We start from the raw sequence: 282,989 nt of genomic DNA, 5'->3' as shown, positions 1-282,989 counted from the left end.
CTATTCTAGGTATTTTATGATGTAGTGCAACTCTATAGTAGCTTATGGTGGAAATAATTCATTTCAATAGGGTTCACTATTATCCACAATTTTCTGTTTCCATGATACATTCAGGAATGTCTCCTCCATGGATACAGAGATCACACTGTACACTCTATTATGTAAATTTCTCATATTCTTGGCACAATATGGAAAGTTTTTCTTTTAAAAAGGTATAAAATGGCTATGGACTCCCAGCACTGATCAGCATTCAATTCTGTTTGCCCCTTGCGCAAGTTGAAAAAAGCTGTAAGCCACATATGGACGGCTACATAAAATACAAAGCCGATTGAGAATGGAGAGGCTGTAACTCTGACAATGGCCTTTTTAAACTGCATATTCAGTAACAAAGCTGCTATTTCATGCTATTTCAGAGTGAGGAATTAATCGTGCCAGAGTTCATGCGGCCAGAAATCTGTCAGACTCAATCCCAGTGCAACCCAGCATTCTTTCCAATCCCTTTACTTTGTATTGTTCCGGAATTTTCCAGCAAAGCACAAGTCAACTCGCTGGATCTTAAAATGGAGCAGTTCATCTTAACTGCAGCTGACATTTGGATTCTGAAGACGTATCCTGCTTTCACGCTCTGTTATCCTCCATTTGGTTGAACGTCCCTGCTCTGTGCTGTTCCAAAATAAATTTGAAAAGTTACCGAATCAAGAGCAATAAATGTAATGAGAACATATGGAAGCGCTTAAGGTATATTGACGTGCAAAGAGAAGTGCTGAGCTGTTTTTGTGGGTTTGCATTCAGCTGTCCGTGTGATGAGTGGAGGACACAAGTTTATCAGAGTAGTGTTTTTTTCTTTCTACTAATGTGAAATGTTTCAACAATTTAGATTAAAGATGGGGGTCACCTGTGCCTAACATACCTTTCAGTGATTTCCTATGACTTCAGAAAACATGGGAGAATAGTAGGATTATCACTTCTGATTTAGGTAAAGCAGGGGTGGGCAGTATGTAGTCCTCTAGATATGATTAGACTGTATCTCCCATCAACCCGCACGACCTCTCCGCTCGTCGGGGGAGGCCCTCCTCTCGCTTCCACCAACTTCGCAGTTGCGGTTGGTGGGGACGAGGGAGAGGGCCTTCTCCGCCGTGGCCCCCCGGCTGTGGAACTCGCTCCCCAGGGAGATTAGGCAGGCCCCTACCCTACTTTCTTTCAGGAAGAGCCTGAAAACTTGGCTATTCCAGAAGGCCTTCGTTGACTGATCCTTGTGGGATCATGTTATTTACCTATTAAGCAGTAGACCCTCTGGATTGTTTTTAGGATTCATTCAGCACCTTAAGTATTACACCTGCTGTATAATTATCCCTCCCTGATAACTTGATATTGCTTTGCACCTTGGCCTGGATCTTTTGACCCAAATCGGGATTTTAATATTATTGTGTATATTGACTTTTATGACTGTTTTTAATCATGTTGAAGTTTTTACTGCTCGGTTTAATGTTTTATCTGATTTGTGCTGTCGTGTCTGGGTATGGCCCCATGTAAGCCTCCCTGAGTCCCTCCGGGGAGATGGGGAGGGATATAAGAATAACATTATTATTATTATTATTATTATTATTATTATTATTATTATTATTATTATCATCACTGACTGTGATAAGTGGGAAGAGGAGAACTACATTACAAAGTCTTTTATGTCTCAGGCAGAGACAACGTGCTAGGATGCATTTTTCATCAGAAGGGCTTTTATGGCAGCAGAGATTTCGCAGGAGAAGACCACTGAAAGCAAGAGTGGCCAAGATTCACTCTATGGGACATTGTGATCCTTGAGGCCTGCCTTTGTAGTCCTGAAGCTCAGACTTCTAAACGTTTTGTCAACATTTTGGGTTAACTCCCAAAGAGCACATAAATCCCCCAAATATATAGGACACTTCCAGCCCCATATAAAATACCTTTCAAAATCATCCAGCACTCCTCAAAAGCTCTGTTTTCACTCAAGTCTTTTTGAAATTGTGACTTTTACAACATTGATATGATATCTAATAAAGATAGAAATATTTGGGGCATGTGAGGGGTTATTAAAGCCCATAAGGAGAGATGGAGAGGGGGAATTGCCCCATCTCTTTGCTCCATGCAATTGCTCATCCCAATTAAAGAAACCTTTATTCTGCGTTTAGTTTTGGCACCACCTCGAAGTAAATACAATGCTGCCAACACATTCACATGTCTCTGCAGAGCTTACTGCAAGTAAGTGGCCCTTCATGTAATTGCGTCCAGTTATTGCTTCCAAGTTGTTTCCAAGTAAGCAGTGGGCTTCTACACAGAAGCTCCAACACACTGTTGGACAGACCTCTACTATCACTACTACCTCAGCTTTGGTCTATAGGTTTCTCTGCCAAAAAGTGCCGGTCCTTCACCAAACTACATCTCCAAGGCTTCCATATCATTGAGCCATGGCAGTTTAAGTAGTGTGCAACTAAATTAATTCTACAGGCACCAGAAGTTAGGGCTGTGGGGAAGACTAACCTAAGGTCACTTCTGGCTTGTCATGCTAGAGTTGTTTTCTTCTTGGAGGAATGCATCCAGACCCTGCTGCTTCTGAAGTGTTTGTTTCACAATTTTTCTACTGGATAAGGGATTTTTTCCTTTAAAAAAAAGAAAAGAAAAGCAGAGGAACTTGGTGGGAAATGGAATAGGTTGTGCTAGAGATATTGAAGGCTCAATAAAAGCTCTTGTTTAAAGTGATTAATTCAGTGACCTCTGGCTGTAAGGCAGACCTTCTGATTTGCAAGCAAAGGAGAGCATGAAGGGGGTAGAAGAAGAGATAATCTGCTATTCAGGAGAGGACAGCTGAATAGGAAATGCTCCGCTCTAGTTCCACGACCATCCTAGTGCCTGCTTACAGAATAAACTGGATTATGGCATGCATTTCGAGTTGAAATCTAGCCACACAAGAGAACTGCTGCTTTAGCACTGTTTCCCTTTTTCTGTAGGTACATTTTGTTGACAGAACAGAAATCAGATTTATTCCTTATTCTTATACATTCTCAATTTGTTCTTGATGGAAACAAGATACGAAACTGATGAGAGGGCCTGTACAATCGCTGTTTCAATTGCCCTATAAAAATCCCTCAACTAAAGATAATCTATCATCTATAGGTATAAGCCTTTAAGCTGCTTATTGTGTTGTGTTGTTTTTACCCTAAATACACCAACCAACTGGGAACAAATTCACAATAAAGAGACCTGTAATAAAATCACATATTAACGCTGCGGGAGTAAATCTGAAAAGGCTATAGAGCGTCCATACACTTGTTCAGTACAGCAACGCTATAAAACTTATTTAACTGTAAAGTGCCTATCTCATTTTATTCAAACTCTTCTGGTGAGTTTTTATTGCCTGCCTAGGAAATGGCTGCAAGAAGATAGTTTTGCTCTTGATAAAAATTGTGAAGGTGACTCCTTCAGATTTGCTTTAATTTTTCCATCCACTCAGCCATTCCATTCAAGAACATCTTGATGTTCTTTTGCTTTATAATCCTAATGGGAACAGCAAAAGCCAATGACTAAAAGTAATAAAATAATGGCAAACCAATAAAAAACCCCCACTTTATCAGCCATAGCTCAATGCTACGGAACCCTGGGAGTTGTAGTTTTACAAGGTCTTTAAACTTCATTGCCAAAGAGTGCTGGTGCCTCACCAAACTACAATTCCCAAGATTCTAAGCATTGAACTGTAATAGATGAAGTGGTGTCAAACTGCATAAATTCTACAGTGTAGACTCACTCTTAGAAATGGAGGTGGTAACTATGATCCAACAACAACAACAATTATTTATTGATTAGTCATTTTTGACCATATCAAGGTGGTAACTACAAAGCCTTGGTGTTACACGGCATGGCATCATCCACATATGTTGGCTGTGGATGAATGCCTTAGCAACAAGTGAGAATGGAGTGTGATGCGAACAAGACATTGTAACAGGTTCTTAGCAGCAGGAAAGACTTATGTCAAACCTCTAATATACAAGGATGTTAATGGAAACAAAACACTGTAACAGCGCTGATTGATTGGGTCAGGCACATCAGGACTTTAATAAGCGAATCCCTGACACAATCCTGTATAATGGCTACCTGGGCCCCTTCCAAGCTCTCATGTCACTCCAGGTTTGGCACCCTTTCAGTGTTATTATGGCTGGGATCCAGAGCTTCATTTTCAAAGAGGGAAATGTAGATCTTATAGGAATACAGTAATACAAGGAATCGTTCCTGCTGAGCTCAGTTGTTTAATGACAAAAGGCTGGTGTTGTATTATTTGCAACCCAATGGTTTTAAAATATATATCATTTTAGATTAGATTGGGAGAATGCAAAGTGAGGTTTAGCAATAGGATTGCCATTCAAACTATTTGGACAGGAAAGCAGTTAACACTAACAAGCTAAGAAAATGCAGTCAGACCCATTTATGTATAGACAGAGAATAGATATGTGCCCCTTCTTAATGTTGGACTAAGGCTTTAATTAGAGTTCTCAGATTTTGGGGATTTTCTAGTGACTGCTGCCTGCATGACCCCTAATCTATTTTTTTTTTGGGGGGGGGAGTTTATTGCAGCTTCTTGGATTTGTACAGGGACAGGTTTTCCGAAGACTTTATCACACAAAACTGCTATCTCAGGGCAATTGTGTGATCACCAATAGTGGCAACATACCAGCATGAGTGCACTCTGCATTCGAGCAACAGCTCCGATTAACCAGTCCATGATTGCACACTCATAAACCCATCTTTCTGTACTTCTGCTGCTCTGTAACTTCAAAATAATTGCAAAGCAGTTTTGCAGTTTGCATGTATAATTAATTTTAGAAATTAAAATAAATAATGCTTAAGGAATATCAAGGAGGAGACGGGGAGAGCAGAGGGATCTGACCCCTTATATCACTTCAGTGCCAGTATAGGCGTTCCCCAAGTTACAAACATCTGACTTACAAATAACTCATTGTTAAGAATGGGGCTGAGACAACAGGAAGTGAGAGAAATCTACACCTCGGAAGGGAAATTCACTCCTGAAAGAGTCATCATGGGGGAGAGGTGTCTCTACTGATGCTTAATTGTCAATCTGTTTTCACAACAAGCCAAGATTTTTCAAAATCAAATTCTTACAGGGACAAAAAGTGAGGCGGAATCTTCTGAACAGGGGAACAGACAGCAAAAGAAACACCACAAAAGAAACTCTTCCCTATGCTATCCGAAGCTTATGCATACACTTTAAGTTATACTTTAAAATATACCTGTTATGACTTACATACAAAGTCAACCTAAGAACAAACCTGCAGGATCTATCTTGTTTATAGCTTGAGGACTGCCTCTATGCCAACACAAAAGCAGAACAGTCCCATTACATTACAGGTCGGTGATGGAAACATTGCAGGGTTTGCGGTTATTGATGGGTTTATCACAAGGAGAAGACAGGCTGTCGACAGGATGCACACAGCATCACGAGAGAAGGGTTACCTGCTTTATGAGACAAAATTTCAAAAAATTTACTAAGCAAGGCTTGTTTTTTAGAATGAGCCTATGGTTTGAAGGCCATTGTTCCTCTTAGATTTTTTAAAAATAGAGTCACTTTTGTCATGAAAAAAAAATGATTTCAGTGATATACCACAGTACAATAACTCTAAAAAGATTAAAAGGAAGGAGGAGGAGAGAAGGAAACACATTTTTCTAGCCTCTTAGAAGTAGAAAGAAACCCGTTTGTAAGTGGGAAGAAAATGTGCTGGTTGTTGGAAATTGCCGGAAAATAGGTTTTAGGCAATGGAAATGTTATTTGAATATAAAATAATTAGGAACTGCCACAACAAATGCTGCAGTCTCCTAATTACCTCACCTGCAAATCCCCAAAGTTCCATTTGGCCCTAGACAGCAAAGTCAGTGGTAAGAGCTGATGGAAGCTGCCATCCCTCAACATCAGAAATGGGAGATGTGGGGCCTCTAGATCAGTGGTTCTCAACCTTTGGGTCCCCAGGTGTTTTGGCCTACAACCCTTGGAAATCCCAGAAAGTTTACCAGCTGTTAGGATTTCTGGGAATGGAAGACCAAAACATCTGGGGACCCACAGGTTGAGAACCACTGATCTAGAGACCCCACATCTCCCATTTCTGATGTTCAGGAATGTCGGAGAGCAAGAGAGATCTTGCTACATTGTCTTGCTCCTCAACATTCCTGAACACCAGTGAGCTCCAATCCAAAACCTTGAAGGCACATGTTGGTACCTCCATTCAATTCAATGGAAGAAGCTATTTTTCCCATGCAAGAAACAAAGAAAGAAACACTTGCAGCTTATTTTCTCCCATTAAAATGAGCCACAGTTACCTTAAATGTATATAGCAAAAGGAATAGTGTGAAAACACTGGTAAGAAATCACTGGATTGGGTGTGTGTAGCAAGATCAATTTGACTTCATAATTTATAATGATTAGGCCGTTAAACACTCTCATATTGTTTCTTTTGAGATCCAGAACTCAATGTCAATTATTTCCAAACCCAAATATTCTCCTTGATGCAACTCCCCCCCCCCCTTTTTTTTTTTTTTTTTTTGCTCCTGGGACCCAAGGAAAGCAACCTTCTCCTCTGGTCCAGAATTGAGGTAGAAAAAGTGAAGCAACTATTCCTCTCCTTTTCACATAATTACTGTGGTCTTACTGTAACTTCCTTCATGTGCTTAGATTTGTGCTTGGAAAAATAGTTAATGATGTAATGATTTTGAGGCAAGGGGAGTTTGCAATTGTTTCTCCTCAGGTAGGTAAGAGTGGAGACTATGACCTCATGTCAAAACGGAGATGAGAAGCTAATGGGAAACTGGAAAAATTAACAAACTGGCTGGAGCTCCCTTATCCTTTCGTAATTAAAAGGTTTATTAGAGGACTTTGAGGTTCAGCCTTCCCAAGGGGGCAGCCAACACAACTGGGGCCGGGCTGTGGCGCAGGCTGTTGAGCAACCAGCTGCAACAAATCACTCTGACCAAGAGGTCATGAGTTCAAGGCCAGTTCGGAGCCCCGTGTTTGTCTTGTCTTTGTTCTATGTTAAGGCATTGAATGTTTGCCTTATATGTGTAATGTGATCCGCCCTGAGTCCCCTTCGGGGTGAGAAGGGTGGAATATAAATACTGTAAATAAACTGCAAAACCAAAAATTGGAAAAGTTGCCCTTTTCTATTGCAACTCTCACATTTGCAAAAATGGCATGGTATTGGTTTGGGGTTTGGGAAGTTATAACCTTTGCATGCTCTAAAAAATAGAAGAAGAGTACAATGCAGCCCAAGAATGGCATCCAACCCCTGAGACCCCAATTTTTGGGGAAATTGCACCAATGCCTCCATACTTTTGCTCCCACCTTCATTTCAAGATCAGACTTTTTCCAATAGACGTGATCCAAAACTTGAGGTGGGCACCAGAGAAGGATGTTTTAGAACATTTTTGTGGAATGTGCAGGTTTCCAAGGGCAATACAGCTCCCTAACCCAAATAGTTACACTCCCTCCTTTCATGCTTAAAACCCTAACAAAATAAAACAAAGTACAGTTTGCAAGATCAAAGACAGTTAAAATTGGATACAGACCATATACACCAGAACTGAGAATCCTGTGAGAGTTTGGGGCACATCTACGCTGACCACCTAGGTTGGTGTGGCCTTGGATAAGTGCAAATGAGGGCTTTGCTCCTCAAATAGGAATTCAGCTCCAATTTCCCTTCAGCTCCAAAATTTCTGTCATTGCACTGATTCCATTGCTTGGGTCTATACTGATCATATATTGCAGTTCAAACTCATAATGCAGTTCAAACAGCATTTTATGGCAGTGCAGATCTCGCCTTAGCTTGCATCTTTTCTATAGATGCCGAAACTGTATTTCTAAATGCTTGGCTGAAGTGTGAAGTTACTGCAATGCTAGAAATTCGGGGACCGAATTCTTATGGATAAGGGAGATGGATTGCTCTCATTCTGTTTCCTTTACAAATGTGACAGCCTCATAGTAGAGAAAGCAAACGTTGACAGGAGATTCCTGAGCAAACAACAGGCAGCATCAGAAGAAAAATTCATAACCCTTCAGATTTAGCATATGATCCGCCATGCTAAACTTTTCTCACACTCGTATGTACTTAGGGATACAGAGATTTTTTCCAGTTGGCCAGCCAGAAATCTTTCCTCTGGAGACGATGCAAAGGTCTGTGCCAGAGCATTTTAGCAATTGAAGCAAATGGAATTCCTTTTGATCAGCCATGTTTATGAAACAGTTTCAGCACAAAGACACACCCTTAGGAATGACCTGCGCCGTTAGAGCTCCGCAGTTCCAAAACGGTGCGTTGTGCTGTTTTACATGCACTGTTATGGGCAGGTTTCGTTTGTTTCCCAACCTCCCCATGTTAATATAACAAGGAATTTGAGCTGAAATCGCTACCATCTGCGTAAAAGGGAGCAGCAAAGACGTGGTTAGTGCAAATGCTTCATTTGGACAGCAAAGTACAGGGAAGGTAATGGTAACCTTTCTGCCATTAAGAGGAAAGATTAAAGGCTATAATGTGCCCGAAATGTATTACATGGTTTATCGTTAGTTTTAATGAAGTTCCCAAAGTTACAGCGGGCAAGGGCTAGGAAGAATGAAAAGCAATACCTGTAATTTTATTTGCATTCTTGGGAGACTGCCTAGTCATGATGGTTGCCTTTAAAATACCAGCTTTTTCCATACTCTCAGCCTAGTTAATGCTTGGCAGGGACTTGCATATAACCTTTCTCTTAAATGTTCTTTTTCAGCTTGCCCTACGTTGACCTTTTTTCTTTGATCCAAATCTTGCTCATGGCTAGTAGTGGCCATTTGAAAGGGCAGCTTTGCATGCAACATTGTTTAAATTAACTGGTAGTCATCTTCAAGGTCTGAAAGAATGGATGCTACAAAAATACGTACCCCTCCAGCAATCTAACACTTCATTTGCCACCCAGGGGAGAAATAGGCCAAAGCTCAACTTGGAAATCAAAAACTACTAGCATCCACGATTTATGGCATGGAAGTTTGCAAATTTGCTCTTATAGAAATCATAGGTAAAGGTCAAGGTTTTCCCCTGACATTAAGTCAGTCGTGTCTGATTCTGGGGGTTAGTGCTCATCTCCATTTCTAAACCAAAGAGCTGGCATTGTCCAAGGTCACGTGGCCAGCATGACTGCGTGGAGCACTGTTACCTTACCACCAGAGTGGTACCTATTGATCTACTCACATTTGCATGTTTTCAAACTGCTAGGTTGGCAGAAGCTCGGGCTAACAGTGGGAGCACACCCCGCTCCCCGGATTCAAACCACCGACCTTTCGGTCAGCAAGTTCAGCAGCTCAGCAGTTTAACCCGCTGTGCCACTGGTTTCATTATAACCTGCAGCAAACCTTTAACAGGATTAAATAAGATATATACCAGCCTCTTTCTGACATATACAACAGCTAGGGTTTCTGTATCTCAGAGCTGGACCCTCTTCTGAATCTCTCATCCTAACGGGGAGGAATCTGAGGATGAAAGCTTGAAAAAAAGGCATGTAACTTTGTATTACTGGTCCCCGTGATAGTTTGAACCTTTTCATCATGGTAAAGACTGAGGAAGGACACAATTGTACTTTGTAAATAATAAAAAAGCTGTTACAGAGTGGAGGAGGCATGTTTGTTCCCTGCTGCCTTAGGGTAGGACTACATTGAATGGTTCTGAGTGACAGGAAAGTAGTTGACTGAATGTTAGATAGTCCACCTTAACGTTAGGAGCAGTTTAGCAATGGAACCAACAACCTAGAAAGCTGGAGTGGTTTCTTTCTCTAGACAGCTTCAAAAAGAAGCTGGACAGTGGAATTCTGGGGATGGTCTGGCTGGGGTTCCTATAAGGCAGTGGTTGACAACCAGATGTTTTTGGCCTTCAAGTCCCAGAAATCCTAACAGCTAGGGAACTGGCTGGGATTTCTGGGAGTTGTAGGCCAAAAACATCTGGGGACCACTACTATAAGGTCCTTTCCAACTCTATAGGTGCATCTGCACTGCAGAACTTAGCTCTATTTTAAATTAACATTTGCAATCTGTGGGGATTTGGTTCTAGGAGCTCCCAAGGATCCCCAAATCCATGAATGCTCACATCCCATTATGTATAATTGTGAAGTAAAATGGTGCCTCTTATATAAAATGACAAAATGAAGGTTGGCCTTTCGGATTAAAAAAAAAATATTATCAAGTCATGAGAGGTTGACTCCATGGATACCGAGGGCCAGGTGTATGTAGTCAATCTCTTTTCATACCTCAAGGCAACTTTTGACCATGCAGACTTCAGTACACCTAGCGAAACACAGTGATTTTCACTATGGATTTTCCCCGTGTAAGTTGTTTCAGCAAGTTCACTCAGCACACACTCAAGCAAGGTCCCTTGTGCCCCATAAATGTAATGCAACACTCAGCTTACTTTGATTATTTTTAGTATATACTTAAAGAGTATTTGTTGGAGCGGAAGAGGTCAGGGGGAAAAAAGAGCCAAAGGTGGGGAAAAGCAGACCTCTTTTCTGTAAAAGCAAAGTTAAAACAGTGACATTTTAAGCTCCTGACAAAAGACTCTGATCAAAAGCAGAATTCATATTTGAATGTTCACTTTGATTTACTTTGGTGCCTTCATTTATAGGCCAAGCCACACATGATGCAGACAAGAGATCTGTGATCTGATTTCATAGTGTGTTTATTTTCTCCAAAGCTTGGAAAGTCACCTTAAAAAAAAACCAATGTGTTATATAACTGACCACAAAGCTCCCCCTGCAGTAATGCATTACCATTGATGTTGTAAAAAAACTTGTGACGTTATTTATCATATTACTTCTTATTTCTTTTAGTTCAACACCCTCTCAGGAGACAAAGGGTGCATCTACACTGTAGAATTTATGCATTTTGATACTATTTTAGTTGCCATGACGAAATGCCATAATCATACAAGTTGTAGTTTAGCGAGGTTTTTAGCCTTCTCTGCCAAAGAGTCCTGATGCTTCACCAAAAGTTCAACTCCCAGGATTCCATAGCATTGAGCTATGGCAGTTCAAGTGGTGTCAAACTGCATTAATTCTGCAGTGTAGATATATACCCCATAAAGTATAGTGGTCTAGTACAATATAGTAATATGCAATGCTAATATTGTGCTATGCTAATAATATATTGTAAGTACATATCATATTGAAAATAAATATAATACTAATAATAATACAATATAATAAAATATTAATTATCTATATTGCATGTAATATTACTAATAATATTGCAGTATAGTACACTATAGTGATACAGGATACTAATATTGTGCTATGCTAATAATATAATATATTGTATGTACATTTAAATTGTAAGCCACTCTGAGTCCCTTTCGGAGTGAGAAGGGTGGGATATAAATGTCATATATAAATAAATAAAGGCACACTATAACAATGCTTAAACCGCTGAGCCACTGTGCTTGTTAACTGGAAGGTCGGCAGTTCGAATCCAGGGAGCGGGGTGAGCTCCTGCTGTTAGCCCCAGCTCCTGCCAACCCAGAGCCGGACACGACTAGACTTAATGTCGGGGAAAACCTTTATCTTTACCTATAACAATGCAAGTGATCCTCTGAAAACTCCAATCAGTTTTATGTAGAGGTAAAAATACTTCATCTGGGATCATATTCCAAAACTGTCTTTTTCCCACAGTGGATTTCATTTCCTGCAGCTTGGTGTTGGATGCCTTCATAGGATAATATCACATGGTTTTATTTTACACAGGAAATCAACCAGAATTGCAAGATAATACTTGATCTCTCCCACTTCACTCCCACAAAATGATAATTTGCTACATTCTGTCCTGGAGCTTGTTCTACCTCTGCTGTATCTCCGTGTTCTGCAATGTGATCTCTGGCTACACCCAGAACAGCAGATTTATTTCTGGCCCCCGATAATCCCTTTATATGAATAAAGCAATATTCCCCCTTCCCTGGCCTTCCTCTTTACAGCAATTATATTAATCCCAGTTTCCAGAGGAAAAGGTGGAGGAAGGGTTGTCATGTATGTTGAGGGTGATAGTCAAATTCTGGAACAGGAAGCGTGCCCAGTCAAATGGGATTTTATAAGACCTGGGAGATAAAAATCAAATTAAAATGAGAAGAGATTCTATCCCTTTAAAAAAAGGGACTGGATTAGTCAGTAGGGTTACAAGGACTACCCTGCATGAGATAGTTCGGAAGGTTAGATGCTGGTTTTATATGGATTAAAATATTTTTTTGTGAAGCCATGCCAACAAAAGCCAATATAAACCTGCATCCTGTGTGGTTGTTTTTGTCTCTGTGTTTTGTAAGGCTATTTCATATCAGGACAGAGATAGCTCAGGATTTCAGCTTAGCAGGGAATATGTTTGGCAGAAAATATCAGATCCTAAGAAAGTGAGCAGTATTCTTATGCTACACACCTGGGAGTTTGTCCCACAGGACTTAAAGGGTCTTCTAAGTAGAGATGTATTGAGCAAAGTGCATGTTTCTATGCTTGGATATCATGAGGGAGCCTCCAGTGGCCTAGGGGATAAAAACCTTGTGACTTGAAGGTTGGGTTGCTGACCTGAAGGCTGCCAGGTTCGAATCCCATCTGGGGAGAGTGTGGATGAGCTCCCTCTATCAGCTCCAGCTCCATGTGGGGACATGAGAGAAGCCTCCCACAAGGATGGTAAAAACATCAAAACATCTGGGTGTCCCCTGGGCAACGTCCTTACAGACCGCCAATTCTCTCACTCCAGAAGCAACTCTGGTTGCTCCTGACACGGAAAAAAAAGAGAGGGTTATGTAGAGCAGAGAGGGAAGAAGAGAGCAGATGGGGAGGCTGTCTGAAAGCAGGAAATCTGTTGAACATCAATGAATTGTACCAGGGTGGTCCACATATGTCCATCTGGATTTGCATCCTGTTGAGTCTCTTGCCAATTTTTCCCAACAGTGAAGGGAGACATCCCATTCTTGGAAACCTTGAGGAGCAGTGATACTCCTTTAAAACAAGGCAGAGCATCCCCTACACTTAAAAAAAATTCATCCATATTAGACTATCATTATTTTCATTGTTGGACAGTGGTGCTGCGTGTGGCAGTCCATTGGCATCAAAACAAATTGGCCCATGAGACACAAAGCTTCCCCATCCATTGCCTACACCTCTTTGGTAAGCTCCTTTCTTTGAGACAGAATTAATACAGTGAAGGCAAAGTTGGTGACTGCGGCTGTTGACTCTACATGTGGTCTTGCTCATGTGGACAGAATGATGCTCGAGATAGGCTTAACAGGAAATACTCATGCATCTGAAAACTTGATCCACATGACTAAAGTGATGGAGATTTGAACTTGCTGCATTTGGTTTGAAATCCAGGCACATTCTAGTTTTGGCATCACAGCATGACCCCCAGAAGTGGCGGAGGGGGCTGATAGGGCTTTAGCCAAAAGATTTTGGGCATTGAAAATGATTGAGCAAAGCAAGTTGATTTTACTGGAAAAGTGGTTTTAAGTAACTATATGTTTTAGCTGACTAATGTATTTTATGTTGTATTTTATGAATAGTTGTTAATGGTTTTAAATGTGTTGCTGTTTTATTGATCTGTCTGGCATTGAATTTTGCCAGTTGTTGTAAGCCGCCCTGAGTCCCCTCAGGTGAGAAGGGCGGGGAAGAAATGTTGTAAATAAATAAATAAATACTGCAGTTATTGAAAATTTGCATCAAAATATAATTTGAGATAATTTTATATTATTTAAAGTTTTTACTATGTAAATCCATAGGGTTTTTAAATATAAATATAAACAAATTTTTTGTGTCATCCTTTACACTGATTTATTTTATCTTAAACCCTGCAGAGCACTGCTTCTTATGAGTCCTGACTCTAAATGGAGTGCCCTTAACTCAGTGTTCGGGTTGCAAAATATTTGGCAACATAATTTCTGAATGCCACCTAGTGGTTGTTTTATTATACATTTACACAAATCTCTTGGCGACAATGGGCAGTATTTATAGTAAACTCTGCAGCAAATGCTTCAGCTGTATTTCATAAAAAGGAAAGCCAGCCTGTTTAACAAGCCTTGCAACTGTTGATCTATTTTCAGTAAACGTTTGGTTTTTATACTTATTTTATATACTGCTATACCTGGGGTCATGTAAAAATATCTCAGGCAGAAAGGGGTGGAAAGTGGAAAAAGTTCAAGAAACCTTGTTATAGGGTAGTGGTTCTCAGCCTGTGAGTCCCCAGATGTTTTGGCCTTCAACTCCCAGACATCCTAACAGCTGGTAAACTGGCTGGGATTTCTGGGAATTGTAGACCAAAACACCTGAGGACTCAGAGGTTGAGAACCAGTGTTGTAGGGCATCATGTTGCCCTTAACCTTGGGGGCGGGACGGGCAGTGGACTGCCAAAGCTCCTGGTCTAGGAGCCTGTTTCAGGATGTGGGGGCCATGCACCACATGCAATGACAACATTTTAAAAAATTGCCACTATGTTTCCTTAGGGAAGTGCTTCATCCAGTCTTTGTCTATAGTCTCCAGTATTTATTATAACCCACTCGGGGGGGGGGGGGGGCTTCCAAACAAAAAATGGCAAACATTCAATGCCATAATATAAAACAAACAGACAGACAAACTAAATCAAAACATTAAGTAAAACAACATCAATATAAACTTATAATAACTAGACAAAAATAAGTACTTAAATAAACATAATAAATCTCATCAAACACATTTGCAACATAATAAAATCTAAACAAGTAACCTGCTAAGCATATTACAACTGAGGATCTAATGCTATGATCTTGAGTACGTCAGATGATCCTGAACATGCAGTAATTTGTGACTCTGTAATGTCACTTGTCCCTGTCCGGATTGGCCTTATGGTATGATTATCTAAGATTGTGGATCCCTAGTTGTCAAAATGTTTAAAAAAGAAAATACTGACTGTCATAAGATAAAGGTAAAGGTTTCCCCTGACGTTAAGTCCAGTCGTGACCGACTCTGGGGGTTGGTGCTCATCTCCCTTTCTAAGCCAAAGAGCCAGCGTTGTCCATAGACACCTCCAATGTCATGTGGCCGGCATGACTGCATGGAGCACCGTTACCTTCCCGCCGGAGCGGTACCTATTGATCTACTCACATTAGCATGTTTTCGAACTGCTAGGTTGGCGGAAGCTGGAGCTAACAGCGGGTGCTCACTCCGCTCCCGGGATTTGAACCAGGCACCTTTTGGTCTGCAAGTTCAGCAGCTCAGTGCTTTAACACACTTCGCCACCGGGGTTGTCATGCTACATATCAAATCTACAGTTTTCAGTCTCCTCGTTTAAAAACACGAGAACTGGTCTATGCATCTTTTACAAGCGCATACGAACGAAAGGCTCTGTGCGCACTCCTTTGTCTCAGAGAGGCTTCCTTTCATGTATCTTGCCTGTTTGTCCAGCTGTACAAACTTCCTAGCAGATGTCTGGTGTGGGATAACTAGATTTAGTTGGGGTACATCTCCTGTCTGGATGTCCTGCAGTGTGAACTTAAAATACCTTATAATATTCTTCCTGGCTTCTCAAGGAAGTTGCTAAAATGTGTATGAAGTCTTCAGAGAAATGGAAATTTCATTTAAGCTTTCCATTGTTATGAAAAAGATGTATTTACATCATTGGACAGATCTTAATCAGAGTAACCAATCGACAGAAAGGAAAGCTCGCCTAAGTGCCTGGCTGGGAGCCCTCTTTCCTTAGATTTCAAAGGGACTTCAAAGGTCATTTAGTCCAACCCACTGCTGACAACAGGAAATCCACATATAAAATATCTCCCATGGATCACCATCTGGCTCAGATTTAGAAACCAGCAATGTAGGAGTGGCCATTGCCTTCTGAAATAGTCTGTTCTGCTGTCAAAAAAGGATACCATCTGGAAATTCTTCCTAATGTTTAAACTCAATTCTTTTTCTTGTACTTTGAATCTCCTCCTTGGTTTTGGCTTTGCTCGCTGAGGGTTTTGTTTTGAAGGGGAGTGAATCTCCCCCTTTTCTTCACATCTCTGATTGGAATTTAAATTTCTCTTCCCCCATAATCTGTGTCTTTGAAAAAGAAAAGCTTCCACTGGTGTCAAAATAATGCTAGATAAGTTGTTATATCCTGGCTAGTTTCCTTAGTACCACGAACTCTCAGAACACAACACCGTATTAACATGGTTCCAAATAGAGTGATACTTTCCTTTCCCCCAAGGAAAAATAAATCCATTATAGCTAAGCTGCTCTGACATTAGCATGCGAGACAAAAGTTGGCAGTGTAGTGGATGCAAAAAGAGTGACTTCCTTGGCAACTCTGCACAAATGACCCTTGTTAGGACGAGGAAACTGGCTAAGTAGAGTCTGACTGCAGTATCTGTTAGATAGCATGAGATGTTTGTGTATCCAGTGGCTGATAATTAGTTCCTTTGAAACGGGGAGAGGACTTCTGCTTCCTTTCATACATATCCTGTCTCAGAAGGCTGGCTATTTTCTTCCTTGGAGGCCAGGCCAAAACTGGGGGTGGAAGGAGAAATGTGTAGGGAGGGAAATGTTATAAGATTTCTGCTTCCTCTACACTCCTCTGTTCAAAGCATGAGGCACAAAAACAAGTCTCTTTAATCTGATCCCAAATGACTGGGGACCGTTGCATTAAGGATCCTTATCACACAGCAACTCCTAGGATATTCTGGAAAGGCCATGAGCAATAAATTGGTCCAATAGAGATTGGGAAGCAGATAAATCTAAGATTAGTTACACTTTTCAGGCACATTTTTTTTGTCAGAGCTTTCCTGAATGGTCTTTGTTAGTATTGTTGACTACACATGTTACAAGATAAATGGTTGACAATTCCAAAGTTAGACATTTTGTCCAACTGGATCAGGCAATGTTTGATTATGATGCTGGGATTATGCAGAGCAGTGGTTCTCAACCTGTGGGTCCTCAGGTGTTTTGGGCTTCAACTCCCAGAAATCCTAACCTGTTTACCAGCTGTTAGGATTTTTGGGAGTTGAAGGCCAAAACATCTGGAGACCCACAGGTTGAGATCCATTGATGTCGAGTGATGTGAAGTTCTTCTCTTTGAGAACACAAAGGCTCCATTGTTGGACCAAAATTGGATGCTGTTCAACTGTCACCATCAAGAGGTCCACAAATAAACATTGGTTCCTGTGTCTGCTTCCATGTACCACTCCGTCTTCCTAGGCCATGTAATAAATTATTTATATAACTCTCTGATCACAATTCAGCAAAGACCAGTTTTAGAAGCAAGTGCACCCTAATGCAAAACAGCAGCACTCTAAGGTAGACTCACTAGAGTACATAATAACTTTGCTAGATCACACCAACGGCCTAACTGGTCAATGTAAGCCACCATGGTGCAGTAGTTAGACGCTTGAGAGATGCAGATTCTTAGCTGGTTTATGACATTCATTAGATAGATTTAGTATACTAAAGATGGGATGATGGAAGCAGTCTGAAGTCATATGGAAGCAGCCTTTCATAATGAGTGCAGACTATATGAGAGACATGTTGGTAGTCATCTGATCAATGGACAAGTGACTACATGGTGAGGACAAAAACAGGCCAAAGTTTAATTTAGAGTCTATTTCAGGTCTTGAAAAATTAATGATTTTTGAACAACTCTCAGCATCTCCCAGCAAGGCCAAGCCAATTGGGGAGTCAAGGAACTGTAGTCCAAAAAAAGCTTTGTTCCTGAGCTTTGCTCTTTGTTATTGTCTTTCTATTAACGTATGAACCCCATGCTTCATATATAGATACCTATTCTGCTGGCTAGCTAGAGCCACAATAGTTCACCCCGCACCTTTTCTACCTACATTTGTCCCATATCCTTAAGGACTTCGCTCTATCTGCTACAATGCTGCAGAGCTAGGCAGGTGGATTACCATCCTCTTTAAATACATTGACATGATGCTCTTTATTTATTCCAATTGCATCTGAATGGAAGCAGCACTCTGGTATCATGCCAGAAACGAGGTATATATATAATGATGTTGTTTAGCAGCAAATGTGTCACTTGGTGTTGTTGACAGCAAAATAAATTAGCATGATAAACATAATTTCTCAAAAACAGCTAAGTCAAAACAGATGGTTTCAAATATTTTGGCAGGGCCCATTAGCCCAGGTTTACATGTATGTGGGAGACATTTGTTCTGCTGATGGCATATGGTGCCTATTTGTGATTTTCACAGCAAAATGCGCTCATCTCCAGCTTGGTTGAAGGGTTGTTTAGCTGTAGTTAACAGAAATCTATTGCTTGCTAATTTGTTGTAGAAGAAATGTAGAAGGTGTGAGGACACGGAAAGAGGAAAAAAGTAGTCTTCACAATAATTCAAGAAAGAGCAAAGGGAAAATGAAGGACATTTTTGTACACTGCTACACTACTTTATACTTTAGGACAACCAGGCAAATGTGAAGACTAGCTATGTAGTACATTCAGCTCTTTGAGAACTAGAAAGGCTTAAGACAGGTGTGAGTTACTTTTGGAGACTGAATTTAAAATAAAGAACTCTGAAAAGTCGATTGTAGATCTCAAAACTTGCCTTTTTTGTGACTAAACAGTATAAGAGAGGCCTTGAAATGTATTTATATGATATATTATTGCTTTGAGAGGTTCTCCCTGTGTTCCTTCTTGGACCACAAAAACATCTTTGTGGGCTACATGTGGTGCCAAGGCCACACTTTGCCTATTCCTGCCATAGGATGAATGCCTGAAGAGCTTTCATGGGTGTTCTCCAGCATCTACTACCAATATGGTTGTCTCATTCTTCTTCATAGTCCTTGGTCTTCAAGCTGATACACTATGAAACTTTTCTTTCTTATTCTTCACCATTTGTAGAAGGGGTATCTGTATGCTAAGAACTAAAAGACTGTGGCCTCCTTAGAGATAAGAGTCAAAGTCAGACCCAGTGATCCAAAGGCATCTGATGTACCCATCTTACTATATAATCATCCTCCACATTCACACATTTGTCTTTCATGAATTCAATGAGTTGTTTTGGATTTGTTCTGAGCCCCTAACTCTGTGAATGTGGAGAGCAGATTGTAGTTTGATAGCTGTCTATGCCTGGTCAATGCCAGGAGCAGTGTTACCATCAAGAACAAAGAAAGATCAACAGAAAGGCTGTGTGCCCCCCATCCCATTCAGTGAAATGCCAAGGCTGGCTTAGTATTTCTGAGTATTTCTGAGCACCTGTAAGTTACTTACTTGACCATATATTTCTACATACCCAAATGAGTTCTCCCTTATTACCAAGCATCCATCAAGTATTATAATTTTCTGATTAACATGAACATGTTTCCTTTCTGATATGAAACTATGAGGTGTAACTGTCACTTTTCTTTCTCCCTTCTTCTCAGAGAAGGGTTCTTACTGCCCTAGAACAGCCTTTTGTGTTGCCAATCCCGGTACAGCAGCAGAATCTCCGGGCGTCTCAAGATGTATGCAGCCGGGATTACCCATACAGAATGGCTGTCGATTCTCCTAGGAGCAAACTCTGAGCGAAATCAATAGAGTTGTAATGAAAGCAGTAAGAAGCACATTTAAGATGTCTTAAATAAAACAGTCAAAAAAAATCTTCCCCCCTTGAAATTCTCTTTAAAAGGATCTGTCATAAAATATTAGTAAAACAGTATTTAATTGATGTTTAATGGCTCTCGATATATTTCAAATGACCATCAGCAAGTTAGTTTTTGACGTTTATTAGCTGCCATTAAATACCAATTTAATGGTGATATTTTATATGTGATATAAAAATATGATGGGATGATACATTACTATGTAATAGGGCCTTGGGGTGAGAGAATTAGGCCATTACCTGGTGGGTGTGTTTTGGCCTCAAGTCATAAAATGAAGAAATATGATTTCACACAAGAAAATTGTTTGTTCTTCTTGGTTTTTATAATGTACTGTGAAAAGTGGGTTCATGGACTGGTTTTATTGCTGATAATGTTTCACCTGGTGATAAAATCTGCTGTGATTTCTGATGTTATTGTGTCTGTGTAGTAGGCCCGTAGCCAGGAAAAAAAATTGGGAGGGATTGAAACCTTTTCCCCCTGATATGACTTTTCAGGCCAGTGTCTCTTGATCTGGCAGGAGATCTCAACAAGGCCCTGAAATTTCCATTATTATGCAAAGGTTCTTCACAGGTAATAGGTCCTAAATCATTGCTCCCTCTTTAAGCCAGTTCTTGTCGGCCAAAAAAGACAATTGTTCCAGAATTGGCAGTAGTTAATTTCTGTTTTCTTCTGCTTTCTTCTTATTTCCTTTATCTTGATGACAGGTTACATCAAGATGTTTTCCACTGTGAATTAGCAAGAAGTTTTCTGCCAAGTACAAGTTGTTCTGATGGTACGGTTTTTTGGTATCTATTGAAGATTTTTTCCATCACACAAATGGTTTAGCAATCAATGCACCAAGTTTCTGATGACCGCCTTTAGGCCCAACTTCTCCTCCAAACACCACACCATACTTATAGAGTGTACCTTGTAGATTAAATGAGTAGGCTAACCAGGAAAATCTGCTGAACAATTTGGGTTGAAAACTTAGATGCCTCTTCTTATCCACAGAAAATGCATATCCTGGCAATGGTGACCATGGATTTTGCACTAACTGAGCTTTCGCTTGGTCATCAGAAATAGTCTTGTTCATATAAAGCAGGGGTCCCCAAACTTTTTAAACAGGGGGCCAGTTCACGATCCTTCGGACTGTTGGAGGGCCGGACTATAGTTGGCCACCGAGCAATAATACTTAATAATAACAACAACAACAACAACAATAAAAAAGAGGGTTGGAAGAGACCCTTTGGGCCATTGAGTTCAATCCCCTTCTGCCTTTGTGCACCAAAAGCACAAGCAAAGCATCCCTGACAGATGGCCACCCAGCCTCAATGTTAATAATAATAATAATAATAATAATAATAATAATAATAATAATAATAATAATGGTTGTAAGAGAAGAAGAGACCCCTTGGGACATTTAGCCCAACCCCCTTCTGCCCTTGTGCCATGGGGGCCGGATAAATGGCTTCAACGGGCCGCATCCGGCCCCCGGGCCTTAGTTTGGGGACCCCTGATATAAAGTCTAGCTTCTTCTCTTTGCTCCTGTTCCATGGTTTCTTTGGCAGGACTTGGATTAGATGAACCAGTGACAGACACCTCAGTATCCACCTGCAATCCAGCTCAAGTCTCCTACCCCCCCCCCCTCCCCTTCCCATGCCTTAGGCTTTGCCTGCCTGCTGCAGGTAGACCAACTTGGTCACTTCCACAATCTCAGCTATTGCTGCTATTGCAATGTAAATTGGTAGAAAGGTAGGTAATGACAGTGTGAATAATTTGATTGAGATCGTGCTTGCAGTTCTGGACAGACTCTAATTTTGCTTCTCATATCCTTGGCATGAGGATTTGGTTAACCAGTTAACATTCATGAGTAAATCAGGTTTTTTTTTTTGATCTGAAAAATTTGGGGGTGGTTTGAACCTCTAAACCGCCCTCTTGGCTACAGGCTTGTGTGTATGTGCCTTCAAGTCACCTATTGACCTATAGCTACCCTATGAGTTCATGGGTTTTTCTTAGGCAAGGTGGTTTTGCCAGTTACTGGCTAATAACAGGAGGATGTGTGGTTAATTTTTCATGTATTAGAATAAAAAACTTACATTAAACAAGTTGCGGGATATTTTTCACCCACATTGAGAATAGAAGTGTATTGTAAGGAAAACATGTCCAACAAAGTGCTTGTCAGTGTAGATTGTGTGTGTTTCTGCCAAATAATGAGGCAGAAGGCAGAATAACAGTAAAATATCACTTCTCACAGTTTGCCTAAAATGCCATGACATCTTTATTCCAAAATAAGTAAACTATTTGCAGAAACCAGTAGATGTTCCAGGATACTTGGGTGTGGATGTGGATGTAGATCCAGCTGCATTTTGTTGTTGTTGTTGTTGTTGTTTTATTGAAGAAAATAACAGCGTGTGTGCAGCAAACGCTGACATTTAGGAACAGCAACCTCGTACAATCTTGAGAATGACCTACTCCTGCTTCACCTCGAGCCATGTGCATGGAGGCAGATTCTTGTATATTCATGGCACAAATGAACCACTGACTTGTCATTAGCCTTGAATCTGGCCACAGCTTCATTAATAGAATCATAGGACAGTTTAGAAGGAGCCCCTTAAGCAATAGAGTCCAACCACAACTCAATGCATGTCTGTAAAAAGGGCACACTTTTGTACTGCAAGTTTATATTTTGAGTCTATTGAGAGGTAGAACTCATTCTTGCGTTCAGAAAGTCATTCAGGGCCTAGTTTCTCCGTTTGAAAAGAAACAATGCATCTGTCTGAGATTTTGGCCATAAGAAGAGGCCTGCTGGATCACATCTATCTAGCATCCCATTTCTCACAATGCTATCCAAATGTCTCCATGAAGTCTGAAAGCAAGACATGAAACACAACAGTCCTTTCCTACTCCGTACTCATATTTAGTAATGTACTAGTGTTGAAACACAAGTTTCCTTTTATTTAAACCAGAGTTTGGAGAAGTTGGACCACAACTTCCAGAATCTCAGCCTGTGTGGCAATTGGGATTCTGGTATTTGTAATCCAAGCAGGCAACATTTCCAGCTTCTATGATAGGCCTAGTTAGAGAATCATCTATCCCTCTGAAAATACCTCCCATGATCTTCCATCAGCTTTTACTACAATGGGAACATTTTCCTCTGTGCAAATAGTAAAAGCAGTGCATAGTAGCGAGCAAAAGTTATGAGCTATCCTTTGTCCAGGGTTCCAATCTGGATTACAGCTATCCAACTTCCTTTAAAATAACTATTCATACTATGGCCACATGCATGCGTGGTGCTTCAACATGTAAGTTGCCACCAAATACATGCTGTGACCTATTTGCACAGCACTCTGCAGAATCTAGGCCAGGATATCCGATACAATGTAAAGTCCTTTGTTATATGACCTATATGACCTAAGAGTAGGATGTTCAGTTCTGGGCTTAGATGAAGGTGCTAATCTTGCCCATAAAGCCCTTAACAGCTTAGGGCATGGCCTCATATATACTACCTTTCAAATACTATTCAATATCTGAGATCCAGTTCTAAGAGCTCTCACTGAGAGAAACTGAACAGAAGACAAACTTGGGAAAGTTACTTTTTTGGGCTTAGAATTCCCAGAATCCCTTTACTAGTATAGCCATAGTTAGCTGGGACTCATAGGTCAAAAAAGAGTATTTCTAAACTTTGGAAGAGCGTCTGCAAGGAACAAAGCCTCCTCCCCTTTTCTTGCATATATTTTTATGGTACAAGAAAAATACATTACTACTTAACTAAACATGTAATACTTCTGCCTAATAATCAAGCAACGAAACAGTCTTCAAAAGCCATAAGTGTTATCTTCCCCTCTTTCTTCCATATAAAGAATAAAACTAGTTCCCACACTTCTGAAACTTTCCCGATGACTTATCTTTAATCCAAGTAGATGATGAGTCCATTGCTGCTATCTTCAATTCACAGTTGATGCTATCTCTGTGGGATGCTCACCTCAAGGAGACGTGCTTAGCCACAACACTGTAACTCTCCAAATGCAATGATAGAATGGCCCATCCATTCACAGTACTGTTATTTCACAATCATTGCACTTTTAACTGCCTAGGTTTCATCCCATAGAATTCTGGAATGTGTAGTTCAGTGAGGCGCTGGAAAGCTCTGTCTGTGAGTTTTATATGCCCCTCCTATGGCCAGTCCCAGATTCCACAGGGCAAAATCATGGCAGTTAAAATGGAATAACAGCATTATAGTTTTGTAGTGTGAACAGGCCTCTGACTTTTTTAGGAGACTTTTTGTAGTAGATTGAGACTTTTTGGAAAATTCGGTTGTTTTTGTTCTGATAATTTCTGGCTTTACTATATTGCAACTGTGCTTGTTTTGGAGTTATGTTAAATGACATTTAGGGACATATGCCTGTGTATTCTGCTAATACCTGCAGTAATATAGTTAAACAGACAACATGTTCATTTGCGCCTCATTGCTGGAGGTTATGCATTGTGTGTTGTGGTTGTGCATCCTAAACTTTGCATTGAAATTATGCATTGTGCATTGTGCTTCGGGCAATGGTGCACATGTTTTCTGCAATATGGTTACTCCGCATAGGGTTGTGCACAGCTGCTGCATGTGTCCACACCCAGATATTTAAACCATGTTAAAGGGATGTTAGACTGGCGTTTCTCAACCTGGGGTTTGGGACCCCTGGGGGGGGTATATGAGGGGGTGTCAGAGGGGTTGACAAAGACTGCCAGAAAACACATATTTCTGATGGTCTTAGGAACCCTTTTGGCAGATAAGGTTGAAGATTTTTCTACCTGTCCTTCTCTTCCTTTCTGGAAACAGGTGGTGAAGCCTCCCACCAAAAACCCTCCTCTTGCTGTGATTGGCCGACCTCTCAGCTGGCCTCTCAGCCAAGGGAAGGGTTGTTTCTAGACTCCAAGCAGGGAGGGAAGAGCAGGCGTGCTCAGTGCATGGCAGCATGATGCGCATGCGCAGGAGAGGGCGAGTGAGCAAGGTTGGGGGGAGGCTTGCCCCAGTGAGTCCCTTCAGGGCAGGGAAAAGCACCCGTGTGACGTGGGACTGAGAGTGGCCCAGCAGCATCAGGAGGAGGTCACTACAACATGAGGAACTGTATTAAGGGGTTTTGGTATTAGGAATGTTGAGAACCACTGTGTTAGATTGAAGCCAATATATTGTAAGGAGCCTTGACTTTATTTAGCCAAACATACAGGCTGAGCATCTTTTATACGGAAGTCTGAAATATTCCAAAATCACTTGGGTGGCTGAGATAGTGATACTTTACTTTCTGATGGTGCAATGTGCAAAACTGTTCTCCCACGCATGACATTATTAAAAGTATGATGTATAAAATTACCTTCAGGATATGTGTATAAGGCAAATAGGAAGCATAAATGAATTTTGTATTTAAACATGAGTTCCATCTCCAAGATATTGCATTATGTCCATATGTGCAAATGCACCTATCCCAAAATTTGAAAAAATCCCAAACACTTCTGTTCCCAAGCATTTCAGATAAGGCTCAACCTGCACTAGATATGCAATACTGAAATAAGTCAATAAAGGATAATACTGATTCTATGGCAGCCGTGCTTAATTCATGCAGCTCCATGTAAATGACTTTCCATTGAGGTCATGGCTCCAGGGAGGGTGAAATCCACTGTTTGCTGAGGAACGTTCAGTCACTGAACACATGTTCCTTTTCTAAAACATCAGAGGTTTTTAAAGGAGCAAAACTCTCGTTGCGGATATGATTAATTCATTTCTCTGTTTTGGTGAAAAAATCTAAATCCTCTTACAGAATCTACTATGTATATTTGGTCAGTTACATGTTTCTCCTGTTGAACCCTGAATACAGGTTTCACCTTCTCCTTGCTTGTTGTCCAGAAATCAAAAAAGGCAATAAAACCTGCCGATCAATTAGCAGTTGAAAGATGGGCCTTAAAGGGAGTGTACCCACCACCTTCAGACTGATAGCTATGGGGAGTCCCTCCGTTCGAAGAACAAGATGACTGTGACATGAGGCAAGGATAGAAGCAAGCGCCAAACTTGCGTAAGAATTGGCAGAGGAGCAAAGCCCCGTTCCCCCACCCTGGGTCACTTTTTCCTAAATGAGCAAAGGCCTCCTACAGAAACATCAAACATTTTCCGAGCAACGCTCCAGGTAAGGTCCCTTGATGTATGTATCTGAGAAAGCACTTAAGCGGCATTGCCTGAAAACCGATGTCAGAGTTTCTGGGATTTGTTTGACGTTGTTGAAGGCGCAGGTGGTCCTGTTGCCAAAGCATTCTGGCCAGTGTGGCTAAGGCCCCAGTGGCAAACTGGAGGATTTCATCACAGTTTCCCAGAAAAACCCAACCTAACCAAAAGTAGCAGCTAATAAAGAAAGCTAAGTGGAGGCAGGTTAAATAGGCATGGAAACTGAGGAACATTATTGAAGAGCAGATTCAAATGGATGTATTAATCATGTCAGTTTTGCTACAGAAAGGAACGTGGGTTGTTATGAGTTCAGCTCATGGTGTGTGAGAGGGAAAGAGGACATGCATGGGTATAAACTGGATTGATATCTCAGTATATCATTAGAAGATGCTAGTCATCAATTTCATTTTCTACTTTCTCGGCAGAACCCTTTTGGTATCTTGTGTGTGTGTGTAACTTTCTCTACAGAAACACTTGGTCTTCTTTGTGTGTTGCAAAAAAGCCAAAGGCCCTAGAAATGACGTTATACATGTAACACTATTGATCATGATTAAGCATGTAGATGCATGCTTCATATTGTATGCATGAATATTCATGGATGTGTATGCACAATGCACATGGATGCATGTCATACATTGTGCACAAGAATATTCACCGCTTCTGCTGAAAATTGTGAAACTGGTTGTCTATCTGCCATTGTACTTGCTTTCGTACCTCCCTGTCCAATGGGGAATGCACAGCGACTGGTTCTGGCACTGCAGTAAATAAAGTGACTCACTGAAGTCACACAAATTCAACTACATGGAAAAATCTTATCGGGTTATTTCAGTTAGAGTAGACCCATTGGAGAGTCGAGACATAGTTAAATCCCTTTGGCTCAATGTATTTGTCCTCTAGTTAGGACTAAAAGTAGGTTTTTCACCCATGTGGCTGGAAGATTACCCTTGTGGAACTCTGCTCATTCAACGACAAGCCAAATATAATCTTTAACCCAATGGCCAGAAAAATACAATTGGGTATATGACACCAAGAGAATTTCAATCATGCTCTGACTGCCAAATCCATAAACATCTGCAGGAACTAAGGAGTGGAAGCAAAGACAGGTGCAAGCTGGAATTTTTGTTGTGTTTTGGTTTTTTTTTTTTTTGCGTTTGGTGAGTGTTTAAACAGAAGACTGTGTTCATGTTCATGTTCATAAGTTGACACAGTAGTGATTGTCATACTCTCCACAGTGCAACAGTGTTATTACAACTAACATCTGCAGAGGAGGTGATAAACTTGTTCACCATTTTAATTTAATAGAAAGTACAGCCAATTTTTTCTAAGGCAAAAGACAGAGATTAAGGGTTTTGGCACAAGAGATTTGCTTCTTTTGTAGAGAAACTACATATTTTGGGTAGCATTCGTATTTATGCAATGTTGTTGCCTGGCAAATGTTTTCTCTAGACACCTCTGTCTATTCATCAACCCTTCTGGAGGGAAGCAGAGATTGCTTTTGAAACCCCAAAGTTTGCAGCTGTGCAGTGAATCCTTGAAAATATCCTACATCCACTTGCAAAACAGCTGAACAAGTACTGAACATGCTCGGTAGCCACAAACTGTGGTTGTTATGCGCCTTTAAGTAATTTCCAATGTATGGCAAATCTAAGACAAACGTATCACAGGGTTTTCTAAAGACTGGCCCAGGGTCACCCAGTGGGTTTTCATAGCTGATGTGAGATTCAAAACCTGGTCTCTAGAGTCAAACCACGATGCCATGCTAGCTACAAATTTGTCAAAACATCAAAAAAGAAAACAAGATCAGGAGTGTAATGTAGTTTTGTGGCAGTGGACATGGCTGGTTCAGATCCTGAGGCAGTAAGGACACATTGCAACATTTTATAATAGATCTCTCTGTACTTTCTGATATAGTTTTCTGTTCTATGCAGCTGCTCCTAAATTAGTGAAATCTCTGTTTTGTACTGGTTTCGTCTACTCAACTGTGCTTTAATTTCATATTGTATTGTGAGTCACATAAACTTGAGAAGGAATGCACATATGGAGTTTCTTGTATGAAATGGGGAAGAGAGAAGTGACAGGATTTGGGGAAAGAATAAGCTTTTGTTTCCTCCTTCCAGGAACCAACTACCTGACCTAAGATAATGAGGAAGCCCTATCAAAGACATCAGGTGTAGATTAATGGACTGCAACATCCACAATTTCCATGCAAGTACAGTAGAGTCTCACTTATCCAAGCCTCACTTATCCAAGCCTCTGGATTATCCAAGCCATTTTTGTAGTCAATGTTTTCAATATATCGTGATATTTTGGTGCTAAATTAGTAAATACAGTAATTACAGCATAACATTACTGCGTATTGAACTACTTTTTCTGTCAAATTTGTTGTATAACATGATGTTTTGGTGCTTAATTTGTAAAATCATAACCTAATTTGATGTTTAATAGGCCTTTCCTTAATCCCTCCTTATTATCCAAGATATTTGCTTATCCAAGCTTCTGCCGGCCCGTTTAGCTTGGATAAGTGAGACTCTACTGTATTGGAATTGCTACTGGCCATTGTATTTTTTTTAGATAGTCACTTCACCCAGCCTTGCCACTTACCATGGCACTTTCGTGTGTGTGTGTAACTGTTAGAATTATGTTATCGAAGGCTGCTTGAATTATAATTCCCATTTGGCATAGATACAGGATTTGTGGGATTTGTAGTCCAAATAAGTTACTGTTTCCTAGTTATGGAAAGATGGAGCTTGTAGCGATGTTTTGTATCTCCCACTTTGAAAAGCAACATATCCATAATTCCTCTCCCCTTCTGTTTGCAAAGGCCTTCCAGTGGTGGAAACCAAAGCCTACAATGGTGAGTCAGAAAGGGAGGAGGACTGGGACTTTGGCAACAGCACAACGGTGGGTTATTATATTTAGTGTGTCAGATATGGATGGATGGAAACCTGTCCTGGGGCATCAGAAGACTCCCAAAAATGTAGCAATCCCCTCCACAACAGCTGTGAGCCAGAGATTTTGGGAGCTGATGCATTCCAGATGAGGACCGCTGTTGATTCATGGACGGCATATGCCAAGGGCTTGCGTTTTGGGAGAGGCTTCAGAGTGAAACAGTTGACATGGACACGTTGACGTGAGCCGCCTCGGTGCCTGATCCCAGCTGTTTTCTTCCTTCCTTCCTTCGTTCTCCTCCTGCATTCTCCAGGCACCACTTCAGGGAGTTTTTGCTTCCCTTCTGAGTCATAACCTGCAATCCTAAATATGTTTTCTTGGAAGTATATCTTACTCGATTAAGTTCAACATTGTCCACGTAAGCATGTTTATGATTTCATTTCTGCAATGATCTCTCTCTCTCTTTCCCCTGTAAAAAACGCTTTGGAGTTTCAGGTTCTACATGTGGTGTACAAAAGATTCTGCCTTCTATGGTGCTTTTGATTTCCTTTAGGTGGTCTTGAAGGTATGCAATCAAAGGGCTCAGTGGAAAATAGGACTCTGGGACTCTGAAAACTGTATCTTGAAGATTTACTCCAAGTGTGACAGGGTGAATTTCACCAGGAAAGGCACCATTAGTGGGGGGGGGGGGGGGTTGTATGCCTGTGCAGCTATATAAAAGGATGGGAACCTTTGGGGGTGAGGGACAACAGAAACCAGAGCTTGAAAATGTCATCTTTTGGTCTACAAATCCCATAATCTGCCAATCAATACCCAGTTGGCTGGAAGATTCTGGGAGCTGTAGTCCAAAAAAGGGATATTTTCAAAGTTCTAATAGCTGTATCATACTAAGTCCCAACCACTGTTCTGCCTGGTGAGAAATTACATACAATGAGGACTGGCAGGGCTTCTACAGGTCTTGTATATTCTCTTAGCTGGGGATACTTACATCTGGGATCCTTAGCATGAAAAGTGTGCTCTTTGTCATTGAGTGACCACAAACTTTGTTGCCTAAGGTGATGGTGGTTTTTGTTGTGTGCCTTCAAGTCATTTCTGAATTATGGTAACACTAAGCTTGAACTTAAGGAGCCCCGGTGGTGAAGTGCATTAAAGCACTGAGATGGAGACCGAAAAGTCCCAGGTTCAAATCCCGGGGGCGGCTGTTAGCTCCAGCTCCTGCCAACCTAGCAGTTCGAAAACATGCCAATGTGAGTAGATCAATAGGTACCGCTCCGGCGGGAAGGTAACGGCGCTCCATGCAGTCATGCCAGCCACATGACCTTGGAGGTGTCTACGGACAACGCCGGCTCTTTGGCTTAGAAATGGAGATGAGCACCAACCCTCAGAGTCAGACATGACTGGACTTAACGTCAGGAGAAATCTTTACTTAAGGTTGAACTTAGCATGGGATTTTCTGGAGTTGGGAATGTATGATTCGTCCAAGTTCACTCAGTGGGTTTCCATGGCTGAGCGAGGAAATCAAACCCTGGTCTACAGGATTGTAGTCACACTATTACTCATACCAATATACAGGTAATTAAAACATCTGTTAAATCTGGAAAAAATAGATCTGTTACTTCTCTATGTTTGCCAGATCCAATTAGGTGCTTTGCCACAGGAACAATACAGTCAGCTCTTCAAACCGGTGCCCTGCTGGGCCTCCAAGAAGGGAAATACCTTTCCTCTCCACCCAGTTCCTGTCCGATTGTGTCATGCCATGTCATGAATAGAAAGGGAAATTCCAACCGAGTGTCACTGGTGTTGGCTCTTCTTTCTCCATTATCCTTGACCAGGTCAATGAACACCTCTGTACTTCCGTGTACAGGCCTGATAGCAACACTTTTTTATGAGACAGAGATTGGCAAATATCTCTGATCTTGGGCATGTGAAGTCATACAACTGATCACCTTCCCTACTTTAATGTAAGGCATGAGAAATCATTTTTATCACCTGATATGGCCCATCAAAGCTAGGGTGAAAGCCCCTGCCATGCACAGTTGAGTCCATTTCCAAAGACCAATGTGACTCCTGTTCTTGAGATTGGCTGTGGGATAATGGGAGTTGCAGTCTGGCACATCTGAAAGGCTAGGGGTCAGGGTGGGTTGGACTTGAAAGAAGGTTGCTATACACAGGACATAAAAACAGACGCCAGTGATGTTAGGAAGCTTGGCAGCTGATAGCTGGAGGAGGTGGATGAAGTCAGCCTTGAAGTGAGTTTACGGTCGGTGGAGCTAATGGACCCCACCCTGCTCTCTGTCACTGGATCGCAAATGCCTTACAACACACAGGGATGGCCAAGGAATCAATTTAACATTGGGAGAAAGCCATTTGTAATGCAGAAAGGGTTGATGTTACATGAACCTTTTTGTGCACACACCCTTTCTCCTAATAACAACACAATGAAAGAATCCATGGACGGAGCCTGTAAAAGTAAGATCTGACTCACAGAAGATGCATGAATAATGACTGCCAGCTCACAATACAATCCTCCCTCCATGGCAAACCCCACTGGTGAAGATATTTCATTTCTACAAAAGTGATTTCTAGTATCTATTTATGACTTAATGAAATCCATACACAATTAGATTATAAGTTGTTGCATTGAATGTTTAGCAAGTTTGGTGAAACATGACAGAGTTTTTACATCAGGGTTGTATGGTGAGGTTACGTAGTAATTGTGCTGAAAAACCCTTAGGACAATGTTGTCAACTAAACCAGGGGTGTATCTATCTACACATTGATGAGCCACCAGCATTTTTTGGCAGAAAAGGCTAAAGATCCATGTTTACATAGTATTGAATCATAGCAGTTAAAGGGGTTTCAACTGCATACATCTAACATTTGGTCCTACATTATTGAATTTATGCAGAAACCCAGACTGTTTAAATGCCAAATCTAGAGCCAAATGTGCACCCAATCTGCCTTGCACATCCATATGCAATGTAGGGAATGTGGATGTGTGCACCATGCTCACCCATGCAAAGTGGCATCACTCTAGTCGGCTTGCATCACCTTAAATTGATTTGAGTCATTCTTCATCAGACAAAAACATCCAGTTGTTTCTTTAGAGGAAGGCAGTAGGAAAGGTGGAAGACCACATTGCAGATGAATTGATTCAATAAAGGAAGGTGAAGTCCTGAGTTTGCAAGACCTGAGCTGTTGCTTGCTGGAACTCTATTTGTATGCAATAGTGCTATTACGATCTTTTCTACAGAAATTCTATTCAGGTGTTTTGTCATTTATTTTGGAAATGCTTCTAGAACAGTCGCTCTCAACCAGTGGGTCCCAGATGTTTTGGCCTTCAAAACCCCACAATCCTAACAGCTGGTAAACTGGCTGGGATTTCTGGGACTTGTAGGCCAAAACACCTGGGGACCCACAGGTTGAGAACCACTGCTCTAGAGCACCTGTTGCCACTGCAACTACAGCAGCAGCAACTCTTACCCCAAATTTCCACTCCAAATTTTCCCCATTTGTCCAAATCTAGGGTTAAACTGCTAAGCTGCTAAACTTGTTGACCGAAAGATTGCCGGTTTGAATTTGGAGAGTGGGGTGAGCTTCCACTGTTAGCCCCAGCTTCTGCCAGCCTAGTAGTTTGAAAACATGCAAATATGAGTAGATCAATAGGTACCACTCTGGTGGGAAGGTAACAGTGTTCCATGCAGTCCTGCCGGCCACATGACCTTGGAGGCGTCTATGGACAAGGCTAGCTCTTCGACTTAGAAATGAAGATGAACACTAACCCCCAGAGGCGGACATGACTAGACTTAATCTTCACGATCGCATCTTCCCCTATGAACCCTCATGGGCTCTAAGACCTGCGGGAGCAGGGGGCTTCTCTCGCTTCCACCACCGTCTCAAGCACATTTGGTGGGGACGAGGGAGAGGGCCTTCTCTGTGGTGGCCCCACGGCTCTGGAACTCTCTCCCCAGTGAGATTAGACTGGCATCCACCTTGTCCACCTTCTGCAAAGATCTAGAAACGTGGATATTCCATTGTGTTTTCCATTAAACTGTCATAGGAAATTCAGCCCCAACTATAACTACCATCAGTTCTCACACTTTATCCCTGTCCTTCATCCTATAGATTTATCGTTAAATGAAATTGTTCCTTATTCTCCTTCATTTTGTCCTCCAGTCCTATTCTGGAAGTATATTGCACAAGTCCTTTCCCCTTGTATTTCAGTACTCATTACGGGATAGATTTTTGGTTGCTGATGATGCTTTTTATGTTATGTTATTGTCTTTTATAAAGTTATTGATTTTATTGAGTTATATTTTAATCTATGGTTGGTTTTAATTGCTGTTGGATTGGGCTTGTTCCCCATGTAAGCCGCCCCGAGTCTCTTCCAGGAGATGGAGGAGGGATATAAAAATAAAGTTGTTATTTATTTATTTACTACATTTATATGCCGCTCTTCTCACCCTGAAGGGGACTCAGAACGGCTTACAAATCAAATGTACATACGATATATTATTAGCATAGCACAATATAAGCATTAAATTACTATACTGTACTATATAATTTTATGGTAATATTATTAGTAATATTACATTTAATATATAATATATAATTAATATTATATTGTATTATTAATTAGTATTATATTGTATTACATTATATTATTATCAATATTATAAGTACATACAATATATTGTATATTTATAAATTATTTTATATTATATATATATGTGTGTGTGTGTGTGTGTATAAAATTAGCATAGCATGTTGCTATGGCACAGTAGACAAGATGGAACTATCTTCCTGGCTTTCCCCTTTGCTCTGATCTTGGAGCGTCCGTTGGTGATGGGGGAGGGCTTATTATTATTATTATTATTATTATTATTATTATTATTATTATTATTATTATTAGGGGAAACGTTTACCTTTACCTTGCCAAATCTACAAATTTTCCCAATTTTTTCTCTTTTGTCTCGGATTATGCTTTCAGAAAAATGATAGGATCGCAATAGCTCTGTTACAAAAAGTGACACTACTTGAAACAGGACACATTATCCAATGATACTTTACTGATCCCTAAGCTCTTTCATAGAATCCAAATAATTTCAGTCAGTAACATTGTAGACTGTGAAACTGAGATGACGACGATGACGACGATGATAATAATAATCATTGTTGTCATCATTAATATCCTTCTTTCTCCCAATGGTGACAAACAAAAGAAACATCCATTAAAACTCAAAAGATGTTGCAACGCAGCTGGACAAAACTCCACAATGAAGTTGTGTACTACAGTTGCAGATGTTGAGCCCATTTCCCTTATCCCCCAAAGCATGGAAAAATTACTTTTTGGAGGCTACAGCTTCTCATATTTATCATATTGATCATGCTTCCTGGGAGATTCTGGGAATCGTAGTTCAAATCTCTACTTCTTGAAGCTTTGGCTCCACTCCAGTTGAGGTTCTGGCTCATGTACAATTGCAAAGCGGCCTTGCATGATACTCAAGCTGCAGTACTGGGAATCACACTCATTTGCATGAGCTGTCAGCTGATGGTTGCTGAAAGTCTGTCCTCAGGCGGAGAATAGAACTTTTGCAGTGTAGTTGCTCAGTTGCAGAGTCTGTTTCATGGTCCGACACACACATTTGCAGACATCATTCACAATACACCTATGAGGCGAACATTTTTTCCATATGAGGAAACTGACAGGGTTGTGTGAAATCAGCTTCCTCCCTCTTGGTAGTGTGTTGCAAGACAAGGGACACAAACTTTGGCTGGAAAGAGAGGATCCAGCAGGACTTCCTCACCAGGCTGGGAGAGCAGACCCAGCTACTTAATTAGCCTAAGGCGCCATCTGCTGGACAACCCTGGGAATCTCACCTACCTGGCACACATCTGCAAACCTGCAGGGAATGTTGGACCTAAAGGAGCCTTGGTCTTGAGCATTAGACTTCAACTCTGGAGGTCGGGGTTTGAATCCCTGCTTGGCCATGAAACCCACTGGGTGACCTTGGGCAAGTCACACTCTCTCTGCCTCAAAGGAAGGCAAACTTCTTCTGAAAATAATATCACCATGAAAACACCGATAGCTGCACCTTAGGGTTTGCATAGGCTGGAAATGATTTGAAAAGCACATTAGCAAAAGAACAAGATTGTTAAATCACTTTTAACTGCCACGGCTACATCTCAAAGGATCCTGAGATTGTAGTTTGGTAAAGTACAAGATACAGGATTCTATAAGATGGAATCATGATCATTGAAGTGATAACAAACTGTAATAATAGTGTAAGTGCAGTGGATTAAATTGTTGAGCTGCTGAATTTGCTGACTGAAATTCAGCTCCAGCTTCTGCCAACCTAGCAGTTCGAAAACATGCAAATATGAGTAGATCAATAGGTACAGTAGAGTCTCACTTATCCAACATAAACGGGCCGGCAGAATGTTGGATAAGCAAATATGTTGGATAATAAGGAGGGATTAAGGAAAAGCCTATTAAACATCAAATTAGGTTATGATTTTACAAATTAAGCACCAAAACATCATGTTATAAAACAAATTTGACAGAAAAAGTAGTTCAATACACAGTAATGCTATGTAGTAATTACTGTATTTACGAATTTAGCACCAAAATATCACAATGTATTGAAAACATTGACTACAAAAATGCATTGGATAATCCAGAATGTTGGATAAGCGAGTGTTGGATAACTGAGACTCTACTGTACCGGCAGGAGGGTAACTGTGTTCCATGCAGTCATGCCAGCCACATGACCTTGGAGGTGTCTACGGACAACGCCAGCTCTTCAGCTTAGAAATGGAGATGAGCATCAACCCCCAGAGTCAGACATGACTAGACTTTGTTCCAGAGCGCGTTTGAATGAATAGGCCCAATAGAGCTGTCATTAGAATGCTTCTTTCTGTTTTAAAAGCGTATGGCACTTTATCACTGGTACTTATTTCCATGATACAGCACTTTATGAAACCTGTCCCCGCTGGTTTGCTTTTAATTACTCTGATTTTATCTGCTTGGATTTTAATGTATTGTTTATGATTTTATTTTGTGTTTCGTTGGAATGTTTTAAGTTTTTGTCAAATATGTTGTGTTGTTGTTTCGGGCTTGTCCCTGTTGTGAGCTGCACCGAGTCCCTTCGGGGGAGATGGGGCGGGATATAAAAATACAGTTTTTTATTATTATTATTATTATTATTATTATTATTATTATTATTATTATTATTATTGTCAAGGGGAAACCTTTACCTATACCTTTACACTTATCTTTTCCAGCATTCTCACACTCTTTCTCTAGATCAGTGGTTCTCAACCTGTGGGTCCCCATGTGTTTTTGCCTACAACTCCCAGAAATCCCATCCAGTTCACCAGCTGTTGGGATTTCTGGGAGTTGAAGGCCAAAACATCTGGGGACCCACAGGTTGAGAACCACTGCTCTAGATCTATGTATTCCAACCATCTTCCTTTCAAGGTCAAAGAGACACCTGCTGTTTTCAAAAGGACAGGCATTTTTCACTTCTGGGTTCACGAATGCTACTATCAACAGGCATTCTACTTTCTGATGACCACAGATCATTGACACAATGTCCTTCTGGCCAACGTGTGGCAGAAGATAATCATTTACTTTAGAGGCAGGGGATTTCTCAAGCTTACGAGCCACTTCCACCAGCAATGAGATGTAGACTCTGCATTATCAGGAAATCCTTATGAAACACCATTTCAGTTATTGCTAAGTATTGTTAAGTAAGCAGGAAGTGAAGGAAAGTAGTCAAATTCTTTCAGTTACCAATACTGAAATACTTGAGGACTGGGTAGAAACGGGGACTTTCCTCTGAGACTGAGAGAGTGTGGCAGATGGAGTGGCCAATGCTCTCTTGGTTAGGAGAGAAGGCATCAGAAGTACAAGCCCAAAGCTGCCGTCTCACACTCGCAGACTTGGGAACAACATTTGGAGGGCTGCATTATTCCTGCCCCTGGCATATTGCATTTCAAATTTAGAAACTGCCCTTCCAGTGCTGATATCATTGATGTACTATATCTAGAAACATCTCCCATCACACGATGCTCTTGTGACACAAGAAATATTTCCCTCCCCTTTTTATGAATGTATATAAGCCAGATGATTTTCACAGCAAGTATTTTTATGTTTAGGATCGAAGCAAAACCTAAGCTGGGACAGAAAAGGTAAAAGAGATGTGGAGAATTTGTTCTTCTATTACTGGAGAAAAACCCCTCATTACTTGAATGAATTGCAAACCACAAAACCCAACAACTGAGGTTTTAGTTAGAAGGTGACATATCACTCAAGCGCCTGGTAAATAAAACCAGACGGAGCAATTTCTTTTCTTCTTTCCCCTCCTGCTCCCTCCGCTCTCCATCTGATGCCCAATTTATCACTGCGCATACACAGCCCATGAACATTTTCCCCTGGAACTCAAGCACACTTATGATAAAATGTTGGTTGCTCTGGCTCTGTTATTACAAAAACGACATCTAATTTATGGCATTAGGATGCCAATGCATTTCTTAACAGCAAGTCACCACTGCCGAGGATGGGCTGTAAAAAAACATACGGTGCAGCGACTTTCTTTGGTGCTTCGCAATGTCATAGTCATCAATCAAAAAGATTTCCAACGGAGGAAATTAATGCTGATTAAATTCCATAGCCGAGTCTATTCACAGTCTAGGCTGTTTTGACAAAATAGCTCATTTTCTAGACAGGAGTTCAACGATCAGTTCAAAGTGAGGGAATAGATCTTCAAGCAGCAGGTGCGGCTCGTACATAAGCCCTTGGATAGAACGCATAATGGGGCAAATGTCCACACTTCACCCGTGTGCTTAAGGGGTCTGAATTAGGATAGAAGTATTGGGAAAGGGATCCAGGGGTTGTGTTCATCGGGAAATGTCACATTCTATTTTTAATAGTTGAGAGAGGCTGAATGATATTGAGAACCATGCTGTATCTGGGATCTGTTAGTCTATGCCAGCCCAATTTACCACCATAGGCTACAAAATCCAACCCACACAATTGTGCTGAACGAGTTGGCTTTTGTAAATGACTGTGAATGTTTATTTAGATATTAGGTTTAATTTGATGTTAAATTTTAATGCTGTTTTCATATGTGGGGTCTTGTTGGGATTTTATGCCAATATTTATCTGTTTTATGAAGGCACTAGCTGTGCCTGGCCACACGTTGCTGTGGCGTTGTCTGGTGGTGTTGGTGAGAAATTGTTGAGGTAGTGGTGGTATTGAATATATGTTGTATGGTTGTCTTTATGTTTAGTATGTACACTGAAGTGGATTATATGGCAGTGTGGAGTCAAGATAATCTAGTTCAAAGCAGATAATGTAAGATTCTAAATGGGTTATATAGTTGTTTGGAAGGGCCTTGAGTCTACACTGCCATATAATCCAGTTCAAATCTGATAATCTGTGGAAGAGGCCTAAGTGAGGCCTAACTGTGCCTGTCCCCTGGGCTGAGTAGGTTGCTAGGAGACCAAGTGGGCAGAGCTTAGACTTCTAACTGGCAGCAATTGGATAAAAACAATTATTCCTCTCCCTGTAATTAGGACTTTATTTTTCTTTTCTTTTTGTTGTATCAACCTAGAGCCGTGGATGAGGGGTTGTGCTGCCAAGTTTCGAGGTTGGGGGGCCTGTAGTTTTGTTGTTTTGTCCGCTGCCCTGATGCCATCACTCTTTTATATATATAGATTGAATGTATGCCGTTGTTGGAATCCGCCCTGAATCCCTTCGGGGAGATAGAAGGGAATAGAAATGTTTTATTGTTGTTGTTATGATGATGATGATGATGATGATGATGATGATTAGTGGCTTGGCATCCCAGTAGGACATGGAAATGTGTAGATGTCTTATACTGTTCAGCTTGAGTGAGTTGACCAATCCTGGATGCCCTAGCTACGTCTTTTTTGTAGTTATAACAACAAGCATATCTGAAGCTTTTGGGCACAGATGAAGTTGCCTTCTGGGATTCCTAGAAGATGCTTTTTTTTTCCTGGACCGCTAAAGAGCCTAAAGGCAAACATTTTCAGCAATGGCACCCAGTCCTGACTTCTACCATGCCACCTTTTCAGAAGAGGAACAAAATGCATTGAGTCCAATTTTCAGCTCTGCTGGCAGGTGGGGCGGGGGAAGGAGAGTGACACGTCAAGTACTTTCACCATGTTTATTGCCAGATTTTGGCAGGAACAGAGCAGCTAAATTACACCCTTAGGAAAAGCAGACAGATTTAACAGCCCATGCTTTCCTGGCACCCAGCCCAGAGGGCACAGCACCATCTGTACCAAGGCACCATGCAAAATCAGCAGAGAGCTGGCAGGTACAAAGTCAACCTACAAGGTTTTACAAAATAGGCAACAGATCACTGTTGGCTGATCAGATAAAGCCTCAGAATATATATCCCATTCAGATCATTACTCCTGGAATCCAAGTGGCACTCAAGGATAAAAATTGCATGGCATTTTTTTCTTAAACAGAGGATGGAAAAGACAGGCACGAAGGGGGGGGGGGTTAAGAAAGTTATTGCAAATATGAAGGAGATGGAACACATACATGTTGGGCGTGCTTTGACTGTGTTCCTGCATGGCAGGTAGTTGGACTGTATGGCCCTTGTGGCCCCTTCCAACTCCAAGATTCGATGTACACCTTCATACTAAGTTAGAGGGCTCTGGTGCTAACTGGAAGTAGAAGCAGAAGATCTAAAGCCAAAATAGAACATTCTTCTCCAGTGTCTCTGAAATTGCCCTGAAATTTGTCTCCCTACAAGGAAGCACAGCAGTAGTTCCCTGAGGCTTCAGCCAGGATCCTGAAATCTACCAAGCTAGACATAGCATTCTTGTGAAGGCTCTATGGGTTTGGGGCGGATCAGCACATGGATGGGAGACTACTTAGGAGCTGTTCTGCCAACCTGAGTTCAATTAAGTAAAAGACAGACAGTAAGTGCTGTAAATAATTAATGTATTCAGGAAGTCATTAATTAGGATAACATCTCAAAGTTGACAGCAAACCTCAAAGATGATGTTCAGACATTTCACCAGGGGTGACTATTCTTTTCATGTGAGGGAGAAGCGGTTATGCCCAACACTTCTTTCCATGAAAAGAACAATTTCATGTATGAAGCAAGTCTCTCATTTGGGCAGCTGTCCAATCCATGCTGTTCTTCCCTATTCTCCTTTCAATGTATGTTCAAATCAGACATATTGGTGTATGGATGTTGGTGTGGTGCAGAGTCATCTCCAAAAGAAGGGACTTTCCTCTATTACATTAACAAAAACATGCCAAAGGCAGGGCCAGCTCAAAGCATTTCACTGCTCCAACAGAATGAAAAGTGTTATATGTTTTCCGGGCTGTATGGCCATGTTCTAGAAGTATTCTCTCCTGACGTTTCACCCACATCTATGGCAGGCATCCTCTGAGGATGCCTGCCATAGATGTGGACAAAACGTCAGGAGAGAATACTTCTAGAACATGGCCATACAGCCCGGAAAACATACAACAACCCTGTGATCCCGGCCATGAAAGCCTTCGACAACAGAATGAAAAGTTTCTCCTAATTCCACTATAGAGAATCCAGCCATACCAGTTTCAACACCGAAAAGAAGACACAAACTTTTGAGTTGGGAGATGGGCACCGAGCAGATGATGTCCTTCAATACTCCATTTCTACCACCAGCCACTTAACATCTGTGGCCTGAGACAGCTGCTTCACAGGACCGGTCCTAGCCAAAGGAGGAGGGAACCCTGAAGTTCAAAGCAACTTCAAACGTAATACTTCCCTAAGGAAGGACATATTTAGTTATTTTCACTGCAATTTGTACCTCTTAAAATTGCATGCTCTGAAAGTACACTCTGCCTCCAGACAACAGTATGAACTTACAGTGAGAAATGTCTTGAGCCAGTCTCCCTCTAACAAACAGCTACTAGTTTTCTAGCAAACACAAGCAACCCAGAAATCTGCACAAGGTTAATTTTCAAACTGATACTTATACATGTCATGGAAATTTAGCATAGACATTTCTAGTTGTTTCTTTTTTAACTACAGGCTAACTACAATTGTTGACATCTTGAGACAGTACTTGACATCAAAACATTTTTAAAGGCTGGTTTTGGAAGGCAGGGCAATCCACTTGATTCAGTTGAGTCAATGCGCTTTGATTGCATCTGATTCAGCCAGGCTAGGAAAGCATTTGAAGAGACTATCATGTCACTTAGCAACAATGGCTTGGAGGTTTTCCCTCTAGAAAGGTAATCTTTAGCTGTCTACTGAAGAGCTTTCTTGAATCTGAAGGAACAGAAAATACAATGCCTTATACTCTTATCGCTGGCTGAAATCACTTATTACCAAACTCATCACTTAATCAAGTTTTAAGTGTTTAAATGTATTTCAGCTAACTATTACAGGAGGGTTAGGAAAGGGATTTATGTTTGTTGTGTCTCTGTATATTTGTCTTTTGTCTTTCGTTATTATTTTTTAAAAAAATGCAATGGGTTTGTGTCATGGAACCAAGTCCCAGGGCTGAATTTCCAAGCCCTGGACTTGGAGTCATAACATAAATAATCCTGGAAGCACCTGGCAGAAGAAGATAGAATGAGCCTGGGAACTCGGGGTTGAAAGTATAAACAATTATAATTGGTATAGTGTGTGGGAATAGTAGAAATGTGATACAAGGGGTGGGGTTTGATGATGATATTTGCGTGTGGTATTACGTTGCATCAGAGGTGATAAAAATGATTGTATGTAAACATTAGGTCATTCTCGACTTTTCCAAAGTCATGCATTCTTCAATAAAGATTGGATTTGAGAGCAGCTATCTTTGATCTGCGTTCAGACTGGTCCTTTGAAATGAGCCTGACATTTAAGTCGAGAATCCCGTTCTCACCCTCCTGCGGATTCGCAGTGAAGTGATAATGAATGAAGAAGGAGATCAAAGCCCAAATGGAGCAGGGAGGCCTTTGCCAGGGGCCCGGCCGTTGGGGGAAGAGACGCTGCAAGCCATAGCTTCCTCTACGGGGTACCCCAGGCCGAACGGCGTGACCCAGAGGATTCCCAGAGGAGGAAGAGGCGTCTCTGCGGCTGCAGAAACCAGTTGGGGATCTGGAGGAAGCATGCCGGAGACCGTGGCCCTGCGGTTATCCATCCTGGAAACTAATTTATCCAGGCTGTCGGAAACCGTGGGGAGGTTGGTGCCACTATTGGAAGAGAATCTCCAAAAGGAGCCCACCCGATATGGCGCCGAGAGAGAGCCAAGTAAAGAAGGAGATTGGAGCCAGAGGGGCCAGCGCGCCTCAACGCAGAGCCCCGTGGTGGCGAGGGGCGAGGGGGATGAGGAATACTGGCAGGAACTGGAGTTCCGAGACAGAATGGCGCGCGAAGTGGAGCGCCAGCAAGCTCTGGGAACTCTGAGGCCGCCAACTCCAACAGAACTTCCAACCCCCCGAATGGGCGTCGGGGTGGAAAGACCACTGGGGCCAGGGATCGGGTCCAGTGGATTAGCGGACGAAGGCGGAGAGGAGCCGGAGATCCAGGAAGAGGAGGAGGATGTGCCGTACGACGAGGGAAGGCGAGGTGCGGGGGCTACAGCGAGGCCCGCATTCGGATGGGTGGAAGGGCCGACAGCAGCGGCAGAATTTCGGGAGCCGCGCAGAACGACCGCCGGAGTGGGGCGCGGCGTGTTCAAAGGGGCCGTCCAAGGAAACCCGATGCAACCCTTCCCCATGCCTCCCAGACAGCATCAACGGGCCGCAGAATGGATGCAAAGGAGGGAAGATCTCAAACTGGAATACGGAGGGGAATCATCTGAACTGAACTTTTTCCTCATTAGCATCAGAGGATATATGGAAGACAATGCACACACATTCCCCTCCGAAGCAAGCATGGTTCGGGCCATCGGCAACACACTAAAGAGAGGAGCGGCCAGCTGGTATGTGCAACTACATGCCAGACGCGACCCATGCCTGAGGTCAGTGCCCCGCTTCCTCGCCGCACTGGAAAACCGGTTCAGAGACCGGCTAGAGCAATTGAGGGCTCGAGACCAGCTTAAAGGAATAAAGCAGAGGGACAAAACGGTGCCCGAGTACGCAGAGGAATTCCTCCATCTCGCGGAAAGGGTACCAGAGTGGTCTGAAGTGACCAAAGTGGAGATATTTAAAGAGGGACTACGCCCCGAGGTTTTTAGTTGGGCAGCGCACAGGGACGACCCAGAAACACTCCAGGGCTGGATACAACTAGCGGGGCGCGTCGAATCCACCCTGGCCCAAGTAAAGCGTTTCAGGGGCGGCGGCGGCCAGCAAAGACCGGTGGCGAGAGGTCGAGGAGAAACGAGGAAGCAGGAAAGGCCCGGAGGGAGGCCGGGGATCCCCTTCAAAGGAGATGACAACAAACCCAAGCCGGGATGCTTTGTATGTGGGAAGACGGGCCATCGAGCAGCAGAATGTTGGGCCCGGAAGGGGGAGCCGCCAAAACCCTCAAAGCCCAAGCCAGCAACCGGGCGGCGAGCGGAGGAGGAGGTGCGAGCCCCAGAATCTCCGGAAAGGCTGGTGAGTCGAGACAAACGCATGCTAGTAGTGCCAATCTGCCTATCGGGGCTAGAGAATCGGGCCACCTGCAGGGCATTCGTGGATTGCGGTTGTTCTAGGAACATTATAACTCCGGAACTAGCAGGAGCGCTGAAATGCCAGCAGACGTTGCTTGACTCCCCAATTGCATTTTCGCAGCTAGATGGATCAGTTGCTGCTGGGGAAGTATCTACAAAGGAAATACGGGGGGTCCCATGTAAAATAGGCAAATGGGAAGGAAGAATATCCTTTGTGATAGCCCCTATTGCCACATACCACGTAATACTAGGGATCCCATGGCTCGAACAGGCAAATCCTGAAGTAGATTGGAGAGGAAAGAGCCTAGCATTTAAAGAACAACAGACGCAATGGGAGATAAGCAAAATAGCAGGAGAGGAGGACGAGGGAGATGAAGCAGGTGAAATAGACCCACAGCTATTGCCACCTGAATACAGAGACTTTGTGGATGTTTTCAATCAGAAAGAGGCAAGTAAATTACCTCCCAAGAGGAATATAGAAGTAGAAATTGAAATAACCCCAGGAGCAAACTTACCAAAACCAAAAGTGTATCCCATGTCTGTTCAGGAGAAGGAGGAATTGAGGAAATATATTGATAAGAACCTGGCGCGAGGCTTCATTAAGCCATCCAATTCTCCTCTCGGAGCCCCAGTGTTATTTAGGAGAAAGAAAGACAACTCCCTAAGATTGTGCATTGACTATCGAAATTTAAATGCAATTACTAAGGACAATAAATACCCTATGCCCTTAGTAAAGGATTTAATTACCGTATTGAAGAAAGGGAGCATATTTACTAAACTTGATTTAATTGAAGCATATCATAAATTAAGAATCAAACCTGAGGATACTTGGAAAACTGCATTTTCCTGCGCATTCGGCCATTTTGAATATAAAATTTTGCCATTTGGGTTAAAAAATGGCGGCAGTTGCTTTATGCAGCTTATAAATGAAATACTGCACCCATTGTTGTACCGAGGGGTATTCATATTCCTTGATGATATCTTGATCGTGAGCGAAGATAAAGAAAAGCACGTGGAATTGGTCCGGGAAGTTTTGCAGAGACTAAGGGAAGCAAAGCTGTATGCAAAACTGTCCAAATGTGAATTTAATCAAACTCAAATTGACTTTCTGGGGTATCGGATATCTCCAGAAGGGTTAGCTATGGACCCGTCTAAAGTATCAGACGTAAAAGAATGGGGAGTACCTCAAACAAGGAGGCAATTGCAATCATTTCTGGGGTTTGCAAATTTTTATAGATCGTTCATAAAAGGCTTTGCGCAAATAACCGCACCCCTTACTGAACTTTTAAAAACAAAAGGGAAAGGGGAGACAGCAAAAGTGAAAGCTCCTGGCGCCAAACTGAGTTGGACGCCAGAATGCCAAAAGGCATTTGAAACCCTAAAAGGATGCTTCACAGAAGAACCCGTCCTAAAACACCCCGATATCCGGAGCCCTTTCATAATCCATTGCGATGCTTCAGACTGTGCATACGGGGCAGTACTATTGCAAAAGGCTCAAAATGGGAACTTAAAACCTTGTGGATATTTGTCCCGGAAGTTCAGTGAAACTGAAAAATGTTGGCCCATATGGGAAAAAGAGGCATTAGCCATATTAAAAGCCTTAGAATGCTGGCGACACTTCCTCGAAGGGAGCGGAATCCCATTTGAAATTTGGTCTGACCATAAGAACCTCCAGTATTTAAAATCTCCTCGAAAATTGTCCCCCAAACAAATTAGATGGGCACAATACTTCAGCAGGTTCGATTTCCAATTAAAGTTTTTCCAAGGGAAACAGAATGTCTTGGCAGATGCTCTTTCACGCATGCCTCAACACGAAGGCATAACCACAGCAAAAGAGGGAACAATATTCTCTGATAAACAATGGGGCTTAGCTGTCAGGACAAGAGCGCAAACCCAAAGAGAGAACACTGCTATTATTGAATTCGACGGGGAAAATAATTGGGGAAAAGAACTGAAACAGTCATACGAAGGAGATCAGTGGATCGCATCCAACGCAGAAAAGGGGGAGCAGAAGGGGGGATTTTGGTTTGTGAACAAGAAACTGTATATCCCAGCAATATTAAGGATTAAGATTTTGCATCGTTTTCACAATAACCAGAGCGCTGGTCATACAGGAATTACAAAAACAACAAAGGCAATAGCAAAACATTGTTGGTGGCCAGGAATGAGGAAGGACATAAAGAATCATGTTGTTCAATGTGATGATTGTGCCAGAAATAAATTGAGAGGAGGGAAGCCAATGGGATTATTACAAACAGTAGCGGAACCTACCAGGCCTTGGGAATGTGTAGCTATGGACTTTGTGGGGGAACTGCCGGTTAGCAAAGGACATCGTTATATTTGGACAGTATTAGACCTGTTTTCTAAACAGGCCCACTTTATAGCACTGACGAAATTACCATCGGCAGAGAAACTAGCTGAATTATACATAAACCATATTTACAAACTTCATGGATGTCCAAGTAGAGTGGTCAGTGACAGAGGGGTTCAATTCACAGCAAAATTTTGGGAAAAATTCTTGGAAATGCTAGGAGCAGAAAGGAGTCTAAGTTCTGCTTTTCACCCCATGACAAACGGGGCAGTAGAACGTACTCAACAGACACTTGGGCAGTTCCTTCGAATGTACTCTAACATGAGACAAAATGACTGGTCTAAGTGGCTGGCTTTCGCAGAACTAGCTTTTAATTCGACTATACATTCAGCAACAAATAAAACTCCCTTTGAAGTAGTTTACGGGTATGAAATACAGCCTCTGCCCCAGTTGCCAAAATGGACAGAGAATGAAGAAACAGGGGCAGGGAAATGGAAAACTCAAATGCTAGAATGCTGGAGTCAAGTGACTGCATCCTTAAAGGAAGCACACAAAAAGTATAAAACATTCGCAGACAGAAAAAGGGTGGAAGGCGATAAATTGGAGAAAGGAGATTTAGTGTGGTTAAGTACCCAAAACATCAAATTGGGGCTACCTTCGAGAAGATTGGGCCCCAAATATATTGGACCATTCAGAATACAGGGTGTTATCAACGAAGTGACTTTCCAGTTGGCATTGCCAAAAAGTTTAGGGAAAATACACCCAGTATTCCATCGCAGCTTACTGAAAAAGTATATGGGTACTTTGGACAAAATGGACACATAGAGTTATTGTTTGATTTATTTCAGGATTGTGATGAAAGAAGAACCGGAGAGGAGGACGAAGAAAAAGAGGGCGCCATGTCATGGAACCAAGTCCCAGGGCTGAATTTCCAAGCCCTGGACTTGGAGTCATAACATAAATAATCCTGGAAGCACCTGGCAGAAGAAGATAGAATGAGCCTGGGAACTCGGGGTTGAAAGTATAAACAATTATAATTGGTATAGTGTGTGGGAATAGTAGAAATGTGATACAAGGGGTGGGGTTTGATGATGATATTTGCGTGTGGTATTACGTTGCATCAGAGGTGATAAAAATGATTGTATGTAAACATTAGGTCATTCTCGACTTTTCCAAAGTCATGTATTCTTCAATAAAGATTGGATTTGAGAGCAGCTATCTTTGATCTGCGTTCAGACTGGTCCTTTGAAGTGAGCCTGACAGGTTTGGTTCTTTTTGTTTGAAGAAAGATAATCATAAAACAATGTTATGATTTAAACTCAGAAGGATGATAGGGACAATGTTGGAAGTGATTGGAAGGAGGGAGGGAGTTATAAATGAATATAACTATTATGGTCTTTAGAGGAGGCATGTGAAGGCTCTGGTATAAGCAAACAAAATCAAAAGCTGAAGTTGACATCTTGAATAGAAGCCTATACTGTGGACTATCTCTTACTATTCAGGCATGCTACCATTTGAATGCTCATGACTACTTCGAATTTTCTTAGAATCAAGAGTAAGCAGAACTGCAGTATAGCAAGAGACTAGTTAATTTAAAGTCTTTTTCTGTTGATATGGTAAGAGGAATAGTCAATAAACAAATCTATCTCTCTGGCAGTACAAAGTTTGAGAGCAATAACCTTTCAAGGGTGCGAGAATAAATTCCAAAAGAAATAGAGAGGTGTCTAAAACTGTAACAAAGATGTGACTCCATAGCCTTTGTCAAAATCAAAGCTGAAGTCAGTGTTATGAAAGTTCAATTTAAGAATTTATCTGAGAATTAGACCATTTCTTAGGAAGACTGACTGAATGCATCCTTGCAAGATTAAGACATGTGATGCATGGAGCAAATATAATGCCCAAAACGATTTTATCTCGGTTTTTTCATCTTACCAAAGTCAGATCAAGTGTGGTAATTGCTGCTCACATTTTCACTGTGACTGGATCCTGACGGAGTCGTATGAAGAGGAGACCCATTCAAATCAAAGCAGTGTGTAACTTGGTAATGACTCATATGGTTGAAATCAATGGAACTTCACTAACTACAGCCAAGTCTGGCTCCAACCTTGAATCCTATACTACTATGTGAAAATATAAGAAGCCATTAATACATTTGTGTATAATTTCCATACACATTTAATTGCAAAACTAGATTTAAGCTTAATGAAGGAAGGGATGTCAATCTGTGTTTTGGGGGCATTTTTTCAGAAAGGATATCCATTCTTTGGCCCCACTTCTCCCATGAATGACAACCATTGGTTGGACTGGATGGTCCTTTGGTATCTTCCAACTTTTAAAGTCCATGACTGTATGAAACAATCTCATATTCCCTGCACCTGTGTAGCCATGTCAGTTATACCTCCATAATAAATTGATCAGACTGCAGACAACAGAAGGAACACAGTGACTATAGATCAGTGGTTCTCAACCTGTGGGTCCCCAGATATTTTGGCATTCAACTCCGAGAAATCCTAACAGCTGGTAAGCTGGCTGGGATTTCAGGCAGTTGTAGGCCAAAACACCTGGAGACCCACAGGTTGAGAACCACTGATATAGATACTGACCACCCAAGATCTGGAAACATGTACAGGTGAGTGTTATTGTCATGAGGGGCATGGCCTTAGTGTACAATAGGTTTGGAAAGAACATTTCCTTTAACAAAATGTCAACAAGGCTTTGGATCATATGCAGGAATGTTAACTGTATCAAGAAACCTATCTCATGATTTAGCCTTTGATATACAAATTAGTTGCTGCTCTTTGGATACAGCACATTGTTCATGTTTTTATGCATTTATTATAAAAGTAATTGCCTATTGCAGACAGGGCCGGTCCAACAATGAGGCGAATTAAGCGGTCGCTTCGGGCGCAAACCATACGGGGGCGCAGTCGAGACTGCTTTTTCTGTTGATTTCTTGTAAAACATGTTTTGGTGCTTAATTTGTAAAATCTTAATGTAATTTGATGTTTAATAGGCTTTTCCTTAATCCCTCATTATCCAACATTTTTGCTTATCCAACGCTTTTATTTTTCAGTGTTTGTTTGGGGGGGTGTGCAAAATTCCGTTCGCCTACACTTCAAAAATACCTAGGGCCGGCTCTGATTGCAGACCATATGAGTGACAATAAGGACAAGTCAGTGCATTGCTAGGAGTTTATTCTGAAGCTTTGCTTTAAGTCTTTATCACAAAAGACAATTTATGTTGCAACGAGTTACTAGAAACTGAGATGGTTTTCATAAATTCCTACTATTATAAAAGTAGAGCACAGGAGACTGTTCTGAGCCATCTTCAAAAAGCAGACCATTATTTTTGTATATAAACTGTACACAAAAAAAAACCAAGGCACTATACATTTTTGGGATTATTAAAGATGGATTCAGAGAGTTTCCCAAGAAAACCCGTGTGACAATGCTTTGTTCAGTTTAGCACCTGAAACAGCACTGAGACCAAGTTATTGACTATTAAGAAGAGGAACCGTTCAGAATGAGAGAGAGAGAGAGAGAGAGAGAGAGAGAGAGAGAGAGAGAGAGAGAGAGAGAGATCACACAAACACACATTGGTGGTTAAACTAGTCCAGAACAAGCAACCCCAATGCCCCACTACTTTTCTTTCCCAAAAGACACCTTGAAAGTGAATAATACACATTGCATTGTTAAATACACCCTTGTTCTGTGTGTTTTATATAAATATAAATTCTTTTGAAAATCCACAGCTTTAACAAAATAACACTTTACAAAGGGAACATCTCCAAAACTCAAAATGGCAAGTAGTGTACGTAGCCCAAAGACGTGTTGCAGCAGTGGTCTGAGAAACTTACCACTAAAAGTACGAAGAAGAACATGATTCATAAACATGGCCAAACATTTGAGCCCCCCGCCCTCCTGCCCCCCAAAAAAGAGTTCGCCAGAGAGTCCTTCCATACATTTACAATATTACTTGGCATTAGAACAGACATTAATGCATTAGATTTCGTTTGTTGTGCTGCTGCTCGTTCCAAGAGGTGTTGAAAATGTCGACAGATTCCACTGTAGGGTTAGCCCTTGATTCCAACCAACACGCTGCTTAGAAAAGCCCTTTTGCCTTTTTGAGGTTCACCTGTTTCCAGGAAGGCAGTGCATTGTATTCTTCTCTTGTCATCTGTAACGCAGTCTGATTTAAAACAGAAAGAAAATGCTGACAGTTATTACAATGAAAGTATTACAAGTATAAAAAAGAGATTTTATTGAACAAAAGAACTCCAAAGCAATGTGAAGTTCAAGGAGCCCATCAACGTTTTGTTCCCACTTACCTCAAAGTCTTCATCTGAAAGGTAGATTTCAAGATTTAAGGGATCCACTCCCTCTGGGAGGGGCCTTGCTAGGAGATCAGCCAATGGGTACAGCTTTTTGCATAGTTTGGCCAGTACGTCTTCTACAAGGATGATTTGATTAGAAGCTTCCGCATCCTAGAAATTGAAGAGAGGGTGTTTTTCATTGGGAGGCCGAATATTTCATCAGTTTCAAAACATGGTTAGCCACATTTCAAGTAATACAGATTGAGTATCTCTTATCCTGAACTCCAAAATACCCCAAAATCATCCACATGGGTGGCTGAGATAGTAATAGTTTGCTTTCCGATGGTTCAGTTTTCATTGGGAAGCAGATCAGAAGCATTTCAGATAAGGGATTACTTAATTTTATTTCATGCACAAAACAGTTCAGAATATGTGTATAAGGTATATATGAAACATACATAAATGTTGTGTATAGATTTGAGTCCCATCTCCAAGACATCTCATTTTGGATTTATATGCAAATACACCCCCCTCCCCCCAAACTGAAATACAGAACGGTTCTGACTCTATACATCTCAGATTAGAGATGCTCAACTTGCATCTAATGCTCAGGCCAAAGGTATCCATGGACAGGTCAATGCGTGAATTCTTCCTCATCCCAGACCTTTTCTTATTTTATTAGCAATTAAAAAATGGTGAGAATGCTTCTCTCAGTGCTCCCTTTTGTGCACAAAGGTAATCATCTTTGGCCCCATCCATATGATTTTCCTTTAGTTAAGTCTAGAATGTAATGTTCTCATAATGTAAGAATTTATTTTTACCTCAAGAGGAGAACATTTCGCACACTGTCATTTCATTTTAAGTCTTTACATTTCTAACCAAAGTGATTTGTATTTCCAAGCTGGATCTGTTGAAAACTCTGGTTTTACATAAAACAGGTTTCTTTAGAACAGAGAAAGTACAACTACTGTCCCATTTTTCAGTCTGGACAACAGTGAACAAATGATTTAGGTAGAACTCTGTTTTTGAAATACTGGTATTAAAAGCATTCCTGGGCCCTGAAAAATTTGTGATGAATAGGTAATAAAACCTCTGTCAGAATTGTCCTCTGGCCATTATTTCAACCCTCCTTCTTTTTGAGATGACTGATGTTTTTTAAACCATTTAATAACCCTGGCTTTTAGTGCTTTCTAATATGGTGGACTTGCCTTTCCAGCAGATAACAGAAAACTAAAAAGTGATGAGAATAGTTCATTTACCATTTCAGTGATCTCAGCAATATCTTCTCTATGCTCCCAACTGGGAAACATATTTGTGAACGTCAGAGGCTCAAGCCCAGCATGAATTAGGTAAGATTTAGGAGGTTTCTTCACATTCTTTCCTATTTAGCCCAGGGGAGAAAAAAACCAATTGTTACTTTTAAAATCCAATATGCACAACCTTACTTCATACCTGCTTTGTTAATTGCTTACTGTTGGAAAAAAAAGTTTCATACTGAAATCCTTCACCAACAAAGATCATTTTAGATATAATTTTAAGATTAAGACTGGGAAGGACAGCTAGGAAGGATGTTCTTGACTTTGAAATCCAAAGTGACACTCATCCAAGTCATATATTTCCAGTTGTTATGTATGGTTAGTAAGCGGCACAATCAAGTAAACCAAGAGGGAGAAAATCAATTGATTTATGGACCCATCATGAGGTGACATGATTCAATGGAGATGACAATAAATAATGCTGGGAAAAGGAAAAGGAAGTAGGACAGGAGGAAGACGACACTCCTGTTGGGCTGACTCAATAAAAAAAGCCATGGCCCAAACTTTGCAAAATCTAAGCAAGGCTGTTAACAGCAGGATCACTAATGAGATGGTTCTTGTTATAAGTCAAATACCAATTTAATGTCACATAAAAAAAATCTATGGATATATGTTCTTTAAAGTGTAACATGTCAAAACAGGAAATACTGGTGTCAATACTATCTAAACAAACAGTGATATTGGAGAAATCGAAATGTGATCAAGGCCCTGCTTAGAAAATGACCTCACAACGGACAGGAATCAAATACCAGAATGGAAACTGTTTTGTTGCAAAAGGACTAGTGTGACAATCAAGATGGCCTTATTTAGTTGGCTTCATTTCAGCACAATGCTAGACACTTTATGTTGGTGACATTATGGTGCAAATGAAAGTTTGCATCTGGCTGTTATATAAAGATGTAGCTTTTAATCGGGATTGACTCCAATCCATTGGGGAAAACAAGGCAGATTCTAGCCTACAACTAGAACAGCAATTATATCTATTCACTACGCCAAGTTGACAGAGCCCTTTAGTACCTTGAAGACAAGGAATTTCTTGAGGCATTATCTTTTTGTACACAAGAAACAACCCTTCATAAAATACATCAAATGAGCTGGAAAGAGTTTTAAATACCCAGATACATAATGATTTATGAACAATGGAAGAAAATCCAACTTAGCAAAGCAGAATGCATTAAAGGCAACAGAAAAACAAGAACACATCTTGGCAGGAAAAGTACGATGCATAACCTGAATATTATATTCAACTGCAGAAACAAAGCATGAAATCTAGTTGACAAGTGTAAGCATTTGTGGAGAAGATTACTTTCTCTTATAATCTTATTTAAACCAAGAGATACTGTGTCAATTCTGTCAATCAACACATTCTACAGCTTCTCAATAAGCATGCCTTTTAAAAGTACAGTTTCTCAAAGTACAGTGGGTGCATAACACTAGGCCTGGATCTAAAGTAGATCGAGTGATCTACAGGAAGGCCAGTAAGAATTGAGGCCTCCAGTTTAATCATCATAATAGCATTTACTATCATAAACTGCTGAAATGAGGAACACATGGACATATCTCTGAACAAAAACTTCTGTAATTCTTTTCCCACTTTGCACCAAATGTAGCCAATGGAAATTGGGTGAAAACAAAACAAAACAGATAACAAGAAGCCAGATTCCATTTTCATATGCTTCAGGAACATAAGGAATGCCTATCAATTGGGGAAATCTCCCTCAAAGGAGCTGAGCATCTTAGAGAGGCCGAGGGAGCTTTATCTTAGAGCACCATGCAGTGGACATCCATGTGGCTTTCTGAATAACATGGGGAGCTTGGCTTTAAAAGCTCCTTCAAGCATTTGATAAACTTAAGCTCATCCAGATTCACAATACCACCCTGAACACATTGAATCTCACTTGATTCTGAAAGCTAAACAGTGTCAGTCCTCCAGGACATACTGGGAAATCAACAGAGGTAGGAAATAATCCTGCCTGAAACCCGAGCAGCAACTTTTGTTTGGAGTTGACAATACTGACAATACTTGATGGACCAAGGTTCTGGCTTCATATAAAGCAGTTTTCTAGGTTAGTCTGCCTCATCCTGGTCACCGATCTGAGACACAACGTTCTTAAAATGCTTGTCTCATTTACAAGCTGTTGTTATTAATAATAGATGCCTGTGTCATCCTAGGGTTAAACTTGATGCAATCAAGTTCCATAAAGAGAAAGCTGAACTTAATCTGAACCAATGGCTGTGGTCCAAAAGCCAAATGTTTGTTGTGATTGTTAAATCTAATAGAACTGAGCATTATAAGAAACATATTACTTCAACAACAACAAAACAAACAACACATTAAAAGCCCAAAGTTTTTTACTCTCCACTCTGTAGCACAAAGTAAACAGAGCTCAGATAAGTTAACTCTGAGGATTCAAATGAGAAATAGCTCTAGATAAAGGGGAAAGGGAAGTCTAACACAAGGATGGCCTCCATTGTTCATTTCTGGGCAGCATCAGCACTCATTCCTGGAAACAAGGGTAAACTTCATATGAGAAACCTGCCAACACAAACTTTCTTTATTTGTGATTACCTTTGCAGTACTGAAGAACGGTCTCCATGGCACATTTTCTGTCTGAAGCCCACCGGATTCGGGCAGATCCAGCTATTTTGTTTTCCACAGGCCACCAACCTTGCCAGAGATACACTTCGTGGTGATTGTCAACAAGGAAGAGGGCTGCACAGAGTAAACAGACATTGTTATGTGTTTGCATGTATTTGCTGGGAAGGTTGTGCAAACTATTTTCCCAGTCTCCCAATAAAGGACCATAAACACCCTGGTGCAAGGAAAAGGCACTATTCAGGTTGGAAATAATACATATCCAAGCAGGGGACAGACACAAGAGTTTTATGTTTCCGTGCATGGCGACTGGGAAGGTTATTTCTCCAAAACACATGGTAGGAGAAAAAAAATTGTGCATGGCTAATAGAGGCAAGTTCAAGGTTCAAAATGGCAGAAAATCTGGACAAATCTAAAAGCCAGAAGATTCTTAAATGTTTCATGGACAGAATGCAATACTATGATCATTTCTGCATATTACTAGCTTTATTTACCTGGCTGAGGAGCTGTGTAGAGGTCTTCTTGCAAGAATGGCATAGAATTGACCACAGAGGGGTCTCTTGATGGATATATATATTCAGTGGCCAAGAATTCTCCTGATGAACTACCAAGGATGAATAGGCGGGGTGTGAAATTAAACTTGCCGGGATCTTTCAAGAAAATAAACAATGGGAGTTCAATTAACACCCAGGAACAACACAAATTCTGTATTTCACATTTTTGTTTTTCTATGTAAGCCTTCTATATAATGAGTAAATGCAATGGGACATGTTATGTGAGGCAGATAAAAAGATAACTGATGATATTTCCTCTTGAGAGAAGACAGCCCATCCACACTCAGTTTCAAGATACTTTTTTTTGCCAAGGAATGAATGCTATTGAGAACTTTCCCGAGTCACTGGTAAGTCCAACAAGATGTGAGAGTTCGGGGGTATACATAATAGATTTATCATAAGAATCTCAAGCAATACCTTGCAACATACAGTCGTAAGCTTTTCGGTCTCTCCTTCCTAAGGCATCCCAAAATCCTATTGGCTCTGACCCTTCATCACATTCATGTATTGTTACCTTGCTACTACTGTGCAATCCTGCTTCCAATGGACATCTGAAACACAATCACAATCTATTAGAATTGTTAGGATTGTGGAGTTTTATTATAACACAGATTTTCCTACCTCTCATTGTTTAAAGAACAAATAAGCAATGTCAGATCATAAACAGAGCTTGGAATAGTCACTTGTTGGAACTACAGCTCCTAGCATCTCCATGAAGAATGTGCTTGATTTTGGATTTGAGAAAGAAGAGAGAATTACCTATGGTTTTGGGAAGCTAAAAGAATAAAATGATAGAGGTATTGTTTGACTGTGTTTAATAAACCTATTCTTGTAGTTTTAAACATGCCTGTAGATCTCTTTCACGTCTGAACTGGAATCAGGCCATGCATACTCCAAGGAAGAATCCATATAACAACACAACCATATTTAAGAGGACCTACTGAGACCCAGTCATCCAATCCAGGAAGGGAATAACTGGGGGAACAAGGGCAGGATGAGTGCCATGATTCCTAGGAGGTGGAGTTTTAGGGTCAATCCTCCAGCCAGTATTACTGGGGCTAGGATTGTATTATGAGTTTAAGAACTGAAATGAGGTTACAAGAGAAAGAAAGTCATTTAAAAACTCCTCACAGCACTATAATTGAGGACAGAAGTGGAACCATGTTGTTCTTCTGCTTGAAGAATTACTGTGAAGTAAAACCCTTTGCCAAACTGCTGCTAATCACTCAGCTTTCAGTCTACCTTCTGCCAATCCCTGGTTTATAAAATTGGCTTGAAATGAAATGGCCGTATCATTCCCTTTTCATTTTTAATCTGAAAATTATAAATCCAAATAATTATATCATCCTTGTTTGATATAAATAATTGTATCATGCATGCTTTGCCGTAACGCCAAAATATTTAAATTTTGAATGGCGGCTGTAAAATCTGTTACATAAATAAATAGTTGAGGTCATGATTATTATTCATTCCCTGTTAAAGAGTTTTAAAGTAAGTTCTACAGGTGTTAAATGCAGGCAATAGAGTAATCCCACTTAAAAAAAATAGCTTTAGGTACTTACTGTTCCTTTATTTTATTGGCCGCTGTTCTTCCTACTTCTTTAGTGTGTGGCTGGGCTTTGCAGCCATGCCACAAGTAAATGAGGGCTTTGTTAATGTTGAGGACAATCATCGAGGTCCTGGACCTTAGGCTGCTACAGTGACAGGCAACTTCAAGCAAGTTCCCTTCAAGGGGGACTTCTCCTCGTACGCAATACAATCGCCAATCGCCTAGAAGGGACATTGAGAATATATACATTTACTACAAAGCTACCAAGGATGCTTCCAAATAAAGAGGCTCTGGATATGCTAAACCTGGATTGAGGTGCTTGATGTTTGAGACTTGTGAAGTACTAAGTGTGAAGTGTGCTAAACTTTGTTTCCAACACTGCAAAACCTACACATTGACTGTGCTGGTCCCCCAGTGTTATTCTTTGCCAGTGTGACTAGGATCAGTGATGGGTGTTACTTTGCTTCAACACTCTACTCTTCATTTTCTTCTATGATTGTGCTTTAAACTTTTTTGGTGTCTTGGTTTTTAGGCCTGTTCCTGGGGTTATTTAGGGCACTGGTTCAAAAAATTGCATTGGATAGACTGCATCAGCTCTAGTTTCTTAGGGCCCTTCCAGGCAGGTCCTATATCCCAGATGTTCTGTTTTAAAGAGGATTATATGAGTTTAAACTACTAGATAATCTGGGATAAACAGAAAATCTGGGATTAGATCCTGGGACATAGGGCCTGTCTGGAAGGGCCCTCAGATATATAGTTATCACGGTTTTTATGGGTGTGCAGATGAAGAGCGATATATGGCATATGTTTCTGTATCCCAAAAACTAGAGCTGATAGGGGTGAGCAGGGATTTGAACCCTGGTCTCCAGAGTCATGTTTCTATGCTCAAGCTACTATAAAACGCTGGCTCTAGGTAGTGCAGATATACTAAGCTTTTTAACAATCCCGATTTAGCATCATCATGTACAGTGTTCCTTCACTTATCGCTGGGGTTAGGTTGCAGGACCACTCGCAATAAGTGAAAATCCGCGAAGTAGGGACACTATATTTATTTTAATATTTATACTTTTTTAGTAGTTATACACTATTTTAAGTCTTTATCAACCAATCATGTGTTGATAAATCACCTCATTCACCTTCCGTTGCCACTTGGGCTCCTTTTCTCTCCCTTTGGCTTCTCCTTCCTCCCTTCCTTAGGCTGTAAATTGTAATTTTTATGATTTATGATAGTCTTTTAGAGTTTATTGAAAAACCGCGAAACAGCGAATCCGCGAAAAGTGAACTGCGAAGTAGTGAGGGAACACTGTATTTCAAATCTAATGAAATAGATAACTTATTAAGTATATTGCCCAGTTCAGGAAATCCACTCAAAGTATTCCTACCCAGCCCTCTGGTCGCTTTATAACTAGTTCTACTTTTTAAATATGAAGCTGCATTGCATTGGATAGACTGCGTCAGTTCTTAGATATGGTTATCATGATTTTCTACGGGTGAGCAGATGAAGACTGGTATATGGCATATGTTCTGTACATAGAACTGACAGGGGAAAACTGGTCTTGTTTTTGGAATCACCAGGTCAAATATATCCAGAAACAGGTCAAACGTTTGAGGCACTAAGTTCTAGATTCAACCCATCTTTGCATCATAGATCATTGACTCATTTTGGGCCACTCACAGCTTGACCTACTTCACAGGTTTGTTATAAGGATGAAGTAGGGAGTGATTTATCCCCATAATCATTTATTTCTTCATCTTTTAGCCCCCAAAAATGCCTTGCAATAACATAGCTTTTTAAAAAGTCAATTAAACTACAAAACAGGTTAAAACATTAAAAGACATTTTTTTAAAAAAAACCCATAAATCAATGAGGAAAAGACAGTGCCCATGCAATAATAAGCCTCTCCTGGTCAGTTGCCAAAAGCTAGCTGAATAAAAAGGTTTCTGCCTGCTGCAGAGAGAAGAATAAAAGACCTAAGTACAGAACAGTGATCAAAATATAAATATTTCCCCCATTACGTGCAATTCAGTTGCTCATTTCCACAGAGATGTTTGGAAATGGCATTCTCAGACCTGGAAGTCATGCATCTGTCTCATAACAATCATGTATGAGCCAGCTATGACTCTCAGTTATAGAGAAAAAAAATCTCTGCACATGTTCAAAGGTACTTATTTCACTACCGTAGCTTCTTTGCCCAGGATGATTCCCATCATTCATCAACTGCCTGAATTAAATCCTAGTTATAGATTTAGAACAAATAAAGGAAAATAGAACAAATAAAGGAAATTTTTTATAACAAAGTTAAGATCTCCCTTCTCTCTAAAACACAGTAGAAATATGACGGGAAGATGATACTTTACTCTGAGTATTTTCTTCTTCTTCTTCCCTTCTCCCAGAATGAAGAATCATTCCACCTTGAAAACATTGCAGAAAACATGGGGGCTCTTTCCCTTGAAGAACTTGCACCTGAAAAATAATATTCAAGAATCCTAGTGAACTAAGTTTTGATTAACATTATATATGTTAGCCGCCCTGAGTCCCCTTGGGGAGATGGGGCGGGGTATAAAAATAAAGTTGTTGTTGTTGTTGTTGTTGTTATTATTATTATTATTATTATTATTATTATTATTTTCTATAAATATTTAGCCGTACATAATAACATTACATATCCACTATTTATTTTGATAAGCTGTTTGAATTGCAAGTGATATCTGATGCTATATCAGGCATGGGCAAACTTGGTCCCTCCGGGTGTTTTGGACTTCAACTCCCACGATTCCTAACAGCCTCAGGCCCCTTCCTTTTCCCTCTCAGCTTAAGTGGCTGAGAGGGAACAGGAAAGGGCCTGAGGCTGTTAGGAATGGTGGAAGTCCAAAACACCTGGAGGAACCAAGTTTGCCCATGAAACCACATCCAGCCCCTAAAGACATCCCAACACTTCTAGAATCCCCAGAACGATCTTTTTGTGGCCAAAAAAGAGCTGAAGTTTTGTTCCTAGAAACTTCAAGTACAACAATTTAGTTTTGAAGTAGGTTACAAGGAAGGGCTGTAGTGTTTAATATTTTTTAAACACATTTTGGGTAGTCCATGCAGCTCTCAAAGGGTCCCAAGGCACGAAAAATGGCTCCGGGAGCCATTGCAATTTCCATTTTTTGCCGTAGAATGACTCTCACTGCTTTATAGTTAACCTCCCAAAGAATAATCCAGACTGCTTCCAAATCTTGTAATTACTCTGCCTCATTCATGGAATTTTAATGAAAGCTCCAGATAACATCTTCTGCTTGCAGCCTTCCTGTGTTTTCCCAGCGCTTTCCACGTTGTTTTTATTCACATACACCGCTAAAGCATAAACAATGCCTCTTGAATGGCAAAAGGAAGTCTGGAAGGGCCCTGAGAGACGCTTACAAAAATGGAAGCCAATGTTTTCCTCACCTGAGCCCCTCTCTCTTCATCCAGCTCCACCGTCATCAACGCAGACGTTCCTTTCTCGCTGACAGTGGAATGCCTTCCTTGCCAGAAGAAGTACACACATTTCTCTTTGCCAACCACCCTGGTCTGCAAGTCTCCCTTTTGTCTGCTTCCAACTGCAAAGCCAAACCAAAAAGAGGCTGGATAACTAACAGGGCATGCATCCAACCCAGACCTCACATCTTGAGCTAAGCTAACAAATATGAAATCAAAGCAGTGCAAAATGTTCCTCTAAAAAACTGGTATGCATTAGGATCTGGCAGGCAAAAATACCAAAGGTTTACAATAAAAAGGAAGCCTGTAATATACACAAAAGCAGTATGCATGTGATGTATTTTCATCATAGGTAAAGGTAAAGGTTTTCCCCTGACTCTGGGGGTTGGTGCTCATCTCCATTTCTAAGCCAAAGAACTGGCGTTGTCCAGAGACACCTCCAAAGTCATATGGCCAGCATGACTGCATGGAGCACTGTTACCTTCCCACTGGAGCAGTATCTTTTGATCTACTCACATTTGCATGTTTTCTAACTGCTAGGGTGGCAGAAACTGGGGCTAACAGCGGGCACTTACTCTGCTCCCCAGATTCGAACCTGCAACCTTTTAGTCTGCAAGTTCAGCAGCTCAGCGTTTTAACACGCTGCACCACCGGGGGCTCCTATTTTCATCATACTGCCATATTAAAAAACATGTACTGTGTCATTTCCCACATAATACGTAGGAAACGTTGATGGTTGCTATTTTTCAGCGCTGCTTATCTAACAGTATTGTTAGGTACAGTTGGGCAGCAAGAGGTTAAATTCTCTTAAGTAAAAATTCTATTACACTGGAAGACAGAAGTATGTATAAGAACCTTAAATTGCAGATATATTGGTTTCATGAGTAACTACTAGTTTCTTTATTAATGTAACACATTTATCCAAGAGGTGAGTCACAGGCTATGAACATTTCAGTGGTTCTCTTTCAAAACTACACCCTTAATCTTAAAACCACCTTGATGACTAACAGGTACAGTAGAGTCTCACTTATCCAACATAAACAGGTCGGCAGAACGTTAGATAAGTGAAAATGTTGGATAATAAGGAGGGATTAAGGAAAAGCCTATTAAACATCAAATTACATTAAGATTTTACAAATTAAGAACCAAAAAGTCATGTTTTACAACAAATTGATAGAAAAAGCAGTTCAATACACGGTAAAGAAAGAAATTGTGCCAGCAATTTACACAGGTTGTGAATCACAAAGACTTAAAGGTTTCCCCTGACGTTAAGTCCAGTCGTGTCCGACTCTGGGGGTTGTTGCTCATCTCCATTTCTAAGACGAAGAGCCGGCATTGTCCGTAGACACCTCCAAGGTCATGTGGCCGGCATGACTGCATGGAGTGCCGTTACCTTCCCACCAGAGCGGTACCTATTGATCTACTCACATTGGCATGTTTTCGAACTGCTAGGTTGGCAGGAGCTGGGGCTAACAGTGGGTGCTCATTCCGTTCCGGGATTTGAACGTGGGACCTTTCGGTCTGCAAGTTCAGCAGCTCAGCGCTTTAAAACACTGAGCCACAGTAACATGTAGTAATTACTGTATTTACAACTTTAGCACTAAACATTGCAATGTATTGAAAACATTGACTACAAAAACATTGACTACTAAAAGGCTGACTGCGTTGGATAATACGGAATGTTGGATAAGCGAAGATTGGATAAGTGAGATTCTACTGTATTTTCAAAAACATCAAAGGGATGGAGTACAAAGGACTGTGTTGCACCATAAGCAAACATTTATATTCATATCCTGGCCTCAGCCTTACAAGTAAGGAAGCTCTGAGCAATTAATATATGAAAAGGGGGAAAATCAATCTCTGTTTTGCCTGGATAGCCAGGTGCATCATAAGCAGGACGGATCAATTTTACTCGATTCAGGCACATCAATGTTATTTGCAGCAGGATCAGATTTCCCCACTAACCTGAAGTGCTCACCAGGTACTTCCATTTCACAACATACGTATCTCCTTCGTGGAACTGCCCAATGCTTTGCTTCGGGAGCCTGCTGTAATCGAATTCCAAGATATGCCAGACATCCACAGAGATGGTGATGATTTCAAACTGCCTCCGATCCTCTCCCTCGATCAAGCCATAGCCACGGCCAATGTTCATCCCGTCCAAGACCGTGCCGACGGTCGTCTCAGGCAAAGGTACCATCCGCATGATGTCATATGGCTTAGCATCAGACTTGGTCTCTTCCTGTAATGAGACACAAGGCGGGATTCATCTTAAGAAAGCAATTTTTAAAAGGCATGAGCAAACTTTGGCCCTCCAGGTGTTTTGGACTCCAACTCCCACCATTCCTAACAGCCTCAGGCCCTTTCCTTTTCCCCCTCGGCCGCTTAAGCGGCCGAGGGGGAAAAGGAAGGGGCCTGAGGCTGTTAGGAATGGTGGGAGTTGGAGTCCAAAACTCCTGTTGGGCCCAAGTTTGCCCATGCCTGATTTAGCCCTTATCACAATATTAAAGGTCTATTAAAGTTTGCCAGAGGTTGTGAATCACAAAGACTTAAAAAGTACACCCTGGATTTTTTTCCCATTTTATCGTTTGTGTAAAATCATAAGAAATGCTACCATCTTTAAGTCCGTGTAACATAGAGAAACAATTCATATTGATAGCTATACTGCAATTCTCCCATCCATTAATTCACAGGGAAAAAAAATCAATCTCTTAGCTTCAGTTTTCCGACCTGTAAAATGAGCATAAAATAATGCAGGTTTTAAAAAAATTAAGTTTGCTCCGTGATATAGTACAGTAGAGTCTCACTTATCCAAGCTAAACGGGCCGGCAGAAGCTTGGATAAGCGAATATCTTGGATAATAAGGAGGGATTAAGGAAAAGCCTATTAGACATCAAATTAGGTTATGATTTTACAAATTAAGCACCAAAACATCATGTTATAGATCAAATTTGACAGAAAAAGTAGTTCAATACGCAGTAATGTTATGTAGTAATTACTGTATTTACGAATTTAGCACCAAAATATCACAACATATTGGCTTGGATAATCCAGAAGCTTGGATAAGTGAGACTCTACTGTATAAACCAATACCTGTAATATATATCAACTACTATTGTTCTGCTTGTACCTTAAGGGGAGATTCACTAGAATTCTTCTCAGCAGGCTTCTTCAGTTCAGTCCAATCAAGAAATTTCTCTTTAAATAGTATTGTTTCATTGTGCTCTGTGAGCCTGCCAAAAATAGCCCAGTCTGGCCTGCCTTGTCCTTTTCTGTTTTACAGAAGAGAGAAACAGAAAAAAATGTTCCACCATAAATTAATAATTCAAACTATAAAAGGGCAACAAACCAAAATAAAAATCCTTGCCTATTATCAAACTTATGCATACAGTAATTCTTGATTTTTTTGAAAATTACAAGATCCTCAGTAAAATTCTTGCAAATTTTGATGCAGTAATATAAAAAATATAAAAGGAGCCACTGGTGGCGCACAGTGTTAAACCACTGAGCTGCTGAACTTGCTGACTGAAAGATCAGGGGTTCAAATCTGAGGAACGGGGTAAGCTCCCACTGTTAGCCCCAGCTTCTGTCAACCTAGCAGTTTGAAAACAACTAAATCTAGTTATCCCACACCAGACATCTGCTAGGAAGTTTGTACAGCTGGACAAACAGGCAAGATACATGAAAGGAAGCCTCTCTGAGACAAAGGAGTGCGCACAGAGCCTTTCGTTTGCATGCGCTTGTAAAAGATGCATAGACCAGTTCTCATGTTTTTTAACTGTAGATTTGATATGTAGCATGACAGCCCCGGTGGCGAAGTGTGTTAAAGCACTGAGCTGCTGAACTTGCAGACTGAAAGGTAGCAGGTTCAAATCCCGGGAGCAGAGTGAGCGCCCACTGTTAGCTCCAGCTTCTGGAAACCTAGCAGTTCGAAAACATGCTAATGTGAGTAGATCAATAGGTACCGCTACGGCGGGAAGGTAACGGTGCTCCATGCAGTCATGCCAGCCACATGACCTTGGAGGTGTCTACAGACAATGCTGGCTCTTTGGCTTAGAAATGGAGATGAGCACCAACCCCCAGAGTCGGACACGACTAGACTTAATGTCAGGGGAAAACCTTTACCTTTAACTAATATAAAAGTGAATTGAGGATGAGTATCCTTTATCCAAAATGCTTGGGACCAGAAGTGTTTTGGATATTAGCTTTCTTTTGGATTTTGGAATACCTGTATTTACATATGCATACCTAATGAGATATCTGGGAGATGGGATCCAGGTCTAAATATGACATTCATTTATTTTACCCTGGAGGCAAGTTTATACAGTATTAAAAATATTTTTGAGCATGATACAAAGTTTGTGTACACTGAATAATCAGAATCATCAGGTGACATTATTTCAGTAATCCAGGCGAAAAGTTCCAGATTTCTGGGCAAGAGATGTTCAACCTGTGTTAAGATGCATAACTTTCCCAAATAATTCAAAAAATAAAACATTTCTTCTTTCTAATATATTTTTAACTTGTCTCCAGTCTCCGCTCTGTGTAAGCGGCTAAAGCAGACATGGGCAAATTTCTGCCCTCCAGGTGTTTTGGACTTCAACTCCCACAATTCCTAACAGCCTACTGGCTGTTAGGAATTGTGGGAGTTGAAGTCCAAAACACCTGGAGGGCTGACGTTCGCCCATGCCTGGGCTAAAGTGAACATAAATCAACCTCACAACCTCTGAGGATGCCTGTCAGAGATATGGGCGAAACGTCAGGAGGGAATGCTTATGGAACATGGTCATACAACCTGGAAAACACACAACAACCCATAGATCATATTCTTTTTCATTCTATGAATCTATGAGAACAAGCAAGTTAAGGGAACCTTCTAGTACATATGCAGTTCAGATTCTCATTTGGAGAAGAAATTCACTGTTATGAGTCAAGCCGTTTGATACCTTGGAATAAGGGAGTTGCATTCGCCAGGATCTAGAGGATTGATATCACAGTTGGCATAGTCAAAGGTACCATTCCATAAGTGTTTGGCCAGCTGGAATGCCACTTTCCTTTGCCCGAGTGTGACTTCTTTCCCATGCCAAACATATACTTCACTACCAAAATCAAACACCAAGACCTGAAAGGGGATGGGATGGAAGAAGAGCAAATTATAGTCACTTGATCATATCTTAAAGGGTAATGCTACATCACAGTTTAGCATTTCAAGAGTGAGACCTGGCTCATTCACTCCTCACCATCTTTTCTTTGCAAGGCAGTGAGTCAGAGTTGCTGCAACTTACAATACTAAACTGTGACCTATACTTATGGGAAAACAAGGCAAATCAATAAGAAATATACTTACCTCCAAATTGATTACCCTCAATGCTATTATGTTTGCTGTATTTTTTGTATGACCTTTTTTTAGTATATAAGTCTACATTACCACCACTATCCCACAAAACATTCAAATCCAGAATCTATATTAAGGATGCCATGCTATCTGTTTCCTGCAATGCTGCTTTGTTTGTGTATTCTGAAATTGAATCTCTTAGACCTAACTGAAGTTCTATTTTGAGGACAAGAATACTAGCCCTCCGCCAGCTGTCAAAAATGGCTATTAACAAGTATTATTTAAGCATTGAGTTGGGACCAATTCTGTTTTCAGAGCTTGGAAAAGTGATTTGTAGGGACTAGAACTTTCCAAGTCACTCAGCTCTACAAGGGAAATGGGACAAAAGGCAAGAGTTTGTTTGCGCTCCCATTTGAAAAGGAACAATGAAGCTGCTACTGAATTGCTAAATGCCACTTACTATACCTCTTTTGAATTTAACAGAGTACACTTTGGCATCTTTCCCCAGTAGTCGTCATCAGGAATTAGCTTATCATCAACTAATCGGTAAATGCAATTTGTTTCTATAATTGCAGCTTCATACATTTCGTCTTCCTCGGGTCTTCCAGCAGCTTGAAACGAGCAGACAAAACAAAAAATGTTATCAATGTAGAGCAAGGCATAATAATTCGGAAGAAGCCATTTGGGAATGCTTGTACAACAGGCAGCCAGAGAGAGAGAAAACAAAAACTTCCTTACACTGGTAACTTGTTTGACCGCCGAGGAGTTTCCAGAAGTCTTTGGCGGCGTGAGTGTGAGTATTGATCCCTTCCTCTATGGTCTGCACGTATGAAGCCCGGCAGCCAAGCTCCCTCTTCGTCTGAATTAAAGTTGCAAGTTCTGAAGCCTAAGGAATTGAACAAGATTAGATGAATAGACTTCCCTAAGTGGCAGGACAATTGTTCAATTCAGACGAGAAAGGAACTGACGGGTTGCTGAGAGTTTTCTGTGCTGTATGGTCATGTTCCAGAAGCATTCTTTCCTGACGTTATGCCCACATCTATGGCAGTCATCCTCAGAAGTTGTGAGGTCTATTGGAAATTAGGCAAGTGGAGCTTATATATCTGTGGAATGTTCAGGGTGGGAGAAAGAACTCTTATCTGCCTGAGGAAAGTGTGAATGTTGCAACTGGCCAGCTTGATTGGCATTGAATAGCCTTGCAGCTCAAAGCCTGGTTGCTTCCTGCCTGGGGGAATATTATTTGAGAACATAGAAATGCTGGACTACTCTAACAACCACCATGTCAGGCTACACAGAGAAGCTACCGAAATCCACAAGCATGTGGACAATTTCAACAAAAAGGAGGAGACCATGAAAATGAAAAAAAAATCTGGCTACCAGTATTAAAAAAACCCTCTAAAATCAGGACAGTTAATAAAGAAACAACACTAAAAAAACAAGGGAATTCCAGACAAAAAAAATCAGGGCCAGCTAACACCTCCAAACAGACAATTCCCCCGCCACAAGCAGCCAGGCTTTGAAGCTGCAAGGCTACAATGCTAATCAAGGTGTCCAATTGCAACATTCACACTTGCCTCAAACAGGCAAGAGTTCTTTTTCCCACCCTGAATATTCCACAGATATATAAACCCCACTTGCCTAGTTTCCAACAAAACTCACAACTTCTGAGGATGCCTGCCATAGATGTGGGCAAAATGTCAGAAGAGAATGCTTCTGGAACATGGCCATACAGCCCTGAAAACTCACAGCTACCTAGTGATTCCAGCCATAAAAACCTTCAATAACATGAAAAATTGACATTTTCCGCTGTTTTCATTATACAAACAACACCGAACATGGAAACTGTGTCAAATATAAACAGGCTCTCTGGTTTCCACTTAAAGAAAAAATTATTGCATTTAATTTCAGAAACCAAAAAGGACATCCTGGTATTCTTTTTCTGCCTGAATGGAGACGTTTCCTACTAATAATTTCCTATATAAGATTTAACAGCTTACTAGCTTTTATCAATTTATGAGGAAGGGGGGAAGAGAGAGAAAATCACTCCCATCAGTATTGACCTCGTATAAAATCCACATTATGTGTTACTTTACATCCTGTCCATAGATGAACTGCCCAAGAATGTTACGGTGCAGAAAGAAACTGTTCTTTAACTTTTAACACAGTTCTTTAGCATACCAACCTTTGCTTTTTCTATGACATTTGCAAACTCCCCTACCCACAGGAAGCAGTAATGGGGAGTGAGTAACAGGAAACAGTCACCACTGTTAAGCGATGTTGCCCTTGGTTCGACTAATCTTGTTTGAACATGTCTTCTTCCTGCACACAGAGAGAAAAACACAGGCTGATGAAATTCCTTGAAAAAAGTACTGGAGCCAATGTCCAGGCTCAATTATTTTTTTTTTAAAGTAACTCCTGTCTGAGATAAATAATACTCAGTTTCTCACAATGTCATTCTATGCAAGAGATGGCTTAAGGCAATGGTTCTCAACCTGTGAGTCCCCAATGTTTTGGCCTTCAACTTCTAGAAATCCTAACAGCTGGTAAACTGGCTGGGAATTCTGGGAGTTGTAGGCCAAAACACCTGAGGATTCACAGGTTGAGAACCACTGGCTTAAGGAGTATCAGAGGGTTCATAATATGCTTGTCAGATGGAACAATTCCGCTATTATGATGAAATATTCCCATGATCAGCTCCTCCCAGTCATTTCCTTAGTTTAGGAAAAAATAATCACAGAGGAAACACAATAGAGTCTTATAAAACTATGTATGATGTGGGCGGAGTCTAGCTAACAGAGGGGGATTCAGGAGAGAAAAAAGAAAATATTTTTCTACATTCAAATACATATTCAAGAGGATTCAGGCCATAGCAGGCATGGGCAAACTTTGGCTCTCCAGGTGTTTTGGACTTCAACTCCCACAATTCCTAACAGCTGTTAGGAATTGTGGGAGTTGAAATCCAAAACACCAGGAGGGCCGAAGTTCGCCCATGCCTACTGTGCAATGAAAGCTTTAAGAAATAACAAAAAACTGAGTTGCTGTGGTTTTTCCGGGCTGTATGGCCATGTTCCAGAAGCATTATCTCCTGACGTTTCACAGGCATCCTCAGAGGTTGTGAGGTCTGTTGGAAACTAGACAGTAAATAAGGGACAACACTCAGAAGACAAGGGAATTCCAGACAAGAAACAATCAGGTCCAGCTAACACCTCCCAACAAAGAATGCCCCCAGGCAGGAAGCAGCCAGGCTTTGAAGCTGCAAGGCTATTTAATGCTAATCAAGCTGGCCAATTGCAACATTCACACTTGCCTTGAACAGCCAAAAGTTCTTTCTCCCACCCTGGACATTGCACAGATATAAAAACACCACGTGCCTAGTTTCCAACAGACCTCACAACCTCTGAAGATGTCTGCCATAAATGTGGGCAAAATGTCAGGAGAGAATGCTTCTGGAACATGGCCATACAGTCTGGAAAATTCACAGCAACCCAGTGATTACCTTAGACAATAATATAATACTGTTATAGCCATGGTCAGTTAGGGAGTATCTCCCATTACACAGATGCAGTTTTACTTGCAATGAAGCAGCAAGACAGGAAAGTCTGCTTTCCTCCTCTGCCACCTTTGGCATGGTCTCGCTTTTTTCAATACTTTGCATTTCAGATTACTCTTTTAAAAAGCAGTACACAAGAGCTCTTCCACGTACCTTTGATCTGCAAAAGCATCAGCTTCTTATATGGCACAGCACTGTTGTTTGAATTCTGTTCTGTTAGATTGACACTACGCAGGCTAACACTGCTGAAGTTCTCCTTACTCGCTAAGCCAGCAAGTGCTACTTCTGAGAAATTTGAGTTTGCAGACACTTAAGACACATGAAGTTGAAAAGAAAAGGACAGAAAAGAAACAAAAAGCAAGAAAAAGAAAAGAAAAGACAGCCAGACACAAAAAACAACAAAGAAACTACATTATGTTTCATTTCCATATTTTATTTAGTTGGGTTTTTTTTCATGCATGGCTCAATTCCCGCTTTTTTTGTTTGTTTATTTTGATGCAGATGCTGCTGAAAGAGACAACACAAAAACAGGTTGAGCTCAAATTACTCGCTAATCTGAGAACCTTACATTTCCAGGAGGAAGGTTTCAAGACTATGGTGAAAAAATTGAACTATTCAACACTCAAATTTCTTATTCACATTAGTGCAGCAAGTATAAATGTAGGCAATAATTATTTTAGAGGGTTTTTTGTGTGTTTTCCTGTACAATTGTTGTTTTGTTGTTACATGGGATTCAAATCTGTTAGCAGCTGGTCAGAAAACAAGGGATTTCATTCCTACTCTTCAAGTCAACCATAACAATACAGTGATGGCTTGTGGTTGCTAGATCCATAGGGATCATCCATCTATTCCTGATTTTAGGCTGGATCTGCATTGTGCTATATCCCATGACCTGATCCCAGATTATCTGCTTTGAACTGAATTATATGAGTCTACACTGCCAGATAATCTGGTATCAGAATCTAGGATACAGGACAATGTAGATCCAGCCTTAGTCTAAACTTGAAGGGAACCAATTCTAGATGTCAAACTTATTTTGGATGATAGGTTTTGGCACTTTGAATAGCTCTTTTACAGCACAGATGAACATCCAGAGCAAACTCATTACCCCACTAACAACAAAATCATTAGTAGGAATATTAAGGAAGTGCTTTTTGTTGTCTATCCTGTAGCTGTCATATCAATGGTGATGGGTGAAAAGCTCTTACCTTTGGCTGCATCATTCTGTGCATTATTTAGAAAATCTGGTTCGTAGTCTACATGAACTACTTGATTAAATAAATTAAGAAACCTTTCTTAGCCTGATTGTATTGCCCATCCCGAAAACTGCTAAGCGAAGTTCCCCGTTACATTGGATCCTGAAAACTAAACTGTAGTTTCATCTCGGCCCCCTGAGCAGGTTATGAACGTCACAGCTGGGGTTGTTATGCTTGAACGGACATACTATTTGCAATAACACTCTTATTTCCCGAAAGTAAACCATACATCTTGATAATATTGTCTTGCGAGCAGCAATAGTCAGCCCTGGGACCTCAAACTTACTTTTTTCCACTTTCATTCGTTTTGACTCCATAAAGGCCACATTGAGCCTTTGCTCCGTATACTCATGAAGGATGTCCTCCCTTGCTGCAAGCATTTTTAAAGGGTTCCTGGAAGCCTGGGCTCTGCGCATGGGCCTGACTGCACGCTTGTGCTCTGCTACTGAGGAAATTAACCTGAGAAGCAAGAAATGTCCACATGTTAATCTTAACTTTATCATTATACCACGAAAGATTAACTACATGCAGTGTTTTTCAAGGATATACCATGCAACCAGCCTTTAAATCTGAATGAACGAACCAAGATGTCTGCTTCCGCCCAAGGGCTTTCTTTCAACCCACTGATGTGCTAAATGTTTATTATTACAGTGACAATAGCCTTTTTAATGAAAATATTTCAGTTCCTAGTCATATTTAATATCAGAACATAATATCATTATGTGAGATTGTTGTATTTTAGTAAAATCATTCATTAGCATTATATTTTTTGCAGTGGGAGAGTATGAAGAATGTAACTTTTACTTTTAAAGTACAGTATTCCCTCACTACTTTGTCATTCACTTTTTGCAGATTTGCTGTTTTGCGGTTTTTCAATAAACTCTAAAAGACTATTATAAATTATAAAAAATTGCAATTTACAGCCTAAGGAAGGGAGGAAGGAGAAGCCAAAGGGAGAGAATAGGAGTCCAAGCGGCAACGGGAGGAGAAGGAGGTGATTTATCAACACACAATTGGTTGATAAAGACTTAAAATAGTGTATAACTACTAAAATAATGTATAAATATTAAAATAAATATAGTGTCCCTACTTCGTGGATTTTCACTTATTGCGGGTGGTCCTGGAACCTAACCCCAGCGATAAGTGAGGGAACACTGTATGGCTGACTCAAGAAGCATTGGATTTTGCTTTGGTGCCCTTGAAGAGCTGGATCACCCAAGGATATGTCACCATAGATAGTCAAGTCTGCACTTCAGTGCTCTGCTAAATGCTTCCCGCATCCCGGAGAACAGAGACAAAATTGCAAAGTGATGACGGAAGAAATGAATTTATCAAGCAGCTACAGAACTAGCTTCTCCACGCAACTCCTTGGAAGAAGGGTACCAATGAGGTAAACATGTAATGATAACTCATTTGTATTAGTACTGGGTTTGCTATTATTACTAATATTACTGTATGTATTTCTTTAGTCTTCAAGTGTTAGGATTCTAGCATTCTACCTTCTAGGCATGAAGACAGATAAGCCTTCTATCATTTGGACAGAAAACACAGTTACTACACTATGTAACACGATTTTTGTTCCTGAGTTAAATGACATTTCCTAATTAGTTCTATCATAAAAAGATGGGGAAAGTTTATTAAACTGCAAAAACTTTGTTTTTGTGGGACATCTTACAGCACAATTTGCTAGTTTTTCAATGAATATCTCCTAGAGTCTCAACAAATTCAACATAGTGTTTGGTAGCCACAGAAACGAAGTTTCTAAGGCAGAACAACTACTTTCAAAGCAAGTACCACACAATTAAACAGGAAATAACACTTTCAAACCAGGAACAATTTTTTTTACAAATTTTGTTACATAGTGCTATTTAACTACAGTAACACAGAAGGAAACAACTAGTGATTAACCTTTCTACCTTACTGAGCCTATTTAATCTTATGCTGATGCTATGGCACCAGGACAAAGAAACTTTTTTCACATGTATTGCAGTCACCTCTGCCACCTGAAAATACACCTGGAGTGTTTCCTATCCGTGTGATTTTGGGGGTGCATGGTGGTGGTAGGGCATGCAATGTGGAGAAGGGGCTATCCCCACCTGATTCTAACTCTAATCAGCAGATATTCTGCATTACATGTAGGCCAAAGTCTCCAGGAGACTTGTGGTGGAATAATGCTTCAGAGAGGGGAAAGAAAGGACTATCTCAAATGTCATAAGGCATCTGCTACAGACTCCAATACAGTATTGTGAAAAGGTATGAAAATGAAAGTGCTCACTTTGGTGCATCAGGATCAAATATGGCATCAAAGTCCTCATCTAACTCCAAAGGCAACGAAGAGGTGGGGTAATTCACACGGTAAAATTTGGAGAACGTTTCATCATCATCCAACTTCATGACTTCTTTTACAGATTTTGCTGTGACTGTCAGAACAGTTTCTTGCATTCCACCAACTACAAGAAGGGTGAAAAAAGAGGAAGGAAGGGGAAAAAAGAAGCACTTTTAAGACTAACTGGTTTATATTTTAGCATGAGCTTTCATGAATTTAAACCCAAATCAATGAAATTGTTTCAATTCTAGAACTGAACAGCATTTTGTTAGTGAGTGTTGCATTATAGGTATATAATTCATAAACTGTAATCAGTAAAACAAAACTTAATAGCTGAAATACAGTAGAGTCTCACTAATCCAACATAAACGGGCCGGCAGAATGTTGGATAAGCGAAAATGTTGGATAATAAGGCGGGATTAAGGAAAAGCCTATTAAATGTCAAATTACATTATGATTTTACAAATTAAGTACCAAAACCATGTTTTACAACAAATCGACAGAAAAAGCAGTCCAAAACACGGTAACGTTATGTAGTATTTACTTTGTTTATGAATTTAGCACCGAAACATTGCAATATATTGAAAACATTGACTACAAAAACATTGCCTACTAACAAATTGACTACAAATAAAGATAGAGTTGCATAAAATGAATTTACAGTAGCAACATTGTTGCAAATTAAATCCATAAAAAGTTCAATCTTTGCTGCCTAGTGAAACAGCTGTGGATTGGGGCGGGAGGCAAATTGCATTGGATAACCCAGAACGTTGGATAAGCGATTGTTGGATAAGTGAGACTCTACTGTAGTAATAAAAGCAGAAGTAGAAATGGACTACATTACATACCTTTGCTATTCAGCCTTCCCAAGAAAGTCTCCAGTTTGTCCAGCTTCATGTCTGATTCTAACTGCATATCTGGCCTAGCTTCAATTTCTAAACAAAATAAGAATGAAAGCTCTCATTCAGATTCAAATAAGAGGGAGAAAAGTAATTTTTCTCACCTGGCAGTACACAATTCTTAATGGCTTACCTTCCAGGGGCTTTGAAATCGGTGTTGTTGATTTCAATCTGTTGCAGAAAGGGGATGCCACTGGCGTGATGGCAGTAGGTGAGGCTAAGCCTACAAAAAATTGCAGTTTCACATTAGACAATGCATTTTTCAACTACTAGAATATTGGCATGTTTAAACATTTCACCTAGAAAATCCCTCCCTCTCATTATAAAAAAATGAACTACTTCATTTAGGACTCTGCTTCATAGAGATGGTAACATTAAGGGGAATTGGAAAGGAGGAAGACCGCATTCCAAGTGAACAGATTCAGAGAAGCAACAGCCATGAGTCTGCAAGACCCGAGCAGGACTGCTTAGGATAGGTCAACTTGGAGGTTTCTCATCCATAGAGTGGCCATAAGTTGGTCAACCTGAAGGAGGTTAACAACTGCAGCAATGGAGCATTTCAGGCAATTACAAATAAAAAACAAGCCCATATTTTGCAGGAGGTTAAGAAACCTGACTTGTCCTCTTCCTCTGTTTATTTTGCACTTGCCAAAGATCCTTAAGTGAAATAACTACATTGAAGCTGAAGTTTCTAGTCTTGTCTTCTTTCTTGTAGGTTAGGAAACCTGCTTGGCTTTTCCACAGATGGATGAAAGAGATGGTTGAGTGGAGATGGGAGGTTACTGCTATTGAGTCTCACTATCATCAGTGCATGAAAAAAATATATTTTATTGAGTTGGAGTTCCAGAATCTTCCAAGCAGTGCTATGATTGGAAGATCCTGGGAGCTATGGTCTATGCCCTAGAATTACCAGCACTCTGTCCAGACAGTTTAGTGGAGAAGATCAATGGTAGCTGACATCTGTACAGATGGAAACAGATTAAAGCATTTCCTAAAGCTAGCAAGATGCACATTAGTTTAATACCCAAATAAGATGCAATCAGAATACAGGTTGATTGCTCAGATCTAACATACACTGACATTATTTTCTATTTACAAGGCAATCCCGTTGTGTACATGGAGAAGCTAAACACACTGCCAGCTTCAGAATACAAACAGTTTGCTACTGCTGTTGCTGAATTGTCCTCCTGAGCTTTTAGTATAATTGGAATGGCTCAACAACAAAGAATGGAGGAGGAAATGAAAACGAGCAGCTTCCATAGATTAAAGTAACTGAATGTTTCTCAGCAAGTCCTGCCATGCTTGCTTTGTTCCAGCACGAAAAACTAATAAAAAGTCAGGTAAAGGATGGATAATTTACTGACCCTTCTTTACCATTCTGCCGGCCACAGTGAACTGCGTGGAGTCATTTGCTGCTCCTTTACCCTTGGCCTTCCAAGCTTCTTCCCGAACACTGATCAGTTGCTTCCTTTCTTCAATCGTCATTTGATTTTCACCACCATCTGATGCCCGCTGCTTTTCCAAAGAGAAAGAAATGGCAGTGAACAGCCAGTCTGAGCATGCAAAAAATAGGAGGCACAACAAACCAAGCCAACAATGGGCATCCTGCATCCTCTAAATGCATTATATCTTCCAATCTCTCTATTTTACTTTTGTTGCTTACAAGAATGATAATTTAAGATAGCATTTTACCTATGATGCATCTTTGTTCTTTCGGTTCCCGATTAGTCTTCTGCCTGTCCTACTTTTCCATCTGCTTTAAAAATGTCCTAGTTTCCAGTGCTCCTCTTCCTCCTCAGCTTACTTCAATAGCTACAAACTGAGTTTAAACTACAAAAGTAGTTTGCAGTCAACTTGGTGGGGAAGTGAAATCTTAGCCACACTTCTTTTCTTCTTCATTAATGACTTTTGGCCTCTTGACCACACGCTGATGGTGCTTGGCCACACACCTCCTCCTTTATGTTTGCAAATTGTTGTGGAGTTACTTAATGCAACGTTTTGTAATACTTTGTTGGCGGTACAACATTGCAGGTATTATGTTATAGTACTTTGTTGCTAATTTGGATATTTCCTTCATATGTTTCCAATATAAAGGAATTCTCAGTGAACACTGCTGATGGAAAGAAAAAAAAACTAGACCTATGTGTTTTTAAACTCTAAAATATTCCCAGGAAATGCAAAATCTATGCCACGTAGACATATTAAATACTTTTTAAAATAGGTGATTATTAGTCTGTGGACTCAATCTCACTATTAAAGCTCTTGGATAGAATGGATAGAGATGCAAAGTACTTATGATGTTGGTCCATTTAGATATAACACTGTTAAATAGCAAGGAATAAATGTAAAATGAGAGGTGTTTCACTTCCAGCCTGTTTTTTTTAAAGTACTAGACATTTGCTCTTACAACTATTTTAATGGATGGCTTGAAGGAATCTCAGAAAATATTAGTGTATGAATATATCACTAATGAAGTCTAGAGGAAAAGTAACTGCCAAGGAGATATGCTTGCCATTGCGAGAAGAGCAAATTTCTAAGAGCCTCTGTAAATATCAAATATTAAGTACATTTTTATAACTAGGCCAGTAAAAATGGCTATGGACTATTTAGAATTTAGAATATGGCATGCCTATAATAGGCATGGTTATAAAGATCTCAGGCAAACTTCAGAATTAATTTTCACTTACACAAACCACAATAGCACAATATATCACACAACCATACAGGTTGACATGTATCATGAAATAATCTAGTATATTTTGCCTCCAGGCCATGTCATACACACACTTGTTATTGTCAAAACTGTCATTATTTGACTATGCCTCTTATTCAATCAATTCCTTGGAAGGGATGAGGAATGAGTTTTATTTCTGCATTTCAAAGAAACACTGCTAGACTGGTTCACCACCAGAAGAATCCAGCAATGAATCTCAGATTCAGAACTGAAGCAAACGGTGGAAAACAGCTAAAGAAGGCAACCCAATCAAATGGTATTTGTTTTAAGTTTTGTAAGCCATAAATAAATAAAAAAGGTAGTGGTGGTGGTGGTGATCACCAGGGAACAAAGTGAACCAGCATGGCCCACTTAATTTCTAAATTTATAAAGTGTGATGACAAGATTGCATACCTGAGTTACAGAGCAAAAGGACAAAGAGAGAACTTGAAAGAAGGTAGAACAGTGCATGCAAAGTTAATGGAAAGATACGGAACAAAAGTGAGAATATGTGTATGCCTGCTTGCAATGACACTTTCAATATACATATACTTCTTATAAGGTAGCATTTGCATACAATTAGAGAGTTCGCTACATGCCACTTTTCTGCATGATGACAAATCTCCTACATACAGTTGTCAGTGAAATTCACTGTTTTGGCAATGAGTTTCAAAGCTGAGTTTCATCTAATTCCTTGCTAAACTAAAAAAACAGGCAGATCATTTCACCTTCCATCTCCAGGGGTGACGCTCAAAGGCCAAAGGGCTTGGCTTTCTCAAACTAGAATTACTGACCTTAAGGAAAAAGAAATGGAAGTATCAGAAAGAGAGGTAAGGCAGAGGAGCAGGAAGAGATCAGAAATAAGGAAGCAATCATCTCTCCACTTCCAGCTGAATAAGCAAAATAAAAGAAGACGAGTCTGGACTTAGAACATCAGGAGTGGATGCGAAATAGCCTTCTTAACATACTGCTACTCCCGCTCCCAAAACAGTGAAAAATATAGCCTGTGATCTGCAGACACTGGTGTAAAAATCTTTTTCAGCAGTAAGATCTCTATTCTAAATGTGCCATTTCCCTTGGATCTACTTGTTCAAGACTCAGAGAACAGGGTACCTTAAGGCCATATGTTTAACCTAGGAATCTGTTGCCCGCTTTTGGTCTAAAATTATTTAGCTGCTTGTGATTTCCTTTATTTCATCACTTTTAAACTTATTTATTATGCAATGCTTTTGACACAAAATAAATAACCTAGGAATCTGAACTCAATACTCAGTTTTATCACCCAAAACACTTTCCCATCTGTTTGTCCTTCCTGCTCCCAACTCCACTGCCAACAATCTTTCAGCAACATAATTTAGGTTGCATGTTTGTCATTAGTAAAAAACAAAAAAAAAAAACAACTTGCTGATCTTTTGTAAATCACCCAGAGGTATATCACTACCTTCTATGTACAGTGGAGCAGTCCATTAGCACTAGAGGAAGAAATGGAAAACATCTGCATCTGTTGAGGGATCAACACCATATCTCTCAACTGTTTCTTTTAAGGCTGGTCATTATAAGATCTTCGGAATCTTAAGAATTGCTGTTTTCTTGTTTTCCCTTCCTTTTCTTTTTAATTCAAATGTTTTGGACTGTCAGTCTGAAGACAAGAATTATTTGTTGTTACCTGTCATCAAGTCAAGTTTGATGTATGAATGAGAGACCTCCAAGACACAATGACACCAACAGTCCTGATCAGGTACAGCAAACAGAGGGCCGTTGTAGCTTCCCTGACTGTGCCTGTCCATCTGCAATGTGGTCTTCCTTTTTTCCTACTGTATCTCACTTCACCAAGCATGTCTTTTCTAATGTGCCATGTCATTTTATAATATGGCCAAAGTATGATCATCTCCGTTTTGTGATTCTGGCTTTTAGGGATAATTCACCAAGGATTACATTGCCTCAGACAATTTAAAGAAGAGAATAAAGACATTTGAAATAGTTCAAAATGTCTCATATCTTGGTTCAATCATTAATCAGAGAGGAGGAGATGGCATTCAGGAAATGAGAAGACTAGGACTAGGAAAGGCAGCTATGACGGAATTAGACAAGATCCCGAAGTGTAATATAACCAAATGCGAAAGTTAAGATGTCCCATGTCATTGTACTCCTCATTTCTATGTATAGTTATGAAAGCTGGACACACATATGGGTTCTACAGCAATTCAAGCCTGATCTCTTCCTGAAAGTCAAGATGGACATATCATGAGATGACACGACTCACCAGAAAAGATGAAAATATGTGGTAAAGTGGAGGGCAGTAGGAAGAGGAAGATCTCATTACAGATGATAGGCTAAATCTAGGAAACCACGGCCCTGAGTCTGCAAGGTCTGAGAAGGGTTGTTGAGGACAGGGTGACTTAGAGGTCTCCCATTCATAAGTCAAAACTGACTTATTTAACAACAAATCAAAATGAAGTTAACAACAAATCATCTGAAAAGTGGGGTAAAATTCTTGAAATAAGGAAATCACATGTACATTCCATTGACTTTTTCCTCCTTGCCCCCAGTGTCATAAAAGGATGGGGAAAAGACAGGAAGATAAACCAATTGGTACATAGCAAAAATCGAATCACTACAAATACACCTGTGCAAATAGGTACCCCTTTCTTTAAACTAACAACAGAAAGCACCCAAACCAGCTCAGCATACAGAGGTTTCTTTTGAAACCCGGTTGTTTCTTCCATTAGCAGAGTTAAGAAGCAGCTTCAGGTAATAACAACATTCTAGGTCTGTTCCAGAGAAGACATTACTAATTCCAAGTAATATATTACAATGTAATGTGTTACTTCCAAGCTTTAGGACTTGTCAACTCTTACCCCTTTTATTGATTTTTTTTTTACAAAAGCCACCATGAATGCCTTTAAAAATATATCATTTGTGTGTTAACAGTAAACAAACAGAAATGACGAATGTAGGTGGAATCAGCCATTTTAAAATTAAATAATAATAATATCTGGAACTGAGAATTAGTTAGGTTGAATAATCCAGGTGATATATGTATAAGGGAGCATGCTAGTTGCACATTACAGACTGTTGATTTCTATCTTCAGTGTACGAAAACACAGAACATGAGCTCCCCTCCCAGAGAGGGTGAGTATCTACTTCACCCAGTAAAATACAATAGGTGTGGTATGAGCATTTGAATGTGCATAATACAGATTTGTAGCATACTGCAATTCACAACTGGAAAATGAATCTGAATGATACTCCTGAAAACTACCTTAAATCTCAGACATGAGCAGGTTGTATATAGTCGAACTTTTGTTTTTCCCCTATGTCATAGAGAAACACTTAGCAGCCAAAAATGTTTTAATAGATACATAATGGCATGCCACATTTCTGTATTACTGATTTCCTACTATATATTAGAGAGATGGAAAGACAGAAGTACAAGGGGATGGAACTGGAAAATATATATCCTCCACATTAACAAATGCTCAACAAATCATTGCAGGAACTGTTTGGAGTGTGCAAGATTTGCTCACCTGAACATTAGGTACAAAGGGATGAAGTTTATGGGCAGCAGGTAGAGCAGGTGGATAAGTAGAAGCATAGACAGGTTCCTAGATATTGGGGGAGAAGCATACGGGATTGTTAGAAAGATGTGGAGATGATGTGCCAAATAGCAAGAAAGTAGGGGAAAACTCTTAATTTTAAGTAAACTGTGATAGTTTTTATGACAACACTTCCAATCTTCTCCCTACAGAAAATGTGCTATAATCAGAAAAACACAAAAGAAATATAGTATGTTTACTGGAGCCACTCCCATGCAACACTTAAAAAGAGTTAGTGATAAGAAAGTGCTCTGAACGAAGGCAAGCAAGCATTGTGAAGACCACATTCAACAAGAAGACCCATTAGCCACCACAGCAATGCTTTCACCTGGTAATGTATTTTATTCCTTACTAGACCAAAGAACCGCCTGTAATCTTAAAAAATAACATACTTTTTTGGTCCACATCTACCAGAATCCCTGCAGCCAGTGGTTGTGCTGGCTGTGGGGGGCATTGCTAGGAGTTGTAGACCCTGAAAGTACTATTTGCAAACTATTCAAAACCACCTTTAAAAAAACAAGTTATAGATAGCTGGATGGGAATGCACCTAGGAAACCAAACATGAGACAACTGCTTAAATAGCCTCTATGCATTTCAATAAGGCTTACCCAAAGCAGTTTAGACATGGCATTATCATCTGCAATTCCTCCTTCTTCCTACAGGTTAAAACAAACAGGAAACATTGCGGAGAGTGACAGAAAGTAGTAGCAGCACAAAGTAGCTTGCATTCCAAGTGCCATTGGCCCCAGTCTGATTAAAAGTCTTGGAAGGTGCGCTCCACATAATGAAAGCTTTAAATCCCACAAGCAAAGCAGGTTGCCGTCTAGTGGCTAGATCCATGCTGCATTTGCCAGCCCTGGTTTAAGAATCAGCCCCTTATATAAGAATGGATTCTAGCTCAGGATGTCTCTGCATACAGCCCTAAAGGTAGCATTTTTAGTCTCTGCTACTGTATATTCCCCCTTGGAGTTCCTTGTTAGGATGAAATATATTTCAACCCCCTTCTGCTTGCTTAATATTCTGACAGTATGACCTGGAGTTCACTGAATAATCTGGAACTCCAAACTGACTTAGGAGATTCTCACATCAGACTTTAAACTGTGTTGGAGGCTCCCTAGAAATTAATAAAAACACTCTCTACCACGCAATATCATTTTATTCTTGTCCCAAATCAAGTTTTGTCTCAAATTTGTATTTAATGAAAATGGGTTTCCTCTCTCTTTTAGTTTCTGAATCTGCTTTCATTCAGCTTTACGAAGTGCAATTTATTGTGTAGCAAGACAGATATATTTCACAGTGCTGTAAGAAAAGCTTTCAGGGATTGCACAGCTTTGTACATGTAAACTATTGAAGTTGTACAGTTCTTGTATAAAAAAATTAAGTGGGGGAAATGAATGAAGACAGGTACAGTACGGATTTACTGCACTGCAGTAAAGGCAACACACTCAAAGCATGTTCAAAAAGGAAGCGTGTAGTAAGAAGAGGGACTTGACAGACCTGCTGCCATCTCAGCCAAGACGGGTTTACCAAAAGAGAACACGTTTTTCAAGACACGTTTGATAAAGTCCTAGGAAAGAAGTGTGTGCCTTTCAGTGAAGAGACACTTCACTCAGTGAAATAGATTTGAACTTTTTAATGGTATGATTATGAAAATTGGGGGGCGGAGAGAAAAAGGAATGATGGGGAAGATAATATGAAAACTAACTAGGCCTAGTTTCAGTTTCATTCCTGTTTAAAGACTTAAATATTCCAAATCAAATGCAGAAAGCTAATAAAGCTTATGAGCTCTAGAAGATAATATAAAATGCAATATAAAACTATTATTACTAAAAGCAAAGTAAATTCTGGTCCTGGAATATGCAATCACTATGGCTCACATTTCTGGCAACATGAAGTCAATTCCAGTAAACATATTCCCTTAAAGTATGCAAAACGTGTCATACTATTTCAAAATGGCACAGAAAAACCGTGCAAATATCATTTGTTACACTTTTCATATTTAGGTGTATTTAATTGTAAATTTCATCAGCTTTAAAAATACTTTGTCTTAAACTGTTTATGGAATGTGAAAAAGAAAAGTACAAGGGTTGATGTTTCTTGTTTTTTGATCGAGAGTTAACTTGCCTGAACTAGTCTGAGGTGTTCTTAATTCCTGGAAAATCAAAGATGTTACCGAGAGGCAAAGTAGCTAATGCTCCTCTAAGCGTTTAGACACATTGATGTTACTGCCCCAAAGCACTGCAGATGTGCAATCTTACAGAAGGGTCATTAATATTTAAGAGTGTGACAAATCGCTCCTGCAGGTTACACATGAAAGCACAAGCAAATCAAACCAAGCAAATTCAGCCACAGGCTCCAGCACCACATAACAACATGCAGTGAAGGCGGCTTCTCAACAGCATACATCATTTTCCTGAAAGCAAGATGGCCAGCCTGAGTGTTGTTCTTCTCTGAACAATTGTTCTGAACAATTCCCAACATGAAACATCTGTACATCACAAGGGCAGGATCCAAGATTGAGCTGTCAATGCAGTTTTCATCAGTATTAGAAATAACTGAGTCATTTATACACTATGAAAGTGATGTATTGAATAAAAGCCTTTGAGAAATCGAATGTTCCTGTTTCAAAATTAAGCCAAAATGTTTCCCCACACAAGATGTTTGGGGTAAAACCACATCTTTTGGAATGTTAGACCAGTTAGAAGTGGAATAATTACAGTGAAATGGCATTCCACTTGAAACACCTTGTATGTTATGGCACACTGAGAAGTCCAGAACAGACATCTACTTGATCACACAGGGTTTCCCACTATGGTGAAACAGGTCTGACATGATCTCATAGCATTTGGAGGACCATCTAGTCTGGTAGTTCTCAACCGTTCTCAACCTTCCTAATGCCATGACCCCTTAATACAGTTCCTCGTGTTGTGGCGACCCCCAACCATAAAATTATCTTTGTTGCTACTTCGTTGATACATGATAATCCAACACCAGTCAAAACAGCCTCAACATCTTCCATCACGAGTATAGAATCATGTACAGATATTCTCAATTTGTCCATAATTATTGTCCAGTTCCTCTGAATTAAGCATCTGGAGCAATTGCAGTCTGCAGAGCACCATTCTAAGTACATTTCAGCTAAAGATACCATTTTCCAGCAGCTACACTGAGAAGGAACAGATCTGTTTAAACTTAGAATTTTTAAAAAGAAGACTGAGAAGCAATATGTTCCCAGAAGATCAAGTGATTAAAGCATTTTTGGTTGGCTAATCATGTGTCTTTTAAGTAATCTAATTACTTAATTAAATTCAAACAGATGTTCATATTGCCAGAATACCAGTCCAGCTATCTCCTTGGGATAGTGGAGAAAGGAAAAGGTCAAATTACAGCTTACCCAACAAAAGCTACTGTTGTGTTAGAAAGGATGGGCATCTTTAATATGTACTTTTAATGATACATGGTTATATAAATTAGATCAAGTCAACAGAGCAGCAAAACAAGTCCCATATTTTGAGCCCCAATCAAACAATGCAGTCCAAGGCAATGCTATTCAGAAGATGTTTCTCTGTGACCAGAAAGGTTTCAATGCTCAAGCACAAAAATGTCTTGTGTTAGAAATTCTTGAGGAGTAAAGAGATAAACTCTGCAGCATTTCAAGTTCAAACCTTGATGACTGTGAATGCCATGCTACAAGTGGTGGCTACAATTTCAAAACAGGCACATTTGCAGTACAATTTCAAGCAACTGCAATACTGAAGTGGTTTCAAGTGGAGTACTTTTCCCCCTAAAAGGGCAACTCTACCTTCTTTGTGAACAGCTGCTCCATCTCTTGCAGCGGAGGGCTACGTTCAACAACAGATACCCGGCCAAACTCCTGCTTTTTGTTCAGCCTGTTTTTCCAGTCTTCTTCGCCACTCTTCTTGAGAAGAGCAAGCCTACAAATGAGGAAGCAGAGAGAAAACCAAAACATATCACACTGAATTAGAAAGTATAGAACATTGAATAATGTCTTTCTATACTTTTTTTCAAGGGGCTTTGTGTGTGTGAAGTCACACCACCAAACTGGTTTCAGAGGGCTCAGTGTTGATGCACATGTGTGCAAAAGGTTCTGTCCTTGGCATCACCAGGATGAGTTGGGAATGTGTTTTATCTGAAACTTTGGAAAGCTGTTACAGTTATATTGACAATATTGAGCTACATAGACCATCCAGCTTCCAAGGAGCATACTACTGAATAGCCAAACCTTGGGCCTCTGGTAAATGTCACATTCCAGTAAATAGGGATGTTGTCAAATATAAACAAAGCTTACAGTTTAGATAGATATCGAGTATCATATATACTCATGTAGAAGTCAACCTTACAAATAAGTTGAGGGCAGGTTTTAAGTGCCAAAATAATGGATCATGATATGACCCATGGACCCATTCCTCAGAGAGAGAAAAGCACAAATGCCACTTCTGATATTTCCTACCCAAAAGGGCCAGAATTAGTGGCATGGCAGAGTAGAGAGGATCAGTGCTTCTTTTTTTCTGGTATTGACTAAGCTCTCACCTTTTGTCACTCTACTCAGAGAAGGGAATGGTTTCTTTTTTTGGTAAGAGTTAAGAAATATTAGTTACACTGACCCATGAATGTCGACCCAGATTTTTTAGGTTGTTTTGGCCAAAATGTCCAGACTTTCACATGAGTGTATAAGAGTATGTGAAACACTGCCCTCAAAGAAAATAACATGGAAATTGTAAAAAGGGAATATTCATTTTATGCACTCAAAACCAACAACTGAGCAATCTTGAATCATTCTTTAAAAATTGTGCAGATTTTTTCATTCTACTAGTAAGACACTTTACTTTGTCTAGCAGAGAATGAAACTGTGGATGGAGAAGTCACAGCACCTTTAGTTATAAAACTGAAATTTGAGAGAGATGGGTCAACTAATGCAGAGAAGCCAGACAAAGCCCATAAGCAGCTATTTGTGTTCAGAGAAGCAGTGGTTGCACAAGACGGAGCTGCCTTCAAAGCAGCGGGTGACTTTTGTTGACCAAGGCAAGTGGAGAGAGAGCAAGCTGCAAGAAAGGATAAGTGACCAATGCTCCTGCTGAATGGTGCTGAACAGGAACTGCTAATTGTAATCAGCTGAAGCAACTCATAGGAAGTCAGACCGAGAGGGGACATAGCCTTGTTATTGTTCCTGAAGAAAATGGAAATAGTTTATTGACATTGCATGATGCAGCTAAGGTGACTAGAATTTCCTGTAGGAAGGCCCTAAAGTTGCAAGTGCTTCACCAAACTATATATTCTACAATTCTGTAGTTCAGGATGTTGTCACGCCAGCAAAAGTGCTGTAGTGCAGATGTGTTATTGTGTGCCTTCCAACTAATGGCAGCCACGAGGCAAACCTATTCTGGGGTTTTCTTTGCAATCTTTGTTTAGAGTTTGCCTTACTCTGAAATTGGGAGTATATGGGTTTCCATGGCTGAGCAGGGGTTTGAACCCTGGTCTCCAGAGTCATGGATCTATGCTCAATCCATTACAACATGCTGGTTCTAGGCAGTACAAATATACCAAGCTTTTAAAAAATCCTGTTGTAGAATCACCATGTCTTTCAAATCTAATAAGGTAGATAATTTTAAGTATATTGCTCGGTTCAAGAAACTCTTTGGGGAAAGCAAAGACAAAGAAAAGAACAGAGACACTGGGCAAAGGACAGACAGACAGTGAATCACAGAAAGTATGGAGCAGAGAGCAGCCACCGCCATTTGCCCTCACAGAGCCAAGCCTGAAACCTACACCAGTGATTGTTGCGTGTTTGAAAGGCTTTGAACACTCACCTGTGCCTAATTCAGTAACTGAATTCCATCCTGCTTCCATCCCCTCTTATTCTGTTGCTTTAGAGACTTACACCCATCTCTGTTCTTCTGCTCGATTCCTCCCCCATGAAAAATATCCTACTTCTTGCCCTTTCCCCAATCTAATAGATTTCCTGCAGGTTGTCATTTCTTCCTCCTTTTAGAAAATGCACAGCTTGTTACACTGGAGGAACCAGACACTGGGCTGTTTTACACTATGAAGTTATAGCACTGCGATTCCACTTTACACGCCATGGCTGCATCCAATGTAATCCTAGGTAGGGGCATTTAGGGGCCTTCGCTCCAGTCCCTCACTAAACTGTGCATCCCAGAGTATCAGAGTATACTGTGTAATGGGAAATAGCACCCTATTTAAAGGTCCGGTCAGTCTTCAAAGCTGAATGAATCTGGACCCCATAATTTCCTTTATCGGAAGTACTATGATTTCTGTGCCTTGTTCATGGCAAGCAAAGTTGGAGACTGGTTTTGGGAACCTGTCCTTGGAAGATTTCCTGGAACACCAAAGGTTCTTTCACACTACACAATTATACCACTAAGATCCCACTTTAACTGCTTTCAAATCCTCGGTTTTATAGTTTGAAGAGGCACTACAGCTCTCTGACCGAGAATCCTAAAAATCCCTCCCTAAACTGCAAACCCAAGTGTGACACATAACAAAACCATGGGAATTGAAGTGGTATATTAAATGGTGAGAAAGAAGCTCTGGGATAAGAGTCCTGTATCTGGTGGAATGGCTGGGTTGCACAGGAGCTATGGCTTTTTTTCATTTTGCAGGTTCCTGGTTCCTTTGTTTACAATATAAAGTTGTTAAGTATGTGAAGAAGAAGTGGCCAATTAATATTTCAAGGAAAAGCACTCTGTACTTGCTCAGGTACACATTGGTATCCTGTTTTAAAACTAAGGGGAGGGATCAGAGTGTTGTTTTCCAGCACTATGTTCATCTTATTCTCGCCTATCTATCTCTCTTTCAAGATCTGGCTTTATCCCATACAGTCATTTAGTCACCAAATGTTGCTTGCTCTCACTGAGGCCATGCAGATGTGTTTCCATCCTTTTCTATTCCATTAGTTATTATGCCTCCCACCCCACATGCTAGTTTCCACTTAGGGGTGTGAATATGGGGACCAGCGAATGCCCTGCTGCTTAGCTATTTCCCCTCCCCATCTTTCCAGCCACATCTTCCCTACTCCTAGAATCGACCAGTCTCACCAATCTTTATCAGTAGCCTTTGCACCCATTCTGTCAGAATTCCTGCAAAAATAAATAAATAAACAAAAAATCCCCAAGCTTTAGTCATTTTGAACACAGTAATAGTAAACTATTGGTTACAATAATTAAATATGCACTATTTAAAAGTACATCTTAGTGTGCCTGTTTAGTTTTGTGTCAATCTCTAAGCCCATAGTGGTAATGAAATAATGAAATGTGCAGAATAGCAGCTGAAAATGTGCTCACACACAATACTACGCATAATTACTGGTCTGGGCAAACTGTGTGGCTGAGCCTCAGTTTCTCCTAGCTCTAAAATGGGAATGTGAAGTAGGAAATACAGACTTATATTTCTTCGACTCTAAGATACCCTTTTTCCTCTTATAAACAACTATAAAAATGAAGAACGTCCTAGAATCATATTCTGTTGGTGAGACTAAAATTAGTGTTCATCTTACAAATGAAGTTGCCTTAGAATCAAAGAAATACGGTATTTTTTCTGTCTCTCAAATTGCAAAAAAAATTACAAGAATCGCCTACAATGGAAAGAGTGGTTGAACTGTAATTTAATTACAGTAGAGTCTCACTTATCCAACACTCGCTTATCCAACGTTCTGGATTATCCAACGCATTTTTGTAGTCAATGTTTTCAATACATTATGATATTTTGGTGCTAAATTCATAAATACAATAATTACTACATAGCATTACTGTGTATTGAACTACTCTTTCTGTCAAATTTGTTGTATAACATAATGTTTTGGTGCTTAATTTGTAAAATCATAACCTAATTTGATGTTTAATAGGCTTTTCCATAATCTCTCCTTATTATCCAACATATTCACTTATCCAACATTCTGCTGGCCCGTTTACGTTGGATAAGCGAGACTCTACTGTAACACCATTTCTAATTTTCAAAATATGAGAATTTTGCTCAACATTTTTATACTTTTTGTATTACTACTCCCACAAGGGATTGTGGGAGATTCTGAGTATTTAAAAAAATTAAAAAAGGAAATTTATCCCACTTCTGAATTTGGTTAGCTCTTTTTGTTTAACACAGCCGGAAATGTATGTGTGGCATTAGAATCTTTTATACTGAGCTCATTCCCGTCATTGGGCCTTCCTTTGTTTGAGAGATGAGATTATAGTTAAAATGCAAACATGCGGCCACTGCATTTGAGAAGATATGGTAAATGCAGTGGTGGAATTCACAGGAGAGACAGCACTGGCATATTGGCTCAGGCTGCCAATGATCTTGGGTTGTCCTAACTTGAATGTACTACTGGCGAAGAAGCAATGCTTTAAAAGCAAGAGGAACTGAGAGCTCACCTAACTTTAGCAGAAGAAGATATTTCTCCAGTTCATACATGCATGGAGCACACTTTTAACACCTTTCACTTCTCAAAATAAAATCAGTCTTTCTGCTCAAAAGTTTTGTTTAATTGTCTTGTCTCTTCTGAAATGCTTAGAGCCCCTGCTGAAAATAAGCCTAAGTACATGTAGTGCAGTTTGGGTATATTCTTCTACATATATCTTCATTGCCTTTCTTTGTTACTTGTTTAATCTGCATCCTGTTTTCCTTTCCAAAAAGGATGCCCAAAATGACACGCAACATGACACAAGACATACATCATTGCCAAGACACTTAAACAAAACAATTATGTGACTGTAAAAACATTACAACAGACTAACATTCAGTTCAAGACCTTAGAGAACATTAAAGCAGTTACTAAACATAAATACATACATAATGAAGAGGATGATAAAATCCTATTAAGTATGTACAAATCTACATACTTATACTTTCAGTTCCACTGCCAATGTTTTAAAATCATTCTAACAGGAAGCCCTTCTCTCTAGATCATTTTAACCTATTTTATGTTAGATTATAGATTGTAGATTATTTACATTTTGGGAAATAAACTTGACTTTTGGTTTCAGTTACTCTGTACACATGCAAGGTTAAGGTAAAGATTTCCCCCTGACATTAAGTCTAGTTGTGTCCGACTCTGGGGGTTGGTGTTCATCACCATTTCTAAGCCAGAGTTGTCCCTAGACACCTCCAAGCTCATGTGGCCAGCATGCATGCATGGAGCACCGTTACCTTCCCACTGGAGTGGTACCTATTGATTTACTCACATTTGCATGTTTTCACTTCGCTCCCTGGATTCGAACTGCTGACCTTTTGGTCAGCAAGTCCAGCAGCTCAGCGGTTTAATCAGCTGCACCACCAGGGGCTCCCAACACACGTCAAGAGCAGTGCAAAACTGCTCCAATAGTGCTATCCTAACGGTGAGGTCTGACCATAGTATTTCCTCTACAAATGCCTTAAATTATGCGGAATTGTGCAATTCTCCATCTTCACATGGTAAACCACTGCAAAGGGGAATCCTACTACTGCTGTCTCTGGAGTAGGAAAGTTTGCTTTACTCTCTTTTGTGTATAAACAAACTTACTTCAACAGCCTCTGGGGAAGATTTTTTGTATCTGAGTAACACTACCACCACCATGGTCTCATTTTCTACTTTTCTAGTTCCTCCCTCAGACGGGTGGGTCACATACCACTACACAGAAGATTTTTTGTACTAAGCATATAAAATATTGGCATCTCCTTGGTATTTTGGAAATGACACTGCGGTATTTCTCTAAATTGCCTCTGTGTATGTCTCTGTTCTATGTGTATATGGGCACTGAATGTTTCCCCTATATGTATATAATGTGATCTGCCCTGAGTCCCCTTCGGGGTGAGAAGGGCGGAATATAAATACTGTAAATAAATAAATAACAAATGAAATGAAATGCATTGATATCTAGTCCTGATTCTGAGCTCCACATAAAATTTTACTTGCTTTGCAAAAACACACAAAAAGTATACTCTGTGGAATATATTGTCTTAAGACAATCTTTGCTTAATGTTATATAATATAAAAACTAACTTTAGGAACATGATTTGTATACTTTTATCAATGACATGCAACCTTTAAATACCTGAGTTACGAATGTTTTGGACACAATACTAAATAGTGTGTGGACATTATCCACAATACAACTTGCAAAAGTGTATGTGTGCATTATCTGATTTAAAACACTGGGCCAGGTTAACTCACATTTGACACTAAAGAAAGATGAAATTTGGCTTATAATTTATACTGACTGAAATACATTTATATTGTTCAAAAAGGTTTTGCCCACATTATGCCCATTTCCAAAGAGGCCCTTCTCTGCTCAAAGAAAGAAGAGAGTGAAGCTTCTCATAATAATAACAATATCCGCCTCCTGTTGTCCGCACCCAATACCATATTTGTATTATATAACACCATGTTTCTAGCAAGCAACTGTTTGATGGCTTCTGAAGCTCTGCTTTAGTAACAGATCTATCAGAAAAATAGATCTAATAAGCAAATTTCAAACTAAATCTTGAGAATGATTTACCAAATTTCCAAATACACTTTCCCTCAAAATTCTCATTTTTACATTTGTTTTGACATGAAGCATTCCTCTTTTTCTACTGTCAACAAGTTTGTAATTTTTTAAAGTACCGATTAAGAAATTCCACATCACGACAAATCATCCTACTGTAAGATGAGGGGAAACCCCACATTTCAAGAAGAAGGGTGTGTTTACCTTTCTTTAATTGACATTGTTTTGCTGGATGCGTCAAGGGTGTCTTCCGTTATTTCAGCTTTGCTCTCCCTGGAGTTCTGTTTCTCCTCCAAGAGCTCAGAGGTTTCCTGCTGCCTACAGGATACCACAGCCGCAGACTGAGAAAAGCTCTTTGTTGCTGCTGTTCCCACAAGTTCCGAAATTGGTGCATCATGCTCTGGGGTGGGAGAGGAGGAATTCGGAATAAGTGTTTAATTGCTTAAAGCAAAACAAATAAAAATAAATCTCATGCCATTCAAACCAACAGATAACTTTTTGTTTCTGATACAAATTCTTATAAGCTATACTCATCCCGGTTCCAAACACAGTGTTTATCAGTTGAGGTTGGGTGCTGGTTTTCTGCTGCTCTGAACTGGACCAATGAATCCAAATTACAAGTAAGGAGATTGTTATTAATCATTATAAAGAACTGATGGAAAATGATGGACTCTCTTTCAGTGGAGGTTTAAAACAAACATTAGACATTAGCCTCCCAGAGTGTTTTAGTTGTATCAGTGGGGAGTTTGAACTAAAATGAGGTCTCTTCCAGATCTAGGATTCCATGATATTATTCTTTGTTTCACAAAAGTAATAGCATTGTAAAAGCTAGTATCCCATGGCTTGCTAAATGACTGTTACACAGCCCAACAAAAAAGTATTGGTTTCTTGGTTTTTAGGTCTGTTTCCTGGGGTTGTTTGGAGTGCTGGCTCAGAAAATAGCACTGGATAGAAGCATTAGCTCTAGTTTCTTAGATATGGTTATCACAATAAAGATTAGGATATGGCATATGTCATCTATCTCAAAAACTAGAGCTGATAGGGGAAAATCGGTGCAGTTTTTGGAATCAGCAAGGCAAATATACCCAGAAACACGTTGAAAATTTGAGGCACCAAAATTTATATTGGCCAGTGAGAAGTTTACAGCACCTCTCATCTTTTCAATGCAATGATATTTGATGGTGTATTTCATATCATTTCCAAGATATCAGAAATTGACAGGGCGTGTATAAGAGTGTATGTTCAAACACCCAAATGAATACTGAACTTATTATATTCCTTCAGTTTAAGTGCTCTCAGAGGGTATAGTATTGAAGTCAACTACATCAAGTGAGCACTGCTGTGTCATCTCAACAGAGGCACCACCTTGGGATGTGGTGGAATCTCCTCTGGAAGTTTTTAAACAGAGGGTGGATGACAATCTGTTACGAGTGCACTGATTGTGTATTCCTGCACAGAAGAATGGGGTTGGACAGGATGGCCATTGTGGTCTCTTCCAACTCTATGAGTCTATGATAAGAGTTATGGAAGAAATTAGTAACTTCACCTTACCCTTCCATCCCATGGAGAACCTAGCCACCCAAGCAAAATGCATTGAGTAGAGATCACATGAAGAAAATCAGAAACAGATCAACTCAGGATACAAACAAAGAAATCATGTGGTCAGTGGAATCAGGTGATCTTGGAGAGCTAATCTCATACGCACAACCTATCTATCCATCTGTAAAGGTGTGCTTCACAACCTCAGTCTAGGTAACTTGTAATAGATGGATATCATGAGCTTCCAGATAATATCTATGCCTGTTGTACTTTCTATATGGTTTGTGGTCCGCCAGTTGTATCTTCTGCTCTCCTTGTGAAAAAGGCTGGACCCTCCCAGCATTCTGACCTAGGAGATTTCAGCCATTCATCCAAACCATACTAGCTGTATTTGCATGTCTTAAATTCACACCGTTATTATTCTAGGGAAAGTCTGAAAAGTTGTTTTCTCTCCAAGGAAGATGCCTCAAGAAAACAGGAATAACTAGAGACGATCTTCCATGTGCAATATTGTATAGAGCATTGTAAGTGATTTCTTAAATTATTTTGTTGGTAAGTTTTTAGAGGCTTTAAAAACAAATCTTTACAAAGTGTTTTAAAAAAACTGGCCTTGTATGTACTCTTCCAACATTTCTCAAGGGGGAAGAAAGTCTAACGTGATTAGAGAACTTGCTTTGCTTCACCACATTCTCCACCACAGAATGGAACAAGGAGAGCCAACCAGACCTTTGGGTAACCAAGCAGAGTCTAATCTTTACTTAAAGTAACACATCAAAATGTTTGTGAATGCAAACAAATTTAAGGACTATTTGGAACAGACTGAAGCAGTTAATCTCAATCACGCAGAATATCGGGGAAAAAATGGATACTACATTGTTTATGAGCGGATTCCTCTGCTACGTGTACAGAAAAAAATCAATGGACTGCTGCTCAATTTCACTTTTTCAAAAAATGAACAAACCTTGTTGTTTAAAGTTTACATAGTTATTTAAGCACTATTTTAGACACATAAAGAAAAATAATCCAGCAGCTGTTTGAAGTCAGAAGATCTTTGAAGACCTCAAAATGAAATCCAAGATTGGCTCCTTAGCAAATATAACAAAATTTACTTTAAAACAATCTCAAATGTAAACAATCTGAGCACTAAAGAGTGCCTGTAGAAGCTTATTCTGCAGAAACCCAGTTGAAGAAATATGTGCCACACCCACCAGCCTGCCCACATTCATATTGATTATCAACAGGGCATTTTTGGTGGGCTAAACCCCATGGCTAACAGGATTAGTGGAGAGAAAGGTGGAATAAGAATCAGATTTATTCCTTAATTAATGAAACAAACCTATCCAAATGAATTGGATGGACAGCAAAATAAAAACATTCTTTGTAGTAAAATTACTATTACAAGGCTTTAAATTACAGCTGGACACCAGAAGAGCACAATGAATGATTTAACTTTACCTGGCAGGCCATGATCAATTAAACAGACCATCAAAAATGCGAATTTTATATAGTTATAACAATGGAGCAATAGATTAAACATTCCTCAACCTCCCACCCTCCCACAGGTGGGAATGCCTCTTGAGATGACTTGCTAGGACACATTGTCTAAACACAGTTTTTGTTCCTGCTTTATAAACATGTATTCACATACAAGCCACACCCATGCATTTAAATGCCGTTGCATTTGTATAATTGATTACAAGCCACACAATGGAGACGCCAAGATTTCATTAATCAGCAGACCATCGGAACGGAAACATTTACCTCTCTGCTGGGTCAGTCGTGCCCCGGTCCCCTCACACTCCATCACATCCTCAAAGAGCTGGCCTTTGGCTTCCCGTTTCTCCTGCAAAATGTTGCTGACCAATTCCTTTTGTTCAGCAGGCTCACTGTGAGGCTGTGGGCTAAACAATTCCATGCTGCTTTTTCTTGGGAATGCATATTTAATCTCTTTGTTGTAGTCCTCCGTTTTATCAGAAACAGGATGTGGGGGCTCTTCCTTAAAGGAACTGTGCTTTTTTAAACCATTCTCTTCACGTTTTACAAATCCCTTGGGCTCTGCCTCTTCGCACTCCCTCGACTGGCGCTTGCTCTCTCTCACTTCCACCGAAGGCTGCCACAGTTCTGTTTTCAGGATGTTTTTTAATGAAGTATCCACATTATCTACTAAAGAGTGGTGCCTGAAATCAGGTTTAGCGATCTCACTGGCTGGCTCCTCTTCAGCTGCCTTCACATGCAGATCCTTACTATAGACCGGCGACAAGGCAGAGACCATGGTTGAGACGGATGTTACAATAGTGGGAGACAAAGGAGCTATCTTTCCGCTGTCACTTTGTACCTATGGAACAATACAAATACTTAAAATTGGGAATTCAGAGACAGACAGACATACAATCTTGATAATGAGCAATCTAATTATCATGTATCTTTAGATACTGAAAATAGGGGGTGGCTAGCTACACAAACAAGGTTCAGGTTTCATAGTGGCAGTAGCAAAAGAAAGAGGGGACATCCATTCTGTTGCCTATGCCCACTTTCTGTCAGGATCTGGCATTTTCTGAAGCTGTTTTGGGGAATCATTCCTAATCAAAGATGGATCTCAAAGGTTTATCTTTTCATCAGTACATCAATACCTTTTTGCAGTCACACCCCGTCCCCAACAAAATATTGACTAGTCCACTAAGAAATAGAGCTCCATTTTTATCAGAACAATGGTGGGAAACCTTTGGCCCTTTTGATATTGTTGGACTAAAGCTTCCATCATTCCTGATGCTGGCTGGGGCTGATGGCATTTGGGAGAAGGCCATGTGTATTAAATCTGAGATCCTTTGTTAGAGGGAGGGATGTAAATATTTTAATAAATCAATAGGTGTAACCAGTGCAAGCTTGGAATTGATATTGAATGATGAAAAGCAATGCATTTCAATTATGAATGATATTTGAGAGTTTAAGTCTCTTGGTTAAAAATGAAACACTTTCTTTCTATAAAAGGCTAAAAAAAGGTCTTTCCCTAAAGAAGGAAAAGGGACAGGGAAGGAGAGAGAGATTACAAACAGTAAAACTATAGTATAGAATAGAACCATTCCAGCAGTCCACTTCATATCAAGCCTGTATCTGCAGATGTTGTGCACAAATCAAAAGGTTATATTAATGACAAAGGATCCAAGTAATTCCATTTGATGTCAACCTGGAATATGTTTCCATGTGAGCTCACAAAATGCACTGAATTCAGTGTGATCAATTTCTCTGGGGTAAACATCCAAAGGACTACTAGAACAGTGGTTCCCAGACTTTGACCATTTCTTATCTGATCACTGACAATCTTGGCTAAAGCTTCCTGGAATTGAAGTCCATCAGACAACAGTCACTAGTGTACGTGAAGGGCACCAAACACACATACCTGTTCAACTTCACCAAGCGTGACAGGCTGCGTTTGGTATCGAGCGTTTGATCTCCTTTGTCTAATGTCTCCTTTGGTTCTTGTGGAGACCACCTTTGTTACTGGTTGAGATAATTTGTTAAATAAGGCCATCTTCTCTGCCAGGGTCAGGGTAGAGGAGTCTGGTTCTGCAGGCTGATCTTGTTCGAGGGCATCTTTGGCTTCTTTTATTTCTTCTTTAGCAGAAGTCTTTTGGTGTGCAGATGCCTGCAATCTTTAAAGTGAAAATAGGAATTAGTACCCTGCATTGCCACCCAAGTAACTCTTTCCCCAGGGTTTTAGACAAATGGAAAAATTAATAATTAAGGAATCTGCAAGACATAGCATAAGGAAAGCGAGAAAATCAAAATGTGCTCGCAGTCTATTTATAAAGTATGACCTCCCTTCCTTATCCACAGGGATACCTTCCAAGAACACACACACAACAGTGGATACTCGAAATCGTGGTTGATAGTGGACTTTATATTTTGGCTATACTAAGTATTTTGAATATGATGTGGTTTATGTAGAATGGCATCAAATTGTTGCCACATGTTAGCCACTCAATGAGGGAGAGAGGGCGAGATATAAAAGAAAATAAATAAATAAATAAATAAAATACACTTGGTTCAGAACCTTACCACAGAATCGCAATGGAGGATTAAGAGAGGCACAAAAATGCTTCTGGGGGGAGTTATTTTTTTGAAGCTTGGGTAAGTGAAACTGTGGATACTGAATCTTTGGATAAGGGAGTTATCCTGGATGTACTTTCTTTCAGTTAATCTGACAGATACACAATTTGTCTATCAATGCTTTCCACAGAATCAGCTTTTATAGAAAGACATATACTCCCCTGAAAGAATTGATACCAAAAAGTATCCAGCTTTAAAAATGGTACCATCTCTACCATATGGGAGCAGGTGGCTACATACAATCATAAGCCTAAGGCTAATTTTACACTTTCAAGAGACTAACTGCAATTCCACCCACAATATTATTTAGAGCACTCCATCTGATCCTTAAATATTGCATGGACGCCACACATACTTTGCATAAGTTCTCTATCTGGCTACACCAGGAACCAACAGGGTTCAAAGGTCCACATGGGAAATGGATACCCAAAGAATCTGGTATTTTTCTCTGTTTTAGATATTCATTCTTTGGCTTAATAGAACTTCAAATGTTACTTTTAAAACATCATGAGCTACCAATACATTTGGTAGTTATTGGTTGCTGTTTCTAGTATGGTTTCAGTAAATATTTGTTATTTTATATATTTTTGTTATATTTTGTTCCTTCAAAAGAGTTTAGGACTGATAAGAGAGTGTCAAAAATGCCTCTAAAATTCCTTAATAGGCCATTTTAAAAACCAGTAACTTTCACTCTTTATCACAATAGAATAGGCTTGAATCCTATTGTTAAAATTGCTTTTAAAATCTAACTTTGTTATGCCCTCATTAAAAAGGGTAGTTTATTACAGGTAATTCTGCTACTTGTAAGTTATCGTTTCCAAGTGTTGGCCTTAGAAATGCCCTCTGTGCTACCTAGACAAATCTTCAAGTGCTTTTAGGGTCTCCCAAAATCTTTTGAAGTGAAGCACACTGATGATGCGGGGAAACACAATCAACTCTAGCATTCCTACGCCTTTGCCCATCATGCACCATCCAGAAATGGAGAAACAGGAAAGATTTGTCTCAGTATTGTCTCAGCTGAGAAAGCAGCACTGTGGAGCAAGTAGGCGATATTGAGCTCAGCACACATCAGGTTACTTGGCAAAAAGGCAGCGGCACCATTACATTGTGTTTTTCCCTGTCTTTGTATCCTCTACATTTATTTACTAGTCCTGGTCATCCTGTCTGCACACAGAGAATACATAGAGTACGTATCGTCAGTCTCTGGAGAAAAGACTGTAGTGGTGAATTACTTGCTTTTCATGCAGAATGCGAAATTTTCAATCTCCAAAGTCTCCAGTAAAAGGCTCTGAAACTCTGGAGAGTCTATACCATTATTTGTAGAACACTACACCTCAAACCTGGGTGCCAAATTTTGTTGCATTATACTCCTGGAATTCCCAATAAGAGTGGCCTTTGTTCAAGGATTATGAGAAATCGACTCCAACATCACCTGAAGACCCAAGTCTGGAAACAATTGATGTAGATAATGCTAAGCTCTGTACTGGAAGTTTCTTGATTTCCTGCCCTTTGTCTAACTGACTTGAGCAGCTAAATACAGAATTTGAACACATCCAAGAAGACAGACATTTTCTGTCCAATCAAAAATATGCAAAATACATTTGAAAGAGATTGACAACTTCACATTCGAAAATTGTACTATAGGCTTCAACATCTGCTCCCCCTTCTTTGGTTTCATCGCTTGGATCATCTTTTCCCCACTTGCATTAAAATACTGGAGCACCTTATTGTGCCTCAGTAAGGAAGGGACCTCAGGTGAGTTTGGGAAGCAGTCTAGAAGAAGATAAAAAGGGAGCAAGTTTGATCACTGTCTATCTACTCAGCAGCAACTAACTGGTTCTGGGTAGCTTAATCTTTAGCAAAATGGGCTAGTCAGGGAAAGCAAAAGCCAGGAGACACTAATTAGTCTTTTTGAAGTCACAGGTATCTGTTAGCTTTTCTGCAGTGCTATTTGCTAGTATAGACTTTTGCGTCTCTTGTCTTTCAGTTATCAATATGAGGTGAGCTGTATGGAATCAAAGAAAGCCGAGGAAATATATGCTCATACCTATAGATGGTGCCATTTCTTATCCTTTCATTAACATTGTAAGTCAGGGCCATAGCCAGAAAAAAACTTCAGAGGGGGGGGGGGAGAGAGTTGAAACTTTTACTTAGCGAATCATAAAGAGTAGTTCCATAACACAAAATAATTTAGAGAGAAAAAGAAGAGGGGACAGAATGTAATCTCTGGACTTTCCTGACTTTAGTCAGGTCTCTCTCTCTGTTCTGTATTTGAAAGTAAAACCCAATAAAAGACAGAAGGCAACTACAATTTTCCATACATTGGACTGCAATTCCCATGCCCCCACATCATCACATAAGACTTCTAGGATTGCATTCCAACAATATCTGGAGGAACGCTAGTGTCCATCCCTGCACTAAAAGTTCAGGAGGAGAGTGAGAAGAGAAAAAAAGAAAGACAAGCTTCTGAATCAAACGCTCAACAAGCAGAGAGAAGTATAGCTTTTCCAGCCAAACCAGGAGGTGACAAGGAAGAAAAGTTCCATCAAATTGCTCGGCACACTTAAGCCACTTGGTTTTATGGATGCATTTGCTAGCCATGACCTTTGTGCTCCCTGTAACATGCAAGTTGTGTCCCCCAGTACCTGGTAGGATGTACAGTGCTCTTAACTACAGTGGGATTAGGTATCCTTGGCACTACAGGGTGGGTATTCACAGTACATGAGGCAGGGGTAGATTCACTTAAGAGAAAATAGCCAAGGGAAGGAAAAATTCACAAGGAGAGAGAGAAGAGAACAGCATTAAGAAAGGCATAATAGTGTTCACTGCATAAAGATGTTATCTGCCAATACTCTCATTAAAAATACTTGACAATTCTTTAATATAAAATTGCCTTGTCAGGTCCCAAACAACTTTAAGTGATGATATGCTAGCATTTAAAAGGTTTAATATATAAAGTATATATCTTTTAAAATCTTTACAAGGTAGCAATACCAACAGTACATAGGAAAAATACAAGTGATCAAAAAATACAGGCTATAGAACAATAATGCAGCAATAAATATATAGAAGCAAATTTCTATAATTTCAGGAAATCTCCACCTATTGCTTCACAAACATTCTTCCATTTCATGCAGTTTATACTTCTCCATAGTTTTCATAAACCATTGCTTTGAGCTCTAACTAACAGAATCTGAATTCTGAGATTTGTGGTTCAAACACTAACCTTTCCAAGCTCTGCCCCATCTCTGATAGCATCTAATCATAACTTCTGTCTTCCATCTCAACACACATTTCTCAAATAAATTATCCTTCAGCAAAAAAACCCTTTTCCTAATAACCAGGCCATCAGTGTTTCATCAGTGAAAATGTAAACATTTCAAAACATTTCAAAATCCAGGAACGTGGCAGAGCTAACACATTTCCAGGACTTACGTGGCTGCAATGACCACTTCTTCGGTTGTAATGGGCTGGGTGCGTGACCTGTCCTGCATTCGCCTCAGCCTCCTCTCCACGGCAGTATTTCTTGAACGTGGTTTGGGAATACCTTTCCCATCAAATGACCTTTCCATTTCCTAGAACCAAATGTGCACCAGAATGAATAGCTTTCCAATTCAACCAAAAATATAGCACACCTGAATATCCCATATGTTGAATTCTCAACAGAATTCTGATCACAAAGCAGATTCTTTCACATTTAATGCTAGCAAATATAGAACAGTGCCTCTAACACATTTAGGATGATTTAGGATTGAACACCCACATCCCCACACATACTCATATATGCTTACCCTGAAAAGCAACCTCTTTGCAGCAACACTCAGCTTGGCTCTTTCATCCAGCTTCTCTTCATCTACAAAAAACAAAAGGGTTTTCCTGATATTTCAAATAGATTCCCAGAGCTATTTTTTTGAGGGAATGGTTGGCAAGAATTACATCATCACATGGAGCATGGACAGGTAAAACTGTAGCAGCAACATAGCTTCAGCCTGTTGTCTTCTTGAAACTTCAATAACTGTGTGGTCCAAATACACACTTAGTCATAGTAACTTAGACCAGGAGGCAAGGCAATGCATGGCCTGTCAGGTGGCTATGCTGGGTTGTTCAGGCCTCAAAATATAGATGCCATTGAACTGCAACTCCCTGCATTCCTCACCAATGGAAATGCAAGTCAGCTATGGATGCTAACACTTGCACTTCATTCACACTTCTGCTGCATGATCAACCCTAGGCCCTATGTATAAACTTTTGTTTGGACCACTTAAGACAACCAAGAGGAACACAGTAAGCTTGAGGCAAGTACTAAAATGGCATGTGGCCTATTTTCACTCTTATACGTTTGCAAAAGATTTTGATATACACAACCCTGAAGGGCACGCTGTGGGCCACCTTGCCACCTTGCCTCCTCACCAGCAGTGATTCTCAACCTGTGCGTCCCGAGGTGTTTTGGCCTACAACTCCCAGAAATCCCAACCAGTTTACCAGCTGTTAAGATTTCTGGGTGTTGAAGGCCAAAATGTCTGGGACCCACAGGTTGAGAACCATTGCTATAGAGAATTATCTTTGCTAAGGGTGTCACCAGCGGACACTAAAAGACTAAAAATAGAAAATCTGAAATAACCGAATGAGTAGAGAAGACACTCACCATCAGTAGCTATCATTTCTGGACTGAATGCAGACCTATTGAGATAATAGGAAAACAACAACAATAAATCAATTTGAAAGCAAAAATAAGTCATGCATTTCTAAGCTGAATTATCAAGGGGGACAGCAAGTAGATTACAATTCAGAAAGTTTTTCGAGTTCCAAGAATATTTTGTTTACAATGACCCTTGAAATGGGAAGGCAAGCAGTTCCAGCCAGGTGTGAGTCAAATGAAGGAGAATGATGTCAGAAGGCTCATACAAAGGTCAATACATAAAATACTCTTCTGGTTGTTATAGCACTAACTTTTGGCCCAATGTCTGTAGTTGGTTCCTTTTTCAAAAGAATCTGACCTTAAAGCATAAACATAAAAATACTCTTTCTGTGCACATAGATACATTTCATTCAGTGCAAACTCATACTATCACTTCCAAGTAAATACCGGAATTATAGAATAACGAACACTGGCCACAACTCTTAGCTTAACTGAGCAGTATTAATAATACATTAAAAATAAGCATGACCTTGGCGAAAGTAGATTGATTTTATTGCTATGAACCGATGGTCTGGATAATGCCACCCCAGGGTGCTCTGCTACACAAATGCCTACCTATCTGTTTCCTTTCGCTCTGCTGAAGTTATGGGTTGAGTCCTAAATCTCTCAGAAGTTTTTCTATTTTCCCCAGGAGAAAAATAGCGTCTTGGCCTTCGTGACCCTCTTTCGTGTTCAGCACTGCCACACAAATCAGTACCTGATGTCGGCATCTCAAAATGAGACTCACTTTTTGCCATTATAGAAATAGCATAGAAGGAAACAAAGAATTAGGGTAGAATTGGGAAGGGTCAGGGGAGAAAGAAAAAGGAAGAGAGAGAAATAAAGGACAAATATAAGCATCCCAACAAGTCAGTCCATTACAGATCATTCTGCATGCTCCTAGAAAACCATGCACAGGAGAAGTATGAAGTCATTCCATTCCAGCCTCCCAACATCAGAACTTGCACAAAGCAAGCAGAAGCACAAAAGAACAAGAGAATTCAGGCCAAATCCATACCAAAGATGCACTAGATGGGAGTTGAACTATGAACAGAAAGTGCAGCAAAAGGCAACTGATGTTGAGTTTTGAGTGCCATTTATGCCAAGGACGTGCATGTGTCACACCATTAAAAAATAAAAATTCAGAAAACATCACCTACAGTTCAGGTTTCTTGCTGGCATTGGCAGTTTCCAAAAAGGCATTGCGGAGTTGGGCAACAGAAACTTTGGTGTCAACCATGGTAATTTCACCATTAGGGATTTTTCCTTCAGTACTCCGAAATTCCACCTCATTCTTTGCAACATGCTCCTTACTTTTGAAAATTTCTAATTTAGGAGACCCAGTATAATCAGACAGGGAACGAGTAAGGACTTTGTGCCTCACTGGAATCTCTTCCCGAACCTGAACGTTCCCTTTAGCGCTTTGCAGATACATGACTTTTTCACTCCTTTCGGTGCTCTCGTGAGTCTTCTTCCAAGTTCCAGGCATCCTCTGCTTCAGGCGCTCTAAATCTCTCTCAGGTTCCATAGACTTTGGCTTGTTCACTGGAAGTATCTCGGCATCACCTTCTCTTGTGCGGCTCTCTCTGCTCTTCCCTTGCCTATGAATCGCTGAAGGCAAAATTGGCTGTCTCTCCTGTTCATTCTCCAAACTGGAGTAACTGAACTTGAGTGGTTCATGAACCTGAGGCAAGTCAGTTTTTCCACTGTCCACAGAAGCATCCAGTGGGAATCTGGTTAAGAAGTTAGCATTAGCTGGTTCAAAGTGACTTTCTCGTTCTTCTGAAGCCACCAGCTTAGCTGTATGAGCAATTCCCGCAGGCTGGATGTAGCCATGCACTGGCCGGCAGAGCAAACCAAGCGGCTGACTGGACACCCTATGGAAGGCAGATGTTTCTGACTGAAGAGGCACGAAATTAACAGGCACTGGGCGAATCTTTCTTTGAGACACATTGTCTGTTACGAGTTCAGGGCTTCCACGGGTATTTTCCTCTTTCACCAGTTTCTCTCTAACTTTTACTCTTTAAGAAAGAAAAATGGATTACAATGTGGCATGGCTACTACTCAGTTGGAGAGAAAGAGAAGGAGAGAGAGTAAGAGAGAGAAAATAACATGCACCAAATTGGGGAAGATTTAGCAACATTAAGTATTAATTACTGTTAAACTAGATGATGAGTAGGGAATATTAGTGGACATTCCTAAGAAATGGACTTTGCCAAATCCTAGGTCACAGATGTCAATGAAGTTCCAGGACATTATGTTCCATGTAGCCACTCTTCTGTCTACATCTGTTTTCATGCTTTGCCCAGGGTATTCTCTGTAATTTATAGTCTGCTGCATCCAATTTGCCAAAGAAGAAATGGAAATAAATATGGCCAAATGGGGAAAAAATCAGAAAAATAATGCTTTCATTTAACTACAAATATAACTTTAATTCACGAAAGGCCGCTTCATTCTGAAATGTCTTCCAACACTGGCAGCGCTCATGCTTATAAGAGACCAAAAAACAAGTGAATGCTTTCTTACCATTTTCCTTCTTTTTCTAATCAACATTAAGAACAAATCATGAAAGGTGAGAAACAAGAAGATTCCATTTTAAGTGTAAATAATGAGAAATTTTACAGAGAAGAGATAACCAGATCATCTCATGAAAACATAACTTATTCTTAAAGGTATCTATTTTGGTTTTGACTGACGTGTTATATGTCTAGATTGCTCTTTTTCCTCAGCAAAATCAGGAGGAATATGAAACAGAGGGAAAAACATTCTTGCTCTTGTACATTGCTGAGAAACACAATAAGCTGAAAGTACACGTGCCGCAAGCAAAGGGATGATACTATGGTACTATGTATCTTACATTCTGTTCTTAAAATGGTCAAAAAGGTGTGTATGGATAGTCTAGATGCAGGACCTGAGTTCAGTAGACCCTACCTACACATATTCCTCAAAAATGATAATCAGAGGCATATTGCCTCATCAGAAGTAGCCATCATCAGAAGTATGAACCGTTATTCTGTCTGATTTCCTTTAAAAGCTGACTAAGCCTGAAGCCATCATTACATCTTGAAGTAGCCAACTTCTGTACTCTGTGCACTGTGTGAAGAGGCTCTTCCTGAGCAAAAGTCGTGAGAAACAAATTCATACAGGAAAACAAAATATGAACAGAAATTTTAAAAAATTAATGGAAGATGGGGTATGTTGGCTATGTAATCCAAGAAGACGGAAAGCTTGGTAAGCCTGGCAGACAACCTCTACCCCACCTGACATAGGCATTACCACTTATTAAAGTGGAAATGGCCACAAGTCCACTCCAGTTTTCCTAAAACCTTATTTTTTATCAAAAGAAAATATATGTTTTTGCACACTGCTTTTATATCCTAGAAGGCTCTAAGAATGTGAATATGATTTTATAAATTTGGACCAGTTTGGAGGACATAAAAGGGCCAAAAATGCAAGAAGAATCTCTCCTATGTTTCTCACTGCTGAAGTAGTTAGTAATTGCATTATAAGCTAAAATAGAGCCTGTACATTAACAGAAGTCTCCAGATGGGCTAAAAAAAAGTTTGGTGTACACTGTGGTTTGGTTTTTGCTTGCACAATAAGATTTTCTTTCTCTTTGTAATGGTCTGGACCTTGCTAACATCTACTCTAGATTATCTCCCAACCCTTTAGAGAAAATTATTAAGACATGGAGAAATGCTGCTTGGATAGCTATCTCCTTCCTGCTTTAATGACATCAGAAGAAGGGGTAGTTTGTTTCCACCCTATGTACTTGTGTACAGAGTTGTGCAGATATAGAGCGCCCAATATTATAACTACAGTAAAGAGGTTGTATGAAAATGTGCTATTTTCCCTAGGCACTACCTGTTGAGATTTAAATTTTTCCAGTGGCTTAAAGTAAGGGTTATGGACTCTACCTATAGTTAATTTTAACCAGGATCTCAACTAAGTTTTAAAGCTGGTTGGCAAACTCTGGCTAGCGTGAACCATGGTCATGCAAACAGTGCTCTGGGAATTTAGGTAAGATGCACAATTCACACCTAACTCTCCATTAATTATAATTTCAGCCCACATGTGGTGTTTCCAAAGCTGATAACATTGCTTCCTCCTTTTTTAATGAACACACACTTGGAAGAGTAAGTGTCTAAATATTAAATTATTAAGAAGGAATCTTGTTGCTAGTGTGTTCTATAGTGATAAACAAATGAAACTACCTTTGAAATTGTCATGAAATTGTTCACCTATTGTTTATTTATTTGATTATTAAAATTAGAGGCCCATCTTTTGAGATACAAATTCATCTACTTACAGGATGAGTTGAATGTGTAAACATGAAAAATAGAGTGTGACTCCCATATTGATGGGAACAGTAGGCATGGTTTCATTTACCCATATCTGACAAAATGGGTCCCCTTAGGCATTTTCAAGGTTCACCAGGTGAATCTATGCTATGCTTCTTTCAGAAGTTGACTACAGAGATCCTCTAGCACCATTCTATGATGTGTTTCCACCAGAAGTCATTTATTCAATAAGGTTTGCTATTACCTATGGCTTCAAGCATCCGTGCAATGTCCTGAAATGTATTCCCACCAATATGGGGGTCGTAATACATTCACAGAATTTGTTAGCGTTATGCTCCTTTGAATTTTCATATCAAGGAAAACTATACACTTAGTGCATCCAACATTTTAAAGGCTCATGCCCTGTTGCAATGCAGACCACAAGGCAAGAGAACTGAATTAATGACAGCTCAAAGGCAATACTTGAATGTAAACATTGTACAGAGATTAGGAGAAAACATTAGGGTCAATTCAGTGCTTCCTCCAAAAACATCCATGAGTTGTAAGTGACAAAAAAAACCAGGAATTCCCAGGAAGAAAGGGAATTCATCCCTGCAGTTAATTAAACAGAAACTGATTTTACATATCCAGTGCCATTAATGATGTCAATGATGTTTGTTAAAATGATAGTGGAGGGAAAAGGACAAGGGAAGGTAACAGTCTGGTGGTTATTAATACTATTATTATTATTGAAGCCACACAACTAGGCGGTAGGATACCTGGAGGGCCAGTTGATAAGTGAAGCTGGTTCCCCATCCGAATCTTTCTGAAGAAACCAATCGGGTTTTGTTTTCCCTGCACTACTATAGAAAACAGAACTTCAGAAAAAATTTCCGGCAACATGTGAACACATGCACAATTTCTCTATTCCCCCCGGTTTAATCTCAAACAGTTTTTGTGTGATTCATAATAAGAATTTGTGCTACAAAATTGAAAAGCCAGACTTGCAGTTTAAAAACAACTGCATGTGAATATAATTAGGAACAAGTCTAGAAGGTCCATAGAAGAATTTTGTTTGGGGGGGGGGGGGGGAGGGTGGGAAAGGCTACAAAATGGACTGTAGCATCTACATAATGTTTTTGTAAAACCATGCACTCAAAATCATTTTTCAGACTGGTTTTATATTTAATCTGAACAGTAGATTCTCAAAGAAAAAAGGCAGAGCACCATCATATGAATAAATGACATGACTTAATACAATTAATGACTTTGCTGTTCTTTCTAAGTAGGATTTATTTTGAACACTTATTTTCAAAACAAGGGGGAAAGTTAAACTAAGACTAAAGGGAAAGGCATATAAGAAGGGGAGGAAGGAGTCAAATATCTGTAAGATAAGCACTTCTTTCAAATGTCTAGTCAGAAGACTCAACCCATCTCATAACCATAATCTAAACAAGAACTGGGAAAAGTGCATCCCACAAATGCATGACATCTCTATGCCTACATATTCTGCAGGACACAAAAATGGTCAATCACACTGATGAAGCCTTTAGTTATCTGGAAGATAAGTGCAGCTCTTTTAAGTCTATATGAGTCAAGAATGACTACTGAGAGAGCAAGTAAATGAACCTAAATGACCCACTGGATAATTTGAATGCTTCAGAAGTACCAATGGTTATTTTTGTATCCAATTTTTCCCCAAATTACATTTTTCGGGAGGATATGGTTGAAAATAGGAGGCAGCCCTTGAGATCATAAGGAATATAGCACCTAAGTTCTGAAGCTGCCCAGTAGAATCCTTTACTTTGCAGAGAAATTGTGGTTTCTCTTCTTGTTGTGTTCAAAATGATGGAAATATTTCATTGTCTTTAGAGAATCTAGCTTAGAGACACAGTTTTCCTTCAGTAATTTTCTTTTCCTTTCCCCCCACTTCATTAATAAATCCATGGGGCAACCATAAGTCAACAGGTGACTTGAAGGTACAAAGGTATTTCTTTTGCCCTGTGAACTCAAATCATTTTTCATTTACTTAGTCCTACTTTCTTAAAAGAAAAAGCAGGAATACATACATAATCTGGCAGTAATCCAAAATGGAAAGTCATCACTAAAAATCCTCACTCAAAATTTCCAGTGACTAATCAATTAGCTGTATCAAAACAGATTCCTGTAATAAATATTTGAGTTTGCCCCCCCCCCCCCATATTTTCATTGGGAATTGTGTTAATCTTCATAGACAGCTATAAATTATAGCATGAAGTTAAAAAATTTTTGACAACAATGTTTTTTCCCCTCTCCACTACCCACCATTCCTGTCTCAAGGAACTGGCAAGACTCTTGCCAGGCATGGAAGCATTTTTTTTTTGCAAGAGATGATTGTCTTAATCTCTCTCATAGAGAAGCTTTAGCTGACTGGAGATGCAGCCAAAATGGAAAGAATGAGGGAACTACACTAATCCCACTGAGCGAGCTCTGCTCCAGATCTGCTTCATGTGCAGGTTACTCTGATCTCTGCTAAACCCTCAGAGTATGAAAGCTCATTTATATTGAATTAGCAGCCTGTGTGTGCAGGAGCACATGTGTGCACTTGCATCCTATGGTATAGAGATGGGCAACTAGGGCCCTCCATGTCTCTTTCATACTATACAATTGTAATATTTTGAAGCAACTTTGAACTTCCATGGCATCATCTTATGGCATCCTGGAATTTGGAGTTCAAGGGAGCTTTTTTGTCTCCCTAAATGACAAACTTCAGAATTTTGTGGCATATGGTATTAAAGTGAGATGATTAAAGAGTGCAAAAATGACCCCGGTTCGCAACTGCCAGCATCACTAACCCTGGATTGATGGAGGCTGCAGTTCAACAATGTCTGGAACCACACATTGAGCATTGCTTTAGGAGAAAAGCGTATACAGAAGTAATAGAAATTGGAATGCTCTTAAAGAGACACATTTCTGGCTCCAGAAAACATTGAAACCAATGAATAAGCACTTGATACCATATCACTAATTCACTGCTCAACCAAAAAAAGAAAAGCCTTTTCTTGGTGTCTTGCTATTTAAACCTGTTCTTAGGGTTATTTAAATCACTGATTCAGAAACTTGCATCAGCTTCAGTTTCTTAGATTTTGGTTATCAGATGGTGACTAGTAGATGGATTTTTTTCTGTTTCTCAAAAACAAGAGCTGATAGGGGAAAACTGTCCCCATTTTTGGAATCAGCAGGTCAAATTTACCCAGAAACAGGGCTAACCTTTGAGGCACCAAAATGTGTTTTGGCCAGTGTTATTTATGTAGAATCATAGAATAGTAGAGTTGGAAGAGACCTCATGGGCCATCCAGTCCAAGCCCCTGCCAAGAAGCAGGAAATCGCATTCAAAGCACCCCCGACAGATGGCCATCCAGCCTCTGTTTAAAAGCCTCCAAAAAAGGAGCCTCCACCACAGTCCGAGGGAGAGAGTTCCACTGCCAAACAGCTCTCACAGTGAGGAAGTTCTTCCTGATGTTCAGGTGGAAGCATCATAAACATTTTGGTGTGGTACAATTTTTTCAAAACATCATTCCTGATGGTCCTTTATTATCCCTACACTCTTTTTACTTGCATCTGGAGTGACAATCTGGAAGCTTTGTCTATAAGTTTTCCTATGTTGCTCTCAAGATTAATATTCAACTGTTTTGACTTTCAGGTTGATGGTAAAGAACAGGGAAGAATTCTTTTTCAACAAAGCCAACTTAAAGGTTTAAATGTTCTCCTTTCTTTAAAGCCACTCAATGAAAAGTGTTATTAGAATATCACCTTGTTAGGGTTCTTTCTTATGCTTAGCGTGTGATCTCAGGTAATCAGGGATCATGTTGCAAACACGTTGAGCTAAATCCAATTGTTCATTCCAACTAGAGCAGACCACTGGATCAAAGGGAAGTTGCTAAGTTGACTCTTACATAAACCCCCAGATTTGGTGGGTCTGCACTACTTGGGACTAACAATTAAATTTAGCCCAGTGGCATCATAATACAATGTCGTCAATCAGATATGGTTCCATGTGGAGGGCAATTAGGACAAATGAAGCATGCTTCCAGAATAAACCAGAGCCTTCATTCCCTTTCCTAGCAATCCCACAGAGTGCTGAATACCTGAATGGTTGGATGTATGAGTCTGAGAGGTTAACACAGCTGAAAACATTCATGAAGCGCTAGCAGCATTGTAAAAAGAAATGACTCACACTTCATCAACACTTTTACCTACACAGATGTGTAATTTAATTGCTATATAGGAGAGAAGTAACCTGATATAAATGCGATTTTCCTGCTTCTTGGCAGGGGGTTGGACTGGATGGCCCACAAAGTCTCTTCCAACTCTATGGAAAGATAGCACCCCTGTCATCCCAAGATACTCATAAAACCCTGAAAGCCACAGGACCTAGAACCTTATTTCCTTTATACTTTATTGGTTCAGAAGGTGAAAGGAGCTGTATTAAGCCAAAAGAGACACAAATTGAGAACAACCACTTCAGTGTTATCTCTGTCTGCACAGCAAAAACATTGAGAAAGAGAGGTGACTTTAGAATATATGAGAGTGTGAAAAGACTGTATCCACCCACAGCCAGTTTACAGTCCCTACTAACACTGATGAATGCCGCAACACACGGTCCACTTAAAGTGAAATGCTCATGCTTTGTCCCACTGATTCTAATGATGTTATTTATAAAGGAACTTATTGCAAAAAGGAAAGAGATTCAAAGAACTGTAGGGCACAACACGGAAAACAGATTGCCTCATTAATGAAGTCTTCAGACTCTTTTTCTGTCTCTTTTTACAATTTTTCTATGTAATGGGAGGCACTCTTTCCTCTGAATCTGGGACAGATGCAGAGACTAAACACACTGGAGAGTAAGATCTCTCTGTGACAATATCAACTTGGAGGTAATGGAACTTCATCAGGGCTTTTAAAAATAGATTGAATGGTCATTCATCAGGGATGTATTAGGTGTTGTAGGTGGTTGAACTAGACTGCCCTTAGGAGTATATCCTAAATCTAGAATTATACAAGGATCATATGATACTGGATTCCAAGGAGCTAGCCCTGTACTATGTGGAAATTATTCTAACAAGAAGCCCATATGTTTGAATCTGAAAGCAACAGGAAGATATTTGGGTTCACCATTTCTCAGTCTCAGTTTGGACTGATCTTCTTTCCATTGGTTTGCTTGTCAGTGCAAGACATTTTGGGAGGTGGTAGCACCACTATCAGCTAATTCTACTAACGTGTGTAAAGCTCTCAGTAACTCCACTTGGAATTTTGTGGCTGAGCATTTTCTTCAGCAGCCTTTTGTTGTTCAAGGTTGTTCAACCACCTCCCCAGGTTGGCTAATCTGCATTCACCAACTACATTCACCTGTTGCCAATTAGAGCTCCTTCTCCTACTTTGCTTGCTTCAAATCTGCCTCAGTATTCAAAATGCTTTGCAATTCTATTTTTCTCTTCTCTCTCTTCACTCTAATCACCATAACGTAATATAATATCTTGATTTTTGGTCTTTCGCTCTTTGCAGTGTCCAATTCACTCTGTGACTGGTAGCTGCGTATTAAAACGTCATGTCCTGTTTATAAAGCTTCATATGGCTTACTCTTCTTCTGATACAACAGTAGTTTGGTGTAGTGAGTATAGTGTTGGGACTAAAGGGACTAAGATTCATGATGAGTCATGATATTCACTGACTAATTTCTCTCTCTTGCTTAGACCTACTGAACCGAGTTGTGATGGGGTTACGGGAAGAAGCCACATGTTCCATGTTAAGGTCACTCTTGAGAAGACAAAATATATGCACAAAAGTGTATTCCTGGCAGCCACTACTATTAGACCAGAGTACTGTAATATCAGAACCCATACTAGTAGGGATGTGGGAAGGAAAGAGCGATGTGGTTGCTATACTGGTTGATGGTCATCTACACAGTGGTTCTCAACCTGTGGGTCCCCAGATGTTTTGGTCTTCAACTACCAGAAATCCTAACTTCTGGTAAACTGGCTGGGATTTCTGGGAATTGTAGGCCAAACACCTGGGAGCCCACAGGTTGAGAACCACCGACTTAATGTATCATGGAGACTGTATATCATTGCAGCTCTTCTCACATAGCTGGACTTCAACTCCGAACAGCCCCAAGCAACATAGTCAGTGGTGAGGAAGGCAGTCCAACAATATTAGGTAGAAGTTACACAATTTCATTCCTGTCACAGATGGACAGAAAAGAGCAGTTTGACGTCCTTAATTTTTTACCTGCTTGAAATTATGATGATATACACTTTACACATTGTAGGTGCTGATTGGGGGATCTGCACATATATTTTCTTCCTCTGAATTAAGATGAAATATATTTTAAAAGTATGTGTATTCTGGTTGTGTCAAGAGCAATCCAGAACTCTTTTTCACCAGCAATTCTTGTTCACACTAAGCAAAAGCTCAACAAACATTTGGTGATTCTCAGCTTTGCAACTGCCCATACTTGGGTCAGGTCTCATTTATTAAAATGGACTTCAACTGATGTTTTACAACCTACACTTTGAAGTCTTGCAGCACATTTCAAATTCCTTCTCAAAACTAATTTCCGAGACTCTTTCCAATTGTTCTTTTCATGTTTGTAACTGAGTGTATGCTGTACAGTATATGCAAACCACTTGAAGTGGTGTCACATCCTTCCTGTCCAACCCTTGTCACTTCCTTCCTGTCCGGCCTCATCAAAAGTCAAGCTAGATAATTCTTTTGAACAATATAGCATAATGTCACTATATAAGGAGCAAAATTCACCAAAAACTTACCCTACTCTGGTGTCACTGAGGGAATGACTTGATTGTGTTGTTACCATCTGCTTTGGTGAGGAAAGAGAAGCTCTGCGAATTTGCTTTGGCGAACTTGGCACTTCACTTAGGGGGGAGTCATGGCCCAGAAATGAGAAGGATGTGGAATTTTCTGATGCACAAGGTGTATCGTACCTAATTGAACTAAGGTCCGGGGATTTCTTTTCACTGTCCTCATTCAAACGCAGTTTTTCTCTTTCTGGAGAACTTTCCCTCTCCTGCACCGAGTACTCCTTTGAATCTGAAGCAGCACTCCTCATCTCCTTACTCTCCATTTTTGAAGAGTACAGAGAACTGAAGTCTCTACTTTCGTCCTCTTTCTTCTCACTCTTCATTATCCTCTTCTCAGGCACATCTTGCTCCTTCTTTGTCCTGGCATATTTGGATGAATATTCTGAGTCCACATCAGAATCGATTGAGAGTCCATACTTTTCAGCCAGCTGGCGTCGTCTCTCTGCTTTGTACCTGGCTATCCTTTCTGCCTTGGACTCGACTCCTTGGGGATCCATGACTAATGGGCTGTAAGAAGGGGGCTTGGTTTTTCCTCCAGCGGATTCTGCTTGGTACCGGGATCTAGGCTGATTCTCTGCTGAAGAATCCGATGTTTCTTCTTCATTTGATCTTCCTGTAACAAAATAGATAAATCAGCAGTGACATAACCAAAAGAATATTTCACACATCAAATACAGATAGCTTATTTCATTTTAAAACATGATTGATTTGCTCAAGACACTGTTTTTTCCAGATCTCCAAGTCCTGTTTGCAATCTATTGCCACTTGATCAATGGTTCTTGCTCTGAACTTCTAAGCTGCATTTGCATACAATGAAATTTGATAAGATTTGATAAGTTCATGTTCAGCAGATTCAAGGCTTCTATATTACCCTCTTTAGAAACTGCAGAGCTTTTCTGAGTTCCAATTTAACATAGCAGAGTCCATGTAAGTGAAGTTCAGAAACATAGCCATGTTAACCTGGAATATCAATGTGTGCAAAGCAATGTTAAAGCACCTTTAAGACTAACTCAGAGAAATAAGTTATAGCATAAGTTTTCAAAGACTTGTTAGTTTATCTATTTCTTTTGTTGATAGTTTCAAAAGTGGTACAATATCTCTTTGCATATAATAATAACAATAACAATAATAAATAATAATAATAAGTATACCCTACTGGGATCTGCATGCATCATCCGAAAATACATCACACAGTCCTAAAAACTTGGGAAGTGTTCGACTTGTGATTTTGTGATACGAAATCCAGCATATCTATCTTGTTTGCTGTGTCATACAATGTCGTTGTGTCAATAATAATAATAATAATAATAATAATAATAATAATAATAATAAACTTTATTTATATCCCACTCCCGCTCCATCTCCCGAAGGACTCGAGGCGGCTTACACTGGGACAGGCCCAAAACAGTATTACATCAATAAAAACAGTTACACAATAAAATCACAGTATAATAACACATCTTATAAAAATTAAAATAACTTAAAACATAGACAGTAATCCCCATAAGTAGTCTAGCACCATAGGACATGGGCCATTTTAAGGGTAAATGGAAACCTGAAAGTGCATATTCTTCGGCATATGTTAGCAAAGTGTATTCCTTACCAAAGTGAGGACTATAGGGATCTGTTGCACGCATATATCTTGGTGTATCTTCTTCTAGCAAACGATGGGTAACCAATCCAGGACAATTTTGCAAAAGGACAGGCTGAGCATCATTTTCAATTCCTTCTAAACGCCTAGCTATCCTTTCTTTCCTGAGAAAGATGAAACAAAAGGTTATGCCAGAAATATTGTGAAAGCAATTAGACATAGCTTATTTCTATCTATTACAACAGAAATCTGTGATATTCAGCATTCCAGATATTATTGGCCTACAGTTCCCATCAGTCAATAGCCAGCACAGCCAATGGTGAAGAACGATGGGAGTTGCAGTCTAACAACTGGAAGGCTGCACAATATTTTTCGCTATCATGCAGGGTCATTTGTGCTTTGATAAATACAGAAGAAGATGCAAAGTTACCTTTTCATTTCCAAGGTGTCTGGCCTGTTTGGTTCAAAGAGTTTTCTTAATTCAGAAACTAAAACAAAACAACACATACGCAATAATTAGGAGGATGAAAATATGCATTTTGCCAAAAGGCAACTAGATTCCTGCAATTAGCAAACTTTAACCTAGCCAACAATGAAAGAAAATGATAGTAACATCTGTGCCAGATAAGTGTTCATGAGAAAAGCATTTTACATTACATAAAAGTTCATGCCCACAGTTGCCACATATTTGCTACTGCCAAAGACGATACCTTCAAGCCAAATCCGGGGCTACTAGAATTAGGGCAATAGTTACTTGGAAAGAATGATGAAAGGATTTCCAACATTTGGGTTTTTAAAGGAACGCTGTAGTGCCCTCCCAGACAAGGATCAGAGCCAAGGCCAAATCTGACAACCAGGAGGAAAACCGAACTCATAACTGCTGGGGTAGAGATTAAGCCTATAAATTGGGCTGGGACCTAACGCAGAATCTGGCAAACTGAGGCATATCCATAGAAGGTGTTTGCTTTTTATTATCTTTTCACAGCTCAGCCCTAGTTATTTGACCGAACACAGTTTTACTGCTTGGATCACTAAAACACTAGCTGGTTCTTGAAACCCTTAAGCTAACTCACAATTGCATAGGTTTTGAAGAAGACCTCTGGGTATATATGTAGTCATTTCCCTTTACATAACTAATTCTAGGCACACTTTTAAGAGGGAAGGACCTATGTTGCAAGAGGTAACACCCATACGTTAACCAATCATTCTTGAGGTGTAGGCTCAGAACATAAATGCCTTTATTTTATTGCTGTCAGTGGAGTCATCATCACACCTCATACAAAATAATAGCCAACATGCCTTTTTTTAAAAAACCTGACCTACATTTGCCACTTCATTGAAGCAAAATCTTTTTTTTTTTAAAGCATGTGACCACAGTGAAACAAAGATCTGTGGTTATTCTTATCTCTATAGATTTTGTTTGGGGTGTGTTACCTATGAAAATTATGAGGGGAGTTTACTCATTTCAATTTAGCATGATACTCTTTTTCAGGAGGAAGTTAATATAAATTACTCCACAGTGTTCTTTGTCTGGTGTATTTGTGCTGGACCTTTGATTGCATCAGCATACAATTTAATATACTTGCATAGCTATTTTTATCCATGAAAGGTTCCATAAAAATGGAACCTAACCAGAAATTGAATAACTATTATTACTGTAACTATAGGATGCATTTTTTTAATGAAAAAAACACGACACTACTATTCCATAATAGTTATACAGTTCTATTACAACTGGGTTGTAATTGGGGAGGGGGGGGGGGAGGAAAGAATGAGTGTGATGCACCTCCAAATAAGAATTTTGCACCCAACACCAGATGAACTTTCCTTCAACCTCCAAATTTCTAGCATTGAAGAGGAAGTCATCATTTACTCCTATATTTGCTATGCCTGCATTCCCTTTTGCCTGTCCCTTTTCTTTGGGCCTTTAAATTCTATTTCCAAATGCTCAAATGAAAGTTTTAGTTGCTAGAAATCCCAGAGTTAAAAGAACATTGGGGGACGGGATGGGACAGAATTCTTATTTGGATGAAAATGCTTATGAGAGAGGGCAACACTTTTCCTACAGCTACACCTTTGAGGAGTACTCTCATTCATTGTCCCAAATACAAGACAAGGTGCTTTATATCCCAATACACCAAGATATTCACAGCTGTATAAATCAATGATGGAAGGTATTTATCCTGGCCATTAGCCTGCTTAGAGGTTAAAAACTAGCAACACCAATCTCAACTGCAGGGATCAAACAACTGCATTTTGCTACTATTAGCTGCAATGATTCTGTTGTAGAACTAAATAAAAGCAACGGCCTTATGGAGTATCTCCCCAACACCTTCCTAAGGCAGAATGTGACAAAAATAGTGCAGGCCTTGCCTGTGCAGCTTGACACTCTTTCCACACTTGAGATTCCAGACAGTCGTATCATTTGCAGAGGTTAATATGACCGCAGACTACCCTAAAGCAACTTTGTCTTTGCTTTCCTTTAAACTGAGCAGACAGGTAACTTGCTAGCATATAATTGCTCTACATGCCACATATAAGTAACTTCAATGATACTGGCTTCAACCTGCAGTTCTTCCACTTTTGTTTCAGGCCAGGTTGCAAAGCACTGGGTGTGTCTACATTGTAAAACTAATGCATTTTGACATTACTTTAACTGCCATAGTGTAATGCTATGGAATCTTGAGAGTTTGGTGAGGCACCAGCCCTCTTTGACCAAGAAAGTTAAAGATCTTGTAAAACCATAACGCCTTGATTCCACAATACTAACTACTGGTGTCAGACTACATTAATTCTACAGTGTAGACAGACTCTTACAAGAAGAGATATATGCATCTTAGTGTGTGCTATACCTAACATGTGCACTTTAAAATGTATTTTTTCTTAAAGTAAGTATTTCAGAAAATTATTTGTGATTTGATAATAGTATACAGTGTTCCCTCACTTATTGCGTGGATTACGTTCCAAGACCACCCGTAATAAGTGAAAATCCGCAAAATACGGACACTATATTTATTCTATGTGTGGAGGAGAGCAAACCACTGACCACTTACTACAGTGCAGTCTGTACTTTATTTTAGCAGTTGCAATATAAAGTACATTGGCAGAGAAGAAGAACAGAAGCTAAATCCTTTTTTTATTTCCAACCCTTCCCTCCCCCTCCCCTTTATTTCTCCCTTTCCAAAACCCTTGGCACACTGCAAAAATCCATGAAACAGCGAAAATACTATGATAAATGTGTACATTAATATTAATTGAAAACCCGCAAAATGGCGAGAGAGCGAAAAGCGAACCGCGAAGTAGTGAGGGAACACTGTATTTGTGATTACTGCTGAAAGATAGGTATTTTGAATTATGCACATTTAGTTGTGCATAATTTGAAAACAAAAAAAGAGGAAAACATACCACATGTGGTTTTTTCCTAATGATGGGAAACAAAGAGCTACGCTGACATTTTTTATTAATAGTCTTGTTGATTCATATTTGCTGTTGTTTAAAGGTATTTGGTTCCTTAAGACACTAGTAAATCCATGGAAAACATGGCTAAATATAATATGCTTTCCCCATACATCCTGTAACCTATATGTTATCAGTTCAAACCACCTGCACCTCATTTCACAATCCCATGGAGAGGTATTTAATTTCGCACAGACATGCTTGGTCGCTCTGAGCATCAGCATACACTTTTGACCATCAAGAGCACAACTGAACTACAATAAGTTATCCTAAAACAGCTGCGAAACTCAGAACATTCACAAGAAATAGAAAACATTTTAAAGATATGTGAATCACTATGTGTTTCCGTCAGTTTTGCTGAAGTCGCTCAGCGTTTTGCCTTTTTAAAAGTGTGCACGTTAGGCAAAAATGCCTTAGCATATATTTTAGAAGGCTGCTCAGTGTATCTAAACTGAGTTATTCTGCAAAAAATTCCATAAGAGATAATATGAGTTTTCAAAGGTGCATGTTCAAAGTAAATTGACTTCAGGCACCAGATATGACAAAATGAAAGACGAAATGCATATATGCTAACAGTATCCTAGATACAAATGAGAAGGAGAAGAAGAAGAAAAAGAAGAAGAGGAGGAGAATAGAGATAGAGTAAAATGCATTTTGTCTGTACTTTCAGCCTGTCACACAGCTTTGAATTTCAGGAATGAACAGTCTCTCTATGATACAAATAAATCCCCTTCCATCAGGACAGAACTCTACCGAGATAGATGGCTAAACCTAGGGGAAAGGACAAACAGACCAGAAAAGTTGCTAAGGAATACTTATGATTGCTGATTTTTCTACATGCAGCTTGACTTATGTATGAAAACCATTCAAAGCAGAGCTTTAAAAAAGTAATTAATTATGTAACTCTCTTCCATAAAATCTTTTGAAAATGTTAACTCATTCAAATAGTTATCTTATGAATCTTCTGTCTTAAATACGGGATTATAACTTTGTTGATAAGGAATATATACCTACGATAGGTTTCCGGTGTGAAATATAATCTCTCAAATGTTTGAAATATTCAGTAAACCCTATCTATCTATCTATCTATCTATCTATCTACCTATCTATCTATCTAAAGACCTTTCTAATGTCCGCAAACAATTTTGCACTTACCTTTAGGAAGCACTGCTAAAAGGCTGGCATCGATATCCTTAGTGCTGTTTGCAAGCTCTTCTTTATCTTCAAATGAAAACTCTTTCTGAAAACTGAAAATAATCACCATCTTCTTTTAATAAAACTATGGAAGATTCAGCTACCAATCAAATTAAACTAAAACATAGTTTTCACTGTTAGAAACATGGATGACACCGATAATTAACAGTTGCATAGGCCATAGGATTTAGACTGAACCATCAAATGTTTAAACTTTTGTTTTAAGTTCTTTTGGTTCTTGACTTCTTGATTCATAAAACAGAGAACGGCCTTCTTATAAGTTATCCTTGATTTTAAGGACAGAAATTTTACAATATTCTAGTTCATGGCCTGTAGGAGTTGATGGATTATAACACCCATCAGCCCTGGCTCACATTGCAAATATAGATCCTGGAGTTGTACTCCAAGAACACCTGGAGAGCTACACTCTCCCACATCTTTCTAGATCTTAGACACTGTCCTACTTTACTCCGTCAAAAATTCTCAATGTATCAATCCTTGTAATATCCCAGAGTGTAGTGAATATGTGTTCTTCAACCTCCGCAAGACCTGGGAAAAATTATTTTTTCCCACTATAACTTCCAAATGTCTTAGCTAGTATGATCAGTGTTGGCTGGGGAATTCTGGGAGTTATAGTCCAAGCTCTGCTTTTGGGTATGTTTGTGTGTTTGTGCTTTCAGGTCACCAGTTAGCTTACGAATTTCATAGGGTTTTCTTGGACAAGGAATATTCATTTTTCCAGTTGCTTCCTCTTAAATATAACCAATAGCAACTAGCATTAACTGGTTGTCTCTCATCCTAACCAGTGCTGACTCCTCATATCTTCCAAGATCAGATGGGATCTGGTGTTTTAGGATATTTAGGCATAGTCATTGACACCTAAAAACCTCATAGATGACTATTAGCAGGAGCCCACTGTTCTGAAAGCTTCAAGGTCCATTTGTTTTGGGGAAACATTCAAATTGGGATAGAAATAGAATTTGCAACTGGGATATGAGTAGACTTTACACCTGGTGTAAGAACCGCCTATTATCACCTGAAGTTAGGGCCTTTCTCTGTTGCCATAAGTTGCTCAAGTGGTCACTAAAAATAGGATCTTGTCTACTGTGGCCCTAATGTCACACCTACTCATCATCCATAATAAGCAATGCGGTGTCCAACTGTCATATAATAGTACGCAGAAGCAAAACTGAATTGCAAGCTTTAGATATTTTTTGAACATAGAAATCTGGATGGAACAAATGGAGCCATATTTTACAATCTTGAATAAATAGTGAGCCCTCGGTATCTTCAGATATGTGATTCCTTGAACCATCCATGGATCCCAAAATCCATGGACTCTCAAGTCCCATTATATACAATGGTGCCCTCCTATAACATGGCAAAATCAAGGTTTGTTTTTGGCATTTTACAAGAATATTTTCAGTCAGTGGAAAGCTGACTGTTATATCCTAAAGTGGCCTTAGCTAACCTTGAAGCAATATTGGCCCACCTTTTCCACAATGCTGCAGCCATTTAGGGGATTGTGGGAGTTATATTGCAGTATAATTGCAATATAATCATCTGTATTGCAGCATCCAGTTTCCTAGAACCATCTATATTGCAATGCCCAGCTTCCTAGTCTGACATATTGATGCAAAACGTTTAGAGTAAACTCTGATTCTAAGGAGGCCTGTGATGATTACATGGAAAATTAATCCAAATTAGATTTTTAGAAGTTGCGTGATCAGGAGGTTACTCTATTTTTAAAGCTGTATTATGCTCTCATCTTGGAGGTTGATCCTGATTAAATATTGGTGCCAGGTTTTCATTCAAGAGGCTATCTATCATGAAAGCACTATGAAGTCTTCAGTAATGAACAGTGGAGAGGAATGTGCATTTGAATTATAACACAGTGGATTCAGAAACACTGTCCAGGACTTTTAATAGTATAGCCTTGATGATTATCATTCTCTCCATTGTGGAGAAACTGCCTCTGTTTTATGTCTGTCATTTTTTATGCTTATGCTAAGAATGTTATGCTTTTGCATGAAGTTACATAAATATTTAAAAATTAATCTTAAAACCAGGAGGTTTGGCAATAAAATATGCTGTATCTTATGAGCTAGAGATGGGAAAACAATTGTCTCTAGACAAATTCACTTAGAAGGTTCACATTTTACTAATCAGAGTCCAACTGAATTTCTAAATAATGCTCTTTTCTAATGCAATTATTTGTGGTAGATCTGCAAGTTTGAATTTCTCCATAATTCTTGCATTTTTCCTACCTGTCATGAATTAGAAAGGCAATGATATGACTTTTCCTCTCTGGTAAATCTTTTAGATACTTCACAGCAGCCAGAAGAACAAAGCACAAAAATTTCCAACATCTCAGCTGGAAACTATCTTGTGATTACAGTTCATGAAAATTATTTTAAGAGTACATGAGTTCAAAATTTACCTGTTCATTTATTAGATTGGAGGGAGGCAGTCTACAAATATTTCTATGGCACTTTAAGAAACTGTTAAATCTATTTCTATACACCATAATTTTATGGGCATTTTGCAAATACCAAACTGTGAAGCGTTCTGACCAATCTCTTCTTAAAACAGCTAATAACAATTTCAGGCAATGAGACAAGGTTTAAAGATGAAAAGCATCCATCTTAAAGACTGCTCTCTGCTGTGGTGACAGGCAGTCTTTTAATATCTGTCCTATTAACCTAATTACCATTCCCAGCAGTCAAAACTCCAAGGAAAACTGCTTTTTTATTATGGTTTATTGTACTCATCAGAGAAAGAGGCCAGCACTCTGAACTCCTAAATGGAGAGGTAACAAAAAATGAATCTGTCATTGAATGAGGTCAAGAAGAAAGAAAAAACACACATACCCCTTTTCCCCCTACTCCATCATATACACAAAAACCTAATTTCAGTTCTCTAAGTGTCAGTTAATGGCGCTCCATGCAGTCATGCCGGCCACATGACCTTGGAGGTGTCTACGGGAAACGCCGGCTCTTCGGCTTAGAAATGGAGATAAGCACCAACCCCCAGAGTTGGACATGACTGGACTTAATGTCAGAGGAAAACCTTTATCTTAAGTGTCAGTTCCTATAAGAACATTGGTATATTTGTCTCTTTTGCAGTAATATTGTCAACTCTGACTAGCATTGTCTCTCTAGAGTTTCAGATAGTTTCAAGGTTTCCCATCCAGGTATTAACCAGCCTGGCTTTTGAAATCAAATGGGATGGAGTGTATTTATAATGGTATGGTGGCCTTTTAGCCAAATGACACCATGAACAACCAACTGAGACGTATGATAGGTTTGTGGGAGCCTGGAGATGTGTACAAGTAGGCAATTTTTACAATAATACTCACAAGGAGGTGAAATAAATCCTACTAAACAAATACTAATTGGCTACCAATGTTTAGCAGCTAAAATGGCTATAGACTATAAAATCCCACCAATCTCAGATTGGTTAAATAAACTTTGGGGCACGACTACCATGGAAAAATAACATGAGCCCATCAGAGAATCTAGTAATAGTTAGATATATCATTTTATTGATTGCTGCAATGAGGGTAGTGATGCTTACTAGTGTCCACAACTAGTGGTGCATCTACACTGTCGAATTAATGTGGTTTGACACCACTCCTATGGCTCAATACTATGGAATCGTGGGAGTTGTAGTTTTACAAGATCTTTAGTCTTCACCGTCAAAGAGTGCTAGTGCCTCACAAAACTACAATCCCCAGGATTCCATAGCATTGAACCAAGGCAGTGAAATTGGTGTCAAATTGCATTAAGTCTACAATGTAAATACATGATAACTCCATAGAACATTTTATTTTGATAGACCATATATGTTGTAATGTGATAAGCATCTCATTTTTTCTTAAAAGTTGCTCCTTATATTCTGGAGTTACTTTATCAGTTGTCTTTTTGTGACCTTAATTAAATTTTAAAAGGCTTGTGGTAGAAGGGAAAGAGAGATGAACTGTTACGGATATTTTGTAACAATCAAGATTCATATACAAAAACAATGCCACTGTATAAATAACAGAGAGGAATTATGGATATCGATTTTTTTTTTTGCTGCAGTAGACTAAATCTTGTGGCACATTGAATTATTATAACATAAGATCTGGAGGACAAGGGATCATTTTTTTCAGATGCATCAAAAGTCCTTTTTGCAGTTCTTAGCCCTTTGGCTCCCAGTGAAGATAAATCCTTGATGCATTTGACTGCATGGACTTTGTTCCATGAAATAAATAGAAAGACAACAAAGATGAAGTCAATAAGTTTCTCACTGATCAATTATATTCATGAACAGTTAAGAATATATACATTACCTTAGTGTCCTCCTTCGCTGGAGTAACCTTGGAGTTTTATACCTGACCAAATTTTCTTTGTCAAAATCTGTAACAGAGAGAGGGGGAATTATTAACACCATACATACACACATGCGCATTCACACACACAGAGTTTAAAGTGTACAAACAAAAATTTGGAGCTACAATAAATAATAATAATAATAAGAAGAAGAAGAAGAAGAAGAAGTTGTTTATCTGTGAACCTAACAAAGCCCATTACACTCCAATGATGGAAATATGTCTATGCTCAAAACAGACAATTCTGGGAATAAGGGCAGAAGAAGGAAGAACAGAAACTATAGGCTTTGAGAATCCTTCCCTATCATGAAGCCCTCCAGATATGTTGGCCTAGGATTCCCAGAGCTTAACACACCTGAAGGTCCTCAACTGAGGAAGCTACAGAAAGCTAGGAGCTGAGAGCATCAAAATCTTAGGTCCTTGGTGCAAGCCATAAATTTCACATTCTTTCTTCAAAAGTATTATCTTTTGCACCAATAATGTTTTAGTTTCAGACTTCTCTCATTTTAATCCTCTCCTTTCTACATGAACCCAATCCCCACCAAATACAATTAGTAAATGATATACTTCTTCTCCATGTGGATATCTACAACTCAGAGCATGTTAGAAATTAAATATAACTGAATGGTCACCAAATCAAAATCCTGGCTACAGGCCTGCCCTATGGTTTTGTGTTATGCCTGGCAATGCCATATCTGGCTGTTCTAGACAGTGAACAGAAGGTCAGAAACCTACCAAAGCATCTATGGACTATAATGTTTGCAAAGTTCCTGCCCAAGGTCTAAAAAACCTAACTTTCTTCATCTTCTAGCAGTTGGAAATCACCCCTAAAGACCAAATATCAATGGACCTCTGAGCAAGTATAATATAACCCTCACTGAGAAAAAGCCCCTCATCACAATTTGAGAACAGAGCAACTAATAATATGTACATACTGTCCGTCACTTTCAGGAATCTAGCACTTTTATATATAACTTTGTACCCCCCTTGTATTCTGAACTGTAGTTCTCAGACTATTGCAAATATGGACAAAGGTCTGGAGGTTGCTTTAACAGAATCTTGGCAATATCTCTGCTTACTCTCTGTAAGTGGCTGCAACAGAGAATAACCTAACAGCACAAGTGTTCTGGATATATCAGTACTCCCCACAGGAAATATGGAAAACATTAACAGATGTCTTTAAAGAGATGACATGGGATGTTTGACCCATAGCCCCCTGCTATGTGCACTTAAAAGAGTGAGACATATCTATAGCATTTATAGTTCACATCTGCAACAAACTGGTATCCAACAGTGGTGTGCCTAAAGAAGTAATTGTCTTCCACTTAAACTGGGGAGTGTCTCTAAGCTGGAAATGTAGAAACCACTATGAGAGGGAATGCATATCAGATTGCATGAGGATTTACTACAGGTCCCTATGAGGATACCTATGTCAACCTCAAATTATCTAAGAATACGCCATGAGCTAGGCTGGACATCAAAGCTGCTACAAAATGCACTGAATCAGGACTTTGGCATCCTGACAAAGTCTCACACAGAGAAGGTAAAGTCAATACAATAGTTAATTGTATACAGAATATGAGAGAAAACAGAAATATAGGTTAAATCAGCAATTTACGCACCAAGAGTCAATTCAGAAAAACTACGCTGAGCAACAATTGCTTTGGATCGGCTTTTTGTAACCATATCACCCATGGGAAGTATCTTAGATATTCTCAAATGACTAAAAATACATGTAAGAAATAGATATATTGTTTGAAAAGTTCTAATAAATCTACAAAGACGTATGATCTTTTGTATCTCTCTTCTCCCATTCTATCCCATATCCCAGTAAAGCTAGCTTTTATAACAAGAACACAGAAAGATTGGAAGACAAATAAGCAGTCAGTAAAATATTGTTTGGGATTAATTAGAATAGACAGTAATAATCTAGTCAGGAAGTAAACATTATTTTCTAGATTGGAAAAAAAAACCCATTATTTTCCCCCCTGACTCCTCCCTGCAAAGATTCTGGCTTTCTTCTTCTTATTGTTCAGAGTAACAATATAGAAAAGCAACTTAAACAAAAACAAATAGAAATTCAGTATGAAAGCCAAGAACCATGTCAAATTATTTACCATTAACGCTCTGTTTGAAACACAGTAATCTTATGAAAACAGAACAAAAAAGATAAAAAAGAGCAAATATGTACTATTGAAAAGAGCAGCTGTTAATAATTCTCTAACAGTATATGAGTTGAGGTTAAATGAAAGCCAGGCATGCATAAAAATTTATAGTAATTCTAAATTGTGTATAACCCAACACAGCTTTTGGCATGGAAACCTTTCTTCACCATAAAACCTCAAACAGGCCATAGAGAGAGAAGGCCAAAACAGGAGAGGCTCACAGTAAGGGTGGGAAGATATTATGGTACAAGTCTCCATTACTCATGGAGTACCAACCCATATTGTAAAGCCTGTAATGAACGGAGCATCTTAAACATTGGCGCACACAACTGCAAGGGAATACTTAATACAACAAATTCCAAAAGGCTTCAACACTTTCAGTTCTTTGCAGACTTCTAATTGGAGATCTTAGCAACGGTCCACATTTTTGTCAGAATGTATTAAAAGTTTTCAGGAGGTGGAAAGACACCACTGCTGAAATCTCAGCACTTAAATTATATAAAGATGTTCCACGGAGTTTAAAGCATTTCTCTCTCCTGAGCTGTCTCATGATAGATGGCTGCTATTTTGGGGGCGAATCCAAAAGAGTAAGTCCAGCAATCTCTCCGGTAGTTTTGTATATTAGTTTTTTGTTACTTGAACTGTCACAGCACTACAACTACATTAATAAAACCCCTCATTGGAAAGCTATCCACATATTCATGCACACATTTCTAGGTCGATTTATTAAAAGGTAATAAAAGAGTTCCTTGCTGCCAAGTTTCAACTGTTCATTATGTCACCACTCATATTTTTTAAAGCCGGGAATCATGCCTTTCCTTAACATATGCACGCTATAAGCATCACTCTTTTTTTTTTAAAGCCCACCCGGTAATGGCTACTCAGTATCTACAAGGCCTTAATTCAACTGCTCGCTAAGCTAATTAGAAGATTCATCTAATCGGATTTTTTCAAAGAGCGTCCTTTGAGGAAACAATAAAACTAGAAGCCAAACTGAATGCAGATAAATAAAGTGGCAATTTTATTTTAAGACAGGAAGGGAGGGATACCCTGACAAAAACTGTCTCAATTTAGATTACAATGCAAGTTAAAATCAATTATATTATTTGCAAAGTACAGGCGACTCTTACCTTGCTCTTCAGAGTATCTGACATTTCGCAAATAGCTGGATATCCAAGGATTCCGGAACATGGTTGCAGAAAACAAAGGGACTCGGCAAAGGAGAAAAACTACAATAGCAGCTAATTCTCAGCCAGCCCCAGCCCTAGGCCCGTCTTTGCAATATTATGTAGAGATTTTTCATAGCACAGGGATGGACCTGTCAAGCTATCACGTCCTAGGGAGTACAGTAAATGCATAGCAATAGGCTGCAAACTGGAGCAGCTCAAGACAGTAATCAGATTACAAGAAGAAATTAGGCACATGAATGCTAAAACAGATTGGACAATGGTGACTGGGAGAGTCACAACATTACCACTTCAAAGGGCTAGCCAAATTACTGTTTATATATTACGGCAATTAAATAACCTAAACCCTTTTTTTCTACTGGGTGGGGGAGACGACAGAAGTGTTTTCCTTAAAGGAAGGATAAATTAATAGATCTAAACAAGAGTATACTGCACTGGTAGTTTAAATAGGAAGCATAAGCAGGCAATCAGGTTACTCTTTAGAAGGACGGATGCTGGTAATTACATTCATTATGTTAAGCACTAGACCCACTAGACAGCAGGCCAATAGAAACCTATTGAAATAACTCAGATTTATGGGTGACATACAAGAAAAATGCTTTATCCTTGACAGGCTTTTTTCCTGTGTCTGGAGCGACTTGAGAAACTAAGTCACTTCTGATGTGAGAGAATTGGCAGTCTGCAAGGACGTTGCCCAGGGGACGCCTGGATGTTTGATTTTTTACCATCCTTGTGGGAGGCTTCTCTCATGTCCCGCCATGGGGAGCTGGAGCTGACAGAGGGAGCTCACCTGCTCTCCCTGGATTCGAACTGCTGACATGTCAGTTAGCAGCCCTGCCGGCACAAGGGTTTAACCCATTGTATCACTGGGGGCTCCATCCCTGACAGGTGAGGAGGAGGATATACAGGCAACTCAGTACTGGCAAAGCACGTTAAATTCCAGTTCAAGGCATCCTATTTTTTTAGGTTTGCAAGACTTTAGCAAAGCTGCTCAATAATTAGGTGATTAGAGGGGTCTCTCATTTACCAAAAGTGGAAGCTGACTTGATAGCAATTAACAGGCAGCAAGACAAAGACACATCACACTGACGACCCATCGCCTTCATCCAAACACTGTATTTTCAACACAGCTTTCAGAATTCATTATGGTCAGCATCATATTCCTCTCTCCTCAATTTTTTTTAAGAAGAAAGGCTAGAAACATTTTTTTTCTCCAATAGTTGTTCCATGCCTTGTTATTTTTACGAATCAACTGTTTATTTTGGAGACCACAGGTCTTCTCAGTCAGTGCAACTAAAGTGTGATATCCTTTTCACTGGAAGCTTGGCTTGCATTGTTTTAACAGTGTGTTAAAGCGTTGAGCTGCTGAACTTGCGGACCAAAAGGTTGCAGGTTCGAATCCAGGGAGCGGAGTACGGACCCGTTGTTAGACCTAGCTTTTGTCAACCTAGCAGTTTGAAAACATGCAAATCTGAGCAGATCAATAGTTAGTGCTCCAGCGGGAAGGTAACGGCGCTCCATGCAGTCATGCTGGCCACATGACCTTGGAGGTGTCTACGGATAACGCCGGCTCTTCAGCTTAGAAATGGAGATGAGCACCAACCCCCAGAGTCGGACACGACTGGACTTAATGTCAGAGGAAAACCTTTACCTTTACTTTTCTATATTCAAAATACACTACTGTTCAGGTAGATATTTGTTTTATGAAATGGATATGGTTTATCCAGTGTATTTACTAACCTGTTGCTTTGTTCTGCTTCTATTATACTGCAGTTGCTGTTAGGAAATTTTAATTCAAAGTTATAGTATAGGCATGGGCATACTTGGGCCCTGCAGGTGTTTTGGACTTCAACTCCCACCATTCCTAACGGCCTCAGGCCCCTTCCTTTTCCCTCTCAGCCGCTTAAGCGGCTGAGAGGGAAAAGGAAAGGGCCTGAGGCCATTAGGAATGGTGGGAGTTGAAGTCCAAAACACCTGCAGGGCCCAAGTATGCCCATGCCTGTTATAGTAGTTTTAATAAATGGCAACATGATTGAAATGTACGGATCTGGGCATACAATACTGATTAGCACGAACAGGCATGATGCACGTTTATGTTTATATATATATATATATATATATATATATATATATATATATATATATAAATCTTGATGTACTTTTATGGGAATTCAAAATAAGTAAATGCATGCATTTCACATGCCCCACCCTTCATAATCTCTATCCTGAGTTAGGTCTTTAGGAGATGAATCTTTAGATTTTGTTAACCTAGAGGCACGAGTTGGCTTTTGGGGATTAAAGAGCAACAGCTGTTCAAAAGGGAAATAGAGGCAATCTGAACTTTTCCTTTCAGGACTGACAGATGAACAATTTGGAAAGGCGTGATGGAAGATGACTATGATATGACCACAAAGATGTATATAGCACAAAGTTTATATAGTATGTATAAACACTACTAGATTTGAATGATTTAGCTAAATGGGACAAACTATCCCACCCCAACCCCAAGTCAGAGAAAAACCATCACAAACATGTGAGAAGGAACAAGTATATATAGTTTTTGTAGAAATGTAGAATTAAATGATTCCAGGACTCGCGGTGGATCCGTGCATGCTCAAGTTCCATTATATACAATGGCATGATAAAATGATGTTCCTTATATAAAATTGTAACATCAAGGTTTGCTTTTGGAATTCTTTTCTCTTTCTGGATATTCTGCTTTTACTTTCTTCCTTCTTCCTTCCTTCCATGTTTTAAATGCGTATTTCTATTTTAGGGGTTTTTAAAAGAGTACTTGGAACTTTTTAATAACACATATTAGGGGGATTTCAGTGTAACTTTCAGATTTCACAATCCAATTGTCAAATTGGGAAAACTTAAATAATGGTATGGGGTTGCATACCATTAATGCACACTCATTTGCATTCTACCCTTCCCTTCCAAAATCCAGTAAATCCAGTAAAAACTGGAGAAATAACAATTCTTTCAGGAATGTTTTTCCCTTCCAAGGGGGTAGATCTCTCTAACTTCCTGTTGTCTCTAACTCTTAACTATGAGTTGTTTTGCAACTTGGGGACTTCTTGTAGTTTGTTTTCTCCCCACAAAAAGGCAAACATAAAATATTCACCGGCTTATAATATAAGTACAATTTCACCAATTGTTCTTCGATTACAAATTGTTAAAAACAGGAGACATACAATTTTTTTTTTACTTAAGCAGAATATTGTCAATGATAAGAAATGTCCAAAATGGCTGGTAAATATTCAAATGGTACCATGATGGTTTTTCAAAGAACAATCTGCCGAGAATGAAGTACAAAAGGGCTGATATTAGGGGGAGGGACCAACAGATCATTTTAAGCTTCCTGGCTCATGTGCTTAACTCAAATCCACTGCCTCCTCAAGTATCAGGATTAAGTAGCTAAAATGAAGATTTCACTGCAATTCTTACAGGGAGACACACATGGAAATTCCAGGATACAGACATATGGTAACCATATCTCAAGCAGCAGTGAAAAGATCTCCTAAAGACCTTGGTATTTAAAAGCAGGCCAATATCCATCAGTGCCACTTTGCTCCAAAGAAGGTCTCACTGAATCTTAAGAATAACATTGGTCTTTCTATTTCTTTCTTTCATTCCTTCTCTCTCCTTCTCTCCCCCCCCCCCCTCTCACACACTCTTACTACCTTTCAGTATCTACTTGATGAATTTGCTTTCATATATTAGTTTACCTACTACTACAGCAACAGTCTTTAGCTTGAAGCCTTCAATAAATACTAGATAGTAATCTAAAGAGGTTTGTATCACGCTATCACATAACTTTACTTTCAGTCCACAGATCTGTGTTTGGGTTTGTGTGTGAAAATGAAGGCACTGTCATCCCATAAAAATTCAGTTCCCCCTAAATATCTGATAAATACTAAGCACATATTTCAACAATTCTCAGATTAAAACTATGTGGCTAAGCAACATCAGAGTATAGTCAAGATGACAAACCCAATTAATGGGGATGATCACACAAATCAAGAGAGGCTGCAGTCATTTGGTCTTACCTGAGATGACTAGGAAGGGCTTTGAGTATTCAACTACAACCCTGGAGACTGGGCTTCAAATCCCCACTTAGACACTAGGTTTCCTTTGGCAGGTCACACTATCAGCTTCAGAGGAAGGAAAAGGCAAACCTCTTACATTTAGTTCTGTGATACACCAAGAATTCAATATGTGTTTGGTTACATGAACTCATTAAACTCTGTTTTCTATTTTTACAGATATCCTATTTCAAAGCAACCAAAGACAGGATTTGTTATTGTGTACACTGACAAGAGATGCCTAACATCATGCTTATGACTCAACAACGAACCTTCACTGCTTACTATTAGTAAGACGCTCACTTCCATTGTTCCCAGTTGTGGCAGCATAGTTAGATTTGCATAATTGAGCGGCCATGAACCATAAAAGCCTTGCTAGGTCAGGCCATGATCTGGTTTTCACACAATGTGCCTTAGAATAGCCAACCAAGGGCTTCCTATAAAACTTCCCACAAGCAAGACAAAAATTCTCCCATGCTCCTGCTGCCCATAAATGGCATTCAAATAAACGTTGTCAAGCAAGCTCCAATGGACTTCTATTGTCAGGTTAGAACTCAGCATGGACTGGACATTTTGCAACTGTAACTACATCTCATGTAGTCACACCAGATTTGACAGCCTAGAAAAGTTACTTACTTGGCTGACAATCCCCAGAATCCTCTAGTCAGTATGGCCACTGACATTTTAAAAAAGCTTTCCAAGCCCTATGTAATTCAGTGTACAGAGTAATATACTGAAAATATTCTGAGCAGATGTCATCAGCTTCCTCCTGCTCCCCACCATACCAACAATAATTCATCCATATTCATATCCCACCTGTTAACCCAAAGTTAGATCTCAAGGTGGTTTACAGAAATTTCACATGACACTGTCCTAAATCCAGGACACTGCTTCATAAAAAGAATGTGAACACCATGGATTAAAAAAACAAAAATTCCAAATATTATATTAAGAACAACCTGTAGAGCACCAAGAAAATGTTAAATTTATTGAAAACACAGCCTCTCTGGTGCTCTGACATACATGTATTCATTTTCCTTCAGGGAAAAAGAGTCTGAACTCTATCCTAGCATCTTTCCTGCCTTCCAGGATGATTTGAAAGGGGAATTCTCCTCCATCAAAGTAAAACAGATTATACCCTTGCTTCTCAAATAAGCTCCAGGTACGAATTACATAAGAATCCATATATGCAAGTTGTTTCCAACTCCTCAGGTTTCCTTACCCTTACCAAAATCTCCTCTTAATGGTTGTAATGCTATTTTCAAGATTAATGAAGCAAGACAATGCATTCTATGAAGCAAAAATGAGCATCTGTTGTTGTTATTGTTATTGTTACATTTACTTGTATCCCACCTTTCTCGCAAAACTGGGACTCAAGACAGTTTATACAGACAGTCCTCAAGTTACAAACAAGCAACTTACACCCAACTCCTAGTTAAGAATGGAGATGAGACAACAGGAATGATGGAAATCTATGTCTCTGAAAGGAAATTAACTCCTGGAAGAGTTGTCATGGGGGAAAAGGTGTCTCCACTGAAGCTTTCTCACCAATTCTTGTTTCCACAACAAGCCAAATTTTTCAAAATCCAATGATCACAGGGACAGAAAGTGAGGAGAAATCTTCTGAACAGGGGCACAGACAGCAAAAGAAGCACCACAGGGGTGTTAACCCTTCCCTATAGAATCCAAAACTTATATATACATATAGCAGGAGCCCCCGATGGCACAGCGTGTTAAAGCGCTGAGCTGCTGAGCTTGCGGACCGAAAGGTAGCAGGTTCAAATCCGGGGAGCAGAGTGAGTGCCCACTGTTAGCCCCAGCTTCTGTCAACCTAGCAGTTTGAAAACATGCAAACGTGAGTAGATCAATAGGTACCGCTTTGGCAGGAAGGTAACTGAACTCCATGCAGTCATGCTGGCCACAGGACCTTGGAGGCGTCTATGGACAATGCCAGCTCTTCGGTTTAGAAATGGAGATGAACACTAACCTCCAGAGTCGGAAACGACTGGACTTAATGTCAGGGGAAAACCTTTATCTTTACCTATATATATGGCTGGAGCCACACTTTAAAAAGTATCTGTTCAGGCTTACATAAAAATTCAGCTTAAGAACATATTTACAGAACCTATTTTGTTTGTAACTTGGGGACTCCCTGTACACAAAAAACAACAACAATGCAGATAAAAACATACGGAAAGTGAAGATCAGAAAATAATTAAATTATTCACAATATTAAAACAATTCAAATCTACAAAATGCTTAAAATACTTCCAAAGTCAGTCAAAATTCCCCCTCCTCTCTCTCTATATATGTACACACACAGAGCCCATGTGTATAGCAGTTAATTCTAATGCTTGGTGGACATGCAATTTCATCAGTACATGAGACCCCTGGCATCCTGTGAATATGAATGAATTTTGTTTACTGATGTCAAATCTGATTCAGAGCAGATAGAATCTACTTCAAAGTGCTGGTAAAGACATAATAAAGCCCTACAGAGTTTGATTACAGTCTGAAAGACTACATCTCTATAGGAGTCTGAGTTTTAAGATCCTCGGGTGGTCTTTTCTCAGTCCCACCACTGTAAGTCTGATGAAGACAGTTTATTTATTTATTTATTTACATCATTTCTACCCCGCCCTTCTCACCCATAGGGACTCAGTTTGGCATTTTTGGCAAAGTCAGTGAGAGGACCTGCTTGGCGAGTGCTTCAAGGCTGTGGAATTCCCTTTGATGGGAGGTTAGGTTGGTTCCCCCTCTGCTCTTGTTCCTCTGGCATGCAAATACTTTTTTACTTAGTTGGAAGAGAACAGTTGTTTTTATGGAGTGGTCCAGAATGGTGTAGTGATCTGAATGTTGGACTAGTATAGTGGAAAATGAGGGTTCAAATCCCCACTCAGACAAGGAAAACCAGTGGATGACCTTGGGCAAATCATATTCTCTGAGCTTCAGAAAAAGGCAAAGGCAAAAAACACTGTAGTTATTTTCATCACAAGGTTGTGTATGCTTTGGTATTCTAAGCTGTCTTTTGCATAAACCTGTGCTGTAAGCTACCTTTGGTTCCATGTGGAGAGAAAGGTAGGATACTCATAAACAGTCCACTTCTGTAGTCATGACCTTCTCCATCAATGCAAGCCTGCACTCTTAAAAAGGTTCTTTATATCTGACCCTACCTACTTTTATGTTCTGCAAAGTAAACCAAATTATCAAACCATCAGTTAACCACAAAAAGTCTGCCTTTCCCGCTTCCTCTCAGATACATATCTAATATTTTCAAGCCATAGACAAAAAGTCTGTGGCAATCTAAGGGGGAAAATCCCAGTGTATTATAGAGAAATGCAGTATTTCCAAAAGTAGCATTACCAATATGCAAGAAGTAAAAACAAAACATAAAAATAGAGGGGAAACAGGATATAGTATACTAACTATACTGGTGGGGAAACCAGAATTGTTTGACAGTACACATAATTTAGAATTTGCCAGTCTAATACAGTGGAGGAAAGCTGTATATTTGCCTCTTTGTTAATTTGTGTGCTACATATGTAGACCTTTTCACCCTAATTTTTCTGATGCCTGCAAAATGAAATCCTACATTTAATGAAATGTGTAAAAGATAATGTCAGCAGAGCAAAGTCTTATTGAACCACATCCCTTTAGTGGAGTTGGGAGTCTCTTTCTCTCTCTCTCATGCATGCTCAGTTTGCCATCCAGTAAATTCTGTCCCCAGACTCCATTCCCAGCTGCTTACCTAATAAGGTAATGTGCAAGTTGACTGGCTAGCTGATAGGTCATGGGGTGTTTACCTTACAAGCAACTGACTGCCTACCTTTTGGCAGACAGTATGTGCTTTACTATCCCTTCCCAACAGCTGTAGAAAGTTCTCTGTAAGTGATAGGAAATAGTCAGATCAACAATGCATGCTGTGACTGAAAAGGATGCAGCATGTAATAACACTGTGAGGTAATATGAACCATTCAAGAGGATGAATCATATTTGTAAACACCAGACCATATTTTTATGAGAAGGTATGATAAAATGCTTTCCTGTACATTATGGATAAACATGCTTTGAAGACATTCTTTTCTCCTCCTTCTAAACACTTACAGTTTTAGACAAGACTGCATAGGAGCATACATAAGAGATTTACTATTTACTTGAAAGAGGACCATGCAACTGCAAGATATGAAAGATACAGAAATACTATACATCAGTGCATTATAAACAATGTCAAATATCAACCATCCAGGAAAAACCAGGTGGTGCAAACATTTCTCATGGGAAACAAGAATTTCGTAATGTAGTTCTTGCAGGACCAGTGTTATATGGTTTCTAAAATACATACTTGACACCAGTCTAACTGTTGTATTTTGCTTTAGCTGCAGCTTCTAAATACTTTTCAAGGGCAGCCCCATGTAGAGTGCAATACAGTAGCCTAATTGAGAAGTAACTAATGCATGAATCACTAAGCCCAGATCTGTTTTCCCCAAAGAAGTATGCAGCTGATGTACCCCAACCTACGAATCAGAGGGTTTTTTAGAAAGACCAACTCCATCAAAACAGAAATTGGTTTTCCTACAGACAAATTCATATATTTTCTTTAGATTAAGTCTCAGATTATTTACCTGCATACAATCTTTTTCGGCATCCAAACAATGATTCAATACCAGATCTCCTTGGGTGTGGTTGTAAAAGGGAACCAGAGCTTGCTTTAGCAACATGCTTATGGCATCCAGCCCCAAAGCTCTTCATGACCTTTCTCAGTGGCTTCGTGTAGGTGTTAAAAAGCATACGGGATAGGACTGACCCCTGTGGAATCCAACAGGCTGATGGCCAAAAAGGCAGAACAAAATTCCCCATCTCTTTGAAACCGTCCAGCCATGAAATACCAGAACCACTGCAAAGCAATGTTTCCAAGTCCCATATCAGCCAGACAATCTAGAAGGCTACCATGGTCAATGGTAGCAAATGCCACTAAAAGGTCAAGGAGGACCAAAAAGGACTCACCAAGGCAACCAAGGTTGTTTTTATCTATAACTAGACCTGAACACACATTGAAATGGGTTTAAGCAACGCATTTCAACTAAGAAAGACAAAAGTGTATGCCAACTCAATGATATAGGCAGTAGTCCTATGCATTTATTCATTATGGCAAACTTTAGACCCAAGATTATGTATTAGGGTCCTTTTGCAGTAACGGGTTAAATAGAATAACTATGATTCAACCAAAATGGGGCAGAAAGAAGAAAAACAATGGCCAATATGATGGTTATATGCATTTTCACCAGAACTTTGAGAAGTTATTCTTTCAGCCTATAACTCACAGAATCCTCTGTCCAAAACTAGGTTCTCCAAGCTTTATTTTTCAGTGCATCCCAAATCTGATGTCTTCTGTCCCACATCAACAACACAGTTTCAGCTGTCACTCTAAAATCTATCATTGGTTCATACAGAAACTAACTGTTCCCAGAGTCATTTTAAATTTGCTGGCTGTTGTCATCCTAAGGATTAGTCATGGTGCCTCTGTGCAAGATCAGCAATGAGGACACTCATTATATTTAGCAAGGAGTAATGGCAAAAACAGTTCAACTTCCTCTGTCAGGCCCTGTGAGTGAAGTAATCTTACTATATTGGTCAGAAGCACAACTACACTCTTGTTGTGAAGAAACAAGCTCTTCCTCCACCCACCCTTGAATTCCTCCTCCTCTTCCTCCCCCTCCTCTTCCTCCTCAACTTTCTTGTAGATATCATTTGGTCACTATTAATGTTGCTTTCATAATACAGTTCCCAAAAGTCAGAATCACTTTGTTTCTGGTAATAGGTCATTTTGTATAAAGATACATATCACAAGGACATTGAACATCTTCTGCATTCATCGAGTGATTGAGTAGTAGTCAGTATAACACTATGAGATAGTCATGTTAATTAAGATTGCTATTGTTGTGTGCCTTTAAGTCGTTCCAGACTTAGGATTACCCCAAGTCTAAAGTTTAGGGTGGGAGGTGGGCAAATGACCTTGGAGGGCTGCATCCGGCCCATGGACCATAGTTTGGGAACCTTGGTCTAGAAGGATATCAATGCAAGCAAAGGAAATCCTTCTTCTTGGCCATGTGGGGACCAGAGACAAAGGACAATAAATACAGATGATATAAAATTTCAATTTCATTAGCAACAAAAGGAACTCCATAGTTCTTTTGGTTCTAGTGTAACCTTGAAAATGCTGTTTCATTCCTTCCTCTATGCTGTTGTGGGATTAACAGTCCAGCTGCATAGATGTGATTATGCTTATGCTTGGAATGGATGGTTGGTGCTGTATGAGGTGAGAGCAGAAGCTAAAGGCAAAGGAAAGGCTAGGGGCTTATAAAGTAATGTTTTCTTAGCCAATAGCTGCCAAGGTACATTTAACACACAATCTTGGCAGCAGTATGTGTATATGGATTTTTAGTGTTCCTGTTCAGTCCTCAGTATTTTCATAGCTTTTGGAGAATGATCAGGGAACTATGGAGACCTTTGGATATTACCTAAGCCATATAGAAGTTGTTTTCAAAAAATATCTCCCAACATGTCAGAAGCACCATCTAGATCAGGCATTCTCAAATTGCAACCCTCTAGTTGTTTGGGCCTCCAACTCCCAGAAGCCCTAGCCAACTTGTTCAATGGTCAGGAATGCTGGGAGTTGGAGGCTCAAACAGCTGGAGGGCCGCAATTTGAGGATGCTTAATCTAGATGTTCTGATTTGTCATCATCATATCACCATCTTAGGCTATCAATGGCATGATTGTCTTCCAAGAGTAGAGTTTTGGCAGTGGGCCCACAACTTACTGTAGAGCCCTATTTTGGATCTGCATGGTTTTTCACAATGAAGACATCAATGTGGAAGGCGCCTTTCTCTTGGCATGTTTCTCTCTTTCGCCTCTATTTGTGCCTTTTGAAAGTTCACAGCAATGTTGGTAACAGCTGACCTCCAGTTACAACAATCAAATGCCAGGGCTTCCCAGTTCTGTGTTTATTCCATTTTTTTTAGGTTAGCTCTAACTCATCTTTAATTTTTTTCTGCTGTCCACTGACATTCCATTTCTATTCTTGAGCTCAGAATAAAATAACTGCTTTAAGAGATAGTGATTGGGCATTAGGACAACGTGGCCAATCCAGTAAAGTTGATGACTGAGAATCATCGCTTTAATGTTGGTGGTTTTTCCTTCTACCAGAACACTGATATTTGTCTGCCTGTCTTCCCAAGAGATTTGCAGGATTTTTCGAAGGCAATGCTAATGGAATCATTCTGGTCTGTATATCTCCGACAATCCAAATCAGCATACTGAGAACAATGGAAGTTGTAAATCAAGGCATATAGAGGATTGCTGGTTTGGAAGAAATGAACCATATGGACATGAGCTGAACCTGAGGGTTAAGGTGACACTGGTAGCATGTGGCATAATGATTCTCAAGGAAAGTCCAACACAATCAGCATTCACCAAAAGTTTAAATAATTTGAAGGTAATCATGGCTGTGTAAAAGCTGCCCATAGAAACAAAATCCAGAGTCAAACTAACATTCAAAAGGTGTCAATGTCAAATAATCTACTTAAGTCACAGATGTTCCAAACCACATTTTCACATATATACCATTTATTCTAGAAGGATCATTATCATTTTCACTGTTACTAGGTTTTGTATAATGCATTTAGCTTGAGCAAAAAAACCACAAAGTTTTTTCCTGTTCGCTGAAGTGATTTGAAACAGATTCTCTCCCACAGTGTAAATGCAAGTGCTTATATACTGAGACAGTCTGAGCCAATGAGTTTAGGAATTCCCATCAAAACAGATTTACTAAGTTTAAAAAGTCTTTATAATGTTACAAAGATGAATAACACGAAAAAGTATTTGGTGGCAGACATTCCCAGTCTAATCCTTGCTTTTCAAACTAGTTGCACTTCGGAATCTCTTTTTGGCACATGTTTTCGCACAATTTCGAGCAATAGAATGGCCAGCCAGACAAAAGAAAAGCCAAGCAGTAAGAACCAAATAGCAGTCAGAAATGAATACTATAATGAGGAACACAGAACATAAAATTGGTCAAATATAAGTTTCGCAAAACAAAAAGGTGTAGGCAATACTGATCTTTATTTACATTTAGTGATACAAACTGTACTGTACTATCAAGGAGTGACCATAGCTCATGCTTGATATCTTGAAGATTCACAATCCAATCTCATTGTGGTTTTTGCTATTGTTGTGTTCCTTCATAAAATGACTATTTTATGTCAAAAATAACACTTTCAGATGGTTCTTCTAACTATGGCTATCATACTGTTTGTTTTAGGAGTCTTCCCAGATTAGATCCATCCTGCATTCAATTGTATAAAAGCAACAAATCACTATGACTGCTGCAATGCAGCTATGGAAAACAGAGTGTTTCTCTTTAATTTAAACATACATCAAAATTTCTTATTTGTAATATTTTTGAACACATGGAAAAATTTGCATGGCTATGCCATGATCCAGAACAAAAGTTTCAGTAGGCCATGTTTATGTGCATAAGTAGGCCATGATACGTGCATAAGACTGGGATGCAAGTACACTTGGAACAATACAGTGAACTATAAGTAAATTTTCCTATTATCAAATCAGTGAAATCAAATGCATGAAGCAGTCTAAATGCAAAAGAAAACTAGGGTGGGTGATAGAAGAAGAATGATCTCACCCGAATAATTTTATTGGACAGATGCTTCAATTTCATCCTCATCTTTGGACAATAAAGCCACATTTAAGTGATTTACCATGTGTGCAAATAATTCCTTTTGGATTTTGTTTTTCTGCCAAGACCTATTTCAATTAGTTGTAACTTATCAAGAGGAATGTAATAATAAACCCCTCATGGGTTTCTTGGGGAACTGTCATGCCAAAACTTTCATGTAGCATATGGCTGCTTCAACAGAGTACAATCCTCATAGCTCCAGGATTAGAAAGAGAGCATTGAATGAATCACTAAAATCCCACTGTCCAAATATTTCATTTCACTAGACAAGTGTGGGGGAAGTAATATACCAATATGTGTTTTGTTGAACTTATTTCATTATTCAAACAAACCAATCAGAGTTAAGAGTATTGTTATTGAACTTCCAAAGTTCAAGAGTTTCATTCAGCAACTTTTACCTGTTTTCTTTATAACACATTCATACATTTGTATGATCTTACCTATAAGTCGAAATGCAAAAAGGCAGCTGCGCATCACATCATATCACAAACATTCCTTGAAAGGCCTCAAAAATTTGGAAATCTGACATAAACACTTTTTGCATGGATAATTGGAATGAGAACATAACTCTTTTCACAAGCATTATTACCTATTCCATAGTTCTCTGCCAAACTCCCCAAGCTGCTTTTTAAACTCTAGAGACTCTGAATGTATACATCTGCCATAGTTTACAGTTTTAAATCCCTGGCTTTCTGAACTATTGGAATGTTTATACATGTTTATATATCATCTGGTCATCATTTAGGTATTATTGAGGGTAGAGAGACATACAGACAGGCTGCTTGTTTATGAATCAGAAATTTCAAGTATAAAATAAATTTTGCAGGAATTTCTTATTAAACACAGCCATTCCACTCTATAACTCTGCCAACAGGTTGCATTGTTGCATCTGGTATGGTTGGTCATTACGCCAAATGTGGCCGATCTTTTCATTTTGGAGAGAGATGTACATTTTGGAGGATTGGAAGCAGAGAAATGACTCAAGCCACCACGTTGGATAGGTATTTGTGTTTTGGGGTCAAGGTTTCAGCTCAAAAATGTTGTTGCTTTTAAGCAGGAGTCTAGGGGGGGGGGGTGTATTTGGGAACCACAAAAGTGGGCTCCAGAAGATTATACACTGCTCCTGGGCTGGATTGCCCCCATTTCTAATTAAATGGAAGAGAAATCTGAAATAGACATTAACATTCATCACAAGATGTATGGCTGTTGTGGAGGAAGTTGGTAAGTAGAACTATTCTCCTTCTTTCACAACACTTTAACTCAGGGACTGCCAAGTAGGTTTAGGAAATATGGTGAAATGCCTTGTGCATACGAGGCAATATTTCTTTGTGCATTTGTTACTGGGGAATATAAGATGGAGAAAGTGAATTGCAACCACACTCAGCTGTGAAGCTAACTGTTGGGAAAGAATGCTGGGCTAGATAGTCCTTTGATCTGAGGCAGAACAGCTCTTTGTTATTTTATTATAGTCCTCTTAGGATGATAAAGCGGCCGGGCTGTGGTGTAGCTGGTTAGTAGCCAATGACCGAGAGGTAATGTGATCGAAGCCCGGGTTGGATTGAGCTCCCGATCTTTAATAGCCTAGCTCACTCCCCACTTAAGCAGCTCAAAAAACAGTTGCATCTGTTGAGTAGAAAATTCTAGGTACCACTTTATGCGGGGAGGCTAATTTAACTAATTTACAACATCATCAAACTGCCAGCAGCGTGCAGAAATGAATGAATGAGTACTACTATCAAGGACTCAGTGTCACAAGTGGATGATGGAGTGGCAGCGCCCCCTGTGGCCGTAATCAAGCATACCCTCATGAAGCTGGAAATAGGAATATGTTAAATTGCCTCTGTGTCTGTCTGTTGTATGTTTAATGGCATTGAATGTTTGTCATGTATATGTGCATTGTAATCCACCCTGAGTTCCCTTCAGAGTGAGAAGGGAATACTGTAAATAAATAAATAAAAGATTCATAATTTTTACCGTGAATTTTCCACTGAAATGTACAATCGTGATAAAATATACTTCACATTCAAAGTAAATAAGCATTCAATGTTGCCGTGCCTAAAATTAATTCAATGCAACAAAATCCCACAAAGGCTTTCTAAGTGATTCATTCAACTTTTATGAGAGTTAAGGGGAAAACAGTTTGCCATTTGCTGTTGTTATGTTGAATATTCAATTTTCCAGAAGACACACTAATTGCTTCTTGTTTCCTTATTTTGTACTCTCAGATTAGATCCTCTTTCTTTTTAAAATAACCTTACGGAGCAAAGTTATATTTGTCAAGTGAGCAAAATTAGTTTTCTTTCAAATAAATGTGATTCTGAAACAAAAACATTAAGCTGTGATAGCTTCAAACAGGAGTCTGTGATAAAGGTTTTGGAAGGGCTTTTTGGTAGCCTATGAACATAAGAAACCAAATATTTTTGACAGGCTCATACTTTGGGGTGCTTTGGACAAGCTTAATTTGGGATCCCTCTCACTCATGAGTGACCATCAGAACTACATGTATGCATCATGTCAGCTTAGAGCAGTGGTTCTCAATTGACGTTTTGGCCTTCAACTCCCAGAAACTAGCTGGGATTTTTGGGAGTTGCAGTCCAAAGCACCTGAGGACCCACAGGTTGAGAATTACTGGCTTAGAGAATTACTTCCAACACTATTGTGGGGTCTGGCTAGCTCCCTCTCAGTCTTCATCTCCAACAAAGCTGAGTCTCATATTTTGGTCTTCCAAAAGCATGACATAGCCAAGGGGGACACATTCCCAGACTACATGGATACACGAAACATAATAATAGTGACTCCCCATTGAAATGAATGACTTTTAGTCCAAGAATACCACAGGATCATGATGGAGAACTTAGAAAATATCTAGAGAATACATATTTCATTGGATATGGCTAGATGAAACCATGGATACCAGTCCCTCTGACATAGGGATCAAACTGTATATGAAAATATGGGCACTGCTGCTTTTAGTCAAAGATTCATTTCCCCTCGATACACCATTCAAAATGCACAGATAAAAGTATCATATCAGAGCAGAACCCATTTAAGTTCACAGAAATGAAGAATGCAATACAGTAAGCCCTTGGTATTTGTGGGAATTTGGTTCCAAGACACCCTGTGGATACCAGAAACCATGGATGCTCAAATGTCCCATTACAGGCAGTTCTGGGGTTACAAACATCCAACTTACAAATGACTCCTAGTTAAGGATAGGGGTCAGAAAAATCTGCCTCTAGGAAGCGAGGCTGGGTTCCCTTCCAAGCTGGGTTCAGAAAAGGCAGAGGAACGAGAGACCAAATTGCCAATATCTGCTGGATAATGAAGGAAGCCAGGGAGTTTCAGAAAAACATCTATTTCTGCTTTATTGACTATTCTAAAGCCTTTGACTGTGTGGATCATAATAAACTGTGGCATGTTCTTGGTGGTATGGGGATGCCAAGTCACCTCGTCTGTCTCCTGAGAAATCTGTATAACAGCCAAGTAGCAACAGTAAGAACAGATCACAGAACAACAGACTGGTTCAAGATTGGGAAAGGAGTGCAGCAGGGCTGCATACTTCCACCCTTCCTATTCAACTTGTATGCAGAACACATCATGCGACGTGCGGGGCTTGACGATTCCAAGGCCAGAGTTAAAATTGCTGGAAGAAACATTAACAACCTTAGGTATGCAGATGATACCACTCTGATGGCTGAAAGTGAGGAGAGCTGAGGAGCCTTATCACCAAGATGAAAGAAGAAAGTGCAAAAGCTGGGTTGCAGTCAAACGTCAAGAAAACCAAGATCATGGCAACTACACCTATTGATAACTGGCAAACAGAAGGAGAAAATGCGGAGGCAGTGTCAGACTTTATATTTCTAGGCGTGAAGATCACTGCAGATGCAGACTGCAGCCAGGAAATCAGAAGATGTTTACTTCTTGGGAGGAGAGCAATGGCCAACCTTGACAAAATAGTGAAGAGCAAAGACATCACACTGGCAACAAAGGTCCGCATAGTTAAAGCAATGGTATTCCCCATAGTAACCTATGGCTGCGAGAGCTGGACCATAAGGGAAGGCTGAGTGAAGGAAGGTAGACGCTTTTGAACTCCGGTGCTGGAGGAAAATCCTGAGAGTGCCTTGGACCGCAAGAAGATTCAACCAGTCCATCCTCCAGGAAATAATGCCTGGCTGCTCACTGGAGGGAAGGATACTAGAGGCAAAGTTGAAGTATTTTGGCCACATCATGAGAAGACAGGAAAGCTTGGAAAAGATCACGATGCTGGGGAAAATGGAAGGAAAAAGGAAGAGAGGCCGACCAACGGCAAGATGGATAGACGGTATCCTTGAAGAGACTGGCTTGACCTTGAAGGAACTGGGGGCGGTGATGGCCGACAAGGAGCTCTGCCATGGACTGGTCCATGAGGTCACAAAGAGTCGGAAATGACTATGCGACTGAGCAGGAAGGGAAATTCACTCCAGAAAGAGTTATCATGGGGAAAGGGTGTATGTGTGTGTATGGTTAGAGTTATACATTAAAAATGTACCTGTTCCAAATTCAAACCTACAGAACCTATCCTGTTCATACCCTGGGGACTGTCTATATATACATTTATGTAATAATATGGTGTCATTTCTATAAAATGACAAAATCAGGATTTACTTTTGGGATTTTTTTTTAAAAAAAAAATATTTACAAGCTATCATATGGAAGGTAGACTGTATCCTGAAAAGGTCTAAAGATGCTGCTAGGTTTATTTGCTTGTTTTAAGTCTTTTATCCCTTCACAAGCGTTATTTCCTGTTTCCTTTCAAAGAACAAAAAGCAGCCATCTCACACATACTTGTCCTAAGAGTCTCATTAAGCTCTGTAACATTAATTTGAAAGACATTTAAAACCATTGTTTCTATACAAACAGGAAAAGTGCAGTGTGTGCAATGGCCCTGAAACATCATCCCCGCTTTTTCATTTTGTTTTGCTTTTGCACCCAAACCATCTTACTGACTACCTGGCAGTGACCATGGTTTTGGCTTCAGTCATATCTGTGAAGAAGTGCTCTCAAAGTTCATAGTCCTGAGAAATGCTAGGACATGCTATGTATTCTGCACAAATTCACGATTAGCCTACAGCCAAGTCTTCCTTATCTTAGAGAACCTCCAGAATGTAAATATTCTCTTCAACGCTTAAAATGCCTTCTCAAAGAATGCCGCCCAGCCCCTATGCTGTCACAGGGCAATGTCAAGAACTGCAAAAGCCTAGCTCTGCAGTTTTTCATAGTTTAACAGGCTACATCTTGAAACATTTCAGATTCCTATGTTTTATAATTTGCAAAAGCATACAAACACACAGCAATGAGCTTACGAACAAGACATCAGCTTTACTCAGCACGCAATTGAAAAGGCCAATCATACTCTCAAGGGTTGACTGTTAACACTTTTAACTAAACTGTCTTCAGCCCTTCCTTTATTTGGAAATAAAGCAAAAGCAGCCAATACGCCTGTCTGGTTTCATAAACGGTATTTGGCCACATGGAAAGGAATAACAGCCTGGCGAAAGGAAAGACATCTTCAGCTGTTATTGGTCATACAGCCATGTACAGATACCTCTATTTCTCTCTTGTCTATATAATATTGAAAATTTTAGTTATAGCAGCATAGAATCACAGAGTGGGAAGAAACCCAAGGGCTCTCTAGTCCAACCCGTTCCCATGCAGAAATATACAATCAAAGCATTCCCAACAGTGACCTACTGTGCCTTGGACCAGATGCCATATCATGTTCAGCAGAGGTTACACTACAACTGCAGCAAGGGGGAAAGTATCATTGCCTATCAATGGTGAAAATAATTTGGTGAAACTGCAAAATTAGGGAATCAACGTTCCCCTGGAAGGAAGGCATCTGGCTCTCTGCAAATCTTTCCACCACTCCACGAAGTCTGGTTTTCAAGAGTACAGCAATAAAGCTCAGCAGTTCCTAGAACCGGTTTCCAGGTTGACAGATAACAGGCAATAGAAATACTACCGGTAGATAGGTAGGCAAGGGTACATGGTGATGGCTGATGTTTGAAAAGGGAGAAATTCCTTGCCCTATTCTCCAAAAGTATCTTGCTGAGAATCAAATTGTTATGTACAGTTTAGAGACAGGTACTTCACACAGATTAAAAAACTGGTTTATCTAATGTACCGTATATACTCAAGTATAAGCCGACCCGAATATAAGCTGAGGTACCTAATTTTACCACAAAAAACTGGTACATTTCAGAAATAAAAATAGATACCAATAAAATTACATTAGTTGAGGCATCAGTAGGTTAAATGTTTTTGAATATTTACATAAAGCTCAAATTTAAGAGAAGACTGTCCAACTCTGATCAAATCATTATTCTCATCTTCTTCCATGTAACTGTGCTTATGTATCCTTTTAATAATAATAGAGTAAAATAATACATGTAATAATAATAATAAAAATACAGGAAAATAATACAAGTAATAATAGAGTAAAATAATATATGCAATAATAATAATAAGATCAGAGTGAAATAATAAATGTATTAATAATAATAAAAATAGAGTAAAATAAATGTAATAGTAGCAACAATAATAGAGAAAAAGAATAAATGTAATAATACCAATAATAATAGAGAAAAAGAATAAATGTACCATATATTCTCGAGTATAAGCTGACCCAAATATAAGCCAACCAGGACCCTCACCCGAGTATAAGCCAAGGGGGGCTTTTTCAGTCTTAAAAAGGGCTGAAAAACTAGGCTTATACTCCAGTATATACAGTATATTTGTTTTAGGAGAAAGCCTATTGCTACTCCATCCAAAATCTGGACTACTTAATTGTTCACGTTACAATTTACATTTTGACTCTTCATGTTACCAAAAGATAGTCACATTCCATTCAAGATCCAATGGATCACCCTATGTAACACACAGAGGGATTGTTGGCTTAATGTAGTTTTAGGGTATTTTCAGACCTGAGTAGGCAATTGGTGGTGGTACTGACATGCCCTTGGAAACCGTGGAGGGCTACTCTAAAACTCTTTAAAATGTCTCCAAATGCCTGGTAGTTTCCCAGGATATTAGGAGGTATATGTCACCATCTTTTTGGTGGTGTGAGTGGGTGGGTGGATCAAAAAGTAGATCTCTTTTAAAACACGTTTTAAAAACAAAACCTTGCTTTAAAAAAGACCTCAATTAGGCTTAAAATGGCTTGGTGATTGCCAAAGCAAGGTGAAGTTGCTGCTATGGGCACGACAGGACAGAGACACTTTTAAAAACACGTTTCTGGAGCTACTCAGTGATCCCGGGATGCTTAAAACAGTTATAAGGTTCAGTTTCCCTGACTTGTGTTTTAGGTAGAGGCAACTCATGTATCCTATGCACATTTATGTAGCAACATTTAAAAAATAATGTATCATATTTATTTGGTCACGTTTAAAGCTAATTTTTGAGGAAAGCCAGTTACAATACTCGTCTAGCTTCATGAAGAATCCTTGGGGACTTCAAAGCTTGCCATTGTTTAAAATAATATTTTCAACTCTACTGAAGTTATAACTCAACCCTGATTTTTGATTTTGCTCACTGACCACACAGCTGTTTCTTTTTGTGTGTGCAGTCAAAGCCCATTTCCCATCCACAGCGGACATACCTGGAAACAGTTCTAAGCAGCTCAGCAATTTGCCTGTCCTTACAGCAACACCAAGTACCTATATACATGTTTTATTCAGCCAAATGTCATTCAAATTGACATTACTTTCTGGCTTGGTTTTTCAGAGCAGCATTTTTAAAAAAGCAGTTTTCCAAGAAATAAACCGCATTTGGCCTTGTTCACTGGTCTCCTCACTGACAGATGAACCAACTACAGGCAAGGACACTGCCCAGCTGTTTCCAGCAGATTTCAGCTGCACCCTACCAGCTGGATTATTGCAGCAGCAGCAGCAGGAGAAATTATCTTCAAGTGTAATTAATGTTATATTTGCCTAATTAATCAGAAGGAAAGTGGATTCAAGTCTTCATGCCTAATGCAGGCAGTGGTTAACATTTGAAGTACTTGGGACATTGAGGATGAACATAATTTATGCTTAAAAAATTTTTTTTTTGCATTGCTTTGCAGTTGGTAAGAATTTCTCCACTAAACTACTTGTTATAGAAGAGGAAAACAGGGCAGCCACTTGCTCAGATTCCTTCAGATCTCACAGCCAATCTGTTCATTTCCAAAGGTAATTTACACCATATGCAAAAGAAGTTATCTAAAACATCATTCAGTTTTTCTCATCTAAATTTTCAACCCAATATATTTTTCATTTCTTAATGGCTCAAAACTCTTAATTCATGGTCTAAGCAGTGGTATTTATTCTTTGGTCCTTTATATGTTTTGGACTCCTCACTCCACAGAAAACCATTGCCCAAAGTAAGTTAAGAAATCACCCTTTTCCCATATTCTTCTTTAGTACAATACAATCATTCTGGACAAGTATCAGCATGAGTTGTAGGTCATATTGGCATATATAGATGCTATTCTGCCTGACTGTCAGGTCAGGTTGGGATGACATAATTAGATTCTTGATAAAGATGGAAATAATCACATAGTCAAAAAGATTCCAAAACAGTTGATTTTTTTTTGTGCTAAATCAGAGCTTGGAAAAGTTATTTCAAGAGATTCCAGTTTTTTTCAATCCCCTATTCAACATGGCAGCAGAGATGACTTGCAAGAACCCCAGGAGAAGATGAAAGTAAGCCAGGGTCTCTAATCTGAAGCTCTATACTCAATTTGATAGAATAGCCCTGCTCTAGTGCTCATGAAGGGAAAGCCATTCTGGAAGAAGGACATAATTTGCACAAAGAAAACAAAATTGGGTTTTTAAAAAATGTTTGGATTCTATAGTTTTACTCTGTAAGGAAAGAGCACACATCCAAGCCAAGTAGGAGATAAACACATATATGCTGAAGACAATACATGCTGACAAAATTATAGAGATTGATAGGCTGAGTAAAGACAACCTCGACAAAAGATGGTCTGACAATAGCATATCACGGCATTTTACATTTCAGATTCACAATCTAAGTACAGTTGTACTGTTCTGCACTGGAAGATGGGTTTATTAATGACACTCAAGCAAGGAGAAATACCTCAACATGGCTGCATCCAGTTCTGCTATAATATGCAGCTTCAAAGATCTCATGTAACCAATGCTGTAAATAGTTAAGGTTTTCCCAAAGTGCTCAACTATCACAATCACGAATCATTGCTTCCTTAATATATTCCAGATAAACAATTTCATACTTAAGTATTAGGCTTGTGCAATATGGGTAAACCACGATCCGTTTCGGTGTCCTGGATTTCAGGGGGGTCCCAATCATTTTTTTGGGAGCCTCTCGAATTCAGGAAGACCAAAATCCATTTTCAATCTGGGAAAATGGGAGAGCTTAAGAAACATCACTTCCTAGGATCCTTTTCCTTCTAGCAGCTGTCTCCCTCCCCGCACTCCACATGTAACTGAAAGAAATCGAAAGCAGCCAGTTTTCGACAGGCACTGTTCTGTTGCGCCCAGTAAAAAATGGCTGCAGAGTGATGCCATTACGGGCTTCCAAATAAGCCAAAGGCAAACGTCCAAAATGAATCTGTGCACAAGTCTATTAAGTATCTACACAGGAATCGTAATTCCTCCAAACAAGTTAAAAAGAGAACTACATACAACCTTTCTGTCTGAAGTACTGAATCTGGATCAAGGATTGGCAACTATTGGGGGGTTGAAAGAGAAGCATGAGATTCATAGGACAGTTTAGAGGTTCATATCACCTCTTTCACCCCAAAGGTAAAAACTGTCCTCAAATGGCCTCTAGAGGGCATTTTTGCCCCATGTTTGGTTTCCCCTGGGTGTTTTAGGTATTTTTACAATAGGAAATGTCACCTCTGGTCCATTTATTTATTTTTTAATTATTATTTTCAAATAAGGACCAGCAAAAGTTTCAGGCATGCCCATCTCCTTTTGTGTAAGGCTGAATACATATAACCCACAGGCAGGTTTTTGCACATGTGAAAACACACATACACATACACATATACTAGAGTTTATTTCCCATGCGGACAACATCAAATCTGCAGTCCCTTGGCAATATGATGTAGGTCCTACAAATCTACAAGACTAAATCATGCTTTTCTTCGTTTACAGGTTTCCATTACTTTCCCAGCCCCTGAATAACATTTTTGTGTCTTGGAAGTGTTTGATACAGTTCCCAATGCTTGACACCAGAAGTATTTTGGTTTTAGGACTTTTTTGGATTCAGAATACTTGGTCTAAATACAAAAGTCACTGATGTTTCATACCTTGCATACATTACCTGGAGGCAATTTTATACACAATATTGTTAAAACGTTATGCATAAAACAAAGCTAGTTTACACTGAACCATCGGAATACAAAGATGTCATTATCCCAACCACTCATGTGGACAATTTGAGATTTTGCATTTAGGAAGTCCAGATAAGGGATGCACTTAACTTACATCATCTTACTGTTACTATAATTCCGAAGCAGGCATTTAAGAAATACTTTATATGGATACACAGATTTTTCTATGTTCCTCCCCCACAATTCATATTTGTACGTATTTCAAATTCAATTACCTTCATGAAAATCTGAAACTAAACTGCACCTGGTCCTTCCGTTCAGGTCACTTGCCCATATTTAACATCAGGGATTGAAATACGAGTCCTATAAACAAGCCTCTAATCCCTCAGATGTACATCAGGATGCTTAACATACTAATTTGTCTAGTGTCATCATTTTCCCAACACACACAAACACAAGGCAATTTGGTTAGCTACTGTTTCACTGTCTTCAATGTTTCCACAGTTAAAACAATAACAGCATTCTCAAGACTATCTCTTGGAAGAGCATAGAGGTCTGCTCTTCTTTGTAATTTGCATGTGTAGTCCAAATGTTTCTCAGTTAATTCCCTGACATATTCAGGCTGCTCTACAAACGTACTCAAAGCCTGTGAAGATCTGGCACAACTGCAGCATCTATATAAAGTCTGTGACACCTTATTCTATGAAGCTAAATATCACAACCCATCTTAGTAACTCCACAAATACTTTTCAAAGTTTCAATCTGTAATCAAAAGATCTGAACTGAATAATTCATGGAGCAGCCAAACCATTTCTATTTCTAGGAAACAGCACTGATTCACTGGTGGCTCTACCTCTCTCAAATAGTTATGCAGCATAACAGCTGTGGTAGTAGACTTTATAGTATGTTATTTCATGCTCCAAGCTCAGGTTAGATGTCATAAGAGGTTTTGCCAACATGATACATATTATTACAAAGACTTTCTCAAGAAAGAATTCACGCTACACAAGGAAGGATGCTTGAAGATATGAGTACCATCAATATACACAGTATTAAGCTCTCCCATTGCTCTTCCTAGGTTGTATGATGTTGGCAAGCTATAGATTTATCTTAGATTTAAGCACATGCTTTACAGATCAGAAAGCTGCCATGTCCAGAAAATTTTACAGCCAAATAGTTTTAGGCCTATTGGTTGGTTCCACGATAGCTACAGGATATGTGACAAAATGGTCCTCATGATATTGTTTGGACTCCAACTCTCATCTGCCTTGGACAACATTGCCACTGAGAAGAACTGCAGTAATTTAAGTCCAACAACATCTGGAGAACTTATTTCTGCTCTAGGTATGAAGTACCCAAGTCCCAAGTTAAGAGTTGAAATTTAGAAACTCATCTGTTTGTTCTAATTAAAAATTATTAAGTCTTTGGAGAGCTATTTTACTATGTTGCTTATATTGCAACACAACAACATGGATATGTTTACTTGTCACTTGCTTAATTTTAAATTGCACTGCTTTTTAATATAGGATATGCACTGTTCAAAATATGTATTCCAAATTCATAACTTCAGTAAAGGTCAAATTAATGCACATCTACTTTGCCTGTTATTTTTTTTTAATTACAAAAAGTATTATAAAACTGTAAGAGTAAACTATCTATGTACTGTACTGATATAAGCTTATTTGCTTAAGAAATATCAACTGATCTACATTCACCACACTCATATCACAGATATAAAAAAGGATTTTCATTAAAAATACTCAAATACATGTAACCTTGTTGTGGATTTTTAAAATAGAAATGCTTACCTACTACCTCTGGTAAGAGGAAAATAATTTCCTTCAGTCTGACAAAAGGGTAGACTTTGTCCAAAGGAAGATATGTAGAAACTTAGGGTAAGATTTCTTCATCACCAGCTATGCTTCTGGAAGGTGTGCTGCCAAAGATCATGCTAAACTGTCACAGTTCAAAATGGTATCAGCTATACGTACTCTGGACATATAGATTAAAGTTGACAAATGAAGCAAATGAAATTGCATATTACAACAAAATGGAATAAATGTTTACATTCCATCATCCATAGAATCATACAGTTGGAAGAGACCCCATGGGCCATCTAGTCCATTCTTTCCATTTCTGCAGATGATAAACCCTGATAGCCAAACTAGATGGCATATTATGGAATGAACTAATTTGAAAACTCATGCTCTACGAATACATTGACCAGTTTTAGAGTTTTGTGCTAGATGTTGACTTCTTACTGTTTTGATCTAAGCTGCACAAATGGGAATGTTGCAGATACATGAGAGCTTCAAATATATAACCTAAGTCTTTTACAGAGCTTGTCTTTAGGTTAGAATGAACTCTGAATGTGTGTGCATCTATTTTAAGATATGGGTCCATTTCCATGCTGATGTAGATGTTTCTCATTGTAATGCGTTAGTCCATGATGTGAATATAGTTTAGCATAATACTGAGGCAAGTTCAATTTCATGGGGAAGGGGAACAGATTAGTCATGTTCCCATGCTGGTATTGTTTCCAGTTCTTAGGACACATTATAAGTATGGCAAGGAGCACCTCTCTTACCGGTGTCACACAACACTGATTTCTGTGCTGCTCTGATAAGGGTAGAAAGGCACCTTTGGGTAGTATAGACTTCTCCAAGCCAATGCTTTCAAGTTGCTATAAAATCTGGAGGACATTGCAGGACATAGGATATAGATATTGTAGTTTTAACAAACCTGGAGGGCACCATACTGGGAAAACTTGGGAGAAAATCCATAAGCAAGCACAGTTGGCCCACCACATTTGTGAGTTGACTTTTGTGGATTTGATCATTCACAAACATAATTAAAATGTTATCTCTAGGGATCTCTAGGTCTTCCATTACGATTGTATGGTCAACTACCAGTAAAAGCTAACCATAGAGTCATGTTGGAAGATTTAGAGATTCCTAGAAAGATGTTCTCTCAGGTTTCTATTCATTTTTCTTTACAGTCTTATAACCTGCTATTGCTTAATTTAATTTCATGATTATGGAGTAATGAGTTGGCCTATTATTTGTTATATATATCCATGAGGCACTGCTGAAAATATTCCTGCCAAGAGCAAGTCCCTGCTAGAGGTGTGATTAAATACAGGAAAACGAAACAGTGATGTTCAGGCAGGCAAAAAGAGGGATTATTCCTATTCATGCTTGGCAAATTGCTCTTATTTTCCCCTGCTTTACAGGGCTGGTTAAGCAATTGCCATTTCCTCTTTCACTTTGAAGATATTTGTCATGGGAGAGCAACACTTATAAAAACAAACAGTACTTTGTTATTCAAAACAGACACCTGGTTCTTGTACACCAATGTTTTTGTCTTGGAAGGATAATATTAATTTTAACCAGTATTATATAATATTAATTTTAACCCCATATTGCATAAATATGCTGCACATTTGGAAATGCCTAAGGATCTAGGACTAGATAGGATGCCTTTCAGTTATAGTCAACATCACACTGATGTACAGTTAAACACAGTTAGGCCTATGGGATGCACAAGGTCGTCCTCAGATGTTTTGGCCCTCAACTCTCAGAAATTCTAACAGTTGGTCAACTAGCTAGGATTTCTAGGAATTGTAGAAATTGTTCACATCTGTGCTAAGAAATAATAACTTCACAATCTCCTTGTTCTGCCATTGGGGCACATCCACTGGCAGAACAAGCATAAGCAACACCTAGTGTAATGCAATCATGAACAACTTGCAGTAAACACTGCAAAATGCCTTGCAGAAAAAACAAGTTCTGTGCTTGATACAATCCAAAGATAATAACATAGTTTTTGTTTTGCTTGGTAATAGTTTTGTGGTAACAAAATGACACCACTGCCAATACTATCTAAAGGTTTGGTTTTATGACATTAGGGCAGTGAATCTTCTCTGGATTATAGTCAGAACATTAAAGGAGCTATCAAAAGGTGCTGTATCCTATCCTCAAACTGGCTCATTTAAAGTGAATTAGGAGCCACTAGGTATTACTGATCACTGAATACAACTCTTTATTTGTTCATGAAATAAAGTCTCATGGGTGCTTTCTTCCATCAGAACACATTGGTAAGAGAGACTTGAGCTTTAAAAGGGAGAACTTCTTCCACATCAACCTCCTTTGACTTCTTCTTCTAGGTTCTGATATTAGATCATCATTTGAAATATGATGTCACCTAGACCTTATCAACTGTCTTGCCATTAGGTTACCAAGACTATGGGGCTTTTTCTTAAAAGAAAATATCCATTGATATTTTCCTTGCCAGTTGTTTGCTTGGGATTGTCATTTTTGAATTTAATTTACTGACTGACAGTCTGCTTGTTACTTTACAACAGTGATGAGAACCATGCAACTGTCCAGAAGTTATCAGACTGCAACTCTCAAGTGTTTTTTTACCACTGGCTCTGCTGATTTGGAGAGATGGGACAGTCCAGCAACATCTGGAAGGCCACAATTCCTACCCCATGTTATATCAGAGATGGTGAAAATGTGTGTCCTCTAACTCCTTGACCAAGGCATCATTCTAATTGGGGTTTATGGGAGAGAGTTCTAAAAACACGTGTTGGACTAGAAGTTTGTCATCCAATCTGTAGAGTGAAGTATTCATCCCTATACGCTTGTAACTGAATTAGCTTATGTGGATGAGTTTAACGTAGGCAAACCTAAATATATTTATATGAAGGAATAAAGGTTCAGTATGTTCTGCCATACAGAGTAGCTGAATGGAACATGTAAGAGTCTCTACCTGAAGCTGCCCATGACTTGTATTGCCTTTTGGCTTTGGATTTTTCATATTCATAGTATTGTTGCAAGGAGACTGCCACCTTGACTGGCTTCTAGGCTGTCATTCATTAAAGGCCTGAATGTGTTGTCGAAGCTTTCATGGCCAGAATCACTGGGATGTTGTGCGTTTTCCGGGCTGTATGGCCATGTTCCAGAAGCATTCTCTCCTGACGTTTCACCCACATCTATGGCAGGCATCCTCAGAGGTTGTGAGCTATATATACCTCACAACCTCTGAGGACACCTGCCATAGATGTGGGCGAAACGTCAGGTGAGAATGCTTCTGGAACATGGCCATACAGCAAGGAAAACACACAACAACCCCAACAAAGGCCTTAATGTTTTCAGGAAGGTATTTTCATTCCTCATCCAGATTATAAATATTTAAAGACATGCATGCATTTTTTAAAAAAAGCAATCTGAATGTATGGAATAACATTCAGGGTTGATGCAGTACTTTTCAAATCTCTGGTGTGTTTTGCATCAGGACAACATCCCTGCAGATTTGCAAAATGGAAAGGGGAGCACAGGAAGAGATGACAACAGCTTGCCTGAGATATCTAGTGAGCTCACAATTATTGTGAAATTTCAACTGGGGTCACAGCCTACATACAAATAACATACAAAGCAAATTAGCATATACCGATATACAACATTGAAGTACTGAAAACAGAAAACATAGCCTGTAGAGAATAATGATTGGGGAACCAGGATACATTGTATCTATGAAGTCCATTTTACATAACAAATGAAGTGTTTTTGCTTTTATAAATTATTAGCTGTTACAGATCTATACACTCAAAAGGTGTTCAATGACAATTAGGAAAAAAGTAGTATCAAGGCCTACTAAAAACCACAACATAAAAATAATCAGGTGTAAAGTCAGAGCTTACAAATATTTCTTTTAGTGGTCTACAATTAACAGAATCCCGTATATTTAGGAATAGGAAGTTGCAAGTCAAAAAGCAATGCTTGCAAACTCAGTTTCAAACTCTCTAGCAGCACTTGGCAAGATTCAGACTTATAGAAAAACATTTATACCTTTCCATAAAGTCTTCTGTTATGCAGAATCCCCTTCCTATAGCATCTTTATCCTCTGGTACAACATGGTAGTAGAGGCCAATGCATAAATGTTTAATTGTCAAACACTTCACACATTAATCAGAAAGTTTTCCATCCACAGTAAAATTAACTCATAGGCAACAACCAGAAAAAAAGTTTTGCAAAATGCCTTATGTGATTGACATGCACAGGCTCTGGAGGAAAAAACAAAACCTTGCTTGCATTTCAACCTGACAAAACCTCAAACATTCCCAAACAACTGGCTTTGAAAACTCTGGAGATCACTAAAGGAAAACAAATGTTACTTACGTCAAAATCCTTTGAGTTTTGTATATGCAAGATTATTTTTTAAATCCTATTTTTTTGTTTCACTTTAATTCAGAAAATAGTAATACAGGAAACGTTTTCACACAAGAAGAAATTCTGTCCTACTAAAACTTCTTTTATCCAATGGTAGATTAAATGGCAGAATAGACAGTTGAAAGTTGAGGACAGATTCAGAAAAAGCTCCTCACTTCTGCATAAGATTTTATCTCCAAAACAAGCATCCAGGTACTAAGAAAACAGGAGTGACACATCATTCATATTACTAGCATGCAGGTTTCACAAGTACAACTGTAGCCAAGATGAGTCAGAGCCAGATGGATTTAGAACGGTGCTTTCCAGCAGTGTGGGAGCAGGCACCAAGAGGAAAGGTATTCAGAAGCTATATTCCAAGGACTGAAAGGCTAGACCAAAACGTTACTGGCAAAAATCTTCCTCTGAAAGTTCTCCAACACCTGAAATCCTCAATACAGCAACCCGAGAGTTCAGCATTTGCATCCATCCTTGGGGTAGTTTCAGGGGCTAAAGGCTCTCCAACCTTAGAAGACTAAGCCAAATGCGCTGTGGTAACTTCACACAGGGCCAACCTTTTATGGGCTGAACAGTGAAGCTTTGATACCAGCTAATCGACCATAAATAGCTCTTGAAATGCAGAAGGATCAGGTCAGCTGTCACAAGAGGTCTGGCCTCTGGCTACTTCAAATGCAGTTCCACTGTCAAAATTTTAAATCCCAGCTATTATTTCAAGTTGTATGCACTTCCCTTAGATAAAAACAAATCAAAAATACAAGTGAATACAACAGGAAGGAGGAGGAAAGGGAAAACAATTTGTCATATGGAACAGTAAGGCCTTAGAGTGATAAATGAGACAATTAGGGAAGTCTCCTTGAAAAATTGAATTAAAATGTGATGTATGATCTAATGCTGTTGTCCAGCTCCTGAATTTGCTCTGCCTGTTACTAAGACACCAAATTTAGTAATGCAAAACATGTAATGCAGATTACAGGTTAACATTTTTAGGAGTACAAGTTAACATTTTTAATATATTACAACATTAGACACTGTTCAGTGCTGCATGTAAGTGAAGAAGGGAAAAGAGAACTCTATAAAAAGCTTTGATGAATCTATATTTAACATAAAATGCTGCCTCAAGGCACTGAACAAATAACTCCCACTAAAGTTCAACAAAGTATTTCAAAACTTCCTGGCATAATGAAAACCATTTGTTTTTTGCTTGTTACCTAAAGATAGTGCAGAACAACTTATTGCAGATTGTTGCAGTGTTTTTTTGTTTTTTTTTTTTAAATAGAGGCAGAGATTGATTGCATGTATGCATATGTCCCCCCAAAAACCCTCCAACACATACATGTCACATTAAAGTAATAATATCTTGTGAAGAAAAGACAAAACTTGAGTTTTAAGAGAACATTAATAAGTGTAAAACTGTCACAAAGGATATTACAAATATAGCAGAAAATAAAGTTAGAAATAATGTTGACCTAAATCTAATTGTCATTCCTAACGAGAGGAAAATCCACTTACGACATTTTGTAACCTATTCATGTGTTGACTATTCACGTTGCTATATATTCGGTAGTTCTATTCTGCGGAAAAGGCATTCTCTAAGACGTTTCACTATTGGAAAAGTTTCATGATCACACTTACTTCAAGTCCATCCTTCCAGGTTAAGAACTGTGACATCCATCAGTCATCCTATGGGGGAACTGTACACGGAACTGAGATTCTTCTGATTCCATTCCAATTCTCTATTTAGAACTTCCAAAAGAAGTTTCAAATGGAAAGATGGGAGGATGCCTATAGAAAGTATTTTCCAGGTTCTCAAGCAGCAATGAGGAAGTCATAGCTCTCCGGATGTTGTTGTGTTAGACTATAATCAGTCCTGGGCTGGTGTGCAAATTGTCAAGGTTTATAGGAGCTGGAATTCAACACAGTTCCCAAACCTATTATAAAGATAATTTGGAACAGCCAAGGGCAGGCAGGTAGGTATATAAGGAATAGTCAAGATGGACCATAGTCTCTGCTCATCATTTGCAAGGCTTGCCATTAGCTAACCGCATAATTGAATGAAGTTGTGTTGTCTATACTGGGCCAGCAAACAAGACTGGAGATCTTCCAAATTGCCACCTGGAAGACTTCATTCCCTATCAAGGAATTTATCACAGACATTGTACAGAAGTGTGAACTTTGACATGCTTCACATATGATAACTGCCAAGAGGCTTCAACTTTTTTCTTCCTACAGGTAAAAAGAGATGGGGAAAGAAGGCAAGAACCAATCAGCATTCACTTTCGGACACTGCATTATCTCCACTGGATTCATGCATCATTCATCCATCTTAGTTCTTTAATTGCATGGCCAAATGAAGGGAGTCATTTTGATAGGAATTACACAGGTCCTTTTAAAAAAATGTTATTTTTATTTATTTTCAGAATATTGCTCAATTTACAAAAAAACTAGGAATGGAAAAGAAGATGGTAGTGGGTAGAGGCAACTCCTTATGTTCTCAATAGCGTTGGAAGATACTTTCCATCAATTGTTGTTCAAACTTGACTCCTTTGTCAATTCCATTTAAGCCAGTCATTGGTGTTTTTAGATTTTAGACAGATAACAGTTCCCAATCTTTTTTTTAAGTATTTACATCCTGATTCTGTAGTTGCATGGACATCTTGTCCATTTCAGAGAGTTCCATGAGTTTAGTTTTCCATTCTTCCACTGTTGGCATTGTCTGTTGTTTCCAATACGGTATTTAGTAAATAATATCTTTGTTGTTGATACCATGTATTGAAACGTTCTCTCATATTCTATAAATGAGATCTAATATAAAGGTTTTGGGCTCTAAAATAATTTTGATGTTTCACATATTTTCCATTATTTTGTGTTATTCTTGTGCAATATTCTTTAGTTTGTGGGCATAGCCACCACATATGGTAAAAGAAGCCAACCACTACATTATATTTCCAACAAATATTATTTCTCTTAGGTTAGATTTTAGCTACTTGTTCTGGTGCCATATACTAATGATACATTATCTCATAAAAATTCTTGTGGAAGCCACAGTTGTGGGTGAATTTTATTCCCCTTTTCCACATGTATTCCCATGTACTCATTTCAATATAATGCCCAATCTTTTGTGCCCATTTAATCATGTGGTCTTTTACTTGATCTTCCTTTGTGTGGTTTTTTAGTAATACCTTGTAGATCCCAGAAATCAGTTTGTCTTTTCTTTGCAGTTGTTTATCTCATTCTGTGTCTGCTTCTTGAATATCCACTTTTTTATGATCTTACCATTTCCGATGGATTTGGAAATATTGGAATCAGGAGATCAAGTGACCATTGCTTTGGAGCTGTGACAATGATTTTAATAGTTTATTATTGTCTGTTTTCAGTAAGTTTTTATATGTTGGTCAGGATGCATATTTGTATTGCAATTTCCAGAATACTTCCTGCGGTGATGTCCAATTTGGGATTTTCGAAACATATTTGGAACTTTGTTTAATCCACATTCTAAAAGGATTCATATGTTTTTTATAAAAATAAGTGTCCATCGTTTCTTTTCTGTATACTAAATAGGCATGCCACCCAAATTTCAGATCATCTCCTTTCATCAAAGTAGTTTTTTGTTTTCTAGCGTGATCTACTCTTTTACCCAAGATAGTGCTGCTGCTTCGTAATATAGATTCAAAATTTCGGAGCACCCCCCCCTTTTTTTTTCATCCTGTAGAAACTTTAATTTCATTTGTGGTTTTTCCCATTCCAGATAAACTTTAAAATGTCCTTGTTCCAATTTTTAACGGAGTTGTTATTTAGTAAAATTAGTATATTTTGAAGGAGTTGTGATGGCGCAATGGGTTAAACCCTTGTGCTGGCTGAACTGTTGACCTGAACATGGAAGGTTCGAATTTGTGAGATGGGGTGAGCTCCTGTCTGTCAGCTCTAGTTTCCCATGCAGGGACATGAGAGAAGACTCCCAGCAGGATGGTAACACATCCGGAAGTCCCCTGGGCACCATCTCTGTACTAGGAAGATTCTTTCACACCAAAGCAACTTGTCTCAATTTGCTTCTGACACGATAAAAAGTGTACAGTAGAGTCTCACTTATCCAAGCTAAACGGGCCAGCAGAAGCTTGGATAAGCGAATATCTTGGATAACAAGGAGGGATTAAGGAAAAGCCTATTAAACATCAAATTAGGTTATGATTTTACAAATTAAGCAACAAAACATCATGTTATACAACAAATTTGACAGAAAAAGTAGTTCAATACACAGTAATGTTATGTTGTAATTACTATATTTACGAATTTAGCACCAAAATATCACGATATATTGAAAACATTGACTACAAAAATGGCTTGGATAATCCAGAGGCTTGGATAAGCGAGGCTTGGATAAGTGAGACTCTACTGTATTTTGAAATAAATATATCTTTTTGGGGAGAACGTTCATTTGTATTGACGTTATAAAGCCCATTCGTGATTGTTCTTCTTTTGAGTACCTGGTCAAAACAGACCTCATAGTGGCCCAAATTTTCTCACAGTTATTTTCCTCAGGTTACGGTCACCCATCGTTAGTTGTATCCCTAATTATTTTACTTTCTTTACACAATGTATATTTATCAATTCGTTGATTTTGATTTGACCTTTTAACGTATTTTTAATCAAAAATTTGGTTTTCATTTTATTTATAATGAGGGCAGCATATTTTCCAAATCTGTCAACTATTCTTATTATTTTAGGTACAGATTCAAGAGGTTTTTCTGTCATTAGGTCCACATTGTCCACAGAAAGTCTGATTTCAAATAGTTCTTCTTTAAAAGAAGCATCAACAACAAGAAATATTCTGAGAATTTACTGCATACAAAGTAATTGATTTATTTCAATGAAAGTTCATGATCAAATAGAAACCAAACATCTTATTTCTTTTTTCCCCTTCTTCCTTTTTAAACATGTGTTTGGAGTCAAATAAATGGCTATAGAACAACAGCAATCATTCATATGACTTTTTAAAAATTTAGCCTCATATCACCTGTATATAAATAAAAATCCTGTAAACAAAAGTATAGAATAATATCTGTAGTACATGATAAGAATATGTGAACATATTATTTTCACAATTTATTGCTGGAAATAGCTTCCAGGTCACAATACAAAAAGCTACTGAAATCACGTGTAGTTAACTTGTGTTTGCACAGGACAAGGCAATCATTTGCAAGTACTAGCCAACTTTAAATAGTCATAAAATACTGTTTTCTGGTACCCGACATACATGATTAGAATGCTAGGATTCCCTTAATTACTGTACTCTTTCAGAAAACATCATAGTCAAACTACTAGTTAAAGTCAATGATCTGTTTTCATAGCAAATTAACAGTCCTAAGCATAATGTAAAGTATGTCTTTGCTAAACACATACTTCTGTTTGAAGCTTAGTTGTTGTGAGTCTTTAAACTTACTTGTTTGGACTAAATCTCATAGAATTCCCCCAACCAACACTACCATTGGCCATGCTGACTGTGAGCTGGGGTATTTTCCAAGTTCTGGTCTATGTAATACTAGTTTAACTATGTAATACTAGTTTATGAAACTAGGCTTTCATGAAAGTGCTGGGAACTTTTTGTGATGCTGAGTTCCAACAGAAAGCATACCTGTACCCCATAATCACACAAACCACATGTGTCAAGGTCTCCTGCAAAACAAAAACATTAAACTGATGTTCAATTGTTGTGTGATCCAAAATTAAATCTTATTGGGACCAATGGGATTCACTATCCAGTACATGTGCTTATCACTGCAACCCAACCTATGAATGTTTTGACAGAAAGGAGGCAGGTATATTCTGAAGTAGAAAATAAAGTACATACATTGAAAATGAGCATCAACGTCAAGCAAAAACTTCACATTTAAAATCACTATTGCTAATGTGTGTACGGTATGTGCCTTCAAGTTGTTGTTGACTTATGATGACCCTGTGATTTTTATAGGGTTTTCTCAGACAAGAAATTCTCAGAGCTGGTTTTGCTAGTTTTTTTTCTCAGAAATATAGCCTACAACATACAGCCACAAAAATATTCACTTCTCCAAATACACAATGGAAAGCATTCATGGCAGGTTAATATTTCAGGCTCATTTTACCAAAGAAGTGTATCCCACCCAAGAAACACACACAGCTTTATTTCCAACTTTGTATAATCCATCTAATACAATCCAACAAATCCAGATAGAAACCCCAGGGTATATAAATAGCTATTCTTCTCTGGTTCTCAAAGTGAGCACTTACAAAAGTCTTTGCTGACCACACAAGATTTTGAAACAGCAAAGGAAGTTGCAAAACCCACAGTATTTCACTTCATGCAACTGACATTATTTATTGCCTTCTTTGACATTTCTGAATACAAAACATAGATTAGTCTGGTCCGATCTTGAAAACTATGCAGTCATCCCTTGTTAGTACTTGGATGGGAAACTGTCAAACAATACCAGGTGCAGTAAACTATATTTAAGAAGAAAGAATTAGAAAAACCATCTCTGAGTACTCCTTGTCTAAGAAACCCCTATGAAATTCATGGAGGTCCCCATACATTGACACATACAAACAATAGATTAATGCCACTGCTTGACCTGATATGAAAGATTGCCCCTTCTCATTCCCCAACCGCTCCTACATTTATCAGACCTCCAGCATCTTGGAACATTATCAAAGATCCACTGCAAGTTCATATGACACGTGCCCTTAATACCATCCAAGGTGCTTATAGGAAGGAAAATATTTTCTCACACTGCGGTTTTTTTTTTCTCCAGAAGGAAACAGTCTCTTCTGAAGAGAGTTTATACAATGTCTGTGCTAAATAAGAAACCTCAGACAACATAGCCTTTAAAAATTGATGATGATGATGATGATGATGATGACATTAAGATCTACTTGTTTTGTTGTCCTCCCCCACAATGCACAAACATACCACCAGGAAATAAAACCTTACCAGTTTCCATTGTTAGAATCATGACTCTGCTTTTCTCTCTCTGTCCTTCTCTTTCTTTCTTTCTCTCTTTCTCTCTCTCTCTCTCTCTCTCCTTACTTATCCAGTGTATGTGAACGATTCAGAGACACAGCTTGGCTTTGTCTGAGCTTATATCTTCTGGTTCACTCCCCCCTCCTCCCACTTGTGGGGGGGAAAAAACCCAACGCATTGCCCGTACCCTGTCTGCCTAGCCATCTCTATTGGCTCGTTCACAAGTCATTCTATTTAGCATATTCAAGTTCCCCTGAGTTTGAAGTGACCCAGAGAGACAAACTTGGCCTGCCCAGTTTGTGACTCGTACTGGAGAAGTTGAGTGCAGACTTGCACTGCCAAACAGCTATCTATCTATCTGTCTGTCTATCTATCTATCTATCTATCTATCTTCAAAGGCTCTTCTCTCTGATGGACAAAATCTGTGCCTTTAATTCAAAGTGCCACCTCCTCAATGAGTAGAATAAATAAATTCACAGACACTCCATAGGCACAAGATGTACCTCAGGTTGCTGCTGTCTGTGTCCAAGCCACAGTTTAATAGGAGGATTTGTACAGGAAGAACTTCCCCCAAGGGCATTACAGGGTCTAATTTGAGCTTGGACTCAGGCCCAGAATCAGCTTGCAATATTAGAGCTCAGCCTTCAAACATATGAAGCCATAATAAACCTGCCCTTTTATTACAGGACAGGACAGCTGTCCCCAATCTGGTGCTTATTCTACCCAGTTCAGAACTACAAATCCCACTAGCCACTACCCAGCATGGCCAACAAATTAAATACATCTGGGGTTATAGTCCAAGCAACAAAAGGACATCTGAATGGGAGAACATGGGGCATTAGAGTGTGGAACAGGTAAGTACTGGGGAGACTCAAGTTAGAATATCTGCTTAGCCATAAAGTCTGTAGATCTAACTTTGGCAGAGTTACAGGTATTTATTTTTAGATTATACCTTACCATTATCTCCCAGCCAGCATGGCTGTGCTGGATGGGAAATTCAGGGAATTGTAGTTCAAAAAGTAATTTCCTTGAGGATCCATGTGGATGACATCAACTTAAGACACCCAGCATATCATACATACATATCATAAAGCGCGGCTGGTGGGGACGAGAGACAGGGCCCTCTCAGTGGTGGCCCCTTGGCTATGGAACTCCCTCCCTAGTGATATTAGATCAGCCCTCTCCCTTCTAACTTTCAGGAGGAAAGTAAAAATTTGGTTATGGGATCAGGCTTTTGGAAAATAATTTAGTGCAATAATGGACCTAGCATATGTGAAATGATTACGGAATGGCCTCAGACTACAGTTTGGATTATGTGGTTTTAATATTGAATGTATTGTTTTTAACTGTTAAAAATGTATTAATTTTAGTTTGAGTTATTTCAAGCTTTCTGTATGTGGTGAGGCATTGAATAGTTGCCATATGTAAGCCACCCTGAGTCCCCTTCAGGGTGAGAAGGACGGGGTACAAATGGGGTAAATAAATACACTCAAGATGACAAAAACAAAAGTGAACAAAAGGGTTAAATGCTCCTGAAATGTGTGCACGTATGTAATTGCACGTACATATTCTTGTATCTCAGCTCAGTATTGTTAGCCATATTATCACAGTGGATATCAGTAAACAAAAGACTGGTCAGACATATACATATAGTTGTGGATTCCTGAGTCATATTCTCTTAACCACAGCACTACACTAGCAATCTAGCAGTAGACTCTCAGCAACAATGCAACAATACTCTGCATCTGGAAACATTCTTCTTACACATTACTATGTCTCTTACAAATCCCATCTTGTAAACACACTGTCACTCCCCCAATATGACAATTTCTGAATTATCAGAAAGCAAGGGATCCAGCTTATTTTCCTTCATCTAGATACGCCATGACAGACACCATCAGGGACCTCCAGCCATCATTGGGAGGTCCTGTAGATGACATTTCTGTAAAAAAAATAAGCTTAATAGCTTGATATATCTCCTTGCTGTGACAACCCATATAGATAGATAGATAGATAGATAGATAGATAGATAGGGGGGTGGGGGGGGGTGCATGGCTTATAAAGTTAGCTGTTGGTTGTTGTATAATTGGAAAATAATTACAGCCTATGCAATGACTGAAAATTGAGTTACAATGTCCAAAGACAGACTTAACAGCATCATCTATATATATAAAAGAGTGATGGCATCAGGGCAGCGGACAAAACAACAAAACTACAGGGCCCCCCCAACCTCGAAATTTGACAACACAACCCATCATCCACGGCTCTAGGTTGATAAAACAAAAAGAAAAGAAAAATAAAGTCCTAATTACAGGGAGAGGAATAATAGTTTTTATCCAACTGCTGCCCATAAGACGACAACGCCACAACAACGCGTGGCCGGGCACAGCTAGTATCTTACTAATAGGATTCCAGCCATAATATACATGAGCACAGTTCAGGTTATCTGTATGAGCAAAGGAAGTGTTTTGTGAAACAAGACAGTTTTTGTGATTGCAAACAACTAATAAACATTCCTACTAGTACAACTCTTAAATCAGATGGCTTGCCCCCTACAGCTGGTCTATAAGACAATAAATATAAACTCAACACTGTACGTTGCATCAGAAACACACCACTTTGCATTTATACAGGATAATGAAAAAAAGCTCCTTACAGGATATTAGGATCTCAGTTCTTAATAAATAGAATGCAGGGGGTGGAGAATGGGAGCGCTTGCGGTTGTTCCTCTGCAACTCAGATTTCTAAGCCGAATCAAGTGCATCTCATTAGCCGAAACCATCATCCGTTCATTCTTATTTTTGGAAGCTTGTGAATCGGGGGGAAAATGCTGCTGCTCTTTATCTATCCCAGTGACAAGACCAACTGCACTATCACTTTGTTCTAAATAAAGTGATAGAGGACAAGCTGCTGCTGAACCATTTGCAACAATTGCAACTGCTGGGAGCTGTCTTTGTGCCAGCAAAAGGGGGGGGGGGGGGAAATCAACACATGGAAGTCACAAGCATATTATTTCCTCCGATCAAAGCAAGGAAGGAGCCCTTCTTGGCAACTTGTCTTCATGAGCCTCTAGCCTTTTCTGAATAAAAACATTACTTTTATAGGGGTCTGTATCTGGAAGTGGTGTTTCTATGAAAAAACTAAGCAAATAGTTCAATGTCCCATAATAGCTGTCATTTAAATTTCAGCAGTCCATAGGAGTCAACAGTAACAGAGACAGAGGGAGAAAGAGAAAAAAGAAAAGGGGAAAATGAGAAGGAAAGAGAAGCTAAGATATCCAGGTTGACTGATTGAAAAGACGGGCTGCAGAATTCAAAAAGCATTTGTTCTGACTGCCTGAAGTACTGAATTATGAGACCCTTGTGCCTTTCTTCAGTCAGGAAACAAGAGTATGAGAAACAAAACAGAAGTTTCATTTGCCCTGGAAAAAAGCCTATCAGATTGAATGTGGCTTTCAACTGGCACCCAGATCTGTCAGATTCAGAAGCCAACAAATGAAGAACACGAAAGCTCATTTTCTCCAAAACTGAGGGAACTGATGCCTTTGGCCAGGAAAGTCTCTTTCACTTTGCATCACAACAGAAAAAAAAACAAGCCACAGCTGAGCAAAACCTCTCTTTGCCAAATTGTGAGAAAACTTTCAAAGGAGTTCACAGAACTTAAAACAGGACTACCATTAGACATAGTGCCTACCTCAGGGAACAGCCATTGGAGAATATGCCATGGGTAGCACTGTACATACAGGCTGCGCATCCCTTTCCCAGAATCCCCAAGTTCAAAATACTGTAGAATTCAAAATTGTCTACATGGGTGACTGAGATAGTGACATCTTCCTGATGGTTCAATGTACAACTTTGTTTCATGCACAAAATATTTAAAATATTATATGCAATTACATTCAGGCTATGTGTATAAGGCGTATATGAAACAGACATTTATGTTTAGACTTGGTCCCTATCTCCAAGATAGGGACCAGAAATCCAAAACATGTTTGGTCCCAAGTATTTTAGATAAGAGTTACTTACCCTGTACCACAAGGCTTTCTCAGGGGCTACCTCAAGTTTGAAAGCAGCCATATTCAATATTGAACTAACATTAAGATGTCGTTCTAGGCAGCTTTTGAATATGAATTCAAAATGCATTGCAGGTGTATCACCTTGACCCACCCTCTGTTCCACCATGCTGAATGCAGTCCAGCAGCTTCATATATTTCAATGAGAAGTTGTGTAGAAACTGAACAAGGGTATGGCTAATGGCAGCTCAGATTAGGACCTATTTGCTGGCCACACTGCCTTTTAAGAAAGCCTTCTGGTGTGTCTCACTACTTTGGAGTACATTCCCCTTATAACCCAGGACTGAGGATGATACAATACAGATGCTCATCAAAGCTGTACATTTCTGCCCACCTAGCAATCAGAGCTTGCAGAAAGTCTAATGGTGGCATCCAACTAGGAGCTACAATTCAAAAAAGTGAGTTCTCTAAATATGGAAGAATGTCTACAATTGCTACTTAACCAATAGCTATTGGAATTTTTACAAGTTTTCATGCAGCTTTATCTGAGAGACTTCTTCTTAAACAGAGAAAGAATACTGGCCACAATGCAAAACTCTTTCAACAAGAGAAAAACAGTGGAGAGCCCTACATGGAAGCCTATTGTTAAAAAAACAAATTTGAATAGCCATTGGATCTGTACCAGCTGTAGGCATTCTTCCATATAAGCAGAGATTAGAGACATTCCTAAGAAAGAAATCTTTGCCAAAATGCTCAGGAATCCTCAAAAAGTTTTTTTCTTGTCCTTCCCCTCTTCTCCTTCAACAAAACAATGGCTTGATGGGAGACAATGTGCTTTATTTTTGCTGTGCAGAAAACAGCTCCATATTTATAGGATTTTTTCACAACTGTGATGCTATGTTTGGTGGTGACTGCTTATACCTCTAACCACATGGATTGCAAACAAGGCTGTTCCAAACCTCTGACTTAAGACAATGTCAAACTGAAGCTAAATTAATTGTGCATAGAAGCTTGGTGGTCATTAAAAGGACATTCAAAATAACACTTCTAAAACTTAGTTTGGAATTGTTGTATTTAAAAGAGGCATTGGCCAAATGCTGCTTACCTTAATTGTCCATGTCTTCACAAGCGGCCAAGGCTGATGCTCAGTAGAAATCTGCAATCTCACGGCACTTTTCCCTGGATTAAATGTTTTAAAAGGCATAGGTAAGACTACATGGTGCATCAAAGAATCCAGACCATAACTGCTTGACTGACTTTTTTAAAGGGGAAGGAAATATCTCGGAATAAAGGGGGGACTGCATTCATTTCCCTGAGATCCTGGAGACCTGCAATGTCTACATTCAATATGCCAACCTTTCTCCCCCAACTGTTTCACCAAATTGGTTAAAGCCACTGGGAGGAGAATTAGTAATGTCCTTCCATTTTTACCCTTTTCTTATTTGACTCAACTCTATGGAGATTTTTTTTAGAAAACAAAAATGATTTAACAATTGATGCTCAGGTTTTTAAAGTAATTGTTATGTTATATCATTTTTATCTTGTGTTGGAATGTTTTTAACTTACTGTTTAATTACTGTGCATGTAATGTTATGCTATGCTGTTATTCGGGCTTGTCCCTGTGTAAGCCGCCCCAAGTCGCTTCGGGGAGATGGTGGCAGGATATAAAAATAAAGTTGATTCATTGATTGATTGATCAAAGGGACAGTCTTAAAGTGGGGGGGGGGGTTCTTATGGACCTAAAACAGACTAGGGCCCCTTCAACACAGCTGAATAAAATCCCACATTATCTGCTTTGAACTGGAATATATGGCAGTGTGGACTCAGATAACCCAGTTCAAAGCCTATATGTGGGGTTTTCTGCCTTGATATTCTGGGTTATATGACTATGTGGAAGGTGAGTGGAAAACTTGCTAACAGTGACTTCCTGGCGACGTCAGGTGTTGCAACTGGTTATTGTTAGTGAAAAATTTGGTGAAGGCAAAATGGGGGTATTAAGAGAAAACCTTGAGGTCTGTGCTTTGCAAATTCTCTGCTTTCAAGGATGCCTTAACAACAAAGGCATTTCATGAGATCTACCATCCCAATTTTGTATTCTAAGAGTAACCTGAAAATATTTTTTAGGGTTTGTGGGTAGGCGATTTCAACCTTCTCCATGCAGTTGAGATTGACCATGCGGGTCAGTCTCACCCAGAAGCTTCTGTGGATGCAGGACTGCGCATTTTAGGCAATTTGTTACCCAAAATAATTTCAAGAGTGAACCTTATCTTCAAACCCTACATTGCAGCTTTCTCAAGAGAGAATTTATCTACCATTGTTGCTGTAGTCAGCAACAGGTTTTTACATTTCTAAATATGGATATCTATAGAGCCAACATGATTAACAGCCACAAAAATCATTCACAATTTTTAAAGCCATCTAAAACATCTAATGGACATTGTTACATTCCATGATGGCAAATTCCATAAACATATATAATCTTCTTCATCCCAAACTTATGGTTTCCAAGTTCCCAAAAAACATCTTTCAAATAACATCATGAAAATTTATTCTCAGATAGAACCATATGAATGCATGAACAAAGAATTGATGACAGTGCTGTCCTCAAAGTTCACACATGATGTTGATGGTTTTAAAAATGTAATCACTTCATGCAGGGAGAATTGTTTCAGACCTATGCTAATAATAGTGTCATGAATGTATAATTCTTTCCAAGGAAGACATGGTTAAATAGCACAAACTCAGAGGATGAGCGTCGTAAATAGCACTGTGCATACTCATGTACTGAGTAATGATTGCATGTAACATGAATATGTGGGAAGCATACTTAAATATGTACTATGCTTGTCATACAACCTTGTACTATTTATTCAGTAGTACACACTGCCCTTACATTTGACAAGCAGAGAACTCAAAGGAATGAAGTTTCCAAAAAGTTATTTTGCTGGAATAGAACCTAAAGAAAGAGGGATGCCATATTTTCCATAATTTGTGTCTGAAATTAGAGTGAAGTAGAAAATCTGCAAACCACTACCTCTGAACAAGTTCCCAGCATCGGATACTGACCTCTAGTGTATCAAGAAAGAATCAAGGCTATAAGAAGCCATAACAAGACATTGTTGTGAACACATATGTAGGAGAAAAAGGCAAGAATATTGAGTGTCCCCAAGGAATACACATAGCTGGTTTAAACCTGCCAATAGCACCTAGTATTCGCCAGCAGTCTCCAATTCTAAGTACTAACCAAGGCTGCCTCTGTTGGGACTCAGATGGGACTTGCTCTGTACAAGGAAAACTTTCACCTTGTATAAGCTTGAAATTAAATTACTCTTAAATCTGCTCACAATTAGGGTTCCAATTCATTTTTAAAAGACATAGAAGAAATGTGATAAAAAAGTGAGTGCATATTGTAGACAAATTTAAAGGCCCTGTTGTTTTGAGAAATCATTTAGATTTCCTAAAGTATGCTTGGGATGGAGAAAGCATAGACAATGGCTGTGGCATTTTCAAGATAGGCTTTTCATAACATTAAGAAAATTGTTTAAAGAATACAGAAACCCCTCTATATTTGCTGGGATTAGGACCCAGGACCTTTGCAAAAGTAGAAAAATGCAAATAAAAAAGACTCTTTTTAGGCTTTTAGAAAGAGGACAGATACCCAGGAGTCTAAGTCCTCCGGTGCCACAGAGTTGTACTGGAGGACCTAGAGATTCCTAAAGAGAGCATAACCTTTGGTCCTCCAGCTGTTTGGGTCTCCAACTCCCATAATTCCTTACCATTGAACAAGTTGGCTAAGACTTCTGGAGGTTGGAGGGCAAAACAGCTGGAGAGCCGATGTTTGAGGAAATCTGGACCATATTAATCAAATCCATGCATAGTCAAATCTGCAAAAGCCAAGCTTGCAAGTGTAGACAGCTCAGTTTACATATCAAGAGCTACAGAAGCCTAACAAATGCACAATACTAGCAATATCTCATCTATATAAAGTCAATATAAAAATGCACACATGTATACAGTCCCACACAGAGATACAGAAATGTGTGTGATTCTTCCTGTAATTGAGAACCTATTGGGAAAATCTCAGTACCAATTGTTCTAGTTAATTTGATTACTTTCTCTTGAGGCAAGCCATTAGACTGCAGCACTGCTAAGACTTTCATATGGTAATGTAATGTGATTTTTTCAGTGGAGACAGTTCACAAATTATTACCTGTAGCCCTCATGTAGCAAGAGAGAAGACAAGCACCTCATCTAGTTGCTATGAATCTCATGCCATTTTGTGAGACACAGCAGTCTACGCTAACAATTGTTTTGAGTCTGACTTTAGCAATCACTACTTGCAAAATATTGAAAACCTTCAAAAAATGGGTGGGACAGGAGACAGAATTCAAGCCAAGAACCCACCAGGATTAACTGGGTACGGTTTTGACCTAAACAGAGAAGGATTAACTGAACTACGAATGTGATTCCTACCTAATTGCTAGTGGTAAGGCAGAAGTCATATTCAAAAAGAAAAATCTTTAAAAAGAAAACTGCCAAGTTAATCCTTGACCTATTTGTTTAGGGATGTCAAACTCATTTTCACTGAGGGCCACATCATCCTTATGGTTGCCTTCAAAGGGCTGTTCATAATGGTAAGACTGCATAAATGTAACTATGTTCCCCTGACATTCAAAGCCACATAAAATGATGTGGCGGGCCAGATTTGGCCCATGGGACTTGTGTTTGACATCTGTAGTTTAGCAACCTGTCCCACCCTTTTCTTGAAGTTGTGCAATATTTCAACATTAGCATGCTTAATATCTGAGTGGGGAGCAGAGGGATTCAAACCTCATTCCTCTTCTCCCCACTTAGATATTAAGCATGCTTGAGCTTAATCGAATCAGTAGGGGTGCAAATGGTAAATCTGAGAAGCACTAGCTGGCCCGTCTTTAATTCAGAAGTTAATATTGTGCAGCCCTCTAGCTGATATTAGACTACACTACTAGAATCCTTCAACATTAGTTATGCTGACAAAGACCTCTGGGAGTTGTGTTGCAGCAACATCTGGAAGGTTCTAATCCACAACATCATCCTTCCACATAACCTTCTTTAATATGAGATGTTTATACTGACAAAACAAATAATGACAACCAAAAACAAAATAAATACAACCTGCATATGTAACATTTCCACAGTTATGGAAATATTTATATACATTAGGCAAAACAGAATACAGTTCAATGCTAACACCAATGGAAATAGGTGGGGAATAGCTGGACTTTCAGATGCTGTCATACTGCAAATCCCAGCAGCCCTGAACCAGCATAGCCAATGTGAGTCAATGTTGGTAGTCCAACTTCACTTAGAAGGCCATATAATATCCACACTTCTCTGAGAGAATTACAAAATGGGGAGAACCACCTGTCCGTCCAATCAAAAGTAATTACTAATTGGCTCTGGGATGCAAGAGCTCTATAGTTAACGTTTACCCTTTGAATGTATTAAGTGTTTGCATCTTCTCTCTGAAAAGCTGGGAGGGAAAACCCTGAAAAGACACACATTTGACCCTGTCCGTGTAACAAAATGAGCGGGTTTTTCCTACAGATGGAAGACAACAAGATGTGTCTATAAAGTTCAGGGAGCTTCTTGTTTGAACCAGATTTGACTCAGTCAATAAAGCAAACTCCTGCAGAAGCCTTTATTACAGATGCTCTTGTGACACTGCTCTATCAAGCTGCATCCATTCAGAGTGACAAGGTAAATGAAAATTGGATAACTCATTGCCAGCAACAGCAGGCTTTCTAAGCTAAGTGCCAGATGCCAATTGCATTTGCTTGTTTAACAACACAGAGCCTGCTGGCAAAGGAGTTATTTGCCAACCATATGGATATCCTTAAACATAACCATCTGGGCACATCTTGAACATTAATTTACTCCACATTGCTACAAATAAGTAATTCCAGTTTCAGCTTCAAAGGGAATTCTAAAATATGACTGGAGAAACTTAAGGAGACCAAATCAGATGTGGGGAAAGAATGACTTGCAGGAAATGCTCCTGAACCCTTTGCAATCAATTCTGCTTCAAATCCTCTTGGCTGAGCCACCACAAACTATGTTATTTATCATCGTCTACATAGCATTATGCAGATTGATTTTTTAAAAACTCCTTAGGCAGTTAAAAATGAGCTGGGATAAGGCCTATAGAGTCCATTTTTGCTCAGCAGATTCTTGCAAAGAGAATATTGTGGTCTATATAATTTTAGAAGCTCAAATAAGAGACATATAAAAATGCTGACTATGTTTTTCAAGAAAGTTATCCAACTATTCATTTCCAGTGGGGAATTATACAACAATGAGAACCTGGAACATTGTAGATACAAGATATCTAGATGAATGCAAGTATAGAGACCATCTATCTGAAGGGCTTTGGTTACAGGACTCTATATAGATATGAAAAAACACAGATGACCCATGCCTATATTATTAAATCGAGGCATTGTGAATGCAATGCTTCAATGTGTCCATATTCACATCACCACCAACTAATAAACTAATGATCCACGGTTGGTACAAACCACAGATTCGGAACCTGTAGATCTGGAAGGCTAAACAAAAAGAGTTAGAAAAGAGCCCTAAATTATAATGTTTTTTCAATATTGTGCCCTTTTGTTCTAAATGGAATGACTTTGGAGTGAGGTTTTACATCCCTAAAGACACAATCTCAAACTTAACTAATGAAAAGTAAGTACCACTGAAAATAATAGAATTTGCTTCTAAGCTGACATTGTGCTACATCATTTGCAGTTTCCTCTTGTCCACTGCACTTCATTCCCACTAGCTACAACACTGAGGGAGCTTTCAAACAGCCTGCAATCTGCCCGCCAAACTTTTCTGCTAATGTTTAACATTTGCATAGTACAAGCAATAAGCAAGGAACAAACTACGGATGTGTTCAAAAATCACAGCAAAGATAAGACTTAATTCTCTTAGGAAACAACATACAAGGTATTTTCCCCTTCTAGATAAGGAAAATCACATTGTAAAACATCTTTTTCTCCTCACTCAGTTTTGCATCTGTTATTTATTGCATCGTATGTTAAAGATCTAAACATTAATGACAAAAGTAGTCCAATGAAATAGCCTTTAGTCTCTACTTTCATGTCTCAGTGGAAAATAATAAAATAAACTTATGAAGTGCCATATTAAATACCAAATAACCCATATGCCATATTGGAAAGACCATTATTATATATCTACAGTAAATTAAAAAAAACCCTGAGAGATTCCCTTTAAATTAAATACAAAGTAATTCTGGACAACCTACATCATAATTATAGAAAGTAGGATACTAAATGTGTGTATTTGTCTTCAAATCTTCCATCACCTTATTGGAACCCATAAATTCCATAGTTTTCTTAGACAAAGAATGTGCAGAGTTGGTTTGCCAACATCTTTTTCAGTAATACAGACAATGATACATAAAAGTTTGCTGATAAAATTGTTTCACTTGTTTAAAATGTCATATGGAACAAGTCTGCAATATTTAAAAAAAATCTTTTACCAGGAAATTACTATAATATAATATCTATTGTGTACCAGGTATAAAAGCCCTGAAGTCACTTAGTATAAAGCAGGTTTTATAGGTTAACGATACAAGAAGCAAAAACCAGCCCTGTGGCTTAAAGGCAATCCAATGGCACCCATAATACTACAGTAAATGGCAGATGCTTACAAACAGAGGCAACAGAAGGAAAACAATTCAATCTGCCAAAATTAAAAGTACCAGACAGTACACCCCACTTTTCTCATAAGATTTAACATATGTAAGCCACACACTTTACAAAAATATGAATTACAGGCTGCTTGTTCTCTTGTAGCATTAGGGATCACTTTATACAGTGAAGGGGTTAAGTCTGGGCCAGTTCCTTTTCTTTTATAACAGAGCTCAGTTATTTAATCCTGACTTAACCAGACAGTATTGTCTGTTCATAACATTTTTGGGAAGAGTGCCTGGCAGAGCAAATAAAAGCAAGCAGGTGGACAAGAGATTCTTAGTGAGTGAGAGAAAAACAAGAACAAGTGCAGAAGCTGTTGTTTCTTTCTTCACCTCCATGGGTACATTTGGAGGTATGTTCTAGGACCACATCGCTCCCCTCCCCTCCCCCCAAACCTGTGGATACCTGAGACCACAGATAACCTCAAACTCTGTAATTTTACTTTTATACCATAGAATAGTACTGGAGGAACAACAGAGGCCACAACACAGTTCTTAATACTATTTTTAGTACCCCAGTCTTTCTGGATATGTACCTATCTCCAAATATTCAAGTAAAATGCCTGAAAAAAGCAACCGGATTTTCCTGGAGCATCCATAAGTGGCAGACTGCAGGACAACCTACCTATCTATAAATTAAATATCCACAGTTTCACTTTTCCATGTACCAAAAAATATTTCCCCCTGTAAATGTGGGCCCCTCTATGTCCAATTCTACATTATGCTTCCAAGCTCTGGTTAAAACAGTGGTTCTCAACCTGGGGTCCCCAGACTTTTTGGCCTTTAATAATCAGAAATCCTAACCACTGGTAAACTAGCTGGGATTTCTGGGAGGTGTAGGCAAAAAAACATCTGGGGACCCCAGGTTGAGGACCACTGGGTTAAAACATAGGCTTCACTATTATCCAGTTTTAGGTATCTACATGGGGAATTGGAACCTATCCCTTCTGGATATGGGGTCATATTGTTGCTTGGAACACCTCCCAAATCTCAACAGCCCCCAAACTCTTGGGAAACCCAATCATGTTGTAAAAATGAATTCTCCAAGGGAAACAATAACTGAAGAAGCATCTTTCCTTACATGAATTCAAAGCAGCCCATACAAGGCTCTGAGACAATCTCCTATCCAAAATCTGGCCAGATCTCAACTTACTTGGCTTTAGCAAGACCACTGCCATTCATTATACTCTGTACTTTTTGTTCATTGTATTCCGGAGCCTTGGAAAACAGTCCATCTCCAAGATTTAAGAAATATAGCCTCTTACAAAGACAAACACGCTCTGAAAATATCTTGCCAAGAAAACCCCATGATAAGGGTTCACCTTGGGGTCACTGTAAGTCGGAAATGACTTGAAGACACGCCACAATAACAACAGTCACAAAACGGGAGATTAATCTCTATTTCAACAACTACTCCACTCAACTCAACTAGAGGAAAGTAGAAGGGACATAAGGAGCTCTATGTTGGAAGTAACAATGACAATCTTAAGCTTTTGCTCTCTCTGTGCTGCCAGTAAGATAGATAAGATCCTCTGAATAAAGTTAGCAATTGTTATGTACAGCAGGAGGTACTTCAATTGAGGAAGAATTAGAGAGGGTTACTTTAGTGTTTGTTTGCTTCCATATCCCTCAAGCCTATATTATTGTAGCAATCAGAACCAGATTTTTCTTTTATGGATATCCGCCTGATTTCCAGATGTGTATGATTTGATTTAGGACCATTAACAGCCTGAGTTCTTTCTGTTTGCTAGAGGCATGCTCTTCCTCACTCACACATTCAGTTTTAAGAAGAAGATTTTCAAAAGCGGGGGAAGCGGGGAGAGGCCTAGGAAAAAGCTGAACTCCAGGGCACAATTATGGGTTGCTATACATCTGTGCTAAGCTCAAAGGCCCCAGGGAGAAACAGCGCTCTGAAGCAACACAATTGTCAAAATGGAGCGTCAAGGTGTGCCTGTCTTGGAACTGAGCTCCAGGCCATGGCAGAGGAAGACCGGACTATTTCTTAGAAAACAAAAAACACGCATTACCCATTACTATAAGGAATATAACTTTATGTAGAAACTACCTATTTCATTAAGGACAGATTTCTTTAAAATCAGGAACAGGGGCAATTTGGGGGTGACAATTATTGTGGGAATTATTCTTTAGCATTCAACTGGGGTCCTTCCTATTTTTCTTTTATGTCAGTTTTATGTCAGTAATCTTTTCTAGCACCATATATAATAACTCTGATTGTGACAATGACAACAAATACCACCATCAGAAAATGGTTATTTGTACCGTGTTTCCCCGAAAATAAGACAGTGTCTTATATTAATTTTTGCTACCAAAGATGTGCTAGGTCTTATTTTCAGGGGATGTCTTATTTTTCCATGAAGAAGAATTCACATTTATTGTTGAACAAAAAAATGAACATTATATACTGTACAATAGTTGTCATCACAAACCAGCATAACCAGACAAACTGTGAATCCTATCAAGAATTTCTTGTTACTACCATTATTTCCATGTACAACTGGTACAGTAGAGTCTCACCTATCCAACATAAACGGGCCGGCAGAATGTTGGATAAGTGAATATGTTGGATAATAAAGAGGGATTAAGGAAAAGCCTATTAAACATCAAATAAAGTTATGATTTTACAAATTAAGCACCAAAACATCATGTTATACAACAAATTTGATAGAAAAAGTAGTTCAATATGCATTAATGCTATGTAGTAATTACTGTATTTACGAATTTAGCACCAAAATATCAGGATGTTTTGAAAACATTAAAAATGCATTGGATAATCCAGAACGTTGGATAAGTGAGTGTTGGATAAGTGAGACTCTACTGTATGTACATTTACCAATCCTGCATGCTCTGGTGTTCTCTTTGGCGGGCATGCTTCCAAACAAAAACTGCTAGGTCTTACTTTTGGGGGAGGCCTTATATTTAGCAATTCAGCAAAACTTCTACTAGGTCTTATTTTTCGGGGATGTCTTATTTTCGGGGAAACAGGGTAGCAATAGTCATTGGTGCTGTTGCAAGAAAATTAACACTATCTTGTCATATCCCAGAATATTTTTACAGACACTGCTGTACGCGCATGCACACACACACAAACTTAGCCACTACTCCCAGATATATTATTTCAGATATGTTATATATTATTCCATATATCATTAGACCTACGTATCCATTGGTGGCACAGTGTGTTAAAGCACTGAGCTGCTGAACTTGCAGACCGAAAGGTCCCAGGTTCAAATCCCGGGAGCAGAATTAGCGCCTGCTGTTAGCTCCAGCTCCTGCCAACCTAGCAGTTCGAAAACATGCAAATGTGAGTAGATCAATAGGTACCGCTCCGGTGGGAAGGTAACGGCGCTCCATGCAGTCATGCCGGCCACATGACCTGGAGATGTTTATGGACAACACCGGCTCTTCGGCTTAGAAATGGAGATGAGCACCAACCCCCAGAGTCAGTCATGACTGGACTTAATGGCAGGGGAAACCTTTACCTTTACTATCCACCTATGTCTCCACCGCCAGGACACTGGACCTGGAAGACAATCAGACTCGGACAACGAGGGATTCACCTAAATAAGTAAGTATCATTAGACAATTTAGGAAAACAGAGTGTGGTCTTAGTCTACTTGACAGCTTCGTTCTTCTAGTCAATCCTAGAGTGACAAAGTTCCACCATCCAAAATCCTATATGAGAGGGAGTTGATGTTAGAAATTTATATTTTGCTGTAGAGCCCTCCTTTCCTTCCAACTAGGCTGGAGGACAAAACTGAATAACAATAAGGATGTCTATTTGGGGGATAGTTGCAACAGTTTTAACCATTTCTTCCTCCAATTCACTGCAAGAAATTAAACACAGAACTGAAAATGATGAAATCATCAATAAAGCTCCATAAGAAAGGTACAAAAGAGAGATGGGATTTTCAGATTCAATCTGACTCTTCCAGTAGAATAGAAATTATGGTAGTATCCAATGGTTTCTAGGCTTTGGCCCTCCAGGTTTTAGGGATTTAAACCTCAGAAACCCCAGATACCTTGACTAATTGTCAGGAATTCTGGGAGCTGAAGTCCAAAATACACATAGGACCATAAACTGAGAACCACTGAGGAACTACAACATGCCATCCTGATCACACCAACACTAATCTGATTTCAAGAGCTGAGCAAGAATGGGCCTGGTTGGTAACTGGATGGAAAACCAATATGGAACAAGGATCTCCAGACTGGGACAGAAAACATTCCAGTCTGAAAACTTGGAGAGCCATTGCCAGCCAGAATCAATAGCAGTAGACAGTCTTCTGATTCAGTACAGGGTACCTTATAATGTTTCTATGAACCCATGACCCTCCAGATGTTGAAGAACTACTGCTGTGATCCCTTAACAGTAGTCCAATTGGTTGAGCTGATGGGACTCCAACAATGTCTGGAGGTCAAAGCTTCCACTGGCTCTGACTCAAACAATAAAACACAACCAGAACTAGGACAGGTGGACCAAGAGTCTGACTCAGTCAGGACATAAGAGAAGTGTAAGGAAAAGCTCAGGCATGCGATTATCTGATCTAGAGAACAGCAGGGAATCATATTTTACATGTGAGCCTCATGCACTAGGTGTCTATTTAAAACACAGAAGCACCAGAAAGTGACCATTTATGATTATCCACATTTAATGTGTGTGTGTGTTGAGGGCTTCATTTATATTGCCTTTTTGATACGAAGACCACATGTGTGTGGACAAATCAACACTGATATCCCAGGAAGAGTGGTTTAATCTAAACCTAGCATGCAAGCTTCTGTGTAGGGTAGTGCTTTAGATACGTAAATAGAAGCCTTTCTGTACAGATGTTAGATTCTAGTGCTGAAAGGATGACATAATATCCTTAAATTACACTGCAATCAACTTGTTAGACCAAGTCTGAAAATCAGCTTCTCCTAGATGCAATTTATCAAATTTCATTTGCAAAGGAGGGACTTTGTAATTCAATAATTCAGCTGATGTGCACAAAATAACTTTTTAAAATAAGTTTCAAGTGAACTGTGAAAGGGGTATTAATAGCAGGTGTCCTAGAAAATCTGGTATTACAATCCTCAGGCTGCATCAGATTTCCAATAAATGTAAACAATAGCACTGTAGAGATGTGAAACATGAAAATATCATCAATTGCAAGCAACAGCTTCACAACATCCATGGGGAACACTAAGAACAAAGGGGATCATGAAAAATATCTAGAGGATACCAAATATCAAACTAAAATAGGATAACTGAAAATCTACTTTTTAAATACATTGCTGCATTATAAATATATGTCAAAAATGTTTGATTCAAACGTTAAATGGTTGGAAGACTATAAGAAACAACTTTCATCTTAACACTTCTGTAACACTTATTTTAGATGATGTATAGGCTTTGATTTATTTTCCCCAAACACAATATATTCACAGTATCTTTTGTAGTAGTGCTTCTCAGGTTATCTTATGTAGCTGTTATTGTGTATGCCTTCAAATTGTTTCCCATTTATAAAGACTCTAAGGCCATAGTGTTTTCTTGGTAAGATTTGTTCAGAAGCAGGTTTGCCTAAGCCTTCCTCTGGGGCTGAAAGAATGTAAGTTGCCAAGGTCACCCAGTGGGTTTCTATGGTTGAGTGAGGATTCAAACTCTGGTTTTCAGAATTGCAGTCCAAACTTCAAACCACTACACTAAGACAACAATTGTTGCTTTGCAATGTGGCAGGGAATGGGATAGAATTTGAGACCATTGGGTGCAGCTGTTTCTTGAAATTCTCCCAGAAATCTGCAACCAAGACTGACCTCCCAGTTCCTACCCCAAAACGTTGCACTGGCCAGCATTGGAGAAGGCAGCGTGTTTATTAAGAGACAACTAAGAAAAGAAACATATAGGAGAAGTGCTGTAACACTTTATTGGAAAATATCATGACATCCTAATTAATTTCCTACCAATATTTCTACAATTTGGTTGCATAATGCATAGACATTTTGATTTCAGCAGTCTCCTGTTAGGGATGCATACATGCTTCGATTGCTATTGTTGTTTAGCTTTATCTCCCAGAATCTTTACAACCTATAGATATGTTGACAGGGGGTTCTGAAATCCAAAAAAGTATCCCCCCCCACAAAGGCCTATTTGCTAGGTAAGAGACAATACATCAATGGCACATGTCCAGTGTTGCTGATTTTGTTTGCCATTGAGACTAGAGTTCAGTTGAAAGAGCAGCTGCTATTGAAGAGATTGTCATTATGGACACATGGCACTCATCTCTGCTACATGGTGAGCTCAGGAAAGGTAAATGTGTGCCCCTCTTTATATCCTCACAGTACACATCCCAGTATATTCACAAGCATTATCCCACAATTACAAGCATTACAGATGCACATATGATAGACATAGGCAAGTGTCCAAAAAAGCTCTTGCTAAATATCAAATGGAGAATGAACATCAGGCCAAAAGGCAAGTCAAGGTGATTTAAATTTAGATACTAGATACAGGGCCAAATCTAAACAATCAGATTTGCATATTTTGTGTTGATATTCAAAGACAAAAAAGTGTTTTTGTACCAATCTATAACTCAGACCTATTGAACTGAGTAAGAATGGTTAGTTACAATGGTTAAATCACACTTTTTAATGGGTATACACTACCGGTAGGTAAAAATAACATTTTATTGTGCTTTATATTCCAAAGCAGTCATAAGGAACACATTGTCCTTTAGATGATGCTGGAAAGCAACTCCCTTCATTTCCTACACTTGGCTCTTATATGATGATGATGATGATACTTTATTTGTATTCTGCCCTATCTCCCCTAGGGGATTTGTGTTATGAGTTATAGCTATTGCTGATGGGAATTGCAGTTCAAAAACAGTTGGAGTTCTAGTCATACTTTATTTAAAAAGTTAGCAAGGTATGGAAATTAACTCAAAGCACACAAAAGAAAACATATAGTTCAGAATGTATTTCCATGCATTTCCTAAAACTCTTGAAATTTTCCTTTCTGTTTTTTCTGTTAATTAGAAAAATCTCATGCAAGATCCTATACTACCGTTATCATAAATGTTGGTAGCTTATTACTCCTGGTGAATTTTTAAACATGTGCCATGGCTGCGTACATGCAGAAAAGGTTAGTGATTTCCCCAGCCATCAGAAATCAGAGCAACAATGTCCTATCATTATAGCACATCAGGCACATTAGGCACAAGACAGTCAGGACATCTAATGCTCACATATACAAAACTGGAAGTATCATGTCAGCCACTGTCTGAAACAGCCACAGCATGCAAACAACACTACACAAAAATCCTTATCACACTGTGTTATTTATCTTGTGGAGCACTACTCGCAAAATGACGTGCAACATAGATATAGCCCTAAGCAGAACACCTGCAAAATTTTCAGAATAGGTGCAGCCATTCATCTGTAAATCATTCATCTTGTGGGAAAGGAGAGGGAATTATTAGCTTCCTCTTTCCTTTCACAACACGTATGAAAATGGTTCATGTTATATAGAGTCCTCAGGTCAGGAATTTAAAGATTTAGAGGAACAGTTGCAGGAGCTTATGAAGGTGTGGTACTTGAAAGTCAATATAAGGCTTCAACAGTAATGCTGTTAGGAAGGCAGAGGGTATAGACAAAATTACTGTAATTCTCCCAAAAGCACAGTAGTTGGAAAACCTTCTCAAAAATTTGCTGAAGAAGGTAAACCAGTCAGCCCCACTTCCTCTCTCTGAACCCAAGTCTGTGACGAAAACATGTTATATTTTGTGACCGACTATCTACCTTTCCGAATTCTGAAGCTTTAAGTGGTTTTGTTGACTTCAGAGGATGCTTAACCACAGGGTGAAAAGACCCAATTCAGTCTAAGCTTCCTTTGTGCACGTACTGTATATGTGTGTACACCTTTAAGTTGATTTATAGCCACCTCACAACTTTCATAGGGTTTTCTTAGGCAAGGAATACACAGAGATGGGTTTGCCAGTAAATTCCTCAGAAATATAGTCTACACCATTTGGCATTCATCAGCAATTTCTCATCCATGTACTAACCAGAGCTGATCCTGTTTAGTTTCCAAGATCACACAGGATCTGGTGCCTTTATGGTGTTTAGACCTTAGGCAGAACGAAATGCAAATGCCTGCAATTTAGGTAGAGTTCATCTCGGTACAGAGATATCCTGGAAATATCCCAAACATAGCCTCAAATATTAAAGGTAAAACACTTCTTCACTTAAACAAAACATACTCATTATGGTACTCAGCAAATTGATGCTGATAACTGACTTGAGGCACGATTTATACAGTGGGGATGGAAAAAAGTATCACTGATAGCACAAGCAGCATTTTAGCTGACTACATTGTTTCTAGGAAAGCTACATTCAGAAGTTCTGGTTTCCAACATCAGATGCTATCAAGAACAAATGTCAATTCTACAGACAATTACATGAAAGGACAAATCATCCAGATGATATAGCCAGACAGCTGAGACACTGTAAACAGGCAAAGGGTGCTGCTGCTTATCACAAACAAATATTGTACATTGGTACACCACTGTGAGTTTTCTTGGAATATGATGAAAGAAAAATAGTCGGCAAAAATGTGCTTATGGTCAAAAGGATTCAGACAACCTAGTCATTTGTACTTCCAGAATGAGTAAATGTGGAGCCCAGTTGTGTGCATTTCCTCCAAAATAGGAAAGAACATGCAACACAACTCTACTTTTCTTAGACTTGGCATTGATCAGATATATTTTATGCGTTGTTTATTTTATGTGTTGTTTTAGGCACCTTGTGCCATATGTAAGCCGCCCCTAGTCCCTTTGGGGAGATGTGGGTAGGGTACAAAAATAAAGTTAAAAGTTAAATATACAAACAAGTGTGCAACTAGTACACTGACCTTAAATAAGCGAAAGGACAGAAGAGTTCAGGCAGAGGAATCAAGGTCTGGAACAGATGGCTGGGAATTCTGCAGAGGGCAATACAAGGGAGCTTGTGACTCAGAGCTGTTCCAGGACAATAAATAAGCTGAGGAAATAGGAGAAACCCTTGTCCCACTGAAAGGTGAATTATCTGTCAGTTTAAGTCAGGTTCTTGCAATCTAGCTAAATCAAAGCTACTATAGGAATGGGGGATATTGTTTTAATAGCAGAGATATTAAATAGGTTTTAAGATTCTTATACATTGATATTTCTTGTACTTTTCTCTCTTGCTCCCTAGTTTTTCTTCTTTTTGCTGAGCTGCAAAATGCAACAACTTCATGGGTTGGGTCAGGTCAACAATCTTGTTGCCTCCCTACATTTTTAAAGAATATGCTTTGCTCCAAGCCATCAACAAAAGTGAACTTTGTTAAGCAACTCTGAAGAAAGGCTTAGCCAGTTGAGTCGTCGACTTAGAAGAATTATTTTGGTGACATTTGAGACCTCTTGCCTCCTGCCAGTATGGCTTAGCTGGCATTGGTGACCATACCTGATGTTTTTTGTTGCATATTACAATACTAGTCTCTGGTAGGGCCACAAATCAGAAGCACAAATATGCTTTGCATACACTCAGTCTACAGCCTCTCAGAAGACTTTTTTTTTTTAAAAAAAAGAAGCTTTAAACCTCCCTTCTTCATAACAAACATATAGTTTGATGCCATATCAAATAACATGTTCTTCACTCCAACTTCAGGCCTTTCATTCCTTCCCTCAATCTGGCTAGTAATTCACGCATCATTTTTATTTGATAACATAAGTTGTCCAAAATAATTTTCGTATGTTGAATATTACATTCACGCAACCAAAACAGAGACGGGAATGAAAGACCAATACATATCCCATTATGCAATATATAACATAAGGATGTATTTGCTTTCTAACTGCTTATTGCTTAAGGGCATAGAAGAGACACAAGGCAGAAAAGAGATATATTTCTGAAAATATTCAAAAAATTACCATTATCTAAAGAGGATCTTGAGAACATTTTCAATCAATCTCAAATGGTCACACATCTGCTCTCACAATCTGATCTTTTCCATATAAATTATATCAGAGGAAGATTAATTATAACAGGGGCCAATGTTAACACAACATTATTAATTTATTACTGGAATGGCCCCTCTGGATAGAGTTTCTGCAAAGCACACATTGAAAAAAATGATTGCAAGAACCAACCATCCTTTTGGTCCCAACTAAACAGTGAGCACAGCTGAAAGTCATTCTCAACATATTGCCATCTGTTAAGGGAATGAGTAAAAGGGAACAAAGAATTTTCCTATCCTAACTTTTGCCATATCTATTTAACTTGGAAATTATTTGAGCTCTAGTTGCTGAAATTGAACATCTAGCCAAGAATCACCATGACTGAAAGACCAGAGTAGTTCAAGAAAAGAAAGAAAGAAAACCTGGGTGGGTTTCCTTAAATTTGTTTATTCAGCTGTCAAACATTTTCTACAGAAAGTCAGTTTCTTTCTGTATTGTGGGAAATCTTTTTTCCTTGAGTTTTATCCAACCTTTAAATCTTCATTACCACTGAACCTAAGCCTTGCATATGTTCTCTCTAGATAGACTGTACACTTTCAAGCTTAAACAGTTAAGAAAGATCTGAAAACTGTTTTTAAAAAGGTTATGTGTTTTCAGAAAGTATCAACTCTATGAAGCCCTTTTCCCTTTACAGCTTATGTAGAAAAATGAATAATGGTACATAGTGAAACAGAAAGAAACCAGCAATCGTCAGAGCATGACAGCCTGTAAAAGAAACAGAGACAATGAACACAAAAGGAAACTAAAGATGTGAAAGAATCAGACTTCTTAAAAGATCTACTCTAGTATGACTGTAAATTAAAATAGAAACAAGAAGTTTTGTGATCAGAATTGGAAAATCAGAAAGAAATAATCAGCTTTTGAAATATACAAAATATTCCTATACTAAAATGCTGACATTTTTTCCAAAATCCATATTAAGGTAATGATTTTAGATATCAAACTATGAATGGGCCATCATATTGCTGCTACCTGTATGTGAGAAAGAAAATAGGAAAAAAGGGAATTCTAGACATGAAACAATCAAGGCCAGCTAACACCTCCCAACAAAGGATTTCCCCAGGCAGGAGTCGCATTCCCACAGCCTTGAAGCTGCAAAGCTTTTCAATGCTAATCAGGTTGATGAGTTGCAACATTCACACTTGCCCCCAACAGACAAGTGTTCTTTCGCCCAACCTGGACCTTCCACAGATATATCAACTTCCCTTGTCTAGTTTCCAATATACCTCACAACCTCTGAGGATGCCTGCCATAGATGTGGATGAAACGTCAGGAGAGAATGCTTCCAGAACATGGCAATACAGCCTGGGAAACTCACAGCAAACCAAAACAAAACAAAACAAAACAAAACAGATGGGTAACCCAGTATAAACTATATGTGGTACTCCGCATCCAAACTGGCCCCCATTAATTTACTTGGTTAAAAGAGAAGAGAGAGGGACAGAAAGCTTAACCGTACATTGTTAATTGCATGTTGCTTGTAACAAATAATTGTTTGTGGAACACTTCATGTGGATGGCCAAGCTACTGTGACAGGTAGCCTGGCTTTCGAAGTTGGATCTGCAGGCTATTAAAGTCTAATATTGTGCAACATAACTTTAGGAGCCAGGCAGCTTAGATTTCAAAAGCTTTAATTCAAACACTCTAGACATTTATTCTCAATTTAGCACATTCTGAACAGCAGGAGACATTTTCCATATTAAGAATTATGTGGTTTCCTGAATGAAAGAAAGAAGAAATATGCTCAGGCTTCTAGACGTGAACCAATTTTTTAATGGACACCAGCATGAGGCTTCCAGACTACATAACTAGCAGCCTCACATGTTCAAATACTAGTTTGAACTAGGTTCAAAATAGAGTGTTCTTCTGCAAAATCGAAACAAAAGGAATACATCCATCAAGCTACATTTCGGGGGTTTTTATGAACCACTGCAGGGACACATCGTATGTTTATCTAGTACATGTATATTCATAAATCGTAACTTCATGCATAAAAAACTCCAGATATGCAAGTTTAACATACACAAAAACAAATATTAATTAAATATATATTTTAAAGAGAAATAATTTCTTCCTCAAGTCCCCTAGATATGATCTGGCAATCTCTCTGAAGTGAAGTAGTTTCAAGTAGTACTGTATATTCATTGCCTGGATAGGAAGCTATTTCAAAACTGTATGTAAATTGCTTTGTACTCTAAGATGGAAAAATGTCAATTTATAAATCTACTGAACAACAAATGTGTATCTGTGTCTATACACATACATATAGGCTCACTGCCAAATTTATGTGCAATTAGATGAAAATACTATGCAAGCAGTATTTGTCTTTTCTTTGCTATAATTGTGAGGACTCTAAAACAACCCCTCCCTCTCAGGTTAATGTACTAAAATACACAGATACATAGCTCATTTCACTGACAATCTATTGCAGGGATAGGAAAGCTATAATCTTCTAGACTTACTGAAATGTTTCTCCCATCCTGCCCCGAATACTGGCCAGGATTTACTGAGGCTGATAGGAAGTACAGTCCAAGGACATTTAAAAGCCTCCAGTTTCCCCAGATGTTGTCTATGTCCAATATGCTAAGACTTGGTGACATTCTCTAGCAAAAAGTGATCCAATAAAACATGATAAAAAATTAAGTTCTTGATTCTCTGGTGACTAATAGATGTTACAAGGACCATGAACAGAATGGAAAACAGAAATCTATGACATGCTAAGATGAGGATGAGAGATGGATGTCCACCTAAGGCTATGGAGCTAGGGTCAGACTTTCCCTCCACTTTTCTCATTGATTCAATAAACTAAATGCAAATCTATCTCATTCAACACAAACCAGCTTAAATGTGAAACATGGATCATGGTATCATTATATCATTTTTAATGGGATTCAGGTCACTCCACAAATTGACTATGACTACTTAACTTCATCTTAAGAAATCCAGAGTGAATCTGTTGGATTCAGAACTACAATATCTACAAGGTGATCTGAAGGAACCTCTTGCAGTTCTAAACAGAGAGGTGTTATGCAAATCACAATCAACATTTATCAGCAACAAAGACAAACAGAGTGAGCAACAGGTTCAGAGAAGTTATTTTTGCATGTTGGAGCACATCAGCTGCTTAACTCATGGCTGTCATTTAATACTCCTGCACCTCTGAACTCATTTGCTTTGTGCTTGAAATGTTGTTTTGCTCTCATCGGTTCATTGTTGTATTGATGTATTATGTGAGAGAGTGCGCATACATGCCTGATGGCATGAGCTGTTTGATTCATTGCAAAACTTTGATCAAAGGCATAATCTTAAATACCTCAACAAGATCCCCAAATGCTATAATCTGGGCCATAAAATGATAGCACAGATTCAGATAACATTGTTGTTGTGTGCCTTCAAGTAATTTCAGATTTATGGCAACTCCATCATGGGGTTTTCTTGGCAAGATTTGCTCAGAAAAGGTTTGCCTTTGCCTTCCTCTGAGACAGAGAAGAAATTTTGTCCAAGGTCACTTTGTGATTTTCTGTGGCTGAATGTAAATTTAAACTCTGGTTTGTAGAATCGTAGTCCAGCACTCAAACTATACCATCTCACTGGTTTATTTACCTTATTCACATAATTTTACTAGCAGAGAAATTCCCCCCATAAAACTCATGCATATCGAGTTTTAAGGGGTCAAGCCATAGTTAAGTAGTAAATTTTTGCTTGCATGTATACAGAGGGTTTAATACTTGGCATTCACAGATGGGAGTAGGAAACTGGAAATACGGTGCCTGTTACTGCAGACCAGTGGTTCTCAACCTGTGGGTCCCCAGGTGTTTTGGCCTACAACTCCCAGAAATCCCAGTCAGTTTACCAGCTGTTAGGATTCTTGGGAGCTGAAGGCAAAAACATCTGGGGACCCAGAGGTTGAGAACCACTGCTGTAAACAACGACTGGAAATCTCAGTCCTTCCAGCTCCATGCACCTAGAATCTGGATTCAGAGTTGTCCACATTGCCCACTTCCCAAAAATAACACTGACTGATTGTTTCTCTGCTTTTGTGCTGGATTTTACCCCATTCTAAAATCTTGAAATGCCTTTTCTCAGGTTTAGTTATGAGTAGTGAGTGCTTTAAGCTAAAATGTGCATGGAATTTTATTCCTATCCTTTTGCATTAAATCCTGTCCATCAGAAGAACGCAGCTTCTTCAAGGACCCTTACACTGAATCCTTTCAGCTCATCAGGCTCAAAAAAGATTCCTCACATTTGGTATAGATCACAAGTGGAAGTCAACCCCACCCTACCCTTTAAAAGGCCTAAAAGGCTGTTGGGACTGATACAACATTATTTATAGTCACTCAAAATTTCTAGGCTACAAAGGATGCACTACACTGATAGTGTGATTTGACATAGGGCAGCCTCCCATCATTAATCAAAGGAGATGTATTAATAAAGTAGAACTTAAACATGCAGGTAACAAAAATTGATTTGAGCGAAACCAGGGTTTACATTCTGCCAGACAACCTCACTAATTGCATGCAAATTAGTTCATCCTGCATAACATAATGGAAGCCAACTCCTGTTTATCAGCACAGCCCTTATCTGTCACACCAGAATGTGGCAAAGAAATAGAATACAAGAAACTGGCTGTATATTATAAAAACTGAAAATACATGTATCCCATGTGAATATTGTCATCAGGAGAATTTTGTGAAAAGCCTAAATACTCAAGAGAGGTGCAAACCCAATCACTGGGGGTTTGATGAAGAGGGATATGCACCACTGAGGGCTCAGGTTCTCATGCAAGATTCATGGCTCTCTATGGAGTGTTCACCATATTTCAGAAAATACCTCTAACATACATATATGCATATATGAGAGGCAGTGTAGTATACTGGTTGCACCTTTCAACTTCAGCTCTGGAAACCAGGATTCAAATCTCCACTCAGCCATGAAAATCCATTTAGTGACCTTGGGCAAGTCACACTCTGGGGTTTAGAGGAAAGCAAAAGATATTTCCTCTAAACAGATCTTTCCAAGAAAACCCTTTCACAGCTCACCTTAGGGTTGCTGGAAGGAGGACATGACTTGAAGGCATACATCAACAACAGGCTCTCAGCATTCTCACCAAGAAAACCCTTTGACAGGTTCACCGTACTATCACTTAGGCCTTAAAGGCATCCAAGAAGAAATCCAGAGAAACAAACTTACAGTATGGAAAGTTAACACACTCAAATTCAACAAAAACAGAGCAGCTTTTGGAGCATTTAGAGCAGTGATGCTCATCCTGTGGGCCGTGGCCCAGCAGTGGATCATGAGAATGAAAATCTGATCCGCCAACCTCCTCCTTCTTTCTTTATTTTATTTTATTAATTTAATTTCTGATCTTTTCCGCAGAGCTGACCATTGCATTGGATAGACCACATCAGCTCTGGATTATTAAATATGGTTTTCTGTGGGAAAGCAGATGGTGACTACTGGGTGGCATATGTTGTTTCAGAAACTAGAGCTGATGTGGGCTATCCAATGCAATTTTCTGAATCAGCACCCCAAATAACCAAGCTGAATCTAAAGTTGAATAAAAACAGATTCGTAACTCTTTTGGTACGAATGTTGGAGCATGGTCCCTGGTCAAATTGGTCCCCAGTCAAGTGGACCCTGGTCAAAGTGGTCCCTGGTCAAAAAAAGGTTGGGAATTTTACTTTTGCACCACACCACTGAAGCCATCCATTACATTGGTATTGTGCATTTACACTATTTCAAAGATTACATGGTAGCAGAAGTGAAAAGCAGAAAAAGCCATCCTTGTTGCTGTTTGACTAAATGCTTTCAACTCACAAGAAGTCTGTTTCTGGAGTGTCTGATTTCTGGGTGGGACCTCAAATCGAAGAAAGGTATTTTGGAAAAGCTGCTTTGGAAAATTACCACCCCCAATTTACAACATTATATCTTCACAATGTTGCAATCAAGTCAGAAACTGCAAAATGTCAGGGACAGCAGCCCATTCACAAATGTTAAGGGGAAGGAGCATCAACGATGGAAAGTAACTATAAGTCCATGCTTTATCCTCCCTTATGCCTGTGAATTTATTATTACTATTGTATTATTTATTACTTATAGAAGGTTCAATACACTCTCCTGCCTTTTTATTAATATTACTGGATCTACACAACATATACCTGAGATTTCTTGTGTGATCGCCTCTATTGTGAAATCAGAATATTACACTACTTAAAGAATCCAACATTAATGTCACAGACAGAACGCCAGCGAGTAAAACAAAACTCAGTTTATTGAGGTTACAGAACTAAAAACGCCCGTAGGAAACAAAGAACAGGGCAAACACTTGACTTCAGTGTGATAAGTAAACAAAAACAGCTCAGTTTGAGCTTAAACGGTTCAGCGGCCAACGATATCCAGGTCCAGGCACAGCAGTCAGGGTAACGGCAGTCAGCAGGGTCCCAATCCGGTCCAGAGATCAATAGCCAAGCGTAGTCGTCTAGAAATCCAAGGGTCTCACCGAAAGCCAGCAGAAGGGATAATCCAGAATCGAAGTCAGTCAGTCCCGTGTCAATCCAGTGCGAGTAGATATTACCCGTCAAAAAGACTACGGAGGTCCAAGGTATCCAGTAACGAATCACACCCGTCTTCAGGAAGTTCCCCAACAAAAGCCCAAGCGTCCGTCCAGATTACCTTGCCCAACGCAATTAGACATTGGTCCCAAACCCCAATTTATCCCAGTTCAAGCTCATCATCACTGTCAGCTGCCATCCCAATTCCAGGTGCCCCAACATCATCATCCTCATCAGAGCTTAAGCACCTTTGACTACGCCCCACAGCATCCCCAGCTGTGGATCCCGCTCCATCCCTCCAGCCAGTCCATGGGTCTGATCCTGCAACCCGCCAATCACCTCCCATGCTTTCATTGCCTGTTTCCCCAACACCCAAATCCTCCCTCACACGAGTCCATTCCATGTCGTCCTCCTCCGAGCTGGCCATCTCTTCCTCCAAACCCTCAGAAAAACCCTCAAATGAGTCCTCATCTGTCGGGTCTGTAAACAAATCCCGGAGCCGTTTTCTTTCACGCTCCTCGAAAGAGTCTGACTCTCGAGGAGTCTTATGACCCCTTCTTCTATTACCGGAGCCCGAAGGCTCAACCATAACAATTAATTTGTACCTTGACTCTCTTCCAAAGAAAAAAAGAAAGAAAAAGAGAACAAGTACAAACAAGTCCTACAAGAGGCAGAAGAAATCTATTGTGAATAATTCAAAACACAGAACTGATCAATATATTCCTTAACAATATACAAGAGTAGAACAGGAATGAAGAACCAGATTTTGGATCATAATTCCTATCAGCCTTAGTCAACATAACCAATTGCAGGAATGATGAGAGTAGCACTATAGTTGTATCTAATGCCCCTTCTACACTGCCATATTATCCTGATTATCAAAGTAGATAATCCACTTTATCTGCTTTGAGCTGGATTAAATGAGTCTACACTGTCATATAATCCAATTCAAAGCAGATAATCTGAATTTTATATGGCAGTGTAGAAGGGTCTTAAGAGTTCACACATTACAACAAATAGGTTGAAATATGCAGAAAATGAAGACACCTAGGAAAGGTCCATACAAAGAGGGCAAGGATCCTATTAAAAGAAGTTGTTATTCAAATCCAGTTCAGACGAAAAAAATTTATGAACATACCATGCTACTACATATTCAGCCAGGTAAAATCACTAGTTCATTTTGAATAAAAGACACAGATCTCTAGCATCTCATATAGAAGCCTTGCTGTTTTCTATAGCCCTTCTACTTTGAGAAATCTTTATAACAAAAATGCAAAAGATTCAGCCTGAATGTTTCCACATGCAAAGCAAAAGTGATGAGGTTGGGATGGAGAATATGAAAAGCCGGCGTATTTCCTGGAATTAATCTCTGATAGAGGAAACAGTTACTCTGTGATGGTCTTATTTAAACCTATACCTATGCTATTCAAAAGGCATCTTAAACTATTCCTCAAGCTTAATTTATAACATAAAGGACATAGTTGGAAGATGTTTTGTTGACATGTTTCTTGTAGCTATGGTGCTGTTCTACCATCTGACGGAAGGTGTCATGATCTGTCACTAAAATATCTCCAGGCATTGCCCACACATGCCAAATTAAAGAGCCAAGTTCAAGGTCTACATTAGACATACATCAGGGAGAAGGAAAACCACATCAACACATCCAAAAGCAGAAGTCTTGAAGTTTCTTTTTGCCTTCCCCTCTTTCACACACATACCTGGTAACTGCAGTTTATGGACATGCAATGTTTGCTGTAAAAGCTGCCATCCTTATTATATTCTTCCCTAACACAATGCTCTCTCTCTCTCTTTTCTACTAATTTTATGTTCGACACTAATTAAAATGTGTTCTTTAAAGAGATATGTTAGCACAGAACTGTGTTGTGTTGTTTGTTTGTTTAAAAAAGCCTTACCTCAATATGAGGAAATGACATTAAGCAGCCTTCGAAAAGAAAAGGAAGGAATGGTGTAGAGATGGAGCAAGAACAAAGAGAAGAAAATCACCCAACAACAGGGTTGCCTTCTGCCATCTGATCCCACAATCTGGGTAGCAGCAGGTGATGTTTTCCTTCCTCTTCCTTCTTTAAAAAGGGAGTTGGAAAATCAACCCAGATCATTTCCTTTTCTGCCAGTTAGAAAAGGCAGAAATTAACATTCAAGTATATTTAGTAAACATAGGAGTCCACCCATTGTTCTGCCCCCGCATTAGTTATTTATTTGGAAGGTGTCTGTGATGCAGGGAACAGATTGAATGCTATACATTTAAAGTAAAAACAACAATTTATTAAATAACTGATCTCATACTTCCTCTCCTCAAGAGTTTTACTGCCAATCTTTGTGTGGGGGAATAAAAGTCCTTGAAACACAATCACAGTTCTGACTGGATGTCACTTTAATATGGTTTCAATTGGATCTCAATCTGTTATATCTCTGACGTGGCTTTACTTTGTGTCTTTACTTTTATATGGCATTGATGTAACTTATGTGACTTGTGTGGCTTTGATGTGACTGGTGCCATTCTATTTTGTGGTTCTTCCACTTTTCTTACTCTTCACCTTCGAATACCACACTGCCTGACTCCTCAAGGAGCTAGAAAGGACTTGGCTAAGGCTCCGCTCCTGAGAAGAGTCTTAAAAGGATAGGGTGAGGGAGGTTTCAAATACAAGGAGGAAGAGTCTATCTAGACTAACCCCACAAACTATACAAAAAATACTAGTCTCCTCTAACTAACTGAGGGCTTAACAGGAATAAACAGTGAGAAATCTTGCAGAGGCATGACACCCATAATCACAGTTTTGAGTTGGAACTACATAAAATTAACTTTGGTGGCGAAGTGCGTTAAAGCACTGAGCTGGAGACCGAAAGGTCCCAGGTTCAAGCCCCGGGAGCGGCGTGAGCAGCCGCTGTTAGCTCCAGCTCCTGTCAACCTAGCAGTTCGAAAACATGCCAATGTGAGTAGATCAATAAGTACCGCTCCAGCGGGAAGGTAACGGCGCTCCATGCAGTCATGCTGGCCACATGACCTTGGAGGTGTCTACGGACAACGCCGGCTCTTCAACTTAGAAATGGAGATGAGCACCAACCCCTAGAGTCAGAAATGACTGGACTTAACGTCAGGAGAAACCTTTACCTTTTTTTCCTGCCTTGCTCAATAGACATGCACACATACCCTTAACCTTGATCAAAGTTTGAAAGTAGGATGTGAATTTGCTTCGCAAACTTTGGTTAAGAGGAGAATTTTCCTCAACATGAACCATGCACAGCAGATAGTATACTATTCTAAACAATGACTAAAACTCTCCAAGGAAAACTCATAAAATTCAGAAAGATAAAAGAAGCATGTTCCTGGTATTACTTCCTGATTTGTGAGGAATCGTTTGCTAGGAATCTGTGTTTGCATCTGCAGGATGCATGCTCATTTCCAGGAATTCTCTCTTATTTCTTCTTGTACATGTATATGTGTGTGTGTGTGTGTGTGTATACACACACACACACACACACACACACACAGATATCCATTAAATGTATTTGGGGGGAAAGTTTCCTGGCAACAATTGTTCATAATTGCAGAAATTAAATAATAGTTGTTTAAAAGCACATAAACAGATGCAGCAGGGGAGGGGTGTGTGTGTAGGGTCTGATTCACAGGGGGAAAAATCAACTAGGGAGATACAATGTGACTCTAGCTTTAATTACTAATATGATATTTGCCATAAAGCCCTTCTTGAAATGGTGCTTATAAACCTGTTTCTATAACAGAAATGCCCTGATAAATCTGATAAAAGCAAAACAACAGTATTATGTCTTAACAAAATAACCACTTAGGCTGACTTGACTCTTCAGGCCTGCCTGGGAATGTCTATGTCAATTTCTTAAATCTAGATATATCTGGAAAACATTTGATGGACTTTCCTGCAGAATGTTTCGTGCAATGTGTATGTTTTAGGAGAATCAGGTATATGGTAGAAATAAAAAAATAGAAATAAAAAATAAGCAAATTCTGCATAGATCAGCTCATACCCCAAGACAAAGAACAAAAAAATCTCCTTGTATTTTGTATTAGTTGTATTTGTACATATATCACTTGTGTATATGTCCTTGCACATTACTTGTGAACTTATGGAGACCACAAGAATTTCTTAGGCAATGAATACTCATGGGTGGTTTTGCAAGTTCCTCAGAAGAAAAGTGGAAGCTGATGAAAGAAAAAGTCATCCCTTGACACATTTTGGATGACACTTTCAGGTGGTCTCTAAAGCGTTCTACATTCTAGTTTTCCCTTGTGCAGGGCTTATCAGGCCTGATCATTTTTTCCCCACATGTGAACATAGCTTACTTTTGAATGAAAACATTACAGAAAAGCAAAGCAGTTCCACCTATTTCAGCAGACATAAGAATCTATCTCTATTATTCCATTCAATTTCTGCCTCCATGTCAAATTTTGTTAAAGAAGAAATGTTCATAATCATTGCTAATTTGGGTATACTATACCTGTACTTCTAGGGATAAATAACATCTGCTGAATGTCTCTTTCCTGGTATTTGGGAACTTCTGGCTGTTAGAAATTGTGGGAGTTGCAGTATCATAGGAGACATTAAAGGCTGTTGCCCTAAGGAACTGAACCTGTTTCCTCACCAACACAAACCACAGATCGATTTTTAAAAGGAAAGGTGTTACTGGTTAATTTCTATATAGTTCTATACCTGAGTCCTTAGTAAACTCAATATCCTCATCTAAGCAGGAGATTGATTTTGTTTTGCACATTTTGTAGGCTTTGACGTTTAGAACAGAGACATCATGGGGCCTCATGCAGAGTTGCAACATAAACACTACTGAATAACTTACCATATATGACAACATAAGGTTACTCAACTCACTAATGAAAACTACTTCAATTGAGCAACTATTTTGACTAGTCAAATGCTCAACTCTTAATGCACGCACATATTCAAAATACAAGAAATAAATAATAATAATGTAATAATTATGATTATTTTGAACTAAAGATCAACAGGAGTGTTTATCAGGAACACCAAACTAGATTATATATATAAAAAACAAGATGCAACATAGCTGCAATCTGTAGTGAGAAAACAGCTGACAGGGGCTGGGCAGAGAAAAACTGTGAAACAGCTGGGAAATGCAAGGCACTTTTGAGCAGCCTGCAATGTAATCCAAAATAATGCTACACGTTTACACGCGCACACACATACACCATGAAGCAAAAGCAGCCAAACACAAGCCGGGCGCATGCAGGACAGCTGCTCCTTACTTCTGACCAAACAATAGAGGCTACAAGGGCAGATTGTCAAACAAACAGTTTCCATACCAAATACTAAAGACAGCGGTATAACTCTCAGAATGCTTTTAAATTCCATTTTCTGATTATCAGTTCACATATATTTATTGACTTGAAATAACTAGATGTATCCACTTGAGGTTGGAGTAGGTTTTGCACGTTTAGAGTCCCAGGTAATGTTAAGACATGTCTAAAACTGTCAGGTACAAACTACCATATATAATCATGCATAGGTCTAAATATTTTATTTCAAAAATCAACCCAAAAAGCCTGGGTCAACTTATCCATGGGTCAATGTGAGTAATATGGGCCCGGGCGCAATGTGGGCCCGGGCTGTGGCGCAGGCTGGAGAGCAGCTGCAATGAATCACTGCAATGAATCACTCTGACCAGGAGGTCATGAGTTCGAGGCCCGCTCGGAGCCTATGTTTGTTTGTCTTTGTTCTATGTTAAAAGGCATTGAATGTTTGCCTATATGTGTAATGTGATCCGCCCTGAGTACCCTTCGGGGTGAGAAGGGCGGAATATAAATGCTGTAAATAAATAAATAAATAAATAAATAATATACCACAACTCTTTTAAAAACAGGAACCATTCCCTTCTCTGAGTAGAGTGGTGAAGGGCAAGAGGTTAGTCTGTCCTGGAAAAACCTAAAAGAGGGAATGACTCCACTCCCTCTGCCAAGGGCCACTTCTGGCCTTTCTGAATGTCTGGGTGGAGAAATGTCAGGGGCAACTGGCCCAATGAGGTGGAATTGGTGCTTTCCCCTCTCTGAATAACCAATGACTTAGCAATAATTTTGGCCCCGAAATCTGCTCTCCACTTATACATGAGGCTGACTTATACATGGGTAAATAGGATAAGCATTACCATGATGGAGAGTGCTGTGCTTGGAGACAGAAACCCAGGTTCAAACCTTCACCTGATCACAATTTTCAATATGTGAACTTTTGGCCAGTCAATATCACACAGGCACTTAAAGGATGGATGGGTTGAAAATACTACCAATGACAGCTATCAGGTATCAGAAAAAAGAATTATCAACATATTTGAATTTGGAAAAAATAAATTAGCCCTTTGTTGTTTCTGACCAATGCTGTAAATTGATCTACAGCTACAACCTTTCCTGGTATATAACATCTAAATGCTGCTTTTTCCAAGTACAAATCTTTCATTCCGATCCTCCACTTACCAAGGGATATTCTGCTGCTCAGAAAGATATAATTTCACTCTATTAAGATAACAGCTCTCCACTCTCGCTAGAGATACTTCAGCTAAAATGCTATACTTAAGAAATGTACTTGAACAATCCACATGTAAGATTGTAATCCTGGGCCAGGACACACAAAAATCCAAATAAGATTACAGTATTGTCCTTGTGCCTTAAAAGCTTGGGCAGGATGTGAGGTCTGTCATTTCATTTCTATCTTTCTTTTTTGAAGAATGCAGTACATATTTTTTTAAAATAAAACAAAACCATGAACCCTTATGCAATCTCATGGGTAGCATTTCTCCTTTTGAATATTATCAGTGCCATCAGACAGAATCCTTCAATCCCTGTCACATGTGGGCAGTAATATTTTCTTATTAAGATTTGGAAGGTTTAAAATCAGCTTTCAGCAGAACATCTGTTGCACAATAACTGTGATAAGAGAGTGCAGAAATATCCAGGGCGATTAGAGCTGAGGCCAACTCTTTGTTTGGAAAACGTGTCTAGTTTGAAATAATACTGGGGTCAAGTCATCTCCTTGACTTGAAATTTCAAAACAGTGGGTAGAGCCAGAGCTCAGGGCCAGAGCTTTTCATGCAGGAGGTCTCAGATTCAATCCCTGGCAGGTCCAGAGGTGTGTGTGTCTATATGCCTTCAATTTGCCTATTGACTTATGACAAGCCCAAAAATTTAATAGGGGTTTCTTGGGCAAGGAATACCCAGAGGTGGTTTTGTCAGTTCCTTCCTCTGAAATATTGCCTAAAGCACCTGGTGGTCTCCTACCCAGTGCTAACTAGGGCTGAACCTGCTTAGCTTCAAATCAAACAGGATCTGGTGCTTCTGGATAGGCTTCATCTCCCAGTAGGGCTAAGGTTTTTTTGCTGCAAGTAAGAGATGTAAGCTAAAATATGACTGTAGTTTGGGCCTTTTGTACAATTAGGATATGGCACCTGAGAAACTGGATTCGGTTCTGGGCTGGAAGAGGTTTCCCATCACTAGTGGAGACCACATGGGACTGGATAAACCAAGGCAGCTTCCACTGTTTGAGTAATCTGCACAGTTCAGACATGCTATCAAGAACAAAGGTTGTTTTTTCCCCCCGTGTCAGGAGCAACTTGAGTCGCTTCTGGAGTGAGAGAATTGGCAGTCTGCAAGGACGTTGCCCAGAGGACGCCCGAATGTTTTGATGTTTTTACCATCCTTATGGGAGGCTTCTCTCATGTCCCCGCATGGAGCTGGAGCTGATAGAGGGTGCTCATCCGCACTCTCCCCGGGTGGGATTTGAACCTGGCAGCTTTCAGGTCAGCAATCCAACCTTCAAGTCACGAGGCTTTAGTCCACTACGCCACCGGAGGCTCCTAAGAAAAAAGGTTACAGTATACTAGGAAAGACAGTATTCTCCTCTAAAAAGGTCCTTGATTTCTGCACCATGTGTAAACTGTTTCATTAGACAGGACAAAAGTAGTCATCTAACCCAACATCCTATTTTCAAACATGGCCAGGCAGATTTTCACAAACGTTCACAGCCAGAACATGGTGGTTTTTCTGCATTGGTTTCCAACATTAGGCTGCCTCAGAATTTCATTGAAATGCCTACCAAAAAAAAAAGCTTGCCTCCCAGATTCCAACTAACAAGATGCATTCTAAGCCTTGAAGGCATGATTTACTAGCTGTAATTAAACAAGTGTAATTAAAAGTGCAATCCCACATATAGTATCTCAACAGATTAAACATACATTCAACATCACCAAGATTAAAATCACTACAGTTTAGAAAATGATTTAAGAATAATTCTTCAAAATCTAGAAGAGGGGTGGGAGAGAGAATAAGAACCAGCTTACAATTGAAGAACATTGGCTGCATAGTAGCTCTAGCTGTTGCGTATGTTAAAACTCCTTCTTTGATACTACCCAATGCTCAGTTTATTCAAACACTTTGTCTTGCAACGCTTTCTACACCTTGGTCTAAATTTAATATTTGCAAGTCATTGTAAAAGTCCAAACATTCTACTGCAAAAACAACAGAGACATTAAAAACAAACAGGATATTATCATGGGACAGAACAGTAACCTGACGCCCAGTTCTGTTCCATCCAGAGCTAAATTCTAGCACCAATAATGTGGAGCAATCAGGAAGTGTTCACACAGCCCCCAGAGATGAAACATGAAACAGTCACAAGATGAAAATCTCCTTCACAGGTTGCAGCAAAACATTTTTTTAAAAGGATGTTTGGAAAGGCTTCAGTAAGTTTCCTTTTTCCACCATCCTCCTCTCTGGCAACTAATAGCCTCTTGCTTTTGCAACAATCACCAACATTTAACTAAATATCAGTTACATTGAACACGTGGAAAATAAGACATATATCAACTCTCTAACCAAGCTTTTTTCTACTATGGCTGCAATCTGTAATTGATTAATTACTGCAATTGTCTGTGATCAGATTTACAGTCTGAGTCCACAGGGATTGATCTGAACGCATCAGTTTCCTGATTTAAAGAAAAGTGACAATGGGATGGAATGGAGCTGTAAAACAAACTATTACCACATAGTCCATTGAAACATGAACAATGGAAAGCCACCATTGCTGCTGCTATCACACCTCTGAAAATACTTTGCTCTTAAAAAAAAACAATGTCTTTAAGTTAGGAATTACACCTACTCCGCTGAACCAATATTTGTGTTTTTGGAGGGCAACTTCAGCCATTCAATTTTCTCACTTGTATTCTGAAACTTCAGCCATGGTAACCCACACTGTCTCCGCCTCAAAAGGAAGCAAAGGCAAATCCACTCTGAACAAATCTTGCCATGAAAACCCCATGGTAGGGTTAGCATGTCAGAGATGACTTGAAGTCACACAAAAACAACCATTCTTAAGCTACAGAGATGCAAACAAAACAGAGGTGGGATCACAGCCCTACTGTGAATACACAGTCAAAACAAATGAAAGTTATGATCCAACAACATCTGGAGGGTTGCATGACTTCCACTCCAAAACAGAAAATGCCAGCTGTTTTACAACACTAAGAAGACATCCCTTAAATATAGGGAAGCCATCAAGATTTCTGCAAGACTTATCTTATGTCGAGATTGGGCTTAAGAGATCTTTCTCTGCATTTGGCCAACAGAAGAGTCCATCAAGCCCATGCTCTGGAATGTTTCTTTGATACTGAAATTAAATATAGATTGAGTATTCCATAATCCAGAAATCCAAAATGCTCCAAAATCTAAAACTGAATGTTCAGTGTTATTCGCAAAAGAATTAGAAAGTATGCAAAATTATTTTCAGGCTATGCATAAAAGCTGTATATGAACATAAATGAATTTTGTGTTTAGCCTTGAGTCCCATTTCCTAGATACCTCATTATACAGAAATCTGGGAGGAAAAATATCTAAAATCCAAAACACTTTTGGTCCTAAACTTTTGAGATAAGGGATAGTCAACTTGTACTTACAAAAAGGGACTTTGCTTTGGGGTACAACTAGCAGAGCTCTATGCATTTGTATTTACAGCACTGGCTGCTCTGACCACTTCCTTAACACTGCTGAAGATTTGGTGACCAAGAGATCTTAGTAGAGTGACACCATGCAGGCTGTGCAGATACTCTTAACAGTTTACAACAAAGAGGTTTCTTTGTCTCTTGTTTTTACTTTCTATCAAAAGCTAAGGTCATCCTGTTCTTCCAGGGTTGAGATAGAGGCCTTTTCAGTCAACAGTTACCGCTGGTGATGTATCACAGCTACAGAACAGGAAAAGAGCTACAAATTAAGAAGTTGAAATTTAATCTCTGCCCTGAGCTCACTAGTGTTAGGAATCCTTCTCTTTCAGACTCTAGCTCAGCAGGGACTCTTACAGCAGCAACGGGAATCTAAGACCCAAATATTTGAATGTCCCACAATCCTACACCATAACCTCTCTCTACAAGGGTTGGTGAGAGTTGCTGGCTAAACATTAAGAAGGTCAATGATTCTCCTCCCATTCAATCTTAGTGCCAAAATGATGTAGTAGGCCAGAACAATGTTTGAATCCCCTCGCCCACAGAAACCCACTGAGCTACCTTAAGCAAGTCATATTCTCTCAGCTTCAGAGGAAGGAAAGGCAAACACCATCTGAACAAACATTGGGTTTATCTTAGGGCCACCATAGTTTGAAATGACTTAAAAGCAAACCACCACCACCATTTTATTTCTGGGTAGGTGCTTACTATTAATTACTTTGGAATTAGGAAGGGAAAGATTTCAAACACTTTTACGTAAATAAATGTTTGTCAGAGGTGCTTTGCAAATCTTTGAATACATAACCTTGGAAGGTGACTCCATTCTTTTCAGACTATAAAGCATTTGGCATGAATTGTATTGACAAAGCCATCAAACATATTACAAATCGTCAGAGTGAGGGAGCAGTGTTTGTTTTGGAAATTGTTTGGTGAGGTCATCAATAAAACTTGATAAGTGAAGGAAGGTTTTTCAATTTCAATAATTGATTGAAGCTATAACAAGCAAAGAAAACAAATATGTATTGCATTCTATAGCTTTGGATTGTGGACTCTTTGCAAAACCCATTTTGTCTATAGTGCAAAACAAAGATGCAGAGCAACCCAAGGGATGTCTACCACAAACTCCCAATAAGTTCAGTGATACTTAGCCACAAGTATATATTGAAAGTGACAGCCTTGGAATTCCCAATGGGATTTACTTAAGTGTGCATGGTTATGATAAGGCTACAACACTACAATCTGAACAACATTTGACTTGGAAATACTACTGAAGTTGTCTTAAATGAAGACTAACATTAAGAAATATGCAATCCTATACATGTCTGCTCAGAATGACATCCCAATTACTTCAAACAAGATTTATTCCTAAGTATGTTTGCAGTCTAAGTCAGTAGAATTCCATGGGATTTGGCCTACCAAATGTCAAGGGGAATATATGTTAAATTAAGCAAACTAAACTGCAAAATGAAACACATGGCATAAGTGCAATATCGTTCTACAAAGATTTGTCCCTGAAAAGCAGCTCTTCAGCCTTAGTCCCCACCCAATACTGACAAACAGCACAACATTATTTGCTACACTGAACAAATGAATAATAGAAAGCCACTAATAATTAGGCAGCATGTTTTAAAAGACAACACAGAGAAAAGAAAACTGTCAAACGAGACAAAATATCTAGGTAGCTTTCCAGAAGTAAGACTTAACTTGGATTAGACATTTGCGGAAACATGAAAAAGCTTTGGTTAAAACCTCACAAGCCTCTGAATGGAAATTATCAGCAGACGTCTTAATGCATCTCAAAGCCAAACTCACTAGTTAATAGCAAAATAGTCAGCAAACAGACAGAAGTTTAAGGGCTAAACAAAACTGAAGGGGAGCATCAATGGATGCTTTTGAAGTCTGGGATCTGTGCATCTTGAAACAAAAGTTTCTTTATAAAAGTAAATTGGGATCTACTCCACGAGTTAGAAGCAAGGTATCAATAGACACCAAAATAGATGTGCTAGTGTTGCTCTGCTAACAAGACGCCTGTTGCAAATGCAATTAAAATGGAGATCTAAGTTCACAACAAGCGCTGCAGCCCTAGAGCCAAGAAGTAATCTTTTTTTTACTGGCAAAGACCTCTTTTCATATGGACCTCATACTTCTCTTGGGACTTAAGCTGATCACTTCCAAACAGCTTTGCTTTCAAGGCTGAACTTTTAAAAACAGCGGGTTAGGTTACGAAATATTGTGTGCACCTTATTTATTTACTCATTGATGATTATGTATATGCCTTTGAGTTGCCTGTCAACTTATGGGGATTACTATGATTACTCAGAGGTGGTTTTGGAAGTCCTTTCCTCCAAAATATAGTATATCTGGATGGGGTGTCAAATGATGACCTCCCATCCAAGTAATGACCAGGATTGACCTGCTTAGCTTTCAAAATCAGGATGCGTAGACCCTTCATTTATTTATAACTACCTCAATATCTAAAGATCCCAGGAAAGTGAGTACCTATGGATTGCAAACACGATTGGAACAAGAGAATTATTATGATTTGGGACACCACTTTAACTGCCATGGTTTAAGGCTATGTATTCCTGGGAGCAGTAGTTTGGTGAGTCACCAGCTCTCTTTAACAGAGGAGACTAAAGAGCTTGTAAAACTACAACTTCCATAATGTCATGGCGTTGAGGCACAGCAGTTAAAGTTGTGTCAAACTGCAGGAATCTAACAGCATAGATCAGGCATGGACAAACTTTGGCCCTCCAGGTGTTTTGGACTTCAACTCCCACAATTCCTAACAGCCTACCGGTTGTTAGGAATTGTGGGAGTTGGAGTCCAAAACACCTGGAGGCCAAAGTTTGCCCAAAAATGAAAGGAGAGGAAAACTAAAGGAGAGAAGTGACCTTTAGCTCCTCTTTGCCAAGCCCAGATTGCCCATCTGTCCCTTTCACAAGAGAGACAAGAAACTCAGGGACAAATGTCCCTTAGTTGTGGACTACAGATCCCAAACTCCCCTGGGGCTCAAGGAGAAGGGCCCCAGGAAGGCAGCCTCCTTAAGACACAAGCAGAAAAGCTCCTTTGTCGTGGACTACAACTCCCAGAATCCCTCAATGCTCAAGGAGAGATATCCAAAATGTCCCAAGGTGAAAGAGAAAAGTTCCTTCGTCGTGGACTACAACTCCCAGAATCCCCCAGGGCTCAAGGAAAGACATCCAAACTGTCCCAACGTGAAAGAGAAAAGTCCCATTGTCGTGAACTACAACTCCCATAATCCCCCAGTGCTCAAGATAAACTGCCCCAAGGTGGTGGAGAAAAGTGCATTCGCTATGGACTACAACTCCCAGAACCCCCCAGTGCTCAAGGAAAGATATGCAAGCTGTCCCAAGGTGGTGGAGAAAAGTTCCTTCGCTGTGGACTACAACTCCCAGAATTCCCCAGGACTCAAGGAGAGATATCCAAACCGTCCCAAGGTGAAGGAGAAAAGTTCCTTCGTAGTGGACTACAACTCCCAGAATCCCCCAGTGCGCGAGGAAAGATAAACAAACTGCCCCAAGGTGAAGGAGAAAAGTTCCTTCGCTGTGGACTACAACTCCCAAAGCACCCCTAGAGCTCAAGCAGGAGTCCCCCTAACATGCAGCCTCTGCAAAGGGCAAGAAGCTGCTGCAAAGGACTTCCCTGGGGCTCCAAAAGTAGCAAAAAAGGGGGTTCTTTTTCTTCCTTACCTCCTCACTGTTAGGGAAGAAGCCACGGTCGCCACCTGCCTTTGCAAATGTTTCCAGCTGGAGAACGAGAGCGCGCAAGTTTCCCCCAACAAAGGAGAAAGTTGCCTCCGACCGCTTTTGCTGCTTCTGCCGCTGCCGCCTCCTTCTGTGCGCCTCTGCTAAACAGGCGAGGAGAGCAAGCAGCTGGCGGAGGGGCGCCTGCGCATGCCCAGTGGGGAGGGTCGGCTCGCGCCAGACAGGCGCAGCTGCTAGCGGGGCAGCCGCCGGCTTGGCTTGCTTCGCCTTCGCCTCTTTCTCTATTTTCCTCTCTCCCTCGTGCGCATGCGCGCCCGTCCCCGCGCTGTCTCAATAACTAAACTTGGGACGGAAGGGGAGGGCTTGCTGGGTTGCCTGCTTGCTGGCCTCGGCGGGGAGGCACACTTTCTCGGCCTCCTTCCTTTCGCTCCTTTCAAGCAGAGCTCAGCCCATGCATTGGGCCTACGCTGTAGAATTAATGCAATTTGATACCGCTTTAAAATGCCCTGGCTCAGTGCTTATGGAATGGTGCATAGCATTGAGCCAGGGCAGTGCAACTGCATTAAGCTCTCACTGAGCCTCCCTAGTACGGGGAATGAGGTAAAGGTAAAGGTTTTCCCCTGACGTTAAGTCCACTCATGTCTGACTCTGGGGGTTGGTGCTCATCTCCATTTCTAAGCCAAAGAGCCGGCATTGTCCAGAGACACCTCCAAGGTCATGTGGCCGGCATGACTGCATGGAGCGCTGTTACCTTCCCGCCGGAGCGGTACCTAATGATCTACTCACATTGGCATGTTTTCGAACTGCTAGGTTGGCAGGAGCTGGGGCTAACAGCGGGTGCTCATTCCGCTCCCAGGATTTGAACCTGGGACCTTTCGGTCTGCAAGTTCAGCAGCTCAGCGCTACGGGGAATATCTGTACATAAAATGTGCCTTGCCAACTAAAGTGGTGTGGTGTCATACTGCATTAATTCTACAGTGTAGAGTGGTGGTTCCCAAACTTATTTGGCCTGCCACCCCCTTTACAGAAAAAATATTACTCAGCACCCCCTTGGAAAGGGGGCGTGGCTCCTGCTCAAGTAGGTGGGGCTGAGCCTCTCCCCAGTCCAAGATGCAGGGCTGGGAGGGGGAGAGGGAGGTGGGCGAGGCCACAAATGGGTGGCCAGGACTGGGATGGGTGGAGTTACGAGCTCTGAGGCAGGGCTGAGCTTCTATCTCTGTCCTGTGGCGCCTGTCCACAGGACACCATCCCCGTGTTTTAACAAGCGCCTCAGGGGAGGTATACAGAGGCTCAGCCCTGTCTCGCGCTTTTTGGAAGAGGCCCCACCCCGTCCTTAGCCCCGCCCTTTAGTCCTAAAGGCCTCTCAGGAGAGGTATAGAGGCTCAGCCCTGTCTCAGGCTCTTGGGAAGAAGGCACACCCATTCCTCTAGCTCCACCCCCTGTGTCCTAACAGACACCTCAGGTGCTCAGCCCTGTCTCCTGCACTTGGAAAGAGGCCCCTCCCCTCCCCTGGCCTAATAGGTTCCATCACCGCCCCCCTGGATCGCTGCAGTGCCCACCAGGGGGCGGTAGCACCCACTTTGGGCCCCGCTCCCGTGTCCTAATAGGTGCCATTGGGAATCACTGATATGGAGTATCAAACTGCATTTGTTCGACATTTTAAGTATTCTGGATTGTTGTTGCTCTGTATTTCTTCATTGTTACTAGTTTTTATTGTAGCAGCTTGCACCGGATAACAAATTAACACCCATGTATGACACCCAGACAAAAACTTAGTAGTCACAAACTTAAGGTTTTGTCTGTATCGTTTCTTAACAGTGCTCTTCTTGCACTGTTTCCATTCACATTGACTTTCTTTGCAGTCCACTTATAATTGTTTCTCTTTTAAAGTACTGATGGCTGTGGGGGGGCAAATTCTGTGAGTCAGGGGGCTGTGCTGCTGCCAAGTTGCTGACGAATACGGTGGCACGAGACCCAAATAAATAAAACCAGCAACCTCGTATATTACAAAGCACTTTAAACAAGGTGCACAGAGAGTGCTTTAAAAAGAGCATTTGCAATTTCAGCTTTGCCAGTGTAGCAGTAAGAGAGCCTATCCCTATTTTATCCTATTTTATCCTTTGTGCATTCATTTCTGGCACCAAAACGCTCAGGAACAGACTTTGTTACCTGTTTCAACGAGTGCAAAGGTTATGCAAATTCATCAAAATAATTTATGTGTATGATTCATTTCCTCTTTTACTGGTGCTTCACAAGCAGCAAACTGCCGCCCTAATTGCTTTCCTTTCACTATGGAAAACACCCTGCAGGAGCACCAGATGAGATCTGGAATTCCCTTTATGTGATGTCCTTCTGACAGCCAGCTAAAACCCTTTTTATTTGGGCAGACTTTTAAAGCAGAAGGTTTTAAAGAAGGAACCAGGGAGTGGCGTATGGTGTTTCAATAGTTTTAACCGTTTTTACTTGTTCAATGTGATTTTAAATGACTAGTTTTAATAACTGTATGTTTAATTCTATTTTAATATTATATTTGGTAGGTTTTTAATTGTTTTAAGGTTTGGATCTTGGTCCTGGAGAAAAACAGGGTACAAATCAATAAATATAACAACAATTTAGAAGAACAATCAATAGAAGCAATGTTGTAGAAGGAGGGTTTTTTGGGTCTTGCTTGAGGAGCATTCATCTCAGAACTGGAGAAATTGTGATGGGCTGCATGTTTTTATTCAAAAATGGCATTAATCCTACATTGTTACTCCTTTCTGCAGGTAGAATGAGGCTGCTGCCTCAAGTAGCCAAGTCTGGATTGCAGATTTAATGCAGTTTGACACCATTTTCATTGCTATCGTGAAAATACTGTGATACTTCAAACTAGCAAAAGTTCAAAAAAGATTTTAAAAATAAGAAAAAATAATAAATTTATTATGGAGTCCTTAGCGAACTATAGATCTTTTGGAGGAGGGTCATCATAGCTCGTCAACAATGACTCAGTGCTATGGAATCATGGAAGTTGTGCATTTACAAGCTTTCTCTGACAAAGAGTGCTGGTGGGGACTCATCAAACTACAACTCTCATGATTCCATAGCATTGAGCCATGGCAGTTAAAGTATTAAACTGCATGCATTCTATAGTGTAGAGCTGCGGTTCTCAACCTGTGGGTCCCCAGATGTTTTGGCCTTCAACGCCCAGAAATCCTAACAGCTGGAAACTGGCTGGCATTTCTGGGAGTTGTAGGCCAAAACATCTGGGAACCCACAGGTTGAGAACCACTGGTGTAGATGCACCTTGAGAGGGAGAAGGTTTTTAAAGTTAAATTTCTCCCAGCATGGGATACAAGGTGGCTTCCAGCATTAGCTTTTGTAGACTGGTCTTCTTCATCAGATGATGAAGTAGAATGATAGAGAATTAAACTGGGATGGCCCCTGCCAAATTAGGACAGTTGGAGGGTATGAACGTTTAATTTTTCACAACTAGATCGAGACATATAGTGTAGTTTTATATCATTTAAATTTGTAACGATATTACACATTGTACAGTATATCAAAATACGTATTTTAGTATCCATTTCATTTATTGCATGTTGTTGTTATTAGCATTCAAGTCTACTTGAACTTACGGTGACACTTGGTCAGACTGTGGTCCGATGTTTGCCTCTGCCTTCCTTTTAGCCTGAGAGAGTATCACCCAGTGGATTTTCCGGCAGAGCAGAGAATTTTACCTTGTTGTCCTGGCATCTTCAAACCACTACGCCATGCTGTCTCTATTTATTGGTGTTATATCCTATCTTATATCCATTAAGGCACTCAAGGAAACATACATAGGTTCCTGGCGGAGTCATCACTCTCTATTTATTAGTCTTCATAAAAGTGGCTGCATCATGTGTTCAGATAATATATACTGCAAATACACTTATAGTTCAAACTCAACAATATTTATTAACATGTCCGTGAAATCCCATAAACTGTAGTCCTTTAGAGTGAACTTAACTGGAGTTTCAATCTGCGTTTAAACAAATACATTTAACAAAAAGGCAGTGTGCTATAGCAAAGTGTCTGACTTAAGGCCGTAGTTCTGTTAGGAGATGGTTTGAATGTGATTGTTGAACTTGCGATCCACAATGGTGCTAAGAACATTATGGGTTTATTGCATTTTCATGCAACCTTCTGGCAGGGCTCTTAACCCAGGCCTGTAGCAGGAAAGTGTAATTTTGAGAACAAGGAAGAAGCAGGAGGCTGGCTTGTATTTAAGGAAACCATGCACAGCTAACTCATTGTGCTTACATACAACATATCATGCAATTTTATTTGCTTATGAAGCAACAGAATTAACTGGACGACTTTTAAAAAAATTAATAAGTATAACCACATGCTGAAGTCATCTGTAACTGAGCGATGGTAAAATGCAATTCTGGATCTCTGATACAGATAACTTCAGTATATAACTCTATTCTTAAAAACAACTTTCTGAATTTCGTGGAAATTTTCTCTAAAGCATGAAAAGGACCCATCTGCAGGTGTTATGTTTCAGTTAGTCATTTCCAACCTATGGCAACCTTAAAGTAAACCTAACACAGGGTTTTCTTGGCAGGATTTGTTCAGAAGAGGTTTACCATTGTCTTACTCTGAGGATGAGAGAGTGACTTGTGCATGACTCAATGGGGATTCAAACCTTGATTTTCCGAGTCTTAGTCCAACACTCAAATCAATTTACAGCTTCCATAATGTCCACCTGACATGGTCAAATCAAATGCACACATTGAACGCTATATACCTGAAATGTTCCACATTGGGGGATGCATGTTCCAGTTCTGTGAATGTACATCTGCTCCAAAAAGGGAGATTTATTCTAATTATCTTTTTATTAAAATACCTTTGGGAGATTTTCTTCCTAAACTTGCTTGCTCTATAATATGTTGTCATTAATGAGGGAAAAGAATTATGAGCATTGATACCTCTTTTTTACCATCTGGAGCAGTAAATAAATATGCCAACATGGTGAAGAAGAAGAAAATCATTGAGGCCACAATAAAAAAAATCCAGTTACTTGCAAGTTGCACCTATTATATCAGTCTTGTAGCCTGAAATCCATTCTGCCCCTAGCAGCTTTACCAAATGATTGCCATGATTTATTCTGGAATGAATTATATGCATAAAGTTTAATGAATCCCAAATTTTATGGATATGATCATGTTACCAGGTGAGTGCCATTCATGGCTGTAATTTTTATTCCAGCCAACAAAAATATTTCAAAGGCATATCAAAGTTTAGTTGCAAATGTTACATTCATTTTGCCCCAAATAAGGGTCAGTTTAAATGTGACAGCAGCCATATGGAGGCTGCTAAATAGCACTTGCACGTAGTCCATCCTCATAAATGCTCTTATGCCCTGTTGCGCTTCAAATACTGTATGTTTATATATCAGCATCGTATGACCCATACAGCTGGATCAATATGAGACACTGGCATGTAGGCTAAACTCCTTAGGCTGGCTCCAAGGAGGCAGTTGCCTGGGTAGCTTAGAGTTTCTAGAGCGATTGGTTTTTCTTTCTCTGGGGGTGCATCTATAGTGTAGAATTAAGGCAACTTGTTGTTGCTTTAACTGCTATGGAATCATAAAAGTTGTAGCTTGGTGAGGCACCAGCACCTTTTGACAGAAAAGGTTAAATGTCTTGTGAACTACCACTCACATGATTCCATAGCATTATGCTATGGAAGTATAAGCAGATATGACTTGTTTATCAAATTCCCATCATCCACACGTATTGCATTTTTTCTACCTAGCTCCCTTTCATCCCCATAACTATGTAATATAGTGAGGCAACTCACCCAACATGATCCAGTCCAGCCAAGAATCATCTAATCAAACCATGGAGTTTAGCAAAACTGACAGCTTTGTAGTAGTTTCATGGGAGGCACAATTCTCATTTAGAGGAACAGTGACCTCACTTTACCAGATGCTCCATAGCTACACCTTTGTGTGCAACTCCTTGACGATGTAAGACATTCACAGGTCAAACAAGCCTTGAAGAACAGCTATTCCTCTTCTGCTTAAAAGCCACAAACCTGGTTAAACAACACACATTGTTCAGTGAAGTACTTCACCCAAGAGACAGCTGGGTTTAGGGCGCTGTCTGCTTTTCTTATCAAAACCAGCTTCCATCTGCAAGCATCAAAGGTGCTACAAGATCCCCTTTGCATACAGATATTTCAGACTAACATGGCTATGTCTTTGAATTTATCTGTAAGCAATAAGATAAAGAACTGCTAGTTAATGCTTGTTCTCAGTATAGGGCCTCATGTCACTATCTTGGAGGAGTGTTGAGGCTTTTATTTCGAAGTTGTCCATTCAAAGATGTATCTCTTCTCATTCTGATGCTGGAAGCACTCCCGCCTACACACTATTGGCACAAGCCGTAGTCACATATGTTATGGAGATGCCATTTGTTTCAATATGACTGCTGTGTTTTTTCCTTCATTAGTCACGTGCTCTAGCACCAGTTATGGTGTAAATATCACCAACTCAAGTCCACCTGCCAACATGACATCAAACAACAAGGAAGCTCCTTCCTTGGAAGCTTTTAAACAGAGGCTGGATGTCCGTCTCTCAGGAGTACTTTGATTGTGCTTTTCCTTCATGGCAGGGGGTTGGACTAGATGGTCCATATGGTCTCTTCCCACTCTATGATTCTATGAATACATATGATGACTATTGCCTATTGATGCAAGTACTATTACACATGTATAGGTCAACATCCAAATACTTGTGTATTTGTGTCATAGTGGTGGTTTATAGTCTCTGCCTCCCTCTGCAATGATCAAACCCATAGCTGACTGTGATATTTCCCCACAACCACCTTGGCTATCCCATTACTGGTGGAGAGCAGAGGCGATTGGAGAAACATATGTTCCAATAGTGAGACAAGATGTTTGATATCATCCCCTGAGATTTCCAGACAATACTGGTTGGTCTCAGCAAAAGTCTTTCTCATCACCACTTGGCACTTGCATTATTACTGTGATAGTCCCCTCCCAGTGCCATTGTATTGATAGTAGAGAGCAGAGGGGAAGCAGAGTCTGTGTCTGACTATGTACTTCCCCTCTGCTCTCTACTATCAATACAATGGCAATGGGAGGGGACTATCACAGTAATAATGTGAGTGCCAAGTGGTGATGAGAAAGCCACGTGTAGACTTGCTATGCCCAACTATATGAGATCTGAGCCGCTGAGTCTCTCCAGCATCCTCCATCAATCCAACACAGTGTGACTCCCATATCTGCAAGATGAATATCCATGGTTTCATTTATCCATGTTTGACAAAATATGTCATCTCTAAGCATTTTCTAGACCCTCCAGAGTGACACTGTGGCATTCTTGGGCTAGAGGTTCTTCACTTCAGTGAGATTTGCTATGATCTGCAGTTCTGCACATCTATGCAAAATCTGGAAAGTGGAAACATATCTCTCGCAGATACCAGGGTCGTATGATATTTCAACAGAGCAATACAGAGAGTGTTTAGATAGGGCAACCCTGTATTGGTGTACAGTCAGCCCTTCACATTAGCAGTTTAGACTTTGGGGGATTTGATTTTTCACAGATTTGATTAAAATGTTCAGTCTAGGAATCTCTTGTTCCTCTAGTGAAAGTCTATACTCAGCTTCCAGGGGAAGTCGACCAAAGAGTCTGCTAGAGAACCTAACTCTACTGAATATATTGGGCTGGCTGTACTAGGAAGAGGATATTTAGCTCAAGAATACTAACAAATTATGACTTCCCCTACCCTCTGCTTTTTGGCTTCTACATCTTCATCAGCTTTTAAAAACATCTTTCTCTTTCATGCCCCAGGGTCAGAAAACTCAGTGACGGCTATGGAATTTCAGAAAACAACTGCAGATTCCATCTACCTTCTGAATAGCAGAAATGGGAGGCAGGCCAGGAGACTAAGAAACTACTAATTAATTTATAAGTACCTATTTAATTTATGAGTATTTGGAGTTCGTCCAAATATGGAATGGAACAACAGATTCACATGACATGTGGGGAAACCTACGGAAAGACTAATATTGAGCTGACAAATAAGAATTAGTTCTCTTATTATAGTCTAGAACACAAGGGGGGAAGACCAGGTTGGAAAAATCCCCTGAAATGGATTAGTGGCTGAAGAGAGATCTCAAGTTTCTACATATTTTTTTAATGGATGCTTATACAGTTTTGAAGTGGAAATTTGACTTATGTCTGTATTCTCTCCATTCTGGGCTGCTTTTCTAAAATAGACTAGTATAAACATATTTTCTCAGTCAGTTTCAGTGGTAGCAAAATCTGGCTGGATGTTGTTCACAATCAGCCAGGATTTCTATGGTCTCCAGAAGATAATTCCAGGGGCTATGGGATATGCCAAACGTCTCCTTTTTCATTGTTTCTTTTCTTTTCTTTTCTTTTCGTTTCTTTTCTTTTTTTTTGCAATTGTCTACTGATGTAGATTATATAGAGAGTAAGCTTTCATGTCTTTTTGTATTACCTCCCTGTTTTTCTCCCTTTATCCTTTGTGTCTTCATTTTTGATCTCACTAAAGCTCAGAGTTTGACTGTATTCTTTTGGCAATTCAAGTATCTTTCTCTTTTTTGCCGGGGGCTATTTCATGGCACTGTACATTCTTTGATCAAAGGAAGATAAGGAGAAAACAAGTCTGAGCTCAGTTATATGTATACATGTAAACCTCCATCTCTTGGAGGCCCTTCTACAAAACAGGAATTAAGAAGTGATGGTAGCAATTTAGAAGGACGGTGTTGTTTATTTCTATGAAGGTAGTTAAGCACGTCTATTCCAACTATACAGGTTGATAATGACTTGGATGGTTTCTTGGTTTGGACCACAATCCCCTCACATGCAAGCCAGTGGCTGAGGGATTTGAACAGTTTTAGTCTTAAAAGCAACATTTCCAAGCACTAGTTAAAAACCAAGGTAGAAGGTAGAAAGGGGATTCACAAAGAGGAAACATGGTGCTTTGTAGGAGGTTGCATTTAGAGCTATGGGATCAATTAATCATCTAAAGAAATCTTTCACTAAGGACCTTGGTCCCCTCTCCTTTTCTACACACTTCTAATCGATTTTGAGGACAAAGTGCCATGGAGCCCATCACATAACATTTCTTGATTTCAGGGAGTCATCCGTAGCTTATTGTCCTCAACATGGGTTTGAAATATTGTGAAATGGGGGAGAAGAGGAGACGGGGAGAAATCATTCATGGAGCCTCTGATGCACTCGAAAATAGAGGACAGCACTTAAAAACATGTGGGATGGGATCTGTCATATTTGCCAGTGTTATTCTATTTCAGTGACATGGAGCAATCAGCGTTCCTATGGGCAGCCTTCTAGCAAGCATTGATGCTCCAATTCTTGTCCCAAGTCCTTCTGTTTGAACCTTGTTCCTTTTAAAAGTTATTATTATTTAACGTCGCTGACATAAATTGTGCAATGGAAAGATATCACTACTGTGACATAGCTGCATATTCTCCCTCTGCAGTATGCTGTGCATTCACAATACCACTAATCTAAAAAAATTTTTTACCCACTACTGTCACTTCAAAGTTCAGAAATCACTACTCACAACCTTATTTTTTCCCCTACTTACATTTAATCATAGAACTTAGGAGTGCTCTTTTTGCCTAGGTGCTTTAAACTATTATTTGAAAATACATAATTACATTTATTCATGAATTAGAAATGTAATGTGTACATTCCTTATATTGGAAAGTATTAGTATTTTATATTATATTTGTAATAAGCTCCTTTCTTGAATTGTAATGTTCATTTTTTAAAAAAAAGTACTTTCCACATTTAAAGATTGCTATCATTGTGAGGCTCTTTTTATTTAGAAGTACTGTAGTACTGGAACACTACACTTGGAAATTCCTCCTTTGAAATATTGTGAAGTTTCGGCGTTTTAGGGGCATAATGGTAACACCCCCATTGTCATACCAAGGCTTACTGCCATTATTCTTCTCTCTTTCCTGACAAACCATACTTTGCTGTATGTAAACAATCCTTCACTGATTAAAAAAAAGGTGGGGGAAGTGGTCTTTAAGTTAAAGATATGCTAGAAAAAAGTAATCATCCTACTATCTGTTGTGAACAGTTAAAAATAAACTTCACTTACTGTAGTAATGTAAAATGGTAGGCTGCATAATGCTTGAGTGTTCATGTGTGAGAAGCCCATATGTTAATTTAGTTTATTTATAAACACATTTTTGCTACCACACAAGGCCCCCACAAGCAGTTTGAAAAACAGAAAGTAAAATCAAAATAACATAAATCAAAACTTATGACCAAAAAACCAGTTAAAAGCCATTAAAAGGCAAGTGGAATAACAGTATTTTTACACACCCACTCTGTCAGTTGGGTGTCAGGCTAACCTCATCTCCCTTGTAAGGAAATACCATAACTGGGATGCTTTTTAAAAGCCACACACACATAAAATAGTGCTTTGGAAGATGATTAGAAAAAAATGGGTTCATATGGAAAATTATTGGCTTTAAGCTGTTTATGATTTATAGGTACAAACTGGTACATCTGGAATTTGATCCAGCACGAAAGAATGCTTGAAGCCAATTCAAAGTGCCAATGTCTACCAGATCTTGGAAAAGTTATTTTCTGGATTATAGCAACCAAAATTTCATTGCCAGCATGGTCAGCCTTCCAAATTTGCTAGAGTTAGGGGTGCAGGATCCCAAGAACAGTAAAAAAAAAAAAACCTAAAAGAACATGTCTCTAGGAATTTCTAGGCCATAGATTTGCACTGGAGCACCTAGAAATTCCTAGAGAGTTCATTTTAATCAAATCCGTGAATACTCAAATCCACAAAACTCAAGCCCGTAAATGTGGAGGCATCTGTATAAGCAGTGGATGGGAAGCTGTCACCCAAAAAGTCATATTTTCACTTAAGGTCTGTTATTTATTTATAAATTCTTAGGTGGTTTTAAGGTGGAAAATCTGAAAAGCCTCTTCATTTGCATTGGAGGGAAGTTGCCATTTTATCCCAGCCTCCTTTACAAAGCCTGAAGTGGGAATAGAAATCTAAAAATGACAACAAACATGTGCACAGGCAATAATTTCATAAGGCATGCTCAAATGACAAAAATGGGGGGGGGGGGGGAACTTAAGGTCTAAACGAGGACACTTGAAGTGTATACAATTCTTTCCAAATATCTCACAATTAGATACAAAATATCAGAAGTCTGGAACTGTTTCTCTTTACATTGCAGTCATGTTATGAGAATATCTTAATATGGTACAAATTATTCAAGATCATAGTAGTAACCTGCTATCAGTCTTACCTGATAATTTTAGCATGCTGGGATTTACACCTATACTGCGGGAAGACTTGATAATCTCCTGATTGGTACAGGGTCAATATTATGCATAATTCCATACAACAATAGGAATGGTAACATGGGGAAAGTTCAGTCTCTCCTGCAAGAAAAAACAGGAATGGCACAAAAAGTGCAGAAAAGGGAAACAAACTTATCAAGATATGAACTGGCTTCCTTTCAAAATCAGGGATAAGCAACACGTTGTACTTTATGGGTATTTTCATGTCTGTTATTAGTATTGTCTGGCTCCCAAAATCTCTCCTAACAAAGTGTGTCTCTCCTAACCTTTCCCTCAAACCCTGTGCCCTCCTCTCCTTCTTGCCAGAGAGCCAGCATGGTGCAATGGTGTGAGCATTGGAATACAACTCTGGAATCCAGGATTTGATTCCTTACTTGGTCAAGAAACACACTGGGTTTCTTGACCATCTTGGGTGATTCACACACTCTTAGCCCCAAGAAACCCCATGATAGAATCTAATTATTGTCGCCTCTAAGATGGAAATGACTTGAAGGCACAAAATAACTCCTGGCATCTACCCTTAGTGCTGGGAAGTGTCACTGCCACTCTACCCTGCTGAGTTGCCCACAGCCCTGTTGTTGAGCTCTCACAAAGCTTTGTGGTAGAAGATAACAGTCTGTCACCATGCTATGCAGGAGAAAGGAATAAGAGGAGCAGATGGGTGGAACTAAAACAGTGGTTCGCAACCTATAACTCCCAGAAATCCCAGCCTGTTTACCAGCTGTTAGGATTTCTGGGAGTTGAAGGCCAAAACATCTGGGGACCCACAGGTTGAGAACCACTGAACTAAAAGAAGTCACTGGTGAAATGCAAGTCCTCCAACAACAGGTCCTGAACCTAGTCTCAATGTCCTACCAACATGTGATTCCCTGCAGCTAGTTGACAATGGATTATGAGCTGAGGAGAAAACCACTCACTACGATTATATTCAGCCATCTTCACTACAATTTCTACTAGTGGGATCCATATATGAGTCATGAAATACACAATTCTACATAGACCAGTTTTTAAATTATCTATGCAGATTTTCAGCAAGTGTTATCTCTGAATCAGAAATCTCAGTAATCCCTCAATTTGGAGCAGCCAGATTATGAAGCAGTGATAGGATTAATTGTCCCTAATACCAAAGCAAAATGTGTGATCTTTAATCTGACCTCAAAAACAGCAGAATCAGGTTGTACAGCTACGGCTCTAAAGAAACACACAATGACCCACTGTGATGGAAGAAGGGATTTTCTCTCTGTGACAGAAATTATTTAGGGTTTGTCACAACATGAAGAACCTTGTCTCAAAGCTCACTCTCTTGAGAGGTAACTCATCCTTTGATCCCCCTTTTCAGTTGCAGAAAAACTGTCCAATTCATTGATGTCCTTGGAGACAATAGAGGCCATTTTGACCATCTGCTTCCAACAGCATCTCCACTGAAAGGGAGAAGAAGTCAAATTCATATGCAACATCAACACAACTCAATTTATTGGGATGGATATGTATCTATATCAAAGTGTATGTCATGCTTGAAAAGAATTCTCTCTACCACAGTTTTCTTTCAAGAGACCTGTGCGGTTAAGATGTTTTTAATGCTGTTCTACCAGTTCAGATCCTTGACATTGCCATAATCAGCTAGAATCAGGAAAATGTCAGTAACCTATCTGAGCCCTCTCCATCCCCCTCCCCAGACTCAAATAATTTTCACAAATGCTTTTCCATTGGATGCAAATCCCCTTTCAGATGATTAAAAGAAGGGACATTCGAAGAGGATATAATGCCCTCCATCTTAATGAGATTGATCCTTCTCTAAGGCAGCCATGAGTAATTCATGCCATCTGACCAAATCACTTTTCATTTCAGAAAGCCCTTCCACCAGCTTCCTTGTATTTCTGCCCAATGACTTAAGGAAGGGGGACAAATAAGAAAGGCACTATACCAAATGAGATTACTTCATTCGGAACCAGCTCAGGAGCTGCAGCAATGGATTATCTATACTCAATGTAAACAAAAGGAGCCTCAATTATCTTTTAAATGAATTTCAAAATTAAGCAGACTACAGTATTCATTCAGATTGACCTTATTTATCAAGGCCCTATTTTCTGCTAGCTCTCATTGGCAAATCACCGTTCCCTAGTGTGTCATGACGACCCCACCCTTCTTCTTTTGATAAAGGAGTGTGCGTTAACAAAATATGAGTACAAATTGCTAATATGAGAGCCAGAGTGAAGTAGCTGTTCATCTTGGACTACAACTTTGGAAACCAAGGATCAAATCACTGCTCTGTGATAAGAACTCATTGAGTGACCATGAACAAGTTACACCTAGTCTCAGGGTTAAGGCAAATCCCTTCTGAACAAATCTAGCTAAGAAAATCCCATGATAGGCTCACCTTAAGGTTACAAAAAGTCAGAAATGACTTAAAGGCACAATCAACATGCAAATAATTTCATTCTTTGAAATTCAGCTGCTGTTGGTGCTGATGCAGCATGTCCAATGCGATTGGATTGTGGGGAAAATAAAATAAAATAAACTCTCCAAAAATAGACATTCAACTGCTGCCCCAAAGTCTCTAACTTAGTTTCTTCCAGATTGTTAGACTACACTAGTAGTCCCATCTAGTATGACCAAGAGCTAAACTGATTGACAATCAGACAGTTGTAATCTGATTGAAAGCAACTAGATTGTAGGAGGTGATTAAATCTTTGGGTGAATTGAAGGGTGGATTGATTCTTTTTTGTAGTACACATGTGCATTAACACTGAAGTACTATGTAATGTACAACCTGCTTCGATCATATATATTCTTTAAACCATAGCTAATATAGTGGCTGCATTGATATCTTGCCTTAAGCCAGGGCTTATGTTAGTTGTGGTTGGCTTGTTGCACTACTTGTCCTGCAGATGACCAAATATTGTTTTCTGTATTAGTGAGTTTGTAAGAGAGTGCAGTATTGGAATATAGGAAATCAGGCAAATAGGTGCAGAACACTGTTTTTCCTTTTACGGCTCAGCAACAGCATGGCTTTGTCTTGGGTAAATATGTGGTCATGGGGTCCTGTCAGGTTAGATTCTGGGCACAGAGCCACTGGAAACATCCAAAGTATCCAACTTAGCCATTTCTTCATATTGTTCTGTTACCTCTTAATTTAAGTAAGGCCTGACACTACAGAAACCATTTATTAGTCTTTTTTCTCATTCTGAAATCCAAAACATCAAGACCAGGAAACTTATGCCCTTCTTTAGAGCAGAATGCAGTCAGTCAATCATAGATCATATTAAGCTAACCAAAGTTCCCTTCCCTACCATTTCATCAGTCCATGTAGGTTTGTTTCAGTACACTGAGTCCAAAAACTGTAGTAGCACAAACCATTTCACACAGACAAACACATCAGCTAAATGTGTGCAAATTATTTTTTGCAGCCTGAACTCATGATGCACTATTTTGCACCTTCTAAAATTTGCGCAGGACGAGGGGAAAGAGGAAAAAGAAACTGAGACGTGGGACAACAGAGGATTCATCAGGACTGTCTTTACTAAATGGAGGTGGTTGGAAGGTACGGAAAGGATTCTTTGCATCAGCCATCAGGCCAGTCCTTACCATGCCAACTTGCAGCTCAAGTGATACATGAAACTTCTATAGATCTTATTTGCATAACCAAGTGTCTTTTCACACTACAGAATTTCCTGGCAGTTAATGTGCAATAACACAGTACAGTATATGGAGTGGATTATCGACATATTCTATATATATATGATTTCATTTACCTACACTCCAAAACAGATTACTCCTTGGATATATTTGTGGGCCTCTCTAGTGACCTCATCATGTGGGCTAATTTGCTTGTTGTATGCCGCTTCCTCTCCTCTTTCCCCACAGAGCCCATTACATGACATGCATCTACTTCTGGCAGGGCTCTGTTTTGTATTTGCAACAATGGGGGGAAGCTGCGTGGTGGACGTTTCCTCCCGTGGGATGGGACCAAAGATAAATTGGGCAATGTGGGACATGGGGGAAAGGGTTCTCCATGCCTCCTGTCAGGGCCTCATGGATTTGTCATGATATGTGGCAAATCTTGATGTTAATGTGATAAGATCCTGTGCAATTCTGTGGTATGCTTCGGACCCAAGTATAGTCAAAATAGAGAGTTCAGTTTCATCTATGGGTCCAGGTATCCACGGAGAGCCTTGGCATATATGGCCCACAGATATGAGGGCCATAATGTAGTGCTATAATTGTGTAGTGTAAATGGGATTCCAGTCTAGTAAACCTGCCCCCAACTCAGTCTTGTTGAATTGGGATTTTCTAGGTATGTGTGTCAGTGTTGCCAAATGTTATGAAAAGTATTCAAATTTTTGTGCATTATACCAGCTTCAGCTGAGAGCTCACAGTAACCTCAATAAATCAAGTAGATAGTCTATATTTACCCCATCTCCCGGATGCTTTCTGAATCAATGAAGAATGTGTTATTACAATCTCTATTCCACAAGCAGATCTAGGGGCCACTTTTAATTGGTTCATTAGCTTTTCAATTTGAAATTAACATGAATACTTCAGAATTAAATCTCCCCTCAAGCGCTCTCGCCCCTGAGCTTGGCTGAAGTTTTAATCTGTAAAATTGGCATTCTGTTTGCGGCAACTTGATCGGCCCAAGAGAAAAATGCCTTTAATAGCTTTGAAAATGGAAGTGGATTTTCTGGTAATCTGGACCATGGAATGTCAGATTACTCCATGAAGCTGGCCAAATTTAAGATGGAAAGGAACCAATTTTTACAGCCCTATAAAAAGCAGGCATGCTCCCACAAGAGTTTCAACCCATATTCCTTTCAAATGTGAGACTATTTCATCAAAACCTAATTTAATCATGCATCATTTCAAAAGGAATGAATAATAATAGCTTTAAAAGCATTCTCAACACTTTATTGGGATCAGATTCTAGTATTTGGAGTGGGTTTCTGAAAAACCGATAATTTCCCTTCCACTTGGCTTACAAGAACTGTGTGTAATAATGAAGAAAAAGTCAAAGATGTTCTATTATAAAGCTTCATCATCTTTTTCTATCTCTTATTTACCTTTCATGTTGTTCACATGTTTGTTAGTAATTGTTCAAATGGTGAAGGAAATCCTATGATAAGTTTGCCTTAGGAAGCCATACTTTTTTGCTACCTTAGATATAGGACATGAGAGAAGCCTCCCACAAGGATGGTAAAACATCAATATCTGGACGTCCCCTGGGCAATGTCCTTGCAGACGGTCAATTCTCTCACACCATAAGCGACTTGCAGTTTCTCAAGTCACTCTTGACACGCACACACACAAAACCCTAAGATAAGTAGCTGTGAGCCTGGGACGTTGACATTTGCATCTTCTTACCCTACATGTGAAGGAAAATAAGAACAGATGCCTTAAATCCAGTGTTAGTCCCAATTGAGTAGACTAGCAGGCTTCCTTGGATTTAAACCAAAGATTACTAAGGGATTCAAGGGTTTGTCATTATATTCAAATCCACCAAACTATGGTTTGTCATAATTTGCCCTTAACAATCAAGACTTTGAATGCAGGCAGGCATTATGCATTACTGTTTCTCCCATGTTTTGGCTGAATGGCCAATAAAAGAGTTCAATTTACACTGAATTTTTAAATTTAAATACACACACCATATTTAGACTTCTCATTATTCCATTCCTTGGTGATGTCCTTTTGCTACTTAAAGGTCCTTCATTGGAATATTGAATGTCCAATTGATACCTTTTCTGCTTCTGTTCTTGCCATACTGCCTTTCCCAGAGAGGTTTACTCATTTCAGTAAAACAAGTGCCTTTTGCTTTGCTTGCTAGTTATCTTTAGCCTACACCTTCTGCTTTTGATAGGCTGCCAAGGTTTACTTTTGTCTGGTGTGCTTTTTGACTCCACATTTGTCAAACCACCAGAATCAAGAGGCAGGGACTTGCTTTTACAGGAAAGAATTCAAACATTCGGCTCTCCCCTTTCCCACTCCGCATCCAACTGTGGTCAGAGAGCTTCCCTCATTCAAATCCGTATCTGGATAAAATGCCAAAAAACATAAAACCTGAAAATATTTTGAAAAAGTGGAGAAAGAGAGGTGATAGGTAATGGGGGAAATGAATAAATGCAGTCCTACATGCCAATGAAAGAACGGAGAATTATGTTTTGACTTCATAAATCTAAATATTTATATCTAGAGAGATAACCTTCCTCAGTCAGACCAAGTGAAGGCAAACGTACTCTAGAATAGATGCCTTTTACAATCTATTCAGGTGCCTCTACACTGTAGAATTAATGCAGTTTGACATCACTCAACTGACATGCTTCAATGCTATGGAATCATGGGAACTGCAGTTGTATGGGTCTAGAATAGCTTTCTCTGCCAAAGAGGGCCAGTGCCTCACTCAACTGCAACTCCTATGATTCCATAGTATCGAGACAGGGCAGTTAAAGTGGTGTCGAACTGGATTAATTCTACAGTGTAGAACCAGCTTTGGTTATTATAAAAACAGCTTTCTGTCTATGATTATTCAGAAGCTGGAACTAAAGCTGCCCAAGGAGGTCTTGGGTTATTTGGAAGTTGGCGAGATGGTTTTAAGTTTTTTTGCTGTCACCACACCTCTGCTGTTCTGCTCCTATGATGAGGTAAATGTAATTTACTCTAGTATAAGTCACCAGGATCCCAGTCTGAGGGTTGTAAGCATTCAAAGATGGTGATCAGGTGGCAGAATGGACACATTTGGCAGAGTACAGTCCTCTTTCCACTTACAGCCTCCAATCCTGCAACTCTGCTTTTAAGGGCTGCCAGAGCTAGCAGAGCAGATTTGAGGTGAGCCCAGGAAGGAAGAGAAGAGGGAGCAACCTGGCAGTATGAGCAGACATCTCCTCATATAATAATATAATAATAACTTTTTTCTTATATTCCGCCCCATCTCACCGAAGGGACTTGGGGCGGCTCACATGGGGACCAAGCCCAGCAATACACAATAAAATACATGCAGTGTGTTGGATGTAACCAGGAACATTTTAGACCTATAAGTGTCAAACCTTTCCGAAGTCATCAAACAATTTCAAAATGGCAGAAATAAATCTTGTTTATTTTGGGGATGCATGTCCAGTTCATGAAAAGCAGTGAGAAGGGTACCGAGATCCAGAACATATTCATCTCAGTGAGACGGTGTTGAGCACTCTATTCTTCTGGCATAGTACTCTATTTATAGTGCTATAGTATTTCCTCTGAAGCCTCTTGAATCACACTTTAAAAGCCACTGTTTTAGTTTAAACAAATAGTAAGGAAAATCTTAAGCACTGCATGAAAAGATACAAAGCCTGCTTTCGTTTATCTTCATGGATTTCCTGGCCATCCCTAAGCAGAATGAATGATGCACATAGAGGTTTAGTATTTAGAAGAAAAGAGCAAGCTGAAATCCCATCTCACCAAGCATCCTGTTTTTGACAGTGACCAGGACCAGATGACAGCAGCAAGGCCTCAGAGCAAAATGCTTGAAATTCAACCCCAGAGAGGAGTGCAAGGCAAGAAGAATCATTATAAAAGACACAAGTTTTGGCTGCTCAGGAGTGGTGACATACTGGGATATATTCAGAAGATAACCAGGAGAACAGAAAAATAGCCCTCTGAGAGAAGGTTGGTTGATTAGGATATGTTTAGAGAAGGTTGAAATAGGATATGACACCAGACTTCCAATTTCCAAAGGACTGCTTCCAGAAGATAATAAAGACTTGTTCTCTGTTGTCTGGAGAATAAAACCAGATCTAATCAGCAAAAGTCAAAGGAGGATTGATTTTGATTGAATCTTCGAAGAAACTTCTTGAGAGGAGAACCCATTCTCTAAAATGCTGGTGGGCTGTCCTTCTCCAGAGGATTTCGAATAGTCAGATTTATTTGTGGGAATCTTTGCTTTGAATTTCCTGGGTCAAGCTGGAAGTTGGAACTGGACAAGCAAGATGTTAGAAATCCTTCTTTAGAAATACAGTTGCATGATTCTGCATCCAAGAAGTCACTTCAGCACCCATGGATTTTGGTCCCTGGTGAATACTGAGAGCCCATTATACAGAGTCGAACTTTTTGTGTCTATGCAGAAGTAAGGTCATTGGATACAATGAGGCTCACCAATAAATTCGCTCATGTAACATTGCTTCTTCAGGGTGCACCTACACTGTAGAATTAATGCAGTTTGATCACACTTTAACTGCCATGACTCAACACTATGTCATCATGGGATTTGTAGTTTTACAAGATCTTTTGTCTTCTCTGAGAAAGAATGCCGGTGCCTCCAAACTACAAATATCATGCTTCCATGGCAGTTAAAGTGGCATCAAACTGTATTAATTCTATAGTGTACCCTTAGTCATCCAGAACTAGTCTTTAAGAGACAGCACAACACTAAATGGTCTGATGTCTTAGAAAAGCAATAATGTTAAGCAGTGAAGGGTCAAGAATGCCTCAGAGAGGAAAACAGTAATAGGATGAGATAGTCCAAATGACCCAAAGTGTCCTCTCTTCTCTGTGATGTAAACCAATATTCTTAGGGATGTTTCTCTAGTTCTTCTCTTCCTACCAGTCCTCTCTCAACTCTTCCCTAGAATGAAGCTAGATTAGATTAACACCATGTTACTTTATTTTCCTAGAACTAAAGGCTTTATTCAAATATAATGAAGCTTTTAGTTATTTCTCCAAGCCACTGGTGTCTTTGCCCCTTAATGATTATCTCTAACCACAGCAGCCATTGTCCATTATTATGCACAAGCAAAGTTTTTAGCCATGGCTTTCCGGAGGATGGTTACAACAAGATGTCTTTTGTTCTTTTCCCCAACTTCTACTTGCCTCCAAACTAGGAAGGAAACCAATAGTCAGACAACTAGATAATGAGAACAATAACCTTTATGGACCTTTTACATCTACTGAATTGGAAATGGCTCTCAATTTTGAAACCAGGCAAAGACTGTAATGATCCAAAAAGCTATAGACCAATCTCCTTGTTGTGCCATTTTTATAAAGATCTGGAGAGACTTCTTTTGCATAGAATTATGGGAAAAAATTAACCCATTTATGATTCCACATTAAGCTGGCTTCAGGAAAGGGAAAAGCTGCACACCACAAATATTGACACTGACAGCACCTAGAAGATGGTTTTGAAAGGCACTGTCTTTACAGGAGCTGTCTTCAGAGACCTGTCAGCAGCTTATGATATTGTAAATAATCACCTCCTTCTGTGAAAAATTTATAATATCAGAAAGGATGATCACATTATCTGCTTTGTGGGAAATCTGCCACAAAACAGGAGCTTTTTTGTTGAGTGCCAGGGTCAGAGAAGTAGATGGCGGAGACAGAAGAACAGCCTGCCACAGGGGAGTGTGCTTGCTCCATCAGTGTTCAACATTTACACAAATGATTAGCCACTGCCAGAAAAGACAGAGAGTTCCATCTATGCTGATGATCGTGCCATCACCGCCCAAGCAGGAAGCTTTGAAATGGTTGAACAGAAGCTATCTGAAGCTTTAGGTGCTTACTTCCTATTACAGGGAAAACCAGCTGATTCCTAATGCATCTAAACTGCAGATGTTTGCTTTTCATCTTAAGAACAGACAAGCATCTCAAGCCGTGAGGATCACCTGGGAAGGAATCCCACTGGAGCATTGCAGCACACCAAAATACCTGGGAGTCACTCTGGACTGTGCTCTGACTTACAAGAAGCACTGCTTGACTATCAAGCAAAAGGTGGATGCTAGGAAGAATATAACATGAAAGCTGGCTGGCACAACTCTATGCTAAATATGCATGCTCATGTGTAGAATACATCTCACCACATTAAAACAGTGGATGTGCCTCTTAATGAGACATGCCCCATTATCACAGGATGTCTATGCCCTACACCACTGGATAAATTATACTGTTCAGCTGATATTGCATCACTTGACATCCATTGGGAAGCAGCAGCCTGTAACGAAAGGACCAAGGCATTGACATCTCTGGCCCATCCTCTGTTCGGATATCAGCCAGCATGCCAATGACTTAAATCAAGATATAGTTTCCTAAGATCTACAGAGATGCTCACAGCAACACCTCAGCAAGCGAGAGCCCAAAAGTGGCAGGCTAAAACTTAGAACCTCAATCAGTGGCTGATACTGAATGAGAAACTCCCTCCTGGGCACACAGAAGACTGGGCAACTTGGAAGGTGCTGAACAGATTCCACTTTGATACCACAAGATACAGAGCCAGTTTTAAGAAATCGGGCTACCAAGTGGAGTCCACGGCATGTGAGTGTGGAGAAGAGCAAAGCACAGACCACTTACTACAATGCAGTCTGAGCCCTGCCAGTGCACAAAGGAGGGCCTTCTTACTGCGACATTAGAGGCAATCGAAGTGGCAAGTTTCTGGTCAAAGGAAATTTAGCATAACGCCAAGTTTTTAACTTTGCTTGTGGTTTTTTATGTATTATAAATGTATTTTCAATTTGCTTCTGATGCAATAAATAAATAAACTTGTCAATAAATGTGAAAGAACCTCAACATGCATTTCACGAAGGGAGTTTCTGGGAATAATGTTTCTGATTTTTTTCCCCAAAGAACGAAGTGGAAGTCTGCTACTGCTTTTAATAAAATAATTGCAGGCCCAGAATGTTCTTTCAGATCCTATTATTCCAGGTGTTACTGGATCTTGAAAGCATTATTCTCCACAAATCCTGCTTTAAGAGCACGACACAATATTTTTTTTTTAAGTCTGCTTTCCAGACAAACAGTTCTAAAGTACTGATGAAATCCTGAGCACATGGCAGCTCCAGCCTGCCTGCCTTCCCTAATAAGGTTGTACACACGGGTTGGAGCTCATAAGTAAACCCATGTCTTCAGTTAATGGAATGCAAAAGCTAGAAGATACACATCTCTATTTATACATTTCAGAGATAACTGTGTTTACCCAACACTTAATCATTTGCACCACTTCTGAGACATAAACAAAGCTCTTGGGCATAATCCTCACAGAAAAATAAGGAAAATAAAGCTACTAGTAAAACAAATATGGGACAAAGGGTTATAAGGACACAAAAAGATATGGGATTGGCCCTGCTATTTGGGCAAAGTGAGGTGGTCACCAAACATGGCACATGGTGGGTAGTGGGCAATGATGATAAAGTTCTGCTGTTCTACCTGAACTCCCCACTCTTTTGGAAGAGAAAGTTTTGTATAATCAGCACTCAGGGCCGGCCCAACGCGGAGGCCACTGAAGCGCCCGCTTCGGGTGCATGGTCCCGGGGGCGCCGTGGAGGCCAGCTGGGCAAGGGCGCGCAGGGCGGGAGGCGGGGCCTTGTCTGGGCGGAGCCCCGCCTCCCGCCCCGCGTGCCCTGGCCCCACCTCTCACGCTGTGCGAGAGGCGGGGTCAGGGTGAGCAGCGCGGGAGGCGGGGCCAGGGTTTGCCCCTGGCCCCGCCTCCCGCGCTGCTCACCCTCGCCCGTCTGGCCTTTTCCAGCTGGCCAGACTGCAGCGGAGGTCCCTCCAGGCCGCGATCGCTGCAGTCTGAAGAGACTCCCGCCGCTTCCTGGCTGGCTGGCCTGGGCCAAGGCACACGGGGCGGGAGGTGGGGCCCCGTCTGGGCGGAGCCCCGCCTCCCGACCGCGCACCCTGGCCCCGCCTCCCACGCTGCGCGAGAGGCGGGGACAGGGCGAGCAACGCAGGAGGCGGGGCCAGGGCACGGGAGGCGGGGCCAGGTCTGGCCACACCTCCCGCAGAGCGGGGCGGTTTGTGTGTGCAATTTCCCCCCCGCTTAATATTTAAAATTTTCTTGGGCCGGCCCTGTCAGCACTCTATATTCACTGGGGGTTAGGGGCACAAGTCCTCCATGAAAGTGAAAAATAAAGGAATTGCTATTCATTTTTACTTGAAAACTTCTTTAGGAATTTCTAGATCTTCCAGCATGACTTTATGGGCAACTTCTGCTAGAAATTGCATTGGAGGATCTAGAGATTCCTAGAGAGGTGTTCTCTCTACCAATTTCCATGTCCCCCATCATGACCTGAGGAAATTGACCATAGGGTCATACTGGAGGATCTAGAACATTTTCAATCAAATCTGCAAATAAACAAATCTGCAAGAGTCAAAACTGTAGATGTGGATGGACAACTGTATTCCATATAGTTTGTCCTGGGCCACATGAAGCTACCTCAAGTGCAATGAAAAACACTTTTCCCATAATTACTATTTACATTGAACCAATTGTATTGCCTCATTTAACTTCAATAGAATTTTATACCCCACTATTTTAAAATATCATCTTGGCCATGTTCTCCTCTGCTCTGTTCCAGTTTCAGGAGTGGAAATGCTTGCTTTGTGACCCTGTTGTATATCACAGCGATGTCACGGGGAAGGGGGTTTCTTTCTCTTCTCTCTGTGTCACAGTTCCAATCCCTAGTTCCCCATTGGATGCTATTTGCTACATTAATTTTGGAAAACAATTGGAAAAAAGATATGGTGGGGAAGATGCGTGTGTCTGTGTTCATTAAAGTCCTTCAGGTATCTCTTAAACTGCTCTTTGCTCTTTCCTACAACTGAGATGTGGCAGTTTTAATATGCCCTTTTTGGCATAAATTATATTCCTGCAGCTATGCACTGGCCTGGTTTCAATTATCAAGTTTTTTTTCATAATGTTCTCAAATCTCTTTCCTACTCATTGCAATGAATTATTGGTTCCTTGCCCCCATATTAAGTTATAGTATGTCTCAAACAACAACACACTTAAAATTATTCCACAGTTAAGCAACTGCCTGATGCCCTAGAACAGTGGTTCCCAACCTTTGGCCCTCCAAATGTTTTGGACTTCAGCTCCCACAATTCTTAACAGCTGGTAAACTGGCTGGAATTTCTGGGAGTTGAAGTCCAAAACACCTGGAGGACCAAAGGTTCTTTCTAAGCTGGTGGTTCTCAACCTGTGGGTCCTCAGATATTTTGGTCTTCAACTCCCAGAAACCCTAACAGCTGGTAAACTGGCTAGGATTTCTGGGAGTTATAGGCCAAAACACCTGGGGACCCACAGGGTGAGAACCACTGATCTAGGCATTTTCCAAGTCCTCCAGCACAACTCTGTGGTATGCTTCCATCACAAATAATTTGTTTAACAGGATTCATCATTAACCAGAGTTTAATGAAGTCTTGCAACGTATCCCCCATGGATATTTATTTTTCCAATTTTTGCACTCCTTCCTTCTGAATTCGCTTTCTAAATGATACTCTTTGTACAGTATGAGAATGAAATCAATATACAGACTGGCCATGCCACAAATTTGTCTAAAGAATGGGGCGGATTTTTTGCAAGAAATAAATGAGCATCTACAGGCTTTACTATCTATAAAGTGCCATGGAAATGCTAACCAATGGCACTATTTGTTTATATCTGTAATCACAGAGTCCCACTGCCCTGGCTCCATTGCAGGATCTCTCTGTTCATCTTTGATTTTTCCTTCGCTCAAGGGAATTCCTTTAAGACAAGAAAAAACTTGTATCTTTGCATGGAAACATCAGAGTTCCTTCCAAGTGTGGCCAATATTTTCCCTCTGTCCAATCTAGCTCTGAAAAACCATCCTGTATGCATGCTGACCTGGCATATTTTAAAATGTGGAAATGTTTTTTAAACAGAAATTCTAAGAGAGGAAATCATGGTGTCAGCAAAAGAAAACATTCTCTGTCTGCACAATGATAATCACATAGGATACATCTAAACGCTTTATAATGATGTGGGCACAGGGCCGGCCCCACTATTGAGGCCCCTGACGCCGCCGCCTCGGGCGCAGGCCCGGGGGGGCGCCGTCAGGCTGGGCGGGAGGCGGGGCACCGCCCTGACGGTGCCCCGCCTCCCGCCCAGTGCGCCCTGGCCCGTCTGGCCTTTTCTAGCTGGCCAGACTGCAGCGGAGGTCCCTGCAGGCCGCAATCGCGGCCTACAGGGACCTCCGCTGCAGTCTGGCCAGCTAGAAAAGGCCAGACGGGCGAGCAGGAGTAGCGTGGGAGGCGGGGCCAGCTCTGGCGCCGCCCCCCCCGCCCAGCGTGCCCTGGCCCCGCCTCCCACGCTGCGTGGGAGGCAGGGCCAAGGCACGCTGGGCGGGGGGGGAGCGGCGTCAGAGCTGGCTCCGCCTCCCACGCTACTCCCGCTCGCCCGTCTGGCCTTCCTAGCAGGCCAGAAAGCAGCGGAGGTCCCTCCAGGCCGCGATTGCGGCCTGGAGGGACCTCCGCTGCTTTCTGGCCTGCTAGGAAGGCCAGACGGGCGAGCGGGAGTAGCGTGGGAGGCGGAGCCAGCTCTGACGCCGCTCCCCCCCCGCCCAGCGTGCCTTGGCCCCGCCTCCCACGCTGCGTGGGAGGCAGGGCCAAGGCACGCTGGGCGGGGGGGGAGCGGCGTCAGAGCTGGCTCCGCCTCCCATGCTACTCCCACGCTACTCCACGCTACTCCCGCTCGCCCGTCTGGCCTTCCTAGCAGGCCAGAAAGCAGCGGAGGTCCCTGGCAGGGCCAAGGCACCACTCTAGCAACACTCTAGCAGGGCCAAGGCACGCTGGGCGGGGGGGGGAGCAGCGTCAGAGCTGGCTCCGCCTCCGCTACTCCCGCTCGCCCGTCTGGCCTTTCCTAGCAGGCCAGAAAGCAGCGGAGGTCCCTCCAGGCCGCAATCGCGGCCTGGAGGGACCTCCGCTGCTTTCTGGCCTGCTAGGAAAGGCCAGACGGGCAAGCGGGAGTAGCGTGGGAGGCGGGGCCAACTCTGGCCCCGCCCCCCCGCCCAGCGTGCCCTGGCCCCGCCTCCCACGCTGCGTGGGAGGCGGGGCCAGGGCACGCTGGGGGGGGGGCAACTGTGGCCCCGCCCCCCTCACTAATCGCCCTGGCCCCGCCTCCCACGCAGCGTGGGAGGCGGGGCCAGGGCGCGGGAGGCGGGGCCGGTGGCGGGGGCGCTTTTCAGCACCCCCGCTTCCCATTAAAAAATATCTCCGGCCGGCCCTGTGTGGGCATGTTTGCAATACTTAATACTCGTATAGGTTGGTCATGCAAGTCAAAAGACATATTCACATGTGCTCTGTGTATTAAGAAGCATGTAAGGTGTGATATTCCAAAACAAATGTTAGAAGAAGTGTGCAGTGCTTGGTATCACTTTAAAACTAACCTTTCAGTTATTGCTCATTTGCAGTTGCTTATAAGCATCAGACAGAACTAGCTTTATGACAAACTGAATATTTAAATTTGTATTGTTTTTTAGGCATCGAATAGCTGCTGATATGTAAGGCCGCCTTGAGTCCCCTTTGGGGTTGAGAAAGGCGGGATAGAAATATCGTGAATAATAAATAATAAATAAATATTAGGAAGAACTTCCTGATAGTTATAACTGTTCAACATTGGAAGACACTGCTTGGGAGTGTGGTGGAATTTCCTTCTCTGGAGGCTTTTAAACATAGGCTGGATGGTCATCTGTCAGAAGTGATTTGATTGTGTATTCCTGCCTGGAAGAGGTTTGGATTAGATGGTCCTTGTCTCTTCCGAGTCTATAATTCTATGATCAAGTGACTCAGCTCCAGGTTTTATCCTCTTTTTAAAATGCTTTGAGGTGAGACATTTTCTCTGGGAGAGATAATACAGAGTGTTCCCAATATAGAATAGAGGCGCAGTTATGTAGAAATTGTGAAAGTCTTGTCAAAAGTTTACCCACTATGATTTGCTAGAGCAAAAACACCTGAACTCTTAGAAAGTATGCTGAGGCATTTGTGTTGATGAGTGGTAGTCTATTTGGTGAGATATCTGACTATTGAAGTTGTAGCAAGAAGAAGAACATTCCAATCCAACATGATGCAATATGTATAATCTGCCCCCACAATGCTGGATCATGGAGACTGTGATTTAATTGTTTAATTGTTTCTGCGGATTTCACAATTTGGCAATCCTCTGCCCCACTCTCTTTCAAAAGCACTGTGGTGAAGTGATTCAACTCTTCGAAATAAATTTCCCCATGGGAGATAGTACTGTGTAACCCCAATAGGATGACCAGAGTTGCATTATGCAACTACTATGTGAAAAGGGTGAAGAAACCAGACAAAATGAACTGAATTTTAGGGAGTGACTAGAATCAGTTTTTTGTAGTCCAAATATATTGATATTATATTACTCCAATGTACTTGTTATACACTGAATTTTATTGCACTTACCTATACTGATTAGGTTTTATGATAGAGCAAGAACAAAGTAAATAAACTTGATATATGGAGGGGTTTTTTTTGGGTGGGCAAGCATGGTGTAGTGATTTGAGTGTTGGACTATGACTCTAGAGAGCCATAGTTTTGAGAGTTTCAAGATTTGAATCCATGCTCAGCCATGAAACCCACTGGGCAAGTCATAGTGTCTTCTAAACAAATCTTGTCAAGACAACCCTGTTGTCTTAGGGTTCGCCTTAGGGTTTGCCATGTGTTGGAAATGACTTAAAGGTTGACAACAACAATTGGCATATACATTATCTCTCACCTATTTCACACCGTGTTCATGCTGGTGTTCTGCTAAATCAGAGTCAAGAACCATAATAGGTTTTTGTAGGAAATTGCCAAAAGCTCCAGGAAGGGTCAGTCTTATAAGACAGGACAAACATTGGCCCTTCAGTAAGACAACATTGGAACTGAAGTCCAAGGCATCTATAGGGCCAAGGGGTTCTTCATCGGGATGCATGGAATTCATATCTTTGTGAGGAAGATTCTGGCAATGATACCTGTGTACTTTCCTCAAACCCAATGACTTCTGGGAGTGCTGGATTACAATTCTGCAGATAGGAGGGAGTTGGCCCAGTGAATACCATTAGATCACAGAATGGTAGTTGCCCGGGGGTGCCCAAGGATCATCATGTCTAGCTCCTCCATCAATACAAGAATCCATAGCTAAAGTGTCCTTCACAAATGGTCCTCCAACTCCAGTTTAAAAACCTCTAGTGAGAAAATCCATCACCTCCCAAGGTAGTTCATTCCACTGCTAAACTCCAGAATTAACTATACTAGTGGTGCCTGTCTAGCTTTAGAGGAAAATCCTGCACAAATATACCCCACCTGGGAGTGTGGTGCAAGCTCAGAGAGGTTAAACTCCACACTTATCCGAGATACCATTGGTGGTGACTCATTCTGCTCCAGAGCTTAATGCTTTGCTTTAGATAAAGACCAAAAGCTGTAAACTACTTGCTTTGTGTTTAAGGTTCTTCTGCCTGCCAAGGGACACACAGCAGTCTCCTCTTTTGCAAAATGGGACGGCACCCTGTGTAGTTTGACTCGTTGCCACTGCCATAGCATTGCTGGTTATTTTTACATGGGTGCTCCCTTGTGCTGGGTTTGCTCAGTGCTTTTCCCATCTGGATACCATAAATGGTTAGCATTTATGAACACCCAGTTTTCCAGGCTTGTTTAGTTTAGCATGGTAAGATTTGTGATGCCTGCAGGCAATATACAGCAACACAGACTTGTTTCATCCCATAAATCTGAGGGGGACATAAGGATATGATGGGGAAAATATTTTAACCAAAGTGATACTAAAAACAGTGTCACCCCTATCAGCATTCTTTTGAACAGATGAATTTTTACAACATATTTCTTTCAAACTATGTGTCTGGGCAGAGCCCTAATGTTGTAAAAAAAAAAAAGAGACATTTTATTGGCACTTGTACTGGCTGTATGAGTTATGGCCTTGTTGCTGTAATTTTACACCTGTCTTTGGCTATAAATGTGAAAACACTGAAATATGAATATCTAAGACTCACCCATCCCCAATTACTTTATTCAGGAAACATTAATTCAAGTGTGGCGTCCCTTTCTTGTTCAATAAAGATGTTTTGAGACTAACTAGACAGCTGCAGAAAAGCAGTTTCAAATCATGTGAGTGTTGCATGGCGGGAAATCAACCCATTCACCTATATATACAAAATATAGTCTCTCCTTCAGTCACATGGGCTTGTTCTAGAGTCACTTGATTTCCATGTTTACTCCTTCCTACTATGAAGTTCCTACCATTTGTGGAGAACAGTTTTTCTGTTTCCCATTTCATGCACAATGGATGCCTGAGTTTGGATATCATGCTAGGCCAGAAAGTCATTAATAAAATGGTTATTTTCTTTTTTTATTGGCAAAAAATTGGAAGAACAAGAGGTCGGATTCTGTGCCTTGAGCACAAAATAATTTGACCAGTTTTGGCCAGTATGCACCTCAACTTGGCCAGTGGAGAGTCCCATTGCCTTCTGCTCCGATTTTATCAAGGGAGGAAACTAGAGTCCTCTTTCATACGAAGCATGGGATTTACCATTAGATGACGATTCCTTCAGAGAAGCTTCTTTCATTGTTCTTTGGTCCTAAAAGATATGGATTGTATTTCCTGGGAGCAGGACCACATTGCACTTTTAAACATTAAACAAACAAATACAGCAGAGTTCCTGCATGGAAAAGCTGTTACTCATGTGGAGTTACACACTGGTTATATAATATCACCTTGCTATGGAATGCTAACACTGTACAACCCAACTGGACATGATTAATGTTCATTTTCCACAAAAGCCACACTGCATCCATAGCACAACTTGCACTCCATATCTCTAGCAGAGAACACCCTTTCTGTGGTTCATTCTTGAGTTATGTAGCAACCCATGAGTTACAAGCAATACACAGGTTGGCAAATAACTATTTGTAGAAAGCTTCAGCCTCTTTTCTCTTTGAAGATGTCTGAAAATATAAAGAAATAAGGGTTGAGGAAGAGAGCTCAGTTGAAAGCTATCCCAATACACAATACATGTTTGTATCACAAAGGGTGCAAACTTCTGAAGCAATTGTTCTAAGATTTCTCTTTTCTAGGAACTGTAACACTGTTTTAAAATGTTGCTCTGACAAAAAACATATGCCAGTATATTCCCCTACTCTAGTTTCAGCCAAACACTGATTGAGAAGGAAGGGAGGAGCAGGACATTAGGGAAACAAGACATTTCTTGGGAAGGTTACATTTCCATATGCATTACTTCTGGAGAGGAATATTGGCAGGCAAAATGGGTTTAAGATGTCTTGATTATGGCAGGTGGGTTTTCCAGCTATGTTTTTATAGAAAGGGTCTAACTGCACATAGATGGGTGGAGAAACGGCACCAGAGATTTAGCGAACACAATGTTAATATTGATCCTGGACATGGAAGGGTCTCTGCCCAATTTTGGCATGTAGTAACCAAAAATAGGCCAGCTCTGAGTTTGAGGCTCTTGCTGCACAAGATTACATTTACTGGGAGGAGTGTTTAAAATGGGATAGATTTTTTTCCAAGAAAAAGAGCTAAGACAAAATGTGTCTGAGAAAAGTGTGGACAAAATACAGCCTTAGGGCTATATCCAGTCCCCAGGGTTTGGTATAATCTCTTCAGACTTTCTAGACTGATTATAAAAGGGGATGCACTGCATTCCTCCATGTTTAATACACAAAACCCCAGTATTCTGGTTCTGGTTTGAATGTGTGTGCATTTAGGGAGGGGTGTGTGTGAGTGGATGCTTTGCTATTTTTGGTAGTCCAAAACGCCAACTTTTAGGTCTTAGATCAGAAAAATATCCCTGAATCCTCAGCAGTTGCCCATCCCAATCTAAGAGAAGCTGGTTACTCATAACCTTTGTGTGAGTTATACAACAATGCTCCCTTTCTCCCATGCCATGGTCATTTCTGCTATCAGATCCCAATGAAGAAAATTGAGTTTAGGGTGAAAGACTGTAGGAAGGTAAGCCATCGAAAGAAAGAATTTTTTTTCCGCATGGATCCATTTTGCTCTATGATTTAGGTACTCAGCTGTGCCTTGTTAAATGGGCTTAAGCCAGTGGTTCCCAACCTTATTTTGACCAGGGACCATTTGACCAGAGCCCACTCTCCAACATTAGTACCAAAAGGGTTACGAAACAGTTTTTGGTGAACTTTAGATTCGGTTTGGTTATTTGGGGTGCTGATTTAGAAAGCCACATCAGCTCTAGTTTCTGATACCAAACATATGCCATCCAGTAGTTGCCATCTGCTCGCCCACAAAAAACAATATTTAATAATTTAGAGTTGATTTTCCCTGCATATCTCATGGACCTTATTTTAGGTCTTGTGGCCCACCAGTGGGCTGCAGCCCACAGGTTGAGAACCACTGGTTTAAGCAATCAAGCATCAAGAGGAATCCACTACAGTAGACTCTCAATTAACTGGAACTCAAGCAACTAGAGCTCTCAAGCAACTGGCAAAAAATTGAAGAACTAACACATCCTACATTCACAAATCTGTTTTTATAACACAGTAAAACAGGAGCCTCTGGTGGCTCAGTGTGTTAAAGCGCTGAGCTGCTTAACTTGCAGACCGAAAGGTCCCAGGTTCAAATCCGGGGAGCTGCATGAGCACCCGCTGTTAGCTCCAGCTTCTGCCAACCTAGCAGTCCGAAAATATGCAAATGTGAATAGATCAATAGGTATCGCTACGGCAGGAAGGTAAAGGCGTTCCATGCAGTCATGCCGACCACATGACCTTGGAGGTGTCTACAGACAACGCCAGCTCTTCGGCTTAGAAATGGAGATGAGCACCAACCCCAAGAGTCGGACATGACTGGACTTAACATCAGGGGAAACTTTTACTTTTACTAAAACTGGGTTATATTAGGTTTGTCTATACTTGTCTTAGTTTGCTTTTAATATTGTATTTCAATATTAATATCAAGTCAATACAGTGTTTATGGTATAGAATAGTATGGGATATACCATTTGTTAGGACAATTTTAATAGTAATTCTCAAGCAACCAGAAACTATATTTATCTACCAAGCTCCACGGATGACTACAGTTCAAGGATTCCTCTTTAACTGCTATGGCTGGATCCCATGAAATCCTGGTTATTATAGTTTGGTGAAATGCTAAAGAATTCCAAAGCTCTCTCCTTAACTGTGAACCCCAGAATTCCATAGGCTGTTGCCACAGCAGTTAGGGTGGAATGACAGTGCTATTTGTGTATAGTGCAAAAGAGTCCTTCGAGGTCAAAAAAGCTCTTTTCTTTTGTGGTGCTGCTCCCTGTGGTGAACTTTATGAACTGCAGCTAGTATGATTTGCCATCCAGCTGATTCTCAGGCCCTGGACTAAGGCTGAATTTACACTGCCATGCAATGCAGCTTGAAACTGCATTATATGGTAAGTGAAGACCCATATAACACAGTTCAATGCAGTTAAATGGCATTATAGAGGTCCATACTGACCATATAATGCAGTTCTAAAGTGTATTATATGGCAGTGTAAAGCTTGCTAGGAGAGAGACAAGCCAGAGAGATGGATGGGGTTGTCGATATGAAAAAAAATCACAGACAGGAGGTCCCTGGATTGTTTAGCCACTTCTGCTGGCATTGTGAGCAATTGGGCAGCGAAGATAGCCATGTTCTCAAGTATTCTGGCTTATCAATTTGCCTGGAGTGCCCTAGACACCAAAGCATCCATTCTCATACTCAATGGTTGGATCTACATTTGCTGATGTTAGCAGTGCAGGATGCACATGAAAATGAAAAAGAAGTTAATAAAAACACTCTAGGTCCTGACAATATAATTGTTCTGGAGAATCTATAGGAATTTAAAGATCTTCCAGCTCAACTCCATAGTTCATGTCTACTGAAAGTCGACCATAAAGCCATGCTGGAGAACCTTGAGATCATGTTGATCAAATATGTAAATAATAAAATATCCACAAAAGTGAAATCCTCCATTGCAGAGGGCTAACTGTACTTTTCCTCTGTCTGAGGCTTTATGTCATTTGTGCATTTTGGCTGAATCTTGATCCATTTCTGCTATCTGAATTTGGGGGGGGGGGGGCATGTATATTTTGGGGGGAAATAAGTACTCCAATCCCTCAGCCATATTGACTGGGGGATTCTGGAAGATGCTATATGAAAAATAATGTTCCCAAACTCATCATTTTATCAGCAGCCAAGTAGGATCAGAATGTCATAAACATCTTTTAGGCCTAACCATAGATTCTGGAAGGGAGATTTAGGTTAGTTATGTTCCGTGCTAGATTAATTTTTTGAAAGCCAGTGAGGGTTGATGTCTTTTGGTCCATGAGAGCAGAGATGGCTCAGTTGCAGCTGGTCTTTGGAAGAGCTTCCATGCTCCAATGACAGGGCTGGCTCAAACTTTTCCATGCCCTGAAATATTTTTTAAAAACTGCTTAGTCTGCAAATTCTGTGAAACATTATATCCCGTGACCCGCTTTAAATGGAGTCACTGTGTTGCAGCAGAGAAATTCCACTCACAGTTGGTGGCCATTGAAGCTGGCATGGATAAAGAGCTAAGCCTACAGCAACCCTGGGAGAAGTCAAAGAAGATTAAGAGTTCATGCATCTCTTTCCTAATGATTTCCTATAATGCCCTGAAATTTATGGCACCTTTTGTAAATAGCCATCTACTATGGCAGAAAAATGTATTGCCCAGTCTTGGTTCTGTGAAGGGCAGACGGTACCCTGCTGAGTAAAACAAGAGACCCAAGGGAAAGCAAGAGCATTCAAGCCAAATAAGTGTAGACACCAAGCAATAATTTCCATGGGGCAAACATAGCCTCGACACCCTATCCCCTTATTTTTCCTAAGTTGTAGGAATATTGCTAGAACAAGGCAAACATATGACTTAAATGTTCAGATAGAACAATTGTCCCCAACTCTGATCTATCGTTTTGTGGCATCACATGCTCTCAGACAAAAGATGTATTTATATATACGTAGCTTTTATTTTGACCTAGGGCCCCAATATGATGCCCAATAAAACTGAATTATAAAAACAGAGCAGACATATAGCATTATGTATAAAAAACCAGAATAAAACACATGTATCATTCTGGATTTTTTTTTAAAGTTTGGTTAACTCCTCTGTGGTATGCTTCAGTTTTCCCAGTTTAGGTAGGTGCAGTTGCCACTCACAACATATCCAAACTCTTTTTGTTTTGAAGATCATGCTTTAAAGAGTTACATTTTATACAACAGTGATCAGAATATCCAGACAAGTATAGCCACATTGGCCTGAGATTATGGGAGTTGTGGTGTAAGCACAGGGGTACAGCTATACCATAGAATTAATGCTGTTTAACACCATGGTTCAATTCTATGGATTTACAATTTGGAGAGGAACCAGGACTTTTTTTTGGCAAAGGAGGCTAAAGACCTTTGAAAACTACTACTCCTATGATTCTATAGCACTGAGACATGGTATTTAAATGGTGTTAAATTGCATTAATCCTGCAGTGTAGATGCATTCCAGGTCTCCAGGAGGCTAGAGTTCAACTCCATATTCAGTCATGGAAACCTGTCCGTTGACTTTGGGTGAGTCATGCCTTGGAGTTCAGCAATGGAAGGTCTCCTCTGAGTAGATCTTGCCAGGAAATTACTAGGAGAGTGGTGCCATAGGTCAGAATCAACTTGAAAACACAGAAGGACAATAACAGCTATATTTAGAGTCTGAGAGCGCACTCTAAACTGTAAAATGAACCCAGTTTGACACCATTTTAACTGCAAAGGTTCAATGCTATGGAATCTTAGGAGTTGCCATTTGGTGAAGCATCAGCACTCTTTAACACAGAAGGTTAAAGAACTTGCAAAACTAAAACATTCACAATTCCATAGTAATGAGTCATGGCTGTTAAAGCAGTATCAAACTGTATTTACTTCTACCGTGTGGATGTACCTCTGAATGCACCAGATAGCCATCTGAACTTGGAAGATGAAAGGGATCAGGTCTGGATAGTACTTAGATGATGGACCACCATGAAACACCAGATGCTATAGGAAGACAATGGCAAACAACCTCTGAGGAATACTTACACAAGCAAACCCCGTTAAATTTGTGGGGTCACCATAGGCCAACCGGCAACATACAGTCCCCAAAAGTTTATTTTCCACACTCTGCCTCTTGCACACAGGTTATGTATAAGATTCATTTCATGGCTTGGAATGAAGCAAGCTTCTTTTGCAGATCATTTATATTTGGCCATTCTGCCTAGGGAAGACATTTTATGAGTGCATATCAATTTATATTGTCAATTATTCTCCTTTTCCCTCTGCTTCAAAACCATAGGCCCCCAGGTGTGCACATCTGGTATTGGATCAGCTCAAGCACGCTGTAAAAGCAATCTGTATAGCCTTGCCGCCACATTTGTTGACTTTATAGATGACATCACCATCCCAAACCATCACCTTTATCCAGCCTTTCTAGCTTTTATTGCATTTGCAATGCAATTTGTGAGCACAGAGCAGACAAGATCCCAGTAACAAGATCCATGTCAGCTTTTTCCGACGCTTTTGAAGCTGGTCCAGAATCTGTTTGATGTGTTGGGCGCCATTGCATCCAAGGGGGGAAATAATAATAACAATATGATCTCGAGTTCCACATTTTGCTTAGAATGGCAGATTTTTGAACGACCCCAGTGCACGCCTGCAGTTTTCCCCTCTTCTTCCCATTAATGAATTCTGACACTTGAGCAGATGTTATCTTACAGATTTTCCTCCTATTATCTCCATCCCGCAGCAGCATGGCTGCCGATTTCAAACCATTTGGCAAGAGAGGTGGGGAGTCTCCAGAACGTTGACATGTCTGTCATCTCTTTCATCTTCGCTCCTCTCTCTCTGAATTTGCCAAGTCGACACAAAATCTGTCTTGCATCAAGCAAATGATTTAAGAAGAACTGCTTTTCCATCCACACCCCCCTCCCTTTGAAAGGAAAGCCCTTGTTTCAGCAAAAGAATTTCTATTGCTTAAGGCACTGTGGGGAGCTGCAGAAACATGGCTATGAAAATGTAACTGAGTCCATTAGAGTTAGAGAATGGATAGCAAATAACTTTAAGTTTCAACAGCACTGCAACATGATTTGTCTGCAGACTAGTCACTCTGCCAATGAATGGAGTCGTCTTAATCTCAGAGCAAGAAAGTATCAGTTTGGCTGTATGGGAGATATTTCCATCAGCTAATGAACAAGCTGACAGTGTAAAGATCTGCCCATCAGTTGAACAAACAAGGCTTTTTGTTAAGGAGCCACAAAAAATATCAAAAGGATGGTTGAAAAGAAAGGAAGAGAACCGTAGCTTTTTCTTGATTCAGAAAAGTAACATAAAAAAGAGGAAGTTCGATGAGCAACCCTCACCCAGAATTCCAAAATCCTCCAAAATTCAAAATTGTTCACAAGAGTGGCTGAAACAGTGACACCTTTGCTTTCTGTTTGTTCAGTTTACACAAACTGATTCATGCACAATATTTTTTAAAATTATTGCGTATACAATTGACTTTAGGCCATGTGTATAAATGAGCTGTCGGAATTTAAATCACAACTGAAGACCTATCTCTTCCAGCAGGCCTACCCATTCAATTGTAACTATAAATTTTAAACTCACATCCTGTGTTTACTGTATTTAAGGCTGCATCAGAAAGGCCAGGCGAAGTGTTCCACTTCACGTGGCCTCTGCAACAAACGAGGAGGGCAGTGGGGTGAATTTGTCATCTCTCGCTCTGCTCCCTCTAAGTGACCCTTTCCCTACCCCATAGGGATAGCATCGCCCTTGTGGAGAGGCTCCCCATTAGCTCCATTGGAGACAGCACAACACAGGAAACCTTCCATGTTTAGCCAATGATGCTTCTACGCCAGTTGAGAACAGAGTCTCCACCAGAAGTAACACAATATCATGTGATGTCTGGTGTGGGGCACCATCCTGAAGATGGCACGGAAGCATCCTAGGATGCTGATTTAGGTAAGCATGACGAGATCTCTAATCTTTGTCCAGAGGGCCCATTCATCAGACGCCCCATGACTGTGGACTGACAAACTGGAAGAGCTCCAACAGCTAGATGAGCTGTCAGAATTTAAAACAAATTTGAACGCCTATCTCTTCCAGCAGGCCTACCCAGCCAGTTTTAATCACGAATTTTAAACTTGCATCTTATGTTTAATCATTGCTCTGTGTATTTTAATATGTATTTTGTGGAAATATGTTTTTATATGTGTATTTTACATAATGTTTTTAGATGATAGTGTGTTTTAGCAAAGTTGCAACCCACTATGAGCCATGAGAAAAGGCAGGAAAGAAATAAAATAATAATAATAATAATAATAATAAGAAGAAGAAGAAGAAGAAGAAGAACAACAACAATAATGAGATTTGTCTGAAACATAAATGAATTTTGTATTTTGACTTGAGTCCCATCACCTCGATAACACATTATCTGAAAAAAAAAATCAAAATCCAAAACATTTCTGGTCCCAGTCATTATGAATAAGGGATACACACACACAGACACCTAGTTGTCTCTCTGTATCCATGAATTCTGCATCTATGGATTTGTCACCCATGGTTTGAAAATATTGGAGATTATATATATATAAACCCCGGTGGCTCAGTGTGTTAAAGCGCTGAGCTGCTGAACTTGCAGACTGAAAGGTCCCAGGTTCAAACCCCGGGAGCAGCGGGAGCGACCACTGTTAGCTCCAGCTTCTGCCAACCTAGCAGTTTGAAAACATGCCAATATGAGTAGATCAATAGGTACTGCTCTGGCAAGAAGGTAACGGCGTTCCATATAGTCATGCTGGCCACATGACCTTGGAGGTGTCTACGGACAACACCGGCTCTTCGGCTTAGAAAAGGAGATGAGCACCAACCCCCAGAGTCAGACATGACTGGACTTAACGTCAGGGGAAACCTTTACCATATATATATACACACACACACACACACACACACACACACATATCCCAAAAGCAAACATTGACTTTACCATTCCATATTTACCAGCAGGTACCAACTGTATATATAACCAAGAAACAAAATTATAATATAAATATAAAATAAGCAAAAGGTTTCAGCATCTTCCTTTTTCAGTTGCTGACAGTGAAACTGAGCTACACCCGACCATTCTGTGGACAAAAGGGAGAATTTCTGATTTCATAGACTTAAGACTCCAATAACACATGGTTTCAACCAATGGGATAATATCCTCCACTGAAGAATGTTGAAAGCAGAGGGGTCTGAACTGCCACCTTAGATGCTGCTCTGTTTCATGTTTGTCCACTAACAATTAAAGAAGGCAGAAACTAAAATGTACACACAGATATGGTTCTGCTTGATAATCATGAACACAGAGGCATATGAAATCCCTTTTATTTTTAGGAATGTCAACCTGGCCACTTGTCAACAAAGCTCCCCTCCTGCAGCTCAAAAAAAGTAGAAATAATACATACTACAATACTGTAGTAACATGTAATTAAAAAGGAATTTTGGCCACAGGTTATGACCACCTCCTCCTCAAGAACTCATTTGAATCTGTATAACTCACCACGTCCCCTCCTGTAGCTGAAGTGTACTTCAGTTTGAAAAATCTTTTAATCTGACTGTTGGACATCCGTTTCCCCATTTTGTGTTGCATGGTTTTTAAAACAGTTAACTATTGTATTAATGTTAATAGAATGTAATCTCCATGGGACATTTCAATGTGAAATTTCATACAATCCAAAATGGAACAGAATTTTTTAAACAAAGATGAATAAAGAAACCTGTGTTGATGAAATAAATAACAACTATGTGCTGCTGTGTTAGCATGAATATCATTTATCCCAGCACAGAGAAAATTGCCTATTGAGTTAATCCTTTTTAAACGTGCACTGGACTGCAGTTCCAATGGTTCCCCAGCCCAGAGGGTTATGCTGAGAGGTGAGGGTCATGCCACTTCTCCCTTTCATTGAACACGGGATGTCTGCAGGGGCTTACGTGATGCCCTGGAAAAGCTGGTATCACTGCTCGCTTGGCTGTCTTTTGCAGCCACAGATTATATTTGATTTAGCTTGGATCTACATCACATTGAGTTTGATGTCACACATGGTCGTTTGCCAAAATAGGTATAATTAGCAGACTGGAAAGAAAAACAATAGATGCAAGTAGCCTAGAGCAAAGGAGGGGAGAGAGCATGGGATAGCTAATAATAACTCTGAAACAGTGCAATCCATGGCAGGACAGTTCAAAGTAGTAGTGCTTATGTAGAGATACCTTTTCACCTTTTCACTGTTATAAAATGATTAACAAAACAATCTCTTGCCTCTGGCAAATGTGTCTTTCTATATCTAGGCTCTGAACGAAGGAGGAGAATATGGATTTAATATTTGGAGCAATATGAGTGACAGTCTCAGGGCAATGATCTCATATGTTCCACTTGATCAAATTATTTTCTGGTCCCAAGCCCTGAAACTCTTGTGGCCCTGTATTTGTTTTTGTCATGCTCCCATTGTGTTGGTATGAGTCACAAGCAATATCATTGTCCAGAGCTCATTCCTGCTTAGGCTATCTCTATATGACTTGATGGGTCCTTTTCTCCAGCATGCAGGATGCATTAGAGAGCATTAAGGCATGACATAGTTGGTATCATGCCTTAGTAATACCACCTGTATCAAGTGGTAGACTTGTGCATAGATTCATTTTGGCCATTTGCTTTCGGCTTCTTCAGCTTCTTCAGCTGGATGGCTGTAATGGTAAAAGCACAGCTGCCATGTTTTTTGTCCAAAATGGACCACGTGGTTGCCGGGCGTGGCTACTTCCCTTCTATTTGGGAGCATGCTATGCATAGAGAGGTTGCTACATGCTCGTACAGGGTTTCCCTGTGAGCCTTGCTTGTTGGGCCAATTGGAATAGAAGAACTTGATGGGCCAGCAGTGGTAGATGTGTTCTCCAAGTGTCGCTATTTTCATCCCAATAGCCCTGAAAATGATGGGAAGGTGAGCCCGTGAAGCCCCTCCCATTGCCACCAATGGGCTGGATCTAGCTGCATTTTTTGGCTGTGGACCAAAAACAGCTATTCAGCTGGCCACCCATTTTTGGGAGGCACACAAAAACGCAAACTGCTCCCCCCCCCCCCAAATTCAGATAGCAGAAATGGATCAAGATTCAGCCAAAATGCACAAGCCTAGTGGTGCCAGTTCTTAACTTTTGAAACCACAATTCGTCTTGAAATATATTTTGTTGCTGCAGACCATCAAGACTTAACTCAAGATTTGAAACCTTAATGTGCAGCAATTAAACCATTTCATTGAATAAAAATATTAAGGAAAGGTCCCTAGTAGCTTTCTTGCTGGTGAATAAAAAAAAACAACATAACTCATAGCTGGAAACAGATTTGAGAAAAAAAATTTTTTGGAGTAATTAGTGACTAATCTCTCAGTCATTGTGGTCACTGAGGGATCCAGAGAGCTGTTATAGAAGAAAGCAACTATTTTTGTACAAAAGTTGGAAGTAACCCCATTGAACTGAACTTTGCTGTCTTTTGAGTAGACACAAACAGAACATCTCAAATAAATGGTAATTTTGTTTAAATAGATATTTCACAATTGCCATATGTGTAGCAAGGAGTCATGCTGTGTCCAGGGGAACCAAAAATATTTCAAGGTAACATGGATGACAACAAGCAAAGCAAATGGAACTTTTTAGCTCATCGGCAGTGATCGGCTTAAACTGTAAGACCGTCTTTCCATCCAATAACAGGAATTCCCTATGAGAAACATATTTGCCAGTGAAACATTTTTTGGTTATGATTGTGATCTCCCTAATGTACACATTTGTATGAAGCCAATCCAAACCTGATTCAAGGCCACTGTCAATCATCCCCCTTAGCCTCTGCCTGAGCAAATGTAATGATACCCATGAGGCCTAAATTTCAGGAACTTGTTTTAAATATGACACAGGCCATAGGATATGTTGAATCCATGACTTCACATGAATTAGAACAGCATAAACGGTCATGAAAAGATTTTAAAGTACTCTAGCTAGCCTGACAGGGAGTTAAAATAGTAAGTTTATGAGCAAAGTGTGATGTGTAATATAAATTCAGTACTTGTTTAGGACTAAGAAGTAGAATTTAAAGTATGAGTGGATACAAATATAGGAATGCAAAGTGATATTTACAGTTTAATTGGCAAGGAATATAATATGAAGTTAAGATTTAACTGGTAAATGAATGTATCACTAAGGGTGCATCTACATTGTAGAATTAATGCTGTTTGACACAGTGACCCAATACTATGGAATCATGGGAGATGTAGTTTTGCAAATTCTTTAACCTTCTGTGTGAAAGTACTGGTGTTTCTCTCACCAAACTACACCTGTGAAGATTGCATAGAACTGAGCATGGCAATAAAGATGGTGTCAAACAGCATTAATTCTATGGCATAGATTCATCCTTAGATTACAGGGCCCACTCAACCTAGACAAGTATAGCCCCATTCTTCTGCATTGATTTCTATGGTATCATAAAATTTGAAGAGACCAGAAGAGCCATCCAGTCCAATCCTCTGTGATGCAAGAATGCACATTCAAAACACTCCTGACAAATGATCATGCAGCCGCTGTTTAAAACCTCCAGAGAAGTCGCCTCTATCACACTCCAAAGCAGGATATTCCACCACTGAACAGCTCTTACCATCAGGATCATGTGCGACAGCTGCCATCAGGTCTAGTCAGCATTTTTGCTCAGAAGTGATTAAATGAGGGCTGGAGAACATTTGAGAAGGCTGCCAGAGCAACTCATGATTAATCAAAAAAACTTCCAAAAATTCAAGGAATTTGAGCTCTGTAAAATCTCATTTTCCTTTTGATCTCTCAAGGAGCCTAACAAATGGCTGGGTTTTGACAATTGGGATTTATGAAGCTGTAAGGCAAGCTTCAACCTTTGGAACAGCCTAGACCAGCAATGGCGAACTTTTTACAGACTGAGTGCCCAAACTGCAACCTAAAACCCACTTATTTATCGCAAAGTGCCAATACAGCAATTTAACCTCAATACTAAGGTTTTAGTTTAGAAAAAAGACCCTCCTACACTAACATCTTTTGTCTTAAAAGAAAATCGCAGTAACAGATCTTTTAATGATACAAACAACTTTTTATTGAAGGTAAAAGTTTGCATTTGACATGCTTTTGAACAATTAATGTGATTTTGCTATTGCATATGCTGATAATTTGTCAAACTTTGGCTCAAACTTAGTCTCAATCAGCACTATAGCTTTCAGGCTAAAGTAATGCCACCAACTGTAGCATCTGTTTGATTGCCAGTGAAACTGTGGTATGTAAAACCTGGGACAAAAAAAGGGAAGAAAGAATAGACAGTGTGGTGTTGTGATATTGTGACCATAACTCAGTGGTAGCATGGCTAATGCAGATAAGGCTTGAAAGCCATGTCTTAAAGCCATCTGAGAGCTGTTGGTGTCGGCCTAAGATATTTTGTTGCCTGAGGGAGAACAGCAGATTTTGCTCCCCACCATTCTGAAGTCAAGGTGGACATCACCCAAAGTCAGCCAAGTTATATTGGCATATAGGGCAGTAAAAACCAACCAGGATCTCTTCCTATTCTGATCAGCAAAAGTATATCACCAATAAAATAACTAAGCACTTGGTGCTCTTTCATGTATCAGCTATAGAGTCATTGAATAAACTATTGGATGGAAAGGTAACACATAGGCAAGTTTCATTGATTCAGTGAGTAGACTCCGGTTGGGACAAATTATATATCTCTATCTATAGAAAGAGTAGGATTAGGATTTAGGCCATAATTGGCTGCTTGAGGTGGCTGCTTTACCCTGCTGGTTGGGTGAAATATGTCCGTCAGCTCAACTGGACTTCTAAGTTCCATAGCAATGCCAGCTTTCTTTAAAACCCCAAGTTTCTCTTTAAGAGTTTAGAATCTAGAAGATATAGTTTTGATGTGGTTCAGCAAAACCACTGTGATCCTTATTTGGAATACTGGAATCTCCTGGGTGACTGGATTCTTTTTCACCCACATCTCATGTATGTCAGAGCCACAGCAAGTATGAATTTTAAACTGGGCTTCCATCTCTCCTTGGGATCACCACAAACCAATTCAGATAAATGAAGGCACAGGTTCTATTATACCACCAAATCCCAGCCTTTTTTGTGGCATGAATGAAGATTTCTGAACAGCTGGTGCTGGAGATAGCAGCAGTCCTCAAAGCAGCTGGGAAAACAGTTCAAATTCCAGCTGTCAGGCAGGGCAAAAGATGTTTCTGAAGCTCAAAGGTCCTCTGCAACCCATTCCTGCCCACAGCTTGATTGAATAACTCCACATTGAATAACTCCGTTGATGGACCAAAGAGTTATAATAAAGCATGTGGTCTATTTCCCTGTCTTAGCCAGATGTCAAGCTAACCCCTGGGCTGGGCACAAGGGGAAAGGGAACCCCCATTCTTTGCCTCTTCTAAGAAATGATGGATGGGCATGTTTGCATGTGTGTGTTATTCTTGTCATTTAAGGTAGACTTTAAAGAAATATCAGTTTTCAAACAAGATGGTCAAATGCACACAGGAGAGGTTCAGAAACACACTGCTTTTGTTCATATTCACAAGAAAAAGGTACACTGTAGTAAAATGCCAGCATGACACTGTCACAATTGTAAGTGTGAGTTGTGGGTAGGGGCAGGGAGGAATCTTCTTTCTGGCGCTATTTAGATCCTTAGCAGGGGCATTTGGGGAGTTTTATAATAACACACTGTTTCAATTATTCCTTCTCTCACCAGTCTGCATTTCTTTTCCATAGCGGTGGAGAGAAACAGAGAAAAAACCTTCCCCAAATTAAATAGTGCTAAATGAAATCTGCTCAGCCTTTTGCTGAAGCTTTTCTAATCTTCAGGGGGAGTTTGGCAGGAAATGTGCACATTGGTGTTAACTGACATCCTAAAGAATGTAAACTCTGATTTCCTCCACAGCTGGCTGGAGTTTCATCTTCCTGACAACAAGCAGAGCGAACTTTGGCATGGTCAGGGAGTCCTGAGGGATTCAACTGCCATGGAAGGCTGTTTTCAGGACTCTTAGATTCAGGGGTTACTGATGGAGGAAACCTTGAAGATGGGGTGCTCAATGGTGGCAAGGATCTAGCACAATGATGCCAGGGGCACAGGTAGCAAAAGATGTGGCACATTGGGAGAGCAACCATGAGGTTGGTGGGCCTGTCAGTGGCACAGTCATACTTAGGCTGAACTTTGGAAAGTTATTTTTTTTTTAAAAAAAACCATAGTCTTTAGAACTGCAAAGATGGCATGCCAAAAATTATAGTCCTCTTTCCCAAATCTCAACTTTTCCTAGCCTGTGTACCTCTGCTATAGCCTATCATCCTGCCACCATACACAATAGATACAAAGGATAAATTTCCAACTAAAACACGTATGCATGTTTTATTCTTTGCAATATCCGGAGTGTAGCAAAAGGAAATCAATGCAAAAAATAATAATGGTGGGATGACAATGATATTGGATTCATCGACAGATCTCTCCCACCAATAAAAAGAGGCCATTCAAGCACGATTGATGTGCAATGCAACCAGGGCCATAGCCAGAAAAAAATTTCGGGAGGGGTTTTGAAAATTGGGGGGGGGGGGTTGAACCCCTGACCCAACCGCCCCCTGGGTCCAGACCTGTCAATATCTGCTTGAGATAGTGCCTGGAGGGACTCTTAATGTTTTACGTCTCATAGACTTAGCATGGGGATTTGGTCAACCAGTTAAAATTCATGAGTAAACCAGGGGTTTTTTTTAACCTGAAAAAAATTGCGGGGGGGTTTGAACCCATAAACCCCCCCCCCCTCGCTACAGGCCTGAATGCAACTACAGGGGAGACATGATGTCAAAGAAACTTTTAACCTGCTGTAATTGCATTTTATTAACTTCATGTGATAAAGTCCATAGTCTTAAAGGTTCTACATTTCTTTCCCAGCTCTTTTTTCTTTGTAATTAGCTACTGCTAAATTCTGCTTAGAAGGGTGGCAAGTGCCATTAACACAACCCTTTCCCATTCAATCATATCTATGAATCTGCCTAGACCAGTAATTCTTACTCTTAGGTCCTCCAATGTAGTGTACTTCATCTCCTTGAAATCCTGACCATTGCTCAAGCTATATCAGTTTCCTGGGAATTTAAGGCCATCAGAAGGGCTAAAGTTTTAGAAATACTGACCTAGATGAAAAGTGGTATTATGCGGTCCGGAGACTGTTGCATTGTAGCTCCTAACAGGCCTATTCAGTGTTGTCAATGCCAAATAATGCTTGAAGTTACATTCCATGAAAATCTAGATGGCTGTAGTTTCTCCACTTTTGACCTAGGACCTCTTCACATGACCCTTTTGGGCCTTGCCAGCGAAAGGGAAGGCCTGTGGGGTGGCTTGTGGCGGCCCATGTGCCCTCCCCCCTCGCTGTCACATGGTGAGGACAGCATAAGGAGCATCAGCACCCTGTCCCTGTCCCCATCAGATGGGAGGAAGGGCAGCAGCACACGGCAATGCTCTTTCCCTCATCATAATGGTGGAGGAAGCACCTTTTGGCATTTCCACACCACTTTGGGAGGAATGCGGGTGGGGCCTGCCGTGCATCGTGTGATGGCGCATGGCAGGTTGTTTTTGCCGTGCAACAAAGCGGAAAAACAGAGCAAAGATGCCCGTGTGAAGTGGTGGCTAGACTCATTATGTGGCACACCTCTACAAATACTCAAAAGGCTAACTCTTGTTCACTTCTATTTTTTTGGTCTAGTATGAAGTGCAAGCTCATTGAGCCTGCAGCTATTCAGCAAGATAATCTGGCATTTTGGCAAGTCTCAGAAATCTGTTCATAAGCACTCCAGCCATCAGACATCCTGCCTGGCACAAATGCAGGTCAAGCACAATGCCACTCTGCTCACCAGCTAATTGCTTTGGGTGTGCCTATTGCAAGTTACCAAACACAACATTTTATATAGCGGTTAATTGCACAAGCAGTACTATCTTTTCAGTCAAGTATGTTCATTTTTGGTTGCTTTGCTTTTCCGGCCCACTGCTGAAATCCCTTGCGATATGCTGAACAACATCCAAAGTGGCCTTGAGAACAAAATCCCTCTTGCACTGGCACACACGAGTATACTGACTTCCCTCTAGCAATCATCGCTGAAGCCAAACTAGAAAGAAAAGCATTCATGTTGGAAAGCTTATTTCCAAACCAGTACCCAAAGATGCAGGACACCATCCAGCCAGAGTAAACATTTTAAGATCCCAGTGATCTCAATAGAAGAATGTTTTTTGTGCTTTTCACTGGAAACCTGCATGGTGACCACAAGATTTCCAAGAATGGCACATATTGCTCTTCGATCCAAGGTTATTTGAATATTGTTAATGCTGCAATGATTACCAATGGGCACTCCTTTCCAGTCTGTCGACTGAATTTCAATTTGGAAAGTGTCATAGAGAGCCAGGTGGGGCTAAGGGCACAGAACAGAGGGCAGAAACAAAGTTGGCAGGGCCAGATAGAGTTCTTACCAACTGGGACAATTTCCCACCAAGCAAAGCATGACTCTATTTTACACATGTCTACTCACTAAGAACCTCCAGGACAACCACATCCCGTATTGCATATCAGAACTTAGTTCAATTGCTGCAGTTCACCAAGCTGCAAAATGGATTGCAATTCCACATATTGGCTTCTGGGCATTTAAATACTCCTTTACAAAATCTCCAATCATAGAAAGGCCATCACAACAGAGGAAGGTGGTAAACCAGTTAGGGAGCATCCATGAGCCACATCTAACCTGAAGGTTGGAGACTCAGGCCCCTTCTACACTGCCAGATAATTCAGATTATCAAAGCAGAAAATCCACATTATCTGATTTGAATTGGATTAATTTACTCTACACTACCATATAATCTAGTTCAAAGCAGATAATCTGGATTTTATATGGCAGCGTAGAAACGACCTTAGTCTGTCCGGTATAGTGCTTCCAAGTTTTCAAAGCATGCCCCATGCCTTCCCTAACTGTAAATCTTATAACCACGCTGCAGAGTATTATTATTATTATTATTATCTGCATCGCAGATGGGGAGACTGAGGTTGGTTGAAAGTGAGATAGAGGCACTTGAATGAGGCAAAAGTCAAATATCAGACATCCCAGTTTTACTTCATTTGCATTTTGTTGCATCACAGAAGCCAGTCTAACACAGACATTGGTAAACTTCTATCCTCCAGATGTTTTGGACTTCAACTCCCAGAAATCCCAGCCAGTTTGCCAGCTGTAAGAAATTGTGGGAGTTGAAGTCCAAGACTCCTGGAGGGCCAAAGTTGGCCCATGCCTGCTAACAACAGACAGAAGGGGCTTCTGCTTCAGACAGCAAATTCTGGGAAGCATAACTGGCAGCCTCCCAGATGTTTTTCCTATGCTAATAGGCCATTTCTCTCTTTTGGAGGAGAGAGCTATGGGTGTGTCCACACAGCCTGTCTCTTGAATCCCTTTGTGAATCCTGCAGCTCTCCAGTGTGATGGAGGACCTAAAATACATCTTCTAGTCCAGGTATGAATGTAGGGCTTTATCACAAAAGTCTGTTGCCTTGGAACAACCGTGTTGCTTAAGCAAATGGAAACATACCAGTATGGAAACAATCACTTTCACATCATACCTTCAGTATGATTAAGGTGCAGCTTTGGTGATGGTGATGTCATCAATCAATCTTCTGTATTGCTTCACTTGTCCCCCTCTTTTTACACATGTTTCTATCAGCAAATGGAGTAAGAGCAACATTGTTCCTGTACACCATTATGTCTCCTTTGTCTGGACACCAGAAAAGGAGCGAAAAGAGGAGAAGAGGAAAACCACAGCTATTTGGACCCCATGGCTGTCGGGATATTGGAACTGCAGCTGAATGAAAAGGTAGCACCCGAAACAATAGTTGAACAGCAGCAATATAGAAGCCATCAATAAACAGATACGATCCAATTAACAATAAAAATGCAATGTAACAATAAGAGAGTGTGATAAGGAAAGATCAGACATGAAACTTAGCCAGTGCAATCATACAACACACATATTGTGTGATAATGTCCATAATGGAGGAGTGTGTCATCTTCTCCTTTGACTCAGGCAGCAAAATGCCATGAGCTGGATCTGTGGTCTCAGATATAGACATAGTTATAGACATAGATATATTGTTGTAAGCTGGGCTGCTTGTGTAACTGGGCTTTATGATGTAAGATGGATCAGAATAAGTCTTTTTGAACTTAACTGCTCTAGCAGTTACTCTAGCAGTTACAGCAGGACTGGTTTGTGTTCCTATCAGCATATTTATCCTTCTGGCATTTTCATTTTATGCCTTAGTCAGTGACAGCTGTTGTTTTGAGGCAAACCATATTAATTAATTTATTAATTACTAGCATTCATGAATCATTCTTCTGCAAATGGGCCCAAAGAGACATATGGCCACAAAAATAAGCTACCACAGACTAATTAAAAAGGGAAAAACACATTACATGGATTCCAAAAAACAACAGCAGACAATAAAGCACCAGATTAAAAACAAAGATGAATAGAAACAGCAAAAAGACAGTTCAACGGCTTTGTTAAATGTGAAAGTTTCAACCTGGCCTTTCAACAACATTGCTATTATAAAAATGGGGCCACACCATGGAAAAAGTTCTTCTAGGCAACCATTTCACCTCACCAAGGATGCATCTGCACTGTAGAATTAATGCAGTTTAGGTCAATGCAAAAGGCCTCCAGTTTACATGAGCGCACCATTGGGTAGAGTGAGGGAATAACCTTAGGCAGAAGATTTTATTTATCAGGAAAGGGCAACACTAGTAAACATTATACTAATTCTTATTGTAATTAAGGGACAATGATAATTGTTCATGGGATCTTCTGCCTTTCAGCAGCTCTGCTGGTTATGGGGTGGGCAGCACTATTTGCTTGTTCTGATCCCAGTGACAAGACATTTCTGGGCAGCCCTGACAACTGCAAAACACAGCCTAATAAAACTGACTATTCTTGGCTGCTGTACCTTCCCCCAAGTCTAACAGGTTGCCTGGCTTGCTAATGGGCTTTGAAATATAGCAGAGCCCTGCTATTCTCGCCCTTCTGCTCCATCTCCCACCCCCAACGTGGCTGAATATAGCTCCCAGTGTTGATCATCGTAACTAATAACAAATATTCTTCACTGGTTCCCAGGCGCTGTAACATGAAACCTTGGCAAGCCTATTGGCTTGTGCCTTGATCTTTGACCTGTCCATTTACCTATACAATATAAAACAATGATTCCCATACTCTAGTCTCCCAGGTGTTTTGGGCTTCAACTCCCAGAAGGATCAGCTGCCCTGGCCAGTGATCAGGGATGTTGGGAGCTGGAGTCCAAAACACCCAGAAGACTAGAATTTGGGAAATTGCAGCAAGGTCTCACATCCCAAGGGAGATGTGTCTCTCACTCCAGAGTAGATGTTCTCAGTTGCCAGGCTATAGACCAAGGTTGGCCAATGAACAAAGCAACCCTGACAGAAGCCATAAAGTTAATCTTCAAAATGCATCCATTAATAAGAACCGGCCTGTGGAACTTATATATGCATTCCAACATAGGGTACATCTACATTGTAGAATCAATGCAGTTTGACACCACTTTAACTGTCATGACTCGATGCTATGGAATCCCAGGAGTTGTAGTTTGGTAATGTATCAATACTATTTGGCAGAGAAAGCTAAGACCCTATAATATCACAACTCCCAGGATCCCATAGCATTGAGCCACAGCAATTAAAGTTGAATCAATCTGCATTAATCCACAGTGTAGCTGTCCCCTTAGACAGCAAATAGATTTATTATTTAGTTATTTCACATATTTGTATCCCATCCTTCTCACCCTGGAAGGAGATTTAGGGTGACCTTACTGCAGGCAGCAATTCGATGCCAATACATATAAATACAAAATAAACAAATACAATTAAAACCATACAATTAACATTAATTATTAAAAACATCAGTTAAAATCACATAATCCAGATTGTAGTCCAAGGCCTGTCAAATAGTCAATTCCATTTGTCCGTTATCCTAACTTCACTATTTACTGGTTGAATGCTTTGTCCCACAGCCACATCTTAATTTTCTTCCTGAAAGACATGAGGGAGGGAGCTCACCTGATTTCAATGGGGAGGGAAATCCATAGACGAAGGACCACCACTGAGAAGGCCCTGTCTCTCATCCTCACCAATCATGCAGAACCGTTTAGGGCTTTATGGGATAAAGCCAGCACTTTGAATTGTGCTCGGTAGCAGACTGGCAGCCATGGAGCTGACGTAACAGGGGAGTAGTGTGCTCCCTGTACACCGCTCTGGTGAGCAATCTGGCTGCCGTCTGTTGGACCATTAGATGGTGGGCTTTTGGGACATTGTCTGCTATGTAAAAGACTGGATTGGCAGCCAGTGAGTCCCTTTCTGCTGGCACAAAATGACTTATTGCCTCCATAAAACGAACAATTGCATCAAGAAAGCAAAAGATCCAGGCAGCATTATAGACAGGGATGACTGAAGACACTTTGCTGCCAGAGGCAGATCACCAATGGAACTTCTCCATCATTCAGGACGGATAGCAACCAAGGACAGGTTATTTTGACATTGCCTTGAAAATGCCATAGGGCTCCCTTCCAGGGAGTAAAAATACAAAAATAAGAAATTAAATAAGTTTGCTGCCATTTCTTGATGCTACAAATCTCCCCCTGAGGCAATTGTTTCACTTTATCTAATAATAGTATTTGCCTAGGTAAAAAAGATCAGCGCCAGGGACTGGGGAAGATAATGCTTTTTGGAACTACAAACCCTATAATGTTGACTTTTTCTGGCTCTGGAGAATGTCCAACTGTTGTGTATGTTGACTTCTGCAACTACTAACAACGATCCCTTTGTTTTATTCAGGCACATATTTTGGCAGAAAGGAAAAATGCAGGAATGCAAGGTACAACTAGTATTCATTTTAAAACATGTCAGTGTCTCCAGAACTGTCTGGCATTTTCTTAGAGATTTTAAAAATAAACAAATAATGCTACAAAAGAAGTAAAATGAGAAATGAACTTTTCTCGACCTGATGTGCTCCAGGTCTTTAGGACTGTAAGATCATCATGACTGGCATTTCCCATGCTGGCTGGGGCTAAGGGGAGTTAAAGTCCCAAACACTAGGAGGTTACTACTAGGTTGATTAAAAGCATGGACAACGAATGGGAAAGCCTGATATTCTAATCTTAGCAGTGTTATGAACTCTTAATTTGGAGCCTTTACAGAAGCTTTTTACAGTATGACCCCTGTATCCACGGTGGATATACCCCAGGACTTTGCATGGATATGTGAAACCACAAGTAATAGTGAACTCTATTGAACAAAACATACCATGAAATCATGCTGGAAGATCTAGGAAATGCCTAGAGACTTCAATTTTTTTTTTAGATGTAGGTAAATTAAACTGTGCATACCAGCCCTGTGGATACAGGGGTATAGTGTCTTTTCTTCACTTCCAAATACAGTGCAGGAACTACCTTGGAGTAATACAACATGGAGACATAATGACAGTCCTAAGCAATATTATAAAACTGTCTCTGGTGCTATCCTTTAATGCAAATGGCACAGAAAGGAGTCTATGAAAGCCATGCTTACTGAAGCAGCATGAAAAGAGCTCCGCCTGCTGGTGGTGTTCAGCTGCAGTACAATTTGGGTTTTTCTGGTATTTTACAAAAACCATGAGAAGAAAACTACACGCTGTTGACTTGCTGTTCAAAACAAACCTAAGTAGTAAGGCTCCAAACTAAAAAACAAAATCCATACAAGAATGATGCCGCTATTTGCCAAGCAAAATGCACAAAACTACTGATGCACACTTTTAAAGCTCTACTGGCTTCTTTCAGTTATACATATACTGCAAAAGATTGGTCATTCTTCAATATGTTGCAGCCAATAATATAAATTATGGTAGCTATGATTTAGATACTACAAAAAGGGATTTTTCAAAAGTAACTCATTTTTAACTAGTTACATCCAAGCACTGGGAATCAATGTATGTGCATATCTCTAGGTCAGTGGTTCTCAACTGGGGTCCCCAGATGCTTTTGGCCTTCCATTTCCAGAAATCCTAACAGCTGGTAAACTGGCTGGGATTTCTGGGAGTTGGAGGCCAAAAACATCTGGGGACCCCAGGTTGAGAACCACTGCTCTAGGTGATATCTGTTACGAAAAAGGGCATATGATGGTTGGTTGCAGACCTGATTTCAAATGCAGTTATGTCCTCACCAGCATAATAGTTGATGATGGGAGTTGTAGAATTACACATGAGAAAGATATGGTGGAGAATGCTGATATACAACTACAACTTTCATGATTCCATAGCATTGAGCCATGGTATTTAAAGAGGTGTCAAACGGCATTGCATAGTGTAGATGCACTCCTTGTGCCATGACTGTGCTTGCAGCTTCCGGCTCTCATTTCCCAGCAAATGAAATACACGGAGACCGGCATGCTCTCTCTGATTCTGGAGGTGATGTCAAGTCATCCTGATTAATAGCCACGGATGACCCCAAGGGCCATGAATTTATCCACTCCCCATTTAAAGCTGTCCCAGTTGGCAACTCTCACTCCCTCTTGAGGCAGTAAATTCCACTGTTTAATTATGGCCTGTGTGAAGAAGTGCTCTTTTCACCCCATCTGTCCTGAATCTCCCACCATACAGATTCCATGGATGACTTCTGTTTCTTGTATTATGAGACTGCAGGAAAAGCTTCTTTTGTCTACTTTCAGATGATTCTGATAAGATGGAGGCTCTGTGGATAAATTGTTCTTCTTGAGGACTGGATTGTTTAATCTTGGATGGGACCAGACTCCTCTGAAGGAGCAGGTGCATAACTTGGGAATACTCTTAAATCCATCTTTATAACTGAAGGCTCATTTGGAGCGTTTGCTACAGATATTCCTGGACAGAGATGATACAACCACAATAGTTTATGCTCTGGTAACCTCCCAATTAGACTACAGTAATATATTTTGCATGAGCTGCCCTTGAATATCAGGTGCTGTAGGCTATATTTATGAGGAAGGAGCTGACAAAACCACCTTTGAATATCTCTTGCCTAAGAAAACCCTATGAAATTCATGGGGTCACCTTACTTTGACAAGCAACTGACCTCACTCTGTCTAATGGTAGGGCTGGTCCTGGTCTTTTGAGCTAATGAGGGACTGTTCATTTTTGGAAATGTTTTCAGAAGGAGAAAGAGATGCCTGAACTCCTCCTAGAAGCTAAGGACCTCATGAGACACAGGATCCCCCCAGTTTCTACACACTTTAAAAATAGTTGAAAGGCAAAGTCCCACGAAGCCTGTTATGCAATGCAAGACTACTTCTGGTGGTTCCCTGTGAGACTCTGTCTTTAAACTGCTTTTATTGTATGCAGAAATGGAGATTTTTTGGAGAGCAATTATCTTCAGGGCTTCTGATTGGTACAGAAATGATTAAAGGTGATTATTTTAAAGTAGGATGGGAACTGTCAGATTCCCCGGGTTACATCATTGTAGTGACATTGAATGTGGGTGTTCCTGTGGGCGATCTTGAAATGTGCCTCAATGTTTCTTTTCTCATCATCAATCCTCTTTCATAACTTTTATGGTGATTTTTAACATAGTTTATTCATCAGGTATTGCACAATTGTGATATATTACCAGTTTGCTGTAGCTATATTTCCCCCCTTTTTAGACCTAAATTTAGGACTTCCGCAATTTCGAGGTTCCACCTAAAGGAAAGTGGTATGGGTGGGGTCTACACTCACCCATGTGATAGCTCAGAATACAGAAGATTAGTGTAGAAATGGACAAAAGTACATTGCGTATGATGGAGTGAATATATTATGCATTTTTCTTATCAACGGACTGGAATAAAATGCTATGGTAAAGAAGATGATTCCTCTCACTCCCCCTCTCTCATGGGATGAGGTCCTAAGATGATTGTGCTAACAATGCTGTACTTCAGCCATTTCATGAGAAGACATGAATCAGAACTTGCCTGGTAAGATAGAAGTTAATAGGAAAAGAGGAAGACCACATCTCAGATGGATAAATTCAATCAAGGAAACCAGAGTTCTGAGTCTGCAAGACCTGAACAGACTTGTTGATGTCAGGGTGAGGTGTCACTATGAGTCAAAGTCAACTTGACAGCAGTTACCAACAATGCCATGTCCTCCAGTACTACACAAACACGTGTCACACTCCACTCCTAATGGCAAGGGTCCAACACAGATGTCAGGTTCCTTGTCAGTGGGGTGATGAATTTGCTCTGGGCTTTAGCATGAATTTTAGAAGATCTACCTAAGATACTGGAAATATTTGAGGGATAGGAGTCAGCCCTTTGGACACCTGTTTAAAGGTTCAGATTAAAACCCAGAATGGATCCATTGTCACATTGATATTGAAGTCACCAATTACAAGAGCACGCATCTTTTCATGAGCACTCCTTTTAATATGATAGTAAACTGGTAAAGTCTATAGCTGTTGTGTGCTGTAATGTATCATAATGACAGATGTCTGTCTGTCTGGGGTTGTAGTCCAGACTGTGGAAGACAGTCATATAGGTGTATTAGTCCAGTTACTGGGTTGTCAAGTGTATCATAAGATTGAACTGCATGAAACAGCCAGAAAAAGCTTGATGAAAACCTTATGAGATTATCCACATATCTCTTTGCTACATCATGTGTCAGATGCCAGTCAATATCCTACCACTTTTCTGTGGAGAGTGAGAAAATGCAAACTAGGGAACAGAAACAAGTTTTTTGGAAAGCTGAGACATATTATGTTATTAGGGAAATCAGACAAGGCTTGGCTTTAAAATAAAACTCAACAGTATGGAATGTATTTATATTAATTTTTGTTCTCTACCACATGTGCTTTCAATTTTCATTTCGGAGTGCCCTTGTGGGATATTTTGTTGTTCGCAAATAACCATGTGACCTATTATGTTCTTCACGTTACAGGCAAACACATGTTCAACAGGGAGAGACAATGATTGGTAATATTTTCCCATCTAATTAGATTCCCCTGGCTCACCCAACCATGCCCGCAACAGATAAATAATCGTAACCAGAATGGCTACCACGCTGCCATTTGGTTGCATTCAAAGAGACTGTAGCAATAAATGAGTCCATTGAACTGGATTCATTTCTCACTAATTGAGAGCTTCTCGGGTTCAAGCCAAAACTAGGAGTCAGCCCTGCTGCCCTGGAAATCTTTGGGCTCCATTCCAGGCTAGATAGAAAAGACACATTTGAGAGAGCCCTTGCTAAAATGTAGTTTAACTAATATTTTGGTGAAATGTATCAACAGTGTTCAGGGCTTTCAGTAGTAGTTACAAGGGGAACCGGGACTTGGAAGATCCAGATTCAAATCCCCATTGAGGCATGAAATTGACTAGGTGATTTTGTGATATACACTCTCTCACAGCAACCTTGTAGAGTTGCGGTCACTATGAAGGGAAGAGGAAGAGGAGAATCTTGTATACCTTGAGCAAATAGGTCTGCCTTGGGTTTTGTACTTCAGTTATTTGACTGGAATACCTGTATGATAAGGATTCCCAGAATATGTTGAATTACAACTGCGGCCATCCTCAGCTAGAACACTTCTCCTGACATGCACTGGAGAAAAATAAACCATATATGGAGCTATTGTTGTTTTTCTCTAACGGCCCCCTTAGATGTTCAATTCTATGGTGTCACTCTATTGAAGCTCAGATGATTGCGTATTCAAAGGGTAGGACTTCTTTCCATTGTGGAGACCCCCTTCTCCATCCATGGAAAGGGAGATTTGCAAAAACATAGATTCCTCTGGATTGTCTTCGAGGGTCCATAGAACAATATTAAAAGAAGATTCAGTTGTGAAACTCTTCCACCTTCACTCTGAAGTTGTAGAGTCCAGGAGGATCAACATCATCATCTTATCTGCAGTTTCTTAGAGTTGAAGAAAGTTACAATTTACACTACAACTCTCAGAATCCCCCAGTCAGCATAGCCTACAAAAATACATGCTCCAAGCTATGGTGTAGGCAACAGTTGAGAACAGGTTAAGAAGATGTGATCAAATGTTAATTTGCCCTTCCATATGTGAAAAAGCAGACAGGCAGACAGAAAGAGATACAGTCCTACCTTTGGACGGTCTCTCTTTAAGGTTTTACATGCTATTTTGCTTCTGTATTTCTCCATCAATATCTGCTATTTATCTTGCACCTCTAAATATATCACTTATGTAGCTGCAGCTGCATTGCATATGCTACCGATAAGCCATTAATGTTGGAAAATAATGCATGGATTTTGCAGACAGCTTGTAGTTTGATAAGAGCTGATGAAGGGGCAGCTAGTCTCTCCATTTGTGCTGATTTTGTGGAACAATCAGGTAAGACAAGGGAAACAATGCAACATCAGCCGAAGGAAGAAAATGTAAATCTCTTTAAGTAGTATTTAATGAAAAAAATATGGAGCTGTTCCAAGTGCTATCATTTCTGGGTGGCTGGTTTTTAACTTTAGCAACCAGCACTTAAAGGGAAATTTTACAGCCCTAATTCTTTCCAGATGGGCCCCTCTTGTCCCAAGTGAATGTTTTTGCGTTGATTTTGTCAACTATAGGCTTTCTCTTGTAATATGCCGTTGAACATATGATTGTTGCAAATCACACGTGAGATCTCCGTGAGGGAAATGGTATACCCTTAAAGTGAAAGTCATTTATTGGGTCTTTCATCTCACTTTATTTAAAGCACAATCATTACAGAATGTGATTTTTAACATGCAGGATATATCTTCATAAGACATAGCTGACACCAGAGTTTCTACTCGATGAGTACTACCATAGAAAGAAGCTCTTTTCTCATCCCCCCCCCCCATTTTTATAGTGCTGTTACTCCCACTCAACAATAGATAGATTTATAGCAAATTTCTCATGGACTGGAAAGAAAAAGTTTGCTGAGAAAACAAACTTGGGGAACGGCTTAGAGAAACAATAATGAAGGCTTATTAAGCAACCAAAACACATTTCACAGTAGTTTATGAGCTAAACACTATTGTTTGCCTGATATTTTAAATGTTTTAAGTCATGTGCTTTTCTTGCATGGCAGGGGGTAGGAATCATAGAGTCTCTATGATTCTGTGATCTTAAACTTTTTATTTTAAGTGTTAAATAGTTTAATATGCTTCCAGTCTTTTAAGATTATTCTTATATTTTGAGACTGTTCTAAGTGGATTGTACTTTATGCTGCTTTGAGATCTTTAGATAAAGGAAGGCATGCTTTTCCCATCCTGGAAGTCAAAGTAAAATCCAATACCTAACAACCACTATCTCTGCTTTCATGTCACGCTTGAGATAAGGTCTTCACTCTACCTACCAGTAAGGCTGGGTTGGTCGTTGCTGCCACTTGCCAGCAATTGATATTCTAAGACATAGATCCTGGAAGTTCTCCTTAACTCTTGTAGCCAATAGACACTGGTAGTCTTAATCCTACACGAATTGTTCTAATCCCTTCTTCACCTTAGTGGTTATCACCAGATATATCAAGAAGGGGAATGCTTTCCCCCCCAGGAACAAAGACTCCTATTTGGCAAGAGTCCTGAGAGCTACATTTCACCACAAAGGATTGGTGTGGCTATATTTTGTCCATTTGACCAAGTGCATTGGCTAGCTGGTATGACAAGTTTTATTAAAAGAAAACCCCTACAAATCCAACCAGAGGTCTTGTCCTATGTGAGCCATTCTGTCTGCAAAACAGAGCCCCTTTTGTTAAACACTCCTTTGAACTCCTTTTGTTCATTTTAGTGCAAACATTAATATGTTTGTTAATCTCCAACCATTGCTCTGAGACAGAAGTGGGAGAGGCCAATGGACCACTGAGGAACAGTTCAGGATTGGGTTAGTTTTTCTGGTTGGAAAACGCTCTGCCCTGGCTTACCATTTTTTTGCCTGTTCTAAACCTACTGCCACTCAATGTCATTGGATGCCCCTCATAGCTAGCATTATCAGGAAAACACAATTCTTCATGCAACATTTCTGCACTGAACATAATTTTCTTGGGGAATCGGAGCTGTTAAGACTCCAAATAACCCTCAGTGTGTTAAACTTATATGTAGTGAGCTAGGACAAGCTTCTATTTTTCTGGATGGCTTAGGATTGCAGAGTCAGAACTTTAGCTTCAAAAATATTTATTGAGATAAAAGAAATACATTGTTGATAGAAAAGGTCTTGGAGCTATCTAGCTTACTAAGTCTCACCTTCTAAAGGAGGTAAAAGAGTAAAAAAAAGTCAATGCAACTATATTTTGTCTAGAGAAAGGCAAAATGTGCAAAAGAAAGGCAAAAGAAAAGCAGAAGACTGAAAAATTACGAATGGCCACATTGAGGACTGGAAACTTGATGACACAAGAGACTTGTGCAGTTCAGGGATGAAACCCAACACATTTATATATTTTCATCACGTGTCCTGCCACCTTCAGTCTTTTTTGTACTCTGAAATGTTTCAGACACTTTATCCTCTCTTTGTGTGTTTTGCATTTTGTTTGACATCTTGACTGTCATTGTATAGCAAAAGCAACTAACTCAGCATGATGCAGAAATCAGTGCGGAGCAAAATACAGGGTCTTCTTCCTCCATCCTCACAATTGCCTTGTTACTTATCTTATGGGCAGAATAGGTAGTTCTATTTATTGGCTAGAATCCTGATATTAAAATCTCCAGCTGACTCATACACAGTGGAGGCCAGCAAGAGGATAACTCGGTGTATGAAGCGGTGTTAGCCCTCCAGGAACTGAACTATCTATAATGTAAGAAAAACACTGGGAAACAATAAAAGACCCTGAACAATTATGAAGTTACAACCCCAGTAAAACTAGTTGGAATACAGAGAGGGAGGGAGACGGATTTATAATAAAAAAGCAGTTTACATTTCTATAGTTCCACCAGGGACTTTGTAAGTACAGTATGTTAAAACTCTCAGTACCATCTCTTGCTGCACCTGTTTGGAAAAATCAAAAACTTCCAGTCCTTGATGTTGTATAAAGCAATCAATCAGTCAATCAAAAATGCTGTTCTGGTTAAGGAAGTTTTGAAAATAGCAACTATTCAGGGCATGTTATGATTTTTTTTTAGGTAACACAGTTCAAGAAGGATATTGACAACATAGAATATGTCAGGAGAAGGGGAGCCAAGATGATCAAATGTTTGGAAAGCAAACCTTATGAGGAATAATTTAGGGAGTTGGATATGTTGAGCTTGGAGAAGAATGCAAGGTGACATGATCATTATCTTTAAATATTTGAAGGGATATCATATTGAACACTGATTCTCAACTTGTGGGTCCCCAGATGTTTTGGCCTACTACTCCCAGAACTCTTAACAGCTGGTAAACTGGCTGAGACTTCTGGGAGTTGTAGGCCGAAACATCTGGGGACCCACAAGTTGAGAACCACTGATATAGAAGGTGGAACAAGCTTGTTTTCTGGTGTTCTAGAGTCAGGAGTGACTTGAGAAACTGCAAGTTGCTTCTGGTGTGAGAAAAGTGGCCATCTGTAAGGATGTTGCCCAGGGGATGACTGGATGTTTTTACCATCCTATGGGAGGCTTCTTTCATGTCCTCACATGGGAAACTAGAGCTGACAGACGGGAACTCACCCCACTCCCCAGATTTGAACCACCGATCTTTCAGTCAGCAGTTTAGCCAGCACAAGGGTTTAATCCATTGCACCATCGGGGGCTCCTAATGTATACTTATTTGAGAGTGAGCCTCACTGAATAAATTGAGTAGATAGATAAATTTGTGTTGCAACTATTGAAGGTTTACAAGAAAGCGCATGATGCAGTGAGACTGTCAGTAAGCCATATGTACAAAGAGACTGGAACTGAAATATTTGAAGGGGGAAAAGGACAAAGCTGTACATATGCTATTTAAATCTGACTCAAAGAGTTTGTGAGGAAAGACGGTATGGGTAGGAAAACCAGATTACTTTAATAGGCCTCCAACTTTCAACTTTGAGTTGCTTTGTGTCCCCTTTTGGGATAAAGCACAAATCAAACAAACAAGCTTGTAATAACCCCAATAAATGTAGTGCTTTGCTTTGGGCACTGACATTTAATGTTTGTCAACATCTCATTTTCACATTGTTGGCTCTCGAAGGCAATAACCAGAGAGCATTTGAAAATAAGTGATGTGAAACTGCATTGCTGATGACCTTTTAAGATCATCTGTCAGCCTAGAAGTTATATTAACCATTAGCAGCATGTTCTGAGGGAGATGTCCACCTCATCCATGGATGGTCCACTATGAATCAGCCTGACCTTTCTTCTTATTTGAAGAGGGGCTGATGGAGAGCTCTGAGTATGTTCTCCAGAAAGTCAAGAGTGATTCGCTTTGGTGGGAAATGATGCAAACACCGCAGGACCTTTGATTAACCAAGTGGCATTTCTAATAAAGGCCATCAAGTGGCAAAAGGAATATCAGAATAATTGTTACAAGTAGACTTCATATCTCTCATAGTTAAAAGTGTTTTTGGTATATTCCCTTTCCTATGATTTGGAGTGTCAGAGATATTGGTTCTTTCAAATACAAAGAATCAACTTCACCATATGAATAAAGAAAGCTGATTGTATAAAAAATACCCTTCTGGAGATAGGATGTGAAATATTTGTGACTAATCTGAGATTTGTGCCAATTTCTCTCCTTTTCTGTATAGTCACTTCCTCTGAGATCTGCATAAGGTTTCCTTTTGCACACACTCCAGGACATTTCATTTAAGCTAATCCATTAGAGGAAGCCTTAAATCCACTTCAGGAAGGACTTCCTCTCTTCCCATCTCTCTTTCTCCCCCACCTTGTCCCATGTCTGCCTCTGCAGAGTCTCACGCTCCATGCCTCCTTATCCTTCCTCTTGAGGGAGAAGATAGGAGAAAAGCAAGAAGGAGAAAGGAGAGAGAGTGTGAGAGAGTGAAAGTGACAGACTGAGACAGAGAGGCCACTTAAGCGGAGATTAGCAAAAATAACAGACAAACATGAACATCTGCTTCTGCTATCATCACATCATGTGGGTAATGACAACATTGCCCTCCACCGCAGGAAGAATGAAGCAAGGTGAGGAGGCACTTTGCAAAACAAAGACATGCATTGAAGCACCTACTGCTCTCTGCACAGTATAGACTCTTTTAAATCCAAGCAACATGGATTTATAAGATGTTTTATAACACCACTTCTCACATAGAAGATTGACAAAAGGCCACATTTAAGGCTAATTCAATGTCCAGTCCTGATGTATAAGACCTTAAGATTTCCCTGCTCTCTACCAATCTTTGTAATGGAAAAATCACAGGGAAAGCATGTGCAAAGTCTTAATGAAATGAAATTAGGCTATAGCAAACAGAATCCAATTATCTGCATTAATAAGCTGGAATGTGTCCAGCAGAAGGTAACTAAAATGGTAAAAGGTCTGGAAGCCATGCCCTATGAGAAGAAGTTCAGGGAGATGGATATGTTTAGCCTGGAGAAGAGAAGGTTAAGAACATGCTAGCCATGTTTGAATATTTGAAGGTATGTGATAAAGATGATGGATCCTGCTTGTTTCCTGCTGCTCCAGAGACTGGGGCATGGACCAATGGATTCAAACTATAGGAAAATAAGTTCTACCTAAACATTGAGAGGACCTTAGGAACTGTTTAATGATATTTTCTAGACCCTTTTCTTGTACCAACAAAAGCTGACTAGTCTGAAGTTGTTGTCCCAAAAGGTCATGATTCCAAATTCTGATCCAACTATACTTCTATATATCAGTTGTTGAGGAGTATGAGTGGGCTCTATTGTCCTCATATTCTGTTTATCAATGTTCTGTGTTCACCTCCAGGCATGAGAACAGAATGCTGGTCTAGATGAGTCTTTGGTATAAACCAAAAACTCATCTGGTATGAGTTTAATAGCAGACCACAATGTATAGATTAAGTGACCCAAGTAAATTAATACTGCTCCAGAGAACAGCATGTCTATTATATCTCTTTTCTCAATCAGAACACAAAGAACATCACAGTTTCCTCATAAGGGGAATCTTACGAAGCCCAATGCTAAAGCCTGCTGAACAAGGCCACCAGTGTGTGGAAGTGTGGAAGACCGACCTGATTGAACAGCCCAAAAGTGGAATTGGAGGATTATAGCCAAGTCTAATTTTTTTGTTGTTGCCTGTGAAGGGCCCTGAACCCTATTTTATCTTTCATGGTCTGGAAGCAATTGTCCGGGACTTGGATCTGATCAATATATAGATGACACACAGCTCAATCTCTATTTTTTCAAAGACTCCCAAGAAAACTGTGGCAATTCTGAATCATTGCCTTGCTGCAATGATGGCCTGGATATGGGTTAACAAGACTGAAGAGCAGTACTGCTGATAAGCTGTAGGCAACATAACCAAAAACTTGGTAATATAATTGGTTCTTTATGGTGTTGCACTTCCTCTGAAGGATCAGGTTTCTTCACAGGGAGTCATTAATATTCAGGTGGCTTCTGTAGTCAAGAGTGACTTTGTCCAATGTTATCTAGTGGGCTGGCTGTATCCTTTCCTAGAAAAGGTGGCTCTGCTTACAATATTATCTCTGTTTCACTCTACTCCCTGAATAGATCACTGGAATGCACTATGCACGGGACTGCTCTTTTAAAAAATAACTGCATGTAATGCAAAATATAGCCAGTTTCCTCACTATCGCATGCTTTTTAAAACTATTGCATGCTTTTCCTCACTATTGCATGTTATCCTTTGATCAGTTGCACTGATTTCTATCTACTTTAACGGCTTAGTTTTAGCACTGGTGTCCACCTATAAAGACCTAAATAACATATGGACAGATATCTGAAAGAACATCTCATTCCATAGGACCATATTCATGAGTTGAGACAATCTTTAGAGTCCATGTGGTACTTTCCCAAGACTCAACAGATGTGGAAGCCAAGGTATGGAAAATGACTTTCTGAAAGTGCAGCTCTTAGAATCAACCAACCAACGTAGCCAACCATCAGCATGTTACTAAGCCTTCTCAGTGACATCATCTTCATTGTGTAATTCTATCAATTTGGGATGTGTTTGGGATGGCAATGAGAACTGTACTTGGCTTTTAGTGTTTTATTTTTTTAATCTAATAGTTTTAATTACTTTTAGTTATTCTTTAGTCATTATGGTAGAATCACTTTGGGCCCCTTGTCAACTCTGAAACAGTATAAAACCATTTGTATTCATTAGGCAATGACTATTGCTATACCTTGCTGTCATGAAATCTACAAATGATTTGTGTGTTATTTGAAAAGGAATGTGTGAACTGGCTGCCTTTACCCTTGGAATAGGTCAGAAGAAGCCCTTAATTCTTTGTTAATTTACTCATGCATCAATGTATATTTGAGCAAAAGCAGAGACTTGGGAAAAGTTTTACCAGTCTTATGAACTTTATGACCTTAAATTGCTGAACTTCAGTTGGTCTCCAGTCTGATAATCCACTGTGTATGATTCATGCTACAATGGCCCCTTTTATTTTAAATTGCTAACCCATGAATGGATTCCAAGTCGCCTGCCAGGCAAAAAAGAGGATTCAACCCTGCAGTATGCAGAGGGGGAAAGAGAGAGACAGAAAGAGGACAAGGCACAATTAATAAGCTTTTAAGGATGTTTTGCATTTTTCAAATAGACCACAGCATCACAAGATTGAAAGCCAGATAAAGAAACCACTATTTTAATAGTAAACATTAAATAGTACATGATCAGCATCATTTGAAATGACAGCTCCTTTTGGACACGGAAGGGCTTGATCCACATTCATGACGATTCATACTATTTTCAAATTATACTGCCTTGAACTGTAACAATAATAACAATAACATATTCATTGGGCTTTCATAGTAAGACTCTTTCAGGAACTCACTGTGCAGTCTTTCATTTACATGGATGCAAACATGCTCCCAAACAAAATCTGGGGATATTAATGGTGGTCATTGTAGCTCTAGGTCACATTTGCTCTCTCTATTGCTAAGTAAGTGACAGTAAAGCCACTGAGGCAGTTCAAGTAGTCCTTGACTTTCATGCCTGTTGTCATTGGATCTAAGTTTGATATTACCATTGGCATATGTTTCAGTGCAATTTGAGGATGAGTTTGTCTCCAGAGTCATAGCCCAACACTCAGACCACTATACCATGCAGGCTGTTTCTATCTGCCTTCAAAACAAACTACAAGAAGGCACACCTAAGCCTCCTTGGAAAGGATCTCACTGACGAGTGAGGAAAAAGAGAAAATCCCTAGAACTTGGATCTAGATCTCTGGTATTCAAAGCCAGCTAACCCTCTATGGGAGCTTGGGTCTGTTTAACTAAAACTCAGACATGCAACAATTGGACTTCTTTCCACGAAACCCAGATTCCATAACACCGAAGAAAAGAAAACTTAATTGACTCCAGAGGTCCAAAATAAACAAAAGTTCTCAGACTTGTGGGCTTGCAGATCACTTTGTGCATGGCATTTCTTTGCTGCCAGAAAAACATGGGAAGCTGCCAACAAAGAGAAGACAGAAATTGGACTTGAACCACGTCTCCGTTAAAAACAAAATACCCCTCATATGTGGAAGAACATTTCCCAGGGGGGTGAATCTGCTTTTATGGAAACAAGAAAGCATGATACAATGTTTACATGGTTCATCTCTTGGAAATCATCAAATGTTAGAGATGGTCACTTCTGCCAGACATAAAACAAATTTTTTTAACCAGTCTTTTCTCAAAGTGCTGAGAGAAGGGCCTCCTTAAGTCCATTGTGATATTTCTAGTTGTTCTTCCTGTGGGTTATATTTTCTTATTACCTTATTTCTGCTATTAACATAATAGCATACACATACCAGTTCATGCTGAAAGGCAGAGATTGTGTTACAGAATACTTGCTCAAAAGGAATTATACACTGAACAGGGAGGCATCCAAGATCTAAACAATGATCTGTTTTTTCAATATGTGGAATTATCTGTGTTACCAGAAGACTGTTTTATTTTATGCACACATACATACATTCCTAAAAGGAGAACAAACTTATGATACTAACCAACTAGCCCCAGCCGGAAGATATCCAATTAAACCAGGCACATGCAAACTGCAGGTATATGTCACACATTTTACCAAACCTTGTTTTTGCACCCTCCAATTTGGCAGGGACCCCTTTAATCCTCTGCCATCCTACTTTTTCAGGTGCTTTAAAGTGAGGAATCTTGCCCTTCCCAATAGAAGATGAAGTGGGCTTGTTTCTTGTTGGGTTTCATCCATGGACTATTCAAGTCTCCAGCCCCCAATGAGTACCTACACTAGAAAATAAGATTAGGAGGACATAGACTACTAATTTGTAATATATATTCACCAAACGGATCAAAGGCAAATTTGTAAAGTAATTGAAGGAACTAATTGGAGAATTTGATGACCTAATTTGATGACCTTATACTCTTAGGAGATTTTAATGGAGTGATAGACAATAAAATTGGTAGACAAACACAGAGTAAGAAGAAAGGCCAGGAAAACCTAGGTCAATTACCCCAAAGCTTTATAAATTTAAAGAAAGAATACAATTTAGTAGATATATGGAGACTGTACCATGGGACAGAAAAGGACTATATATGTCAAGCAGGCATAACAATTGGTCCAGAATTGATATGATTTGGTCAACCAAAACACTATCCACAAAAATAAATAAGATTAATATACTACCAAGGAAGGACACTGATCATTGTCCGCTAGAGTTAACAATAAATTGAAAATAAGATTAGAATGAGGGATTCCTTTCCATACATTCCTGTGCATGCCTTTCCAAAAGGGGATTTCTGTTTCTTCTCTTCTTGTTTGGCACTATCTCCTCCCCCTTTGTTGATGTAGCAATGTAATCTCTTGAGGGATGAGGTAATTTCCTCTCTAAAGGTATTTTGGTTGCCCCTAGGCTCTGTCCATGTGGTCAGCCTCCATTGCTTCTTCCTTCTGCCTTTGTCTCTTTCAGTGAGGACACATCTTGCCTTTCTCAAGGCAAGATGTAGCTGTATGGATATTTTTGATACTTTACCTTTTTACCTTCTTTAGATTAGCTTAGTAAGCTAATTAGCTCCAAGAACTTTCCTATCCAGAATGTAGTTCTTTTACTTTGATAAATACTTTCGATCTCATATTTGGGCTCTGCAATCCTGTGTCATCCCAAAATATAGAAGCTTATCATAGCTCAACACATGTAAGTTTCTGCTGGTTATGAAGTGTGTTTCTAGCACTCTGCTATATTTTAAGTGGAATCGCCCCAAGAGAGGGTTACTTTGAGTCTAACAGTTCAGAGATTCCCAAAATTTCTGTTCCTTCAGAGACTAGACTGAACACCACTGTATTTAAATGATAAAAAGAGGTTTCACTTGAACATTAGGAAGAATGTCTTTATCATAAGAACTGATTGACAGTGGAATAAACTGTTGGGAAACTAACAATCTTTGCATGCACATTAAAATGGTTTGTCTCCATGTTTCTGTCTTACCTCCCTTCCTTCCTGTCAGTTTTATGGTACCCTCAATTAACATTTGCATGGGGTTTCGAGCATCTTTTAGAAATGTAGTAGTTTTGCTAGTCACGTCCTTCTGTTGTCCTTGTGGTCCTTTGAAGAAGACGTCTTTAAGTGATCGTCATCCATTCCAGCTATGTAGCTTGCATGCAGCATAGGCCTGTTTCCTTAGGTCAATGCTCAGGCTAAGAAATCTATCCTTTACCATCTACCCTTTGGACTATATGTTTTGATATTCTACAATGAAGTTATTCTGTACCTGTGTGATCCCTTTTACACAAATCTTTTGTGAGTACGATAAACTTTTAATTACATCAACCAGTTTGATGTGGAGTATTTTGTTTCTGGTGTACTGAGAATATATTCCTTTGCGTACATGCTTAAAGGGGGTGCTTAAAGGGGGATCAACCATTTAGATAAGCTTAACTCTACCTGTATTTCTTTACAAAACAAGCTATCCTACATCTTTTATACCTCGGCTCATTCCGTTGTGTTTTACTCTGCCAATGTTATGCTAAAGGAAGTCTAAACTCTTTCAAATGAATTAATTTGTCTCTGGTCAAACGGCCGAGCCCTTTTACAACTTTAGCACATACATCTAACATAAACTGCCTAGACGGGTGATGGACTCATTTTTGAGGTCTTGCAACAGATGTTGAATGGGCATCTTTCAGGACTGTTCTAAGAGTCTGTGATTCATTTGTTCTCCCCCTTTTAAATATATGAAAACTGTTATATATTTACCCTAGGACCAACATATCTCATTTCTCCACTCTTACCTCATTGTTGACATCACCAAAGTTTTCTTGCCAGTTGCTGGCAAGCTTACTGAACTGTAGTGCTCAGAACCAAACACTTTATCACGAATGGAGAAACACTCCAAAATACAGGAACTTTCACCTCATTTACATCCTCCAAAATGCTTTTCCATTGAGAAAGCGAGAGAGATCGGTTTTCTGCTTGGGGTGTACATTTATGTTGCAAATCGAAATAGCATTCGCTTCACGTGTTCCCAGGTTGAATTCCTTAGAAGTTAGAAAAGGTTGCTTCCTGGTATCAAAGTGACCCATAATAGGTTGAGCATTATACTGATACTACCACCTGCTAGCCATCTTCTTAGGAATACAGCTGGGCCGCTTAACAATTTACTCAATATTTTCCATAATTGCTCATGAGCATTTTAGCAGTAATCTCTCTGAGCATTCCTCATAAGCTTCTCTGGAATTAAGTCGTCTTCCCAAACCTCTTCTGCCTACCCATTTAATATACTCTGCAGCTGCAGTCAAAAGTAATAAAAAAGTATTCCCTCTTCTGTTACATATTTCAAAACTAGATGTCAAGGACTAACCTTAGCTTTAGAATGGCATCCTGTACAACTAGAACTTATTTATATCTCACTCTTCAAGCACAAAGGCTGAAAAGAGAACCTAGAAATATTCCTTTTGGGACCACAACCTCAAACTCTCTTCCAAGATATTGCTTAAGGTAGTGGTTCTCAACCTGGGGTCCCAAGATGTTTTTGGCCTACAACTCCCAGAAATCCCAGCTGGTTTACCAGCTGTTAGGATTTCTGGGAGTTGAAAGCCAAAAACATCTAAGGACCCCAGGTTGAGAACCATTGGGTTGAGAGACTCCAGCACTTGGGCACAAATTCATATTCTATATCATCAGATATTTTGCAGATGAAAATTGGGACATGGAAGTTTGTCATCTTGACTATACTTTCACTTGTCAAGCAATGTCAAAGCATGGTCAAGATGGCAAACATCATGAATGAGGAAGGACAGATAAGCTAGGAGAGGCTTTTGCCTGATCCTAATGGGATGGGAAAAACTCCTCCTCCTCCCCTTCCTTTGCATCAACCTAATGACAACGGGGGAGAGCAGGAGGAAGAACAAGAAACCGGGCAATTTTAAAAACAGCTGAAAAAGTGGGACAGCAGATAATTAATCAGTACTGTCCATGCTAAACTGGAACAGTTGGAATACATGATATTCCTGTTTGTGCCATTGCTATTCAAGAAGGAACTAGAAGATGCACTTGATGTATTCAAAGACTAATTTAAGAGATTAATTTCAAAACATATAATATGACTTAAAGTGGGAGGAAACTTATTGGGGGGGGAGACAGGCAGGGGAGAACACGGAGCATTTCACATTGGAGATTTCAAATCTATTTACACTGAAGTCCAAGAAAATAAATTAGTGGTTTCTTGTTTAATAAAATAAAGACACCCGAGAACACTGCTGATCTTAGCAAAACGATCTGGATCAGCTTGTAATCCAATGCAGATGTGAGAGGGTGGAAGACGGACCCCCAGCCTTTCCTAAAAACTCCCCCGATATTCTCACGACAACGATTAGCCCCCACTTATTGTTGTTGGCCACAGCCAAACAGCAGCTGGCCCAGCTCAGCTTCAGCTTGGAAAACCAATAGAGAGGCCTGTTTCATTAAACAGAGATTTATTGGTGTTAGAGGGTTTTTCTTAAAGAGCTTGTTTTTGAGAGGTGAGCTCAGCGTGGTATTCATCTTCACTCTTCCTGCGATGTACACAGTGGGGGGCAAATCCAAAGGAAGGAGTGGAAGACAGCAAGGAGCACAGGCAGCTTGTGTTGTGTTGCCTTCACTTCTGAACCTGAATGGTGAGATGTTCGCTGGGAAGCTTTACTTGGGAGTTCTATTATTTTGTAACACAAAGCACTGGAGACCAGAGTCTGTAGAAACCACTTTTTAGTACTAAAACTACCAGAACAATGAATCAATTGAAATATATATATATATATGTGTGTGTGTGTGTGTGTGTGTGTGTGTGTGTGTGTGTCTCATTTCCCTCTGGAATCTCATGAGGACACACCTACACTGTAGAATTAATGCAGTTTGACAACACCTTAACTGCCATGGTTCAATGCTATGGAATCCTGGGAACCGTAGTTTTCCAAGAGCGTAACAATCCAGCTGGGAGCAGAGTCAGGGGCAAAACCAGTTTAAATGCTTTTATTCCACAAACAACATAATGGTCAACCAAAGCTGACCCTGATTTACCACAACTTGATGTCATTTTGGCTGGAGGTTCTGGAAACGATATGGCCTTATCAGCATCACACAATTTTAACACTATGATTCATCTATTAATTGCTGTGGTTTCATCATATGGAATCCCTGGACAGGCATTTTAGGGAATAGTACTTAATTCTTTGCCAGTGTGTTCTAGTGCGTCATCACCAGACTACAAATCCATAAAGAGTAGCCTTGATCATTAAAGTGGAATTACAGTGGTATAACTTGCAGTGTGAAAACATCTGTAGATCAACATTTCCTAAGCTCTTCTAAAGACGTGTGGCACTTTATAAAGTATGTTCCAAATTAAATGATATTTTATTGTGTTTTAGAATTGTGTCGTTTTAGTTTATTCTTCTGTGAGCCACCATGGGTCCTAATCCAGTAGAAACATGGCATATAAATAAATTAAATACATAAAATATACTGGCAGTCCCCATGTTAAGAAGAAGTTTGTTCTAAAGTTGAACTTGTATGTAAGTTGTGTGTGTATGTGTATATGTATTAACTTTGGATAGCATAAGGAAGGGTTAACATCCCAGTGGTGTTTGTTTTGCTGTCTGTGCCCCTGATCAGAAGATTTCACCTCACTTTCTGTCCCTGTGATTGCTGGATTTTGAACTTGGGGACTGCCTGTATACACAGTATGTTCTAGGCAAGACAACTGACTCCAAATTGCAGAAACAAAAGGTCCTTGCACCCCAAAATGTATCTCGATCTCCACTCTCTGCTTTTTCACCACCCCAAGCCTTAATTTTTATGAAATAGCCTCATTCCTTGAACTGGAGTGTGGACTAAGAAGTTTGATGGCTTATCCTTTGAAACATTTTGAAGTTATAGGTGTATCGATAGGTCTTCTTTCAAAAATTAGCTGCCATAAAAGATACAAAATTATCATTAAGTAATCTTAAGATTCCTTTGGATCAAAGACCACATTCTGATCAGTTGTCAACTCTAAATCTAGAGCATAGCAATTAACCTCTTTCTTAAAATGAGACAGAAGGACCATCAAAACCAATATATAAGGAAACAGACTAATACAGAATTGAGAAGTGAAATCTCCAGGGTCTATTGGAGGACTGTATCATTTCATGGAACACTGAGTTCTATCTTAGCTATAATAATAATAATAATAATAATAATAATAATAATAATAATAATAATAATAATTTATTTATTTGTATTCCTCCCTATCTCCCCAGGGGCAGATTCCAGCATACACAAACACAAAGGCAATACCTAGAAACAACCATAACACAGATAAAGGTAAAGTCTTCCCCTTCTGGCTCTGGGGGTTGGTGCTCATCTCCATTTCTAAGCGGAAGAGCCTGTGTTGTCTGTAGACACCTCCAAGGTCATGTGGCCATCATGACTGCATGGAGCACCGTTGCCTTCCTGCAGAAGCAGTACCTATTGATCTACTCACATTTGCATGTTTTTGAACTGCTAGTTTGGCAAAAGCTGGGGCTAACAGTGGGAGCTCACCCCATCCCGCAGATTTGAACCGCCAACCTTCTGGTCAGCAAGTTCAGCAGCTCAGCGGTTTAACTCATTGTGGCACCACGGCCACTACATGAAATGATGTTTTCCAGATTTGAAGGTAACATTCATATATGTATTTCTAACATTACAGTGTATCAGCATACTCCTAAATAAGAGGGTTCAGTGTGTCTAGCAGGGACAGGGAACTTGTGGCCTTCCAGCTGATGTTGGACTGTAGAGCTCATCATGCACCATGGTTGGTTAGGATTCATGGATGTTGTGATCCAAGATTGTCTGAAGATCCATATGTTCTCGCAGGCTTTGAAAATGAAGGATATGCATTTTCAGTAGAAGTTTTCAAAGCAACGAGATATTACTCAGATTATATTCCAGCCAGCATTGCACAGATGAAAACTAGGATAGATGTGGGCAAGCGACACCAGAGTGTGGTCAAGATGACAAACGTTATTAATGTGGAAGAATGCACAAGCTCGGAAAGGCTGCAGTAGTTTACATCTCCCTCCCTGCACCTACTGGGAAGGGGAGTAAACTGAGTGCAAACTACTCTGAACTTTGCAGCAAATGTTGAGCACAAATGGGGAAGGCTGGAGGAAGGGCATTTTTAAAAGCAGCTGATGAAGTGGGATGAGAGAGGATGAATGAGGGACTGTCGCTGCCAAATCCAAAAGTATGAGATTTCTATGAGGTTGGGAAAGTCTCTATGGGTTTGGAAGAGAAAACATTATTTAACCAAAATGGAAGTGAGGATGGGATTTCATAAAGGACCCTTGTGTTTTCTCCCATAATTCAAACACTGGGAAGGAAAGGCCATATTAATGACAACATCCTGGCTGAATGGAGGTTTATTACAACTGCTTATTAAATCTTGCTGTTTGCAACAGGAAATATGTGGTTCATTCAAAGTTAGGGCAAGCAGTGCCAGAAATACGGAGCTGAAAGGGACCGCAAGGAATGTCTAGCCTTCTCCAATCTCTTGCCAGTGCTGGACTCCTCGATGTTACAAGTACTACTCCTGCAGTTCTTAATGGCCCACAGCACTAGCCCTGTCTTGCTTGGAGAAGGAATCTTTATGGCAAGAACAGTAGACTCAATCTTGCAGCACGAATTAAGGTTCAAATCCTGGGAATAAGCTCTGCTGGACTCTACATGTTTCCAAAGCCATTGTTTAATGCAAGCCTCATTGTGAGTCTGGCTCTGTTCCCAGATGGATTGTTAAGCCTCTGTTCTTGGAGTCCTAATAAAACCAACCCAGTTAGTGTTATTTTAACCATTCACTAGGCAACATATTGTCTTCCAAACATTTTGAACTATATCTTCCACAAGCCACCATGATCATGGTCACTGGTTTGATATGATGGAACATATAGTCCAAATAATTTGGAGAGCACTGCACTGCCTCATGGTACAGCAGGAAAGGGAACTTCTCAAAGGAGTCACTTTGACTCAGTATCGATAACAATAAAACAAGTATAAACAAACCAGTACAATATAATTCTGGTCTTCCAAAGGTCACTGCAGTTCACCTCCCATCAGCCCCAGATAAAATAGCCGTTGCTGAAAGATTATGGGAGCTACAATGCAAAAGCATCACAAAGATCAAAGCAGAACAGCCCACCAAAACATCTTATAGGCATCTTCAGATCCATGATCCAGGGAAGTTCATGCTACCCCTCTATTCTGCCTTGGTCAGACCACACCTGGAATGCAGTGTCCTATTCTGTGCACCGCAATTGAAGTGAGATATTGACAGGCTGGAATGTGTCCAGAGGAGGGTGACTAAAATGATCAAGGGCCTGGAGAACAAACCCAATGAGGAGCGGCTTAAAGAGCTGGGCATGTTTAGCCTGCAGAAGAGGAGGCTGAGAGGAGACATGATGGCTATGTATAAATATGTGAGGGGACATCATAGGGAAGAGGAAGCAAGCTTGTTTTCTGCTGCCCTGGAGACTAGGTCGCAGAAAAATGGCTTCAAACTGCAGGAAAGGAGATTCCACCTGAACATCAGGAAGAACTTCCTCACTGTGAGAGCTGTTCAGCAGTGGAACTCTCTGCCCCGGAGTGCGGTGGAGGCTCCTTCTTTGGAGGCTTTTAAGCAGAGCCTGGATGGCCATCTGTTGGGGATGCTTTGAATGCGATTTTCTTGCTTCTTGGCAGAATGGGGTTGGTCTGGATGGCCCACGAGATCTCTTCCAACTCTATGATTCTATGATAGCACTACAATTCAATTTTAAGTGCCTTAGCAACATTCATGGTTTATCATTTTGTGTGCAATGAGAGAAGCTCTCTAGTAGGGAATTCTCAATGCCTTGTGCACCTCTACATGCTAAAGCATATCCCACATGTATAGATACCTTATAGAGATTGGATTTCATCGGTACCTTGCCTGGTCCAGGTTTTTCCTTTTTTTTTTTACCATTTGATGTGTATTATATAACAAAGTCTGGGCTCTCCAGATACCTCCAGCTGCTTTTAATTGCTACCTTGGCAGCATCTTAAAGAGACTCAGCTGAGGGCAAGAAACAAAGAAGCTTTTATTTGTTCACAGCAACATTTGTAACTTGTGGAATCAGACCAGTTCCTGTTATTGCCCAGCCTAGTTTCCCAACAAGAGGGCTCTTCTAGAATAAATGAAAGTTACCAGGTAATGGCAGGTAGCGAGGAATGCAGAAATCTCATGACTTTGCCATTGTGCCTCCTCTACTCTTTCTATTATTCTGTAAAGGGATTTTTCTGCAGCCCAAATATGGAGTAGAACACACACAACAACAAGAGGAATTTGTATGGGGAGGAAAGGAACTTTTATAGCAGCTCTGCTATTATCAGCACTGGGAGATTATATTTAAGCATTTCTATTGTCCATCCAGTAGATGGTGCTATTGCAAAGCCTTTCTTCTATTGCAATCACCCCCCTGTTTTTAATGGGGTGGGGGATCCTGCTTTGAATTACAAAATCTGAAGATTGCCATATAATGCAGTTTGAATCTGCATTATATGGTCAGTGTAGACCCATATCATGCAGTTAAACTGCATTATATGGTCAGTGTAGATCCACCTCAAGACTGTCACAAAGATTGCTTGTGAGTCACAGTGACCTGGATCATCATACCTAATGGTAAATCATAATCACTCATGTGTATGTGCTTTGGATTTGTGTGCCTCCTTTGATAAAAGCAATCAATCAATCAATCAACCTATAAATAAAATCAGAAAACTATTTCTATTTTTAGCCATGATTACATATTATCCATACACCAAGAACTGTACTTAGAATTAACTATAGTTTAGGACATGGTTGAGAATAGGCTAGTAACTAAATACACAGATGTCTATAATCTACAGTGACACGTAAAAAGGATAGAATGGTATATAATATAGTATAAAATAATAGAAATATAAGTTCTATATTTGTAATGTAATATTATCTTCTATATAAACACCCTAACCCTGCTCCTACACCAGGCATGGAAATTTTGTAGTTCTTCATATGAGTTGAATTGCACTTTCTCGAACCTCCAGCTGGCCAGAGGACTGGAAATACTAGTCCAACACTATCAAAAAGGTTGCATGATTCCCATCTCAAAGGACAAGATATATAGGGAAAATCTTGTAGAGCCAGGCTGTCATTAGGATACCAAGCAACATCTAAGCAAAACCTAAATACAATACAATGTGTAGAATTGATGTAATTTGAGACCACTTTAACTCTTATGGTTCAATAGTATGGGATCCTGGGATTCGTAGTTTGGCAGAGAAGGCTAAATAACTTTGGCAGTGAAGGCTAAATAACTCGTCAAACTACAACTGTCACAATTCCATAGCACTGGGCCATAGCTATTAAAGTGGTGTCAAACTGCATTCATTCTACAGTGTAGATGCATCTAGCATCCCCTATCATTGGAACACATCAAGTCATGCTTTATCTCAGCCATGAGATTTCCACAGACCAGAATGGACAAGTTGTTCTTTCTCCACCTGGCTTACCTTAAAGAGTGTTGCAAAAATTACATGGCGTAATTACTCTCTCTCCACAGAAGCGGACTTGCTTGTAATAATAATGATAATATGCAGTATAATAAACAACCCCTGAACTTTCATGTCTTCCTCCTCTATCATATTCACTAATTTTGAGACCAAAAATACAATTTCACTAGGCTTGAAACCATGTTGTTCTATATACGCTCAGTCTCAGATTAAAACCAGATCTGCTTATGTTGTCTCTTTCACTGGATGGTGTATTGATAATACGATTTTAATTAGCATTATGGAGGCTCTTTGAAAGGGAAAGTTCTTTCCCTGCTGGCTTGCCCTATCTGTGCCTGGGTTGCATCTTTTATAAACCTCCCCAGGAATCGACCATTTTATAGAGTCCCTGTTATCTATGCAGTTATGTTGTCAGTGGACGATAAAGCTAAGCCGCACTATTTATGTTCTCTTTAATCTTTGTTTAGACAGAGTTTAGCCAAATATGACTCTCTGACCCGGAGTGGAGAGAAAAGCAAGTATCTGAAGTGAGCAAATAATCCCAGGTCATGTCCTCTCTGCTTGGAAGCACCACCCATTTAGGATATTTCCTTCCAAAAACATTTGCACGCAAGGCATATGGTGTTGTCCGATGCTTGTTTTCATAGGAGACAGAAAGAAAAATCATTATTTTAGTAGAGAGATGGGAATGATAGTTTTGTATAACAAGCATTGACATAGTATCATGTGGCATAACAACAACAACAACAACAACAACAACAACAACAACAACAAGCTTTTTTTTATTGAGGGCAGTCTTCTTCTCAAGGGACAACATGACATAATGATAATATTGCTGAATTAGGATACCAGGATTTGACTCTTTACTCAGTCATGTAAACACATTGAGTGTACCTAGACCAGTCACACTCTCTCAAGCCTGGAAGAAGGCAATGGGAAACTCCCTTTGAACAAATCTTGCAAAGAAAATGCAATGATACAGTTGACTCAGAATCACCATAAACTGGAAATGAAGGTGGACAGCTACACAAACACACAATCCCTCCTTGGAGATTGTCTTCAGAAGGCTTCTTTCTTCTGAAGGCCTCTTCCAATTAAGTGTCTACATATCTGATCTTGGAAGCTAAGTAGGGGCAGCTCCAGTTGATACTTGGAGAGGGCAACCAAGGACCAGCAGGCACTGATCAAAGGTTTGGAAGCCAAGCCCTATGAGGAACGGCTTAGGGAGCTGGGTATGTTTAGCTTGGAGAGAGAAAAAAGGCGGAGAGGGGACATGATAGCCATGTTTAAATATTTGGAAGGATGTCACATCAAGAAGGGGACAAGGTGTTTTGTGCTGCTCTGGAGACATGGAGCAATGGATTCACACTGCAGGAAAAGTGATGCCACCTAAACATTAGGAAGGACGGTAAGAGCTGTTCTGCATTGGGATATGCTGCCTCTCAGCGTGGTGGAATCTCCTTATCTCAAGGTTTTTAACCAGAGGGTGGATAGCCAAAGCATCTGTCAGGAATGCTTTGATTGTGCATGGCAGGGGGTTGGACTGGATTGCCCTTGTAGTCTTTTCCAACTATGATGCTATGACTCTGCCTTACAACTAGTCCAGATGTACTATAAACTCAGGTTGAGTATCCTTTATCCAAAATGCTTGGGACCATAAATATTTTTTCACAGTCTGGAATGCTAAGATAGATCCTGGAGATGGGACTCAAGTTTAAGCATGAATTCTCCCTCTACCGTGTGACCTTGGGAAAGTCATACTCTCTCCACCACATAGGAAGGCAATGGCAACCTTCCTCTGAACAAATCTTACCGAGCAAACCTTGTTATAGGTTTGGCATAAGGTCACCATGCGATTGGAAGGCATATAGCAACAAGATTTAATATTTTAACATCTCCTTACACATGTCCCAATTGTCCCTTATGGGCCGGTCACCACAATATTTCTAGATAGGAAGATGATCAGAAGGTTAGCTGTAGGAGAAGTGTTCTCTGCCTTTTTTTTTTTACATATGGTATGCTGAGACATGCACCTGCTGGCTCATGATAAACAGCAAAATAAAACCAAAGTGCAAAATGTGAACTTGGGAAACTGGGACTTACCTGTCCTGAGATTTCTGTCTCCAGTGGTGTGGATATTTTTTGCATGGTCAGTAGGAGGCAGTCTATATCCATGACTGAATGTATTGCTTGGGGTTTGCCCTGCTACTACAGAGACACCGTTCTTCCTTCGAGAGATAAGCCATGGCTTGTCACAGCAGGAACTGGGAAAATCGAAACTTGTATTTGATAAGCAGGTTCCATACCCTCAAACTGTTTAAAGGTGAAAACTGGAATATATATTAGCTGCTGGGTGGGATAGAACCTGTTTGTCAAATAAAAGTGTCTGCTTTATTTGGCAAACATTGCAGTCAGGTTGACATGACAAGTGTTACTAACTTGGAAGAACACACCTAAAAAAAAAAGGCTGCAATGGTTTGCATTTGCATGAGTCTACAAGATTCTGCCTCCTCCTCTCCTCTTTCTGAGTTCATTGAATGCAAACTATTTTTGGTACTTAGAACTCACTTTTTGCCAGTTAAAGTAAGCAGAAGACAAAGGGGAAAGGAGAAAAACTGGGACATTTAATTGCACCTGAAAACGTGGGACAACAGAGGAATAATTGGGTTTGTTCCTCCAAATAAAGATAATGAGGTGTTAGTTTCCCACGTTTCCCATGTTATGGTTTATACTTATGAATTTTAGAGATACTACAGAACAACATCCAGCAATTGCCAGGGGTTGTGGGGGCTGCGTCACAGACACATTCCCCATTTTTTCCTCCTAATGGCACACACGTTTGCCTTTTCTGTCTTTTTCAGGACCAGTAGATGCATTTTAAGACAGAAAAACAACTAGAAGTGGAGAATAAGCTTTGCTCCATGCCTTGCCAGGTCCTTCCCAAATATGTGTCTGCCAAATGTTTTAGACTACATTCATCATTCACAAACAAACAGCATTGCTTGATGTTGTGCTTGCAAGAGATAACACGTGTTTCAGCCCTATATATCTGCAGGGGATCAGGTTGAGAAAAACTGCCTCATTCTTTTCACTTGAAGCATTATGTGGAGCTCTGACTTTCTCTAGTTCTTTTTGGAAAGGATTTTTTTCCTGACTTCTCAGCCAGGCACTTAGTTTCTGGCTAGCATTTCTGGACCTCACTTCCTTTGCTGCTGGTTATTGCAAGGCAAAGAGTCTGTCAATTAATCCTGAAACTTTAGAGCCACCAAATCACCTGGAATGGATGCATGAGAAAGAGAGCAATGCTTGTGCGCTTTTAATAGCTGTGCGGTGAAGCAATCATAGCCTGTTATGCAAGCAACCCATGTTGAGCTCTTCTCATTCACACAATGAAGAAAGGTGCAAAAATGCTCTTCTCCTCTTTTGCATATTCAGTCATTGTAGCCTTGGGGTCCTTTCACATTACATAATTCCACTTAACGTCTAGAGCAATTTCGTAGGGTTTGCAGTTGGGGGGTTCTAGAATTCTCTGGTTGCGAGTAAAAAATGTTGTTTCCTAAACTACAAATCCTAGGATTCCATAGACTAGAACTTGATAATTAAAAAAGGGAATTGTAGAGCAGAGAGTTTCCATGGAGCAGAGAATGAGACCAAAAACCTGAAAGGCATTATTTTAAAACCCCTGGGATTGGAAGGAGCTTGCAAGGACCATGTCAAACAACTTGTGAAAGAAAGTGGGGCTGAAGTGGCTTTGGATAGTTTCTAGACTCAGTATGAGGCAGGGAGAGATCTCTCTAGCTAAACTTTCTGTTGCTGCTCATCTATACCTGAATTTAACCTCCCAGAATATTGTTCTCTGGATCTCCCCATAAAAGCCAACTTTCTGTGAAGTTTAGGGTTACCAGATGAAATAAGGGTCAGGGCTCCTGCACCTTCAATGGCTGCATAGAAGAGGGAATTTCAAGAGGTGTTGCTTATTTGACCAGCAAGAAATGTCTCTACCCAAACCACCATTTGAAAGGACACAATCCGTGTTCTGTATTTAACCTGGTGTAGTGAAGGTTTCGAGATATCTGCCCACACCCCAGTCTTATAGTAAAGGTAAAGGTTTTCCCCTGACATTGAGTCTAGTTGTGTCCGACTCTGGGGGTTGGTGCTCATCTCCATTTCTAAACCAAAGAGCCAGTGTTGTCCGTAGACCAAGGTCATGTA

The 282,989-nt window shown here is 39.9% G+C and overlaps 1 protein-coding gene across 35 annotated transcripts; it reads right to left on the bottom strand.

Annotated features, from left to right (window-relative positions):
* Window positions 1–48,797: 48,797 nt before the first annotated feature.
* Window positions 48,798–203,732, bottom strand: svil (supervillin). 35 transcript variants are annotated; one of them, XM_016994262.2, is made up of 44 exons: window positions 203,472–203,732; window positions 182,083–182,151; window positions 166,527–166,600; window positions 121,617–121,683; window positions 117,245–117,336; window positions 113,064–113,121; window positions 112,646–112,797; window positions 110,992–111,655; window positions 104,965–105,048; window positions 101,066–101,926; window positions 100,482–100,652; window positions 99,873–99,907; window positions 99,019–99,080; window positions 98,663–98,802; window positions 97,873–97,968; window positions 94,518–94,770; window positions 92,882–93,455; window positions 89,786–89,981; window positions 86,159–86,200; window positions 82,885–83,017; window positions 79,691–79,738; window positions 79,014–79,091; window positions 76,215–76,280; window positions 74,138–74,288; window positions 72,907–72,996; window positions 72,723–72,809; window positions 71,824–71,998; window positions 69,835–70,007; window positions 68,446–68,601; window positions 66,925–67,061; window positions 65,481–65,628; window positions 65,208–65,353; window positions 64,354–64,529; window positions 62,538–62,679; window positions 61,373–61,649; window positions 59,378–59,529; window positions 58,306–58,411; window positions 55,961–56,168; window positions 54,816–54,949; window positions 54,339–54,494; window positions 53,818–53,961; window positions 51,192–51,313; window positions 49,948–50,103; window positions 48,798–49,808 (listed from the first exon to the last, which is right to left on the bottom strand). In XM_016994262.2, exons 6-44 carry the CDS (start codon window positions 113,069–113,071, stop codon window positions 49,722–49,724), a joined length of 6,786 nt encoding a protein of 2,261 aa, XP_016849751.2. In that variant the 5' UTR covers window positions 113,072–113,121; window positions 117,245–117,336; window positions 121,617–121,683; window positions 166,527–166,600; window positions 182,083–182,151; window positions 203,472–203,732; the 3' UTR covers window positions 48,798–49,721. The 35 variants fall into 35 exon arrangements, with proteins under 35 accessions (XP_016849751.2, XP_008110569.2, XP_008110554.2 ...); XM_008112362.3 differs by lacking the exon at window positions 182,083–182,151; XM_008112347.3 differs by lacking the exons at window positions 166,527–166,600; window positions 182,083–182,151; window positions 203,472–203,732 and adding an exon at window positions 161,380–161,533.
* Window positions 203,733–282,989: the final 79,257 nt, after the last annotated feature.

This window comes from Anolis carolinensis, chromosome 6 (assembly GCF_035594765.1).
Source record: "Anolis carolinensis isolate JA03-04 chromosome 6, rAnoCar3.1.pri, whole genome shotgun sequence".
Lineage (NCBI taxonomy): Eukaryota > Metazoa > Chordata > Lepidosauria > Squamata > Dactyloidae > Anolis > Anolis carolinensis.
The sequence above is the reverse complement of the archived record's forward strand: the minus strand, read 5'-3'. Positions and strand labels throughout refer to the sequence as shown.

Bases quoted from the DNA above. Each gene is read 5' to 3' on its own strand.
- svil (XM_062957694.1), bottom strand. From the start codon at position 125,011: ATGTTCCGGAATCCTTGGATATCCAGCTATTTGCGAAATGTCAGATAC. The intron at 112,798-113,063 runs GTAACTTTGCAT...CATCTTTCTCAG, and splicing joins GACACCTTGGAAATGAAAAG to GAAAGAAAGGATAGCTAGGC. The intron at 83,018-86,158 runs GTGAGACTGGTC...CCTCATTTGTAG, and splicing joins AAGGCTACTGATAAAGATTG to GCTTGCTCTTCTCAAGAAGA.